The 247,354-nt window shown below is 38.7% G+C and overlaps 3 protein-coding genes across 10 annotated transcripts; all 3 read left to right on the top strand.

Moving 5' to 3' along the window:
- The first annotated feature begins 6,459 nt into the window (after positions 1 to 6,459).
- On the top strand, positions 6,460 to 127,021 carry LOC137757137 (sex comb on midleg-like protein 2). Of its 4 annotated transcripts, none has more exons than XM_068533760.1 (21): positions 6,460 to 6,534; positions 17,407 to 17,452; positions 19,884 to 19,952; positions 25,482 to 25,550; positions 31,082 to 31,150; positions 36,670 to 36,738; positions 42,268 to 42,336; positions 47,864 to 47,932; positions 53,462 to 53,530; positions 58,074 to 58,144; positions 58,980 to 59,214; positions 65,488 to 65,576; positions 77,316 to 77,559; positions 101,130 to 101,341; positions 113,006 to 113,132; positions 115,535 to 115,738; positions 116,458 to 116,598; positions 121,572 to 121,685; positions 122,382 to 122,636; positions 125,645 to 125,796; positions 126,893 to 127,021. In XM_068533760.1, exons 2-21 carry the CDS (start codon positions 17,431 to 17,433, stop codon positions 127,019 to 127,021), a joined length of 2,478 nt encoding a protein of 825 aa, XP_068389861.1. In that variant the 5' UTR covers positions 6,460 to 6,534; positions 17,407 to 17,430. The 4 variants fall into 4 exon arrangements, with proteins under 4 accessions (XP_068389861.1, XP_068389864.1, XP_068389863.1 ...); XM_068533761.1 differs by having other exon boundaries at positions 6,493 to 6,556; XM_068533763.1 differs by lacking the exon at positions 125,645 to 125,796 and having other exon boundaries at positions 126,893 to 126,974.
- A 23,946-nt stretch (positions 127,022 to 150,967) lies between these two features.
- On the top strand, positions 150,968 to 168,384 carry LOC137756933 (sex comb on midleg-like protein 2). 3 transcript variants are annotated; one of them, XM_068533502.1, is made up of 8 exons: positions 150,968 to 151,149; positions 154,683 to 154,809; positions 156,902 to 157,105; positions 157,825 to 157,965; positions 162,937 to 163,050; positions 163,747 to 164,001; positions 167,010 to 167,161; positions 168,256 to 168,384. In XM_068533502.1, exons 1-8 carry the CDS (start codon positions 150,994 to 150,996, stop codon positions 168,382 to 168,384), a joined length of 1,278 nt encoding a protein of 425 aa, XP_068389603.1. In that variant the 5' UTR covers positions 150,968 to 150,993. The 3 variants fall into 3 exon arrangements, with proteins under 3 accessions (XP_068389603.1, XP_068389602.1, XP_068389601.1); XM_068533501.1 differs by lacking the exon at positions 167,010 to 167,161 and having other exon boundaries at positions 150,993 to 151,149; positions 168,256 to 168,336; XM_068533500.1 differs by lacking the exons at positions 167,010 to 167,161; positions 168,256 to 168,384 and adding an exon at positions 166,171 to 166,361 and having other exon boundaries at positions 150,993 to 151,149.
- Positions 168,385 to 192,344: 23,960 nt separating this feature from the next.
- Positions 192,345 to 209,761, top strand: LOC137756934 (sex comb on midleg-like protein 2). Of its 3 annotated transcripts, XM_068533505.1 has the most exons (8): positions 192,345 to 192,525; positions 196,059 to 196,185; positions 198,277 to 198,480; positions 199,200 to 199,340; positions 204,312 to 204,425; positions 205,122 to 205,376; positions 208,385 to 208,536; positions 209,633 to 209,761. In XM_068533505.1, the coding sequence occupies exons 1-8, from the start codon at positions 192,370 to 192,372 to the stop codon at positions 209,759 to 209,761; spliced, it is 1,278 nt and encodes a 425-aa protein (XP_068389606.1). In that variant the 5' UTR covers positions 192,345 to 192,369. The 3 variants fall into 3 exon arrangements, with proteins under 3 accessions (XP_068389606.1, XP_068389605.1, XP_068389604.1); XM_068533504.1 differs by lacking the exon at positions 208,385 to 208,536 and having other exon boundaries at positions 192,369 to 192,525; positions 209,633 to 209,714; XM_068533503.1 differs by lacking the exons at positions 208,385 to 208,536; positions 209,633 to 209,761 and adding an exon at positions 207,546 to 207,736 and having other exon boundaries at positions 192,369 to 192,525.
- The last annotated feature ends 37,593 nt before the right edge of the window (positions 209,762 to 247,354 follow it).

Genomic DNA, 247,354 nt, shown 5'->3' with positions numbered 1-247,354 from the left:
TGGAAGGGGATATTCTTGACTGGAAGGAGCCATAAGATTTTATGGCATGCTGGAAATCCCTATACCTCGATGTCAGTGTGAGTATATCGGTGCATACACATGTAAAAATTAATCAAGTTGTACATTTATGATATGTGCACTTTATTGAATGCAGGTTAAAGCTCAATTGAAAGAAAACCAAGAAGGAGAACACACTTGTTGAAGTGGCCTTGTAAGGTGGTCAATCTGGCTTGCTGGCTGCCTGCTCTGTTGCTCTGGTCCTCATCCTCCTCCCTGTGACCATAAAAGCCTAATTGCCCTGACAGTTCCCAGCCTCTGCCCACTCCAGCCCATGCTCTCCGGGGCTGCTGCTGGATGGCCATTGACGTCCTGCCAGCGCATGCCCATCTCGGCTGCTCTCACAGAGGTCAGGCTTCCATTAGGAGAGGGGAGCAGAGCCCTCAGCACTGTGGCAACAGCTAGAGGGTTTGCAGGGATCTGCAACTCTCTTTCTACAACTACCCTGCTTAATAACCTTCAGTAGCTCCCCATCCACCCACTGAATAAGGTTCAGACACCTTAGCATGGCACTCAAAGTCGTCTCTAAATTGACCCCTTCTTATTTTGTTCAGCCCAGTGAACCTTTTGAACCTTTCCCTCTTCAAAGACCATGCAGTGACTTTTCATTACTTTGCACATATGCTGTTCCCTATGATCTTGTTTGCCTGTTTGGCAAACTCTGCATTCTTCCCCTCTAAGTTCAAGTGTCACCTCTTTTACCCTCTTAAAAAATAGGGGGAACACATGGAGTACTATTTGGCAATAAAAAGGAATGAAGTATTGATGTGCAGTAGATGAATCTCAAAATAATTTTACTCAGCGAAAGAAGTTAGAATCATATAGTATGTGCTTTTTTTGTCTATCTATGCAAAATTGTTGAAAATTAACTTATAATGATAGAAAGCAGATAAATGGCTACAGGAACAACTTGTTAGTGGTAAAGGGAGGGAATGGTAATGGTGGATGGTAAGAGAGGCAGGGAGAGGCAGAAGAAAGGGATTACCAAAAGAAGGGAGGGGTGACAGATGTGTTATCTTGATTATGGCAATGTTTTCATAGTAGCAAACATACCAAAACTTATCAAATTGTATCCTTTATATATGTGCAGTTTGTATGTTAATTGTACCTCAACAAAACTTGAAACAATAACAATAACTCTGCTTAACTATTAAAAAAAAAAAAGAAAAAAAGAAATAGGGGGGACTTCCCTGGTGGTTCAGTGGTAAAGAATCTGCCTTCCAATGCAGGGGAAGCGGGTTCGATCCTTGGTCGGGGAACTAAGATCCCATATGCTGCGGGGCAACTAAGCCCGCGCGCCACAACTGGAGAGAAGCTCGTGCACCGCAACTATAGAAGCCCGCATGCCGCAACAAAAGATCCTGCATGCCGCAATTAAGACCTGACGCAGCCAAAAAAAAAAGAAATAGGCATATGGGGAACTAGTAATTGTGGAATGTTTATTATCAATAAACACAGCATTTAGGTGCTTTTCACACATTACCTTCTTTAACCTTCACTCTAAGACAATATCTCCAAGTTGATTTTATCCACTGTATTATAGTGACTTGTTTACAATATAACAGGCTGTAAAATCCTTAGGTGCTATAGACACAGTGCCTCGGGTTCATAAGTTCTCAAAAGGCTTACAGAAATATCTGAAACCCCTACCCTATCCTCTCAATTGCTCTGCTCGAAATATGAGAATAAAACCGTTTCAATAATGGTCCAAGCGGGAACAGAAGGTACAGTCATATATGATTTCGAAGAGCATTGAATGAATTATTTACAGAAGTGTGGGTAGGTTTAGGGGAACTAACAAGGGATGCTGAGGTTGCCCAGGGATTAGTAAAAACTGGAAGCTGGAAGCTGTACCTGCTCCTCCCCTTCCTGAAGACCCAGTGAGAACCAGCCCTGAAAGGGGAGCCACTGCCACTGCCAGACTGAGGTCTCAGGCAGGAAGGGAGTGGGGAAGAACTCCTCCCCGCCTCCGCCACCGGCTTCAATCACACTTGCCATTGGCCAGACCAACTGACAAAAGAGCCAGCACTACTGAAGGTAACTCCCCAGGGACAAAGAAGGGTGAAAATGCGTGAGGGGGGGGGTGATGGCTCAAATGGAGAATAACCAGCACAAAAAGTGTAAAATCAGAACTAGTAAATGTTTTAATTAAATGTCCAAAGGACATTATGTCAGTTGGTCAGCTGCAATTCCATTCATCTAGTTATACAGGATTATATGGTACATCAAAAAATGTTCTTTTGAACACCTTGAAACAACCCCCCGCCGCCGCTCCCCCCCCCATGCCGCTTTCTCTGGACTCTGGGTGTAAACTGGAGTGTTCAGTTTGTCATATTCATTTTGGTATCCCCACCTCCATACAACAAGCGTTCAATAAATGTTTGGTTTTTGAATGAAGGACAGAGTGAATGTAATAATGGCCAAGTGTAGTGTATAATGTTTATTGAGGTTATGCCAGTTTTCACAACATATAAAATATTTGACGTGGCCAAAGTCAGCTTAGATCTCATACGTTTTGTTGGTAAAAGATGAATTTATGTTTTTTTAAAAAGTGTGCGGATCCATGTGTTTTTCTGATAGATTTGAGTAGCACTTTCTCATCTGTGGAGTGTGGCAGATAAGTGAGGCATGGAAAGATTCTAAAGAAATCTAGTTAGTGGATGATAGATTAGGAACTCAAGACAAGAGCTCAGACCTCCTGATGCGATTCTGTCCTTTGACAAGACATAGCCTTTCTGTTAGACTGGCTTCTCTCTCTTCATATCACAGACTTCACCTCTTGATATTTTTCCAAGGAAGTTACTATTTTGAAGTTAGAAAAAGAGGTTTATTTTAACCACCAATAACAATTCTAAAAACAATTTATATCTTACTGATATGTGCTCTTAGATTTATTTATTTATTTATTCATTTATTTATTTATGGCTGTGTTGGGTCTTCGTTGCTGCACGCGGGCTTTCTCTAGTTGCAGCAAGTGGGGGCTACTCTTTGTTGCGGTGCGCGGGCTTCTCATTGTGGTGGCTTCTTTCTTTTTTTTTTCGAATTTTTGAATTTTTATTTCTTATACAGCAGGTTCTTATTAGTTATCCATTTTATACATATTAGTGTATATATGTCAATCCCAATCTCCCAGTTCATCGCAACCCCCCCCCCCCCTCCGGGCCACTTTCCCCCCTTGGTGTCCATACGTTTGTTCTCTACATCTGTGTCTCTATTTCTGCCCTGTAATCCGGTTCATTTGTACCATTTTTCTAGGTTCCACATATATGTGTTAATATACGATATTTGTTTTTCTCTTTCTGACTTACTTCACTCTGTATGACAGTCTCTAGATCCATCCACGTCTCTACAAATGACCCAATTTCGTTCCTTTTTAAGGCTGAGTAATATCCCATTGTATATATGTACCACATCTTCTTATCCATTCGTCTGTTGATGGGCATTTAGGTTGCTTCCATGACCTGGCTATTGTAAATAGTGCTGCAATGAACATTGGGGTGCATGTGTCTTTTTGAATTACGGTTTTCTCTGGGTATATGCCCAGTAGTGGGATTGCTGGGTCATATGGTAATTCTATTTTTAGTTTTTTAAGGAACCTCCATACTGTTCTCCATAGTGGCTGTATCAATTTACATTCCCACCAACAGTGCAAGAGGGTTCCCTTTTCTCCACACCCTCTCCAGCATTTGTTGCTCGTAGATTTTCTGATGATGCCCATTCTAACTGGTGTGAGGTGCGGTGGCTTCTCTTGTTGCAGAGCACGGCCTCTAGGTGCACGGGCTTCAGTAGTTGCAGCACGCAGGCTCAGTAGTTGCGGCACGCAGGCTCAGTAGTTGCGGCATGTAGGCTCTAGAGCACAGGCTCAGTAGTTGTGGCTCACAGGCTTAGTTGCTCCACAGCATGTGGGATCTTCCCGGACCAGGGCTTGAACCCGCGTCCCCTGCATTGGCAGGCGGATTCCCAACCACTGTGCCACCAGGGAAGCCCAGTCTCCTCATTTTCATGTTATCTAGGCAAAATTAATTAAACATCATAATAGTAGGAATTCATTCATCCATTCATCTATTCACTCATTCAACTTGGTATTTACCAAGTTCCTACTGTGTGCAAGATGCTTCCATGTAATGTAAAAGAAACAGTGATGTTTCGACCTATGCTAACATCATTAAAAAGCAGTCTTGAGTTTATTTTGGCAAAGGGGGAAAAAGCAAGGTATAAGTAAATAAAAGAATTTTTATTGAATGTTTATATACATAATCTATGACGAAAGCATATGATTGATGAGAAAGATGGAAGGGATAGTTAGGCGAGTTTCAAGTATATGTTCAGAAGCTGATTCTGCCACTTATTTGCTGTGTAATATTCAATTTCCTCGTCTGTAAAATGGGAATAAGGGTACCTACCTCATAAGAACTTTGTGAAAGAACATTATGAATATTGAAAATTATGTATCTAAAGAGGCTAGCATGATTCTCAGCACATGGTAGGTGCTCAATAGATGGTAGCTCTTATCATTATCAATAACTCATATTTAATATAACAAGGAGACACTTCTATAAATGCTTAGGTGAACAGAGTCATTGAGAAGATGTTCTAATATATAATGTGAATTACATTTTTAGAATAAGGGCTTCAGTAATTTCATGGAAAATATGGGAAAGAAATATGGGAAGTAGACGAGGCATCCCTGAGACAGGCAATTTACAATCAGAGTAGTATTTCTACAACTTAAGAAAGGGTCCATACATGTAAAAGAGGCATAAATGAGAACTCAAATCTTTCATAGAATGTAGAGATGACTTTCGAATATTTCCATTGCATCCGGATTAGAAAGACAATGGCCAGTAATTAAAAATTTGACTTTCCCCCCCACCTCCTGCTGTAGCCCATACTAAGGGTTTGCTAAGATTAAACTTAAACCTGTTTAATTTCTTTCTGTTAAGGGTACCTTTCTGGCTCTTAAAAACATTTTCGAACCTTCATCTTAGACCATTTCAACATTCCCTCCTATGTGATATATGTTATACAACTGATGGACCAAATCTTTCTTTAATATTTGCACATCAATGGGCTAGTTTTTCTATTTTTGCCTTCAAGTTTTCTTGAATTTTGCATTAACATTTACTTATTCATTTTTAAAGGATGCAAGAACAACTAGAGCAATTTGATCTTGTGCCATTCGCCAGTGTTCAGATACAATAGAAAATACTTTAATTTGGCCCTTGTTTAGCATTGCAAAAGTTGTGTCGTATGAAAATAATTTTATTCTGCATTGTAGAGAATGGCTATATTCCGCGGGTTTTTTTTTTTTTAATTTTAGGTTCCGATTTCCGAGTTATGATTTAAAAAATACTCATGTCCTATATACGAAGTTAAGCAGATCACGGATGCAAAACCTCCATCCGACTTTTGAAAAGAGTTGTAGAGAGAGAGAAGGCCTGCCAATGGTTTACTTTTGGCTAACACAGCATGTTGTATTATTTTTCAAACAAAAGTTTTAAATCTGCCTATACCCAACCTAACAATGAAGAATGGGAAGTTTTTCTCTGGATTTCTGTTTGCTACATTTTGTGCGGAGAGATTCCTTTTGGAGCTTTTTTTACGCCCGCCCTCTCCCCCTTGGTGCGACCTCCACCTGCGCAACCGGGGTGAGGGGGATAGGGCAGAGGAGACCCTAAAATGCACTCTCGAAGACGCTCCCGAGCACGCTCCCGAGCACCCTGAAACCTGTGAGCAAATTATTTTACTCTCCAGGTTAATCTAGTTCTCGTTAGCTCAAACCAGGGTTTAGAGGAACAACTAAATCCGGAATGTGGAGCTGGAGGGGAATGCGTGGCAAAAACCCATGGGAAAAAAAGAAAAGCTGTTTCAAGGACTATGCTGCAACCCGCGAAGGAGTGGCTTTTCTCAAGCTGCTCTAACGAGCTGCTTTTTCCTTGCTCATCGAACTTGCTTGAGTTCTTAGGGAAGCGCCTGCCTTTTCGGTGCGTGGCGAGGGTGGGCGGTGGCCGAGAGTCGAAGTCGATGGCCAAGGGAAGCGAGTTCCCATTGGATGAAACTTGACGCGGACCCTGGGTTCCCAATTGGGGGTCCACCACGGTCTTGGGTGCATGGGCTGCGACTGGCTTTTTTTTTTTTTTTTTTGGCGGGAGGGCAGATTGGGGCGGGGGGAGGATGAGGGAAAACTGCCAAGGGCTTTCCCCGAGTCGCAGAGTCTCATCGCTCGCCACCGCCCGCGCGGGCTTCCGTCTGAGCCCCGGGCTCTGGCCCCGCACGCGGCCGCGGTCAGAGGGCAAGCTTGCGGCAACCCCAGGGCACGCGGGCAGCGGGGCGGGGGGCGGGGCAGCGGTGGCGGTTGCGGGGCATGCGCGGCTCCGCGCGCGGCTTCTCAAACATGGCGGCGGCGGTGTGAAGACCGGTACCGGATCGCTGGACCAGTGTGACAGAATTTCGCTCTTTTCACCGACGAGACTCGAGGTGCGTGGCGACTCCAGGCCCCGTGAGTACCAGAGAGGCGCAGCTGTGGCGTCTGGGCTCTGGTCGTTGTCCGCGGGCGGGTGGGAGTCCTCGGCGGCGCGTCCCCCGCGAGGAACGCCCCCTCACCGCCCCGCGGGGTCCGGCCCCAGCTCGGCCCGGCACTCCGGTCACCCACTCTCGGCGGCCTCACCCTCGAGGGCAGAGCTCCCTTGCCCCTTGGCGGCCTCACCCCCAAGGCCGGGGCTCCCCTGCCCCACGTAGCGCTCTCCGCGACGCCCCTCACACTCACCCGGGGCCCGGTCGCCGGACACCGGCCCATCCCGCCAGCGGCGTTCGGGCGCCGGGCCTCTCTTCCCCAGTCGTCCCCTGACCCGAATCACGGACAGCACCCTCCAGAGCATCCTCCGGCCGTGGATGGGGCCGAGCTGGGGTCCCGGGACAGCGCGGGTGGGCGGCGGGGCTGAGGAGTAGGGATGATTTTGCGTGGTCTGGGCTGAAACTCGCCCGGGAGCCTTCCGGGGACTTGTGAGATAACTTTTGGAGTTTGGGAGGTAAACGTCAGTGCGGAAGGATGCGCCTGTGGCCGAGCGCGGGCTCGGGTCCCGGTGCCAGGTGTCCGTTGGACTTGTGGCCCGGGGCTCCGGACGGTTGGGTGGGGAGCAGCGCCGGTGGCTCGCCCTCGGGGGAGAAGCGGGGCGGGAAGGCGTGGCCCGCCCTGGGGGTGGGGTGCGGGTGGGAGTGGGGGCCGGAGAGCCGGGCTCCAGCTCTCCCCAGGAGCGGAGAGGCGGCCGCCGTGCTCTCGCGGCATGACTGGGTCAAAGGACCACTGTTGCCTTCACTTTGAGATACCGTTCTCGCTTTTTCCACCTGGATATTGGTTGTGCTACACCCTAGTGTGAATCGCTAGGGGGAGAGCGAGTAGGCGAATTTAATAGATTTTGCGTCTTGAGGTTATACGTTGCTTTGAGGGCTGAGCTGAAAATTCGCGCCGCCTTCCCCTCGCCCCCCCACCCCAAATGTTAGGGCAGCACAGGTATTTAGTTACAGGTTCCCGTTTAAGGTCTTGATTTTTTTAAAAAAAGGTTTTAATACGTTTGTCGTTCATTATAAAGTGTGATTACAATTTGGTGTTAGCCTCTTCTTTGAAGAATTAGAAGATTAACATTTATGACGTACCTATAGGGTGACTTTAGGACAGACATCTCTAGAAATGAATGGGTCGGTTTGGAGGGGAAAACTGAGGCAGGGAAAGTGAATACTTCTTTCTGATCATATGATTTGCGAAATTATTGGAGCTGGTTTTCTTCCGGAAAACAACTGCAGATGCTGCTGCATTTTTAATGCTCCCAGAGCTGTTCATATTTCTATTTTGGGGAAAGAGTATTATAAGATGTATAACATTTATGGAGTACAACTTCCTATGACAAGCAATTGTATTATAACAATAGTTCATAGACTCATATTTAAGTTTTCTCAATAACAGTGCTTGGAAATGTTCTTCAGTAATGACAGTTTTGCCTTTCTTGCCATTCTTTTTTTAAATTACGCGTTAAATAATGTATTTCCAAGGATGAATGTTCTTTCACTATGTTTGTGGTTTTGTATATTTAATGGCAGGAATGTGAAAATAGCTTTTGGAATTGAGTCCAATTGGGATTTTGAGAAAAGTTTGAGTTCTCACCTGATGCCTTGTATTTGTTTGGCTATGTCTTTATCCATATTCTTCAAAACAGTTATTTTTAATTTATTTTATTTATTTATTTTTGGCCGCGTTGGGTCTTCGTTGCTGTGCACAGGCTTTCTCTAGTTGCAGCAAGCGGGGGCTACTCTTTGTTGAGGTGTGCGGGCTTCTCATTGCGGTGGCTTCTCTTGTTGCGGAGCACGGGCTCTAGGCGCGTTGGCTTCAGTAGTTGTGGCTCGCGGGCTTCAGTAGTTGTGGCTCGCAGGCTCTAGAGCGCAGGCTCGGTAGTTGTGGCGCACGGGCTTAGTTGCTCCACGGCATGCGGGATCTTCCCGGCCCAGGGCTCGAACCCGTGTCCCCTGCATTGGCAGGCGGATTCTTAACCACTGCGCCACCAGGGAAGCCCCTGGAGTCAGTCTTAAAGAGGTGGTTTTTCTCATGAGGCAGTTGGTCAGTCTTTTTGATTTATGCTTCAGTCAGCACATTTTTATTAACTATCTGTGCTGCCTGTAGTATGGGGTTCAGTTCAACCTACTGCTATGTGTGCTGGTTTCTGGGGGTGTTTAAGGCTTCCCATTAGTAGTTTATTCCTGAAAATTTCAAGGTTGTAGTTAAAATCAATACAAATGTAGAACAAGTAGTCCTCTTATTTCAATGGCAAATTCAGGGAGTCAATGTTTTGGTCACAATTCTCGAAACAAAATTTGACTGTAACTGTGAATTATTTCTGACTTATGTAATATTGACTTTGTGCCTCTTTTGTTATGATTATGTTGATATAAAGATATATTTTTATGAGAGATTGTTTTCTGGGTCAAACAGGTAACATACTGGTTAGGTTTGAGAGAGAAAATGAATTACTGGTATAAATTGAAATCAGTATGGGCTCTGGATAGTGGGTAGTTTTTAATGCTAAGTAACTTTACTTCTATGACCAAGAAGTTTAGGCTGTAACAAGATATGAACTGATAATTTAGAGCACTTTCTTTTTTCAAAACGTTTCAGAAATCTCTCTGAGCTAAAAAATAACAAGGGTTATGATGGTCAGCTATAAGCCAGATGTGACTCTCATTTTCTTTTGGGTTTGTTCCTTTTTAGCTGCCTGCCTGTTCCTCCCAGATGCTTCCTATCGCCCCTCTTCCTGCCCCTGTTCCCTTTGCTGTTGGTGTCTGTTTCCGCATCAGTGAAATGGTCAGGGTAATCCTGCACTCTCTCACTGAGAAATAATTGATGATAGTAAAGTGCCTTGAGAAGGCTGAGTAAATGCCAAATTTTTTGAATGAAAATGATGTAGCCCCTTTTTCCACTTAAGGAAGATCCAAATCCCAATTTTAGTTTGAGCTCTTGCAGGGTGGGGAGAGAGGGAGGGAGGAGGAAAACTTCACTTGAATATTTTACTGCCCCTCTGTTTGTGTTAATAGAAATGACTGTTGGAACTTTGGTAACTGGAACACTGGAGGATGCAAAGGATCCTCTGCTATTTGAGTTATTAGTCACCTCTAGTTTTTTTTTTTTTGCCAGGTTACTCTGCTGCTTTTTTTCCCTTTAGGCCAGGTCAATTTTCATTCCAGTTGTGAATGGAAATCTGAGGTCATGTTCTCTATTAGGTCACCTCCCTGGGAGTCTCATTGTCTCCTCCTAGTAATATTCCTGGTTTTTAGGATATATAAGATATGAACAAAGTGAACTCTGCTAGCCATCAACGTTAGAGCCATGAGGCTATGGTATGAATATTGGTCTGCCATTGCCAGATATTTTGTAGTTTGGAGTGAGCAAATCAAGTGCCCCTAAGAATTTAAGGAACATTATTAGTGTCTGAAAATTACTACATAATATCCTAGAATTTGAAGTGATTGATGATTTCAGGAACCAAAGACGTGGAAATTTTGAAAATGGCAAATGTTGGTCATTTTGAAAGAAAAAGTTTACCCTTCCTTGGCTTGGAGTCTTTTTTTGTTTTTGGCTGTGTTGGGTCTTAGGTGCTGCGCGCGGGCTTTCTCTAGTTGCCGGGGGTTTCTCATTGCGGTGGCTTCTCTTGTTGCGGAGCACGGGCTCTAGGGCGCGCAGGCTCCAGTAGTTATGGCGCGTGGGCTCAGTAGTTGTGGCTTATGGGCTTGGTTGTTCCACGGCATGTGGGATCTTCCCGGACTAGGGCTCGAACCCGTGTCCGCTGCATTGGCAGGCAGATTCTTAACCACTGCGCCACCAGGGAAGTCCCGTCTTGGAGTCTTAATCTTTATAGTCCTTTCGTCTTGGGGAAATAAATAAGAGAAACCACTGCTCTTAGACTAAAATAGGTTGGTATAATTTAGTGATAAGTTTTCCAGACTCTAACTAATTTGAGCTTTGGTTACTCTAAGAGTAGAAATGACTTTACTGTAGCGATAACATCTCATTTTTTAAAAGATAGCAGAGATGACCATTCTTAAAGCAGGATAACTTTAGAAAATTTCAGAAACCATCTATGATTTGAAATATGCATATGTTGTTTGGTTTTCATGAGTAAGGCATTTTTGCTTATTTTGTCTTTACGTTGTCTAATAAGTAAACCTTGGCTACCTTAGAAATAATACTACTTGTGATTTTTATGCTAAGTGATTTCTACTAAACATATATCCCTAAACCTTTCTCTTACTTTCATTTTTTAGGCATGTGATGGAAAGGTTTTAGCATAAGAAATGAGAATATCTTACAGTGTTAACAGTGAAAGATTTGAGGCTCCTATAAGCAGTTTATATCATGGTGCTGTTCAACCTAATTTCATACTCATCTGACATAGACTAGGTGAATTCATTATTTAACCAAGGAGTTAAAAAGAAAAAAAAGATAAGCTTTGTATGAGTAATGAGCTGGGAAACATTTGAAGGTAGAGAGCATTTGACTACCTACTACTTGTGACCTGTGTTTATGGCTGTGGCTCCGCCCCTTCCTAAGTTTATAGGAGCAAATTGTTGTAAGAGCGGAAAGAGAGTACCCACCTTTTGTGGTAACATGCCATTGTAAACTTCAGGAGGGGCAGATATATTGCAATTTTAGGGCATATCTTGAGGATGCTTTCTTTTCTCAGGGGAAAGTTGGTGGAACTCTCTTCGCTTTTTGGGTTTAGAATACATATTTGATTTTTCTCGACCTCTGTTTCTCATAAGGATTAACTGATGTTGAATTCCAGACAAACAGCTCCGTTTGCTTGGTATGTACCTTGTAGCCTTGACATAGTCTTTTAAGCAAATGTATTGACAAACTTCTTTTAGTTTTAAATTAAGCAGTGAATGAATCACGTGTTTATTTTCTGCAGTTCTCTTGCCTCTCTGAATACAGTTGTAAACTTGTGCCCTTTGCTGTGAAACTGCCTTTTTTTTTTCTTTTGAAAGATGTTAAGTATTATTTGGAGTGTTTTCCAGTATGCTTTAAAGTTATTTGAAAAGTAATGTTCATTATTCTCTTTATTTTTTATTAATTTGGTAGAGTTTCATAAATCTGTTCAAATGAACTACATTGTCTTTGATGGTTACTAAAAGAATTAAACTATAATACTCAGTAATTTAAATACCTTTGTATATTGCTTGGCTTTAGATTAGAAACTCTGATTTGAGATTTTTTGTGCTGAGGTTTTGAGAGGTTGTAGAAATGTTTAAACGGGTAATTTACTGACACCTGCCTCATGTTTTTTTTTTTTTTTTTTTTTTTTTTAAATAAATAGCATGGTTGTTAACCACACTCAGCCATAACTTTATTTATTTATTTATTTATTTATTTATTTATTTTTGGCTGTGTTGGGTCTTCGTTTCTGTGCGAGGGCTTTCCCCAGTTGTGGCAAGCGGGGGCCACTCCTCATCGCGGTGCGCAGGCCTCTCACTGTCGCGGCCTCTCTTGTTGCGGAGCACAGGCTCCAGACGCGCAGGCTCAGCAGTTGTGGCTCACGGGCCCAGTCGCTCCGCGGCATGTGGGATCCTCCCAGACCAGGGCTCGAACCCGTGTCCCCTGCATTGGCAGGCAGATTCTCAACCACTGCGCCACCAGGGAAGCCCCTGCCTCATGTTTTAAGCATTGTCAGGGATGTTTAGTTTTCTGGTCACTTCAGATTGTGGTTTATTTCATGCTTTTCTGTAATCTGTTGTCTAGCAGGGATTGTTGTTGTCATCATTTCCATTATTTCTTGTAGGGCCAGTGTTAGAAACCATAAATCTAGACTGCTGTGATAATAGGAATGGGCTGTAACCTGACCCAGTTCTTTTGTCAAAATGTCGCACTGAGAGCTGCCTGTGGTAAATTGACATGCCCTGCTATTAACTTCAGTCCTCTGCAAGTGTCGGTGGGCAACAGGTCTTTGGGCAATTAGCCTGTGGCTGTGCTTTAAAACCTTAGGAATTTACAACTATAAACTGGGATTTTGGCAACCCTTGACTTGTTTTTCATTTATCTGTTTTCTGAATGACTCACTTCTTAACTAAATGCATAGCATTCACATATATTGTTTTAAAATTGTAAGGGATTAATTATTTAACTTGGAGACTATTATTTATTTATTTATTTGGCTGCGTTGGGTCTTCATTGCTGTGCGCGGGGTTTCTCTGGTTGCGGTGAGCGGCGGCTACTCTTCGTTGAGGTGCGCGGGCTTCTTATTGCAGTGGTTTCTCTTGTTGCAGAGCACGGGCTCTAGGCGCGCGGGCTTCAGTAGTTGTGGCACGCGGGCTCAGTAGTTGTGGCATGCGGGCTCTAGAGTGCAGGCTCAGTAGTTGTGGCTCACGGGCTTAGTTGCGCCGTGGCATGTGGGATCTTCCCAGACCAGGGCTTGAACCCGTGTGCCCTGCACTGGCAGGCAGATTCTTAACCACTGCGCCACCAGGGAAGCCCGGAATCTTAGTATTAAAAGTAATTACAACATTAGAATTTAGATCTTTTCTGATTACATTTATAAATATATCAGAAAATGGGGAAATTTGAATACTAAGTAAATAGAGTAGATGCTTGTGAAATCTTAAAGTGATGAATCATGTCCAATTCAACAAGTTATGTATAGCTGTGCGATGGGTATCCTACAGTTGTCCCTCTGTATCTGTGGGGTATTGGTTCCAGGACCCCCTCGGATACCAAAACCTATGGGTGCTCAAGTCCCTTATATAAAATGGCTTAGCACAATCGGCCCTCTGTATCCGTGGGTTCTGCATCCATGGATACTGAGAGCCAACTGTATACACTTTGTAAACCTGTTAAGATAATCATCTTACCAGGAGCAAATTTTTAGTTAGAAGAGCCAGCTTCTCTTTGTCAAAGGAAAACGTATAGCTATAATATATTTCAGTTAAGTCAAGTGCTTTTGCATTTAGGTATAAATGTGAAGTACTTCTTGAAATGAAAGTAATAAACTATTTTCAAGTCAAAATGAAAAACTTAAAGGTGTTGTTTTATGCAGTTAATTTAGACTTCTCTATCATTCTCTTGCATATTGACTGAGCAATAAAGAAGAACTTTTTTGTTTGTTTTTCAAATTTGAAAACAGTGTCTTTATAACAAGATAGACTAAAAAAGAAAAAACGTTCTACCTGTGTTATTTCATTAATAGTCTGTGGTGAATTATGTGTGTGTATAACTTTAGTCACTTCTTTCAACCTTTTCTTTAAAACTACCAGCAGACGTATATGTAAACCTCTTTTAGCCTTGAAACTTCTTATACTATTGATTATGCTCAAGGGGATATAATGAAATATTTTTGCAGTTAAATTATTTTGTGTGTAGGGACTGTGTCTTTTCCCTTTTTTGTGAATATTGGTTTAAAACGCATGTTTTAGTTCAAACTGCTATGTAGTTGCAATTTATAAACTGAATTCTCGTACAGCATAGTATATCTACTTGTTCTTCTCCCTGGAAAAATACCTGTAATAATAACACATTTGTACTGAGGCCTGTCTTTTTGAGACTTCAAACATCCTAGAAATCAAATTCAGAGTAAGAAAAATGAAGGTGTATCAGATGTTGGGAAGGAGGGAGATGTGGGGAGTGGGGGACTATCTCATATCTCACAGAACTTTCTCCTTGGCCCACTGATCTAGATTTGTGGGTAAACTAAGACAGCAGAGTAGACATTGCAGAAAAGAATGGAGAACAATGACAGCCAAAAGAAAACCTCACCAAAATTATTTTAAAAAACCACAATGTTCTGGGACTATATGGTTTAGGTATAAGTATACTGTAGCACAACAGATTTACTCATTTAGCAAACATTTTGGGGGCCCTACTATGTGATAGACATGGTGGATAGACACTGCAGAATACAAAGGTGAACCAGACATGACACTGCCCCCAAAAGCTTATCTAGTAGGGGAGATAAGGCATGCACACAAACATGTGTGAGGTGGTACCTCATTGCAGGTTTTTTTTTTTTTTTTGTATGTAGATATGTTCCAGCACCATTTGTTGAAAAAATAAGCAAAAAACCAAAACCATCCTTTCTCCACTGAATTACCTTGGCACTTTGTTGAAAATCTATTGACCATATATAGGTGGACCTTTCAGGACTCTCTGTTCTGTTCTATTGATCTATATGTCTGCCCTGATGCCAATACTACTCCATCTTGATTAAACAGTACCTTTGGATAAACAGAAAATCTAATCATGGTTAAATCCAGTTTCTCTTGTGATTAGTGCATTTTTATCCCTATCCAAGAAATCTTCCAACTTGTGAACATGGTACATGGATTTCTTTATTTAGGTCTTCAGGAAAAGAGTATAAAAAAGAATGTATATATGTGTATAATTGAGTCACTTTGCCGTAGAGCAGAAACTAACACAACATTGTAAATCAACTATACTTCAATTAAAAAAAAGATAAAAAAAGATTTGGTTTTAATTATTTCTAAACATATATTTTCACCTTCTAGGATTTACAAAATCACTTACTCCACTAATGGGAGGAATTGATACCAGTTGAGATTCAGAACTCAGTTATGGGTTAGAGATTTTAGAGAAGGACATAGGAACCTGGGTATATCTTCTATGTGTGACCCATCCCTCAGTTTTTTGAACTGAATCCCTTTGTGTAGTAATGGGACTTACTTTAATGTAATTCACAGCTTTTTACTTTCTGACTAGAGTTGGTTAAGTGCCTTTGTTCCCTACCTGGATTACAGCTCATCTCCCTTTACTTTCTGCTTCGATTCAGCACTCTCTGTATATTTCACTTTTTCTTTTGCTGCTAGGCTATAGTCCTTAATTGACAGCATCCTCCCAGTGGTATCAAATAGCCAATCCATTTAATTATTTCAATCTGACTTTCAGAGGAGAAGTCTGGGAAGGAAAGATAATGCTTTGCAAGTCGTCTGTGTATGGGTGGCTCCTGAGAGACTATAGAGGGAGATGAGAGCCCAGAAGGAACCTGAGCAACTCCAGCATTTCATAATCAAGTAGAGGAGGCAGGCTCTTCTTTAGTGTCCACTCATTTTGTACCTTCAGTCTGAAATTCCTCTCTCAGTCTTCTCTGCTCATTGAAATGCTCGCCTTTAAAGTACCAGTTTACCTACCATTTCCTCTGAGAAGGCTTCTTTTATATTCCCAGTTCACAGTACCTCCTAACTTCCCAAAGAGCCTGTATTTTATCCTGCTTTGTTAGATAATTATTTATTTATTTATCTGATCTGATAATTAAATCTGATCTTTTTTTCTATGAGTTTGTTTCTTTCTTTGTTTTTAAAGTGTAATTGACCTACAACACTATGTTAGTTCCTGTTACACAACATAGTGATTCCATATTTCTGTACATTTCAAAATGATTACCACGATAAGTCTAGTTACAATCATGATCTGTTACCATACAAAGATATTACATAATTATTGACTGTATTCCCCACACTGTACATTTCATACCTGTGACTCATTTTTTGCAACTGAAAGTTTGTACCTCTTAATCTCCCTTCCCTTTCTCTCTTCCTCCCAACCCCTTCCCCTCTGACAACCACCTGTTTGTTTTCTGTATCTATGACTGTTTTTGTTTTGTTTTGTTTGTTCATTTGTTTTTTTAGATTCCACATATAAGAAATCATACAGTATTTGTCTTTGTCTGACTTACTTCACTTAGCATAATACCCTCTAGGTCCATCCATGTTGTTTGCAAATGGCAAGATTTTATTTTATTTTTTATGGCTGAGTAATACTTCATTGTGTATATATATCACATCTTCTTTATCCATTCATCTGTTTATGGACGCTTGGGTTGCTTCCATATCTTGGCTGTTGTAAATAATGCTGCAGTGAACGTAGGGGTGCATATATATTTTTGATTAGTGTTTTTGTTTTCTTTAGATAAATACCCAGGAGTGGGGTTGCTGGATCGTACAGTAGTTCTATTTTTAATTTTTTGAGGAGTCTCTGTACTGTTTTCCATAGTGGCTGCACCAATTTGCATTCTCAACAACAGTGCACAAGGGTTCCGTTTTCTCCACACCCTCACCAACACTTGTTATTTGTTGTCTTTTTTTTCTTTAATTAATTAATTTATTTATTTTTGGCTGTGTTGGGTCTTCGTTTCTGTACGAGGGCTTTCTCTAGTTGTGGCAAGCAGGGGCCACTCTTCATCGCAGTGCGCGAGCCTCTCACTATCGCGGCCTCTCTTGTTGCGGAGCACAGGCTCCAGATGCGCAGGCTCAGTAGTTGTGGCTCACGGGCCTAGTTGCTCTGCGGCATGTGGGATCTTCCCAGACCAGGACTCGAACCCGTGTCCCCTGCATTAGCAGGCAGATTCTCAACCACTGTGTCACCAGGGAAGCCCCTGTTGTCTTTTTGATAATAGCCATTCTGACAGGTGTGAGGTGGTAAGTCATTAAAGTTTTGATTTGCATTTCCCTGATGACTAGTGTTGTTGAACATCTTTTCATGTGCCTATTGGCCATTTGTATATCTTCTTTGGAAAAGTGTCTGTTCACATCCTCTGCCCATTTTTTAATCGGGTTGTTTGTTTTTTTGATGTTGAGTTGTATGAGATATTTGTATATTTTGGATATCAACCCCTTATTGGATATATTATTTGCAAATATCTTTTACCATTCAGTAGGTCGCTTTTTCATTTTGTTGATAATTTCCTTCACTGTGCAAAAGCTTTTTAGTTTGATGTAGTCCCATTATAGCTGATTTGTAATAATACCACCGTTCAGAAATGTATTACGTTAAAAGGAGGTAGTAATTGATTTTTCACCTTGTAGGAAAGAACACCAGAGAGGGATACCATGGGGCAAACAATGAGTGAAGGTAAGATTTACTTGTCTAAAGATGATAAATATTTTCAGTTATTCATTGGGAATGAGTATCTTTTGGTAGATTGAATGTTTGGGGGAAAAAAAGCCTTTTTAAAAATAAAGTTATAGAAGACATTAGGTGCTTAGAATTGGAATTTTAGAACTGAATAGCTATTAAAGGTAATCTTGTCTTCCCTTCTTAGTTTTATAAATGAGAAAGCTGACACTGAGGGAGGTTAAGTGAACAGGTCATATAACAATCTGTGACAGCCAAGATCACAGTCCAGATTTTCTTACTCTAATATGGGTGATTTAAAAAATGCTTCATCCTGTCCTGCTCTAGTGAGAAGTTTGCTCACTGTCCCATGAATATGCCACACTCATTTGCACTCTCTGTTTTGAGTTGTATTTTCTTTCCCGTTAATACATTCTTCATACCTTTATTGTTCTAAATCCTGTTCTTCCTTCAAGACCCAGTTTAAGTCTTCTGTCTCTCATGACTTTTTCTCTGGCTGCATGCTGAATGTTGTGCTCTGCTATATCCATTATTGTCAAGTGTATTAGTTTAGTATAGTCTCTGTACCTAGATTCTTAGCTTCCCTAGAGCAGGAACCGGGCGTTTATAATTTCACTTTCTTTCCTATTAGAAAATCTTACTGTAGAACTATTTAGTAAATATAAATGTGTACTGTCTTCATACTAGCCAAATTATTTAAATAGAGAGCAGCCCATACATCCCTCTTGAGCGTTCACGTATGTTGAAGAGTCACTCAGTCATAACCAGAAAGTAGATCTGTTACCTTAAATGGTACACCTGGCATCATTCATAGATTCTTTTTTAAGAAGCTTGTCACTTGACAATTCAAGCATCAGTAAGGGTAAAACAGCAATAGATGGAAACACATCAAGTGTGGTTAAATTCGTTAGTTCATAATGATACTAAAAAACGAAGCAAAACTTATTTGTCATCTGTGGAGAATGGTATGGATACGATTCTTTTTTTTTTTTTTTTTTTTTTTTTAATTTTTAAAATTTTTTGGCCACACGGCATGTGGGATCTTAGTTCCCCGACCAGGATCGAACCCATGCTCCCTACATTGGAAGCACAGAGTCTTAACCACTGGACCGCCAGGGAAGTCCCACGGGTACAATTCATTAGTTTGAAAACTAGAAAATAAAGGAAAAGAACAAAGTGTTGATTGTGACTTCCCTTTGTGAGCTCTACCTCAAGGAAACTGAATGGTTGAAGAGGGGAGGTTTCTCTCTATAGAAGTTTTCTGGCTAATAAAGACAGGATGATAATTAGAATACCTCCATTTTGCAGCCACTAATGAACTAATGGATCTAGGCAATAATCATCCATGGCGGCTCATATCACAAAAAGAGCGAGAACTAGGTATATTAGGAACCCCCTGTGAGAAGTACCTATGAAGTCATCTTCTCTCCTCCTCCCAAAAAAGCCAAACCTGAATCTGGTTAAGCTCTTCTGGCTCGAAATAGCAATACAAATTTAGAGGAAATATAAGGACCAGAAGAACCCAGCATCATGAGGAAGTGGTCAGCAAACTCCAGACTGGAAATCTCTGAACTGGTATCATCGGCAAAAAAATTGCTAGGGGAAGGGGGAAAAAGAAGGAGGAGGAGGAGGAGTCTACAGATCAAAAGAAATTTAAGAAATGTATCTGCCATTGCTCTGTATGGACTTTATCTGTGTCCTGATTGAAACAGACACATTTAAAATATTTAGGACAATAGGGAAAATGAGAATACTGACTACTTATTTGATAATATTAAAGAATTTTGGTTAATTATTCAGCATAATAAGAGTATTATGATTAATTTTTAAATGAGTCATTTAAGAAATATATACTGTAATAAATGTGGATGAAATACATCTTAGACTTGTTGAAGTCCCAAGGTCCAGTACTGTTTGAGCTCCTCAGCCTAGCACAGAGAAAAGCTTTGCCTAGTCCATTGAATTACATTGTATTCTAGCTTCCCTTTTGTTTTAAATTCTCAAAAGCATGCACTTTATTTCTGAGGCACATTAATCTGAACATTGTAAGGATCAGCTCAGCTCATTTTGGTTTGTTCGTTCATTCACTTAACAAATGCTCAAGGGTGTTCTGTATGCCAGGTCCTTTTCTAGGCACTGAGGATACAGCAGTGAACAAAGGAGACAAAATAAATTTAAAAATTCCTGATCTTTTGGAGCTTACATTTGAGTGAAGTGAGACATACGATAAACAAATAAGCAAATTATAAGGTACATTATATATTGGAAAGTGAAGTCCTATGCAGAAAATGAGGATATTAATTACAAAATTAAAGCTGGCTTCTATTAGAAAATAGTTTTAGTTTATGGTTTTTATAAGTACTCTTTCAAACTGTTGCTCTGGCCTTCTGTTATTTCTCACTATTTTCTTTCTTTCTTTTTTTTTAAGAGTCATCGGATGAAGAGCAGGAGAATCAAGAGAAAGCTCCTCAGTCAGACACGTCTCCTGTGCAAAATGGTAGGTTTTAAATTAGTTCAGTACAACATATTTTTCTTCCTCACTCAGTGTTGATATAAACTCTTTTCTTATTGCTTTTGGTATAATCTCTGTATAGTAAGCTCCTGTAAATATAAAATCTAAGCAATAGGAAAGGTCAAAAAGATAGTATTTAATTTTGAAAATTTTACCTTGGTTTCACGTAGAGAGGGATTAAGTTAAAAGATAACCCTGTATTTCAGTGCAAATGTTGCCAAATTAAAGATATATAGTTATTAATTACCATGAATTACCAATTTAAAATAATTTGATTATTAATAAAAACCCTTCTAACACTAGAGTCAATGTGAAAGTCCTCTTTTGATGGTCAAAAGACAGTCCAGTGGATTAAAGCTTAGGCATTGAGGGGGTCTGACAGACCTGTTCTAGAATCTTGGCCTCATTCTTTACTGGCCTTGTGACCTTGGGCAAATTACTCAACATTCTTAGTCTCCTTTTTCTCCTGTGTAGCGCAGGGATAATACTACTTACCTCATGGAACTATTAGAATTCAAGAAAATGAGTGTAAAGCACCTAATATAATGCCTAGGCTTATAGTAAATGTTCAGTAAATGTTAACTTTATTTATGAAGTCTGAGTTATTAATTCATGTTTTAAGTTTTTTTATTGTGAACAGCATGTATATAGCACTACATCAGAGACGCAGGAGATAGAATCTGACCCATTGCACCTGCTCTTAAGGAAAATGAGAAAATAAGTCATACATAGACAAAAGGCTGAATTAAAAAAATACTACAGCAAACTTACTGTGTTTACCAGGGATTTCCAGGCAAACCTCTTGCCCCTTGTCTTTCTGTTGTACCTGCCCTGCCAGCCCTACTCTTGGAGTAAGTAGTTCACCCATGACTTTCTGTTCCTACAGGAAGATTGCCTATAGAGGTAATCCCCATGGAGCATGGAGTCATTCTTTCTCACTGTAGCTGTGTCCTCAGTGTTTCCTTAGCTCTCTTTCTCATTGGCCTTATTTTGTTCCTCAGGTCTTCCTTCCAACCCACAAAACCCTCCAAAGGAAATGGAGGCCGTTAGGTTAGAATGTTCTTCCTTATCCCTACAAATTGCTTTCCATTTTTTTAATATAACAGTTTTATTGAGCTATAATTCATATATCACACAATCCACCCATTTCAAATATACAATTCAGTGGTTCTCAGTAGTACATTCCCAGAGTTGTGTAACCATCACCATAATCAATTTTAGAACATTTTCATCGCCCTAAAAAGAGATCCTGTACCCAACTAGCAGCCACTCCCCATTTCCTCCCAGTGCCTCTCCCTAGGCAACCACTTATCTACTTTCTGTCTCTATAGATTTTCCTACTCTGGAAATTTCATGAAAATAAATTTGAAAAAATATACGCTTAAAGGTTGAAACTAGTAACTTTTCAAAATTCTCAAGCTCTCTGTTTGAGAAATTCTGATGAAAAATGATATTACTTAATCAAATTGACAGACATCTGCAGATATTTCTCAGGACCCTGACTCTAACATCTCATTTTAGAAATCAGTGAGTGACTGCTGGAAGGTAAGCTCCAAGAGAGCCAGGATTTTTGTCTGTTTTATTAACTGCTGCATCTGCAGTACCTAGTACAGTGCCTGACACATACTGGTGACCTTCTATGGGAATCCATTGATGAATAAGACAGATATGATTCTTGCTGTCTTTGAGCTTAAGTAGACATTAAACAAATGCCCAGTTACAGTTGTGATAAATGCTATGAGGTATTGGGTGCTGATCATTCAGCTGAGAAGCTTCAAGCTCTAGATGTTTTGCCCATTTTCTTTACATAGCCTCTGAACCCAAACCCAGCACTGGTAGAAGACATTATGATTCTGATTTACTCTGGAGAAGACTGGGGGGGCCTCATAGATTATGTTCAGTTTGCTGAAAGGTGTTTGGGTTAACGTATGGACTAGAATAGAGTACAAATCAAACAAGAAGGACAATAGACATGTGCAGGTAACAGTCAGATCACAAAGTTATGTATGTACATCTGTCTCACGAACAGGCCTATCAGTTCCCAGGGCTCTTTTCTGAGAGAGGGTAAATCCGCCCCCCGCCCCCCCACCAAATCTGTCAGTGAGGATAAGATGCAGAGGCAGACGGGAACTTCATGCTTGTCTGTGACTTTGACTATTTTGGCTCCTGGTCAGCAATTCCAGCTGTGATATTGTAGATGTATCAAATCTAAATTAGTAAAGCCTTTTGCTATGTGTGTTTCCCCCATGTTATTGGCAGGCTCTCATCATATGGGCAACCAAGCTGAACGGTTCTGTGGACTAAAAATTTTTGCCTTATGAATAAAGAAAAAAATTAAGGCTCCAAAGGTTAAATTAACTAGCAGTGCAATAGAAAATAATCGTATTATGGAGCACTGGTATAAAGGATTTGCTAGTTCCAATTATAGCCCATTAAGACACAAATGGTAATAGAATATTTTAAAAATTGTGTTGGATAAAGTATTTTCCAATGTCATTGAAAAATTTTACAAATGTAACTGGTTTGTGGAAGAGTCTTCATTAAGTTCTTTGAGGTATAATTGTGAAATGGTTTTGATTTCTCAGTCATTATTTTCAACTTATACTCCTTTCTTCCTGGTATGGTGGCTCCTTAATGACATCCTAGTCAGATTTTTTCCCCCATTCATGTGTTGTTTTGTTCTTCTTTTGTAATGCTCTCCAAGATCGTATGGTGGTAGAGCTTCAGTTAGAACCTTGGGTCTCTTGATTGTCAGGTTAGTGCTTAGGAGGTCGCTGAAATAACCTGGTCAGTTAAATTTTGGAGCCACAGATCTCAGTTTTCACTTTTAATAAAGCTATCCAGTATTCTTAAGTTTAGGCACAACTATGACATTTAGTTTTAGAATAATAACATAAACCATTTATTGAGTTACTTGCATGTATACTACTTCACTTAGTTCTCAAAATACCTTATACCATATGTATTACTTTCCTCATTTTATAGATGAAGGAACTGAGGCTGAGAAAGTGAAATGACTTGCTCAGGGTCACATAGCCAGTAAGAGGCAGAGTCAGACTGAAAGACGGCAGGTTCAGCTCCAGAGCCTGTGTTCCTTGACATTCTGCTGCATACCTTTCAGCACTGTGGTAGTGCTTGCTTTACATTATCTGGAAGAAGAATTAAACCCAGTTTTTTTTTTTTTAGTGGAAAAATCTCTAAAAGGGTATACAGTGTTACATATGACATGCTTAATACCATATATAATATGTGTACATGCACATATAAATGCATACTTTCAGGTAACAGTGGTATTCTGAAGTTGGCTCACATCGGCTTGGGAGAGCCAGTGGTACACATTTCTTCCCAACTTTGTGGTTGGTGACTTTACCTTGGCACCTTGCAGTCAGCCATGGTGGTAGTATTTACACCACAGAAATCTGCAAACGCTACCAGTCAGGCTTTTTGTTTGTTTGTATTTTCTGGAAAGTTGGCTGTTAAACATTTATTAGCAGTGTGTAAGTAGAACTGTTATATCCTTTGAAGGATATATAAGAGGCTAGTAACACAGATTCCCCTAGGGAGGGAACTGCCGAACCCAATATTTTTATAGTGAGGAAATTAGACAAGAGTATAGAAAAAACCTCATGGTTGATGAGAATTAAACTTTGTATGAATTAATAGTACCTTTAATACTGCTATCAAGTCTTTCAGTGTCTTGGCAGTGTGACTGGCACAGTGAAAATCTTACTGTAGAACTATTTAGTAAATATAAATGTGTACTGTCTTCATACTAGCCAAATTATTTAAATAGAGAGCAGCCCATACATCCCTCTTGAGCGTTCACGTATGTTGAAGAGTCACTCAGTCATAACCAGAAAGTAGATCTGTTACCTTAAATGGTACACCTGGCATCATTCATAGATTCTTTTTTAAGAAGCTTGTCACTTGACAATTCAAGCATCAGTAAGGGTAAAACAGCAATAGATGGAAACACATCAAGTGTGGTTAAATTTGTTAGTTCATAATGATACTAAAAAAGAAAGCAAAACTTATTTGTCATCTGTGGAGAATGGTATGGATACGATTCTTTTTTTTTTTTTTTTTTTTTTAATTTTTAAAATTTTTTGGCCACACGGCATGTGGGATCTTAGTTCCCCGACCAGGATCGAACCCATGCTCCCTACATTGGAAGCACAGAGTCTTAACCACTGGACCGCCAGGGAAGTCCCACGGGTACAATTCATTAGTTTGAAAACTAGAAAATAAAGGAAAAGAACAAAGTGTTGATTGTGACTTCCCTTTGTGAGCTCTACCTCAAGGAAACTGAATGGTTGAAGAGGGGAGGTTTCTCTCTATAGAAGTTTTCTGGCTAATAAAGACAGGATGATAATTAGAATACCTCCATTTTGCAGCCACTAATGAACTAATGGATCTAGGCAATAATCATCCATGGCGGCTCATATCACAAAAAGAGCGAGAACTAGGTATATTAGGAACCCCCTGTGAGAAGTACCTATGAAGTCATCTTCTCTCCTCCTCCCAAAAAAGCCAAACCTGAATCTGGTTAAGCTCTTCTGGCTCGAAATAGCAATACAAATTTAGAGGAAATATAAGGACCAGAAGAACCCAGCATCATGAGGAAGTGGTCAGCAAACTCCAGACTGGAAATCTCTGAACTGGTATCATCGGCAAAAAAATTGCTAGGGGAAGGGGGAAAAAGAAGGAGGAGGAGGAGGAGTCTACAGATCAAAAGAAATTTAAGAAATGTATCTGCCATTGCTCTGTATGGACTTTATCTGTGTCCTGATTGAAACAGACACATTTAAAATATTTAGGACAATAGGGAAAATGAGAATACTGACTACTTATTTGATAATATTAAAGAATTTTGGTTAATTATTCAGCATAATAAGAGTATTATGATTAATTTTTAAATGAGTCATTTAAGAAATATATACTGTAATAAATGTGGATGAAATACATCTTAGACTTGTTGAAGTCCCAAGGTCCAGTACTGTTTGAGTTCCTCAGCCTAGCACAGAGAAAAGCTTTGCCTAGTCCATTGAATTACATTGTATTCTAGCTTCCCTTTTGTTTTAAATTCTCAAAAGCATGCACTTTATTTCTGAGGCACATTAATCTGAACATTGTAAGGATCAGCTCAGCTCATTTTGGTTTGTTCGTTCATTCACTTAACAAATGCTCAAGGGTGTTCTGTATGCCAGGTCCTTTTCTAGGCACTGAGGATACAGCAGTGAACAAAGGAGACAAAATAAATTTAAAAATTCCTGATCTTTTGGAGCTTACATTTGAGTGAAGTGAGACATACGATAAACAAATAAGCAAATTATAAGGTACATTATATATTGGAAAGTGAAGTCCTATGCAGAAAATGAGGATATTAATTACAAAATTAAAGCTGGCTTCTATTAGAAAATAGTTTTAGTTTATGGTTTTTATAAGTACTCTTTCAAACTGTTGCTCTGGCCTTCTGTTATTTCTCACTATTTTCTTTCTTTCTTTTTTTTTAAGAGTCAACGGATGCAGAGAAGGAGAATCAAGAGAAAGCTCCTCAGTCAGACACGTCTCCTGTGCAAAATGGTAGGTTTTAAATTAGTTCAGTACAACATATTTTTCTTCCTCACTCAGTGTTGATATAAACTCTTTTCTTATTGCTTTTGGTATAATCTCTGTATAGTAAGCTCCTGTAAATATAAAATCTAAGCAATAGGAAAGGTCAAAAAGATAGTATTTAATTTTGAAAATTTTACCTTGGTTTCACGTAGAGAGGGATTAAGTTAAAAGATAACCCTGTATTTCAGTGCAAATGTTGCCAAATTAAAGATATATAGTTATTAATTACCATGAATTACCAATTTAAAATAATTTGATTATTAATAAAAACCCTTCTAACACTAGAGTCAATGTGAAAGTCCTTTTTTGATGGTCAAAAGACAGTCCAGTGGATTAAAGCTTAGGCATTGAGGGGGTCTGACAGACCTGTTCTAGAATCTTGGCCTCATTCTTTACTGGCCTTGTGACCTTGGGCAAATTACTCAACATTCTTAGTCTCCTTTTTCTCCTGTGTAGCGCAGGGATAATACTACTTACCTCATGGAACTATTAGAATTCAAGAAAATGAGTGTAAAGCACCTAATATAATGCCTAGGCTTATAGTAAATGTTCAGTAAATGTTAACTTTATTTATGAAGTCTGAGTTATTAATTCATGTTTTAAGTTTTTTTATTGTGAACAGCATGTATATAGCACTACATCAGAGACGCAGGAGATAGAATCTGACCCATTGCACCTGCTCTTAAGGAAAATGAGAAAATAAGTCATACATAGACAAAAGGCTGAATTAAAAAAATACTACAGCAAACTTACTGTGTTTACCAGGGATTTCCAGGCAAACCTCTTGCCCCTTGTCTTTCTGTTGTACCTGCCCTGCCAGCCCTACTCTTGGAGTAAGTAGTTCACCCATGACTTTCTGTTCCTACAGGAAGATTGCCTATAGAGGTAATCCCCATGGAGCATGGAGTCATTCTTTCTCACTGTAGCTGTGTCCTCAGTGTTTCCTTAGCTCTCTTTCTCATTGGCCTTATTTTGTTCCTCAGGTCTTCCTTCCAACCCACAAAACCCTCCAAAGGAAATGGAGGCCGTTAGGTTAGAATGTTCTTCCTTATCCCTACAAATTGCTTTCCATTTTTTTAATATAACAGTTTTATTGAGATATAATTCATATATCACACAATCCACCCATTTCAAATATACAATTCAGTGGTTCTCAGTAGTACATTCCCAGAGTTGTGTAACCATCACCATAATCAATTTTAGAACATTTTCGTCACCCTAAAAAGAGATCCTGTACCCAACTAGCAGCCACTCCCCATTTCCTCCCAGTGCCTCTCCCTAGGCAACCACTTATCTACTTTCTGTCTCTATAGATTTTCCTACTCTGGAAATTTCATGAAAATAAATTTGAAAAAATATACGCTTAAAGGTTGAAACTAGTAACTTTTCAAAATTCTCAAACTCTCTGTTTGAGAAATTCTGATGAAAAATGATATTACTTAATCAAATTGACAGACATCTGCAGATATTTCTCAGGGCCCTGACTCTAACATCTCATTTTAGAAATCAGTGAGTGACTGCTGGAAGGTAAGCTCCAAGAGAGCCAGGATTTTTGTCTGCTTTATTAACTGCTGCATCTGCAGTACCTAGTACAGTGCCTGACACATACTGGTGACCTTCTATGGGAATCCATTGATGAATAAGACAGATATGATTCTTGCTGTCTTTGAGCTTAAGTAGACATTAAACAAATGCCCAGTTACAGTTGTGATAAATGCTATGAGGTATTGGGTGCTGATCATTCAGCTGAGAAGCTTCAAGCTCTAGATGTTTTGCCCATTTTCTTTACATAGCCTCTGAACCCAAACCCAGCACTGGTAGAAGACATTATGATTCTGATTTACTCTGGAGAAGACTGGGGGGGCCTCATAGATTATGTTCAGTTTGCTGAAAGGTGTTTGGGTTAACGTATGGACTAGAATAGAGTACAAATCAAACAAGAAGGACAATAGACATGTGCAGGTAACAGTCAGATCACAAAGTTATGTATGTACATCTGTCTCACGAACAGGCCTATCAGTTCCCAGGGCTCCTTTCTGAGCGAGGGTAAATCCGCCCCCCGCCCCCCCCCACCAAATCTGTCAGTGAGGATAAGATGCAGAGGCAGACGGGAACTTCATGCTTGTCTGTGACTTTGACTATTTTGGCTCCTGGTCAGCAATTCCAGCTGTGATATTGTAGATGTATCAAATCTAAATTAGTAAAGCCTTTTGCTATGTGTGTTTCCCCCATGTTATTGGCAGGCTCTCATCATATGGGCAACCAAGCTGAACGGTTCTGTGGACTAAAAATTTTTGCCTTATGAATAAAGAAAAAAATTAAGGCTCCAAAGGTTAAATTAACTAGCAGTGCAATAGAAAATAATCGTATTATGGAGCACTGGTATAAAGGATTTGCTAGTTCCAATTATAGCCCATTAAGACACAAATGGTAATAGAATATTTTAAAAATTGTGTTGGATAAAGTATTTTCCAATGTCATTGAAAAATTTTACAAATGTAACTGGTTTGTGGAAGAGTCTTCATTAAGTTCTTTGAGGTATAATTGTGAAATGGTTTTGATTTCTCAGTCATTATTTTCAACTTATACTCCTTTCTTCCTGGTATGGTGGCTCCTTAATGACATCCTAGTCAGATTTTTTCCCCCATTCATGTGTTGTTTTGTTCTTCTTTTGTAATGCTCTCCAAGATCGTATGGTGGTAGAGCTTCAGTTAGAACCTTGGGTCTCTTGATTGTCAGGTTAGTGCTTAGGAGGTCACTGAAATAACCTGGTCAGTTAAATTTTGGAGCCACAGATCTCAGTTTTCACTTTTAATAAAGCTATCCAGTATTCTTAAGTTTAGGCACAACTATGACATTTAGTTTTAGAATAATAACATAAACCATTTATTGAGTTACTTGCATGTATACTACTTCACTTAGTTCTCAAAATACCTTATACCATATGTATTACTTTCCTCATTTTATAGATGAAGGAACTGAGGCTGAGAAAGTGAAATGACTTGCTCAGGGTCACATAGCTAGTAAGAGGCAGAGTCAGACTGAAAGACGGCAGGTTCAGCTCCAGAGCCTGTGTTCCTTGACATTCTGCTGCATACCTTTCAGCACTGTGGTAGTGCTTGCTTTACATTATCTGGAAGAAGAATTAAACCCAGTTTTTTTTTTTTTAGTGGAAAAATCTCTAAAAGGGTATACAGTGTTACATATGACATGCTTAATACCATATATAATATGTGTACATGCACATATAAATGCGTACTTTCAGGTAACAGTGGTATTCTGAAGTTGGCTCACATCGGCTTGGGAGAGCCAGTGGTACACATTTCTTCCCAACTTTGTGGTTGGTGACTTTACCTTGGCACCTTGCAGTCAGCCATGGTGGTAGTATTTACACCACAGAAATCTGCAAACGCTACCAGTCAGGCTTTTTGTTTGTTTGTATTTTCTGGAAAGTTGGCTGTTAAACACTTATTAGCAGTGTGTAAGTGGAACTGTTATATCCTTTGAAGGATATATAAGAGGCTAGTAACACAGATTCCCCTAGGGAGGGAACTGCCGAACCCAATATTTTTATAGTGAGGAAATTAGACAAGAGTATAGAAAAAACCTCATGGTTGATGAGAGTTAAACTTTGTATGAATTAATAGTACCTTTAATACTGCTATCAAGTCTTTCAGTGTCTTGGCAGTGTGACTGGCACAGTGAAAATCTTACTGTAGAACTATTTAGTAAATATAAATGTGTACTGTCTTCATACTAGCCAAATTATTTAAATAGAGAGCAGCCCATACATCCCTCTTGAGCGTTCACGTATGTTGAAGAGTCACTCAGTCATAACCAGAAAGTAGATCTGTTACCTTAAATGGTACACCTGGCATCATTCATAGATTCTTTTTTAAGAAGCTTGTCACTTGACAATTCAAGCATCAGTAAGGGTAAAACAGCAATAGATGGAAACACATCAAGTGTGGTTAAATTTGTTAGTTCATAATGATACTAAAAAAGAAAGCAAAACTTATTTGTCATCTGTGGAGAATGGTATGGATACGATTCTTTTTTTTTTTTTTTTTTTTTTAATTTTTAAAATTTTTTGGCCACACGGCATGTGGGATCTTAGTTCCCCGACCAGGATCGAACCCATGCTCCCTACATTGGAAGCACAGAGTCTTAACCACTGGACCGCCAGGGAAGTCCCACGGGTACAATTCATTAGTTTGAAAACTAGAAAATAAAGGAAAAGAACAAAGTGTTGATTGTGACTTCCCTTTGTGAGCTCTACCTCAAGGAAACTGAATGGTTGAAGAGGGGAGGTTTCTCTCTATAGAAGTTTTCTGGCTAATAAAGACAGGATGATAATTAGAATACCTCCATTTTGCAGCCACTAATGAACTAATGGATCTAGGCAATAATCATCCATGGCGGCTCATATCACAAAAAGAGCGAGAACTAGGTATATTAGGAACCCCCTGTGAGAAGTACCTATGAAGTCATCTTCTCTCCTCCTCCCAAAAAAGCCAAACCTGAATCTGGTTAAGCTCTTCTGGCTCGAAATAGCAATACAAATTTAGAGGAAATATAAGGACCAGAAGAACCCAGCATCATGAGGAAGTGGTCAGCAAACTCCAGACTGGAAATCTCTGAACTGGTATCATCGGCAAAAAAATTGCTAGGGGAAGGGGGAAAAAGAAGGAGGAGGAGGAGGAGTCTACAGATCAAAAGAAATTTAAGAAATGTATCTGCCATTGCTCTGTATGGACTTTATCTGTGTCCTGATTGAAACAGACACATTTAAAATATTTAGGACAATAGGGAAAATGAGAATACTGACTACTTATTTGATAATATTAAAGAATTTTGGTTAATTATTCAGCATAATAAGAGTATTATGATTAATTTTTAAATGAGTCATTTAAGAAATATATACTGTAATAAATGTGGATGAAATACATCTTAGACTTGTTGAAGTCCCAAGGTCCAGTACTGTTTGAGCTCCTCAGCCTAGCACAGAGAAAAGCTTTGCCTAGTCCATTGAATTACATTGTATTCTAGCTTCCCTTTTGTTTTAAATTCTCAAAAGCATGCACTTTATTTCTGAGGCACATTAATCTGAACATTGTAAGGATCAGCTCAGCTCATTTTGGTTTGTTCGTTCATTCACTTAACAAATGCTCAAGGGTGTTCTGTATGCCAGGTCCTTTTCTAGGCACTGAGGATACAGCAGTGAACAAAGGAGACAAAATAAATTTAAAAATTCCTGATCTTTTGGAGCTTACATTTGAGTGAAGTGAGACATACGATAAACAAATAAGCAAATTATAAGGTACATTATATATTGGAAAGTGAAGTCCTATGCAGAAAATGAGGATATTAATTACAAAATTAAAGCTGGCTTCTATTAGAAAATAGTTTTAGTTTATGGTTTTTATAAGTACTCTTTCAAACTGTTGCTCTGGCCTTCTGTTATTTCTCACTATTTTCTTTCTTTCTTTTTTTTTAAGAGTCAACGGATGCAGAGAAGGAGAATCAAGAGAAAGCTCCTCAGTCAGACACATCTCCTGTGCAAAATGGTAGGTTTTAAATTAGTTCAGTACAACATATTTTTCTTCCTCACTCAGTGTTGATATAAACTCTTTTCTTATTGCTCTTGGTATAATCTCTGTATAGTAAGCTCCTGTAAATATAAAATCTAAGCAATAGGAAAGGTCAAAAAGATAGTATTTAATTTTGAAAATTTTACCTTGGTTTCACGTAGAGAGGGATTAAGCTAAAAGATAACCCTGTATTTCAGTGCAAATGTTGCCAAATTAAAGATATATAGTTATTAATTACCATGAATTACCAATTTAAAATAATTTGATTATTAATAAAAACCCTTCTAACACTAGAGTCAATGTGAAAGTCCTTTTTTGATGGTCAAAAGACAGTCCAGTGGATTAAAGCTTAGGCATTGAGGGGGTCTGACAGACCTGTTCTAGAATCTTGGCCTCATTCTTTACTGGCCTTGTGACCTTGGGCAAATTACTCAACATTCTTAGTCTCCTTTTTCTCCTGTGTAGCGCAGGGATAATACTACTTACCTCATGGAACTATTAGAATTCAAGAAAATGAGTGTAAAGCACCTAATATAATGCCTAGGCTTATAGTAAATGTTCAGTAAATGTTAACTTTATTTATGAAGTCTGAGTTATTAATTCATGTTTTAAGTTTTTTTATTGTGAACAGCATGTATATAGCACTACATCAGAGACGCAGGAGATAGAATCTGACCCATTGCACCTGCTCTTAAGGAAAATGAGAAAATAAGTCATACGTAGACAAAAGGCTGAATTAAAAAAATACTACAGCAAACTTACTGTGTTTACCAGGCAAACCTCTTGCCCCTTGTCTTTCTGTTGTACCTGCCCTGCCAGCCCTACTCTTGGAGTAAGTAGTTCACCCATGACTTTCTGTTCCTACAGGAAGATTGCCTATAGAGGTAATCCCCATGGAGCATGGAGTCATTCTTTCTCACTGTAGCTGTGTCCTCAGTGTTTCCTTAGCTCTCTTTCTCATTGGCCTTATTTTGTTCCTCAGGTCTTCCTTCCAACCCACAAAACCCTCCAAAGGAAATGGAGGCCGTTAGGTTAGAATGTTCTTCCTTATCCCTACAAATTGCTTTCCATTTTTTTAATATAACAGTTTTATTGAGATATAATTCATATATCACACAATCCACCCATTTCAAATATACAATTCAGTGGTTCTCAGTAGTACATTCCCAGAGTTGTGTAACCATCACCATAATCAATTTTAGAACATTTTCGTCACCCTAAAAAGAGATCCTGTACCCAACTAGCAGCCACTCCCCATTTCCTCCCAGTGCCTCTCCCTAGGCAACCACTTATCTACTTTCTGTCTCTATAGATTTTCCTACTCTGGAAATTTCATGAAAATAAATTTGAAAAAATATACGCTTAAAGGTTGAAACTAGTAACTTTTCAAAATTCTCAAACTCTCTGTTTGAGAAATTCTGATGAAAAATGATATTACTTAATCAAATTGACAGACATCTGCAGATATTTCTCAGGGCCCTGACTCTAACATCTCATTTTAGAAATCAGTGAGTGACTGCTGGAAGGTAAGCTCCAAGAGAGCCAGGATTTTTGTCTGCTTTATTAACTGCTGCATCTGCAGTACCTAGTACAGTGCCTGACACATACTGGTGACCTTCTATGGGAATCCATTGATGAATAAGACAGATATGATTCTTGCTGTCTTTGAGCTTAAGTAGACATTAAACAAATGCCCAGTTACAGTTGTGATAAATGCTATGAGGTATTGGGTGCTGATCATTCAGCTGAGAAGCTTCAAGCTCTAGATGTTTTGCCCATTTTCTTTACATAGCCTCTGAACCCAAACCCAGCACTGGTAGAAGACATTATGATTCTGATTTACTCTGGAGAAGACTGGGGGGGCCTCATAGATTATGTTCAGTTTGCTGAAAGGTGTTTGGGTTAACGTATGGACTAGAATAGAGTACAAATCAAACAAGAAGGACAATAGACATGTGCAGGTAACAGTCAGATCACAAAGTTATGTATGTACATCTGTCTCACGAACAGGCCTATCAGTTCCCAGGGCTCCTTTCTGAGCGAGGGTAAATCCGCCCCCCGCCCCCCCCACCAAATCTGTCAGTGAGGATAAGATGCAGAGGCAGACGGGAACTTCATGCTTGTCTGTGACTTTGACTATTTTGGCTCCTGGTCAGCAATTCCAGCTGTGATATTGTAGATGTATCAAATCTAAATTAGTAAAGCCTTTTGCTATGTGTGTTTCCCCCATGTTATTGGCAGGCTCTCATCATATGGGCAACCAAGCTGAACGGTTCTGTGGACTAAAAATTTTTGCCTTATGAATAAAGAAAAAAATTAAGGCTCCAAAGGTTAAATTAACTAGCAGTGCAATAGAAAATAATCGTATTATGGAGCACTGGTATAAAGGATTTGCTAGTTCCAATTATAGCCCATTAAGACACAAATGGTAATAGAATATTTTAAAAATTGTGTTGGATAAAGTATTTTCCAATGTCATTGAAAAATTTTACAAATGTAACTGGTTTGTGGAAGAGTCTTCATTAAGTTCTTTGAGGTATAATTGTGAAATGGTTTTGATTTCTCAGTCATTATTTTCAACTTATACTCCTTTCTTCCTGGTATGGTGGCTCCTTAATGACATCCTAGTCAGATTTTTTCCCCCATTCATGTGTTGTTTTGTTCTTCTTTTGTAATGCTCTCCAAGATCGTATGGTGGTAGAGCTTCAGTTAGAACCTTGGGTCTCTTGATTGTCAGGTTAGTGCTTAGGAGGTCACTGAAATAACCTGGTCAGTTAAATTTTGGAGCCACAGATCTCAGTTTTCACTTTTAATAAAGCTATCCAGTATTCTTAAGTTTAGGCACAACTATGACATTTAGTTTTAGAATAATAACATAAACCATTTATTGAGTTACTTGCATGTATACTACTTCACTTAGTTCTCAAAATACCTTATACCATATGTATTACTTTCCTCATTTTATAGATGAAGGAACTGAGGCTGAGAAAGTGAAATGACTTGCTCAGGGTCACATAGCTAGTAAGAGGCAGAGTCAGACTGAAAGACAGCAGGTTCAGCTCCAGAGCCTGTGTTCCTTGACATTCTGCTGCATACCTTTCAGCACTGTGGTAGTGCTTGCTTTACATTATCTGGAAGAAGAATTAAACCCAGTTTTTTTTTTTTTAGTGGAAAAATCTCTAAAAGGGTATACAGTGTTACATATGACATGCTTAATACCATATATAATATGTGTACATGCACATATAAATGCGTACTTTCAGGTAACAGTGGTATTCTGAAGTTGGCTCACATCGGCTTGGGAGAGCCAGTGGTACACATTTCTTCCCAACTTTGTGGTTGGTGACTTTACCTTGGCACCTTGCAGTCAGCCATGGTGGTAGTATTTACACCACAGAAATCTGCAAACGCTACCAGTCAGGCTTTTTGTTTGTTTGTATTTTCTGGAAAGTTGGCTGTTAAACACTTATTAGCAGTGTGTAAGTGGAACTGTTATATCCTTTGAAGGGTATATAATAGGCTAGTAACACAGATTCCCCTAGGGAGGGAACTGCCGAACCCAATATTTTTATAGTGAGGAAATTAGACAAGAGTATAGAAAAAACCTCATGGTTGATGAGAATTAAACTTTGTATGAATTAATAGTACCTTTAATACTGCTATCAAGTCTTTCAGTGTCTTGGCAGTGTGACTGGCACAGTGAAAATCTTACTGTAGAACTATTTAGTAAATATAAATGTGTACTGTCTTCATACTAGCCAAATTATTTAAATAGAGAGCAGCCCATACATCCCTCTTGAGCGTTCACGTATGTTGAAGAGTCACTCAGTCATAACCAGAAAGTAGATCTGTTACCTTAAATGGTACACCTGGCATCATTCATAGATTCTTTTTTAAGAAGCTTGTCACTTGACAATTCAAGCATCAGTAAGGGTAAAACAGCAATAGATGGAAACACATCAAGTGTGGTTAAATTTGTTAGTTCATAATGATACTAAAAAAGAAAGCAAAACTTATTTGTCATCTGTGGAGAATGGTATGGATACGATTCTTTTTTTTTTTTTTTTTTTTTAATTTTTAAAATTTTTTGGCCACACGGCATGTGGGATCTTAGTTCCCCGACCAGGATCGAACCCATGCTCCCTACATTGGAAGCACAGAGTCTTAACCACTGGACCGCCAGGGAAGTCCCACGGGTACAATTCATTAGTTTGAAAACTAGAAAATAAAGGAAAAGAACAAAGTGTTGATTGTGACTTCCCTTTGTGAGCTCTACCTCAAGGAAACTGAATGGTTGAAGAGGGGAGGTTTCTCTCTATAGAAGTTTTCTGGCTAATAAAGACAGGATGATAATTAGAATACCTCCATTTTGCAGCCACTAATGAACTAATGGATCTAGGCAATAATCATCCATGGCGGCTCATATCACAAAAAGAGCGAGAACTAGGTATATTAGGAACCCCCTGTGAGAAGTACCTATGAAGTCATCTTCTCTCCTCCTCCCAAAAAAGCCAAACCTGAATCTGGTTAAGCTCTTCTGGCTCGAAATAGCAATACAAATTTAGAGGAAATATAAGGACCAGAAGAACCCAGCATCATGAGGAAGTGGTCAGCAAACTCCAGACTGGAAATCTCTGAACTGGTATCATCGGCAAAAAAATTGCTAGGGGAAGGGGGAAAAAGAAGGAGGAGGAGGAGGAGTCTACAGATCAAAAGAAATTTAAGAAATGTATCTGCCATTGCTCTGTATGGACTTTATCTGTGTCCTGATTGAAACAGACACATTTAAAATATTTAGGACAATAGGGAAAATGAGAATACTGACTACTTATTTGATAATATTAAAGAATTTTGGTTAATTATTCAGCATAATAAGAGTATTATGATTAATTTTTAAATGAGTCATTTAAGAAATATATACTGTAATAAATGTGGATGAAATACATCTTAGACTTGTTGAAGTCCCAAGGTCCAGTACTGTTTGAGCTCCTCAGCCTAGCACAGAGAAAAGCTTTGCCTAGTCCATTGAATTACATTGTATTCTAGCTTCCCTTTTGTTTTAAATTCTCAAAAGCATGCACTTTATTTCTGAGGCACATTAATCTGAACATTGTAAGGATCAGCTCAGCTCATTTTGGTTTGTTCGTTCATTCACTTAACAAATGCTCAAGGGTGTTCTGTATGCCAGGTCCTTTTCTAGGCACTGAGGATACAGCAGTGAACAAAGGAGACAAAATAAATTTAAAAATTCCTGATCTTTTGGAGCTTACATTTGAGTGAAGTGAGACATACGATAAACAAATAAGCAAATTATAAGGTACATTATATATTGGAAAGTGAAGTCCTATGCAGAAAATGAGGATATTAATTACAAAATTAAAGCTGGCTTCTATTAGAAAATAGTTTTAGTTTATGGTTTTTATAAGTACTCTTTCAAACTGTTGCTCTGGCCTTCTGTTATTTCTCACTATTTTCTTTCTTTCTTTTTTTTTAAGAGTCAACGGATGCAGAGAAGGAGAATCAAGAGAAAGCTCCTCAGTCAGACACATCTCCTGTGCAAAATGGTAGGTTTTAAATTAGTTCAGTACAACATATTTTTCTTCCTCACTCAGTGTTGATATAAACTCTTTTCTTATTGCTCTTGGTATAATCTCTGTATAGTAAGCTCCTGTAAATATAAAATCTAAGCAATAGGAAAGGTCAAAAAGATAGTATTTAATTTTGAAAATTTTACCTTGGTTTCACGTAGAGAGGGATTAAGCTAAAAGATAACCCTGTATTTCAGTGCAAATGTTGCCAAATTAAAGATATATAGTTATTAATTACCATGAATTACCAATTTAAAATAATTTGATTATTAATAAAAACCCTTCTAACACTAGAGTCAATGTGAAAGTCCTTTTTTGATGGTCAAAAGACAGTCCAGTGGATTAAAGCTTAGGCATTGAGGGGGTCTGACAGACCTGTTCTAGAATCTTGGCCTCATTCTTTACTGGCCTTGTGACCTTGGGCAAATTACTCAACATTCTTAGTCTCCTTTTTCTCCTGTGTAGCGCAGGGATAATACTACTTACCTCATGGAACTATTAGAATTCAAGAAAATGAGTGTAAAGCACCTAATATAATGCCTAGGCTTATAGTAAATGTTCAGTAAATGTTAACTTTATTTATGAAGTCTGAGTTATTAATTCATGTTTTAAGTTTTTTTATTGTGAACAGCATGTATATAGCACTACATCAGAGACGCAGGAGATAGAATCTGACCCATTGCACCTGCTCTTAAGGAAAATGAGAAAATAAGTCATACATAGACAAAAGGCTGAATTAAAAAAATACTACAGCAAACTTACTGTGTTTACCAGGGATTTCCAGGCAAACCTCTTGCCCCTTGTCTTTCTGTTGTACCTGCCCTGCCAGCCCTACTCTTGGAGTAAGTAGTTCACCCATGACTTTCTGTTCCTACAGGAAGATTGCCTATAGAGGTAATCCCCATGGAGCATGGAGTCATTCTTTCTCACTGTAGCTGTGTCCTCAGTGTTTCCTTAGCTCTCTTTCTCATTGGCCTTATTTTGTTCCTCAGGTCTTCCTTCCAACCCACAAAACCCTCCAAAGGAAATGGAGGCCGTTAGGTTAGAATGTTCTTCCTTATCCCTACAAATTGCTTTCCATTTTTTTAATATAACAGTTTTATTGAGATATAATTCATATATCACACAATCCACCCATTTCAAATATACAATTCAGTGGTTCTCAGTAGTACATTCCCAGAGTTGTGTAACCATCACCATAATCAATTTTAGAACATTTTCGTCACCCTAAAAAGAGATCCTGTACCCAACTAGCAGCCACTCCCCATTTCCTCCCAGTGCCTCTCCCTAGGCAACCACTTATCTACTTTCTGTCTCTATAGATTTTCCTACTCTGGAAATTTCATGAAAATAAATTTGAAAAAATATACGCTTAAAGGTTGAAACTAGTAACTTTTCAAAATTCTCAAACTCTCTGTTTGAGAAATTCTGATGAAAAATGATATTACTTAATCAAATTGACAGACATCTGCAGATATTTCTCAGGGCCCTGACTCTAACATCTCATTTTAGAAATCAGTGAGTGACTGCTGGAAGGTAAGCTCCAAGAGAGCCAGGATTTTTGTCTGCTTTATTAACTGCTGCATCTGCAGTACCTAGTACAGTGCCTGACACATACTGGTGACCTTCTATGGGAATCCATTGATGAATAAGACAGATATGATTCTTGCTGTCTTTGAGCTTAAGTAGACATTAAACAAATGCCCAGTTACAGTTGTGATAAATGCTATGAGGTATTGGGTGCTGATCATTCAGCTGAGAAGCTTCAAGCTCTAGATGTTTTGCCCATTTTCTTTACATAGCCTCTGAACCCAAACCCAGCACTGGTAGAAGACATTATGATTCTGATTTACTCTGGAGAAGACTGGGGGGGCCTCATAGATTATGTTCAGTTTGCTGAAAGGTGTTTGGGTTAACGTATGGACTAGAATAGAGTACAAATCAAACAAGAAGGACAATAGACATGTGCAGGTAACAGTCAGATCACAAAGTTATGTATGTACATCTGTCTCACGAACAGGCCTATCAGTTCCCAGGGCTCCTTTCTGAGCGAGGGTAAATCCGCCCCCCGCCCCCCCCACCAAATCTGTCAGTGAGGATAAGATGCAGAGGCAGACGGGAACTTCATGCTTGTCTGTGACTTTGACTATTTTGGCTCCTGGTCAGCAATTCCAGCTGTGATATTGTAGATGTATCAAATCTAAATTAGTAAAGCCTTTTGCTATGTGTGTTTCCCCCATGTTATTGGCAGGCTCTCATCATATGGGCAACCAAGCTGAACGGTTCTGTGGACTAAAAATTTTTGCCTTATGAATAAAGAAAAAAATTAAGGCTCCAGAGGTTAAATTAACTAGCAGTGCAATAGAAAATAATCGTATTATGGAGCACTGGTATAAAGGATTTGCTAGTTCCAATTATAGCCCATTAAGACACAAATGGTAATAGAATATTTTAAAAATTGTGTTGGATAAAGTATTTTCCAATGTCATTGAAAAATTTTACAAATGTAACTGGTTTGTGGAAGAGTCTTCATTAAGTTCTTTGAGGTATAATTGTGAAATGGTTTTGATTTCTCAGTCATTATTTTCAACTTATACTCCTTTCTTCCTGGTATGGTGGCTCCTTAATGACATCCTAGTCAGATTTTTTCCCCCATTCATGTGTTGTTTTGTTCTTCTTTTGTAATGCTCTCCAAGATCGTATGGTGGTAGAGCTTCAGTTAGAACCTTGGGTCTCTTGATTGTCAGGTTAGTGCTTAGGAGGTCACTGAAATAACCTGGTCAGTTAAATTTTGGAGCCACAGATCTCAGTTTTCACTTTTAATAAAGCTATCCAGTATTCTTAAGTTTAGGCACAACTATGACATTTAGTTTTAGAATAATAACATAAACCATTTATTGAGTTACTTGCATGTATACTACTTCACTTAGTTCTCAAAATACCTTATACCATATGTATTACTTTCCTCATTTTATAGATGAAGGAACTGAGGCTGAGAAAGTGAAATGACTTGCTCAGGGTCACATAGCTAGTAAGAGGCAGAGTCAGACTGAAAGACGGCAGGTTCAGCTCCAGAGCCTGTGTTCCTTGACATTCTGCTGCATACCTTTCAGCACTGTGGTAGTGCTTGCTTTACATTATCTGGAAGAAGAATTAAACCCAGTTTTTTTTTTTTTAGTGGAAAAATCTCTAAAAGGGTATACAGTGTTACATATGACATGCTTAATACCATATATAATATGTGTACATGCACATATAAATGCGTACTTTCAGGTAACAGTGGTATTCTGAAGTTGGCTCACATCGGCTTGGGAGAGCCAGTGGTACACATTTCTTCCCAACTTTGTGGTTGGTGACTTTACCTTGGCACCTTGCAGTCAGCCATGGTGGTAGTATTTACACCACAGAAATCTGCAAACGCTACCAGTCAGGCTTTTTGTTTGTTTGTATTTTCTGGAAAGTTGGCTGTTAAACACTTATTAGCAGTGTGTAAGTGGAACTGTTATATCCTTTGAAGGGTATATAATAGGCTAGTAACACAGATTCCCCTAGGGAGGGAACTGCCGAACCCAATATTTTTATAGTGAGGAAATTAGACAAGAGTATAGAAAAAACCTCATGGTTGATGAGAGTTAAACTTTGTATGAATTAATAGTACCTTTAATACTGCTATCAAGTCTTTCAGTGTCTTGGCAGTGTGACTGGCACAGTGAAAATCTTACTGTAGAACTATTTAGTAAATATAAATGTGTACTGCCTCAGTAGGTACTAGCCAATTATTTAAATAGAGAGCAGCCCATACATCCCTCTTGAGCGTTCACGTATGTTGAAGAGTCACTCAGTCATAACCAGAAAGTAGATCTGTTACCTTAAATGGTACACCTGGCATCATTCATAGATTCTTTTTTAAGAAGCTTGTCACTTGACAATTCAAGCATCAGTAAGGGTAAAACAGCAATAGATGGAAACACATCAAGTGTGGTTAAATTTGTTAGTTCATAATGATACTAAAAAAGAAAGCAAACTTATTTGTCATCTGTGGAGAATGGTATGGATACGATTCTTTTTTTTTTTTTTTTTTTTTAATTTTAAAATTTTTTGGCCACACGGCATGTGGGATCTTAGTTCCCCGACCAGGATCGAACCCATGCTCCCTACATTGGAAGCACAGAGTCTTAACCACTGGACCGCCAGGGAAGTCCCACGGGTACAATTCATTAGTTTGAAAACTAGAAAATAAAGGAAAAGAACAAAGTGTTGGATTGTGACTTCCCTTTGTGAGCTCTACCTCAAGGAAACTGAATGGTTGAAGAGGGGAGGTTTCTCTCTATAGAAGTTTTCTGGCTAATAAAGACAGGAGGATAATTAGAATACCTCCATTTTGCAGCCACTAATGAACTAATGGATCTAGGCAATAATCATCCATGGCGGCTCATATCACAAAAAGAGCGAGAACTAGGTATATTAGGAACCCCCTGTGAGAAGTAAATGAAGTCATCTTCTCTCCTCCTCCCAAAAAAGCCAAACCTGAATCTGGTTAAGCTCTTCTGGCTCGAAATAGCAATACAAATTTAGAGGAAATATAAGGACCAGAAGAACCCAGCATCATGAGGAAGTGGTCAGCAAACTCCAGACTGGAAATCTCTGAACTGGTATCATCGGCAAAAAAATTGCTAGGGGAAGGGGGAAAAAGAAGGAGGAGGAGGAGGAGTCTACAGATCAAAAGAAATTTAAGAAATGTATCTGCCATTGCTCTGTATGGACTTTATCTGTGTCCTGATTGAAACAGACACATTTAAAATATTTAGGACAATAGGGAAAATGAGAATACTGACTACTTATTTGATAATATTAAAGAATTTTGGTTAATTATTCAGCATAATAAGAGTATTATGATTAATTTTTAAATGAGTCATTTAAGAAATATATACTGTAATAAATGTGGATGAAATACATCTTAGACTTGTTGAAGTCCCAAGGTCCAGTACTGTTTGAGCTCCTCAGCCTAGCACAGAGAAAAGCTTTGCCTAGTCCATTGAATTACATTGTATTCTAGCTTCCCTTTTGTTTTAAATTCTCAAAAGCATGCACTTTATTTCTGAGGCACATTAATCTGAACATTGTAAGGATCAGCTCAGCTCATTTTGGTTTGTTCGTTCATTCACTTAACAAATGCTCAAGGGTGTTCTGTATGCCAGGTCCTTTTCTAGGCACTGAGGATACAGCAGTGAACAAAGGAGACAAAATAAATTTAAAAATTCCTGATCTTTTGGAGCTTACATTTGAGTGAAGTGAGACATACGATAAACAAATAAGCAAATTATAAGGTACATTATATATTGGAAAGTGAAGTCCTATGCAGAAAATGAGGATATTAATTACAAAATTAAAGCTGGCTTCTATTAGAAAATAGTTTTAGTTTATGGTTTTTATAAGTACTCTTTCAAACTGTTGCTCTGGCCTTCTGTTATTTCTCACTATTTTCTTTCTTTCTTTTTTTTTAAGAGTCAACGGATGCAGAGAAGGAGAATCAAGAGAAAGCTCCTCAGTCAGACACATCTCCTGTGCAAAATGGTAGGTTTTAAATTAGTTCAGTACAACATATTTTTCTTCCTCACTCAGTGTTGATATAAACTCTTTTCTTATTGCTCTTGGTATAATCTCTGTATAGTAAGCTCCTGTAAATATAAAATCTAAGCAATAGGAAAGGTCAAAAAGATAGTATTTAATTTTGAAAATTTTACCTTGGTTTCACGTAGAGAGGGATTAAGCTAAAAGATAACCCTGTATTTCAGTGCAAATGTTGCCAAATTAAAGATATATAGTTATTAATTACCATGAATTACCAATTTAAAATAATTTGATTATTAATAAAAACCCTTCTAACACTAGAGTCAATGTGAAAGTCCTTTTTTGATGGTCAAAAGACAGTCCAGTGGATTAAAGCTTAGGCATTGAGGGGGTCTGACAGACCTGTTCTAGAATCTTGGCCTCATTCTTTACTGGCCTTGTGACCTTGGGCAAATTACTCAACATTCTTAGTCTCCTTTTTCTCCTGTGTAGCGCAGGGATAATACTACTTACCTCATGGAACTATTAGAATTCAAGAAAATGAGTGTAAAGCACCTAATATAATGCCTAGGCTTATAGTAAATGTTCAGTAAATGTTAACTTTATTTATGAAGTCTGAGTTATTAATTCATGTTTTAAGTTTTTTTATTGTGAACAGCATGTATATAGCACTACATCAGAGACGCAGGAGATAGAATCTGACCCATTGCACCTGCTCTTAAGGAAAATGAGAAAATAAGTCATACATAGACAAAAGGCTGAATTAAAAAATACTACAGCAAACTTACTGTGTTTACCAGGGATTTCCAGGCAAACCTCTTGCCCCTTGTCTTTCTGTTGTACCTGCCCTGCCAGCCCTACTCTTGGAGTAAGTAGTTCACCCATGACTTTCTGTTCCTACAGGAAGATTGCCTATAGAGGTAATCCCCATGGAGCATGGAGTCATTCTTTCTCACTGTAGCTGTGTCCTCAGTGTTTCCTTAGCTCTCTTTCTCATTGGCCTTATTTTGTTCCTCAGGTCTTCCTTCCAACCCACAAAACCCTCCAAAGGAAATGGAGGCCGTTAGGTTAGAATGTTCTTCCTTATCCCTACAAATTGCTTTCCATTTTTTTAATATAACAGTTTTATTGAGATATAATTCATATATCACACAATCCACCCATTTCAAATATACAATTCAGTGGTTCTCAGTAGTACATTCCCAGAGTTGTGTAACCATCACCATAATCAATTTTAGAACATTTTCGTCACCCTAAAAAGAGATCCTGTACCCAACTAGCAGCCACTCCCCATTTCCTCCCAGTGCCTCTCCCTAGGCAACCACTTATCTACTTTCTGTCTCTATAGATTTTCCTACTCTGGAAATTTCATGAAAATAAATTTGAAAAAATATACGCTTAAAGGTTGAAACTAGTAACTTTTCAAAATTCTCAAACTCTCTGTTTGAGAAATTCTGATGAAAAATGATATTACTTAATCAAATTGACAGACATCTGCAGATATTTCTCAGGGCCCTGACTCTAACATCTCATTTTAGAAATCAGTGAGTGACTGCTGGAAGGTAAGCTCCAAGAGAGCCAGGATTTTTGTCTGCTTTATTAACTGCTGCATCTGCAGTACCTAGTACAGTGCCTGACACATACTGGTGACCTTCTATGGGAATCCATTGATGAATAAGACAGATATGATTCTTGCTGTCTTTGAGCTTAAGTAGACATTAAACAAATGCCCAGTTACAGTTGTGATAAATGCTATGAGGTATTGGGTGCTGATCATTCAGCTGAGAAGCTTCAAGCTCTAGATGTTTTGCCCATTTTCTTTACATAGCCTCTGAACCCAAACCCAGCACTGGTAGAAGACATTATGATTCTGATTTACTCTGGAGAAGACTGGGGGGGCCTCATAGATTATGTTCAGTTTGCTGAAAGGTGTTTGGGTTAACGTATGGACTAGAATAGAGTACAAATCAAACAAGAAGGACAATAGACATGTGCAGGTAACAGTCAGATCACAAAGTTATGTATGTACATCTGTCTCACGAACAGGCCTATCAGTTCCCAGGGCTCCTTTCTGAGCGAGGGTAAATCCGCCCCCCGCCCCCCCCACCAAATCTGTCAGTGAGGATAAGATGCAGAGGCAGACGGGAACTTCATGCTTGTCTGTGACTTTGACTATTTTGGCTCCTGGTCAGCAATTCCAGCTGTGATATTGTAGATGTATCAAATCTAAATTAGTAAAGCCTTTTGCTATGTGTGTTTCCCCCATGTTATTGGCAGGCTCTCATCATATGGGCAACCAAGCTGAACGGTTCTGTGGACTAAAAATTTTTGCCTTATGAATAAAGAAAAAAATTAAGGCTCCAGAGGTTAAATTAACTAGCAGTGCAATAGAAAATAATCGTATTATGGAGCACTGGTATAAAGGATTTGCTAGTTCCAATTATAGCCCATTAAGACACAAATGGTAATAGAATATTTTAAAAATTGTGTTGGATAAAGTATTTTCCAATGTCATTGAAAAATTTTACAAATGTAACTGGTTTGTGGAAGAGTCTTCATTAAGTTCTTTGAGGTATAATTGTGAAATGGTTTTGATTTCTCAGTCATTATTTTCAACTTATACTCCTTTCTTCCTGGTATGGTGGCTCCTTAATGACATCCTAGTCAGATTTTTTCCCCCATTCATGTGTTGTTTTGTTCTTCTTTTGTAATGCTCTCCAAGATCGTATGGTGGTAGAGCTTCAGTTAGAACCTTGGGTCTCTTGATTGTCAGGTTAGTGCTTAGGAGGTCACTGAAATAACCTGGTCAGTTAAATTTTGGAGCCACAGATCTCAGTTTTCACTTTTAATAAAGCTATCCAGTATTCTTAAGTTTAGGCACAACTATGACATTTAGTTTTAGAATAATAACATAAACCATTTATTGAGTTACTTGCATGTATACTACTTCACTTAGTTCTCAAAATACCTTATACCATATGTATTACTTTCCTCATTTTATAGATGAAGGAACTGAGGCTGAGAAAGTGAAATGACTTGCTCAGGGTCACATAGCTAGTAAGAGGCAGAGTCAGACTGAAAGACGGCAGGTTCAGCTCCAGAGCCTGTGTTCCTTGACATTCTGCTGCATACCTTTCAGCACTGTGGTAGTGCTTGCTTTACATTATCTGGAAGAAGAATTAAACCCAGTTTTTTTTTTTTTAGTGGAAAAATCTCTAAAAGGGTATACAGTGTTACATATGACATGCTTAATACCATATATAATATGTGTACATGCACATATAAATGCGTACTTTCAGGTAACAGTGGTATTCTGAAGTTGGCTCACATCGGCTTGGGAGAGCCAGTGGTACACATTTCTTCCCAACTTTGTGGTTGGTGACTTTACCTTGGCACCTTGCAGTCAGCCATGGTGGTAGTATTTACACCACAGAAATCTGCAAACGCTACCAGTCAGGCTTTTTGTTTGTTTGTATTTTCTGGAAAGTTGGCTGTTAAACACTTATTAGCAGTGTGTAAGTGGAACTGTTATATCCTTTGAAGGGTATATAATAGGCTAGTAACACAGATTCCCCTAGGGAGGGAACTGCCGAACCCAATATTTTTATAGTGAGGAAATTAGACAAGAGTATAGAAAAAACCTCATGGTTGATGAGAATTAAACTTTGTATGAATTAATAGTACCTTTAATACTGCTATCAAGTCTTTCAGTGTCTTGGCAGTGTGACTGGCACAGTGAAAATCTTACTGTAGAACTATTTAGTAAATATAAATGTGTACTGTCTTCATACTAGCCAAATTATTTAAATAGAGAGCAGCCCATACATCCCTCTTGAGCGTTCACGTATGTTGAAGAGTCACTCAGTCATAACCAGAAAGTAGATCTGTTACCTTAAATGGTACACCTGGCATCATTCATAGATTCTTTTTTAAGAAGCTTGTCACTTGACAATTCAAGCATCAGTAAGGGTAAAACAGCAATAGATGGAAACACATCAAGTGTGGTTAAATTTGTTAGTTCATAATGATACTAAAAAAGAAAGCAAAACTTATTTGTCATCTGTGGAGAATGGTATGGATACGATTCTTTTTTTTTTTTTTTTTTTTAATTTTTAAAATTTTTTGGCCACACGGCATGTGGGATCTTAGTTCCCCGACCAGGATCGAACCCATGCTCCCTACATTGGAAGCACAGAGTCTTAACCACTGGACCGCCAGGGAAGTCCCACGGGTACAATTCATTAGTTTGAAAACTAGAAAATAAAGGAAAAGAACAAAGTGTTGATTGTGACTTCCCTTTGTGAGCTCTACCTCAAGGAAACTGAATGGTTGAAGAGGGGAGGTTTCTCTCTATAGAAGTTTTCTGGCTAATAAAGACAGGATGATAATTAGAATACCTCCATTTTGCAGCCACTAATGAACTAATGGATCTAGGCAATAATCATCCATGGCGGCTCATATCACAAAAAGAGCGAGAACTAGGTATATTAGGAACCCCCTGTGAGAAGTACCTATGAAGTCATCTTCTCTCCTCCTCCCAAAAAAGCCAAACCTGAATCTGGTTAAGCTCTTCTGGCTCGAAATAGCAATACAAATTTAGAGGAAATATAAGGACCAGAAGAACCCAGCATCATGAGGAAGTGGTCAGCAAACTCCAGACTGGAAATCTCTGAACTGGTATCATCGGCAAAAAAATTGCTAGGGGAAGGGGGAAAAAGAAGGAGGAGGAGGAGGAGTCTACAGATCAAAAGAAATTTAAGAAATGTATCTGCCATTGCTCTGTATGGACTTTATCTGTGTCCTGATTGAAACAGACACATTTAAAATATTTAGGACAATAGGGAAAATGAGAATACTGACTACTTATTTGATAATATTAAAGAATTTTGGTTAATTATTCAGCATAATAAGAGTATTATGATTAATTTTTAAATGAGTCATTTAAGAAATATATACTGTAATAAATGTGGATGAAATACATCTTAGACTTGTTGAAGTCCCAAGGTCCAGTACTGTTTGAGCTCCTCAGCCTAGCACAGAGAAAAGCTTTGCCTAGTCCATTGAATTACATTGTATTCTAGCTTCCCTTTTGTTTTAAATTCTCAAAAGCATGCACTTTATTTCTGAGGCACATTAATCTGAACATTGTAAGGATCAGCTCAGCTCATTTTGGTTTGTTCGTTCATTCACTTAACAAATGCTCAAGGGTGTTCTGTATGCCAGGTCCTTTTCTAGGCACTGAGGATACAGCAGTGAACAAAGGAGACAAAATAAATTTAAAAATTCCTGATCTTTTGGAGCTTACATTTGAGTGAAGTGAGACATACGATAAACAAATAAGCAAATTATAAGGTACATTATATATTGGAAAGTGAAGTCCTATGCAGAAAATGAGGATATTAATTACAAAATTAAAGCTGGCTTCTATTAGAAAATAGTTTTAGTTTATGGTTTTTATAAGTACTCTTTCAAACTGTTGCTCTGGCCTTCTGTTATTTCTCACTATTTTCTTTCTTTCTTTTTTTTTAAGAGTCAACGGATGCAGAGAAGGAGAATCAAGAGAAAGCTCCTCAGTCAGACACATCTCCTGTGCAAAATGGTAGGTTTTAAATTAGTTCAGTACAACATATTTTTCTTCCTCACTCAGTGTTGATATAAACTCTTTTCTTATTGCTCTTGGTATAATCTCTGTATAGTAAGCTCCTGTAAATATAAAATCTAAGCAATAGGAAAGGTCAAAAAGATAGTATTTAATTTTGAAAATTTTACCTTGGTTTCACGTAGAGAGGGATTAAGCTAAAAGATAACCCTGTATTTCAGTGCAAATGTTGCCAAATTAAAGATATATAGTTATTAATTACCATGAATTACCAATTTAAAATAATTTGATTATTAATAAAAACCCTTCTAACACTAGAGTCAATGTGAAAGTCCTTTTTTGATGGTCAAAAGACAGTCCAGTGGATTAAAGCTTAGGCATTGAGGGGGTCTGACAGACCTGTTCTAGAATCTTGGCCTCATTCTTTACTGGCCTTGTGACCTTGGGCAAATTACTCAACATTCTTAGTCTCCTTTTTCTCCTGTGTAGCGCAGGGATAATACTACTTACCTCATGGAACTATTAGAATTCAAGAAAATGAGTGTAAAGCACCTAATATAATGCCTAGGCTTATAGTAAATGTTCAGTAAATGTTAACTTTATTTATGAAGTCTGAGTTATTAATTCATGTTTTAAGTTTTTTTATTGTGAACAGCATGTATATAGCACTACATCAGAGACGCAGGAGATAGAATCTGACCCATTGCACCTGCTCTTAAGGAAAATGAGAAAATAAGTCATACATAGACAAAAGGCTGAATTAAAAAAATACTACAGCAAACTTACTGTGTTTACCAGGGATTTCCAGGCAAACCTCTTGCCCCTTGTCTTTCTGTTGTACCTGCCCTGCCAGCCCTACTCTTGGAGTAAGTAGTTCACCCATGACTTTCTGTTCCTACAGGAAGATTGCCTATAGAGGTAATCCCCATGGAGCATGGAGTCATTCTTTCTCACTGTAGCTGTGTCCTCAGTGTTTCCTTAGCTCTCTTTCTCATTGGCCTTATTTTGTTCCTCAGGTCTTCCTTCCAACCCACAAAACCCTCCAAAGGAAATGGAGGCCGTTAGGTTAGAATGTTCTTCCTTATCCCTACAAATTGCTTTCCATTTTTTTAATATAACAGTTTTATTGAGATATAATTCATATATCACACAATCCACCCATTTCAAATATACAATTCAGTGGTTCTCAGTAGTACATTCCCAGAGTTGTGTAACCATCACCATAATCAATTTTAGAACATTTTCGTCACCCTAAAAAGAGATCCTGTACCCAACTAGCAGCCACTCCCCATTTCCTCCCAGTGCCTCTCCCTAGGCAACCACTTATCTACTTTCTGTCTCTATAGATTTTCCTACTCTGGAAATTTCATGAAAATAAATTTGAAAAAATATACGCTTAAAGGTTGAAACTAGTAACTTTTCAAAATTCTCAAACTCTCTGTTTGAGAAATTCTGATGAAAAATGATATTACTTAATCAAATTGACAGACATCTGCAGATATTTCTCAGGGCCCTGACTCTAACATCTCATTTTAGAAATCAGTGAGTGACTGCTGGAAGGTAAGCTCCAAGAGAGCCAGGATTTTTGTCTGCTTTATTAACTGCTGCATCTGCAGTACCTAGTACAGTGCCTGACACATACTGGTGACCTTCTATGGGAATCCATTGATGAATAAGACAGATATGATTCTTGCTGTCTTTGAGCTTAAGTAGACATTAAACAAATGCCCAGTTACAGTTGTGATAAATGCTATGAGGTATTGGGTGCTGATCATTCAGCTGAGAAGCTTCAAGCTCTAGATGTTTTGCCCATTTTCTTTACATAGCCTCTGAACCCAAACCCAGCACTGGTAGAAGACATTATGATTCTGATTTACTCTGGAGAAGACTGGGGGGGCCTCATAGATTATGTTCAGTTTGCTGAAAGGTGTTTGGGTTAACGTATGGACTAGAATAGAGTACAAATCAAACAAGAAGGACAATAGACATGTGCAGGTAACAGTCAGATCACAAAGTTATGTATGTACATCTGTCTCACGAACAGGCCTATCAGTTCCCAGGGCTCCTTTCTGAGCGAGGGTAAATCCGCCCCCCGCCCCCCCCACCAAATCTGTCAGTGAGGATAAGATGCAGAGGCAGACGGGAACTTCATGCTTGTCTGTGACTTTGACTATTTTGGCTCCTGGTCAGCAATTCCAGCTGTGATATTGTAGATGTATCAAATCTAAATTAGTAAAGCCTTTTGCTATGTGTGTTTCCCCCATGTTATTGGCAGGCTCTCATCATATGGGCAACCAAGCTGAACGGTTCTGTGGACTAAAAATTTTTGCCTTATGAATAAAGAAAAAAATTAAGGCTCCAGAGGTTAAATTAACTAGCAGTGCAATAGAAAATAATCGTATTATGGAGCACTGGTATAAAGGATTTGCTAGTTCCAATTATAGCCCATTAAGACACAAATGGTAATAGAATATTTTAAAAATTGTGTTGGATAAAGTATTTTCCAATGTCATTGAAAAATTTTACAAATGTAACTGGTTTGTGGAAGAGTCTTCATTAAGTTCTTTGAGGTATAATTGTGAAATGGTTTTGATTTCTCAGTCATTATTTTCAACTTATACTCCTTTCTTCCTGGTATGGTGGCTCCTTAATGACATCCTAGTCAGATTTTTTCCCCCATTCATGTGTTGTTTTGTTCTTCTTTTGTAATGCTCTCCAAGATCGTATGGTGGTAGAGCTTCAGTTAGAACCTTGGGTCTCTTGATTGTCAGGTTAGTGCTTAGGAGGTCACTGAAATAACCTGGTCAGTTAAATTTTGGAGCCACAGATCTCAGTTTTCACTTTTAATAAAGCTATCCAGTATTCTTAAGTTTAGGCACAACTATGACATTTAGTTTTAGAATAATAACATAAACCATTTATTGAGTTACTTGCATGTATACTACTTCACTTAGTTCTCAAAATACCTTATACCATATGTATTACTTTCCTCATTTTATAGATGAAGGAACTGAGGCTGAGAAAGTGAAATGACTTGCTCAGGGTCACATAGCTAGTAAGAGGCAGAGTCAGACTGAAAGACGGCAGGTTCAGCTCCAGAGCCTGTGTTCCTTGACATTCTGCTGCATACCTTTCAGCACTGTGGTAGTGCTTGCTTTACATTATCTGGAAGAAGAATTAAACCCAGTTTTTTTTTTTTTAGTGGAAAAATCTCTAAAAGGGTATACAGTGTTACATATGACATGCTTAATACCATATATAATATGTGTACATGCACATATAAATGCGTACTTTCAGGTAACAGTGGTATTCTGAAGTTGGCTCACATCGGCTTGGGAGAGCCAGTGGTACACATTTCTTCCCAACTTTGTGGTTGGTGACTTTACCTTGGCACCTTGCAGTCAGCCATGGTGGTAGTATTTACACCACAGAAATCTGCAAACGCTACCAGTCAGGCTTTTTGTTTGTTTGTATTTTCTGGAAAGTTGGCTGTTAAACACTTATTAGCAGTGTGTAAGTGGAACTGTTATATCCTTTGAAGGATATATAAGAGGCTAGTAACACAGATTCCCCTAGGGAGGGAACTGCCGAACCCAATATTTTTATAGTGAGGAAATTAGACAAGAGTATAGAAAAAACCTCATGGTTGATGAGAGTTAAACTTTGTATGAATTAATAGTACCTTTAATACTGCTATCAAGTCTTTCAGTGTCTTGGCAGTGTGACTGGCACAGTGAAAATCTTACTGTAGAACTATTTAGTAAATATAAATGTGTACTGTCTTCATACTAGCCAAATTATTTAAATAGAGAGCAGCCCATACATCCCTCTTGAGCGTTCACGTATGTTGAAGAGTCACTCAGTCATAACCAGAAAGTAGATCTGTTACCTTAAATGGTACACCTGGCATCATTCATAGATTCTTTTTTAAGAAGCTTGTCACTTGACAATTCAAGCATCAGTAAGGGTAAAACAGCAATAGATGGAAACACATCAAGTGTGGTTAAATTTGTTAGTTCATAATGATACTAAAAAAGAAAGCAAAACTTATTTGTCATCTGTGGAGAATGGTATGGATACGATTCTTTTTTTTTTTTTTTTTTTTTAATTTTTAAAATTTTTTGGCCACACGGCATGTGGGATCTTAGTTCCCCGACCAGGATCGAACCCATGCTCCCTACATTGGAAGCACAGAGTCTTAACCACTGGACCGCCAGGGAAGTCCCACGGGTACAATTCATTAGTTTGAAAACTAGAAAATAAAGGAAAAGAACAAAGTGTTGATTGTGACTTCCCTTTGTGAGCTCTACCTCAAGGAAACTGAATGGTTGAAGAGGGGAGGTTTCTCTCTATAGAAGTTTTCTGGCTAATAAAGACAGGATGATAATTAGAATACCTCCATTTTGCAGCCACTAATGAACTAATGGATCTAGGCAATAATCATCCATGGCGGCTCATATCACAAAAAGAGCGAGAACTAGGTATATTAGGAACCCCCTGTGAGAAGTACCTATGAAGTCATCTTCTCTCCTCCTCCCAAAAAAGCCAAACCTGAATCTGGTTAAGCTCTTCTGGCTCGAAATAGCAATACAAATTTAGAGGAAATATAAGGACCAGAAGAACCCAGCATCATGAGGAAGTGGTCAGCAAACTCCAGACTGGAAATCTCTGAACTGGTATCATCGGCAAAAAAATTGCTAGGGGAAGGGGGAAAAAGAAGGAGGAGGAGGAGGAGTCTACAGATCAAAAGAAATTTAAGAAATGTATCTGCCATTGCTCTGTATGGACTTTATCTGTGTCCTGATTGAAACAGACACATTTAAAATATTTAGGACAATAGGGAAAATGAGAATACTGACTACTTATTTGATAATATTAAAGAATTTTGGTTAATTATTCAGCATAATAAGAGTATTATGATTAATTTTTAAATGAGTCATTTAAGAAATATATACTGTAATAAATGTGGATGAAATACATCTTAGACTTGTTGAAGTCCCAAGGTCCAGTACTGTTTGAGCTCCTCAGCCTAGCACAGAGAAAAGCTTTGCCTAGTCCATTGAATTACATTGTATTCTAGCTTCCCTTTTGTTTTAAATTCTCAAAAGCATGCACTTTATTTCTGAGGCACATTAATCTGAACATTGTAAGGATCAGCTCAGCTCATTTTGGTTTGTTCGTTCATTCACTTAACAAATGCTCAAGGGTGTTCTGTATGCCAGGTCCTTTTCTAGGCACTGAGGATACAGCAGTGAACAAAGGAGACAAAATAAATTTAAAAATTCCTGATCTTTTGGAGCTTACATTTGAGTGAAGTGAGACATACGATAAACAAATAAGCAAATTATAAGGTACATTATATATTGGAAAGTGAAGTCCTATGCAGAAAATGAGGATATTAATTACAAAATTAAAGCTGGCTTCTATTAGAAAATAGTTTTAGTTTATGGTTTTTATAAGTACTCTTTCAAACTGTTGCTCTGGCCTTCTGTTATTTCTCACTATTTTCTTTCTTTCTTTTTTTTTAAGAGTCAACGGATGCAGAGAAGGAGAATCAAGAGAAAGCTCCTCAGTCAGACACATCTCCTGTGCAAAATGGTAGGTTTTAAATTAGTTCAGTACAACATATTTTTCTTCCTCACTCAGTGTTGATATAAACTCTTTTCTTATTGCTCTTGGTATAATCTCTGTATAGTAAGCTCCTGTAAATATAAAATCTAAGCAATAGGAAAGGTCAAAAAGATAGTATTTAATTTTGAAAATTTTACCTTGGTTTCACGTAGAGAGGGATTAAGCTAAAAGATAACCCTGTATTTCAGTGCAAATGTTGCCAAATTAAAGATATATAGTTATTAATTACCATGAATTACCAATTTAAAATAATTTGATTATTAATAAAAACCCTTCTAACACTAGAGTCAATGTGAAAGTCCTTTTTTGATGGTCAAAAGACAGTCCAGTGGATTAAAGCTTAGGCATTGAGGGGGTCTGACAGACCTGTTCTAGAATCTTGGCCTCATTCTTTACTGGCCTTGTGACCTTGGGCAAATTACTCAACATTCTTAGTCTCCTTTTTCTCCTGTGTAGCGCAGGGATAATACTACTTACCTCATGGAACTATTAGAATTCAAGAAAATGAGTGTAAAGCACCTAATATAATGCCTAGGCTTATAGTAAATGTTCAGTAAATGTTAACTTTATTTATGAAGTCTGAGTTATTAATTCATGTTTTAAGTTTTTTTATTGTGAACAGCATGTATATAGCACTACATCAGAGACGCAGGAGATAGAATCTGACCCATTGCACCTGCTCTTAAGGAAAATGAGAAAATAAGTCATACGTAGACAAAAGGCTGAATTAAAAAAATACTACAGCAAACTTACTGTGTTTACCAGGCAAACCTCTTGCCCCTTGTCTTTCTGTTGTACCTGCCCTGCCAGCCCTACTCTTGGAGTAAGTAGTTCACCCATGACTTTCTGTTCCTACAGGAAGATTGCCTATAGAGGTAATCCCCATGGAGCATGGAGTCATTCTTTCTCACTGTAGCTGTGTCCTCAGTGTTTCCTTAGCTCTCTTTCTCATTGGCCTTATTTTGTTCCTCAGGTCTTCCTTCCAACCCACAAAACCCTCCAAAGGAAATGGAGGCCGTTAGGTTAGAATGTTCTTCCTTATCCCTACAAATTGCTTTCCATTTTTTTAATATAACAGTTTTATTGAGATATAATTCATATATCACACAATCCACCCATTTCAAATATACAATTCAGTGGTTCTCAGTAGTACATTCCCAGAGTTGTGTAACCATCACCATAATCAATTTTAGAACATTTTCGTCACCCTAAAAAGAGATCCTGTACCCAACTAGCAGCCACTCCCCATTTCCTCCCAGTGCCTCTCCCTAGGCAACCACTTATCTACTTTCTGTCTCTATAGATTTTCCTACTCTGGAAATTTCATGAAAATAAATTTGAAAAAATATACGCTTAAAGGTTGAAACTAGTAACTTTTCAAAATTCTCAAACTCTCTGTTTGAGAAATTCTGATGAAAAATGATATTACTTAATCAAATTGACAGACATCTGCAGATATTTCTCAGGGCCCTGACTCTAACATCTCATTTTAGAAATCAGTGAGTGACTGCTGGAAGGTAAGCTCCAAGAGAGCCAGGATTTTTGTCTGCTTTATTAACTGCTGCATCTGCAGTACCTAGTACAGTGCCTGACACATACTGGTGACCTTCTATGGGAATCCATTGATGAATAAGACAGATATGATTCTTGCTGTCTTTGAGCTTAAGTAGACATTAAACAAATGCCCAGTTACAGTTGTGATAAATGCTATGAGGTATTGGGTGCTGATCATTCAGCTGAGAAGCTTCAAGCTCTAGATGTTTTGCCCATTTTCTTTACATAGCCTCTGAACCCAAACCCAGCACTGGTAGAAGACATTATGATTCTGATTTACTCTGGAGAAGACTGGGGGGGCCTCATAGATTATGTTCAGTTTGCTGAAAGGTGTTTGGGTTAACGTATGGACTAGAATAGAGTACAAATCAAACAAGAAGGACAATAGACATGTGCAGGTAACAGTCAGATCACAAAGTTATGTATGTACATCTGTCTCACGAACAGGCCTATCAGTTCCCAGGGCTCCTTTCTGAGCGAGGGTAAATCCGCCCCCCGCCCCCCCCACCAAATCTGTCAGTGAGGATAAGATGCAGAGGCAGACGGGAACTTCATGCTTGTCTGTGACTTTGACTATTTTGGCTCCTGGTCAGCAATTCCAGCTGTGATATTGTAGATGTATCAAATCTAAATTAGTAAAGCCTTTTGCTATGTGTGTTTCCCCCATGTTATTGGCAGGCTCTCATCATATGGGCAACCAAGCTGAACGGTTCTGTGGACTAAAAATTTTTGCCTTATGAATAAAGAAAAAAATTAAGGCTCCAAAGGTTAAATTAACTAGCAGTGCAATAGAAAATAATCGTATTATGGAGCACTGGTATAAAGGATTTGCTAGTTCCAATTATAGCCCATTAAGACACAAATGGTAATAGAATATTTTAAAAATTGTGTTGGATAAAGTATTTTCCAATGTCATTGAAAAATTTTACAAATGTAACTGGTTTGTGGAAGAGTCTTCATTAAGTTCTTTGAGGTATAATTGTGAAATGGTTTTGATTTCTCAGTCATTATTTTCAACTTATACTCCTTTCTTCCTGGTATGGTGGCTCCTTAATGACATCCTAGTCAGATTTTTTCCCCCATTCATGTGTTGTTTTGTTCTTCTTTTGTAATGCTCTCCAAGATCGTATGGTGGTAGAGCTTCAGTTAGAACCTTGGGTCTCTTGATTGTCAGGTTAGTGCTTAGGAGGTCACTGAAATAACCTGGTCAGTTAAATTTTGGAGCCACAGATCTCAGTTTTCACTTTTAATAAAGCTATCCAGTATTCTTAAGTTTAGGCACAACTATGACATTTAGTTTTAGAATAATAACATAAACCATTTATTGAGTTACTTGCATGTATACTACTTCACTTAGTTCTCAAAATACCTTATACCATATGTATTACTTTCCTCATTTTATAGATGAAGGAACTGAGGCTGAGAAAGTGAAATGACTTGCTCAGGGTCACATAGCTAGTAAGAGGCAGAGTCAGACTGAAAGACGGCAGGTTCAGCTCCAGAGCCTGTGTTCCTTGACATTCTGCTGCATACCTTTCAGCACTGTGGTAGTGCTTGCTTTACATTATCTGGAAGAAGAATTAAACCCAGTTTTTTTTTTTTTAGTGGAAAAATCTCTAAAAGGGTATACAGTGTTACATATGACATGCTTAATACCATATATAATATGTGTACATGCACATATAAATGCGTACTTTCAGGTAACAGTGGTATTCTGAAGTTGGCTCACATCGGCTTGGGAGAGCCAGTGGTACACATTTCTTCCCAACTTTGTGGTTGGTGACTTTACCTTGGCACCTTGCAGTCAGCCATGGTGGTAGTATTTACACCACAGAAATCTGCAAACACTACCAGTCAGGCTTTTTGTTTGTTTGTATTTTCTGGAAAGTTGGCTGTTAAACATTTATTAACAGTGTGTAAGTGGAACTGTTATATCCTTTGAAGGATATATAAGAGGCTAGTAACACAGATTCCCCTAGGGAGGGAACTGCCGAACCCAATATTTTTATAGTGAGGAAATTAGACAAGAGTATAGAAAAAACCTCATGGTTGATGAGAATTAAACTTTGTATGAATTAATAGTACCTTTAATACTGCTATCAAGTCTTTCATTGTCTTGGCAGTGTGACTGGCACAGTGAATTGACGTGTCCAGGCAAAGTATACTGCTTTCTGACCTTCTCTTTTAGCATAATATATCATGAAGACTAAGTGAGAGAAAGGACAGCAAGAGTTTGTAGAAAATATAGATAATTACAACAATGCATATCAGTCATTGCCCTGATGACTGGTTTCTGCTTTGTTCTGCTACCATATTCTTAACACCCTGGATGGGGATCTGATAGTCAGTTGAGAAACAATGCTGGTTCTCAGAGTTTTTCTTTCCACAAAGTATTGCTTTATTTCTGCTCTACCACACATCTAAATACCTTTAGATCCCTGTGAAAAACAAACGCCTTCACAGTAATGGGATCAAATGGTAAAAACATGTCTTGAGTATATTTATATTTGAGACATATGAGTAGAATTTGCTATTACTCTATAAAAAGTCCTTTAGTTATTTCTAGAGTTCACATTTTCAGAATCACTGTGCTGCAGTCTTCATTACATCAAGATGATCTAGATTGTAATTTATATCAGAGCTATTATTATCAGGAAGTTGTCTTATTTTTTACTTCCATGCTGGTAGTCAAATGTAGATCAGGAAATTTGAATCTGTTCTTTAAGAAGTATTTCTTTGAAGAGATATGGAACTAAAACCCATTTTATTCCTGAAAGTTAGTATACATATTATATGTATTAATGGGAATTCCCTGCTGGTCCAGTGGTTAAGACTCGGCACTTTCACTGCCGTGGGCCCAGGTTCGATTCCTGGTCGGGGAACTAAGATCCCACAAGCTGCGTGGCATGGCCAAAAAAAGGAAACAACAAAAGTATTTTTGCGTGTTTTTTTCCAGATGATTTTCACTGGGAAAATTACTTGAAAGACACTGGATCTTTAAGTGCTCCTTCAGAGTGTTTCAGACAGGTACGCCAAAATTCTGTAGGTGTCATGTTGTATATATTGATGTAAACTATTAACTTGTTGAAGGGTGCCTGTGTGATTGTTAGGTTCTAGTAGTGTGAGGAGATAGTGGGATTGTGGTAGTGCTGCTTAAGAACCAGATGGTCTCTTTGCATCCATTCATTAAGAATTTACTTTATGTCAGATATACTAAGCTCTTGTGACTGCCCCTCTGGAGAGAAAGACAGACATGTAAATAATTAATTATGAAAAGTGTGATAAGTATACTGGGAGGGCTTACAGAAGAGGTGGCTATCTGAGGTGGTTGGGATGAGGGGAGGGATATTCCAGGCAGAGAGAACATCCAAAGCAAAGGCACGTGGGTGTAAAAGAACCTGAGTGTTAAGGGATCGTATGGGGTGGCTGAAGCACAAAGTGGGTAGAAGTGATAATATGGGAATGAGATTAAGGTGTGGTGGCTTTTAACCTGTACTGAGGATTTGGACTTTATGTTAGGCAATGGTGAGCTGCCGTTCGGCTTATTTTAAGGGGAATGGCCTAATCATATTCTTATTTTAGAAAGCCACTCAGGATGCATTTTTGAGGCTGTATTTGGGTTGCCTGGAAGTGGGCAGATGAGTAAGACCAGCAGTGGGCAGCCAAGTCAGGCTGCATGTCAAGCCAAGGAGAGGGTTTGGAGAAGATCTTTTTCTTAACCCTTATAGCTCTTTGTTCACCAACTGCTGTGACTGTTACTTAAAACGTTCCTCGCGTATTCTGGTAACATAACTGACCATTTGATTTTCTTATAGTTGATGGGTTTTAACAAAATTTTATTTATATGTGTGTTTATATATAGTCCAAGATTCCACCAGCTAATGACTTCAAAGTTGGTATGAAATTGGAAGCCCGTGACCCTCGCAATATGACTTCAATATGTATCGCCACAGTCGTTGGAATTACTGGTGCCAGGCTACGTTTAAGACTGGACGGTAGTGACAACAGAAATGATTTTTGGCGGCTTGTTGATTCTCCGGAGATACAGCCTGTTGGGACATGTGAAAAGGAGGGGGACTTACTTCAGCCTCCACTGGGTAAGGATAAACAGTTTTTAAAATAACATATTCTTGTTAATGTAATATTCAATAGAAATAATTTTAACTGGCCTTTTAAAAATCTCTTCTTCTGGGCATTCTTACAAATAGATAGTCAGGTGGTTACTGTGGAGAATGTTGAGAAAGTAACTCAGTACCATATGTTATAGAGTTTCACCTAAGTACATATTTGGCATTTGTGTGCTAAAGTTTCCCCACTCCGGCAAGACTCATTCTGCCTTAAAACTTGAAATGTCAGAAGCAGCTCTACTGGATTACACATGAAGATTCAGAAACCCTTCTGGGGGAGAAGTTTGTAGCATTTGATATGAGTCACTTCCTCCCTCAATATTGTCTAATGAGCCATTCATCATTTTTGGTATGGGGATGAGCACAGCAGAAGGGTATGATTTTACATTGGGACTCCAGTTTCAGACTTGGGAATTTCATTACACCTATGTGGGAAGAAGTCATAGTGAGAGGGGTAGGAGTCAGTACCTGTAGATCTTTGAAAAGGAGGAGGTGGATGGAACTCTTCAGCAAAGGTTTTTAATACAAAGCTCTCAATTTTGACCAAGTTTTTAAAAGGTAAGAAGTCTGTGACACTAATTTTGTGCAAAAATTTTCTCTTTTAAAGAGTACCATGGTATTCTGTAGAATATAAGGATTTAGTTTATTACTTCTACATTCTGAGTGAATGGTGGGTATCGGTTTTTGTTTCTTCTTTACAATGCTAAAAATGAAAATTCTCTATTATAAAGCACAGTGAGAGAATGGATTTTTTTGTCTCCTACTAGTGAAAAATTCCCTGGGAACCAAAAATGTAAGATAATAATAACTACTCTTTTAGCAATATCTTTTTATACTGTCCTTGCTGTAATTGTTACTTATTCCTAATTTGGTTTAAAATATTTGAAAAAACTAATCAGAGATGTGTTATTCCAAGAAGATGGTTTAGGGTGTATGTGTTTTATGCTTTTCCCCTTTCTTCATATCATTCACATTTTTTGTTGTTTATTTTTATAATATTTCTTAAATCATACAGAATTCTGTAAGAGACATAATATAAACCTGAGGCTTAGTGCTTCCCTGTTTGGATTTTATTTCTCTGTTTACAGCATGATACTATGTGTTTGTATTTTGTTTAAAGGAAACATAGCTATTGTGATTGTCAGCATTTCAAACACATAACCAGATTTATAATCATTCTTTTTTCAAATTACTTTTAGAGTTTATTAATTAAAAATATGAAATACATGCTGATTAGTGTGTATTTTGACAGCACATAATAAAAAAATGCAATTTTTGCCTATTTGCTCATCAGGCGCTTTTGAATAGTTTCCATTTTAATATAACACAACTTATTTCGTTTTCCTTTTTAAAAAGTTTATTTATTTAAACCTTAAAGGTTATTATTTAAAAGGTTTTTTTTTTGGTTTTTTTTGGTTTTTTTTGGCTGCGTTGGGTCTTTGTTGCTGCGCACGGGCTTTCTCTAGTTGTGGCGAGCGGGAGCTACTCTTTGTTGTGGAGCACGGGCTTCTCATTGTGGTGGCTTCTCTTATTGTGGAGCACGGGCCCTAGGCACCCGGGCTTCAGTAGTTGCAGCACACAGGCTCAGTAGTTGCGGCACACGGGCCCTAGAGTGCGTGGGCTCAGTAGTTGGCGCACAGGCTCTAGAGCACACAGGCTTCCGTAGTTGTGGCGTGTGGGCTCAGTAGTTGTGGCACACAGGCTTAGTTGCTCCATGACATGTGGGATCTTCCTGGACCAGGGATCGAACCCGTGTCCTCTGCATTGGCAGGCACATTCTTAACCACTGCACCACCAGGGAAGTCCCTAAAAGGTTTTTTTAAAGTTTCAACATACATGGAGAAAAGTGTACAGCTTATAAACGAACACACTTGTATAACCAACACCCAAATCAAGAAATAGAACATTGTCAGCACCCTAGAAGCCCCCCATTCCTGCTGATCCCCAGTCATATCCTCCTCCTTCCCAAAGGTAACTACTGTCCAGACTTCTTAATATCATGGATTAGTTTTATCTATGTTTGAATTTTTAACATGCACTTTGATCTTTTTTGACCTTTTAATCTATGTTTGACTTTAGGCAATTAAAGAATTAAGAAAAATGCTAAATTAAAAAAGAAAATCATGGTACATCATGTAATAGGATAAGATGGGGGTTAAGAGAAATGCATAAGGACCAGAGAATGATTCTTATGCACTATTCTAACCACAGTGTGGAGAATCCATGCTGTGGATAACTATTTATTAGATATCACTAATAATACTGATTTATTTTAAGAGAGTGTGTAACAACCCTCCCCCATTTTTCCCTAGCAACAATTATTTTCCTAGTCAGATTAAGGGTGTTTTGGTACATGATTATTATAGGATGACTTTCTGTCTGAACTTCCTTGCGTATTTTATCCTATTGATGGACCCATTGCCAACGTGATTCATGTGCCTCCCTATCTTAATGCATGTATTCATCAGGGATGCATGCCAAGTTCTCACCAATTCTGGCATCAAGGGAGGCAAGTGTTGCATGTAACAGATTGCCCCCAGAAAATACTAAAACTAGCAGACCCCTGCTCCCCGCTGCACATGCCAGATGCTGTGATATTCACCATTAATTGATGAGATATCTAGAGAAGACACCTGTTGAGTCTATTTTGATAGTATCTGATAACAAGTTCTAAGATAAGATCATTTAGTGTGAGCAAAGATTACTAAAGTGAGAGCTGTCTTTTTTCCCAACATAATGTATGAAAAATTTCAAACCTACAAAAAAGGTGAAAGAATTTTACAGTGAACACCACATACCCACTACCTAGGCTCTACCCGTTATCATTTTACTATACTTCCTTTATCACTTATCTGTCCATCTGTCCTCCTGTCAATTCATCAGTCCATCATATTTTTAAATGCACTTCAGGATAAGTTATTGATAAACCATTAGCCAGACTCATCAAGAGAAAAAGGGAGAAGACTCAAATCAATAGAATTAGAAATGAAAAAGGAGAAGTAACCACTGACACTGCAGAAATACAAAAGATCATGAGAGATTACTACAAGCAACTCTATGCCAATAAAATGGACAACCTGGAAGAAATGGACAGATTCTTAGAAATGCACAACCTGCCGAGACTGAACCAGGAAGAAATAGAAAATATGAACAGACCAGTCACAAGCACCGAAATTGAAACTGTGATTAAAAATCTTCCAACAAACAAAAGCCCAGGACCAGATGGCTTCACAGGCGAATTCTATCAAACATTTAGAGAAGAGCTAACACCTATCCTTCTCAAACTCTTCCAAAATATTGCAGAGGGAGGAACACTCCCAAACTCATTCTACGAGGCCACCATCACCCTGATACCAAAACCAGACAAAGATGTCACAAAGAAAGAAAACTACAGGCCAATATCACTGATGAACATAGATGCAAAAATCCTCAACAAAATACTAGCAAACAGAATCCAACAGCACATTAAAAGGATCATACACCATGATCAAGTGGGGTTTATCCCAGGAATGCAAGGATTCTTCAATATATGCAAATCAATCAATGTGATACATCATATTAACAAATTGAAGGAGAAAAACCATATGATCATATCAATAGATGCAGAGAAAGCTTTCGACAAAATTCAACACCCATTTATGATGAAAGCCCTGCAGAAAGTAGGCATAGAGGGAACTTTCCTCAACATAATAAAGGCCATATATGACAAACCCACAGCCAACATTGTCCTCAATGGTGAAAAACTGAAACCATTTCCACTAAGATCAGGAACAAGACAAGGTTGCCCACTCTCACCACTATTATTCAACATAGTTTTGGAAGTGTTAGCCACAGCAATCAGAGAAGAAAAAGAAATAAAAGGAATCCAAATCGGAAAAGAAGAAGTAAAGCTGTCACTGTTTGCAGATGACATGATACTATACATAGAGAATCCTAAAACTGCTACCAGAAAACTACTAGAGCTAATCAATGAATTTGGTAAAGTAGCAGGATACAAAATTAATGCACAGAAATCTCTTGCATTCCTATATACTAATGATGAAAAATCTGAAAGTGAAATTAAGAAAACACTCCCATTTACCATTGCAACAAAAAGAATAAAATATCTAGGAATAAACCTACCTAAGGAGACAAAAGACCTGTATGCAGAAAATTATAGGACACTGATAAAAGAAATTAAAGATGATACAAATAGATGGAGAGATATACCATGTTCTTGGATTGGAAGAATCAACATTGTGAAAATGACTCTACTACCCAAAGCAATCTACAGATTCAATGCAATCCCTATCAAACTACCACTGGCATTTTTCACAGAACTAGAACAAAAATTTCACAATTTGTATGGAGACACAAAAGACCCCGAATAGCCAAAGCAATCTTGAGAACGAAAAATGGAGCTGGAGGAATCAGGCTCCCTGACTTCAGACTATATTACAAAGCTACAGTAATCAAGACAGTTTGGTACTGGCACAAAAACAGAAATATAGATCAATGGAACAGGATAGAAAGCCCAGAGATAAACCCACGCACATATGGTCACCTTATCTTTGATAAAGGAGGCAAGCATATACAGTGGAGAAAAGACAGCCTCTTCAATAAGTGGTGCTGGGAAAACTGGACAGGTACATGTAAAAGTATGAAATTAGAACACTCCCTGACACCATACACAAAAATAAACTCAAAATGGATTAAAGACCTAAGTGTAAAGCCAGACACTATCAAACTCTTAGAGGAAAACATAGGCAGAACACTCTATGACATAAATCACAGCAAGATCCTTTTTGACCCACCTCCTAGAGAAATGGAAATAAAAACACAAATAAACAAATGGGACCTAATGAAACTTAAAAGCTTTTGCACAGCAAAGGAAACCATAAACAAGACAAAAAGACAACCCTCAGAATGGGAGAAAATATTTGCAAATGAAGCAACTGACAAAGGATTAATCTCCAAGATTTACAAGCAGCTCATGCAGCTCAATAACAAAAAAACAAACAACCCAATCCAAAAATGGGCAGAAGACCTAAACAGACATTTCTCCAAAGAAGATATACAGATGGCCAACAGATACATGAAAGAATGCTCAACATCATTAATCATTAGAGAAATGCAAATCAAAACTACAATGAGGTATCATCTCACACCGGTCAGAATGGCCATCATCAAAAAATCTACAAACAATAAATGCTGGAGAGGGTGTGGAGAAAAGGGAACACTCTTGCAGTGTTGGTGGGAATGTAAATTGATACAGCCACTATGGAGAACAGTATGGAGGTTCCTTAAAAAACTAAAAATAGAACTGCCATACGACCCAGCAATCCCACTACTGGGCATATACCCTGAGAAAACCATAATTCAAAAAGAGTCATGTACCAAAATGTTCATTGCAGCTCTATTTACAATAGCCAGGACATGGAAGCAACCTAAGTGTCCATCATCGGATGAATGGATAAAGAAGATGTGGCACATATATACAATGGAATATTGCTCAGCCATAAAAAGAAATGAAATGGAGGTATTTGTAGTGAGGTGGATGGAGTTAGAGTCTGTCATACAGAGTGAAGTAAGTCAGAAAGAGTAAAACAAATACAGTATGCTAACACATATATATGGAATCTAAGGAAAAAAAAAAAAGGTCATGAAGAACCTAGTGGCAAGATGGGAATAAAGACACAGACCTACTAAAGAATGGACTTGAGGATATGGGGAGGGGGAGAGTTGAGATGTGACAGGGTGAGAGAGTGTCATGGACATATATACACTACCAAATGTAAAATAGATAGCTAGTGGGAAGCAGCCACATAGCATAGGGAGATCAGCTCGGTGCTTTGTGACTGCCTGGGGGGGTGGGATGGGGAGGGTGGGAGGGAGGGAGATGCAGGAGGGAAGAGATATGGGGATATATGTATATGTATAGCTGATTCACTTTGTTATAAAGCAGAAACTAACACACCATTGTGAAGCAATTATACTTCAATAAAGATGTTTAAAAAAAAAAATAGACTTGCTCAATGCAGGGATGCCACAAACCTTCATTTTGTAAAAAACACAGTATCTGCAAAGTGCAGTAAAGCAAAATGCAATAAAATGAGACATGCCTATTAAAAAAAAAAAAAAAAAAAAAAAGAAAGTCATTCTCTGGAGGAGAATGGTAAATGAAACTTTTTTTTAAATACCAGCTTGCTGTAATATCACAGGGAGGCTTTTAAAAAATGATTTCTGCTTTATTTTATAAAATAGGGTACCAGATGAACACAACATCTTGGCCAATGTTCCTCTTGCGAATACTGACTGTATCTGAAATGGCACCTGCAACATTCTTTAAGAAGGTGAGAAAGATGTTATGAAAAGCTTCCATCAACTGGGCTGTGGTTTTATTGTTTCAGTGGGTGCTTAAATGCTTTGTCTTCTCTGACATGGAAAGCAAAAATGCTTTTTAAATTACTTGATTGGCAAGTGTATTAGTCTGCTCGGGCTGCTGTAGCAAAATACCACAGACTGGGTGGCTTAAATAACTGAAATTTATTTTTTCACATTTCTGGAGGCAAGAAGTCAAAGATCAAAGTGTCATCAGGGTTGGTTTCTGGTGAGGCCTCTCTTCTCAGCTTATAGTTTTTTCGCTCCGTCCTCACATGGCCTCTTTGTGCATGCGTGGAAGAGAGGGATCTCTGGTTTCCCTTTCTCTAGAAAAGACACTAGTCCTATGGGCTTAGGGCCCCACTGTTAGGACCTCACTTAACCTGTATTACCTCCTTAAATGTCCTGTTTCTAAATATAGTCACATTGGGAGTTAGGGCTTCAAATTATGAATTTTGGGAAGATGTAACTCAGTCCATAACAGTGGCTTGAACAGAAATTTATTTTCTCACAGCTCTGGAGCCTAGAAGTTGAGATCAAGGTGTCAGCAGGCTTGGTTTCTTTTGAGGCCCCTCTCCTTGGTTTATAGATAGTTGTTTTCTCCTCTTTGGGAGGAAAAGATACGTGAGCTACGTATCTGCATCCTAATTTCCTCCTCTTATGAGGACATTGGTCATTTGGATTAGGGCCCACCATAATGGCCTTATTTTAACTTAGTTATCTCTTTAAAGACCCTATCTCCAAATACAATCACATTCTGAGGTACTGGGGTTAGGACTTAAACATATGAATTTTGGTTGGGTGGGGGGTGAGACACAGAGACACAATTCAGCCCGTAACAGCAAGTCATAAAAAAGGCTCAGTTTTAATCATCCAGTAGTCAAAATGAATTAGTACCTTCTTTCTTGACCTCAGATACAAAAAGGGGTACTCTACTGGAAGCAAATGTTTGTTATTATTTTATATGTACCTTCAGAAGTGAAGCTTCGCCTCAGTTTGCTATATTAGTCGTCTCTTTGATATTGGAGAAAATGATGGGACAAAAAAACCACTTGAAAGTTACTTGGAGAGATTTGGTTGCAGAAGTAAAAGAATGTTATAAACAGTCATCAGAAAGAATTTGTTATAAGGAAATACTTGTTATATAACAAAGAGGGAAAATTCCAAAAATAGTTTATGCTCTTGAGAAATGTTGAAAGAGTACACTGTGTTAAGAAACAATGAATGAAAGCCAAGTTTTAGTTAAATTACGGGTCAAAATATTTCTTACTCTCTGTCCTCATTGTTTTCTCAGTCACTTAAATTTTATTACAACCATTCATATCAGGAATGGTAAACATTGATTGTAGGTTTTAAAAACTTTTCAGGAAGATTAAAGATATAAAGATGTGCAGTGTCAGTTGACATGATTCCTGCATTGCAAAGAAAAAATCTTTGAGTATAGCTTTGAGCAGCATGAATGCTGTAAGTGGGCTTGCCCTACCAGCAAGGGGCACAGGTGAATGCAATCCCTTTGGGCATTGTGTAAAGCATATGTGAGGATAGCTAACAACAAGAGATGTTTAGTAGTAGTCTTTATTAAATACTTATTAGCTTAGGCTGTGGCTTTAGAAAAGCCACTGGATCTATTTTCCTTATTAAGTTGCTTTACCAGCTAGTCACATGCCGCATGTCACATTATGTTTTTCATTTTAAAAATTATAAAAGTAATTCATCTTTGTGTGGGGGGAAAAATCAAACTATATACTTAAGTGAAAAATGAGTGTCCATTTATCCCGTTCCTCCATTCTACTGTTCTCTCCAAAATGTTCTTCTTGACCTTTATCTGTGCATTCACAAACATATATGGGCTTTTATTTTTTAAACATAAATTGGAATATATTTTGTGATTTAGTTTTTCCCCTAAAATATGGATTTTTTGAAATTTCCATTTTGTTTCATATATATTTTAGGTTGTATTGTACTCTTCTGTGGTATGGATTACCGTAAGTGATTTAACCTCTCCCTAGGGATTGATGTTTAGGTTGTCTCCATATTCTTGTTTAAATCATCTACAGTGGACATTCTTATAGAATGTTCTATAGTTCATATAGAACTTTTTACGTAAGTGTGAATGCCTACATTCTTAGAAGTAGAATTCCTGGTTCAAAGGGAATGTATGCTTTAAGTGTTGAAATATACTGTTAAATTGCACCTTAAAAGGGTGTTCCAAACTATGCTCCAGTATAAGTGTATAGATATATTCGTATTCCCACACCTTTACTAGCAATGAATATTATCTATCTTTTAAAATTTTGTGAATCTTTTTTTGGAGGTGGGAATGGTAATGGTATCCCATTGTAATTTGCATTGAAGCGATTACCAGTGAAATTGAACTTTTAAAATGTGTTTAATGGCCTTTTATTTTTCTGTGAATCGCCTGATTATAGCCTTTGCCTTTTTTCTACTGGATTTCTTTTCTTACTCTTACTGATTTGTGGGGTGCTCTTTTCAGCCAAGCTTGGAACTTGGCCAGGAGCCATCTTAAATCCTCACTCCTCCTTCACCCTGGCCTCTGGATAGCCAATTAATTAGGAAGGCCCACCTACTTAGCTTGCTAATTATTTCTTTGTTGTGTCTCTTCTTTCTAACTTTAATACCACTGCCCCTTGTGCAGGCTTTCCTCTTGCCTAGACTGTTCAACTAGCCTTATAACTGCCTATAATTGTCACCCTTAAACACAACTGCTAGAAATATCTGATACAGAAGCCATATCACATCATTCCATACTTAAAACGCCTTTGAAGTTCCCATTTGCATTCAGGATGAAGTATAAGTTTGTTAATATGGCCCTTAAGGTGCTCTGTGATCTGGTTTACAGTTGCCACTTCTTGCTTTGGATTTTATGTTCTAAATTGCTTATAATAGCCTGTCCATACCATATTCCTTTTTTTAGGCTGGTTATCTCTGGTTAATCCCTATTTTTATTTTAAGATTCATTTCAGGCATTAAATCCTCCAGGATACCTTCCCTATTTTTGCCTCTGTATTCTTATACTTCTGTAGCACCTTGTGCATATGTCAGTCTTTTTTAAAAATGAATTTATTTATTTATTTATTTTTGGCTGCGTTGGGTCTTCATTGCTGCACGTGGGCCTTTCTCTAGTTGCATCGAGCGGAGGCTACTCTTCATTGCGGTCTGCAGACTTCTCATGGCGGTGGCTTCTCTTGTTGCGGAGCATGGGCTCTAGGCGCGTGGGCTTCAGTAGTTGTGGCTCGCGGGCTCTAGAGCGCAGGCTCAGTAGTTGCGGCACATGGGCTTAGTTGCTCCGCGGCATGTGGAGTCTTCCCGGACCAGGGCTCGAACCTGTGTCCCCTGCATTGGCAGGCGGATTCTTAACCACTGCGCCACCAGGGAAGTCCCCCATATGTCAGTCTTTGTGGTTATTGGATTATATTATTATTTTCACTGTCTCTTGGTTCCTAGACTGTGAGTTCCTTTTGAAACATGGCTTTGTATTTGCAGTGCCTATCATAGATCCTGGTACGTACTTGTTTGTTCGATGAATAAAGAAAGGATGGGGGAGTACAGGAAGATGAATACATAGAGAGGGAGAAGATAGGTTTAGTTTTCGACATGTTGAAGTGCCTCTGGGAAGTTTGAGGAGGAATGACTACCACCAGACATTAGACATAAAGTATTTAGAAATTAGCAATAAGGTTTGGCTTGGGTACGTGGATTTGGGAGTTTTTAGCTTAAACGGTAGGGATGGAAGCCTTGAGCATGAATGAGCTAGTCCAAAGAGAATATATAGAAGGAGAAGAGAAGAGTGTCAAGTTTAGAACCTTGAGAAATACCTACTCACCTTTATGATGTATAAGTACCCATATCAGGTACTTAGTAGAGGTCAGTTAAAAGGAAAGCTGATTCTTGACTATTTGGTAGATAGGAAATTCATCAGTTACATTAGCAAGAATGAAGACCAGCTGAAAAGTGTCCTCAGATAGAGTTAAATTTGTAATTGTGGGGCAGAATATTGATAGAGTTCATTCCTGATGGCCTCGATTTACTCTGAAATAGGAAACTGACAGAGGCTGGAGGGAAGGATTCATACATAGATTGAAAGTCTACTATATTCTAACACCAAGGCAGAGAGCTTACTCTGTGGTTGGGGAGAAAGTCAGTTAACAAATAAAGTAATGAATGTATAATGAGGAAACATTATTGGTCTTAAGGCAAATGATAAAGGTTTGGAATAGCTGCCATGTGGGATGGGAGAGGGATCGACCTAGGGACATATGACAGTATTTTGGAGGGTTCACCTGAGGGTGAAGACTAAATATGTGTAGCACTACATGTAATAAGCATGTGGGACTTTTCTCCAGCAGTGCTTGGCAACTGAGTATAAATAGATAAAGTGGATGGTGATATTGAACTAAGGTTTGGAGGTAACAGAACAAGGGCAAGGGGATAAGTTGGTTTGGGGTGCTGAGAAGAAAGTGGTGATATGATGCTCTGTAACCTGGATGTGAACGGGTGTGATAGAATGTTAGAGTGTTTGGTCCTCTTCTCTTCTTTTTTAAAAAAAATTATTTATTTATTTATTTATTTGGCTGTGCCGGGTCCTAGCTGCAGCACGTGGGACCTTTGTTGCCGCGTGCAGGATCTTCGTTACGGCATGCGGACTCTTAGTTGCGGCATGCATGTGGGATCTAGCTCCCTGACCAGGGATTGAACCTGGGCCCCGCACATTGGGAGTGCGGAGTCTGGACACCACCAGGGAAGTCCCCTCTTCTCTTCTTTATACAGTGGTTCTCAACAGGGGACGTTTTGGGTTATCACAACTGTGTGTGTATGTGGGTGCTACTTAAACCTAGTGAGTAAAGATCAGGGATGCTACTAAACATCCTACACTGCACAGAACAGCCCCTACAACAGAATGTTCTGGTCCCAAATGACAGTAGTGTCATGTTTGAGAAACTCTGATCTGTATTAATTCCTTGGTGACCTCATCTAATTCCTGGCTTTAAATACAGTTTATATGCAGATGACTTTCAAATTTATATTTCCGCTCCAGACCTTTTGCTCCCAACTCAGACTTGTATATCCAGCCTACCTACTCAGTATCCCTATTTGGATGTCTAATAGACATGTCAAACTGCTCCACCTGCAGCCTTTACCATATCAGGGAGTAGCAACTATCCTTCCATTTGCTTCTGCCAAAAACCTTGGTGATTATTTCTGTCACACACTACATCCAGTCCATATGGAAACCCTATTTGCTCTACCTTCAAAATATATTTGAAATCCAGCCACTTCTTGCCATCTCCATTGCTATCAGGCTGGAACAAGCTGCCTTTATCTCTCACTTGGATTACTGTGGTAACCTCTTCATAGATCTCTTTATATTTATAACCTTACAGTCTGTAGTCAACACAGCAACCAGAGTATTCCATTTAAAACATAAGTGAGATTATATCACTCCTCTGCTCAAAACCACCCAGGGGGCTCCCTGTTTTACTCAGAGTAAAAGCCAGAGTTCTTACAGTGGCCTCCACAGCTCTACATGATACGACCCCTCACTATCTCTCTGACCTCGTTTCCTACTGCCCTCCCACTTGCATACTGCGTTTTAGCCACACTCTGCTTTCTTGTTCTTCGAATATTTCAGACACATCTCCTGTTTTAGGGCCTTGGCCCTGGCTGTTGGCTCTGCCTAGAACACTCTTCCTCTAGATAACTGCATGGTTAATAATCACCTCCTTCAGGCTTCTGTTCACATGTCACCTTCCAGATGAGGCTTGTCCTGATTACCCTGTTTACAGTTGCACAACCCCTCCCCTACATTGCTCTCTGGATCTCCCTTTGCTCTTCTCTCTCTCTCTCTCTCTCTCCCTCTGTTTTTGCAAAGCACTTACCATTTATAACATAGAATATATTTTACTTATTATGTTCCTCATCTTTCTCTTTACTAGCATGTGAGCACTGCAAGGGTGGGATTTTTATTTTGCTAGTCAATATATATCAAGAACCTTCAGTAGTGTCTGGCATTTAGTAGGCACTCAGTAAATATTTGTAAATGAATAAATGAAGCTTAAAGGACTACAGTTCTTGATGAGGTCAAAGAAGTAATTGATTAAAAGTAAGGAAGTAGAAATTAAGGATAGGAGTTTGTGATCAGAGGTAGACTCTAGGAATATAGCTGTAAACAAAGCTATAAAAAACTCCAGGCTTTATGGAGCTTACCTTCTAGCTTGGTAAGTTTGTAGTAAACCATAATAAATACATGTGTATTATGTTTGATAGTTGTATATGCTAAGGAGAAGGGAGGGTGACATTTTAGATAGGTTGGCCAGGAAGGTCTTGCTGAGAAGTTGCCATTTGAGTGAAGATGTGGAGAAAGGGAGAGAATGAACCTTGAGACTACAAGGGTAAAAATATTCCAGGCAGAAGGGTAATGTAGGTAATGCTGAGACTGGCTTCAGTCAGTGGGATATGTGAAAAAGTAGCCTGTAAGGAGAACCATATTGTAGGTAAGCAAGGAGGGAGGTTAAAAGGCCATTCTTTGCTAGCCACCTTCTAGAACAGAATCATTTTCTTACAGTAAAAGAAAAGAGAATGATCCCTTGTTTATTTTAGCTATTGCTTTTGCAAATTATATCTTTGTGTTTAGGAAGTCATTCAAGAATGGATGATGACAAACTATATATATTTTTTTAAATTAATTAATTTTTTGGGCTGCATTGGGTCTTTGTTGCTGTGCGTGGGCTTTCTTTAGTTGCGGCGAGTGGGGGCTACTCTTTGTTGTGGTGCGCAGGCTTCTCACTGCGGTGGCTTCTCTTGTTGCAGAGCACGGGCTCTGGGCGCGTGGGCTCTAGAGCGCAGGCTCAGTAGTTGTGGCTCACCGGCTTGGTTGCTCCGCGGCATGTGGGATCTTCCCGGACCAAGGCTCGAACCTGTGTCCCCTGCATTGGCAGGCGGATTCTTAACCACTGCGCCACCAGGGAAGCCCACAAACTATATTCTTTAAAAACATTTTAGGGCTCGAGCCCTGGTCCAGGAAGATCCCACATGCCGCTGAGCAGCTAAGCCCGTGAGCCACAACTACTGAGCCCGCATGCCTAGAGCCCGTGCTCTGCAACAAGAGAAGCCACCGGAATGAGAAGCCCGCGCGCCACAATGAAGAGTAGCCCCTGCCCGCCGCAACTAGAGAAAGACCGCGCAGAGCAACGAAGACCCAATGCAGCTAAAAATAAATAAATAAATAAATAAATAAATTTATTTTAAAAAAAACAACACATTTTAAAGCAAGTTTGTATCATTACCTTTTGTGGACAGCAGAGGGAACCATTTTGCCAGTTATCTAAATCTGGAAGGAGGTTGTTTTGAGATAAAGCCCTTTCATTTACTGTGTTATTAAAACAGTAGTTCCTTTGATTATTTTTAAAAATAAAAATTTGTTCTAGAGCTTTATTAATATTTACCTGTATGAATGAGATATCATCTCACACTGGTCAGAATGGCCATCATCAAAAAATCTAGAAACAATAAATGCTAGAGAGGGTGTGGAGAAAAGGGAACACTCTTGTACTGTTGGTGGGAATGTAAATTGATACAGCCACTATGGAGAACAGTATGGAGGTTCCTTAAAAAACTAAAAATAGAACTACCATATGACCTAGCAATCCCACTACTGGGCATATACCCTGAGAAAACCATAATTCAAAAAGAATCATGTACCAAAATGTTCATTGCAGCTCTATTTACAATAGCCAGGACATGGAAGCAACCTAAGTGTCCATCATCGGATGAATGGATAAAGAAGATGTGGCACATATATACAATGGAATATTACTCAGCCATAAAAAGAAATGAAATGGAGGTATTTGTAGTGAGGTGGATGGAGTTAGAGTCTGTCATACAGAGTGAAGTAAGTCAGAAAGAGAAAAACAAATACAGTATGCTAACACATATATATGGAATCTAAGGGGAAAGAAAAGGTCATGAAGAACCTAGTGGCAAGACGGGAATAAAGACACAGACCTACTAGAGAATGGTCTTGAGGATATGGGGAGGGGGAGGGGTAAGATGTGACAGGGTGAGAGAGTGTCATGGACATATATACACTACCAAATGTAAAATAGATAGCTAGTGGGAAGCAGCCGCATAGCACAGGGAGATCAGCTTGGTGCTTTGTGACCGCCTAGAGGGGTGGGATAGGGAGGGTGGGAGGGAGGGAGATGCAAGAGGGAAGAGATATGGGAACATATGTATATGTATAACTGATTCATTTTGTTATAAAGCAGAAACTAACACACCATTGTAAAGCAATTATACTCCAATAAAGATGTTTTAAAAAAAATTTACCTGTATGGCTGTACTTATGTAAGAAAATTTGATAGAGTATTCATGAAATTTAGAAGAATTAATAAACAGCATGAAAATCTTTAGAGAATAAATTGCATTTTGTCTGTAATCATTTTCCGGTTTTTGTTACTTGCCAGCCAATAGTGACATTGATAACATACTGTCATATTGGGGCTTCTTTTTAGGTTATACATTTGAATCTTAAAATTAGTTCTGTTTCTCTTGTCATGACTGTCTTAAATCTGTTTTGTAGCAGAAAATGTATATTGCCATTTGATCTTAGTTCACTTTGCTATGGAAAGTCTTACTCTGTTAAATGACAGTGTAAGGCCCTGTGATCCTTATATGTGTCTTGAATGTTTTTTGCGTTCTGTGAATGTCTAGCACAAATATATCAACCTCCATGGTTATACTTTGTAAAATCTTCCCCCCGCTTCTTTCCATATGTAATAAGTGATAACGGACCTTTGGCCCTTTCATGAAGTGTCAGTATGTGACTCTGCTTCTTACTTACCAGCTATTTATCAAATACTTTGATCCTTGATCAATCTAACTTTTGCCCTGCTGACTTTCAGGGTGGTTTTTAAGAATCATATTAAGAATATGCAACTAAAAGGACTTTGAAGGCTAAGAATTAAGGAATTTTCAGATTGCAAGGCTAAAGGAAACAGAGAAAGCACGGGACGTTGAGATGGGTTTAAAGGAGGCTTTTTTTTTTTTTTTAAACATCTTTATTGGAGTATAATTGCTTTACAGTAAAGGAGGCATTTTTAAAAGGAACCAATCTACCAGATAGGTTTTTTTAAAAAAATTTATTATTTATGGCTGTGTTGGGTCTTCCTTTCTGTGTGAGGGCTTTCTCTAGTGTGGCAAGTGGGGGCCACTCTTCATCGCGGTGCGTGGGCCTCTCACTATCGCGGCCTCTCCTGTTGCGGAGCACAGGCTCCAGACGCGCAGGCTCAGTAATTGTGGCTCACGGGCCTAGCTGCTGTGCGGCATGTGGGATCTTCCCGGACCAGGGCTCAAACCTGTGTCCCCTGCATTGGCAGGCAGATTCTCAACCACTGCGCCACCAGGGAAGCCCCTACCAGATAGGTTTTTAAAATTATATCTTGGTGAAAGAGTTAGTTGTGAGCTCATTTACTGTTCTCCAGGTGATTCCTTGGTTCATTCATTTAAAAAATGCTTACTGTTGGATACTGTGCTGGAAATAACAATATGTAAAAGATGTGGTACTTGGTTTTAAGAATCCCTTTGTCTCATAGAGGAGTGAACACATTTTTTTTTTAACTTTTTGGCCACACCCCACGGCATGTGGTATCTTAGCTCCCCAACCAGGGATTGAACCCACGCCTCCTGCATTGGAAGGCAGAGTCTTAACCACTGGACCGCCGGGGAAGTCTCAGAGGAGTGAACACATTTTAACAATAGTTTCACAGTTGAAGGCAAGAGCACCTCTTTGGTGGGCCTTGGAGTGGGCATGCATTGGTCAGGGAAGCCTTAAAGAGACCAGGAGAATTGGGCTTTGAAGTGTGGATGAGTTGGAGTTGGCCCAGCAGATGATGGGGTGTAGGGTGTTCCACAAAGTTGGCTATTTAAGTTTAAAATCTAGCTCTGATACTTATGGTATAGTCTTAGGCCACTGTGCATCAGTTTTATCATCTGTAAAATGGGTATAATAATTGCACTGACTTCATAGGATTGTTGTGAGAATTAAATGAATATATGGAAAATATTTAAACTGTGCCTGGCATATACTAAACAATTGAAGGTTACCTTTTTTTTTATATATATATAATAAGCACTCCTTAAGGTTAACTTACTTACTTACTTATTTATTTATTTACTTATAGCTGCGTTGGGTCTTCGTTGCTGGGCGTAAGCTTTCTCTAGTTGCGGTGAGCAGGGGCTACTCTTTGTCGCGGTGCACAGGCTTCTCACTGCGGTGGCTTCTCTTGTTGTGGCTCTCGGGTTCTAGAGCGCGGGCTTCAGTAGTTGTGGCGCGTGGGCTTAGTTGCTCTGTGGCATGTGGGATCTTCCCGGACCAGGGCTCGAACCCATGTCCCCTGCATTGGCAGGCGGATTCTTAACCACTGCACCACCAGGGAAGTCCCCTGAAGGTTTAACTTTCAATATCGTTATTCTAAAGATCTAGGCGGTAGAATTGGCAGGTTGTGGTCTTTGATTGTGTTAGGGGGAAAGGATGCATCTAGGGTAGTGGTTCTCATCCTTGGATCTGGGCAATTAAAACATGCCGTGAGCCCCACCTAGACTGATTTAATCAATAGCGCTGGTAGTGTGGCTCCAGGTGATTCTAATGTTCAGTCAGGCTGAGAACCACAGGTCTAGGACCATTTTCAGATTTCTGGCTTGGGTGATTGGATTGCTGATGGTGCCATTTACTAGGATAAAAAGCAAGTTGAAAAAAAAAAAAAAAGATGTTGCTTTTAACATAGCACTTGGGCTTTCTAAGAATCCTGTTAGCATTTGCATGCTTTAACTTTCTGTAACTAAGGAATACTTTTATTTTTATTTAAACATTTATTATTTGGCTGCGTCAGGTCTTAGTTGTGGCACGTGGGATCTTTCATTGTGGCATGCGGGCTCTTCCTTGTGGTGCGTGGGCTTGTCTCTAATTGTGGCACGTGGGCTATAGAGCAGGGCAAGCCCCGCGGCATGTGGGGTCTTAGTGCCCTGACCAGGGATCGAACCCGCGTCCCTTGCATTGGAAGGTGGATTCTTAACCACTGGACCACCAGGGAAGTCCTTAAGGAATACTTTTAAATATTTGTTTCTGGATTGCATATCATAAATGACTCCAGACTTGTGTGACTTTCATGTTCTTGTATCTGCATTTTATACTTCGAGGTTTTTTTTAGATATTATCTGCTGCTGTACTTACTATCTTTCAAAATACCCTATAATTTATATATTTTTAGGTTTGTTTGACTCTTTTAAAATTTCTTGTTATTGCTTCCTCCCCTTCATCCTATCTGGCTCCCCTACCCCTGCTACCACCACTACTAGAATATAAGCTCCACCGGAACAGGGATCTTGATATTTTTGTTCACTTATGAATGCTAAATTCCTGGTACATAGTATATAATACATACTTCTTGAGTGAATGAATGAATGAATTACTATCAGGCTGGTTTTGTTTTCTTCTAGGTTCTTGGCTCTGCTCCAGAGTAAGTGAGATATTGTAGAGCAGAGTTTCAGAGGAATCTGTGAGAACTGTTTCTTCCTGTATTTAATTGATAAACATGAAGCTTAATTTTTGGTTGCTAAAGGTTGTAAGAATACAATTGAGCAAATGCTTCTTAATACATTTTAACAATGAAAACTTTTTTTTAATGTTTTGGTAGGAACCACCAAAGCCACCTGTAAATACTTTTAAAGTGGGAATGAAACTTGAAGCTATAGACAAAAAGAACCCTTATCTGATCTGCCCTGCAACTATTGGAAATGTTAAAGGAGATGAAGTTTATATCACATTCGATGGCTGGAGTGGAACTTTTGATTATTGGTGCAAGTATTATTGTCGAGATATTTTCCCAGTTGGGTGGTGTCGCCTGACCGGAGATGTATTACAACCACCAGGAACTCATGGTAAGATAATAACTAATTAATACATGTTCTTTTATTTTATTGAAGTTAGATCTAACTGCTCTTGGCATTGAGGGTAGGATTTCATGTCCAACTGAGGAGCAGCAGGCAGAACAGTGAGGGTACTGTCCAGGTTGGAGAACTGGAGGTAAAAGTTTACAATTAGAATTTTTGAGGGCCAACACAACATCATGGTCTGAATTGACAGTCCACACTGGGGAATATGGACAAAGCTACAAGTCACACTTAGACTATTGAAGCCTTGCTGCTAGAAACATTTTGGGGTGCTCAGATACCTTTATAGTTGATAGTCTATTTAAAATTACACATGGCATTCCATTGTGTGTATCTTGAAGATAGTTTTTTAAAGGTTGGGCATAACAAGTGTTATATACATGTTTTACATGATTTTGGTTGTTTTTTCAAGTTAAATTGATACTTTGATAGTGTTAAGTAAAATCTACATGTCCGTAAAAATTTTTGACTGTGGAAGCCATCATAGATTAGTATGTTATTTCCGTCATGTGTTTATCAGTTGTAATGATGTGCTTCCCAAGTTGAATATAGTGTCATCTAGTCTAGATATTTTCTTTCAAAGAAAAGTCATCAAAATATTGAAGCTCCTTGGTTGACTTTTCCAAGGACGTAGACATGCCTAACCTGGTCTTCTGTGATGGAATAACTGCTGAGGTTTAAGTGGAGTCTAAGCACAGAACCCAATCATTTGGCCTAAGTTAAATGTAAACTTATAAGTGGAATCAAATGTAAGCATACTTAAAATTTACCCCACTAAATTTATTTATTTATACCAGAAAAAAAAAGATGGGTGTAGCAAATGAGTAGGTAGTGTGGTGGAGGAGGGCAGTGGCTAGGTATGAGCACATAGCCGTATTATTCTTGTAACTGCTATTAGAATCTTCTGTAATTTGGAACTTTAACACATCCCATTATACTACAATACTACCTACCATGATGATCTTTTTGTTAGGTACCTCTTTGGTTCCCTGCTGCCATAATTTTAGGAAAGAGATGTTAATGGTTGATTTTTGTAAAATTTAGTGTGATACAGATTTATGTGCGTATGATACTAAAATAAGGCATGGGAATTCCCTCGCGGTCCAGTGGTTAGGACTCCATGTTTCCACAGCAGGGGGCATGGGTTCAATCCCTGGTCGGGGAACTAAGATCCCACAAGCCCTGTGGTGCAGCCAATAAATAAATAAATAAAATAAGGCATAGTGTCTGCCCTCAAGAAGTTTACCTTCTAGTGGGAGAGGGATGAATGGAGGGATAGACTTTAAAAAAAAATACAATACAGAATTAGCAGTGTAAAACTAGAGATGTATGCTAGATATGAAGGTGCCCGAAAGACATCTGGTCTGTTTAGGCTGGCGGAAAGGTGGTTGGGTAAAGCTTCACAAAAAGACACACAATGTGAGTATTAAGAGAGGAGAAGGAGTTTGCCAGGCAGAATGGAGATATAGGTAGGGTGGACACATCACAAAGGTGTGAAATTGCACAGTGTGTTCTGAACACTGGTGAGTTCAGTTTGGGACATGGTAACTTTGGAATGTGTAGCCCAGAATGATATTGTCCTTCAGTATCTGGTCTCCCTATTTTTTTCCTTAATAACGCAGTTTGGCTGCCTAACATAAAGACTAGATTTCCAGCCTTTTTAGCAGTTAGTTATGGCTGTGAGACTTAAGTCCTTGTCAGTGGGATAAAAGTACAGGTAGTGTGTTACAGAGAAGTGAATGCACCATTCTCTCTTCCTTCTTCTTGCTTCTGTCCTGCTGCTAGGAATGTGGTTTTGGATGGAGCTCTATCTTGGATTATGAAATGGGAACCGTATTCTAGGCATTTCGAAGTGGAAAGCAGAAAGGAGCCAGAGTCCCTGAGAACTTTGTGGAGCAGAATTTTTATACTAGCCTATTCCAGACTATTATTTGAGAGAAATAAATTTCTGTGTTATATAAACCACTGTTTTAGGCTTTTCTGTTACTGTTAGCTGAATTTAATCCTAACTGATTCAGGGTAACTTAGGACATCTAGGTAGACATGTCCATTGGATGGATGTACATGAAGGTATGAAGCCTAAAAGAGTTAGGTCTTGGTTGACAAAGCAGGTTTGAGAATCATCACGTTCATTCAAATAAATACGCTTTGTGTCAGGTGGGATTATAGGTGCTGGCGGGGGAGTTGGTGTGGAGGTGGGCAGCTTACACATCCTGTTGATAGCAGTGAGTGGTGGAAGTTTTGCGTGTGATTTTATTTATACATGTGTAACGGGTGGAGGTAGATGAGGATCAACCACAGAACCTTGTGGGTCAACATTTAAAACAATAATTCTCACACTGGAATCACCTGGGAGAGCTTGTTAAAAGGCTGATATCCTGATGCTCACGTCTAGGGCTTCTGAATCAGTAGGTCTGGAGTGGGGCTCAGGTGTTTCCATTGTACATGGTTTGAAGCCCAGACTTTGAGAAACACAAGAATAAGAGATGGGTAGATGATAGAATTCAATTTAGGACACTGAGAAAAAGTATATAAATGTAGGAAAAGCACTAGGTTGATTCCCCCAACAACAGGAGAGGAAAGATTTTAAGCAAATAAGTATTCAACACTATCAAATGCAACATAAAACTCAAGAGAGAGAGCTCATTAGTGGTCTTAAGTAAAAGCGTGGTTGCTAGACTTCCTTGAAAAACCAGATTTAGAAAGTTGAGGAGTAAATAGGAGATGCAAAGTGTTTTTAAAAATGTGACTTCAATACTTTCTGAAATATGCCTCCTCTGTCCTTTACCCCACTAGACAGTTCACCAGTTAATGTGAAATTTAGAACCTTTACCTCAATTTATGTTCCTTTACCCTCTACCATTTATAGTTGTCTTAAATATTTCCTCTATATTCATTGAGAGTGGCATTATACAGTGTGATAATTTTGGCTTCAATCATAAAACATAATTTAGAAAACTCAAGAAGAGAAGGAAAATCTATTGTATTTATGCACAGTTTTGCCCTTTCAGTTGTTCGTTCTTCTTTCCTGATTTTCAAAGATTCCTTCTTTTATCATTTTTTTTTTTTCTGTTTAGAGAACTTCTTTTAGTCATTCTTTTAGGGTATGTTGGCTGGCAACAAATTTTTAGTTTTTCTTCATCTAAGAATGTCTTTATTTCCCCTTCATTCTTGAAAGGTGGTTGCTGGATATAGAATTCCAGGTTGGCAGTTGTTTTCTTTCAGCACTTGAAAAATGTTGTGCAGCTTCCTTCTGGCTTCCATGGTTTCTGATGAGAAGTTTGCTTTTATTCGAATTGTTTTTCCCCTATAGGTTCCATTATGATTATGGGTCTGTTTTTCCTTGTAGTTCTTCTAGTGTTTACATTATGCTCTGTCTGTTTTCTGGCTCCATTATCAGGTGTGTACAAATTTGAATTCTCTCATAACTTTCTCTCATAACTTTCTGGTCCATTGAACCTTCTGTAGTAATCCTCTTTATGTTTTTTGTTTTTTTTTTTTAGCTTAAAGTCTGCTTTTATCTTGTATTAATGTAGCTATACCAGCTTTTTGTTGTTGTTGTTATACCAACTTTTATTTGGTTGGTGTTCTTATTCTCTCTCTTTCTCTTTCTAATGTTCAGCCTTTATCTATCCTAATCTAAAGAGATGTATTTCTTGCAAATAGTTGGATTTTTATTTTTTTGCCAGTCAGCCAGTCTGACTGGAGCTTTTAATCTATTTATATTTATTGTAATCACAGATATATCGGGTTTTCAGTATGCCATCTTATTTTGTGCTTTTTATTTGTCTTGCCTTTTCTATGTTTTGTTTTCCTTTCTTACCCTTTTTTGGATTATTTATTCTTATTCCATTTGTTCCCCTCTTGTTTGGAAGTTATACACTATATTTTCCGTTCTTTTAATACTCTAGGAATTTTAACATGCTTTCTTCAAGGAAGTCTGAAATGAATATCTTTCTTTTGCACTAAGACAATAAAAGGAACTTAGAATACTCTACCTATTTACTCCCTTCAAATTCATGTTATTACTGTTGTATATTTTAATTATATATTTTTGTAATCTTATAAACTATTACTATTATTGTTTAAGTAATCAATATTTGTTGAGATTCACCAACATATTCAACATGTTCTTTGCTCTTTATTCCTCCTTAGTAGGAATCCTCCTTAATCCCTTTCATCTGGGATTAATTTTCTTCTGCCTGAGGTAGATCCTTGAGACTTTCCTTTAGTGAAGGTCTGCTAGTGGCATGCTTTCTCAGTTTATGTTCATCTGAATATGTCATTATTTCACCTCCTTCCTTGAAAGACATTTTTTCTGGGTGTAGAATTCTAAGTTGACAGCTGTTTTCTTTCAGCACATTGAAGGTATCATTATTTTGCCTTTTGATTTTCATTGCTGTTGACAGTTCAGCTGTCATTCTATTTTTCCTCTGACAGTAATGTCATTTTTTTCTCTAGCTACTTTAATATTTTCATGTCATCTTTGATGTTTTGCATTTTCACTCTGATAATTCTAGGTGTGGGTTTTGTTGAATCTTGGCAAAACCACACAGATACAAATGATAAGTTGTTTACTTTCATTGTGAAAATTTTTAAATGTTGGATATTATAATTTAACTGTTTTATCATTATTAAGGATTTCAAATGTCACAAGTAATTTGACATTGTGAAGCATTTTTTATGACTACTTTTTTTTCATTTTGTTTTTGTACTTCTAAAAAATTGAAGTACAGTTGATATACAATACTGTGTTAGTTTTGGGTGTACAGCAAAGTGATTCAGTTATATATATATATTTTTTCAGATTGTTTTCCATTATAGGTTATTAAAAGATATTGAATATAGTTCCATGTGCTATACAATAAATCTTTGTTGCTTATCTGTTTTATGTATAATAGTTTGTATCTTTTACTCCTATACTCCTAATTTATCCCTCCCCCTTTTTCCCCTTTAGTAACCATGAGTTTTCTATGTCTGTGAGTCTGTTTCTGTTTTGTATATAGATGCATTTGTATTATTTTTTAGATTCCACATATAAGGGATAGCATACAATATTTGTCTTTCTCTGTCTGACTTACTTAGTATGATAATCTCTAGGTCCATCCATGTTGCTGCAAATGGCAGTATTTCATTCTTTTTAATGGCTGGGTAATATTCCACATATATATATATGCCACATCTTCTTAAGCCAGTTGTCTGTTGATGGGCACTTGGATTGTTTCCATGTCTTGGCTATTGTAAATAGTGCTGCTATGAACATTGGGGTGCGGGTATCTTTTCGAATTAGAGTTTTCATCTTTTCCGGATATATGCCCAGGAGTGGGATTGCTGGATCATATGGTAGCTCTGTTTTTAGTTTTGAAAGGAACCTCCATACTATTTTCCATAGTGGCTGCACTAATCTACATTCCCACCAACAGTGTAGGAGGGTTCCCTTTTCTCCACACCCTCTCCAGCATTTATTATTTGTAGACTTTTTGTTATAGATTTTAAAATTAATTAATTACTTAATTAAGTTTTGGCTGTGTTGGGTCTTCGTTGCTGCTCGCGGGCTTTCTCTAGTTGCAGCACGCGGGGGACTACTCTTCATTGTGGTGCATGGGCTTCAGTAGTTGTGGCATGTGGGCTCAGTAGTTGTGGCTCACGGGCTCTAGAGCACAGGCTCAGTAGTTGTGGCGCATGGGTTTAGTTGCTCCACAGCGTGTGGGAGCCTCCTGGACGTGGGAGCCTCCCAGACCAGGGATCAAACCCGTGTCCCCTGCATTGGCAGGCGGATTCTTAACCAACTGCGCCACCAGGGAAGTCCCTATAGACTGTTTGGTGATAGCCATTCTGACTGGTGTGAGACAATACCTCATTGTGGTTTTGACTTCCATTTCATTAATAATTAGCAGTGTTCAGCATCTTTTCGTATGCCTGTTGGCCATCTGTATGTCTTCTTTGGAGAAATGTCTATTTAAGTCTTCCGCCCATTTTTGATTGGGTTGTTTGTTTTTTTGATGTTCAGTGTATGAGTTCTTTGTTTTGGATCTTAACCCCTTGTCGGTGGCATCATTTGCAAATATTTTCTCCCATTTTGTAGGTTGTCTTTTTGTTTTGTTGATGGTTACATTTGCTGTGCAAAAGCTTTTAAGTTTGATTAGGTCCCATTTGTTTATTTTTCTTTTATTTCTTTTGCTTTGGGAGACTGATCTGAGAAAATATTTCTACAATTAATGTCAGAGAATGTTTGCCCATGTTCTGTTCTAGGGGTTTTGTGGTGTCATGTCTTATATTTAGGTCTTTAAACCATTTTGAGTTTATTTTTGTATATGGTTTGAGGGAGTGTTCTAATTTCATTGATTTACGTGTAGATGTCCAGCTTTCCCAACACCACTTGTTGAAGAGACTTTTCTCCATTGTATGTTCTTGCCTCCTTTGTCATAGATTAATTGACCGTAGGTGTGTAGGTGTATTTCTGGGCTCTCTATTCTGTTCCATTGATGTGTGTCTGTTTTTGTGCCCTACCATTGCTGTTTTGGTTACCTTAGCTTTGTAGTATCATTTATGACTCCTTTTTGAATACAAATAAATCAACCCATGCCAAGGTAGAATTTGGAAACAGTAGAGTAGAAACAAAGATGTGCCCACTGGTGCCACATTCTGGTTTGTAAAGATTCACAGAAGTCCGCAGAAGAACCTTAGGATTCTGGGAAAAGTATGGTTAAAGATTGTTAGTTGATACTTAATGTTGCATATATGATTCATTTTGATTGTTTTTCAAGCATTGCTTATTAATTGCAGATAGATTAATAGGGTTAGTACTGTACTTGCTTACACTAGGTGAAATACTCTTTTTGAGTAGAGAAAACATTTACTTTAGCCAATATATCATTCATTAAATGGCAGCTATAATATATAAGTATCATTTCTTAGATATAATGTGAAATATTCTTGAAAGCCAAATATTTTAAAATTATTTTTTATTAGTTTTAAATCATTTTTCTCTAATAGGAAAAGTAATGTTCAAAGGAAAAAGTTGAGAAAAGCATGCAGAGATAACCATGGCGAACAGTTTTATCTATATTTGGGTTCATAGTGCCTTTTTTTCTTTTTGTTTTACACATATACCTTAAGAACATGCACACAGCCAAATCAGTAGAATAATGTTAAGTTATGGTGTATTTATTCTTTAAAATCATATAGAACAGTTTAGAAGAATGAAAGTGTTCCTGTTTACTAAGAAAGAAAACTCTCCAAGATGTATTAATTGAAAAAAAACAACCCCCCCATACATACAATATAATACCATTAAGTTAAGACAAAACAAGTAGTATGTATTTCTATATTTAACTGTAGATATATGTATATAAATACACAGAAAAGATCTGAAAGGCTATACGGTATATCAAATCTGTAACAGTGATAATTTCTGAAAAGGGGCATAGGGTGGTAAAGGAAGTGGTAATGGGGACTTTTGCTTTTATCTGTGGCCTTTTTTTTTAAACAAGAGTGTATTGGTATGTTACATTTGTATCTTTAATTAACAGTTTCAGTTTGAAGAGAGATTATCCTGCATATTCCACTTTCTTGCCTACTTTTTCATGCTATCTTGTGACTGTATTCCCATGTGAAATATATCCCTACAAATTCAATTTTATTTGTTTTTTACTCCATTGTATGGCTATACCATAATTTATTTAACCAAACATCTATTTTGTTTGGCATTTAGAATGTTTCAAGATTTATGTTATTAAACTAGATGGTATGAAGAATATATCTTTGCATACCTCTCTAATTATCTACATAGAATAAGTTTGTTGAGTCAGAGGGTACGTTTCTAAGGCTGACAAATTGTCGTTCAGAAAGGTATACTCACTTCCACTCCCCCTCAGTGGTGGGTGAAAATGTTTTTTTCCTTCTCTGGTCAACTTTGGGCATTATCTTCTTATTTTTGCTAATTTTAAAAATGTTATTTTAAAATTTTTCATTTCTTAGATTACTAGTGAGGTTGAATCTTTTTCTTTCCATGTATTTTGGCCATTAATATTCCTCTAGCATTTTCCTAATTGTCTTCTCCCATTTTTTTCTTAGAGTGTTCCTTTCATTGTTGATTTGTTTGAGTGCTTCATTTATTGCACATATCAACCCTTTGTCATAAAAGTAAAAACCTTTTCTCGGTCATTTGCTTTTTAATGTTATTTATGGTCTTTTAAGAAAATGTACAGAAATATTAAATTTTTTGACTTGAATATTAAATAATTTAAGGGCCTTAGAGTTAAATAATTTTAAAAGGCACAAATAATATTAAATCAATTGAATTTTATGAATTAAAAAAATCTATTGTTTTCATTTGTTTTGAATATTTCTTAAACACATTGGAAATGTTTGTTTTTTGACCTTTGTTTAATTGCTTTTCCAATTTTTTTTTTTTTTAGACTGCAGCACATAAAACCTTTTCAAATAATTAATGACTAAAGACAATTCACTAGTATAGTTTCTTAAAGAAATGTAGTGAGGCTTCCATGAGTGCTACTTTATTTGACTTTACATTAAAAACCTTATTTAAGCTTTACTGGTTTTCCTTTCAAGAATAGTAATAAGGTTTAATTTACTTTAAAACTTTTTCTAACAATTTTTCTGCTGGTGTTAACACTTCTATAATCAGAAACAGCTAAGTTCTTATCAGGCCTATCATTGGTATAAAAATCCACTGAGAAACATACCTTCAATAGAAAATAAAGCAAGCTGAGTGGCTTTTTTTCCTCGTTTATTTAGGTTTTCCTTTCTTGGCTCTTGTTAATGACTCTACAGTCTTTCAAAGCTCTTTACTTCTGGTTGGTGCTGTCACAGCTCATCAGATTTATTCTAGAGACCTGCACAGGGTGTCTGGTGAGAAAGAGGAAAGAAGTATGTGTGCTGCTGTGTCCTTGGCAACTTAAGGCTGAGTGAAGTAAACTAAAACAAAGTTCATTGTAGATTTTTTTCTTGCAAAATTTATTTGATCTTGCTATTCTCTGTTTCGATTTTTCCCCCTCCCTTTGTATCTCATATCTTAGTTCTCTCTAAATAAATGATAGAAATTTAGGAATGCCCAGTAAACTATTGGTTAACTATTGGTTTCTTCTCATATTGCCCTTCCTTTGTCTCTGGCATATACAGTCATAGGAATTTATAGCCAGTCATTTCATTAAAGTCCACATGTTTAATACATGAAGGACAAGACTTGGAATCCAGCAACTTAGCATCAGAACTGGGACACCTGTTATTTTAAAGGCTATGTATGATTTTTTTAAAAAACTTTTCTTTTCCCTGTCTTTATTTGGGAAAGTTTGTAAACAAATAGGTTACTATTTTGTTTTATAAACACAATAAATGTAGGTTTTTAGTCTTCTGAGAAATTGGGGAAATTCAGAAGCAGAGGATTCTTTTTAAAAATTTGACCCAATGTTAAATTTTTTCTAATATTGTGGGATATTCAAAGTTTTTTGTTTCGTTTTATAAATATAGCTATATTATAAACCATTCTACCTGGCTTTAAAGCTACTTAAATAATTTTAAAGTTAACTATATAAATTAAACTTTAAATTTATATAATTTCTGAAACATTAATGAATTAGTTTTATTTAACGTAGTTTCAGATTTATGCATCATTGATTATAAATTAATGACCCACACTAGTGTGAAGTGTCATCTTGTAGTCTAATCCTTTAAGCATTTGTGACCATACAAACCAAGAAAGAGGGCAGCAAGCTTCCAGATGCTTAAAGTTGCAGGATCCCAGGGGTATAGAGGAATTCCTCTGGTCCAAAGGGAAATGCAGAGGAGGGGAAAACCTAGAATCAGAAAGGTGTAGCCAAGCATTCCTGTCTAGTGGCACCATATCCTGTCAGTGATCATTTTAACTCTTTTCTTGATAAAAATCCTTCAGTTTATTTGGGTCCCTGACCCCCTGCCTCTCATGGAAACAGCTTTAATTTCCAAGTGGAACTCAATGGTAACGTGACATTTCCTTCACAACTTTGTAAAACATTTCTGATTATGAATAATTGATAGAACTGGCATATTAGGTTTTCTTTGTTGGTAATTCAGACATAAATTGTATGAGTAGGAACTTTCTTCTTAAGATTAAAGTGAAAAATAGGTTTTAAATATAATTAGCCTGGGCACTGTTAGCTGCTTCTTTGAATGGTGGTTTATTTTACGTCGTGTGTGCGCGCACACATGTGTATGGTTTAGCTTTTAATTAAAATTTTAAGGAGTGGGTTTTAAAATCTAAACTTTTGATCTTTTAAAAAAATGTAATTAGTCATTTTATATTGTAGTCTTATTTTCTCCCACGTAACATTTTCCTTTGGAACTATTTAAAAGTTAGTCTTTTTAAAAAGTTTTATTGAAGTACAGTTGACTTATAATGTGCTGATTTCTGCTATACAGCGAAGTGACTCAGTTATACATATATATATTCTTTTTCAAAGTTAGTCTTTTGAGAAATATTTCAAAGCTTCCATGTGCAAACAAGAAGTAGCTCTGCTCCCCACCCCCCCATCTCATTCTCATTTTTTAAAAAAACAAAACCAGAAATTATGGTTGCTTTTGCTCTTTGTTTGGGTAACCAGAGGAGTATGTGGTTTCTATAACTTGTGCTTCACCTCTCTCTAAATTTTAAAATTAAGATTTTATAGTTTTTCGGACATATCTTTACCAAATTTTTCCCTCTTTTTATATGACTGTGTGTGTTCAGTAAACACCACATAAAGCAGCACTTTTCCTTTCTCTGTGTTATAGTGGGTCAAAAGTAGCAGAGGTACATAAAATTAAGGCTGTAAAAAGTTCGAGGTGTATCAGTCCTATCAGAAAGCTTCTGAATAAACATTCGAGTATTTGTTTAGATTTTTGCCCTTAATGTAGCTCAAAATAAAATACAGACTAATATGCTTAGTATGTTTAGTACTTTTCCTGTTTGGTATAAAAGAAATAGGTAGAAATGCTATCAACCCAAATTATTCACTCAAAAGCCAAGAAATTTTAAACAGCTGATATTTTCTTTTTCATATGTACAGCTTGGAACAAATGTTTTGCTTGTGCAAATGAGACAGCTATTATGATGCAAAGAAGTATCTTGAAGAAAAAAACAAATGTCCTTTTTCTGTTTTCAGCTAAATACTGCAGTAATTGCAAGCAGAGCCTGAAGCTTCTTTCTTGTTTCTGTTCTATGATATATTTTAACAAGTTCTCTTGAGACTATTAAAGTGTCTTGGTTTTTAGGACATGTGGTCCAGCGGGAATAACTTTGTCTACAGACGCAATGGGTTGGCAGTTAGATTTTTGCATGTCTTCTCATTTGTTTCCAGATTCTCTGACCCAGGGTAACCTTTGGTTCTTTTCTGAAGGCAGGAGTGAAGGAAGTTTGAGCAGGTGACTGATGATCACTGTCTATACAGCCCACAGACAATATGCGAATTACTTTAGCAGCCCTCTTAATCCCCTCCCCCCCCCAAACCAACAAATGCAAATAGCTTCATCCCATTTGCTAGAAATTCAGGCTTGCTCCAGCAACATGGGCTTTGTTGTTAACTCGCTTTCTCCAGAAAGGCAGTTTTATTCCTGGTAGAGGAGAAAGGCTATCAAATGGAACCTAAATCACCCTTGTGGTAAATACAGCAACAATTTGTTTCTCTGGAATATTTCTAAAGGTAGGAATTACCCCAAAAGTTTCTTTCTATTGCAGTTGAAGTGTGGTTAAAGAAATTCATTGTCTGCTTTGTTAGCTTTTGTATATTAAATATCCCAGTCATTTCTGTTATCTAAAAAAAAATCCTCTATTTTGTTCTAAATATTACGTGCTGAAATTGTTGGCACTATTATTTGATTAGTCACTTCTAAAAACTGTTTTACAGTACAAGGGAAAAGTCAGATTTTGGTTATTTCCACGATAAAAATGGTTTAAAATAAGAAAGGAACAACCCTATTGTAAGTCAAACTTGATCACTTAAATCTCCAGTTTGTAATCAAAAGTTGCCAAATATTTTTCTATAGCTTTGAGGAATATGACATGATTTTTCACTGGTATTTCGTGAGACTTATTAAAAGGACTTTTATGATATAGAAATGTGGATAACATATTTTACTAATTATTGTGTCAATACATTTAATGTGTTTTGTGGAAATTATAGTGGTGACTGCTATGTTTTTTTTAGGAGCATAATGGAAGTCACTCTATAGAAGTCATTCAATAAGAAAAAAGACGTTATGGTTTAAAAATTGAGTGACTTTTATAAGCTCAGGCTTGATAAACCATAATGGAATAGAATATGAAAAAGAATACATATATATATAACTGAATCACTTTGCTGTATACCTGAAACTAACACAACATCGTAAATCAACTATACTTCAATAAAATAAATTAAAGGAAAAAAAAAAGCTGGTCTTGTTAGGTGAATTATGAATTGACCTGAAACAACTGAAGTTGTTTCTTTTTGTGTGAACTTTCTTCTCAAAATAGTAAAGATTTTGGAAACTGTCATCTTCTTTAATAATGTCATTTTAACCAAAATCTTGGTTTCCCATGAACTGAGCAGATATGAGTAGTAATTGTGAAATAAAATGATCTTCACGGGAAGCACCCCCAATGAAGCTGACAGGAGTGGTTTACAAAGCATCTATGATCCGAAAGTAGAAAACAAGTATATTTTTAAAACAACACTCTTAAAGCCCTTCTAAATTCGAATTGTAATTTGTAGCTTGTTCTTGCATTTTTATGATTTCCTTTCTAGACTAAATACATATGAGAAATAATTATATAACAGGGTAGAAAAATAATGTAAATTCTACTAAATTAGATTTTCTTGTTTTAATTTTGTATGTATGCCAAGGAAAAAAGGCATTCTCACTTAGGTATGGAGATAAATAACTGGACTTGTGTAATTTGTTTAAGTTAGAGAGCTATCCTTTATCCTTTCAATTTTGTTTGGAAAAATTTTCCCAGTAATATTTTTACAAGTTTTAAATCACCTTAAGATAGAATATTCTATGCAGATTAACGTATGTTTTATAAGGTATGTGTATGAAGAACTTCTTCTCTTTTCTTTAATCTGTTTACCTTAGATCTCCAAGCCCTGTTTTGAAACGGGGGAAGGAGTGACTCAAAGCTACAGATCCTTTCAGTATATTTGGTTTTGGTTTAGTTGTCCAGACGTAATTTTTGAAGGCTACTGGAAAAGACATAGCAGCACTTCCCAAATGGAGACGCTCTATCAGACCCCAAAAGCAAGTTCTTTTAAATGAGATCTTTATTTTTCTGAGTGAATGATTTATTTCTTTTTATGTGAAAGTTACCTTTTATTATATGTTTAAGGTGTTTTTAATACTGTAAACCTGTGGTTCTTCGTGTTGAGAGAAACCTACATGGTTCATGAAGGAGAATCAGGAGGGACAGTGGAGGAGCTAAGGGTTTGTTCACGCTACTGGACTCTCACCACGCCAACCAAACCACCTCTTCTTGGTCAATGAGCAGGGAACTGGGCAGAGCCCTCAGGTCAGAATAGGTAACTGGCTGCAAGGCCCAACAAGGGTTAAATTTGAAAAGACAGGTCCTGTCTCCATAAAAACCAGGATAGCTACCACTAAAAATTAGAGATCTTGTTTTCCTTTGTAACTTTTTTCCCCTTGTAGTGATTAGTGGTAAAGCAAATAAACCTTTTAAAGTGAACAAGGGGTGGGGGTCAAAAAAGGACTTCTATGTTTGTTTTGGGCAAGTAAGAGATAGAGTAAAAAAGTGGTATGGTAGAGAAGTCTTTAAGTAATGATAAAAGGAAGAATGATAAGCAGAGACCTGTGGGAGGCAGGATTGAGGTGTGGGAAGGTATCTGACCAGGACAGAGAGTGCCCCTGCTACTATGAATGGTAGGCACCATATGTCTCTGATGGTCAACTGCTTGGGCAGTAGAGATGCTTTTATGATTATGTTCTGCTGAGTAAGCTTCTCTGAAAGATTTCTGCCTTGGTAATGAGGGGGTCTGCTCTCTAATTCTGAAACTGCTGGAGACTGAGCTGTAGATTCTAAAGGTCTCTATAGGTATGCAGTGAACCTGTGTAGGTTTTTCTAATGCTATTTTTAGTGGATACATATACGCTAGTCTAAAAGTTGTATGGCTTTTTATCAAAACAGAATATTATAATGCTTATGTTGAATAATTGTTTTCTTTAGAGACATCTAAATATTTAGAGTGACTGGTTCTATTCTTATTCAAAAAGTGGCTAGGTTGTTTATCTTTGTTGGGGCATTTTATATTTTTAATGACAAAAATTGGTATTTATTGTAGAACATTTAGAAAACAAAGGTAAGTGATGAGTAAAATCTAAAAATTGCTTATATTCCTGCCATCTGGATATAATCACTGATAATATTTTTGGTATATAAGCATTAGGAAACTTTAATTAAAAAATCAGAAATGTTCATTGCCAAGACTCATTGAGACCAACTGAGGACATCTTCAAAAGCATATGTTGTATTCTGTTCCATGTACACAGAATTGTATTGGTTTGGTCCCATTTACTTAAGTAGTCTTACTCTGTTATTCTAGTAATTAATAGATAAATATAAAATGTGTTATGATTGTAAATATTCGAATTAGAGAAAATCCACAAGAAAATTTAAAGAGTAAAGAAAGACTATCAGAAGATACTCCAATATTTGATGCAGTTTTTTTCCTTAAGGGTTTATATTCAGCCAAGAGAATTGAAAAAACTGAAGCACCTAAAACACTGGATTATTAAGGGCATGTTGATAGCTTGTTTTCAGTATTACTTTAAATATTTTTCTTTGTTGTTTACATGTAAGCTTCCTCAGATTTGAACCTGAAAAAATGTTTAAGCCAACCACTTAATTCTGCGTTTTGTTCATTAAGTTTATAGAAAATATTTTAATTAAAAGACCATGTCTTTTCATTTTTTCCCTCACTAGTTAAAAATAGTACCCGGTTTAAGCAGAGAGCGTGGGCTTTTGGGTGAGATAGACCTGAATTTGAATCCCATTTCTACCACTTCTAGACTAGATGTGTGATACTGGACTGGATGTTACTTACCTCGCTGAGCCTCTGTTTCTTTATATGTAAAATCGAGAGAATAATACTTGCTTTACAAAATTGTAAACACAAATTTTAATAATATATGTGAAGTCTCTGGCTCATCTGAAGTATACAAATTTCTCTTCCCTTTTCTCCCCCAGTGTGTTTTTTTTAAATGAGGTGAAATTCACATAATATAAAATTAACCATTTAAAAATGCACAAATTCGGAATCACTTAGTACATTCACAGTGTTGTGCAACTACCACCTTTGTCTAGTTCCAAAACATTTTCATCACCCTAAAAGGAAACCCCGTACCCATCAAGCAGTTGCTCCCCACTCCCTCTTCCCCCTTGCCCCTGGTTATCACCAATCTCTATTCTGTTCCTATGGATTTACCTGTTCTAGATATTTCATGTAAATAGGATCATATAGTATGTGATTTTGTGTCTGGCTTCTTTCATTTAGCATAATGTCTTCAAAGTTCATCCATGTATCAGTTATTCCTTTTCATGGCTGAATAGTATTCCATTGTATGTATATACCACACATTTGTTTACCCATTTATCCATTGATGGGCATTTGGGCTGTTTCCACCTTTTGGCTACTTTTAATAGTGCTGCTATGAACATGCCCATACACGTACTTGTTTGAGTCCTTGTTTTCATTTCTTTTGAGTATATACCTAGCAGTGGAATTGCTGGTTCATATGTCAATTGTATATTTAACTTTTTCATGGACCACCCAACTGTTTTTCACAGAGCTGCACAACTTTACATTCCCACCAGCAGTGTATGAGGGTTTCGATTTCTCCATATCCTTGCCAACACTTGTTATTTTCCTTTTTTAAAAATTATAGCCATCTTAGTGGGTGTGAAGTGGTACCTCACTGTGGTTTTGACTTGCAGTCCTGCCTTCATTTTTGAATGGAGTGTATTCTAGAAGTTGATTTTTAAGTTGGTTGATTAGTATTTGAAGCGTATTTTTCCAAGAAATCTGTAATGTTGTGATCAAGCTGTGGTCATCTATTTAATGCATAAACTACCTGAATTGTCTCCATAATAATATAAGATCAGAGACAAAACTTGAATATTAAACACTTATTCATTTAACAGACATTTATTGGATGCCCATTATGTGGCAGATGTTGGGGATATAACCAGATGTTGGAGATATAACAGTGGAACCCTAGACCAGATGTTGGAGATATGACAATGGAACTTAGATGGTTCCTTCCCCTAAAGGAGCTCACAGTGTGTCTAGACAGATAGATGTGTAAGTAAAGATAAGATGCTAATAAGATCTGTGCCAGTAGAGATAAATGCCGTATGTGTGGTATATATGACCATTAAGATCCTATGGTTTGCCTCGGAGCTTAGTGCTAGAGTTTTACAGAGCTGGTGATTGAGCAGAATTTCAAATAATGTATGGTAGTTTAGCTAGTGACAAGGGAGGGAAGACTTTTCTTGGGTCAGCCACTGCAAAGGCAGTAAAGGTCAGAATGTTTGGGGATCTGAAGCAGATGATTATGGCTGAATCTATAATGATAGATGGGGAAGAGATGAGATGAGGCTGTGAAGATATGTAGAGGGCCTTGGATACCAGGCCAAGGAGTTCAGATTTTAGCATATGGGTAATGTGGCATCACTGAAGATCTTTACGTGGAAAAGTGACATACAATTTGTATTTTAGAAAGGTCATGCTGATGTACTATAGAGTACGTATTGGAAAGGGCAGCCAGGAATGCCAATTAAGAAGCTAGTGTTGTAGCTTATGTGAGAAGTCATGAGGTCTTGGACCAAGTCATTGACAGGCATAAAGAAGAACACAACAAGGAAATACTTAAAGGAGGTAGGCTTGGTTAGACATGTGAAGGGAGGAAGAGTACAAAGATGACTTCAAGATTTCTGACTTCTGGTAATTTGGTGAAAAAAAGGTAATGGCATTCATCAAGATAGAGCATATAGGATAAGCATGATGATTCTCCTTTTGGACATGTTGAGTTTGAGATGCCTATTTAGATTATCTGTTAGCTATTGAAAACACAGCTCTGGAACTTGAGACAGGCCTGTCGGGGATGTGGTGGGGGGAGGTAGGCACGTGAATGCTTGAATGAGCAAGAGAACAATTTGGGAATCATTATTATGTGTAGGCAGTAGCTGAAATCAAGGGTGTGAACCAAAGTGCTCAAAACTGAGATGAGGGTAGGGAGAAGATAGCTAATCCTGGGGGACACCATAGGAAAAGTGACAGAGGTACGAGGAGAACAAGGAGGGAGTGGCCATGTGGAATCCAAGAAAGAATTTTAAAAAGAAGTGTTTAGTGCTTGCTGGAAGTCAAATAAGATCAGGAAGAAGCATCATTGTCAGTGGCGGTTAGGAGGTTATGGGTGATGTTAGCACACAGATTCCCTAAAAAGAGGTGCCTGAAGTGTGCTTGCAGAGGGTTGAAAAATGAGAAAATGACAATAATAGTGACCATGAGCTAGTCTTTCAAGAAGTTTGGTTATAAAAGGAAGGAGTGAAGGTATTAGCTGTAGATAATGTAGATAAATAGGAGTTCCTTCTTTGGAGGAAACGTCTTTCTTCCACTTGTTAGGCATTGACAACAATGTTTCCCCATTATCCAATCCATTGATGGAAGAAGGCAAGGAGCACCCTCAGAATCTGGGAAGGGAGAGGGAGAATAGAGACAGGGATGGTGATGGTGTTGATAATGACAGCTAACATTTATTGAGTGTGTACCATGTGCCACGTACAGATTTCAGTTAATTTGCCCAAGCTATTATTTCTCATAGATATTATGTGGTAAAGCTGGATTTGAATGTAATTACTCTGGAGCCAGTGTCTCTGCACTAGATAGTAAGAAGCAAGGGAGAGAATAGGTGTAAAGAGTGGCTCGTACCAGAGTTCCATGTCCATCTGATCTCTACCCTGCTTCTTCCGAGAAAATTCATAGTCCTCAGCTAGCTCCTGCCTTCCAAAACACCTGCTGTGATAAGTGTCAGGAGCATGCTTCCTTGTTTCCTTTTCCACTAGTAACTACCCCTTGTGGTTTCCTTCAAGAGTTTTTCTTAGCTTATTTGAGGTTTTCTAAAAGGATTTTTTATTGCAAAAAATAAGGAAATAAGTGCATTTAAAAGACTGTCAGTATGCTTATGAAAAGGTAAAGTCACTCTTATGTGACAATAATAGTCCTTGGGTATTCAAAAAGCTAGTTTCAGAGGTAAAGCAAACTCTGTCCGTTATGAACGTTTGATTCCTAAAGCAAGGTTTCTGGGATAGGATTGTGGCTTCTCTGGTACAGGTGTGGGGAGAGGAGAGAAGAAATAGGGTAGTGTCTGAAGATACCAGTCAAGGAGGCCAGTGCTATGGTGTGGGATGGCAGCAGGAATGAAGGAACGAAGTTCAGAGGGTTTACACTTGACTCTGCCTCCCCTTGGCTTTTATTGCTGCCCGTGACCCATCAGTTTGTGGCAACATGGGCTCTATGGAACAGGGAGCAAAGTTCCAGGTAGGGGCATTGGGTACCTTGACTGAGTTTCTGTGAATACCAGGCCTCCAGGTTGGATAGTTTAGGTGTAACCATCTCTGTTGATATCTCCATGTTTTTCATAATTGAGGCTTGTGTTGCTTCTTTGGTTTTATAGTTACCAGTATGAAAGATCCTTAGAATAATGACAGTTTCATTGTACATGCATTTTTAAAAATAAGGAAGATGACTTGCAAAGAATTCCTCAGTCTGAAAAAGTTTCCAAAGTCAAATGTTTACAGTGACAGATTTTTTTTCTTTTTTACTCAATTTTGTTTTTTCCAAACCATATTTTGCTTTTCTATTTTTGGCTATTCATATTTTGATTTTGTCTATTTCTAGCCTCAAATTCAAGGCATCTGGTTTTACAGTAGTTTCTGCCCTTGTTTTCATATGGTTATATATATAGCATTCAATCTGTTTGAGGAGAAGGAAATCATAAATCTGTCTACTTAAGGAGATAGGAATTATATATATATACACACACACAAATATACATATAAAATATGAACTGTATGACTGGGACCATATTTATTTCTTCTGGATTTCCTAAATTGCCTAGATTGGTAAAAAGAACACACTAGGTATTAAGTAAATGGTGGATGGAAAAATCTGGAGAACAGTAAGCAACCATACCTCTATCATGTCTTTTTAGATCAAAAGCAAGATACATATTAATTTATATCTCCAATCCATTTTAGTTCCTCTTCAAGTCAGCCATGTGTAAGCCAAACCAGCACATGTATAACAGTAACTGGAAATAGGGGTTGCTGTTCATTTCTAAGTGTATTTCCTTTTCTATGGTAATTGTATGTGCTACTCTCTTTTCATAGCTCAGAGAATGCAGGCAGTATCTTTCAATAATAAAGCATCTTCATGTATCAACAGAAACGTACATTTAATGAGTACTATTTGGCAATAAATATTAAATAAGGTTAAATCCCCAGGCATGAAAAGTTTTACCAGCATGTTTTTGTCTGTACTTGTTAATGTTTTCTCCTTGTAAGTATGCCTCCACATCTGATTTTAAAAAAACCCAAGACTCCCTCTGTCAGAGAGCACCTAGCAACTAGTGAATTATCATAGGAGTTCACAGGGTTGTCTTTTGGGCCTTCTTCTTCTTCTTTTTTAAAACACATGCACTTTGACTCGGGGAGTGAATTTAATAGGCTTTTTTGTTAGAGGACAGAAAGCAAGGTGGCATATTAGAAGAAGCATGCACTTAGGAGATAAAAGTCTCTTAGCCAAATGGGTGATCTTGGCAAAGTTACCTAATCTCACAGAGCCTAAGTTTCCTCAGGTATAAAGTGGGGAATAATACCTACCTCATAGGACATTTGGGAGGATTACATGCAATAACAGATATTGAAGCACTTAGCATGTAATGGGTAGCCAGTAAATGTTGGCATCTACCTCCCTTCTTTCTTCAGTTCCCCCTGTTCCAGGCTTCCAGGCCTACTCTTGACTTTATTTCCTGCCTTCTGATTGTTTCCCAAGATTTAGTCATTTCTTTTGCATTTTCATAACTGAGTAACTTCATATCTCCTGGACATTTTTCTTACCCAAACATTGTCTGTTCTACCTGAAGATAAGCTGAGGAACCAGGTATCTTTTGTGTTAGGTATTCACATAAAACTTTTATTAAAGATGATTAGCACATCCTTCTGTATATTTTACATACTTTTTTCAAAGAGGTTTTTACTCCCTTTGTTACCACTATGAACACATGGTTGTAGTGCTATATATAATTTTCACCTTATCTTTTAAACAAATCTATTTTCTTTTTCAATAGTTTAATTAATACTGAATAGAGTTTTAGCATGGTGTGTATATGTTATATGATTGCTCTTTGGAGGAGAGATAAAAATACATGTATAATGTACATAGTTTAATTTTGTTGTTCAGTGTATTGAATGATTACTCATTCCTCTTTAGTTAAAGTAGTTTAAAACGTATTTTGTTCTAGGTGCTGGGGATATGGCAGTGAACCAAATTGAGTCTTTGCCGTTGAAAAGCTTGCTTTCTAAAGTGAAAAATTTTTAATTTTTTATAACGCATTTTTCTTAACTTTGGTCATACATATATATATACCATGCATCAAGGAGTTTTACTGTAATAGAATATTATATTTTGGGGGAATATTTGAAGCTATGGCTCAAATATTTTGTGTCCCAAGATTTATTAATATCAAATGTCAAATTTTTTAGATCAAATATTGATTTCATTACATTTGCCATGTTCCACAAAGTAATATTTTGTTACAATTCTTTATATAAAATATACTTGTTTTGGAGGTATAACATTGGCTTGCAGGTTGAAAATATTTTCCATTCATTTAGTAAATATTTTTTGAGGACCTCCTATACTCCTAGGTTCTGTCTTAAACTAACCTAGTACAGGAATTTAAACTCAGGTCCAGAGCGCAATCTATTTCCTTTTCTTCATGCCATATATTAAAAGGTGGGGACCAGAACTGTGGTGATGAATAGATTGGTCAAGAGAATGAGGATTTATTTGGATTTAATTCCTTGGAAAGAATTTTTTTTAAATGGTTGGGGGAAGAAAAGCTTATTATAGGAGACTAAGGAAGCCCAGAATAATAAGGAAACTGAAGTATGAAGTATAGGCGATTCTTCTTTGTATCTTGGTAGTGAGTAGAAGGAAGATTCATGCAAGGGCTTGAAAGTACCAAAAACTAGGGAAGGAAACTTCAAAATAAGGGATATATGAGGGTTGTAAGAGAGAGCAAGGAGTTGGGGATCAAGTGATTAAATACCATGAAGAGAGGAGATCATTGAAACTGTAATGTTCCAGAGGAACCAGAGAAGATAGTTATTAGGACAAAAGTGAAAGGGGATTTGGCTTAGAAGAGTAGAGAGAAAACTTCATTTGATATAAGAGGAAGAGATGAGAATGAATGAAAATAAAAGTATTTTAAGATGGAGGAATGGGATGGTTATGATCACTCCCAAAAGATAGCCTTTAATCTTCTCATAAAGTAGACGGTAGGGTCATTTGCTGAATGGAATAGAGTGAGAGGGAGAGGGGAACTTAAAAAGGGGAAAATGTTCTGCCATTGAAACATACTTGGAAATCAGTGAGTTGAAGCAGTGACACCCCAGTTGAGGTTAGCATGGATGTTACAGTGATCTACAGTATCCCAATGTTCTGTAGCAGGAGTTGGCAAACTACAACCTGAGGGCCACATTTAGCCCATGTAGCCTGTGAGCTAGGAATAGTTTTTATATTCATAAAGGGTTTGAAAAAAGAGAGAGACAAAGAAGATTGTGTGACAGAGACCATATGTGACCTTCAAAGCCTAAAATATTTACTCTCTGGCCCCTTAAGGAGAGAACTGACCCTTGCTTAGGACCAGAGAAAGCAAATGATAGTGTGACTCAGTGGCTGGAGCTGACATGTTGGACATGATCAAAGATCAGGGGGTGATAACGTAAGGGATACTAGTTATGAGGGTTTTGGTGGAGGTGGACAGTTGGGTGCAGGTTGATAAGGGGGTAAAGTAAAGCCAGAAGAAAGCTAACAGATTGGATGAAAATGGAGAGGGCTTGTGGCTAGATCTCATAATGAGAATGAAAAGCATGATCAGTTGGTGTAAAGCAAAGATGACAGGTAAGGAAGTTGGAGGTGGAGAAGGGAAGCACAGTTGGTTATCTTGGAGATAGAAGAGCTTCACAAATTGTCTATTGATGAGGTCAGGATGATGGAGCATCAGAAGTATGATATTTAAATTCCTGAAGATGATAACAGGGAGACTCTGTAAGAAGAAATAATGTGAATTAGGTTACTAGAGTTATTTGAAGAAAGTGGAAGTGGGCATGGAGTATGAGGTAGATGATGGTAAAGAGTTAAACAGAGGCTGGTGTAAGTAGGTAAATTCCTATAAATAAGGGGAGGGGGAAAGTGATGGTGGCAGTTAAGTGGTCCTCCATTTGCCCTGGCAGCTGTTCCATCCTCTTGACTAGGTAATTGATAGAGGTAGATAAAAAGGCTGCAGGGAAGATGTGGTAGAAGGTCACATTTACACATAGTCTTTGAGGATGGGAGAAGCAAAGTGGTAGATTAGTTTCAAGTTGTAAAATGAAGCCCTCAAAATAAAAGTAGTTGATTTTTTTTTGCACAGATGTATAAATGTTTTACTTATACAGCTCCTCCTGTAAAGACTTTTTGACGTTAGTACTATTTACTATGTAAAGTTCATTTTTTGTACTAATGAAATTATTAAGGGATTAATACTAAAAATATCTCTTTTTACTTAACTATGAATATATACAAGAGTAACCTGGCAGGTAATCTTCATTTGAAATATTAAAACTGTTTTGATTGGGCTACAAATAACTAATAGATACAAATCACTTGGGCATGATAGTGGTCCTTCCATGACAACGTTAATGTAGAGTCTATATTATGGCTTATGAAGCTTTACTATTAAACATACATATAGGAACATAATGTATTTTAGCCACTAAAAAAAAAAAAAAAATCTAGTTAGGGGGATTCCCCTGGCGTTTAAAAGATGAAGCAGGAGCCGTTGGTAGCTGCTTTGTTATGTTTTTCTATATTGGTGGGCAAAATGATTCCTGTATATGGCATAATTGGATAGTATTTTCTGAAGGAAAAACTCTTTTCTGTGCCAAGGACTAAAAATATGAGAAGCAGACAAAAGGTAAATTGATAGAAATTTTCACTGTGCTAATTAAGTGGGAAGTTACTGGTTCTTATTATAAAAGCCTCTTTATTTTTTCTGGAGAATCAGACTATTTCCTGATAACCTGAAATCTTAAATACCTAAAACGTGATTTTAAATGGTACCTTTATTTTAAGTGGTTTTCAGTGAATGACCTTTGGAATATTTTTAAAGATTGAGTTAAATTTCTTCTGAATCATAAGAAGAAAATACCTTAATTATGTCATTTATTTTAATTGTATTTTTGTGTTGTGTGTTTTTTCCCTCAGTTCCTATTACAAAGAATATAGCAAAAACACATTCTTCCAAAGCAATCCAGTGTTCAATGAAGTCTCCACAGAAAACTGCTGTAATATTACCAACACAGCAGATCAGGAAATCAAGTCGGATTAAACCACCTGCACCTACTTCAGTCCCCAAGAAGGGGAGTACTGTTAAAAATATCACACCAAAGAAAAAAGGCCCAAACTCAGGAAGAAAGGTTAGTTGTATCTCCTACGAATTTGTATTACAGGTCTCCGTAGTGCCTTATTATTAAACATACAGTTTAGGACTTACTAAGAGTGTTATGATGCCTTTTAGGAATGTACCAAGAGTATATAAGGCTTTTTACAAGGTGGAGCAGGGAGGGGAAGGGAAGGATTGGGAGTTCGGGACTAGCAGATGTAAACTATACATAGGATGGATAAACAACAAGGACCTACTGTATAGCACAGGGAACTATATTCAATATCCTGTGATAAACCATAATGGAAAGGAATATGAAAAAGGATATATAACTGAGTCACTTTGCTATACAGCAGAAATTAAACACAACATTGTCAATCAACTATACCTAATTAAAATTAAAAAAAAAAGTATATAAGGCTTTTTAAGGCCTGTGTAACAATCAAGATTGTTATTTCTTTTCTTGGATAAATTTAAAACTGAATAGTGTTCGACCTCTTCAAAACCACATTGAAAATACTGCATGGGTGTATTTATGTTCGAGCCAGTTTATTTAAAACTCCGTATACTTTAAAAATCAATGCGAAGTGAATTTTACTGTACATAGATTATACCTCAGTAAAATGGGGGTGAGGGGGAAATCAGTGTGATAAATTCAGTGATGCTAAAGTCACATCCTACCTAGCTGACTCTCCCCCGAAGAAAACAACTCTAAAACCTGGAAATAATAGAAAAAGCAGGTACCCGAAGACACTGGAGAATGAATGGAAGCAGACAGACTGTGGTTGGGGGGAATACACATAGGAGGAGGGGTGTTATACGAAATTCTATATTCAGCAAACATACTCTTCAAGAATGAAGAACTAAAGACGTTTTCAGGTAAAAGCATACAAAAAATTCATCACTGGCAGAAAAACACTATAAGAAATGCTGAAGGAAGTTATCTCTAGGTAAATACTAATGACTTTCTTTTTGCTTTTTTCCTCTTAATTTCTTTATAAAAATAGGACTATTTAAAGCAATGATTATAATACAATACAGTCTTGTGGGGTTTATAGCATACATAGATATAATACATAAAAAAATTATAGTATAAAGGCTTAGGGGTGGTGCCGCAGACCGGCTGCAGAAAGCTAGAAGTTCCTGGCGGTGAGGGTTAAGGAACTGAAAAGCACCAGTATGGGGTCAGAAGGGCCAAGACAACTGATGGTTGCAAGGCAAGTTTATTCAAAGAGCATGAATGTATATATAGGTTTAGTACGGAACGAATATTAGACAATAAATCAGTAAACCTTGTATTTCCACATAATTCTGTCGCCACTATCTATTCGCCACTATCTATGCGCCACTATCTATGCGCCACTATCTATGCGTCAGCATGCCTTATGGGCCATTCTTTGGAGATACAGACTTCCTCCTCAGGGCAGCACGTCCTTCTTCTGGGGAACAACCAGGGGCTCTTAGATCCAGAGCAGGCACCTGGAACGAAACTGGCCGCAAGCCATTTTCCTTTTTTACGCTCAATACCGCAGCGTCAGGAGTGCATACCAAGAAAGAGACAAGCAGTTCCCCGGAAAGCAGAAAGCTGAATAAGCTTACAGCTTGGGGGCCACCACATTTCCCCCTTTTTTATTATTTTTTAAAGCTTGATAATGTAGTTTTAAGCCATGAACATCCTGACGCAAGACAGCGAAGCGCCCCATTACAAATCTAACAACACAAGGTAATAAACCGATCACCAATAAAAGTAGTACACCAATTGATATCAGGCCTGAGAGCCCTCCATGAATCCATTGTATCGGATTTAGCCCTTGTAGTTGATCTAATAATTCTTGAATCAAATTCTGGGGTCCATCTTCGTCCAGGTGGGCCTCTTGAATAGCTTGTATTTCGGCATTTAACTTTTGAATATCAAGGCTAATGTGTCCACCAGTCCATACACTTAATATATGCATTTTTACTTTTTCCCAATCCCTTTGTGAATCATTATATAAATGTTGAGTTACACAAATCCAGGTATATTTGGCATGACAAATCAAACGCATTTTTAATTTTAAAGCCATAACTTGATCCCCTATTCCTATTAGAACATTTTTTAATTCATCTACTTCCGTTTTTAGTTGGGTATCAATATGACTTTGTAGGGCTAATGCTACACTAGTATTTTTAGATAACTGATTAACATAATGAGCCTGGTGAATAGTTTGTGAAAGAGCAATCCCAGCAGTGGCTGCAGTAGCAGTTAAAGCTGCTAAGGCTAGGATTGCACATATTAGAACACCTATAAATCTCTTTGGTCGTTTTAATGCTTCAGTCAATTCCAGCCAGGCTTGCATGCCAGTGTTATGATACCATGGTTCAGACAAATTAACAGGTAACATTATATAAGAAGGTTGCTTCATAATCATAACAGATGTAGATCCTTTAACGGGCAAAACACAACTACTAAAGATACAATTAACACAAGTAATATTATAACCTATAGGATTCATAGTGTTTTCTACAATTAAATCTCCAATCAATAAAGCATAAGGAGGAGCGATGCAAGTAATCACCGGTCTATAAGAAAAGGATAAGGCAAGTTTCCAGAATTTCCATTGCTTGTAAAAAACAAGGCTGTTATTATTAACGGGGACAGAAGAAACTAGTATGGTGCCATTATCATAATCTAAAGTACACCAGACAGAGGCTTTAGTCCATGTATCATTACAAACAGGAAAATCAAACTGCGGGAATTCAGAAGCCATAAAAGCAGGAAATTGTAGTCCTGTGACAGTCTTTACGACCGTAATTTGATGTCCAGCTAATAACGTCCCTTGATTACCTATGGTAGTTTCAATACACAAATAATGTCCAGTATCTTCAATCCTCAAGCGATATATGCATAGAGAATGGTCCAACGAAGTATTAGAAGCAAGCTTAGTTACTCTAGCATTCATGTGAATGGGGGAACGTTATCCTTATACCAAAATACAAAGGTGGATAAATCTTCTCGTCTAGAAACAGTCTGTTTGCAAGGAAGACAAATATTAGATCCCACAGCTTTATACTTTTTACGTAAATGAGTAAAAAATTGAGAATTTACAGTGGTTTGGTAAGAAATAGCATGTTCTAAAGCAACAGCCTTAACACAACCCGAATTGGTACTCATAGGACTTAAACAGGGGGAGTATTAAACCAATTAGAGTAATTAACAGAAGTATTAGTAATAGGCAAATTTCCTAGCACTCTTCCAAAAGTAGAATCATTATAGAAAATTGGAAGGTCAGCTTCAGACCATGTAACAGGTTGTAATAAAGGAGGATCGGGTACATAAGCCCAATAAGATTTAGCCTCTATAGGTGGGGCTGCCAATACAGCTATCATGGCTAAAAAAAAGGTAAGAGGAGAGCGAGGATGAGCACTCTCCTCCATAATCCTACGTGCTTGAAATACTAAACATTGCAATTGATACCAAGTAATTTGATTTCGATCTCCCCTCGCCTCCCTGACAAGTTGTCTCCTACTCCGTCGCCGCATTCTTCTCGTCCGCCGGGGGAACCGGTTGGGGTGTGCTGTGGTCGATTGCGAGAGCCTCAGGCGACGCATTCTTCGAGTCAGGGTGTTTATTGGTGATGGCATGATAATGTCGAACCAAGCGCTCCGGGAGCCACCGAGGAGAGTCTGCCTCCCTAGGGAAAACACAAACATGGCCTCGGCCCCATACTAAAACAGGGTCTGGTCCATGCCAAAGGTTAGTCATGGGATCTTTCCATTTAACAAGCGCTTTTTCAGGAGGGGTTCCAGAAAGACCTGTAAACAATCGTTCATAAGGCGTGTGACTAAATGCATCTAAAGTTAAAAAATTTAAAATAAATAAAGCATGATTAAGCATAATCTGAGGAGATCTATCATATTCCCCCTTTTTTATTTTTTGTAATGTAATTTTTAATTGTTGGTTGGCACGTTCTACAATACCTTGACCCTGAGGATTGTAGGGAATGCCTGTTTTATGTGAAATATGGAAAGTTGCACAAAAATTGGCAAAAGCTTTACTCGTATATCCTGGAGCATTATCTGTTTTTAAAGCTTTAGGAATTCCCATAGATGCAAAACAATGAAATAAATGAGTAATTACATATTTAGTAGATTCCCCAGCCAAAGGCGTAGCACATATAAAATTAGAGTAAGTATCAACAGTTACATGAACAAATTGTAATTTACCAAAAAAGGGAATATGAGTAACATCCATTTGCCAAAGATGATGAGGGAGTAAACCCCGAGGATTGACTCCAAATTGTGGAACAGGAAGGTGGGGTAAACATTTAGAGCAGGACTTAACAATGTATCGGGCTGTTTCTCTAGAAATAGAGAATTGTTTTTGAAGCATAGCAGCAGATTGATGATGTAAATTATGTGATTGTGTAGCAAGATCCTGAGGTTGAGATAAACTTAAGGCTATATAATCTTTGTATTTTCGTCAGCCAATTGATTTCCCAAAGACAATGGGCCAGGGAGACCTGAATGGGCTCGAATATGTAATATGGCTACAGGAAAGTCATGCTGACGAATAATCTTTTGTAGTTGAAAGAAAGTCTGAAACAATTGAGAATCAACAGTATTGCCAATTATAGCAGTTTCTATGTTACGCAAAATAGTAACCAAATAATGGCTATCCGTATAGAGATTAAAAGAACAATGTGAAAAGATTTGAAAAGCCAAGGAAATCGCATGTAATTCAACTCGTTGGGCAGAGGTATGATCTGTTTGTTCTTTATGAAGTAAGTCATCAGAAATAACAACAGCGATGCCATTGGCAGAACCATCAGTAAAAACATTTGGGGCATTGAGAATAGGAGTTGAACAGATAGTTTTAGGAAAAATAAATAGATGTTGAGTAGCAAAATGAAGGAGCTTATTAGAAGGATAATGATTATCAATAATTCCTGAATATCCAGCAAAAGCAAGAGTCCAAAAATCAGAGACAAATAATAGCCAAGAATATTGATAAGTAGTATAAGGTATAATAATAGAATTTGGCTCATATCCTACCAACTGAATATTTCTTCTACGACCCAATTGAACAAGGGTTGCTATTAACTCATAATAAGGTGTAATGACTTTATTAGGCGTATTTTTCATATGAATCCATTCAAGAATTCCTGTTTCTTGCCATAATAAGGCGGTAGGGATATGTGACGTAGCACAGATTATTAATAGTATAGGTAAAGAAGGCTCAATTCTAGTTAGCTGAGCAGATTGTATTGCTTTGTTTACAAGCTTGAGTGCTTGTTGAGCTTCAGAAGTTAAAATACGAGGGGAAGAAGGATCAGGACTTCCCTTTAGGATATTAAAAAGAGGCTGTAACTGACCCGTAGTTAATTTTAAAGAAGGTCGCAGCCAATTAATATCTCCTAATAACTTTTGAAAATCATTTAAAGTTTTAAGAACGTCAGTCCGTATCTCTATCTTCTGAGGTGTAATATTATAATTTGTGATATACTTACCAAGATATGAGAAAGGTGGGTTCATCTGTACTTTGTCAGCAGCAATGACTAGTCCTGATCGTGACAAATGACTTTGAAGGGAATTATAAGCCTTAAGTAAAATATGTTTATCAGAATAAGCAAGTAATAAGTCATCCATATAATGAATAAAATATATCTGAGGGAACTGTTCATGAACAGGGGCAATAACTTGAGCTACAAACTGTTGACATAAAGTAGGACTATTAGCCATACCCTGAGGCAGCATTTTCCATTGATAACGTTGCATAGGTTCTATAAAATTTAAAGAGGGTAAGCTAAAAGCAAATCGCAACTTATCAGCTGGAAATAGAGGAATAGTAAAAAAGCAATCCTTAAGATCAATAATAATAATCATATAATTTTTAGGTATGGCTGCAGGAGAAGGCAAACCTGGTTGCAGAGCTCCCATAATTTGATTAACAGCACGTAAATCTTGCAATAAACGATATTTTCCCGATTTTTTCTTTATAACAAATATAGGAGTATTCCAAGGGCTATTAGACTTTTCTAGTCTGCCCAAAGCAAGCTGTTCATTAATTATATTATGGGCCGCCATTAATTTCTCCTTAGAAAGGGGCCATTGGTCCACCCAGACAGGATTATCAGAAATCCAAGTTATAGGGTCAGCATGTGGTGGAGGAGAATCCAAGGCCCCTAGAAAAAACCCAAGCCTGTTTTATCCCGTTTATTATCAGTCTGTAAGGGTAATTTATTTCCCTGTTGATTTTTTCCCAAACCATTCCTAGGATCATACCCTTGATTTAACAATATATTAGTTACAGTAGGGTTGGGACTAAGCAATAGGATTCCCATTTGTTGTAATATATCTCTTCCCCAAAGGTTAACTGGCAATCCGGGCAATACGTAGGGTTTGAATATTCCTTGATTACCTTCAGCATCCTGCCAATGTAGGTATTGCGAACTTTGTTGTGGAGAATTAGATTGGCCAATACCTTGCAACTGTGTAATGGTTTGGTGCACGGGCCAATTTTTTGTTCAATGTATAAACGAAATAACAGAAACATCAGCACCAGTATCTAATAACCCAGAAAAAGGCCTTCCATTTATTTTTAATACCAATTGTGGTCTTTCCCTACCAATTTGTTGAATCCAGTAAACTGCATCAGAGGAACCGAAAGCCCCAGTTCCTCTTTTGTTATGTTGTAAAATTTTTCCTTCTGGTATATATGGAATTAATAGAAGCTGAGCTATTCGCATACCGGGCGTGATAAGAAAAGATCCTTTTGATGTTTGAACCATAACCTTTAATTCCCCTTCATAATCAGCATCAATCACCCCAGGAATAATAGTTAAGCCTTTCATAGACATACTACTTCTTCCAAGGATTATACCAACCGTTCCCTGGGGTAAAGGCCCAAAAGTTCCCGTAGGAAGGGCTTGGGGTCCCATATCCGAGGTTAATAAGAATTGGGTGGAGGCACAGAGGTCCAGTCCTGCACTATTTGGCGTGGCCCTTTGAAGAGAGGAGATTCCATTCCCTGAGGAACAAAGGTCTGAGCTGGAGGCGGTGGAGCAGGTTGTGGGGGGATTATTGACATTGCTCCAATTGTTTGATGGGGCCGGAGCAGGCCCCTCCAGAAGTTTCCCGACAAGGGAGTTCCATCTTTATGAGTCACTGATCGACATTCTTTAGCCCAATGCCGTCCTCTTTGGCATCGGGGACAAATTGTGGGAGGAGGAGATTTACCTTGAGGCACAGAATTTACGACAGGCATATTAGGAGTATCAACAGTACAATTTTTTGCAAAATGACCTGGCTTCCCACATTTAAAACAGTTTTTACTTTTAGCATTTGGCCCAAATACTGCCTTAGTTAGGGCTGCAGCTATAGCTGCTCCCTGTAAGTAAGATGATCCAATATCAGAACAAACTCGAATATAATCCTCTAAATTTCCTTTCCTTTTCCATGGACGTATAGCTGCTTGACAAATATTATTAGCATTTTCGAAAGCCAATTGTTTGACGATAATTGCTCCAGAAGGACCATCAGAAATAATTCTATTAATTGACAGCCTGTAATAATCTAGCCACAAAATCAGCATAAGGTTCATCTGCCCCTTGCCTTATTTTAGCAAGGTCTTCAGTCCTAGTGGAGGCAGGTAAATGTTTCCATGCATGTAGAGCTATATGATTGATCTGAGCATAAGCCACAAAAGGGAAAGCTAATTGATCCTGTAATAACTGATGTTGTCCTTCCCCAATCAACATCTCATAATTTACTAGCACATTATGTGCAGTATTTCTTTCAGCTTGTTCAGCAGCCTTTTCATAATATTCTGATTTCCAAAGTAAATAGTCGCCACCAGTGAGACAAGCACGAGCAATAGATTTCCAGTCTGCTGGAGGCAATGCTTCTGTTGCAATAGTATCCAACATAGTAATAGTGAAAGGGGCTATAGGCCCATATTGTGCACAGGCTGCTTTTAAATCTTTCAAAACCTTAAAGGAGAGAGGCTGATATTCCCGATTATTTTGTTGTGGATTTTGAGGATTGGGTCGTTCCACCACCGGGCAGCAGAATAAAGGATCCTCCCCTCTATTAAGAGCTCCCCGTACTGCTTGTTGTAAAGGACTAAGCTTAGGAGGGATAGGGACAGAGACATGTAATTGCTGTAACCGCGGAAGAATATTTTCATCAGGATATTTTTCAGCCTCATATTTGGCTTCTTCACCCGCTAAATCAAAAGAAAAGTCATCATCATCAAGTGAATTAACACTCTTTATCCTCGGTGGCAACGGAGGAGCAGTAGCTACTGCAGCAATATGTTCTACAGATTTAGCTGTTAATTTTGGAACTGAATCATAAATTGGATTAAAACAATCTCTTATTAAATTCCACAAGCTAAAAATGGAAACTGAAACAGAAGATGGTCCATGTGCTTCATGATATTTAGATAACTCATCTCCTACACGAGTCCAAATTGCTAAGTCCACTGATCCTCCTTCAGGGAACCAAGGACAAGCATCATATACTAATTGCAAAAATTCCAGAAGTTGTGAGGTAGTTACCTTAGTTCCACGGGCTTTTAACATTGAAAGCAAAACCTGAGCAAATAAATCACGCTCCTTAGAGCCCTTTTGTCCCATATTATTTTACTTCTGACTCTTTCTCGAGTTACCGTCCTAAAAACGAAATTATTTCTTGTGGCCACACTATCTCACTCGAGAGTTCTACTTACCTGAAATCTTCCGAAATGCCTCACGCACTCAGGTCCCTGTGCGGGCGCCACTTGCCGCAGACCGGCTGCAGAAAGCTAGAAGTTCCTGGCGGTGAGGGGTAAGGAACTGAAAAGCACCAGTATGGGGTCAGAAGGGCCAAGACAACTGATGGTTCCAAGGCAAGTTTATTCAAAGAGCATGAATGTATATATAGGTTTAGTACGGAACGAATATTAGACAATAAATCAGTAAACCTTGTATTTCCACATAATTCTGTCGCCACTATCTATGCGCCACTATCTATGCGCCACTATCTATGCGTCAGCATGCCTTATGGGCCATTCTTTGGAGATACAGACTTCCTCCTCAGGGCAGCACGTCCTTCTTCTGGGGAACAACCAGGGGCTCTTAGATCCAGAGCAGGCACCTGGAACGAAACTGGCCGCAAGCCATTTTCCTTTTTTACGCTCAATACCGCAGCGTCAGGAGTGCATACCAAGAAAGAGACAAGCAGTTCTCCGGAAAGCAGAAAGCTGAATAAGCTTACAGCTTGGGGGCCACCACAGGGTGAGGGATATGGATTTGTAGCATTGCAAGGTTTCAACATTTTCTGTTAAGTAGTACAATATTAACTTTATGTGGATTGTACATTGAAACTCCCAGAGCATATTGTAAAAATACAAATGCAAAGAAATATAGCTAAAAAGCCAATAGGAAAATTAAAATGGAATTCTAAGGACTATTCAAGTAATCAACAACAACAAAAAAGAGGAAAGTAAGACAGAGGAACAGAACACAGAGGAAACAAACAGAAAACAAATAATAAATGGTAGACCCAGACCCAAACTTATTAATAATTACTTTAAAAATTAGTAAACTAAACTTTTCAATTAGAAGACAGAGATTATCAAAATGGATTTTTTAAAAGATCCAAATACATCCTGTCTACAAGAAATACACTCTAAATATAAAGACATAGAATCTCTCTAGATCTGTTAGAACTGAATTAAATTTCAGCAGTATTACCTTAAACATTTCTGAGTTCAGCCACCTGATATCAATATATATAACGTTTCTATTTTGTTACAACTAATGTTTGCAGTATGGAGCAAAATGACAATACCATTTTGATTTAAAAAACTTACATTAATATTGGTATTTTATTTTAAAAGGCATTCAAAATTTATAAAATAAAAATGAAAAGTCAATAAAACTGAATATTTTTCAAATATAAAATCATAAATATTGAAAAAATCAAATAAGCAGATTATTCTAATGTAAATTCTTAGCAGCTGAAATTTTTTAAATTAAAAATAAATTATATAAGGGGACTTCCCTGGTGGCGCAGTGGTTAAGTCTCCGCACTCCCGATGCAGGGGGCCTGGGTTCAACCCCTGGTCAGGGAACTAGATCCCACATGCATGCCGCAACTAAGAGTTCGCATGCCACAACTAAGGAGCCCTGGAGCCGCAACTAAAGGACCCCGCCTGCCACAACTAAGGAGCTGGAAAGCCACAACTAAGGAGCCCTCCTGCCGCAACTAAGACCCGGTGCAACCAAATAACTAAATAAATATTTTAAAAAAATAAACTGTATAAACTTAAGGAAAGTTAATGAAATTTAAAGGCAAATCATTTATTTTAAATGCATTTTAAAAATTAAAATGTATCAAGGGTGTCATTGATGCATATATTTAGTACATATTTTCCAGTTGCTGAAAAAAGTCTTTGTGATTAGCTGGTATATGGTCAAGATATGATAACTCCAGAAAGTTTCTCTTCATTCTTTTACTTTCAAATAATTCCAATGCTGATTTGACAATTTTAAAGAAATCTTTTTGAAAATATTGTTGTATGGTGGTGAGGAGGGGCAAGGGAAAGATAATGTAATTTTTTTGATAATAAACTTTTTTGTTGCAAAAGAAGCATTTCAATTCACCTTCATGTTTTTTAGCTTCATTATTTCATCATAAAAAGATGAAGATTCAACTCTTTGAACTAGAGTAGGAATTGTTCTTGCTGTACTCTCCTTTGTCAATTATTTTCTTCCCTTCCTTAAGCATTCTAGAAGTATGGAAGCATATTTTCCAAATAACTATTCAATTTACATTGTTAGTGCAAACACACTATTTTGGTATGTCATAAGTCAAAGGATTTAGATGTTAGATTTTTAAAATACTGAAAGAATGGGAATATATTGACACAATAATTGTAATTTAGTATTTTCAAAATAATTTACTAAGGTACTGTGAACCCAAATGACAGTCACTAATTTAAACAAATAAAGAAAAATCCGACAACAGAGTGTTTGTTTTTTTCTCCTTTTTCCCTGCCTTTTAAAATATCTTCTATTTTTACCTTTTCTAGGCACAAGATCCCCTTCTCTGATACTGAAGAGTTGTGTTTGAAGATAGCTCCTAGAAAACCCCAAGAGTTGATATAAAATAAACAAAACACTAGTGATGTTAACAATACCCAGAAGACATTTGGTTCTTACATACAATAGGCATAATTTTGTATGGACTTTAGCAAGCCACTTACAATTTTGTCAAAATTATCGTATGTAATATGGAGAAATGCAGGCTAGATATGGTAAAAACCCAGATGAGTGACTGCTTTCTGAAGACACACTTTGTCCTCTGCCTTGTTGAGGTCCCCCACCCTCATCTGATGGATTGCTGGATTAGATTTCCAAACTACTTTAGCAGTGTAAAAAACTTACTGGGAACCTCAAAAAATATAAAAAATAAAACAAGTTTTACAGAGTGAATTATTTTGGCTAAAGTGTGACTAGTTGGAACAGGGGGTAGGATTGGGAATCCCAGCCTCTTGGTCTCTTCCTCTCCTACCTGACCAGCTTATGGGCCCCTCTTAGGAGCACAGTTTGAAAAGTACTGCAGTTTGTGACACAGAGATTTCCAACCCAGAAGACTTCAGACAACTGATCATTTGTGAACCAGTGATGCCAATAATTTTATGACCTCCTTATCTAGGAATTTTTTTTTTTAACAGGAAAAATGTATTCCTGTTGTATGTTCCACATCTTCAACTCCTCTCAGTACGCTGACCAGAGAATGTCGTGGTGCTTCATATGATAAGGATGCTGTTGCTGGGTCATCTAAAATAGTGATGTCTACAGGTAACTTAATATTTTTAAAAGAGTATAAAATTAGTTATCTTTTGTTGTATTATTTTCAGTGTCGTTGAAGTCTTGGAAATAAAATAAGAGGGAAAAAAGATGATAGTAAACATTTCTTTTAGCATTTTTCATATTAAAATATTTTGAAATTCTGATTGTTCATTTTGATGTCAAGGAAAAACAATCTGTTTAAATACATAAGTCACTTGAAAATTCAACACCCTTAAGATATTTTATCCCTCTTGGTAAGATTTATAAAATTTACATTATTGTCAAATCTATTCTTGTTTTCCCATTATCTCATTTCACAATTTGTCTTTTTTGTTTTTCATGTATTTTTAAGGTGCCTCAAACCTTATTTTAATGCCTTATAAAATTTTCACAGATCCTTGCCTGTCAGGGGGCATGATGACTTTAAATTGTTCTTTGCTATGTGAAGAGTGTGAAATGACAGACACTCAAACTAATCAGTCCCTTTTATTTGTCATTTCCTGGAAATTTCCTTATTCCTTTCCTGTTTTTTTTTTTTTTTTTAAATTAATTAATTTATTTATTTTTGGCTGTGTTGGGTCTTCGTTTCTGTGCGAGGGCTTTCTCTAGTTGTGGCAAGCGGGGGCCACTCTTCATTGCGGTGCGCAGGCCTCTCACCGTCGCGGCCTCTCTTGTGGAGCACAGGCTCCAGACGCGCAGGCTCAGCAATCGTGGCTCACGGGCCCAGTTGCTCCGCGGCATGTGGGATCTTCCCAGACCAGGGCTCGAACCCGTGTGCCCTGCATTGGCAGGCAGATTCTCAACCACTGCGCCACCAGGGAAGCCCTCCTTTCCTGTTTTTTAAAGCAAGTTTTTTTGCTCCCTCTCCTAGACCCTTAATTATCTCTCTTACATTCTTCTGTTCCTTGGACTTTTCCCCTCAATTTTTCTTTTCTTATTAAAAAGAAATTATAATTTAATTTAATTTTTTGAAATAGAAATCACTTTAAAAATGATTATTGTAACATACCCCCCCCCTTTTTTTTTTTTGGCTGTGTTGGGTCTTTGTTGCTGCGCGTGGGTTTTCTCTAGTTTTGGCGAGCGGGGGCTACTCTTTGTTGCGGTGCACAGGCTTCTCGTTGCAGTGGTTTCTTCTCTTGTTGTGGAGCACGGGCTCTAGAGTGCAGCCTCAGTAGTTGTGGTGCACGGGCTTAGTTGCTCCGCGGCATGTGGGATCTTCCCAGACCAGGGCTCGAACCCGTGTCCCCTGCATTGGCAGGTGGATTCTTAACCACTGCACCACCGGGGAAGCCCGTAACATACCTCATTTTGTCTCTTTATTATTTCTGAGTTTTAGTCCATTAGGAGGGGAGCCTAGCTAAACGAGTATAAACATTGAAATCCTTGTTTAGCTCACTTGTGTTCAGTAGAACTTTGTCCATGCCATCAGCACCTCAGGTTAAGTTTTTAATAGGTGTTTCATTTCTGTGACAGAGTCCATCCTTCCTCTGGCTATTGCCACAAAGCTTAATTATATATTTCAACATAGTGAAAGTGAGATTAATGGGTTTTTATTGTACTAAATATAGACTGTATACATGAAAATTTTGCAATATATTGAGTAGTGGATAAAAATAATGTGCCTCTTGATTTAGGGGGACAATATATTTTCTGTTTGTTAATAATCATATTACGTTGTGTGTTAATTTGTATTTGTTGATTCTCAGTGAAGAAAAATTATAGAAACTTGACTGATTGTGATTATAGATTATTTGCTTCTAAATTCTAAATGCTTTTATTATACGAAGGAAAGCATTTATTTTTAAAATTTTCTTCCGTGAACCTCAGCATGTATATAAAGAACATTTTTATTTTCTTAAAGATTAATGAAAAAAATTTCTCTAGGTCATTAGAACTTACTGTGACACATATCTGAAATTATTTGGTTACTTTAGAAAATACTATATAACGAGAGTGCAATATTGTTGATTTAAAATAAATTCAGTCCAAAAGGAGTGTGCTAATATGACCAGTTTTGAAAGAAAATTCTTATAGTGTGATTACTGTTAAAAAGTGAAAATATTCTTGTCTTTAAGCCATTTTATATAATCTGAGAATGTGTGAAGAATTGTTTTGTGATGCTACTAAAACTTGTATTGTTTTTATTATAATCAGTTTGGGCAGAATTCTAGAAAATGGAATAAGCATTTGGATTATTTATTTCTAGATTTAATATATTTACAAAATGTGAAAATATATTTACATATATATTTTTAGGTAGCAGAAAGGATCACCGATAGTAACTATGTTTAGGTTCTCTTTGAGTGAAGCGTGGCTAATGGGATATATAGTGATTGATTATGTAGTGTTTATGTTCCTTCTAACCAATCTCATTGTTTGTTATATCTATATAATACACATTTTTCATCAAGTCTGTGTCTATGTAAACAAACATGGAAACTGTGGCCCTCACCTGGATCAGACGAAAATCCAGCAGCTGCCCGACCACTTTGGCCCAGGCCCTGTCAATGTGGTGCTCCGGCGGACGGTGCAGGCCTGCGTGGATTGTGCCATTCAAAGTAAGACTGTTTTTGGATTCCTTAAGCCAGATCATCGTGGAGGAGAAGTGATAACCGGTATGCTCATCTAATCCTTTATGAGGTTTTATTCCCTAATTTGTTTGTAGGTTTCAAGAAGGCAAGGATTTTATAATACATAGATTATTTTATAAATTTATATTCTGTTAACTATAATATTTGAATATTATATTAATGTAATAGAATATGTATAATAATTATATGTTTATAGACTTTTAACCCTGGTTTGGAAAGTTTAACTTTCAATATAGACAAATAATGTCAGAGTAATGCTGTATATTGAGGTAAGAGGTACAGATTTTTCCTTTTACCTGCTACGTTAAGCTCACTATAGATAAAGTGAGCTTAATATATTTTAATTTTTTTAGAAAACAGACTAATCTGTAAGAATCTCTAAATAAAAATGTGATTCAAGAAGTGAGTAAGAGGTAAGATACACATGGCTTTCATGATTGTATGATCAGATACTGCATTTGTACCCATGGAATGTTTGGAAGAGCAGGAACTATTGTACATCAGTGGGTTTCTGTTGTTGTTGTTTACTTTATGAATATTTTTAAATGAGAATGCTTTTATTAGTTCAGACTATTGTGTTTGAATGAGAGGAACTTTTATAATTTAAGATTATTCCTTTATAAATTACAAAAACCACACATTAGATTTATAATACATTTCCTAAATTGATGGCTTTTATTTTTGTTGATGTGGTTCTCATCTTTCTGTGATGTAACTCTGACATCTTTTCTTCCCTATAATAGCCTCCTTTGATGGGGAAACTCATTCCATCCAGCTCCCTCCAGTGAACAGTGCATCATTTGCTCTTCGCTTTCTTGAGACCTTGTGCCACAGCCTGCAGTGTGATAACCTTTTGAGTAGCCAGCCTTTTAGCTCTTACAGAGGTAATGGTCATAGTCCTGCAGAGCATGATCAAAATAAATCAGATAAGAGAAAATGTAAAATTTTATACTGTGCTTCTATTTTATATTAGATTCTACATTAACTTGAGAATCTTATATAATTCAGTTTTTCCTGTGTCTTCCTCAAAGTAAACCTTTTAGCCACAGTGAACTAATTAGACATGTATAATATATAGTTTTTGTTCATTCAAAGTGGAAAAGTAATTTCTTATTGAATTCATAATTAACTTGAGAATCAAAACCTGAAAGGTGTATCATTGTGGGGTTTCTTTGTTTTTTAAAATTGATTTATGTATTTATTTATTTTTGGCGGCGTTGGAGCTTCGTTGCTACGCATGGGCTTTCTCTAGTTGTGGCGATCGGGGGCTACTCTTCGTTGCGGTGCACGGGCTTCTCATTGTGGTGGCTTCTCTTGTTGCATAGCACGGACTCTAGACGTGCAGGCTTCAGTAGATGTGGCTTGCGGGCTCCAGTAGTTGTGGCTTGCGGGCTCCAGAGCGCAGGCTCAGTAGTTGTGGCGCACGGGCTTAGTTGCTCCGCAGCATGTGGGATCCTCCCGGACCAGGACTCGAACCTGTGTCCCCTGCGTTGGCAGGCGGATTCTTAACCACTGCGCCACCAGGGAAGCCCCCTCAGTCCTCTTTTAAGTACTGTCTGTATGGTATATTTTTTCCCATCCTTGTACTTTCAACCTATTTGTGTGTTTGAATTTAAAGTGTAGTAAGTTTGTAATACAACTTTTAAAAAAAATCCATTCTGCCAATCTAATTTTTTACTGGAGTGTTTATTTCATGTACATTTAATTTAATTACTGATAAGGTAGGACTTACATCTACCATTCTTTATGTCTCTCTTTTTTTGGGGGGGGGGGCTCGTCTTTTCCTCCATTACTGCCTTCTTTTGTTTTAAGTAGATGTTTTCTTGTGTACCATTTTATTTTCCTTGTTCTTTTTACTATTTTTTTGAGTTATTTTCTTACTTAGTTGCCTTGGGGATTACAATTAACATCTTAATTTAAAACAATCCAGTTTGGATTAATACCAACTTAATTTTAATGTTATGCCAAAACTTTGCTCCAGCATAGTTTTGTTTTCTGCCCACTTCTTTGTGCTATTATTGTCATACAAATTATATTTTATACATTATAAGCTCCCAAATAGAGTTTTATAATTACGGCTTTTTAAAAAAAATAAATTTATTTATTTTATTTATTTATTACTTTTGGCTGCATCAGGTCTTCGTTTCTGCGTGTGGGCTTTCTCTAGTTGCGGCGAGCGGGGGCTACTCTTAGTTGTGGTGTATGGGCTTCTCATTGCAGTGGCTTCTCTTGTTGCGGAGCACGGGCTCTAGGCACGTGGGCTTCAGTAGTTGTGGCTTGCGGGCTCCAGTAGTTGTGGCTTGCGGGCTCCAGTAGTTGTGGTTTGCGGGCTCTAGAGCGCAGGCTCAGTAGTTGTGGCGCACGGGCTTAGCTGCTCCGCGGCATGTGGGATCTTCCCGAACCAGGGCTTGAACCTGTGTCCCCTGCATTGGCAGGTAGATTCTTAACCACTGCGCCACCAGGGAAGCCCTATAATTATTGCTTTATGTAGTTGTCTTTTAAATGAGAAAGGAGAAGAAAAGAGTTATAAACACAAATATATTTACTGGTACTGTTTATTTTTTTTTTAAATGTGGATTTAAGTTATTCTCTATTTTCATTTCAACTTGAAGGAGTCTCTCTAGTATCTCTTATAGGGTAGCTCTCTACAAGTGAGGAATTCTCTCAGTTTTTCTTTATGGAGAATTTCCTATTTTCTCCTTCAGTTTTTAAAGATTAGTTTTGCTAGATATAGAATTCTTGGTTGACCATCTTTTTGTTTCAGTGCTTTGAATATGCCATCCCACTTCCTTCTAGCCTGTGTAGTTTCTGATGAGAAGTCAGTTGCTAATCTTATTGAGGCTCCTTTGTATGTGATGATTTGCTTTTCTCTTGCTGATTTCAAGATTCTCTTTGTCTTTTGCTTTTGGTGGTTTGACTCTAGGTGTGGATATCTTTGCATTTATAACTGGAGATTCTTGTGCGTTTTGGATTATGCAGATTAATGTTTTGCATTAAAGTTGGGAAGCTTTTAGGCATTATTTCTTCAGATAGTCTTTTTGCTCCTTACTCTCTCTGTCCTCTCCTTCCAGGACTCTCCCATTATGTTTATTGTGGCATGCTTGATGGTGTCCCACAGGTCTCTGAAGTCTGTTCATTTTTTTTTTCTCTCTCTCTCTTTTTTTTTTCTGTTCCTCAGACTATATAATCTCAATTGACCTCTTAAAAAATTTGGTGATTCTTTCTTCTGCTAATTCACATCTGCTGTTGAGCCCCTCTAGGGTTTTTTTTTTTGTAAATTTCATTTATTATACTTTTCAAGTCCTGAATTTCTATTTGGTTCTTTTTATAATTTTTATCACTTTATCGATAGTGTGAGACATTGTTCTTATACTTTCCTTTAGTTCTTTAGACATGATTTTTTTTTAAGTTCTTTAAACATATATAAAATAACTGACTTGATATCTTTGCTTAGTAAGTCCAGTGTCTGGGCTTCCTCAGAGGCAGTTTCTGTTGACTTTTTTCCCCCTGTGTATGGGTCACACTTTCCTCTTCTTTGCATGTCTCCTAATTTTTTAATTGAAATTTAAAAGTAATATAATGCAGCAACTCTGAAAATTAGGTTCCCTCCCCCTTCCTAGGCTCTGTTGTTGTTGCTGGTGCTGTTTGGATTTTTAGTGACTCTCCTGGACTAATTTAATGACTTTTCCAGGTCTAATTTTGTTATATGTGGCTACTGAAGTCTGTTCACTTAGCTTAGTGGTCAGCTAATAATTAGACAGGGATTTTCTTAAGTGCCTGGAACCAGTATGTCTCCCGGCCTTTGCCAAGGGGTTCTTAGTGTGTGTTGGGACTTACCTTGAACATTCCAGGAGACAGTTTACAAATCTGCTTTGTGCAGAGCTTCAAGGTCAGCAAAAAATGAAAGATTAGGGCCTTCTAAAGTCTTTCCTGAGCATTCATACAACCATGCACATACATATGGCCTTCTAGATTCCCAGGAATATCTCAGTGCTTTTCAGAGTCCCCTAATGGACATCTCATTCTCCAGTTTTTCCTTTTAAGCTTCTTGGTCAGCTTCTTGTCAGCCCCAACTGGTAATACTACCTCTGGGAGCTGCAGTGTTAAACAATTGCCATTGTTGTGGGTTTTTTGGTTTGGTTTTGGTTTGGTTTTTGACCAGTGCTTTGGATAGGGCTGTTTACACAGAGCAGGCTCTGATTTAGGTCAAATAAAACAAGCCCAGAGATCAGAGGTTTTCAGTGAGCTGCAAGATTGATCAAATAGTGGCAGTCCTCTGGGGGTGGAGCTTTTGGAGAGTTCCAAATCCTTTGTGCCCCCTCCAGTGCTAGGCTGGCTGCTGGCTTTCACAGCTACTGTAGTTGCGAAGCTGTTGGTTTGCAAGGCTGCTGCAAAACTGGGGTGAATGGGATTATATTAGGGAAGCTAAAATGCCACAGAATTTGTTGTTCTTTCTGAGATTCAGCCATTTTTCTTGAATAAATGCTTTTTGGGTTGTTGTAATCCTTTAGTTAACGTCCAGAATTTTGAAAAAGTTAATTTTGCCAGTGCTGTCATTATTTTTATGAAGGAGTGGATTTTCTGAAGTCCTTAATCAGTCATCCTGGAAGTTGCTTCTCTATGATGACTTCTCTATGAAGTACTTTGTAAATTATCTGGCTTTTTCTAGTTATCTCTGCAGGAACAATTTCATGCCTGAGCTCACTACGATACCCAGAAGCAGAAGTCAAGAATCAATTTTATGTTTGTATCAACCCCAGATAGTAGACCATATACCAGCTTCATAAACTTTTCATAAAGAAAGTATTATAATATTACAAGTAAAAGATAAGTAAAGACTTTTTCTGATCTTGCTATGATTCTGAGGTAAATATGTATAGAAAACTTTAGAAACTGTATATTTTAGTACTCCAATTTTCTGTATCATTAAATGGGTATGAAAAAAGTCAATTATTTCTCTTCTTAGAATTTAACTGTCCGAATTGTAGAAATATCTCTCATTCACTGAAGTATGTTTTGCCCGTTGGTTTTGTAGTTGATGATTAAAAATAAAATCAAATGGTGAGAGCTCTCTTAGACTCATTAGTAATCAGTCAGTAACTGGATGGCTAAAGATTGCTCATCAGACGATTTTGAGAGGCATGCCTGGCCCCCAGCCATTTTGAACTAGATGAAGTTTGACTTTGGTACTTTCTCATTGCAGTCTTTCTTCTCTCTGGAGGTCTGTTATCCTACTTTATAGATTTCTATTGCACTTTATTTTTCCTTTTAGTTGGAGATTAAATCAAAATATTGATCGATAATGTAGTGTAATGTAGTCTAATATAGTGTAATAGTGTAATTAATAAATTGAAATGTCTTTACTTTCAGGATTATGCCTTAAAGTGTGGTCCTTTAGGAAGAAATGCATTTGGTTGAATGATAAGTAAGCAGTAGAATTGTTGTAAGGGTACCCCTAGGCCAGGATTGTTGCCTGTAAAATGGAGTGTTCATTGTACCCTATCTTCTCTTTAACTTCTCTGAATTCTTAACTTTTCTTGCTCATGGGAGCAATTTTCCCAGGTCTTTTTAGACACATTACAATTGGTTGCCTCACTGTTGGCCTGAGAGAGTTAGAAAGATGTGATGACCCTAGAATAAATGAAGCCTAGACATAATGCCTTTAACCCTTGAATATAATATCACTGAAATATTTAATAGGATGAAATGAACACATCTTGTTCATAAATAATTGATAAATTATTGATGAAGTTATAGTAGGCAAATGATTTAGAAACAAAAGTGTTTTATGCTGATGATATGAAAACGCTTGAGTATATTAATTAGTTATAACAGACATTTCTTTTTTTGAAAACAGTAAAAGAAGAAACAACAGAAAAGAAAAGCACCAAACGACCTTCTCAGCAACCTCTGCCTTATGTTGCTTCTCTCTCTCCTAAGCTCCCCAAAACAAAGGTGCATGCCTCTGAAGGTAAATAGTATTTACATGTTGCAAGATTGGGGAGAAAAGTCACTCTTCTATCACTTATATGCTCTTGAGTGTTGATGCTGGAAGTAGGGGAGTATATTCCCCCAAATCAGTTTGGCAGTTAGGCTACTACTTTGGCAGCTTTGTTGAGCACTTCATTCCCTTCAGAAGTGCACAGTTGTCATTTCTCCTTAGATTAAAGAAAAACAGTTATAGGCGTATTTTCCATTCGGCTTTGTATTGCTAAAAGCTGATAGAAAGAGGAATAGAAAAACCTAGTACGTTTCTCCAGTGAAAGTTTTAATAAGTGCCCAAGGAGTAAGCGAATGTTAGAAACCAACTGTGTGATCATATTGTAACAAAGAGTTGTGAAGAACTGCATTCCTAAAAATAAATGCTTTAGTGAGGTGTTCATAGTCTTGGTGGCAAGACTGGCAAGGGTTAGTTGCCATGAGAAAAATAGGTGATGTCATTAGAATCAATTTGGATTTCAGGACAGTGTCCATTACTATAAACACCAAGAAAGGGATGGCCATGTGCTTTGTGTTAGAGGTTTGTGGTTCAGTATAGTATGGCTTAAGTGAACTGTTGTTGGCAGTTAGGGGATTTTTGACCTTTTAATAGTATTCGAGCTGTAAGTCTGTCGAAGATAATTGCCTTTGTCTTTTTTCTTATTGCCTTTGTCTTTTTTTCTTGTAGAAGAAGTATTATCTGCTGAGGGAAATGGCATGCCCAAAGGGGAAATGCTTTCTGAAGAGTCCAAGAACTCACCACTAAATCCAGCAAGTTCTTTGAATCCTGCCAGCAGAAGTCCTGTAAGCACTCATACTCCAGTCTCCAGGAGTGTTTTTCAAAGTGTGCTATGCACCTCGAGTTCAACACTGGTGGGGACCAAATCATCTTTCAAGAGCGGTCACCATGAAGTTACATTCCAGAAGCAGAGGAAAAGTGAAGGTATATTCAAAAACAGTGATTCTCAGCCAGTGTGTTTGTCTTTCCCCTTAAGGTTTCCATGCCCCACAACATCCCCTGAGAGTTTATCGCATTGGAGAAAGTGCCAAAAGTGAGGCGGTCGAGTCCTCCCCTTCACATCATTTTCAGGGCCAAGCTGCTACACATGCTCTAATCCTCATGGCATTACAGAACTATTTCTGGGAATCTGGATCACCAACCATGTTTCTGATGGAGACTTCGCAGTTTAGTGCTTTTCCATCCATTGTAATTTATCATTTCCTTGGTTACTGCCTGGACTCACAACCCTCGCATGACTCTGAGGCCTGGAAGGATGCACTCCCTCTTCTTTCTGACGTACTCTCTTCCTTGTCCCTGTTGAGACCTTTCCTGGCCCCAGCCTGTGTGTGGTTCCCAGATCTAGGCTCTGGCATCCTGTTGCTGCAGCCATTTCCCCATTTTCCACACTCCCAGTCGTTCCCTCAGACCCCCCAGGAGAACATGATATGTATAAACAGGACAGTATCCTACTCTTCATTTGGAAAGAGCCAGAGCAGCCTTCCATGTGCAAAGATAGCTACTATCCTGTACCCTTTTAAAAGGGTTAAGGGTGCTGTGGTGGGGGGAATAAGTGTTTTGTCTTTTGTCACCAGATAGGCATCTAGGCAAGGTTGAGGAGTAAAGGAAGTAGGAATCAACTAACTCCCCTGCCTTTCATAATGGATATTATCTATGGGCAACTGCACTGTACACATGCTGTGATACATTTAATATCGTCACCCCCATCTCCTACTCCGTGTAGATTGTCTCTGGTTTTGGAGTGATTTTTGTAGAGAGACTGAAGATAGATGTTCATTTTATAAAGGGGTAATGTACCCTGAATTTTTAGATATTTTCACAATATATGAGTTTATGAAGACAGGCCTTCTGATCTCCTAGTGTATATAAGACAGAGCCATTAAGGAGAAGAGCATGACTGGACTTTGATTATTTTTCACATAATTTTTTATTTCATGTAATTATTTGAATAACACTAATATAATGTTCATAGCCTTCTCTGATTGTTTGGAAGATGTGGGCCCAATTAAATTATTTTCCATGATAGATTAGAAATAGATGAGCTCACAGTTGTTTTATTTTTATTTTTAAAATTTTTTATTTTTTAAATTTTTAAAATAAATTTATTTATTTTATTTATTTTATTTTTGGCTGTGTTGGGTCTTCGTTGCTGCACGCGGGCTTTCTCTGGTTGCGGCGAGCGGGGGCTACTCTTTCTTGCGGTGCGCGGGCTTCTCATTGCGGTGGCTTCTCTTGTTGCGGAGCATGGGCTCTAGGCATGTAGGCTCAGTAGTTGTGGCTCGCGGGCTCTAGAGCGCAGGCTCAGTAGTTGTGGTGCAAGGGCTTAGTTGCTCCGGGGTATGTGGGATCTTCCTGGACCAGGGCTCGAACCTATGTCCCCTGCGTTGACAGGCGGATTCTTAACCACTGCGCCACCAGGGAAGCCCCTGTTTTATTTTTAATATAAAATTATAGTTTTATACCAGAAATCATATCTTTACATATAGTTTATTTGTAGTAATCCGTAAAAGTAGTTATATGTTATTCAAAACATAACTATACCAGATTCTGATGACAGAAACCAAAAATCCCACACAAATATAAGTTAATTTAGAGGTATGGTTAGCCTTGCCAGTAGTTTTTTAAGTATTAAATTGAGTCTGTTTTGAGTTAAAGGAGAAGACTTTTCTGTCTAGATTGTTAGAATGCCTTAGGCATGGCATGGTCTATACCATCATCGTTTTTACTTGGGTTGATACAGCCCAGCAGCATTTCTTGGTAGACCAACATTTTTATCTCTGACAAGTAGAAAGTAGGATAGATTTTACTAAAGAGTTTTTATTTCATATCAAAGTTACGCTATTTAAAAAGAAAATAAGTAAAATTTACCATTGTGAGTTCTTTTATCTTCTGATTTTCTTTGCCCTTTCCCTGGGTGAATACTCAAAATACCCATAAAATGGCCAGAGCCCAGAGGATAGGAAAGAAAAGGTGCACTTTTGGCTAATTCACACATACAAAAATATTAAATTTGTATTGGCGGTCCTTGTTTAGAGAAACAAATCCTCCTAGCAAATTACAAAACCCACTTCTCTTATCATACACTAACTTTAGCGAGTCAAGCACTCTGGTTGAGTAAATGAATACCTGTCTGGACACAAAGAAATTTCAATACAACGTAGTGAACGGCACAGCTATAACTTTTTGAGGTATGAGCACTTGAATTGTTTCATGTCTTAGTTACTTCTTTTTTAAACATATAAACCTTCAACCAAAATATCTATTACTATGCAGTGAAACTTGAAAGAGGCATTCAGTATAATGTTAAAGTTACTTCTGACCTAGCTAAGCACAAAATAATCTTGTTTTCTTCAAAATTCAGATAAGCATATCAGGCTTGAGAGACAGGAATTTAAAGAATAGAGTGATGCTAAAAACCATCCATATTGAATACATTAAAGTGAATAAATTTAAGCAATTATCAAACTGTAAATTCTGGGGATTTCCATTGCAGTTAGCTAGTAAAATAAACCTAATTTGGAGATATCAAGAGGAGAAAGATTGAGAGAAATTCTTTGAAATATTTAAAGTAAGAAAGCAGTAAGTTAGCTTAGATTAACCTAATTTAACCCAAGTAACAGATCTTTTGCTGTATTTTCCTGTGGCCAAAGTGGCCTCGGATTGCTCAGTCTCTTTTATGATCTTTGGAACTGCAAGGCGTCTTCCGAAGCTGCTTTTGTTGTTTGGGGGAGGTCAGGTGGGACATTCTTGAGTAGCCATCCTCAGGTCATCTTTACTAGGCTTTTCCTGGATTTTATCTTGGAGTCCTGGGTCCATGCCGGGGTACTTCACAGAAGGTTCCAGGAATGAGACAATTACTCCCTACCTAACATCTCTTCTTTCAGGATAATGATCAGGTCAAGTATGATTTGTCTTTTTTCCCCCCATTGAAGCTCCAAGTTATATAGCTGTACCTGACCCCAGTGTCCTGAAACAAGGCTTCTCTAAGGACCCTTCAACCTGGTCTGTGGATGAAGTGATACAGTTTATGAAACATAAAGATCCTCAGATATCAGGCCCCCTCGCCGACCTCTTCATGCAACATGTAATGTATCTTTTGATCCGGTTTTCCTGCCGTAATGACTTTGAATGACCTCTGTGCAGGCCCTTCAGTTGGATACTGATTAGTGTGGATGGTGGGGGAACCCTATCAACTGATTTTTCCATATGCGAGAAAGTTTACTTTGCCCAAAGGTAGAGCCTTAAAGGGTGGAGGCTGGATCTGTGCTTTAAATGGGTACCCGAGTACCTAAAATACTACAAGTCTTCAAGTTCTCAAGAGAAGATGATTCGGCATGGCCGCTCTCAGGTGTCTTCTCCTTTGTAACAACAGTTACAAGGATCCTCCTCCCCACCTGCTCCCTGCTCGGCCCCAGGACCGTGAGTAGGAGGGATGACCACAGCTGTGACAGGGTGTCTTCCTTGTTATGATGCCCGATGAATCCAGTAACTGTAAAAGATTAAGTGCAGCTTTATTTTAAATAGGAACTCATGAAAACCAAATAATATGCTTCCACGACATAAATTGCTTCATTAAGGAAATAATTTTAGGAGGATGCCTTGTGTCTGTTAAATAATGTTTATAGTCTTTTCTAATAAATCAAATTCATGACCAAATATCTATGTATTCCTTTTTGACATTGTAAGAAAATCAGTAATAAGTTTTCGTATCTAATTAGCTTCACACAACTAACTGAATAGCTTTCAACATAATGACAACACTGTATAGCACATTTACAGTTTGCATTAATGCTGATATACTCATATTCCCAGCCTTTCTAAGAAAGTTAATGACTGTCTGAAATTCATTTCTACAGTTCACAGTTTTCTACCCTTTGTCATAAATACGTGGTATTTTATTCAACATATAGTATTTAAAATCAGATTTTGATGCTAAGGCCACTTTTCAAAGATACTGGGTTAAATTTCCTTTTTCTTAAAATTTGAAGTGAATTTAGAAATTTTCAAATGATGCTTCACATATAAGTTATATTTTTAATAGTTTTCAGGAAATAAATGCATATTCAGAGAATATATATTGAGAATGTACAGCTGCTCCCTATTTTACATGTTCTTATATGTACGTAACGTGACAAAACATGAAATCAGTATTAGTAATTATAATTTCTTTCTCTCTGTAGGAGATTGATGGGAAGGCTCTGCTACTACTCAAAAGTGATGTGATGATGAAGTATATGGGGCTGAAGTTGGGGCCAGCCTTAAAGTTATGTTACTATATTGAAAAACTTAAAGAAGGAAAATATAATTGAAAAAAAATGTATAAGTTTAGATTAGACATAATTTTCAATTGTCTTGATAACTTTTTAATTTAAAAGTATTTTTATTCTCGTAGCAGTTTTTGTTTTGTAGACGGTTCCTCTAAAACTACGTTATATCCAGAATTGCAGAACTACATTACAAGTCCAGTCTACTTCTTTAAAACACATTAACATGTTAGTATTAGCATATTCAACTTGGCAGTCCTTTATGTCTTATTATTATTTTACACTTTACAGTTTATTATTTAATTGTACAGTTTACAAATATACTTAATGCAGGAAACAGAGAAACACCGTTGATTTTGATTAATGTTTATATATAAAACCAAAACAGCTACATCCCAAAGGGGAAAGTATCAGGGACTGACAGGCTCTCTAATAAAATCCATGAGAAGTTTTCCTTAGAAAAGAATTTAAAGATGCAACTGTAGATATCATCTCTTTTTCAAATATTTTATGTCTGTTACTGCAATGTTCTGTTCGTGTTCTACCAATTTCCGGAAAGGGAATAGCCATATAAATTATTTTCCTTTCGTTATTATTTCTCTGTATGTTGTGTTTGTTCATATTTAAAGAAAAAAAACAAGCTTATAAACTTTCATAAAGTGTTCTTACTAGTTTTTGATAAATTTTGAACAATTGTAAGATAGAATGGTTGTTTTATGCAGGAGATATTATACTACTACAAGGGTGGTTTGGATGGAGTCTGATTAAAATTTTTCAGTGAAATACCTATTATTTCAAAACTTTACATATTTTCTCTAAGCTTAGACATTTAACTAGGCATTCATTTCTCATATCTCTATATGAGGACACCTGTGCCCAAATTTTTAAAATATATATATTTTATTGTCTGTGTTTATTCTTCATATGGATACTATACCATATTTATATATTATTCTATACCTGTAGGTATTCAAACAAGTAAATCTGTTCTTTTTGAATTTAATATGGCACTTTGCACTGCCACAGAGGTAATGGTGAACTATTTATATAGTTGGATGTTTTTATTCTGAAAAATATATGTGCATCATTTGCTATCACTAGTACCTCTCAGCTTAGTCTTCAGGGGATAAGAAACAATCCATAGATTGGTTTCCATACAGGGAAGTTCTCTGTCCTATGCAATGTTGTTAGTTAATTTGCTTAGTTCTGAGCCATTTATTCTGCTAAATTTTGGAAGATGCATTAATTCAGACTTATCATTTTGGGCTTTATTTTTAAAGTTAGAACTTTCAAGGGGAAATGGTGCTATATGTTTATTGTTATTACTTTGTATAAGTTTGGTGTAATGTTAATAAGCTATGAGAATCTGTGCTAAAAGTATTAGCCATTTGTTATAAATGCCAATAAAATGTACACCAGGGGCAAGAATGTACATTTTCTTTTTTAGAAAACCAAATGTACTTTATATGAGAATGCTACTATTTAAAGGGTGGTTTCATCTATGTTATTCATTTTGTGTTATAAGACAAAATTCTAATTTAAACTTGGTCTTCTCTCAAATTGTTTGTGTGAAGATGCTGTGCCCAGTTAAACAGTCCTCAGGTGTTTGTATAAATACTGTTTTACAGTTTTCAGATTTTAAAATATAATAAAGTTTAATAACCACAGCCATTAATGTCAAAGCCTCAGATTTGATTTTACTTGCTTTCACCACATTATATTAATGTATGAATCAGCTATAGTTGAAAAAGCAGCACTCTAGTAGGTTTGTGGCTTTATATGTCCAAATACTTGGTTTTAACACTTGCCATTCCTAGGAGCAAAGGGCTGATCTTTTGCAGGGGCCTTAAATGAGACCCCAGGGAAGCAGTAAGAAGTTAAATCAGTGAGCTTTATCTGTACTCAAGTTAGTTGGCAGTGATGCAAGTGTGCTAGAAAATGCCAGTGCCCCCATATATCTCATCCTACCTGAGTTCATGCATCTGGCTGGCAATTCTGGCTGCTCTTTTACCACTGGGGGCCAGAAGCCATACTGCTACTCAGCCTTCAGCTCTCCCAGCTTACCTGGTGGAAAAGCCCTAGAGGCTCAGGGTTGTGGTTGAATCACCTTCAAGATCCGACCCCTCAGCCCACCCGCACCAGGAGCTGCTGCCTTGGAACCCAGAAACTCTTACTGCTGTTCATTGGAGACAACCGGGCCCTAACTGAGGCTCCAGGGATGATGAGCTCAAGTAACTGGAATGGAGGTGTCGATTTTCACTATCTGGTTTGTAAATTTTTGTCCAGAAACTATCATGCCGTGTTAGCGCGGGTTACCTGTGAACTTAGTTATCTTTGCTCTAGTTTTCCCCCTCAGTCCATTCTTCAACTTTCTGTGGGCAGCAGGATTCTGCAACTTGAGCTCTAAAGCCCTCTGGGCACATTGAGCATGTGCTTTTCTGTCTTTTGTCTACGTGATTTCTAATTGTTGGACAGTCTTATGGTACATGGTTCAGAATAGAATTTCCCAGACTTTTAAATTGGGACTCCCTCTGTAAACATGAAAAAACCATGCCCTTCTGTAATATTAGAAATTAAAAATTAAACATCATGACTAGGAACAGTGATTATGGGAGGAAAAGTGCTGCTTTTTCAAGCTACATAAGGGACTGTACTCACAGTTGGTTGAGTAAATGAAGTATGTTTAAATCTCTGGGGCTGTTTCTACAGTGTGATGCTAGGACTTGCTTATATTTTTAAGTGCTCTGACGCTGATCCAGGGAATGGAGGGAGCTCTTAGGGAGGACATGTAAGCCAGGGCCCACCTTCAGAACACATGGTGGACAGTTTGCATCTGATCCCTCCTGACGTTTCCCCTGTTTTGTCCAGCATTTTGATGAAATTGAACCCTGAAAGCAGCTCTCCACCATGAGCGCATACTAAGACCAAGCTTGCCCACTCTCCCTGCTGTACAAGAGGCAACAGCAAAAAGACTTTATTGTATCAATCAGTCTTTGACATAAGGAAGCAAAATTAAACGGCAGATACTGGTATAATTAAAAAGGCATTATTGACAGACATTAGATTCAAAAAGAGAATTCACTGTTAAGAATCCATGGAGCTTTCACAAAATTGAGTACATACTAAGCTACATAGAACACTCTGAATCTCAGGAAACAAAGTTGGGACAGGCTACAGTCTGGGACATAGCGTTCAGAAGTTAACGAGATACTTCTGAAACGCTAACAAGAAAAACAATAAGCACCCCTACCTTTGTAGCCACAGCTTCTTTCCTGAACTTTCTCCTTGAGTTCTAGGCCTGGGTATGTCACTGTCTACTGGTGTCTCCACCTGCAAGCCCACAGCATCTCCTCCTCATCACACCTGAATCTTTTCCCATCTTCCTTTGCTGGTGTGCCCGTCTCCAGTCCCTGCCTTAACAGCGCCTCACCCACTGATGCATCCGGGCGCCTGACAGAGTGACTGCCGGTGTTGGCCTCCGCTCCTCATTGCCCACAGCCCACCACACCCCTGAGGTCACCTGGTCCCAGGCATCCTACCTCTCACGGCTCTCTCTTGTCTGGGCCCCCCAATCTGTTGTTTCCCGAGTTTGCTGCCAGATGCCACTTCAGAAGTGCTGAGTTTCTTTCCTGTGAGCACTTCCAGGGCTGATACTTTTATTTATTATTGTATTCCCAGGATTTAGCATACTATCTCCTACATAATAGATACTTAGATGTTGGTTGACGGAAAAAAACACAAAAGCAAATTTTCTTCTTAGAAACACGGCCGTTTCCAGTACCTCTCCCAGTTTACAAGAAAATCATTTTGATTGATGCTTGTGCTTCATTAATGCAGTGTGGCTCCCCGCCACCACCGTGGAGCAGCTCAGATGTGTCTGAACGGTAATGGGAGATGGCCGATCCAGAGGGCTCTCAGGGCAAAGGCAGTTAGGCCCAGAGATTCTGGGCTTGTTGTAGGAGAATTGAAAAAATCCCTCATCTTTATGAAGATACTGAAAGATTTGTCAGAGACACAAACGAAGTGCTTTCAGTAAATCTGTTGGTGTTTTGCATGCGTGTGTGTGTGTGTGTTTAACTAGGATTTGAAGGTGTAACTGTGAGCTGTAAACCCTTAAGTTTAACAAAGCTGTCCCATGTCCTACTGACAATTTATATCTTATGTCTGCAAACCAGTTGCTGGGTGGCTCCATGTTTATTGGGCCAGGCTAATATTTTTCTCTCCTATTTAGGAGCCGCCTTTTTCATGCTTTGGAGTTGGAATTTAAAAATATAAATATAGAAGGTCAAAGTTGTGCTCGCTGTTGACAGCTCCTGTAAAACACCTGACTCAATGAGCAAATATTAGCTCTATCAACTACTCCTTTCTTTTAAGAAAGCTTTATTGTAGTACATTTCAAGTACATGTGAAAATAAGGATAGCGAAGGGACACCACCGAGCTCCAATAATTATCAGCTCATAACCCATCTTGTTTCATCCACACTCCCACTCACATCTCCCATTTCCACGTTGTTCTGAAGCAAATCTGATAGATCATTTAACGTATAAATAGGTCAGTATGTATATCTAAAAGATAAACTTTTTAAAAAGTGACCCTACCATTATCACACTTTAAAAATTAATAATTCATTTCTAACACCATGCTGTAATGAGAGGAACCAGGGCTCCCTGGAGAAATGACCGATTCTAGGACTGGGACGGGGAATATACAAGTTGAGTCTGGAGCATCTTGTAAGTGTCGAAGGATGTGCTCCAAAAAAGCACAACCATGAGGAATGTCAAAGGGACACAGGAGCGAACTGAAAGAGCTTCCAGTGGCCAAGGAGTCTGGAACGGTTTGAGCAACAAAATAAAGCAGTATTGGATTATAACCCAAAGTATAGCAAATAGCCCTGAGTCCACACTGCTGTAAATCAACGACTGAATAAGTAAATAGGGGAGAAGAGAGAAATGTGTGCAGAAGAATCCCAAGTCATCTAGACACTCACCCTCAAGGAGGTGGAGCATTGCTCCCCACTCCTTAAGTGTGTGCTGTGCAGAGAAGTACGTGCTTCCTTCCAAAGAGGACAGCATGGAAAGGGGGGAAAAGAGGAACTGTCCAGGGGAGAGACCTGACAAACACCCTCAGCCAGGGGATCAAGGTCAACATCAACAGCGAGAAGTCCTGTTCATAGTATGTACCCTTGATATGAGAGGATGAGAATGGCCCCTTATCGCTGAGGTTTTCCTCCCCAAAACCCATGACCCCAGTTTCATCACGAGGAAAATCATCAGACAGATCCCAATTGGGGAACATTCTGCAACATACCTGACCAGTCCTCCTCCAAACTGTCAGGGTCATCAAAAACAAGGAAAGTCTGAGAATCTGTCACAGTCTAGAGGAGCCCAAGGAGACGTGAAGAGTAAACATAATATGGGATCCTGGAACAGAAAAAGGTGAAAAGGAAATGTGAATACAGTGTAGGCTTTAGTTAATAATAATGTACAAATATTGATTCATTAGTTGTGGTAAATGTACCACAATATAAAATACTAATAATGGATGAAAATGGGTGTGGGTACTCTCTCCACTATCTTAGTAACTTTTCTGTAAATTAAAACTGTTCTAAAGTTAAAAGTTTATTTAAAAAATTAGCAATTCCCTTCTATCATCCTACATTCATGCAGTGTTCTGTTTAAAGCCCTGATCTCTCAAATCTGAAGTGTGAAAATCTTCGCCAAAAGTCCCAGTGAGATTTTGAGCGAGTGACTGCTCTTCCTTGAAAAGGAAAATATGTAAAGTTTCTTCTTGGTGCATGAAATATTTGATATGTGCAACCTGCTCCAGTAGTTATTTTTAGATCTTATCTCTGATGAGTGCCTGGGTCTTGTTTTCACTTGTCTTTCAATGTTTGTGTGTGACCGAACGTCAACTCCCAGAAAGAAGGAGTTACGGCATATGCTTTAAGGGGAAGTTATGTATGTCCATGTAGATTGATTTCTACTTTTTCTTCTTTGCCTTTTCTTCCTTTAAAAATATTTTGTTGTTGCTTGCTTTCCTCACACAGGAGTATATATCTCGTTTCTGTGTGGGAAACTGATCTATGATGTACAATCAGCATATGAGTGTCACCATTTAGAAGTGTTCATTAAGTGAGGCTTACTGGTTTCCAGTGTTGCATCCGGCTTTATTAATTTTTGTATCAGTATATTTCAGAAGTTAGCATGGATGCTGGCCAAATCAATAGCAACGTTGCTCTTAGAAAAAGTGCAAGAACGTAAGGAATGACTCTGGTCGGAAAAGAGTGTCTTGATATAATCCTTTCCTGAAATGCTCGAGTTAGTCAGTGACATATGAACCTCCCCCCATCTGGGCACTACGAACAGGCCCTGGTCAGGGTGGGCAATGGCGGCAATTAGCACCCAGTTCCACTCCAGACATTGCCGATGTTTAAGTACCTGCTAAAGGGACACGCTCATGACAATTGCGCAAAGGATTTTAAGCTTTATTATTATGTAATAAGTAAACTGCCCGATTAAGTGTGGTTTTGGTGACTACGCTTATATCAGCCAGGATAAACCGTGCTTTGCTGCAGTAACAAACCAACCCTGAAATCTCAGTGGTTTTGCTTTCCTCCCAGGCAAAGTCTGACTCTCCAGAGCGACGGCTTTTTTTTTTTTTTCTTCTTTCTTTTTTTTGGCCTTGCCATGCGGCATGTGGGATCTTAGTTCCCCGACCAGGGATCGAACCTGTGCCCCCTGCAGTGGAAGTGCGGAGTCTAAGCCAGGGAAGTCCTGAGAGCTACCACTTCTTTTGTGACTCTGCCCATGTAACACATGGCCTCCAAGAATCTTTTTGTTGCCCAGAGCTGACATGTGGCACTTCTACTTGGAGCCCACTGTTAGAACTAGTTACGTGGCCCTGCTTGAGTGCAAGAGAGTTGGGTAGAGTGGCTTTCTCAAGAAGAGGAAGAAGAAAATGCAAGATTTGGTAAACACATAACATTGTTTCTACCACAAGGGTTTAAACATTTTTTTCAGGCTAAAATGATGGCAGGCATGCTTTGGGGCTGGGCCAGGTTGGTGGCCTAACTGGGAGAAGCTGGTTGGGTGTAGTGCATAGGTGTGCACAGGTGACTGGAGGGGCTGCGTCTGGCAGGAGCCCAACCGTTGCCATGCAAGATTTTGAGTCTTATGTTACGGTTCTTCCAATTTTTCAAAAGCAAGTGGAAAAGCAGATTTTAATGTGAAATCTCCCGATTTAAAAATGTAGGCTGAAGTATATGAAAACACAGGCCAAACAAAATGTGCTTGCAGGTCTCATTGGACCTATGTGCCACCAACATTAAGATCTTAATTAGCTCTTTGGCCTAGGAACTTGGGATCTTGAATGGCCCTTTATTTATCTGTGAGGTAGGGCTACATTTCTAAGAATCTGGCTCTGCCTGTGAGCATTCCCTCAGCCCACCCTGGTTCAAGGTTCAAATCCTTCCTTCGTCCTTGCACAAGCTCAGCTGACCGCTGGAGCACTTGGAGCCACACTTAAAGGACGACAGATTCCTTGCATTCCAGGTCATTGCCAGGCTATGTAATCTTCAGGCATTTGGGAAACCACAAAGTGTTGAGAAAGAATGAAATAGGGATGGGTGTTGGGGAGCCATTATGAACTTGGAACTGGAGGGCCCGTATGTCAGTTTCAGACGAATCTCAAGGGCTGTGGGAGGCAATTAAAAGATTATAAATGGGGGAGGGGTCACACGGACCTGCAGCTCTCGGGGGCGGGGAGGAGAGCTCTCAGCAAAGGGAACCGATCGCCCACGGTGCGCCGTGCCCTCCACGTCATCCCATCCACGTATTGTCCTTGCGGGCGACTCCAGCGACTTCATCCCACCTTTTCTGAGCTCTTCTCAGAGGCGTAGGCGTCCCTCTGAGGGCGGCCCGAGTTGTTTGTTGGGTTCAGCACAGCCCGAAGACGGTCCAGCACAACCACCTTTTCCTTTCAAATGATATTAGCGGTTACTTTCCAGATCGCCCGAGGTCTGGGAAGGCCAGCTTTTGGCAGGGGTCTTAGATGAGCTTTCGGGCCGGGGAAGAACCCAGGAAGGCACCCAGAAGCCTCGACCGCCGGCCATCTGGGTCCCACGCTGCCGACCCGGACGCACCGCGCTCAGGAGCAGAAAGTTCCGGGCCCGACGGGGAGGGCGGCGTGCGCTGCGGCCGCTTCTTGGCACGAAAAGGTGATGGGGTGTGGACGGGTCTCCCCATCCCACCCAGGCGCCCAGGAGCCACGCACCGCGGCCAGGAAGCCACGTGGGGCTCGAGTCGCCGCCAGAAAGAAGGCCCGTGAGGAGAGGCCCCGAGTCCTGTGCCACCACCTGGGCGGGGGCGGGGTGGGGGCGCCGCACTGCTGCCCGGAGCCGGGGTCCCAGGCCCAGGCTCAGCCTGGGAGGCACACAAGCTGTTGTCACCCTTTCCTCGCCCGACGCCACCACCTCTTTGTAGGTCACACAGCAGTGGAGAGGGGTTGGCTCTTATTTACCCCTGTGTCCCCCCTCGAGTGTCTTTTCTATTCTCAGCCCCCATCGTAGCCCCATCTTCCCCCCCCACTCTCTCTCACGCACATCCCCCCACCCCGACGTGCACGTATACGCATGCGCGCGCACACACACACACACACACACACACACACACACACACACACACACATCTCGGCGTTAATGACCCAATGGGATCCAGTTTCACAACCGCTGGGACGCAGGCTGTGCTCTGTGCCTCTCCTGGGCCTTTCCCTGTCTCTACAAAGAGAATGTAAGTTGGTCAAACTTGTTCCTGTGTTGTTGCCACCCCTCCCCCGCCCCCCCCCCCCCACACTGGGAAGTGTTCTTAAGGCCTTGGATCCAACAGCCCCGTCGTGGCCCCGTGGGGTGGGAGTTGGGAGGGGGCAGCAAGGATGCAGGGACAGAGGTCTTGGTCAAGTGTGAGGTTCCACACCTGGGCTCTGCAGCCCCCAGCGTTTCAGGCTGATTGGCAACCTTCAGTACTGCCTTGTGAAATCCGTCCCCGGGTTGCGTTGGTTTTTGTTGTTGTTGTTGTTGTTGTTTTTTGCTGGATCAATAATTTAAACATTTATTTATTTAAAATTGAATAATTTGAATTGAATATAATCAATTATTTCATTTTGGGTTTTTTGTTTTTTAATTTTTTAATTTTATAATTTTAATTTTTTATTCAGGTATAGTTGATGTACAATATTGTGTAAGTTACAGGTGTACAATATAGTGATGCCCAATTTTTAAAGGTTACCCTCCATGTATAGTTATTGTAAAATATTGGTTATATTCCTTGTGTTGTACAATATATCCTTGTAGCTTATTTTATACATAATAGTTTGTACCCATTAATTCCCTGCTCCTCTATTGCCCCTCCATCCTTCCCTCTCCCCACTGGTAACGACTAGTTTGTTCTCTATTTCTGTGAGTCTGCTTCTTTTTTGTTATATTCACTAGTTTGTTGTATTTTTAGATTCCACATATAAGTGACATTGTACAGTATTTGTCTTTCTCTGTCTGACTTATTTCACTTAGCATAATACCCTCCAAGTCCATCTATATTGTTCCAAATGGCAAAATTTCATTCCTTCTTATGGCTGAAGAGTATTCACCTATATCTATCTATCGATCTATCTATCTATCTGTCTATCTATATCCCACATCTTCTTTATCCATTCATGCATCGATGGACACTTAGGTTGCTTCCATATCTTGGCAATTGTAAATAATGCTGCTATGAACATTGGGGTGCATGTATCTTTTCGAATTAGTGTTTTTGTTTCTTTCAGGTATATACCCAGGAGTGGAATTGCTGGATCATATGGTAGTTCTATTTTTAGGTTTTTAAGAAACCTCCACACTGTTTTCCACAGTGGCTGCACCAATTTACATTCCCACCAACAGTGTTCGAGGGTTCCCTTTTCTCCACATTCTTGCCAACATTGGTTATCTGTGTTCTTTTTGATGATAGCTGTTCTGACAGGTGCGAGGTGACGTCTCATTGTGGTTTTGATTTGCATTTCCCTGATGCTTAGTCATGTCGAGCATCTTTTCATGGGCCTGGTTGGTCATCAGGGTTGCAGTAGTTTATTTATTTATTTAGGCCGCACTGGGTCTTAGTTGCGGCACGTAGGATCTTCGTTGTGGCATGTTTAGTAGCGGCATTGGAACTCTTAGTTGCGGCATGCACGTGGGATCTAGTTCCCGGACCAGGGATCGAACCATCCATCAAAACTCCATCCAGCCAACTCCATCAAAACTACTGCAACCTGGTGACTTCACTGGTGGTCCAGTGGGCATGACTCCACACTCCCAATGCAGGGGGCCCAGGTTCGATCTCTGGTCGGGGAATTAGATCCCACATGCATGCTGCAACTAAGAGTTTGCATGCTGCAACTAAGAAGTCCACATGCCTCAACTAAAGATCCCGCATGCCGCAATGAAGATCCTGCGTGCCGCAACTAAGACCTGGCACAGCCAAAATGAAAGAAAGAAAGAAAGAAAGAAAGAAGGAAAGAAGGAAAGAAGGAAAGAAGGAAAGAAAGAAAGAAAGAAAGAAAGAAAGAAAGAAAGAAAGAAAGAAAGAAAGAAAGAAAGAAAGAAAGAAAGACATCCTCTTCTGTAGGGACGGTGGCTCAGCTCATACCTAAGCCTAGGTTGATGGCACTACCAGCGTCTCCTCCCACTTCTCCCATATCTGCAAGGTCTCCTGGGCACTATGTTCCACCCTACTCAGTCAGGTTGATGCAGCTTAGGTAGACTAGGAGAAGAAAGCTGGCCTTAGGAGAGAACCACGGTTAAGAAAGCGTTTCCACCTTCCATTCTGTGTCCCTTCGTGGAGAAGAGGGGGCAAGTGAAAGAAGGGAGAGGTCTGACTAGAAATGAAAGTGAAGGGGTTGTTGAGCATCTGCTGGATGTTCGGTTACATTCCAGGAACAGACATTGGGTACATTGGGTAAGTGGATCAGTCTGTGTGTACGATGAAGAGAAAAAAAATCACACAATAATTGGAACAGAGAAAGTTTAATACAAAGACGTATTAAGTATAACAGTGGATTGGAGTAATGAGGGATTGGCTAGTAAGAAAAAAAGAAAACTCCAAAGAATATAGGAATAACAGCTGTGAGGAACAGTTACTACCTCTAGGCTGATCGTGGGCCCAAGAGGGCACAACTATGACTGAATGATACAAATCACTGTGCTGCTGTACTGGTGGAACTTGCTGTAAATCGACCCTCTGGAACTTGCCGGCAATATGCCCTGTAGGATAAAACTTGTTCCCTCTACAACCTCTCTCCAGCACCTCCTACTGAAAGAAGCTTAAACTGTGCTACTGGCAAAGGGAAAAATTAAGGGTCCATATCCATTTCCACAGAGCAGGCTAAATGGTGAATGTGAAGTTGAAAGGGAGTACCAGTGTCAAAAGTTCAGAAAAAAAAAAAAAGTGAAACCGATGAATCACTGAGGCAGTAATTAGTAAAAAATTTACTTTGCACACACCAAAAGGACAGTTTTCAAACCAGGAGCACTGAAACTAAAACATAGAATGAGACTCAGAAGTATATTGTTATAAAGCAGCTTATATAGTGTGGAGGCAGTGATTTTCTTCACAGTGACTGGTTATAATACTAGAATTTTCTTAAATGAAGGGGAATTGGTTAGTGGTCACCTCATCAATTTTGGGGAATAACTTAAGTTTCACCTATGATTTTCAGAGGCATAAGCAAGAAGTGACCCAGGTTAAGTTAGTCTCACTTGCTTTGCAAAATAAACTAAATTAAGCTTTGCTTGTGTGACTAAACTGGTTTTGTATGCTCAGGGAATTTTCAAGACTGGTTTCTGTTTGTGTTTGATTTTAACACCAGCATAGTGCATCCTTTCTATTACTCAGCTTCCCTGTGCACCCTCTTACACATATTTACACTCCCACACCCCAGTGAAGCAACTCTACATTTCTACCCAAGGAGTGGGTAGAAACTTACGAGTGAAGAAACTCTCTCTCACTTTTCCCCCCAAATGAGGAGATGCACAGTGCCAAGAGTCACTGTATAACTGCCACAGTGAAACGGAACCAAAATTCCAGGCACTGTGGTGGGTGCTCTATATTTTATAACATTTAATTCTTAGAACCTTGTGAAGGAAGTGCCATTTAAATATAAATAAGATGTGGTGCTTCTCTCCAGGAACTTAGGCGAGAAGACTGTCTAGAAAGATTTCTAATAACAGGCAAAGTGACTTAAGTGCTAAAAGGAGGTGACGGGAACCCACTGTGGAATCCTAGAGAAAGAGCTACTCATTCCTTACCAGGGGGCTGTAGGAAAGTGTCTTGGTGTAGGTTTTATTAGAACAGATGTCCTACTGGAACAGGCTTCAAGGGATGTGAGAAAGTTCCAGAAGCAATTGAGCAGGAGGTAGAATAACAGGGGATGTGAGCATGTGCTATGGGGTGGGGGTAATACGTGTGTTCAAATGATAGCTCTGCCACTAGCCTTGTGGCTTTGAGCAAGTTAATGAAACTATCTAAGCCTCAGTTTTCTCATCTTTAATATGGCACAGCAATACTGACTTCTTACAGTGGAAAATGGCAAATAGAGAGTGGTGCAGCTGAAGGGCAGGGTGGCACAGATTTAGTGGGCCTTATTAAGGGCACATTTCGAAAGTTGGATTATTCCCGGATTTGTTCCCACAGCTGGTGTTGGATATGAGTACAAACCCCGGAAAACGTTAGACAAAGTCTGAACTCGAATCTCTTACATTCTACACTTTTTCTATGACGTGTTGTATGTGAAGAACATTTTGGAAAGGGTGGAATTACCCTGGTAGCTACCAGTTCACATTGCTTTTTGTATGTGTGGAAAAAGGTACACTTAAAAACATCTACATATAGGTAGAAAGTGAGGGAAGCCAGGCACCACACTTGCCGTCGCACATTCGGCCCCCCTCCCTTGCAGGCGAGTGCACACGCCCGGCGCTACTGCGCAGGCGCAGAAACCTGGGCGGTTGGCGCGCTTTCTGTTCGACGCCTCAGTGTATTGCCGTCATCCGGTGGGCTCAGTCGCGATCCGGCCGCAGCGCAGACGCCGAGCCTGAGGCACTCAGAGCTGGGCTCCCCGCCTCACGATGTCTGAGGAGCAGGGTAAGGGGCCCTCCCCGAAGCTTTCCCAGTAGCTTCTGCCTCTCCTCACCCCGCCCGGGGAACGGCTCTAACAGATTTCGAACCCAGCCCACCCAGAGGGCTACACAGGTGACCGCGGGACTAGCTGGTAATCGGCCACGGCGCGTCAGGTGGTGGCCTCTCGGCTGCGGTCCCAGCTTGGTCAGGGCGCGCGTGGGAACCCGGGTGTTGCGGGCAGAGTCTAGCCCTGGGTCCAGGGCGTCACTGAGGCTTGAGGCATCCCCGGAACTCAGGGTGTACCCGAGGTTCATGGCGTTCCAGAGGCTGAAGCTGTAATCTGTTTACCTTAGATCTCCAAACCCTGTTTTGAAACGGGGGAAGGAGTGACTCAAAGCTACAGATCCTTTCAGTATATCTGGTTTTGGTTTAGTTGTCCAGACGTAATTTTTGAAGGCTACTGGAAAAGACATAGCAGCACTTCCCAAATGGAGACGCTCTATCAGACCCCAAAAGCAAGTTCTTTTAAATGAGATCTTTATTTTTCTGAGTGAATGATTTATTTCTTTTTATGTGAAAGTTACCTTTTATTATATGTTTAAGGTGTTTTTAATACTGTAAACCTGTGGTTCTTCGTGTTGAGAGAAACCTACATGGTTCATGAAGGAGAATCAGGAGGGACAGTGGAGGAGCTAAGGGTTTGTTCACGCTACTGGACTCTCACCACGCCAACCAAACCACCTCTTCTTGGTCAATGAGCAGGGAACTGGGCAGAGCCCTCAGGTCAGAATAGGTAACTGGCTGCAAGGCCCAACAAGGGTTAAATTTGAAAAGACAGGTCCTGTCTCCATAAAAACCAGGATAGCTACCACTAAAAATTAGAGATCTTGTTTTCCTTTGTAACTTTTTTCCCCTTGTAGTGATTAGTGGTAAAGCAAATAAACCTTTTAAAGTGAACAAGGGGTGGGGGTCAAAAAAGGACTTCTATGTTTGTTTTGGGCAAGTAAGAGATAGAGTAAAAAAGTGGTATGGTAGAGAAGTCTTTAAGTAATGATAAAAGGAAGAATGATAAGCAGAGACCTGTGGGAGGCAGGATTGAGGTGTGGGAAGGTATCTGACCAGGACAGAGAGTGCCCCTGCTACTATGAATGGTAGGCACCATATGTCTCTGATGGTCAACTGCTTGGGCAGTAGAGATGCTTTTATGATTATGTTCTGCTGAGTAAGCTTCTCTGAAAGATTTCTGCCTTGGTAATGAGGGGGTCTGCTCTCTAATTCTGAAACTGCTGGAGACTGAGCTGTAGATTCTAAAGGTCTCTATAGGTATGCAGTGAACCTGTGTAGGTTTTTCTAATGCTATTTTTAGTGGATACATATACGCTAGTCTAAAAGTTGTATGGCTTTTTATCAAAACAGAATATTATAATGCTTATGTTGAATAATTGTTTTCTTTAGAGACATCTAAATATTTAGAGTGACTGGTTCTATTCTTATTCAAAAAGTGGCTAGGTTGTTTATCTTTGTTGGGGCATTTTATATTTTTAATGACAAAAATTGGTATTTATTGTAGAACATTTAGAAAACAAAGGTAAGTGATGAGTAAAATCTAAAAATTGCTTATATTCCTGCCATCTGGATATAATCACTGATAATATTTTTGGTATATAAGCATTAGGAAACTTTAATTAAAAAATCAGAAATGTTCATTGCCAAGACTCATTGAGACCAACTGAGGACATCTTCAAAAGCATATGTTGTATTCTGTTCCATGTACACAGAATTGTATTGGTTTGGTCCCATTTACTTAAGTAGTCTTACTCTGTTATTCTAGTAATTAATAGATAAATATAAAATGTGTTATGATTGTAAATATTCGAATTAGAGAAAATCCACAAGAAAATTTAAAGAGTAAAGAAAGACTATCAGAAGATACTCCAATATTTGATGCAGTTTTTTTCCTTAAGGGTTTATATTCAGCCAAGAGAATTGAAAAAACTGAAGCACCTAAAACACTGGATTATTAAGGGCATGTTGATAGCTTGTTTTCAGTATTACTTTAAATATTTTTCTTTGTTGTTTACATGTAAGCTTCCTCAGATTTGAACCTGAAAAAATGTTTAAGCCAACCACTTAATTCTGCGTTTTGTTCATTAAGTTTATAGAAAATATTTTAATTAAAAGACCATGTCTTTTCATTTTTTCCCTCACTAGTTAAAAATAGTACCCGGTTTAAGCAGAGAGCGTGGGCTTTTGGGTGAGATAGACCTGAATTTGAATCCCATTTCTACCACTTCTAGACTAGATGTGTGATACTGGACTGGATGTTACTTACCTCGCTGAGCCTCTGTTTCTTTATATGTAAAATCGAGAGAATAATACTTGCTTTACAAAATTGTAAACACAAATTTTAATAATATATGTGAAGTCTCTGGCTCATCTGAAGTATACAAATTTCTCTTCCCTTTTCTCCCCCAGTGTGTTTTTTTTAAATGAGGTGAAATTCACATAATATAAAATTAACCATTTAAAAATGCACAAATTCGGAAACACTTAGTACGTTCACAGTGTTGTGCAACTACCACCTTTGTCTAGTTCCAAAACATTTTCATCACCCTAAAAGGAAACCCCGTACCCATCAAGCAGTTGCTCCCCACTCCCTCTTCCCCCTTGCCCCTGGTTATCACCAATCTCTATTCTGTTCCTATGGATTTACCTGTTCTAGATATTTCATGTAAATAGGATCATATAGTATGTGATTTTGTGTCTGGCTTCTTTCATTTAGCATAATGTCTTCAAAGTTCATCCATGTATCAGTTATTCCTTTTCATGGCTGAATAGTATTCCATTGTATGTATATACCACACATTTGTTTACCCATTTATCCATTGATGGGCATTTGGGCTGTTTCCACCTTTTGGCTACTTTTAATAGTGCTGCTATGAACATGCCCATACACGTACTTGTTTGAGTCCTTGTTTTCATTTCTTTTGAGTATATACCTAGCAGTGGAATTGCTGGTTCATATGTCAATTGTATATTTAACTTTTTCATGGACCACCCAACTGTTTTTCACAGAGCTGCACAACTTTACATTCCCACCAGCAGTGTATGAGGGTTTCGATTTCTCCATATCCTTGCCAACACTTGTTATTTTCCTTTTTTAAAAATTATAGCCATCTTAGTGGGTGTGAAGTGGTACCTCACTGTGGTTTTGACTTGCAGTCCTGCCTTCATTTTTGAATGGAGTGTATTCTAGAAGTTGATTTTTAAGTTGGTTGATTAGTATTTGAAGCGTATTTTTCCAAGAAATCTGTAATGTTGTGATCAAGCTGTGGTCATCTATTTAATGCATAAACTACCTGAATTGTCTCCATAATAATATAAGATCAGAGACAAAACTTGAATATTAAACACTTATTCATTTAACAGACATTTATTGGATGCCCATTATGTGGCAGATGTTGGGGATATAACCAGATGTTGGAGATATAACAGTGGAACCCTAGACCAGATGTTGGAGATATGACAATGGAACTTAGATGGTTCCTTCCCCTAAAGGAGCTCACAGTGTGTCTAGACAGATAGATGTGTAAGTAAAGATAAGATGCTAATAAGATCTGTGCCAGTAGAGATAAATGCCGTATGTGTGGTATATATGACCATTAAGATCCTGTGGTTTGCCTCGGAGCTTAGTGCTAGAGTTTTACAGAGCTGGTGATTGAGCAGAATTTCAAATAATGTATGGTAGTTTAGCTAGTGACAAGGGAGGGAAGACTTTTCTTGGGTCAGCCACTGCAAAGGCAGTAAAGGTCAGAATGTTTGGGGATCTGAAGCAGATGATTATGGCTGAATCTATAATGATAGATGGGGAAGAGATGAGATGAGGCTGTGAAGATATGTAGAGGGCCTTGGATACCAGGCCAAGGAGTTCAGATTTTAGCATATGGGTAATGTGGCATCACTGAAGATCTTTACGTGGAAAAGTGACATACAATTTGTATTTTAGAAAGGTCATGCTGATGTACTATAGAGTACGTATTGGAAAGGGCAGCCAGGAATGCCAATTAAGAAGCTAGTGTTGTAGCTTATGTGAGAAGTCATGAGGTCTTGGACCAAGTCATTGACAGGCATAAAGAAGAACACAACAAGGAAATACTTAAAGGAGGTAGGCTTGGTTAGACATGTGAAGGGAGGAAGAGTACAAAGATGACTTCAAGATTTCTGACTTCTGGTAATTTGGTGAAAAAAAGGTAATGGCATTCATCAAGATAGAGCATATAGGATAAGCATGATGATTCTCCTTTTGGACATGTTGAGTTTGAGATGCCTATTTAGATTATCTGTTAGCTATTGAAAACACAGCTCTGGAACTTGAGACAGGCCTGTCGGGGATGTGGTGGGGGGAGGTAGGCACGTGAATGCTTGAATGAGCAAGAGAACAATTTGGGAATCATTATTATGTGTAGGCAGTAGCTGAAATCAAGGGTGTGAACCAAAGTGCTCAAAACTGAGATGAGGGTAGGGAGAAGATAGCTAATCCTGGGGGACACCATAGGAAAAGTGACAGAGGTACGAGGAGAACAAGGAGGGAGTGGCCATGTGGAATCCAAGAAAGAATTTTAAAAAGAAGTGTTTAGTGCTTGCTGGAAGTCAAATAAGATCAGGAAGAAGCATCATTGTCAGTGGCGGTTAGGAGGTTATGGGTGATGTTAGCACACAGATTCCCTAAAAAGAGGTGCCTGAAGTGTGCTTGCAGAGGGTTGAAAAATGAGAAAATGACAATAATAGTGACCATGAGCTAGTCTTTCAAGAAGTTTGGTTATAAAAGGAAGGAGTGAAGGTATTAGCTGTAGATAATGTAGATAACTAGGAGTTCCTTCTTTGGAGGAAACGTCTTTCTTCCACTTGTTAGGCATTGACAACAATGTTTCCCCATTATCCAATCCATTGATGGAAGAAGGCAAGGAGCACCCTCAGAATCTGGGAAGGGAGAGGGAGAATAGAGACAGGGATGGTGATGGTGTTGATAATGACAGCTAACATTTATTGAGTGTGTACCATGTGCCACGTACAGATTTCAGTTAATTTGCCCAAGCTATTATTTCTCATAGATATTATGTGGTAAAGCTGGATTTGAATGTAATTACTCTGGAGCCAGTGTCTCTGCACTAGATAGTAAGAAGCAAGGGAGAGAATAGGTGTAAAGAGTGGCTCGTACCAGAGTTCCATGTCCATCTGATCTCTACCCTGCTTCTTCCGAGAAAATTCATAGTCCTCAGCTAGCTCCTGCCTTCCAAAACACCTGCTGTGATAAGTGTCAGGAGCATGCTTCCTTGTTTCCTTTTCCACTAGTAACTACCCCTTGTGGTTTCCTTCAAGAGTTTTTCTTAGCTTATTTGAGGTTTTCTAAAAGGATTTTTTATTGCAAAAAATAAGGAAATAAGTGCATTTAAAAGACTGTCAGTATGCTTATGAAAAGGTAAAGTCACTCTTATGTGACAATAATAGTCCTTGGGTATTCAAAAAGCTAGTTTCAGAGGTAAAGCAAACTCTGTCCGTTATGAACGTTTGATTCCTAAAGCAAGGTTTCTGGGATAGGATTGTGGCTTCTCTGGTACAGGTGTGGGGAGAGGAGAGAAGAAATAGGGTAGTGTCTGAAGATACCAGTCAAGGAGGCCAGTGCTATGGTGTGGGATGGCAGCAGGAATGAAGGAACGAAGTTCAGAGGGTTTACACTTGACTCTGCCTCCCCTTGGCTTTTATTGCTGCCCGTGACCCATCAGTTTGTGGCAACATGGGCTCTATGGAACAGGGAGCAAAGTTCCAGGTAGGGGCATTGGGTACCTTGACTGAGTTTCTGTGAATACCAGGCCTCCAGGTTGGATAGTTTAGGTGTAACCATCTCTGTTGATATCTCCATGTTTTTCATAATTGAGGCTTGTGTTGCTTCTTTGGTTTTATAGTTACCAGTATGAAAGATCCTTAGAATAATGACAGTTTCATTGTACATGCATTTTTAAAAATAAGGAAGATGACTTGCAAAGAATTCCTCAGTCTGAAAAAGTTTCCAAAGTCAAATGTTTACAGTGACAGATTTTTTTTCTTTTTTACTCAATTTTGTTTTTTCCAAACCATATTTTGCTTTTCTATTTTTGGCTATTCATATTTTGATTTTGTCTATTTCTAGCCTCAAATTCAAGGCATCTGGTTTTACAGTAGTTTCTGCCCTTGTTTTCATATGGTTATATATATAGCATTCAATCTGTTTGAGGAGAAGGAAATCATAAATCTGTCTACTTAAGGAGATAGGAATTATATATATATACACACACACAAATATACATATAAAATATGAACTGTATGACTGGGACCATATTTATTTCTTCTGGATTTCCTAAATTGCCTAGATTGGTAAAAAGAACACACTAGGTATTAAGTAAATGGTGGATGGAAAAATCTGGAGAACAGTAAGCAACCATACCTCTATCATGTCTTTTTAGATCAAAAGCAAGATACATATTAATTTATATCTCCAATCCATTTTAGTTCCTCTTCAAGTCAGCCATGTGTAAGCCAAACCAGCACATGTATAACAGTAACTGGAAATAGGGGTTGCTGTTCATTTCTAAGTGTATTTCCTTTTCTATGGTAATTGTATGTGCTACTCTCTTTTCATAGCTCAGAGAATGCAGGCAGTATCTTTCAATAATAAAGCATCTTCATGTATCAACAGAAACGTACATTTAATGAGTACTATTTGGCAATAAATATTAAATAAGGTTAAATCCCCAGGCATGAAAAGTTTTACCAGCATGTTTTTGTCTGTACTTGTTAATGTTTTCTCCTTGTAAGTATGCCTCCACATCTGATTTTAAAAAAACCCAAGACTCCCTCTGTCAGAGAGCACCTAGCAACTAGTGAATTATCATAGGAGTTCACAGGGTTGTCTTTTGGGCCTTCTTCTTCTTCTTTTTTAAAACACATGCACTTTGACTCGGGGAGTGAATTTAATAGGCTTTTTTGTTAGAGGACAGAAAGCAAGGTGGCATATTAGAAGAAGCATGCACTTAGGAGATAAAAGTCTCTTAGCCAAATGGGTGATCTTGGCAAAGTTACCTAATCTCACAGAGCCTAAGTTTCCTCAGGTATAAAGTGGGGAATAATACCTACCTCATAGGACATTTGGGAGGATTACATGCAATAACAGATATTGAAGCACTTAGCATGTAATGGGTAGCCAGTAAATGTTGGCATCTACCTCCCTTCTTTCTTCAGTTCCCCCTGTTCCAGGCTTCCAGGCCTACTCTTGACTTTATTTCCTGCCTTCTGATTGTTTCCCAAGATTTAGTCATTTCTTTTGCATTTTCATAACTGAGTAACTTCATATCTCCTGGACATTTTTCTTACCCAAACATTGTCTGTTCTACCTGAAGATAAGCTGAGGAACCAGGTATCTTTTGTGTTAGGTATTCACATAAAACTTTTATTAAAGATGATTAGCACATCCTTCTGTATATTTTACATACTTTTTTCAAAGAGGTTTTTACTCCCTTTGTTACCACTATGAACACATGGTTGTAGTGCTATATATAATTTTCACCTTATCTTTTAAACAAATCTATTTTCTTTTTCAATAGTTTAATTAATACTGAATAGAGTTTTAGCATGGTGTGTATATGTTATATGATTGCTCTTTGGAGGAGAGATAAAAATACATGTATAATGTACATAGTTTAATTTTGTTGTTCAGTGTATTGAATGATTACTCATTCCTCTTTAGTTAAAGTAGTTTAAAACGTATTTTGTTCTAGGTGCTGGGGATATGGCAGTGAACCAAATTGAGTCTTTGCCGTTGAAAAGCTTGCTTTCTAAAGTGAAAAATTTTTAATTTTTTATAACGCATTTTTCTTAACTTTGGTCATACATATATATATACCATGCATCAAGGAGTTTTACTGTAATAGAATATTATATTTTGGGGGAATATTTGAAGCTATGGCTCAAATATTTTGTGTCCCAAGATTTATTAATATCAAATGTCAAATTTTTTAGATCAAATATTGATTTCATTACATTTGCCATGTTCCACAAAGTAATATTTTGTTACAATTCTTTATATAAAATATACTTGTTTTGGAGGTATAACATTGGCTTGCAGGTTGAAAATATTTTCCATTCATTTAGTAAATATTTTTTGAGGACCTCCTATACTCCTAGGTTCTGTCTTAAACTAACCTAGTACAGGAATTTAAACTCAGGTCCAGAGCGCAATCTATTTCCTTTTCTTCATGCCATATATTAAAAGGTGGGGACCAGAACTGTGGTGATGAATAGATTGGTCAAGAGAATGAGGATTTATTTGGATTTAATTCCTTGGAAAGAATTTTTTTTAAATGGTTGGGGGAAGAAAAGCTTATTATAGGAGACTAAGGAAGCCCAGAATAATAAGGAAACTGAAGTATGAAGTATAGGCGATTCTTCTTTGTATCTTGGTAGTGAGTAGAAGGAAGATTCATGCAAGGGCTTGAAAGTACCAAAAACTAGGGAAGGAAACTTCAAAATAAGGGATATATGAGGGTTGTAAGAGAGAGCAAGGAGTTGGGGATCAAGTGATTAAATACCATGAAGAGAGGAGATCATTGAAACTGTAATGTTCCAGAGGAACCAGAGAAGATAGTTATTAGGACAAAAGTGAAAGGGGATTTGGCTTAGAAGAGTAGAGAGAAAACTTCATTTGATATAAGAGGAAGAGATGAGAATGAATGAAAATAAAAGTATTTTAAGATGGAGGAATGGGATGGTTATGATCACTCCCAAAAGATAGCCTTTAATCTTCTCATAAAGTAGACGGTAGGGTCATTTGCTGAATGGAATAGAGTGAGAGGGAGAGGGGAACTTAAAAAGGGGAAAATGTTCTGCCATTGAAACATACTTGGAAATCAGTGAGTTGAAGCAGTGACACCCCAGTTGAGGTTAGCATGGATGTTACAGTGATCTACAGTATCCCAATGTTCTGTAGCAGGAGTTGGCAAACTACAACCTGAGGGCCACATTTAGCCCATGTAGCCTGTGAGCTAGGAATAGTTTTTATATTCATAAAGGGTTTGAAAAAAGAGAGAGACAAAGAAGATTGTGTGACAGAGACCATATGTGACCTTCAAAGCCTAAAATATTTACTCTCTGGCCCCTTAAGGAGAGAACTGACCCTTGCTTAGGACCAGAGAAAGCAAATGATAGTGTGACTCAGTGGCTGGAGCTGACATGTTGGACATGATCAAAGATCAGGGGGTGATAACGTAAGGGATACTAGTTATGAGGGTTTTGGTGGAGGTGGACAGTTGGGTGCAGGTTGATAAGGGGGTAAAGTAAAGCCAGAAGAAAGCTAACAGATTGGATGAAAATGGAGAGGGCTTGTGGCTAGATCTCATAATGAGAATGAAAAGCATGATCAGTTGGTGTAAAGCAAAGATGACAGGTAAGGAAGTTGGAGGTGGAGAAGGGAAGCACAGTTGGTTATCTTGGAGATAGAAGAGCTTCACAAATTGTCTATTGATGAGGTCAGGATGATGGAGCATCAGAAGTATGATATTTAAATTCCTGAAGATGATAACAGGGAGACTCTGTAAGAAGAAATAATGTGAATTAGGTTACTAGAGTTATTTGAAGAAAGTGGAAGTGGGCATGGAGTATGAGGTAGATGATGGTAAAGAGTTAAACAGAGGCTGGTGTAAGTAGGTAAATTCCTATAAATAAGGGGAGGGGGAAAGTGATGGTGGCAGTTAAGTGGTCCTCCATTTGCCCTGGCAGCTGTTCCATCCTCTTGACTAGGTAATTGATAGAGGTAGATAAAAAGGCTGCAGGGAAGATGTGGTAGAAGGTCACATTTACACATAGTCTTTGAGGATGGGAGAAGCAAAGTGGTAGATTAGTTTCAAGTTGTAAAATGAAGCCCTCAAAATAAAAGTAGTTGATTTTTTTTTGCACAGATGTATAAATGTTTTACTTATACAGCTCCTCCTGTAAAGACTTTTTGACGTTAGTACTATTTACTATGTAAAGTTCATTTTTTGTACTAATGAAATTATTAAGGGATTAATACTAAAAATATCTCTTTTTACTTAACTATGAATATATACAAGAGTAACCTGGCAGGTAATCTTCATTTGAAATATTAAAACTGTTTTGATTGGGCTACAAATAACTAATAGATACAAATCACTTGGGCATGATAGTGGTCCTTCCATGACAACGTTAATGTAGAGTCTATATTATGGCTTATGAAGCTTTACTATTAAACATACATATAGGAACATAATGTATTTTAGCCACTAAAAAAAAAAAAAAAAAATCTAGTTAGGGGGATTCCCCTGGCGTTTAAAAGATGAAGCAGGAGCCGTTGGTAGCTGCTTTGTTATGTTTTTCTATATTGGTGGGCAAAATGATTCCTGTATATGGCATAATTGGATAGTATTTTCTGAAGGAAAAACTCTTTTCTGTGCCAAGGACTAAAAATATGAGAAGCAGACAAAAGGTAAATTGATAGAAATTTTCACTGTGCTAATTAAGTGGGAAGTTACTGGTTCTTATTATAAAAGCCTCTTTATTTTTTCTGGAGAATCAGACTATTTCCTGATAACCTGAAATCTTAAATACCTAAAACGTGATTTTAAATGGTACCTTTATTTTAAGTGGTTTTCAGTGAATGACCTTTGGAATATTTTTAAAGATTGAGTTAAATTTCTTCTGAATCATAAGAAGAAAATACCTTAATTATGTCATTTATTTTAATTGTATTTTTGTGTTGTGTGTTTTTTCCCTCAGTTCCTATTACAAAGAATATAGCAAAAACACATTCTTCCAAAGCAACCCGGTGTTCAATGAAGTCTCCACAGAAAACTGCTGTAATATTACCAACACAGCAGATCAGGAAATCAAGTCGGATTAAACCACCTGCACCTACTTCAGTCCCCAAGAAGGGGAGTACTGTTAAAAATATCACACCAAAGAAAAAAGGCCCAAACTCAGGAAGAAAGGTTAGTTGTATCTCCTACGAATTTGTATTACAGGTCTCCGTAGTGCCTTATTATTAAACATACAGTTTAGGACTTACTAAGAGTGTTATGATGCCTTTTAGGAATGTACCAAGAGTATATAAGGCTTTTTACAAGGTGGAGCAGGGAGGGGAAGGGAAGGATTGGGAGTTCGGGACTAGCAGATGTAAACTATACATAGGATGGATAAACAACAAGGACCTACTGTATAGCACAGGGAACTATATTCAATATCCTGTGATAAACCATAATGGAAAGGAATATGAAAAAGGATATATAACTGAGTCACTTTGCTATACAGCAGAAATTAAACACAACATTGTCAATCAACTATACCTAATTAAAATTAAAAAAAAAAGTATATAAGGCTTTTTAAGGCCTGTGTAACAATCAAGATTGTTATTTCTTTTCTTGGATAAATTTAAAACTGAATAGTGTTCGACCTCTTCAAAACCACATTGAAAATACTGCATGGGTGTATTTATGTTCGAGCCAGTTTATTTAAAACTCCGTATACTTTAAAAATCAATGCGAAGTGAATTTTACTGTACATAGATTATACCTCAGTAAAATGGGGGTGAGGGGGAAATCAGTGTGATAAATTCAGTGATGCTAAAGTCACATCCTACCTAGCTGACTCTCCCCCAAAGAAAACAACTCTAAAACCTGGAAATAATAGAAAAAGCAGGTACCCGAAGACACTGGAGAATGAATGGAAGCAGACAGACTGTGGTTGGGGGGAATACACATAGGCACATAGGAGGAGGGGTGTTATACGAAATTCTATATTCAGCAAACATACTCTTCAAGAATGAAGAACTAAAGACGTTTTCAGGTAAAAGCATACAAAAAATTCATCACTGGCAGAAAAACACTATAAGAAATGCTGAAGGAAGTTATCTCTAGGTAAATACTAATGACTTTCTTTTTGCTTTTTTCCTCTTAATTTCTTTATAAAAATAGGACTATTTAAAGCAATGATTATAATACAATACAGTCTTGTGGGGTTTATAGCATACATAGATATAATACATAAAAAAATTATAGTATAAAGGCTTAGGGGTGGGGGATATGGATTTGTAGCATTGCAAGGTTTCAACATTTTCTGTTAAGTAGTACAATATTAACTTTATGTGGATTGTACATTGAAACTCCCAGAGCATATTGTAAAAATACAAATGCAAAGAAATATAGCTAAAAAGCCAATAGGAAAATTAAAATGGAATTCTAAGGACTATTCAAGTAATCAACAACAACAAAAAAGAGGAAAGTAAGACAGAGGAACAGAACACAGAGGAAACAAACAGAAAACAAATAATAAATGGTAGACCCAGACCCAAACTTATTAATAATTACTTTAAAAATTAGTAAACTAAACTTTTCAATTAGAAGACAGAGATTATCAAAATGGATTTTTTAAAAGATCCAAATACATCCTGTCTACAAGAAATACACTCTAAATATAAAGACATAGAATCTCTCTAGATCTGTTAGAACTGAATTAAATTTCAGCAGTATTACCTTAAACATTTCTGAGTTCAGCCACCTGATATCAATATATATAACGTTTCTATTTTGTTACAACTAATGTTTGCAGTATGGAGCAAAATGACAATACCATTTTGATTTAAAAAACTTACATTAATATTGGTATTTTATTTTAAAAGGCATTCAAAATTTATAAAATAAAAATGAAAAGTCAATAAAACTGAATATTTTTCAAATATAAAATCATAAATATTGAAAAAATCAAATAAGCAGATTATTCTAATGTAAATTCTTAGCAGCTGAAATTTTTTAAATTAAAAATAAATTATATAAGGGGACTTCCCTGGTGGCGCAGTGGTTAAGTCTCCGCACTCCCGATGCAGGGGGCCTGGGTTCAACCCCTGGTCAGGGAACTAGATCCCACATGCATGCCGCAACTAAGAGTTCGCATGCCACAACTAAGGAGCCCTCGAGCCGCAACTAAAGGACCCCGCCTGCCACAACTAAGGAGCTGGAAAGCCACAACTAAGGAGCCCTCCTGCCGCAACTAAGACCCGGTGCAACCAAATAACTAAATAAATATTTTAAAAAAATAAACTGTATAAACTTAAGGAAAGTTAATGAAATTTAAAGGCAAATCATTTATTTTAAATGCATTTTAAAAATTAAAATGTACCAAGGGTGTCATTGATGCATATATTTAGTACATATTTTCCAGTTGCTGAAAAAAGTCTTTGTGATTAGCTGGTATATGGTCAAGATATGATAACTCCAGAAAGTTTCTCTTCATTCTTTTACTTTCAAATAATTCCAATGCTGATTTGACAATTTTAAAGAAATCTTTTTGAAAATATTGTTGTATGGTGGTGAGGAGGGGCAAGGGAAAGATAATGTAATTTTTTTGATAATAAACTTTTTTGTTGCAAAAGAAGCATTTCAATTCACCTTCATGTTTTTTAGCTTCATTATTTCATCATAAAAAGATGAAGATTCAACTCTTTGAACTAGAGTAGGAATTGTTCTTGCTGTACTCTCCTTTGTCAATTATTTTCTTCCCTTCCTTAAGCATTCTAGAAGTATGGAAGTATGGAAGCATATTTTCCAAATAACTATTCAATTTACATTGTTAGTGCAAACACACTATTTTGGTATGTCATAAGTCAAAGGATTTAGATGTTAGATTTTTAAAATACTGAAAGAACGGGAATATATTGACACAATAATTGTAATTTAGTATTTTCAAAATAATTTACTAAGGTACTGTGAACCCAAATGACAGTCACTAATTTAAACAAATAAAGAAAAATCCGACAACAGAGTGTTTGTTTTTTTCTCCTTTTTCCCTGCCTTTTAAAATATCTTCTATTATTACCTTTTCTAGGCACAAGATCCCCTTCTCTGATACTGAAGAGTTGTGTTTGAAGATAGCTCCTAGAAAACCCCAAGAGTTGATATAAAATAAACAAAACACTAGTGATGTTAACAATACCCAGAAGACATTTGGTTCTTACATACAATAGGCATAATTTTGTATGGACTTTAGCAAGCCACTTACAATTTTGTCAAAATTATCGTATGTAATATGGAGAAATGCAGGCTAGATATGGTAAAAACCCAGATGAGTGACTGCTTTCTGAAGACACACTTTGTCCTCTGCCTTGTTGAGGTCCCCCACCCTCATCTGATGGATTGCTGGATTAGATTTCCAAACTACTTTAGCAGTGTAAAAAACTTACTGGGAACCTCAAAAAAAAATAAAAAATAAAACAAGTTTTACAGAGTGAATTATTTTGGCTAAAGTGTGACTAGTTGGAACAGGGGGTAGCACTGGGAATCCCAGCCTCTTGGTCTCTTCCTCTCCTACCTGACCAGCTTATGGGGCCCTCTTAGGAGCACAGTTTGAAAAGTACTGCAGTTTGTGACACAGAGATTTCCAACCCAGAGGACTTCAGACAACTGATCATTTGTGAACCAGTGATGCCAATAATTTTATGACCTCCTTATCTAGGAATTTTTTTTTTTAACAGGAAAAATGTATTCCTGTTGTATGTTCCACATCTTCAGCTCCTCTCAGTACGCTGACCAGAGGACGTCGTGGTGCTTCATATGATAAGGATGCTGTTGCTGGGTCATCTAAAATAGTGATGTCTACAGGTAAATTAATATTTTTAAAAGAGTATAAAATTAGTTATCTTTTGTTGTATTATTTTCAGTGTCGTTGAAGTCTTGGAAATAAAATAAGAGGGAAAAAAGATGATAGTAAACATTTCTTTTAGCATTTTTCATATTAAAATATTTTGAAATTCTGATTGTTCATTTTGATGTCAAGGAAAAACAATCTGTTTAAATACATAAGTCACTTGAAAATTCAACACCCTTAAGATATTTTATCCCTCTTGGTAAGATTTATAAAATTTACATTATTGTCAAATCTATTCTTGTTTTCCCATTATCTCATTTCACAATTTGTCTTTTTTGTTTTTCATGTATTTTTAAGGTGCCTCAAACCTTATTTTAATGCCTTATAAAATTTTCACAGATCCTTGCCTGTCAGGGGGCATGATGACTTTAAATTGTTCTTTGCTATGTGAAGAGTGTGAAATGACAGACACCCAAACTAATCAGTCCCTTTTATTTGTCATTTCCTGCAAATTTCCTTATTCCTTTCCTGTTTTTTAAAGCAAGTTTTTTTGCTCCCTCTCCTAGACCCTTAATTATCTCTCTTACATTCTTCTGTTCCTTGGACTTTTCCCCTCAATTTTTCTTTTCTTATTAAAAAGAAATTATAATTTAATTTAATTTTTTGAAATAGAAATCACTTTAAAAATGATTATTGTAACATACCCCCCCCCTTTTTTTTTTTTGGCTGTGTTGGGTCTTTGTTGCTGCGCGTGGGTTTTCTCTAGTTTTGGCGAGCGGGGGCTACTCTTTGTTGCGGTGCACAGGCTTCTCGTTGCAGTGGTTTCTTCTCTTGTTGTGGAGCACGGGCTCTAGAGTGCAGCCTCAGTAGTTGTGGTGCACGGGCTTAGTTGCTCCGCGGCATGTGGGATCTTCCCAGACCAGGGCTCGAACCCGTGTCCCCTGCATTGGCAGGTGGATTCTTAACCACTGCACCACCGGGGAAGCCCGTAACATACCTCATTTTGTCTCTTTATTATTTCTGAGTTTTAGTCCATTAGGAGGGGAGCCTAGCTAAACGAGTATAAACATTGAAATCCTTGTTTAGCTCACTTGTGTTCAGTAGAACTTTGTCCATGCCATCAGCACCTCAGGTTAAGTTTTTAATAGGTGTTTCATTTCTGTGACAGAGTCCATCCTTCCTCTGGCTATTGCCACAAAGCTTAATTATATATTTCAACATAGTGAAAGTGAGATTAATGGGTTTTTATTGTACTAAATATAGACTGTATACATGAAAATTTTGCAATATATTGAGTAGTGGATAAAAATAATGTGCCTCTTGATTTAGGGGGACAATATATTTTCTGTTTGTTAATAATCATATTACGTTGTGTGTTAATTTGTATTTGTTGATTCTCAGTGAAGAAAAATTATAGAAACTTGACTGATTGTGATTATAGATTATTTGCTTCTAAATTCTAAATGCTTTTATTATACGAAGGAAAGCATTTATTTTTAAAATTTTCTTCCGTGAACCTCAGCATGCATATAAAGAACATTTTTATTTTCTTAAAGATTAATGAAAAAAATTTCTCTAGGTCATTAGAACTTACTGTGACACATATCTGAAATTATTTGGTTACTTTAGAAAATACTATATAATGAGAGTGCAATATTGTTGATTTAAAATAAATTCAGTCCAAAAGGAGTGTGCTAATATGACCAGTTTTGAAAGAAAATTCTTATAGTGTGATTACTGTTAAAAAGTGAAAATATTCTTGTCTTTAAGCCATTTTATATAATCTGAGAATGTGTGAAGAATTGTTTTGTGATGCTACTAAAACTTGTATTGTTTTTATTATAATCAGTTTGGGCAGAATTCTAGAAAATGGAATAAGCATTTGGATTATTTATTTCTAGATTTAATATATTTACAAAATGTGAAAATATATTTACATATATATTTTTAGGTAGCAGAAAGGATCACCGATAGTAACTATGTTTAGGTTCTCTTTGAGTGAAGCGTGGCTAATGGGATATATAGTGATTGATTATGTAGTGTTTATGTTCCTTCTAACCAATCTCATTGTTTGTTATATCTATATAATACACATTTTTCATCAAGTCTGTGTCTATGTAAACAAACATGGAAACTGTGGCCCTCACCTGGATCAGACGAAAATCCAGCAGCTGCCCGACCACTTTGGCCCAGGCCCTGTCAATGTGGTGCTCCGGCGGACGGTGCAGGCCTGCGTGGATTGTGCCATTCAAAGTAAGACTGTTTTTGGATTCCTTAAGCCAGATCATCGTGGAGGAGAAGTGATAACCGGTATGCTCATCTAATCCTTTATGAGGTTTTATTCCCTAATTTGTTTGTAGGTTTCAAGAAGGCAAGGATTTTATAATACATAGATTATTTTATAAATTTATATTCTGTTAACTATAATATTTGAATATTATATTAATGTAATAGAATATGTATAATAATTATATGTTTATAGACTTTTAACCCTGGTTTGGAAAGTTTAACTTTCAATATAGACAAATAATGTCAGAGTAATGCTGTATATTGAGGTAAGAGGTACAGATTTTTCCTTTTACCTGCTACGTTAAGCTCACTATAGATAAAGTGAGCTTAATATATTTTAATTTTTTTAGAAAACAGACTAATCTGTAAGAATCTCTAAATAAAAATGTGATTCAAGAAGTGAGTAAGAGGTAAGATACACATGGCTTTCATGATTGTATGATCAGATACTGCATTTGTACCCATGGAATGTTTGGAAGAGCAGGAACTATTGTACATCAGTGGGTTTCTGTTGTTGTTGTTTACTTTATGAATATTTTTAAATGAGAATGCTTTTATTAGTTCAGACTATTGTGTTTGAATGAGAGGAACTTTTATAATTTAAGATTATTCCTTTATAAATTACAAAAACCACACATTAGATTTATAATACATTTCCTAAATTGATGGCTTTTATTTTTGTTGATGTGGTTCTCATCTTTCTGTGATGTAACTCTGACATCTTTTCTTCCCTATAATAGCCTCCTTTGATGGGGAAACTCATTCCATCCAGCTCCCTCCAGTGAACAGTGCATCATTTGCTCTTCGCTTTCTTGAGACCTTGTGCCACAGCCTGCAGTGTGATAACCTTTTGAGTAGCCAGCCTTTTAGCTCTTACAGAGGTAATGGTCATAGTCCTGCAGAGCATGATCAAAATAAATCAGATAAGAGAAAATGTAAAATTTTATACTGTGCTTCTATTTTATATTAGATTCTACATTAACTTGAGAATCTTATATAATTCAGTTTTTCCTGTGTCTTCCTCAAAGTAAACCTTTTAGCCACAGTGAACTAATTAGACATGTATAATATATAGTTTTTGTTCATTCAAAGTGGAAAAGTAATTTCTTATTGAATTCATAATTAACTTGAGAATCAAAACCTGAAAGGTGTATCATTGTGGGGTTTCTTTGTTTTTTAAAATTGATTTATGTATTTATTTATTTTTGGCGGCGTTGGAGCTTCGTTGCTACGCATGGGCTTTCTCTAGTTGTGGCGATCGGGGGCTACTCTTCGTTGCGGTGCACGGGCTTCTCATTGTGGTGGCTTCTCTTGTTGCATAGCACGGACTCTAGACGTGCAGGCTTCAGTAGATGTGGCTTGCGGGCTCCAGTAGTTGTGGCTTGCGGGCTCCAGAGCGCAGGCTCAGTAGTTGTGGCGCACGGGCTTAGTTGCTCCGCAGCATGTGGGATCCTCCCGGACCAGGACTCGAACCTGTGTCCCCTGCGTTGGCAGGCGGATTCTTAACCACTGCGCCACCAGGGAAGCCCCCTCAGTCCTCTTTTAAGTACTGTCTGTATGGTATATTTTTTCCCATCCTTGTACTTTCAACCTATTTGTGTGTTTGAATTTAAAGTGTAGTAAGTTTGTAATACAACTTTTAAAAAAAATCCATTCTGCCAATCTAATTTTTTACTGGAGTGTTTATTTCATGTACATTTAATTTAATTACTGATAAGGTAGGACTTACATCTACCATTCTTTATGTCTCTCTTTTTTTGGGGGGGGGCTCGTCTTTTCCTCCATTACTGCCTTCTTTTGTTTTAAGTAGATGTTTTCTTGTGTACCATTTTATTTTCCTTGTTCTTTTTACTATTTTTTTGAGTTATTTTCTTACTTAGTTGCCTTGGGGATTACAATTAACATCTTAATTTAAAACAATCCAGTTTGGATTAATACCAACTTAATTTTAATGTTATGCCAAAACTTTGCTCCAGCATAGTTTTGTTTTCTGCCCACTTCTTTGTGCTATTATTGTCATACAAATTATATTTTATACATTATAAGCTCCCAAATAGAGTTTTATAATTACGGCTTTTTAAAAAAAATAAATTTATTTATTTTATTTATTTATTACTTTTGGCTGCATCAGGTCTTCGTTTCTGCGTGTGGGCTTTCTCTAGTTGCGGCGAGCGGGGGCTACTCTTAGTTGTGGTGTATGGGCTTCTCATTGCAGTGGCTTCTCTTGTTGCGGAGCACGGGCTCTAGGCACGTGGGCTTCAGTAGTTGTGGCTTGCGGGCTCCAGTAGTTGTGGCTTGCGGGCTCCAGTAGTTGTGGTTTGCGGGCTCTAGAGCGCAGGCTCAGTAGTTGTGGCGCACGGGCTTAGCTGCTCCGCGGCATGTGGGATCTTCCCGAACCAGGGCTTGAACCTGTGTCCCCTGCATTGGCAGGTAGATTCTTAACCACTGCGCCACCAGGGAAGCCCTATAATTATTGCTTTATGTAGTTGTCTTTTAAATGAGAAAGGAGAAGAAAAGAGTTATAAACACAAATATATTTACTGGTACTGTTTATTTTTTTTTTAAATGTGGATTTAAGTTATTCTCTATTTTCATTTCAACTTGAAGGAGTCTCTCTAGTATCTCTTATAGGGTAGCTCTCTACAAGTGAGGAATTCTCTCAGTTTTTCTTTATGGAGAATTTCCTATTTTCTCCTTCAGTTTTTAAAGATTAGTTTTGCTAGATATAGAATTCTTGGTTGACCATCTTTTTGTTTCAGTGCTTTGAATATGCCATCCCACTTCCTTCTAGCCTGTGTAGTTTCTGATGAGAAGTCAGTTGCTAATCTTATTGAGGCTCCTTTGTATGTGATGATTTGCTTTTCTCTTGCTGATTTCAAGATTCTCTTTGTCTTTTGCTTTTGGTGGTTTGACTCTAGGTGTGGATATCTTTGCATTTATAACTGGAGATTCTTGTGCGTTTTGGATTATGCAGATTAATGTTTTGCATTAAAGTTGGGAAGCTTTTAGGCATTATTTCTTCAGATAGTCTTTTTGCTCCTTACTCTCTCTGTCCTCTCCTTCCAGGACTCTCCCATTATGTTTATTGTGGCATGCTTGATGGTGTCCCACAGGTCTCTGAAGTCTGTTCATTTTTTTTTTCTCTCTCTCTCTTTTTTTTTTCTGTTCCTCAGACTATATAATCTCAATTGACCTCTTAAAAAATTTGGTGATTCTTTCTTCTGCTAATTCACATCTGCTGTTGAGCCCCTCTAGGGTTTTTTTTTTTGTAAATTTCATTTATTATACTTTTCAAGTCCTGAATTTCTATTTGGTTCTTTTTATAATTTTTATCACTTTATCGATAGTGTGAGACATTGTTCTTATACTTTCCTTTAGTTCTTTAGACATGATTTTTTTTTAAGTTCTTTAAACATATATAAAATAACTGACTTGATATCTTTGCTTAGTAAGTCCAGTGTCTGGGCTTCCTCAGAGGCAGTTTCTGTTGACTTTTTTCCCCCTGTGTATGGGTCACACTTTCCTCTTCTTTGCATGTCTCCTAATTTTTTAATTGAAATTTAAAAGTAATATAATGCAGCAACTCTGAAAATTAGGTTCCCTCCCCCTTCCTAGGCTCTGTTGTTGTTGCTGGTGCTGTTTGGATTTTTAGTGACTCTCCTGGACTAATTTAATGACTTTTCCAGGTCTAATTTTGTTATATGTGGCTACTGAAGTCTGTTCACTTAGCTTAGTGGTCAGCTAATAATTAGACAGGGATTTTCTTAAGTGCCTGGAACCAGTATGTCTCCCGGCCTTTGCCAAGGGGTTCTTAGTGTGTGTTGGGACTTACCTTGAACATTCCAGGAGACAGTTTACAAATCTGCTTTGTGCAGAGCTTCAAGGTCAGCAAAAAATGAAAGATTAGGGCCTTCTAAAGTCTTTCCTGAGCATTCATACAACCATGCACATACATATGGCCTTCTAGATTCCCAGGAATATCTCAGTGCTTTTCAGAGTCCCCTAATGGACATCTCATTCTCCAGTTTTTCCTTTTAAGCTTCTTGGTCAGCTTCTTGTCAGCCCCAACTGGTAATACTACCTCTGGGAGCTGCAGTGTTAAACAATTGCCATTGTTGTGGGTTTTTTGGTTTGGTTTTGGTTTGGTTTTTGACCAGTGCTTTGGATAGGGCTGTTTACACAGAGCAGGCTCTGATTTAGGTCAAATAAAACAAGCCCAGAGATCAGAGGTTTTCAGTGAGCTGCAAGATTGATCAAATAGTGGCAGTCCTCTGGGGGTGGAGCTTTTGGAGAGTTCCAAATCCTTTGTGCCCCCTCCAGTGCTAGGCTGGCTGCTGGCTTTCACAGCTACTGTAGTTGCGAAGCTGTTGGTTTGCAAGGCTGCTGCAAAACTGGGGTGAATGGGATTATATTAGGGAAGCTAAAATGCCACAGAATTTGTTGTTCTTTCTGAGATTCAGCCATTTTTCTTGAATAAATGCTTTTTGGGTTGTTGTAATCCTTTAGTTAACGTCCAGAATTTTGAAAAAGTTAATTTTGCCAGTGCTGTCATTATTTTTATGAAGGAGTGGATTTTCTGAAGTCCTTAATCAGTCATCCTGGAAGTTGCTTCTCTATGATGACTTCTCTGTGAAGTACTTTGTAAATTATCTGGCTTTTTCTAGTTATCTCTGCAGGAACAATTTCATGCCTGAGCTCACTACGATACCCAGAAGCAGAAGTCAAGAATCAATTTTATGTTTGTATCAACCCCAGATAGTAGACCATATACCAGCTTCATAAACTTTTCATAAAGAAAGTATTATAATATTACAAGTAAAAGATAAGTAAAGACTTTTTCTGATCTTGCTATGATTCTGAGGTAAATATGTATAGAAAACTTTAGAAACTGTATATTTTAGTACTCCAATTTTCTGTATCATTAAATGGGTATGAAAAAAGTCAATTATTTCTCTTCTTAGAATTTAACTGTCCGAATTGTAGAAATATCTCTCATTCACTGAAGTATGTTTTGCCCGTTGGTTTTGTAGTTGATGATTAAAAATAAAATCAAATGGTGAGAGCTCTCTTAGACTCATTAGTAATCAGTCAGTAACTGGATGGCTAAAGATTGCTCATCAGACGATTTTGAGAGGCATGCCTGGCCCCCAGCCATTTTGAACTAGATGAAGTTTGACTTTGGTACTTTCTCATTGCAGTCTTTCTTCTCTCTGGAGGTCTGTTATCCTACTTTATAGATTTCTATTGCACTTTATTTTTCCTTTTAGTTGGAGATTAAATCAAAATATTGATCGATAATGTAGTGTAATGTAGTCTAATATAGTGTAATAGTGTAATTAATAAATTGAAATGTCTTTACTTTCAGGATTATGCCTTAAAGTGTGGTCCTTTAGGAAGAAATGCATTTGGTTGAATGATAAGTAAGCAGTAGAATTGTTGTAAGGGTACCCCTAGGCCAGGATTGTTGCCTGTAAAATGGAGTGTTCATTGTACCCTATCTTCTCTTTAACTTCTCTGAATTCTTAACTTTTCTTGCTCATGGGAGCAATTTTCCCAGGTCTTTTTAGACACATTACAATTGGTTGCCTCACTGTTGGCCTGAGAGAGTTAGAAAGATGTGATGACCCTAGAATAAATGAAGCCTAGACATAATGCCTTTAACCCTTGAATATAATATCACTGAAATATTTAATAGGATGAAATGAACACATCTTGTTCATAAATAATTGATAAATTATTGATGAAGTTATAGTAGGCAAATGATTTAGAAACAAAAGTGTTTTATGCTGATGATATGAAAACGCTTGAGTATATTAATTAGTTATAACAGACATTTCTTTTTTTGAAAACAGTAAAAGAAGAAACAACAGAAAAGAAAAGCACCAAACGACCTTCTCAGCAACCTCTGCCTTATGTTGCTCCTCTCTCTCCTAAGCTCCCCAAAACAAAGGTGCATGCCTCTGAAGGTAAATAGTATTTACATGTTTCAAGATTGGGGAGAAAAGTCACTCTTCTATCACTTATATGCTCTTGAGTGTTGATGCTGGAAGTAGGGGAGTATATTCCCCCAAATCAGTTTGGCAGTTAGGCTACTACTTTGGCAGCTTTGTTGAGCACTTCATTCCCTTCAGAAGTGCACAGTTGTCATTTCTCCTTAGATTAAAGAAAAACAGTTATAGGCGTATTTTCCATTCGGCTTTGTATTGCTAAAAGCTGATAGAAAGAGGAATAGAAAAACCTAGTACGTTTCTCCAGTGAAAGTTTTAATAAGTGCCCAAGGAGTAAGCGAATGTTAGAAACCAACTGTGTGATCATATTGTAACAAAGAGTTGTGAAGAACTGCATTCCTAAAAATAAATGCTTTAGTGAGGTGTTCATAGTCTTGGTGGCAAGACTGGCAAGGGTTAGTTGCCATGAGAAAAATAGGTGATGTCATTAGAATCAATTTGGATTTCAGGACAGTGTCCATTACTATAAACACCAAGAAAGGGATGGCCATGTGCTTTGTGTTAGAGGTTTGTGGTTCAGTATAGTATGGCTTAAGTGAACTGTTGTTGGCAGTTAGGGGATTTTTGACCTTTTAATAGTATTCGAGCTGTAAGTCTGTCGAAGATAATTGCCTTTGTCTTTTTTCTTATTGCCTTTGTCTTTTTTTCTTGTAGAAGAAGTATTATCTGCTGAGGGAAATGGCATGCCCAAAGGGGAAATGCTTTCTGAAGAGTCCAAGAACTCACCACTAAATCCAGCAAGTTCTTTGAATCCTGCCAGCAGAAGTCCTGTAAGCACTCATACTCCAGTCTCCAGGAGTGTTTTTCAAAGTGTGCCATGCACCTCGAGTTCAACACTGGTGGGGACCAAATCATCTTCCAAGAGCGGTCACCATGAAGTTACATTCCAGAAGCAGAGGAAAAGTGAAGGTATATTCAAAAACAGTGATTCTCAGCCAGTGTGTTTGTCTTTCCCCTTAAGGTTTCCATGCCCCACAACATCCCCTGAGAGTTTATCGCATTGGAGAAAGTGCCAAAAGTGAGGAGGTCGAGTCCTCCCCTTCACATCATTTTCAGGGCCAAGCTGCTACACATGCTCTAATCCTCATGGCATTACAGAACTATTTCTGGGAATCTGGATCACCAACCATGTTTCTGATGGAGACTTCGCAGTTTAGTGCTTTTCCATCCATTGTAATTTATCATTTCCTTGGTTACTGCCTGGACTCACAACCCTCGCATGACTCTGAGGCCTGGAAGGATGCACTCCCTCTTCTTTCTGACGTACTCTCTTCCTTGTCCCTGTTGAGACCTTTCCTGGCCCCAGCCTGTGTGTGGTTCCCAGATCTAGGCTCTGGCATCCTGTTGCTGCAGCCATTTCCCCATTTTCCACACTCCCAGTCGTTCCCTCAGACCCCCCAGGAGAACATGATATGTATAAACAGGACAGTATCCTACTCTTCATTTGGAAAGAGCCAGAGCAGCCTTCCATGTGCAAAGATAGCTACTATCCTGTACCCTTTTAAAAGGGTTAAGGGTGCTGTGGTGGGGGGAATAAGTGTTTTGTCTTTTGTCACCAGATAGGCATCTAGGCAAGGTTGAGGAGTAAAGGAAGTAGGAATCAACTAACTCCCCTGCCTTTCATAATGGATATTATCTATGGGCAACTGCACTGTACACATGCTGTGATACATTTAATATCGTCACCCCCATCTCCTACTCCGTGTAGATTGTCTCTGGTTTTGGAGTGATTTTTGTAGAGAGACTGAAGATAGATGTTCATTTTATAAAGGGGTAATGTACCCTGAATTTTTAGATATTTTCACAATATATGAGTTTATGAAGACAGGCCTTCTGATCTCCTAGTGTATATAAGACAGAGCCATTAAGGAGAAGAGCATGACTGGACTTTGATTATTTTTCACATAATTTTTTATTTCATGTAATTATTTGAATAACACTAATATAATGTTCATAGCCTTCTCTGATTGTTTGGAAGATGTGGGCCCAATTAAATTATTTTCCATGATAGATTAGAAATAGATGAGCTCACAGTTGTTTTATTTTTATTTTTAAAATTTTTTATTTTTTAAATTTTTAAAATAAATTTATTTATTTTATTTATTTTATTTTTGGCTGTGTTGGGTCTTCGTTGCTGCACGCGGGCTTTCTCTGGTTGCGGCGAGCGGGGGCTACTCTTTCTTGCGGTGCGCGGGCTTCTCATTGCGGTGGCTTCTCTTGTTGCGGAGCATGGGCTCTAGGCATGTAGGCTCAGTAGTTGTGGCTCGCGGGCTCTAGAGCGCAGGCTCAGTAGTTGTGGTGCAAGGGCTTAGTTGCTCCGGGGTATGTGGGATCTTCCTGGACCAGGGCTCGAACCTATGTCCCCTGCGTTGACAGGCGGATTCTTAACCACTGCGCCACCAGGGAAGCCCCTGTTTTATTTTTAATATAAAATTATAGTTTTATACCAGAAATCATATCTTTACATATAGTTTATTTGTAGTAATCCGTAAAAGTAGTTATATGTTATTCAAAACATAACTATACCAGATTCTGATGACAGAAACCAAAAATCCCACACAAATATAAGTTAATTTAGAGGTATGGTTAGCCTTGCCAGTAGTTTTTTAAGTATTAAATTGAGTCTGTTTTGAGTTAAAGGAGAAGACTTTTCTGTCTAGATTGTTAGAATGCCTTAGGCATGGCATGGTCTATACCATCATCGTTTTTACTTGGGTTGATACAGCCCAGCAGCATTTCTTGGTAGACCAACATTTTTATCTCTGACAAGTAGAAAGTAGGATAGATTTTACTAAAGAGTTTTTATTTCATATCAAAGTTACGCTATTTAAAAAGAAAATAAGTAAAATTTACCATTGTGAGTTCTTTTATCTTCTGATTTTCTTTGCCCTTTCCCTGGGTGAATACTCAAAATACCCATAAAATGGCCAGAGCCCAGAGGATAGGAAAGAAAAGGTGCACTTTTGGCTAATTCACACATACAAAAATATTAAATTTGTATTGGCGGTCCTTGTTTAGAGAAACAAATCCTCCTAGCAAATTACAAAACCCACTTCTCTTATCATACACTAACTTTAGCGAGTCAAGCACTCTGGTTGAGTAAATGAATACCTGTCTGGACACAAAGAAATTTCAATACAACGTAGTGAACGGCACAGCTATAACTTTTTGAGGTATGAGCACTTGAATTGTTTCATGTCTTAGTTACTTCTTTTTTAAACATATAAACCTTCAACCAAAATATCTATTACTATGCAGTGAAACTTGAAAGAGGCATTCAGTATAATGTTAAAGTTACTTCTGACCTAGCTAAGCACAAAATAATCTTGTTTTCTTCAAAATTCAGATAAGCATATCAGGCTTGAGAGACAGGAATTTAAAGAATAGAGTGATGCTAAAAACCATCCATATTGAATACATTAAAGTGAATAAATTTAAGCAATTATCAAACTGTAAATTCTGGGGATTTCCATTGCAGTTAGCTAGTAAAATAAACCTAATTTGGAGATATCAAGAGGAGAAAGATTGAGAGAAATTCTTTGAAATATTTAAAGTAAGAAAGCAGTAAGTTAGCTTAGATTAACCTAATTTAACCCAAGTAACAGATCTTTTGCTGTATTTTCCTGTGGCCAAAGTGGCCTCGGATTGCTCAGTCTCTTTTATGATCTTTGGAACTGCAAGGCGTCTTCCGAAGCTGCTTTTGTTGTTTGGGGGAGGTCAGGTGGGACATTCTTGAGTAGCCATCCTCAGGTCATCTTTACTAGGCTTTTCCTGGATTTTATCTTGGAGTCCTGGGTCCATGCCGGGGTACTTCACAGAAGGTTCCAGGAATGAGACAATTACTCCCTACCTAACATCTCTTCTTTCAGGATAATGATCAGGTCAAGTACGATTTGTCTTTTTTCCCCCCATTGAAGCTCCAAGTTATATAGCTGTACCTGACCCCAGTGTCCTGAAACAAGGCTTCTCTAAGGACCCTTCAACCTGGTCTGTGGATGAAGTGATACAGTTTATGAAACATAAAGATCCTCAGATATCAGGCCCCCTCGCCGACCTCTTCATGCAACATGTAATGTATCTTTTGATCCGGTTTTCCTGCCGTAATGACTTTGAATGACCTCTGTGCAGGCCCTTCAGTTGGATACTGATTAGTGTGGATGGTGGGGGAACCCTATCAACTGATTTTTCCATATGCGAGAAAGTTTACTTTGCCCAAAGTTAGAGCCTTAAAGGGTGGAGGCTGGATCTGTGCTTTAAATGGGTACCCGAGTACCTAAAATACTACAAGTCTTCAAGTTCTCAAGAGAAGATGATTCGGCATGGCCGCTCTCAGGTGTCTTCTCCTTTGTAACAACAGTTACAAGGATCCTCCTCCCCACCTGCTCCCTGCTCGGCCCCAGGACCGTGAGTAGGAGGGGTGACCACAGCTGTGACAGGGTGTCTTCCTTGTTATGATGCCCGATGAATCCAGTAACTGTAAAAGATTAAGTGCAGCTTTATTTTAAATAGGAACTCATGAAAACCAAATAATATGCTTCCACGACATAAATTGCTTCATTAAGGAAATAATTTTAGGAGGATGCCTTGTGTCTGTTAAATAATGTTTATAGTCTTTTCTAATAAATCAAATTCATGACCAAATATCTATGTATTCCTTTTTGACATTGTAAGAAAATCAGTAATAAGTTTTCGTATCTAATTAGCTTCACACAACTAACTGAATAGCTTTCAACATAATGACAACACTGTATAGCACATTTACAGTTTGCATTAATGCTGATATACTCATATTCCCAGCCTTTCTAAGAAAGTTAATGACTGTCTGAAATTCATTTCTACAGTTCACAGTATTCTACCCTTTGTCATAAATACGTGGTATTTTACTCAACATATAGTATTTAAAATCAGAGTTTGATGCTAAGGCCACTTTTCAAAGATACTGGGTTAAATTTCCTTTTTCTTAAAATTTGAAGTGAATTTAGAAATTTTCAAATGATGCTTCACATATAAGTTATATTTTTAATAGTTTTCAGGAAATAAATGCATATTCAGAGAATATATATTGAGAATGTACAGCTGCTCCCTATTTTACGTTCTTATATGTACGTAACGTGACAAAACATGAAATCAGTATTAGTAATTATAATTTCTTTCTCTCTGTAGGAGATTGATGGGAAGGCTCTGCTACTACTCAAAAGTGATGTGATGATGAAGTATATGGGGCTGAAGTTGGGGCCAGCCTTAAAGTTATGTTACTATATTGAAAAACTTAAAGAAGGAAAATATAATTGAAAAAAAATGTATAAGTTTAGATTAGACATAATTTTCAATTGTCTTGATAACTTTTTAATTTAAAAGTATTTTTATTCTCGTAGCAGTTTTTGTTTTGTAGACGGTTCCTCTAAAACTACGTTATATCCAGAATTGCAGAACTACATTACAAGTCCAGTCTACTTCTTTAAAACACATTAACATGTTAGTATTAGCATATTCAACTTGGCAGTCCTTTATGTCTTATTATTATTTTACACTTTACAGTTTATTATTTAATTGTACAGTTTACAAATATACTTAATGCAGGAAACAGAGAAACACCGTTGATTTTGATTAATGTTTATATATAAAACCAAAACAGCTACATCCCAAAGGGGAAAGTATCAGGGACTGACAGGCTCTCTAATAAAATCCATGAGAAGTTTTCCTTAGAAAAGAATTTAAAGATGCAACTGTAGATATCATCTCTTTTTCAAATATTTTATGTCTGTTACTGCAATGTTCTGTTCGTGTTCTACCAATTTCCGGAAAGGGAATAGCCATATAAATTATTTTCCTTTCGTTATTATTTCTCTGTATGTTGTGTTTGTTCATATTTAAAGAAAAAAGACAAGCTTATAAACTTTCATAAAGTGTTCTTACCAGTTTTTGATAAATTTCGAACAATTGTAAGATAGAATGGTTGTTTTATGCAGGAGATATTATACTACTACAAGGGTGGTTTGGATGGAGTCTGATTAAAATTTTTCAGTGAAATACCTATTATTTCAAAACTTTACATATTTTCTCTAAGCTTAGACATTTAACTAGGCATTCATTTCTCATACCTCTATATGAGGACACCTGTGCCCAAATTTTTAAAATATATATATTTTATTGTCTGTGTTTATTCTTCATATGGATACTATACCATATTTATATATTATTCTATACCTGTAGGTATTCAAACAAGTAAATCTGTTCTTTTTGAATTTAATATGGCACTTTGCACTGCCACAGAGGTAATGGTGAACTATTTATATAGTTGGATGTTTTTATTCTGAAAAATATATGTGCATCATTTGCTATCACTAGTACCTCTCAGCTTAGTCTTCAGGGGATAAGAAACAATCCATAGATTGGTTTCCATACAGGGGAGTTCTCTGTCCTATGCAATGTTGTTAGTTAATTTGCTTAGTTCTGAGCCATTTATTCTGCTAAATTTTGGAAGATGCATTAATTCAGACTTATCATTTTGGGCTTTATTTTTAAAGTTAGAACTTTCAAGGGGAAATGGTGCTATATGTTTATTGTTATTACTTTGTATAAGTTTGGTGTAATGTTAATAAGCTATGAGAATCTGTGCTAAAAGTATTAGCCATTTGTTATAAATGCCAATAAAATGTACACCAGGGGCAAGAATGTACATTTTCTTTTTTAGAAAACCAAATGTACTTTATATGAGAATGCTACTATTTAAAGGGTGGTTTCATCTATGTTATTCATTTTGTGTTATAAGACAAAATTCTAATTTAAACTTGGTCTTCTCTCAAATTGTTTGTGTGAAGATGCTGTGCCCAGTTAAACAGTCCTCAGGTGTTTGTATAAATACTGTTTTACAGTTTTCAGATTTTAAAATATAATAAAGTTTAATAACCACAGCCATTAATGTCAAAGCCTCAGATTTGATTTTACTTGCTTTCACCACATTATATTAATGTATGAATCAGCTATAGTTGAAAAAGCAGCACTCTAGTAGGTTTGTGGCTTTATATGTCCAAATACTTGGTTTTAACACTTGCCATTCCTAGGAGCAAAGGGCTGATCTTTTGCAGGGGCCTTAAATGAGACCCCAGGGAAGCAGTAAGAAGTTAAATCAGTGAGCTTTATCTGTACTCAAGTTAGTTGGCAGTGATGCAAGTGTGCTAGAAAATGCCAGTGCCCCCATATATCTCATCCTACCTGAGTTCATGCATCTGGCTGGCAATTCTGGCTGCTCTTTTACCACTGGGGGCCAGAAGCCATACTGCTACTCAGCCTTCAGCTCTCCCAGCTTACCTGGTGGAAAAGCCCTAGAGGCTCAGGGTTGTGGTTGAATCACCTTCAAGATCCGACCCCTCAGCCCACCCGCACCAGGAGCTGCTGCCTTGGAACCCAGAAACTCTTACTGCTGTTCATTGGAGACAACCGGGCCCTAACTGAGGCTCCAGGGATGATGAGCTCAAGTAACTGGAATGGAGGTGTCGATTTTCACTATCTGGTTTGTAAATTTTTGTCCAGAAACTATCATGCCGTGTTAGCGCGGGTTACCTGTGAACTTAGTTATCTTTGCTCTAGTTTTCCCCCTCAGTCCATTCTTCAACTTTCTGTGGGCAGCAGGATTCTGCAACTTGAGCTCTAAAGCCCTCTGGGCACATTGAGCATGTGCTTTTCTGTCTTTTGTCTACGTGATTTCTAATTGTTGGACAGTCTTATGGTACATGGTTCAGAATAGAATTTCCCAGACTTTTAAATTGGGACTCCCTCTGTAAACATGAAAAAACCATGCCCTTCTGTAATATTAGAAATTAAAAATTAAACATCATGACTAGGAACAGTGATTATGGGAGGAAAAGTGCTGCTTTTTCAAGCTACATAAGGGACTGTACTCACAGTTGGTTGAGTAAATGAAGTATGTTTAAATCTCTGGGGCTGTTTCTACAGTGTGATGCTAGGACTTGCTTATATTTTTAAGTGCTCTGACGCTGATCCAGGGAATGGAGGGAGCTCTTAGGGAGGACATGTAAGCCAGGGCCCACCTTCAGAACACATGGTGGACAGTTTGCATCTGATCCCTCCTGACGTTTCCCCTGTTTTGTCCAGCATTTTGATGAAATTGAACCCTGAAAGCAGCTCTCCACCATGAGCGCATACTAAGACCAAGCTTGCCCACTCTCCCTGCTGTACAAGAGGCAACAGCAAAAAGACTTTATTGTATCAATCAGTCTTTGACATAAGGAAGCAAAATTAAACGGCAGATACTGGTATAATTAAAAAGGCATTATTGACAGACATTAGATTCAAAAAGAGAATTCACTGTTAAGAATCCATGGAGCTTTCACAAAATTGAGTACATACTAAGCTACATAGAACACTCTGAATCTCAGGAAACAAAGTTGGGACAGGCTACAGTCTGGGACATAGCGTTCAGAAGTTAACGAGATACTTCTGAAACGCTAACAAGAAAAACAATAAGCACCCCTACCTTTGTAGCCACAGCTTCTTTCCTGAACTTTCTCCTTGAGTTCTAGGCCTGGGTATGTCACTGTCTACTGGTGTCTCCACCTGCAAGCCCACAGCATCTCCTCCTCATCACACCTGAATCTTTTCCCATCTTCCTTTGCTGGTGTGCCCGTCTCCAGTCCCTGCCTTAACAGCGCCTCACCCACTGATGCATCCGGGCGCCTGACAGAGTGACTGCCGGTGTTGGCCTCCGCTCCTCATTGCCCACAGCCCACCACACCCCTGAGGTCACCTGGTCCCAGGCATCCTACCTCTCACGGCTCTCTCTTGTCTGGGCCCCCCAATCTGTTGTTTCCCGAGTTTGCTGCCAGATGCCACTTCAGAAGTGCTGAGTTTCTTTCCTGTGAGCACTTCCAGGGCTGATACTTTTATTTATTATTGTATTCCCAGGATTTAGCATACTATCTCCTACATAATAGATACTTAGATGTTGGTTGACGGAAAAAAACACAAAAGCAAATTTTCTTCTTAGAAACACGGCCGTTTCCAGTACCTCTCCCAGTTTACAAGAAAATCATTTTGATTGATGCTTGTGCTTCATTAATGCAGTGTGGCTCCCCGCCACCACCGTGGAGCAGCTCAGATGTGTCTGAACGGTAATGGGAGATGGCCGATCCAGAGGGCTCTCAGGGCAAAGGCAGTTAGGCCCAGAGATTCTGGGCTTGTTGTAGGAGAATTGAAAAAATCCCTCATCTTTATGAAGATACTGAAAGATTTGTCAGAGACACAAACGAAGTGCTTTCAGTAAATCTGTTGGTGTTTTGCATGCGTGTGTGTGTGTGTGTTTAACTAGGATTTGAAGGTGTAACTGTGAGCTGTAAACCCTTAAGTTTAACAAAGCTGTCCCATGTCCTACTGACAATTTATATCTTATGTCTGCAAACCAGTTGCTGGGTGGCTCCATGTTTATTGGGCCAGGCTAATATTTTTCTCTCCTATTTAGGAGCCGCCTTTTTCATGCTTTGGAGTTGGAATTTAAAAATATAAATATAGAAGGTCAAAGTTGTGCTCGCTGTTGACAGCTCCTGTAAAACACCTGACTCAATGAGCAAATATTAGCTCTATCAACTACTCCTTTCTTTTAAAAAAGCTTCTTTTAAAAAAGTATTGTAGTACATTTCAAGTACATGTGAAAATAAGGATAGCGAAGGGACACCACCGAGCTCCAATAATTATCAGCTCATAACCCATCTTGTTTCATCCACACTCCCACTCACATCTCCCATTTCCACGTTGTTCTGAAGCAAATCTGATAGATCATTTAACGTATAAATAGGTCAGTATGTATATCTAAAAGATAAACTTTTTAAAAAGTGACCCTACCATTATCACACTTTAAAAATTAATAATTCATTTCTAACACCATGCTGTAATGAGAGGAACCAGGGCTCCCTGGAGAAATGACCGATTCTAGGACTGGGACGGGGAATATACAAGTTGAGTCTGGAGCATCTTGTAAGTGTCGAAGGATGTGCTCCAAAAAAGCACAACCATGAGGAATGTCAAAGGGACACAGGAGCGAACTGAAAGAGCTTCCAGTGGCCAAGGAGTCTGGAACGGTTTGAGCAACAAAATAAAGCAGTATTGGATTATAACCCAAAGTATAGCAAATAGCCCTGAGTCCACACTGCTGTAAATCAACGACTGAATAAGTAAATAGGGGAGAAGAGAGAAATGTGTGCAGAAGAATCCCAAGTCATCTAGACACTCACCCTCAAGGAGGTGGAGCATTGCTCCCCACTCCTTAAGTGTGTGCTGTGCAGAGAAGTACGTGCTTCCTTCCAAAGAGGACAGCATGGAAAGGGGGGAAAAGAGGAACTGTCCAGGGGAGAGACCTGACAAACACCCTCAGCCAGGGGATCAAGGTCAACATCAACAGCGAGAAGTCCTGTTCATAGTATGTACCCTTGATATGAGAGGATGAGAATGGCCCCTTATCGCTGAGGTTTTCCTCCCCAAAACCCATGACCCCAGTTTCATCACGAGGAAAATCATCAGACAGATCCCAATTGGGGAACATTCTGCAACATACCTGACCAGTCCTCCTCCAAACTGTCAGGGTCATCAAAAACAAGGAAAGTCTGAGAATCTGTCACAGTCTAGAGGAGCCCAAGGAGACGTGAAGAGTAAACATAATATGGGATCCTGGAACAGAAAAAGGTGAAAAGGAAATGTGAATACAGTGTAGGCTTTAGTTAATAATAATGTACAAATATTGATTCATTAGTTGTGGTAAATGTACCACAATATAAAATACTAATAATGGATGAAAATGGGTGTGGGTACTCTCTCCACTATCTTAGTAACTTTTCTGTAAATTAAAACTGTTCTAAAGTTAAAAGTTTATTTAAAAAATTAGCAATTCCCTTCTATCATCCTACATTCATGCAGTGTTCTGTTTAAAGCCCTGATCTCTCAAATCTGAAGTGTGAAAATCTTCGCCAAAAGTCCCAGTGAGATTTTGAGCGAGTGACTGCTCTTCCTTGAAAAGGAAAATATGTAAAGTTTCTTCTTGGTGCATGAAATATTTGATATGTGCAACCTGCTCCAGTAGTTATTTTTAGATCTTATCTCTGATGAGTGCCTGGGTCTTGTTTTCACTTGTCTTTCAATGTTTGTGTGTGACCGAACGTCAACTCCCAGAAAGAAGGAGTTACGGCATATGCTTTAAGGGGAAGTTATGTATGTCCATGTAGATTGATTTCTACTTTTTCTTCTTTGCCTTTTCTTCCTTTAAAAATATTTTGTTGTTGCTTGCTTTCCTCACACAGGAGTATATATCTCGTTTCTGTGTGGGAAACTGATCTATGATGTACAATCAGCATATGAGTGTCACCATTTAGAAGTGTTCATTAAGTGAGGCTTACTGGTTTCCAGTGTTGCATCTGGCTTTATTAATTTTTGTATCAGTATATTTCAGAAGTTAGCATGGATGCTGGCCAAATCAATAGCAACGTTGCTCTTAGAAAAAGTGCAAGAACGTAAGGAATGACTCTGGTCGGAAAAGAGTGTCTTGATATAATCCTTTCCTGAAATGCTCGAGTTAGTCAGTGACATATGAACCTCCCCCCATCTGGGCACTACGAACAGGCCCTGGTCAGGGTGGGCAATGGCGGCAATTAGCACCCAGTTCCACTCCAGACATTGCCGATGTTTAAGTACCTGCTAAAGGGACACGCTCATGACAATTGCGCAAAGGATTTTAAGCTTTATTATTATGTAATAAGTAAACTGCCCGATTAAGTGTGGTTTTGGTGACTACGCTTATATCAGCCAGGATAAACCGTGCTTTGCTGCAGTAACAAACCAACCCTGAAATCTCAGTGGTTTTGCTTTCCTCCCAGGCAAAGTCTGACTCTCCAGAGCGACGGCTTTTTTTTTTTTTCTTCTTTCTTTTTTTTGGCCTTGCCATGCGGCATGTGGGATCTTAGTTCCCCGACCAGGGATCGAACCTGTGCCCCCTGCAGTGGAAGTGCGGAGTCTAAGCCAGGGAAGTCCTGAGAGCTACCACTTCTTTTGTGACTCTGCCCATGTAACACATGGCCTCCAAGAATCTTTTTGTTGCCCAGAGCTGACATGTGGCACTTCTACTTGGAGCCCACTGTTAGAACTAGTTACGTGGCCCTGCTTGAGTGCAAGAGAGTTGGGTAGAGTGGCTTTCTCAAGAAGAGGAAGAAGAAAATGCAAGATTTGGTAAACACATAACATTGTTTCTACCACAAGGGTTTAAACATTTTTTTCAGGCTAAAATGATGGCAGGCATGCTTTGGGGCTGGGCCAGGTTGGTGGCCTAACTGGGAGAAGCTGGTTGGGTGTAGTGCATAGGTGTGCACAGGTGACTGGAGGGGCTGCGTCTGGCAGGAGCCCAACCGTTGCCATGCAAGATTTTGAGTCTTATGTTACGGTTCTTCCAATTTTTCAAAAGCAAGTGGAAAAGCAGATTTTAATGTGAAATCTCCCGATTTAAAAATGTAGGCTGAAGTATATGAAAACACAGGCCAAACAAAATGTGCTTGCAGGTCTCATTGGACCTATGTGCCACCAACATTAAGATCTTAATTAGCTCTTTGGCCTAGGAACTTGGGATCTTGAATGGCCCTTTATTTATCTGTGAGGTAGGGCTACATTTCTAAGAATCTGGCTCTGCCTGTGAGCATTCCCTCAGCCCACCCTGGTTCAAGGTTCAAATCCTTCCTTCGTCCTTGCACAAGCTCAGCTGACCGCTGGAGCACTTGGAGCCACACTTAAAGGACGACAGATTCCTTGCATTCCAGGTCATTGCCAGGCTATGTAATCTTCAGGCATTTGGGAAACCACAAAGTGTTGAGAAAGAATGAAATAGGGATGGGTGTTGGGGAGCCATTATGAACTTGGAACTGGAGGGCCCGTATGTCAGTTTCAGACGAATCTCAAGGGCTGTGGGAGGCAATTAAAAGATTATAAATGGGGGAGGGGTCACACGGACCTGCAGCTCTCGGGGGCGGGGAGGAGAGCTCTCAGCAAAGGGAACCGATCGCCCACGGTGCGCCGTGCCCTCCACGTCATCCCATCCACGTATTGTCCTTGCGGGCGACTCCAGCGACTTCATCCCACCTTTTCTGAGCTCTTCTCAGAGGCGTAGGCGTCCCTCTGAGGGCGGCCCGAGTTGTTTGTTGGGTTCAGCACAGCCCGAAGACGGTCCAGCACAACCACCTTTTCCTTTCAAATGATATTAGCGGTTACTTTCCAGATCGCCCGAGGTCTGGGAAGGCCAGCTTTTGGCAGGGGTCTTAGATGAGCTTTCGGGCCGGGGAAGAACCCAGGAAGGCACCCAGAAGCCTCGACCGCCGGCCATCTGGGTCCCACGCTGCCGACCCGGACGCACCGCGCTCAGGAGCGGAAAGTTCCGGGCCCGACGGGGAGGGCGGCGTGCGCTGCGGCCGCTTCTTGGCACGAAAAGGTGATGGGGTGTGGACGGGTCTCCCCATCCCACCCAGGCGCCCAGGAGCCACGCACCGCGGCCAGGAAGCCACGTGGGGCTCGAGTCGCCGCCAGAAAGAAGGCCCGTGAGGAGAGGCCCCGAGTCCTGTGCCACCACCTGGGCGGGGGCGGGGTGGGGGCGCCGCACTGCTGCCCGGAGCCGGGGTCCCAGGCCCAGGCTCAGCCTGGGAGGCACACAAGCTGTTGTCACCCTTTCCTCGCCCGACGCCACCACCTCTTTGTAGGTCACACAGCAGTGGAGAGGGGTTGGCTCTTATTTACCCCTGTGTCCCCCCTCGAGTGTCTTTTCTATTCTCAGCCCCCATCGTAGCCCCATCTTCCCCCCCACTCTCTCTCACGCACATCCCCCCACCCCGACGTGCACGTATACGCATGCGCGCGCACACACACACACACACACACACACACACACACACACACACATATCTCGGCGTTAATGACCCAATGGGATCCAGTTTCACAACTGCTGGGACGCAGGCTGTGCTCTGTGCCTCTCCTGGGCCTTTCCCTGTCTCTACAAAGAGAATGTAAGTTGGTCAAACTTGTTCCTGTGTTGTTGCCACCCCTCCCCCGCCCCCCCCCCCCCCCACACTGGGAAGTGTTCTTAAGGCCTTGGATCCAACAGCCCCGTCGTGGCCCCGTGGGGTGGGAGTTGGGAGGGGGCAGCAAGGATGCAGGGACAGAGGTCTTGGTCAAGTGTGAGGTTCCACACCTGGGCTCTGCAGCCCCCAGCGTTTCAGGCTGATTGGCAACCTTCAGTACTGCCTTGTGAAATCCGTCCCCGGGTTGCGTTGGTTTTTGTTGTTGTTGTTGTTGTTTTTTGCTGGATCAATAATTTAAACATTTATTTATTTAAAATTGAATAATTTGAATTGAATATAATCAATTATTTCATTTTGGGTTTTTTGTTTTTTAATTTTTTAATTTTATAATTTTAATTTTTTATTCAGGTATAGTTGATGTACAATATTGTGTAAGTTACAGGTGTACAATATAGTGATGCCCAATTTTTAAAGGTTACCCTCCATGTATAGTTATTGTAAAATATTGGTTATATTCCTTGTGTTGTACAATATATCCTTGTAGCTTATTTTATACATAATAGTTTGTACCCATTAATTCCCTGCTCCTCTATTGCCCCTCCATCCTTCCCTCTCCCCACTGGTAACGACTAGTTTGTTCTCTATTTCTGTGAGTCTGCTTCTTTTTTGTTATATTCACTAGTTTGTTGTATTTTTAGATTCCACATATAAGTGACATTGTACAGTATTTGTCTTTCTCTGTCTGACTTATTTCACTTAGCATAATACCCTCCAAGTCCATCTATATTGTTCCAAATGGCAAAATTTCATTCCTTCTTATGGCTGAAGAGTATTCACCTATATCTATCTATCGATCTATCTATCTATCTGTCTATCTATATCCCACATCTTCTTTATCCATTCATGCATCGATGGACACTTAGGTTGCTTCCATATCTTGGCAATTGTAAATAATGCTGCTATGAACATTGGGGTGCATGTATCTTTTCGAATTAGTGTTTTTGTTTCTTTCAGGTATATACCCAGGAGTGGAATTGCTGGATCATATGGTAGTTCTATTTTTAGGTTTTTAAGAAACCTCCACACTGTTTTCCACAGTGGCTGCACCAATTTACATTCCCACCAACAGTGTTCGAGGGTTCCCTTTTCTCCACATTCTTGCCAACATTGGTTATCTGTGTTCTTTTTGATGATAGCTGTTCTGACAGGTGCGAGGTGACGTCTCATTGTGGTTTTGATTTGCATTTCCCTGATGCTTAGTCATGTCGAGCATCTTTTCATGGGCCTGGTTGGTCATCAGGGTTGCAGTAGTTTATTTATTTATTTAGGCCGCACTGGGTCTTAGTTGCGGCACGTAGGATCTTCGTTGTGGCATGTTTAGTAGCGGCATTGGAACTCTTAGTTGCGGCATGCACGTGGGATCTAGTTCCCGGACCAGGGATCGAACCATCCATCAAAACTCCATCCAGCCAACTCCATCAAAACTACTGCAACCTGGTGACTTCACTGGTGGTCCAGTGGGCATGACTCCACACTCCCAATGCAGGGGGCCCAGGTTCGATCTCTGGTCGGGGAATTAGATCCCACATGCATGCTGCAACTAAGAGTTTGCATGCTGCAACTAAGAAGTCCACATGCCTCAACTAAAGATCCCGCATGCCGCAATGAAGATCCTGCGTGCCGCAACTAAGACCTGGCACAGCCAAAATGAAAGAAAGAAAGAAAGAAAGAAAGAAGGAAAGAAGGAAAGAAGGAAAGAAGGAAAGAAGGAAAGAAAGAAAGAAAGAAAGAAAGAAAGAAAGAAAGAAAGAAAGAAAGAAAGAAAGAAAGAAAGAAAGAAAGACATCCTCTTCTGTAGGGACGGTGGCTCAGCTCATACCTAAGCCTAGGTTGATGGCACTACCAGCGTCTCCTCCCACTTCTCCCATATCTGCAAGGTCTCCTGGGCACTATGTTCCACCCTACTCAGTCAGGTTGATGCAGCTTAGGTAGACTAGGAGAAGAAAGCTGGCCTTAGGAGAGAACCACGGTTAAGAAAGCGTTTCCACCTTCCATTCTGTGTCCCTTCGTGGAGAAGAGGGGGCAAGTGAAAGAAGGGAGAGGTCTGACTAGAAATGAAAGTGAAGGGGTTGTTGAGCATCTGCTGGATGTTCGGTTACATTCCAGGAACAGACATTGGGTACATTGGGTAAGTGGATCAGTCTGTGTGTACGATGAAGAGAAAAAAAATCACACAATAATTGGAACAGAGAAAGTTTAATACAAAGACATATTAAGTATAACAGTGGATTGGAGTAATGAGGGATTGGCTAGTAAGAAAAAAAGAAAACTCCAAAGAATATAGGAATAACAGCTGTGAGGAACAGTTACTACCTCTAGGCTGATCGTGGGCCCAAGAGGGCACAACTATGACTGAATGATACAAATCACTGTGCTGCTGTACTGGTGGAACTTGCTGTAAATCGACCCTCTGGAACTTGCCGGCAATATGCCCTGTAGGATAAAACTTGTTCCCTCTACAACCTCTCTCCAGCACCTCCTACTGAAAGAAGCTTAAACTGTGCTACTGGCAAAGGGAAAAATTAAGGGTCCATATCCATTTCCACAGAGCAGGCTAAATGGTGAATGTGAAGTTGAAAGGGAGTACCAGTGTCAAAAGTTCAGAAAAAAAAAAAAAGTGAAACCGATGAATCACTGAGGCAGTAATTAGTAAAAAATTTACTTTGCACACACCAAAAGGACAGTTTTCAAACCAGGAGCACTGAAACTAAAACATAGAATGAGACTCAGAAGTATATTGTTATAAAGCAGCTTATATAGTGTGGAGGCAGTGATTTTCTTCACAGTGACTGGTTATAATACTAGAATTTTCTTAAATGAAGGGGAATTGGTTAGTGGTCACCTCATCAATTTTGGGGAATAACTTAAGTTTCACCTATGATTTTCAGAGGCATAAGCAAGAAGTGACCCAGGTTAAGTTAGTCTCACTTGCTTTGCAAAATAAACTAAATTAAGCTTTGCTTGTGTGACTAAACTGGTTTTGTATGCTCAGGGAATTTTCAAGACTGGTTTCTGTTTGTGTTTGATTTTAACACCAGCATAGTGCATCCTTTCTATTACTCAGCTTCCCTGTGCACCCTCTTACACATATTTACACTCCCACACCCCAGTGAAGCAACTCTACATTTCTACCCAAGGAGTGGGTAGAAACTTACGAGTGAAGAAACTCTCTCTCACTTTTCCCCCCAAATGAGGAGATGCACAGTGCCAAGAGTCACTGTATAACTGCCACAGTGAAACGGAACCAAAATTCCAGGCACTGTGGTGGGTGCTCTATATTTTATAACATTTAATTCTTAGAACCTTGTGAAGGAAGTGCCATTTAAATATAAATAAGATGTGGTGCTTCTCTCCAGGAACTTAGGCGAGAAGACTGTCTAGAAAGATTTCTAATAACAGGCAAAGTGACTTAAGTGCTAAAAGGAGGTGACGGGAACCCACTGTGGAATCCTAGAGAAAGAGCTACTCATTCCTTACCAGGGGGCTGTAGGAAAGTGTCTTGGTGTAGGTTTTATTAGAACAGATGTCCTACTGGAACAGGCTTCAAGGGATGTGAGAAAGTTCCAGAAGCAATTGAGCAGGAGGTAGAATAACAGGGGATGTGAGCATGTGCTATGGGGTGGGGGTAATACGTGTGTTCAAATGATAGCTCTGCCACTAGCCTTGTGGCTTTGAGCAAGTTAATGAAACTATCTAAGCCTCAGTTTTCTCATCTTTAATATGGCACAGCAATACTGACTTCTTACAGTGGAAAATGGCAAATAGAGAGTGGTGCAGCTGAAGGGCAGGGTGGCACAGATTTAGTGGGCCTTATTAAGGGCACATTTCGAAAGTTGGATTATTCCCGGATTTGTTCCCACAGCTGGTGTTGGATATGAGTACAAACCCCGGAAAACGTTAGACAAAGTCTGAACTCGAATCTCTTACATTCTACACTTTTTCTATGACGTGTTGTATGTGAAGAACATTTTGGAAAGGGTGGAATTACCCTGGTAGCTACCAGTTCACATTGCTTTTTGTATGTGTGGAAAAAGGTACACTTAAAAACATCTACATATAGGTAGAAAGTGAGGGAAGCCAGGCACCACACTTGCCGTCGCACATTCGGCCCCCCTCCCTTGCAGGCGAGTGCACACGCCCGGCGCTACTGCGCAGGCGCAGAAACCTGGGCGGTTGGCGCGCTTTCTGTTCGACGCCTCAGTGTATTGCCGTCATCCGGTGGGCTCAGTCGCGATCCGGCCGCAGCGCAGACGCCGAGCCTGAGGCACTCAGAGCTGGGCTCCCCGCCTCACGATGTCTGAGGAGCAGGGTAAGGGGCCCTCCCCGAAGCTTTCCCAGTAGCTTCTGCCTCTCCTCACCCCGCCCGGGGAACGGCTCTAACAGATTTCGAACCCAGCCCACCCAGAGGGCTACACAGGTGACCGCGGGACTAGCTGGTAATCGGCCACGGCGCGTCAGGTGGTGGCCTCTCGGCTGCGGTCCCAGCTTGGTCAGGGCGCGCGTGGGAACCCGGGTGTTGCGGGCAGAGTCTAGCCCTGGGTCCAGGGCGTCACTGAGGCTTGAGGCATCCCCGGAACTCAGGGTGTACCCGAGGTTCATGGCGTTCCAGAGGCTGAAGCTGTAATCTGTTTACCTTAGATCTCCAAACCCTGTTTTGAAACGGGGGAAGGAGTGACTCAAAGCTACAGATCCTTTCAGTATATCTGGTTTTGGTTTAGTTGTCCAGACGTAATTTTTGAAGGCTACTGGAAAAGACATAGCAGCACTTCCCAAATGGAGACGCTCTATCAGACCCCAAAAGCAAGTTCTTTTAAATGAGATCTTTATTTTTCTGAGTGAATGATTTATTTCTTTTTATGTGAAAGTTACCTTTTATTATATGTTTAAGGTGTTTTTAATACTGTAAACCTGTGGTTCTTCGTGTTGAGAGAAACCTACATGGTTCATGAAGGAGAATCAGGAGGGACAGTGGAGGAGCTAAGGGTTTGTTCACGCTACTGGACTCTCACCACGCCAACCAAACCACCTCTTCTTGGTCAATGAGCAGGGAACTGGGCAGAGCCCTCAGGTCAGAATAGGTAACTGGCTGCAAGGCCCAACAAGGGTTAAATTTGAAAAGACAGGTCCTGTCTCCATAAAAACCAGGATAGCTACCACTAAAAATTAGAGATCTTGTTTTCCTTTGTAACTTTTTTCCCCTTGTAGTGATTAGTGGTAAAGCAAATAAACCTTTTAAAGTGAACAAGGGGTGGGGGTCAAAAAAGGACTTCTATGTTTGTTTTGGGCAAGTAAGAGATAGAGTAAAAAAGTGGTATGGTAGAGAAGTCTTTAAGTAATGATAAAAGGAAGAATGATAAGCAGAGACCTGTGGGAGGCAGGATTGAGGTGTGGGAAGGTATCTGACCAGGACAGAGAGTGCCCCTGCTACTATGAATGGTAGGCACCATATGTCTCTGATGGTCAACTGCTTGGGCAGTAGAGATGCTTTTATGATTATGTTCTGCTGAGTAAGCTTCTCTGAAAGATTTCTGCCTTGGTAATGAGGGGGTCTGCTCTCTAATTCTGAAACTGCTGGAGACTGAGCTGTAGATTCTAAAGGTCTCTATAGGTATGCAGTGAACCTGTGTAGGTTTTTCTAATGCTATTTTTAGTGGATACATATACGCTAGTCTAAAAGTTGTATGGCTTTTTATCAAAACAGAATATTATAATGCTTATGTTGAATAATTGTTTTCTTTAGAGACATCTAAATATTTAGAGTGACTGGTTCTATTCTTATTCAAAAAGTGGCTAGGTTGTTTATCTTTGTTGGGGCATTTTATATTTTTAATGACAAAAATTGGTATTTATTGTAGAACATTTAGAAAACAAAGGTAAGTGATGAGTAAAATCTAAAAATTGCTTATATTCCTGCCATCTGGATATAATCACTGATAATATTTTTGGTATATAAGCATTAGGAAACTTTAATTAAAAAATCAGAAATGTTCATTGCCAAGACTCATTGAGACCAACTGAGGACATCTTCAAAAGCATATGTTGTATTCTGTTCCATGTACACAGAATTGTATTGGTTTGGTCCCATTTACTTAAGTAGTCTTACTCTGTTATTCTAGTAATTAATAGATAAATATAAAATGTGTTATGATTGTAAATATTCGAATTAGAGAAAATCCACAAGAAAATTTAAAGAGTAAAGAAAGACTATCAGAAGATACTCCAATATTTGATGCAGTTTTTTTCCTTAAGGGTTTATATTCAGCCAAGAGAATTGAAAAAACTGAAGCACCTAAAACACTGGATTATTAAGGGCATGTTGATAGCTTGTTTTCAGTATTACTTTAAATATTTTTCTTTGTTGTTTACATGTAAGCTTCCTCAGATTTGAACCTGAAAAAATGTTTAAGCCAACCACTTAATTCTGCGTTTTGTTCATTAAGTTTATAGAAAATATTTTAATTAAAAGACCATGTCTTTTCATTTTTTCCCTCACTAGTTAAAAATAGTACCCGGTTTAAGCAGAGAGCGTGGGCTTTTGGGTGAGATAGACCTGAATTTGAATCCCATTTCTACCACTTCTAGACTAGATGTGTGATACTGGACTGGATGTTACTTACCTCGCTGAGCCTCTGTTTCTTTATATGTAAAATCGAGAGAATAATACTTGCTTTACAAAATTGTAAACACAAATTTTAATAATATATGTGAAGTCTCTGGCTCATCTGAAGTATACAAATTTCTCTTCCCTTTTCTCCCCCAGTGTGTTTTTTTTAAATGAGGTGAAATTCACATAATATAAAATTAACCATTTAAAAATGCACAAATTCGGAAACACTTAGTACGTTCACAGTGTTGTGCAACTACCACCTTTGTCTAGTTCCAAAACATTTTCATCACCCTAAAAGGAAACCCCGTACCCATCAAGCAGTTGCTCCCCACTCCCTCTTCCCCCTTGCCCCTGGTTATCACCAATCTCTATTCTGTTCCTATGGATTTACCTGTTCTAGATATTTCATGTAAATAGGATCATATAGTATGTGATTTTGTGTCTGGCTTCTTTCATTTAGCATAATGTCTTCAAAGTTCATCCATGTATCAGTTATTCCTTTTCATGGCTGAATAGTATTCCATTGTATGTATATACCACACATTTGTTTACCCATTTATCCATTGATGGGCATTTGGGCTGTTTCCACCTTTTGGCTACTTTTAATAGTGCTGCTATGAACATGCCCATACACGTACTTGTTTGAGTCCTTGTTTTCATTTCTTTTGAGTATATACCTAGCAGTGGAATTGCTGGTTCATATGTCAATTGTATATTTAACTTTTTCATGGACCACCCAACTGTTTTTCACAGAGCTGCACAACTTTACATTCCCACCAGCAGTGTATGAGGGTTTCGATTTCTCCATATCCTTGCCAACACTTGTTATTTTCCTTTTTTAAAAATTATAGCCATCTTAGTGGGTGTGAAGTGGTACCTCACTGTGGTTTTGACTTGCAGTCCTGCCTTCATTTTTGAATGGAGTGTATTCTAGAAGTTGATTTTTAAGTTGGTTGATTAGTATTTGAAGCGTATTTTTCCAAGAAATCTGTAATGTTGTGATCAAGCTGTGGTCATCTATTTAATGCATAAACTACCTGAATTGTCTCCATAATAATATAAGATCAGAGACAAAACTTGAATATTAAACACTTATTCATTTAACAGACATTTATTGGATGCCCATTATGTGGCAGATGTTGGGGATATAACCAGATGTTGGAGATATAACAGTGGAACCCTAGACCAGATGTTGGAGATATGACAATGGAACTTAGATGGTTCCTTCCCCTAAAGGAGCTCACAGTGTGTCTAGACAGATAGATGTGTAAGTAAAGATAAGATGCTAATAAGATCTGTGCCAGTAGAGATAAATGCCGTATGTGTGGTATATATGACCATTAAGATCCTGTGGTTTGCCTCGGAGCTTAGTGCTAGAGTTTTACAGAGCTGGTGATTGAGCAGAATTTCAAATAATGTATGGTAGTTTAGCTAGTGACAAGGGAGGGAAGACTTTTCTTGGGTCAGCCACTGCAAAGGCAGTAAAGGTCAGAATGTTTGGGGATCTGAAGCAGATGATTATGGCTGAATCTATAATGATAGATGGGGAAGAGATGAGATGAGGCTGTGAAGATATGTAGAGGGCCTTGGATACCAGGCCAAGGAGTTCAGATTTTAGCATATGGGTAATGTGGCATCACTGAAGATCTTTACGTGGAAAAGTGACATACAATTTGTATTTTAGAAAGGTCATGCTGATGTACTATAGAGTACGTATTGGAAAGGGCAGCCAGGAATGCCAATTAAGAAGCTAGTGTTGTAGCTTATGTGAGAAGTCATGAGGTCTTGGACCAAGTCATTGACAGGCATAAAGAAGAACACAACAAGGAAATACTTAAAGGAGGTAGGCTTGGTTAGACATGTGAAGGGAGGAAGAGTACAAAGATGACTTCAAGATTTCTGACTTCTGGTAATTTGGTGAAAAAAAGGTAATGGCATTCATCAAGATAGAGCATATAGGATAAGCATGATGATTCTCCTTTTGGACATGTTGAGTTTGAGATGCCTATTTAGATTATCTGTTAGCTATTGAAAACACAGCTCCGGAACTTGAGACAGGCCTGTCGGGGATGTGGTGGGGGGAGGTAGGCACGTGAATGCTTGAATGAGCAAGAGAACAATTTGGGAATCATTATTATGTGTAGGCAGTAGCTGAAATCAAGGGTGTGAACCAAAGTGCTCAAAACTGAGATGAGGGTAGGGAGAAGATAGCTAATCCTGGGGGACACCATAGGAAAAGTGACAGAGGTACGAGGAGAACAAGGAGGGAGTGGCCATGTGGAATCCAAGAAAGAATTTTAAAAAGAAGTGTTTAGTGCTTGCTGGAAGTCAAATAAGATCAGGAAGAAGCATCATTGTCAGTGGCGGTTAGGAGGTTATGGGTGATGTTAGCACACAGATTCCCTAAAAAGAGGTGCCTGAAGTGTGCTTGCAGAGGGTTGAAAAATGAGAAAATGACAATAATAGTGACCATGAGCTAGTCTTTCAAGAAGTTTGGTTATAAAAGGAAGGAGTGAAGGTATTAGCTGTAGATAATGTAGATAAATAGGAGTTCCTTCTTTGGAGGAAACGTCTTTCTTCCACTTGTTAGGCATTGACAACAATGTTTCCCCATTATCCAATCCATTGATGGAAGAAGGCAAGGAGCACCCTCAGAATCTGGGAAGGGAGAGGGAGAATAGAGACAGGGATGGTGATGGTGTTGATAATGACAGCTAACATTTATTGAGTGTGTACCATGTGCCACGTACAGATTTCAGTTAATTTGCCCAAGCTATTATTTCTCATAGATATTATGTGGTAAAGCTGGATTTGAATGTAATTACTCTGGAGCCAGTGTCTCTGCACTAGATAGTAAGAAGCAAGGGAGAGAATAGGTGTAAAGAGTGGCTCGTACCAGAGTTCCATGTCCATCTGATCTCTACCCTGCTTCTTCCGAGAAAATTCATAGTCCTCAGCTAGCTCCTGCCTTCCAAAACACCTGCTGTGATAAGTGTCAGGAGCATGCTTCCTTGTTTCCTTTTCCACTAGTAACTACCCCTTGTGGTTTCCTTCAAGAGTTTTTCTTAGCTTATTTGAGGTTTTCTAAAAGGATTTTTTATTGCAAAAAATAAGGAAATAAGTGCATTTAAAAGACTGTCAGTATGCTTATGAAAAGGTAAAGTCACTCTTATGTGACAATAATAGTCCTTGGGTATTCAAAAAGCTAGTTTCAGAGGTAAAGCAAACTCTGTCCGTTATGAACGTTTGATTCCTAAAGCAAGGTTTCTGGGATAGGATTGTGGCTTCTCTGGTACAGGTGTGGGGAGAGGAGAGAAGAAATAGGGTAGTGTCTGAAGATACCAGTCAAGGAGGCCAGTGCTATGGTGTGGGATGGCAGCAGGAATGAAGGAACGAAGTTCAGAGGGTTTACACTTGACTCTGCCTCCCCTTGGCTTTTATTGCTGCCCGTGACCCATCAGTTTGTGGCAACATGGGCTCTATGGAACAGGGAGCAAAGTTCCAGGTAGGGGCATTGGGTACCTTGACTGAGTTTCTGTGAATACCAGGCCTCCAGGTTGGATAGTTTAGGTGTAACCATCTCTGTTGATATCTCCATGTTTTTCATAATTGAGGCTTGTGTTGCTTCTTTGGTTTTATAGTTACCAGTATGAAAGATCCTTAGAATAATGACAGTTTCATTGTACATGCATTTTTAAAAATAAGGAAGATGACTTGCAAAGAATTCCTCAGTCTGAAAAAGTTTCCAAAGTCAAATGTTTACAGTGACAGATTTTTTTTCTTTTTTACTCAATTTTGTTTTTTCCAAACCATATTTTGCTTTTCTATTTTTGGCTATTCATATTTTGATTTTGTCTATTTCTAGCCTCAAATTCAAGGCATCTGGTTTTACAGTAGTTTCTGCCCTTGTTTTCATATGGTTATATATATAGCATTCAATCTGTTTGAGGAGAAGGAAATCATAAATCTGTCTACTTAAGGAGATAGGAATTATATATATATACACACACACAAATATACATATAAAATATGAACTGTATGACTGGGACCATATTTATTTCTTCTGGATTTCCTAAATTGCCTAGATTGGTAAAAAGAACACACTAGGTATTAAGTAAATGGTGGATGGAAAAATCTGGAGAACAGTAAGCAACCATACCTCTATCATGTCTTTTTAGATCAAAAGCAAGATACATATTAATTTATATCTCCAATCCATTTTAGTTCCTCTTCAAGTCAGCCATGTGTAAGCCAAACCAGCACATGTATAACAGTAACTGGAAATAGGGGTTGCTGTTCATTTCTAAGTGTATTTCCTTTTCTATGGTAATTGTATGTGCTACTCTCTTTTCATAGCTCAGAGAATGCAGGCAGTATCTTTCAATAATAAAGCATCTTCATGTATCAACAGAAACGTACATTTAATGAGTACTATTTGGCAATAAATATTAAATAAGGTTAAATCCCCAGGCATGAAAAGTTTTACCAGCATGTTTTTGTCTGTACTTGTTAATGTTTTCTCCTTGTAAGTATGCCTCCACATCTGATTTTAAAAAAACCCAAGACTCCCTCTGTCAGAGAGCACCTAGCAACTAGTGAATTATCATAGGAGTTCACAGGGTTGTCTTTTGGGCCTTCTTCTTCTTCTTTTTTAAAACACATGCACTTTGACTCGGGGAGTGAATTTAATAGGCTTTTTTGTTAGAGGACAGAAAGCAAGGTGGCATATTAGAAGAAGCATGCACTTAGGAGATAAAAGTCTCTTAGCCGAATGGGTGATCTTGGCAAGGTTACCTAATCTCACAGAGCCTAAGTTTCCTCAGGTATAAAGTGGGGAATAATACCTACCTCATAGGACATTTGGGAGGATTACATGCAATAACAGATATTGAAGCACTTAGCATGTAATGGGTAGCCAGTAAATGTTGGCATCTACCTCCCTTCTTTCTTCAGTTCCCCCTGTTCCAGGCTTCCAGGCCTACTCTTGACTTTATTTCCTGCCTTCTGATTGTTTCCCAAGATTTAGTCATTTCTTTTGCATTTTCATAACTGAGTAACTTCATATCTCCTGGACATTTTTCTTACCCAAACATTGTCTGTTCTACCTGAAGATAAGCTGAGGAACCAGGTATCTTTTGTGTTAGGTATTCACATAAAACTTTTATTAAAGATGATTAGCACATCCTTCTGTATATTTTACATACTTTTTTCAAAGAGGTTTTTACTCCCTTTGTTACCACTATGAACACATGGTTGTAGTGCTATATATAATTTTCACCTTATCTTTTAAACAAATCTATTTTCTTTTTCAATAGTTTAATTAATACTGAATAGAGTTTTAGCATGGTGTGTATATGTTATATGATTGCTCTTTGGAGGAGAGATAAAAATACATGTATAATGTACATAGTTTAATTTTGTTGTTCAGTGTATTGAATGATTACTCATTCCTCTTTAGTTAAAGTAGTTTAAAACGTATTTTGTTCTAGGTGCTGGGGATATGGCAGTGAACCAAATTGAGTCTTTGCCGTTGAAAAGCTTGCTTTCTAAAGTGAAAAATTTTTAATTTTTTATAACGCATTTTTCTTAACTTTGGTCATACATATATATATACCATGCATCAAGGAGTTTTACTGTAATAGAATATTATATTTTGGGGGAATATTTGAAGCTATGGCTCAAATATTTTGTGTCCCAAGATTTATTAATATCAAATGTCAAATTTTTTAGATCAAATATTGATTTCATTACATTTGCCATGTTCCACAAAGTAATATTTTGTTACAATTCTTTATATAAAATATACTTGTTTTGGAGGTATAACATTGGCTTGCAGGTTGAAAATATTTTCCATTCATTTAGTAAATATTTTTTGAGGACCTCCTATACTCCTAGGTTCTGTCTTAAACTAACCTAGTACAGGAATTTAAACTCAGGTCCAGAGCGCAATCTATTTCCTTTTCTTCATGCCATATATTAAAAGGTGGGGACCAGAACTGTGGTGATGAATAGATTGGTCAAGAGAATGAGGATTTATTTGGATTTAATTCCTTGGAAAGAATTTTTTTTAAATGGTTGGGGGAAGAAAAGCTTATTATAGGAGACTAAGGAAGCCCAGAATAATAAGGAAACTGAAGTATGAAGTATAGGCGATTCTTCTTTGTATCTTGGTAGTGAGTAGAAGGAAGATTCATGCAAGGGCTTGAAAGTACCAAAAACTAGGGAAGGAAACTTCAAAATAAGGGATATATGAGGGTTGTAAGAGAGAGCAAGGAGTTGGGGATCAAGTGATTAAATACCATGAAGAGAGGAGATCATTGAAACTGTAATGTTCCAGAGGAACCAGAGAAGATAGTTATTAGGACAAAAGTGAAAGGGGATTTGGCTTAGAAGAGTAGAGAGAAAACTTCATTTGATATAAGAGGAAGAGATGAGAATGAATGAAAATAAAAGTATTTTAAGATGGAGGAATGGGATGGTTATGATCACTCCCAAAAGATAGCCTTTAATCTTCTCATAAAGTAGACGGTAGGGTCATTTGCTGAATGGAATAGAGTGAGAGGGAGAGGGGAACTTAAAAAGGGGAAAATGTTCTGCCATTGAAACATACTTGGAAATCAGTGAGTTGAAGCAGTGACACCCCAGTTGAGGTTAGCATGGATGTTACAGTGATCTACAGTATCCCAATGTTCTGTAGCAGGAGTTGGCAAACTACAACCTGAGGGCCACATTTAGCCCATGTAGCCTGTGAGCTAGGAATAGTTTTTATATTCATAAAGGGTTTGAAAAAAGAGAGAGACAAAGAAGATTGTGTGACAGAGACCATATGTGACCTTCAAAGCCTAAAATATTTACTCTCTGGCCCCTTAAGGAGAGAACTGACCCTTGCTTAGGACCAGAGAAAGCAAATGATAGTGTGACTCAGTGGCTGGAGCTGACATGTTGGACATGATCAAAGATCAGGGGGTGATAACGTAAGGGATACTAGTTATGAGGGTTTTGGTGGAGGTGGACAGTTGGGTGCAGGTTGATAAGGGGGTAAAGTAAAGCCAGAAGAAAGCTAACAGATTGGATGAAAATGGAGAGGGCTTGTGGCTAGATCTCATAATGAGAATGAAAAGCATGATCAGTTGGTGTAAAGCAAAGATGACAGGTAAGGAAGTTGGAGGTGGAGAAGGGAAGCACAGTTGGTTATCTTGGAGATAGAAGAGCTTCACAAATTGTCTATTGATGAGGTCAGGATGATGGAGCATCAGAAGTATGATATTTAAATTCCTGAAGATGATAACAGGGAGACTCTGTAAGAAGAAATAATGTGAATTAGGTTACTAGAGTTATTTGAAGAAAGTGGAAGTGGGCATGGAGTATGAGGTAGATGATGGTAAAGAGTTAAACAGAGGCTGGTGTAAGTAGGTAAATTCCTATAAATAAGGGGAGGGGGAAAGTGATGGTGGCAGTTAAGTGGTCCTCCATTTGCCCTGGCAGCTGTTCCATCCTCTTGACTAGGTAATTGATAGAGGTAGATAAAAAGGCTGCAGGGAAGATGTGGTAGAAGGTCACATTTACACATAGTCTTTGAGGATGGGAGAAGCAAAGTGGTAGATTAGTTTCAAGTTGTAAAATGAAGCCCTCAAAATAAAAGTAGTTGATTTTTTTTTGCACAGATGTATAAATGTTTTACTTATACAGCTCCTCCTGTAAAGACTTTTTGACGTTAGTACTATTTACTATGTAAAGTTCATTTTTTGTACTAATGAAATTATTAAGGGATTAATACTAAAAATATCTCTTTTTACTTAACTATGAATATATACAAGAGTAACCTGGCAGGTAATCTTCATTTGAAATATTAAAACTGTTTTGATTGGGCTACAAATAACTAATAGATACAAATCACTTGGGCATGATAGTGGTCCTTCCATGACAACGTTAATGTAGAGTCTATATTATGGCTTATGAAGCTTTACTATTAAACATACATATAGGAACATAATGTATTTTAGCCACTAAAAAAAAAAAAAAAATCTAGTTAGGGGGATTCCCCTGGCGTTTAAAAGATGAAGCAGGAGCCGTTGGTAGCTGCTTTGTTATGTTTTTCTATATTGGTGGGCAAAATGATTCCTGTATATGGCATAATTGGATAGTATTTTCTGAAGGAAAAACTCTTTTCTGTGCCAAGGACTAAAAATATGAGAAGCAGACAAAAGGTAAATTGATAGAAATTTTCACTGTGCTAATTAAGTGGGAAGTTACTGGTTCTTATTATAAAAGCCTCTTTATTTTTTCTGGAGAATCAGACTATTTCCTGATAACCTGAAATCTTAAATACCTAAAACGTGATTTTAAATGGTACCTTTATTTTAAGTGGTTTTCAGTGAATGACCTTTGGAATATTTTTAAAGATTGAGTTAAATTTCTTCTGAATCATAAGAAGAAAATACCTTAATTATGTCATTTATTTTAATTGTATTTTTGTGTTGTGTGTTTTTTCCCTCAGTTCCTATTACAAAGAATATAGCAAAAACACATTCTTCCAAAGCAACCCGGTGTTCAATGAAGTCTCCACAGAAAACTGCTGTAATATTACCAACACAGCAGATCAGGAAATCAAGTCGGATTAAACCACCTGCACCTACTTCAGTCCCCAAGAAGGGGAGTACTGTTAAAAATATCACACCAAAGAAAAAAGGCCCAAACTCAGGAAGAAAGGTTAGTTGTATCTCCTACGAATTTGTATTACAGGTCTCCGTAGTGCCTTATTATTAAACATACAGTTTAGGACTTACTAAGAGTGTTATGATGCCTTTTAGGAATGTACCAAGAGTATATAAGGCTTTTTACAAGGTGGAGCAGGGAGGGGAAGGGAAGGATTGGGAGTTCGGGACTAGCAGATGTAAACTATACATAGGATGGATAAACAACAAGGACCTACTGTATAGCACAGGGAACTATATTCAATATCCTGTGATAAACCATAATGGAAAGGAATATGAAAAAGGATATATAACTGAGTCACTTTGCTATACAGCAGAAATTAAACACAACATTGTCAATCAACTATACCTAATTAAAATTAAAAAAAAAAGTATATAAGGCTTTTTAAGGCCTGTGTAACAATCAAGATTGTTATTTCTTTTCTTGGATAAATTTAAAACTGAATAGTGTTCGACCTCTTCAAAACCACATTGAAAATACTGCATGGGTGTATTTATGTTCGAGCCAGTTTATTTAAAACTCCGTATACTTTAAAAATCAATGCGAAGTGAATTTTACTGTACATAGATTATACCTCAGTAAAATGGGGGTGAGGGGGAAATCAGTGTGATAAATTCAGTGATGCTAAAGTCACATCCTACCTAGCTGACTCTCCCCCAAAGAAAACAACTCTAAAACCTGGAAATAATAGAAAAAGCAGGTACCCGAAGACACTGGAGAATGAATGGAAGCAGACAGACTGTGGTTGGGGGGAATACACATAGGCACATAGGAGGAGGGGTGTTATACGAAATTCTATATTCAGCAAACATACTCTTCAAGAATGAAGAACTAAAGACGTTTTCAGGTAAAAGCATACAAAAAATTCATCACTGGCAGAAAAACACTATAAGAAATGCTGAAGGAAGTTATCTCTAGGTAAATACTAATGACTTTCTTTTTGCTTTTTTCCTCTTAATTTCTTTATAAAAATAGGACTATTTAAAGCAATGATTATAATACAATACAGTCTTGTGGGGTTTATAGCATACATAGATATAATACATAAAAAAATTATAGTATAAAGGCTTAGGGGTGGGGGATATGGATTTGTAGCATTGCAAGGTTTCAACATTTTCTGTTAAGTAGTACAATATTAACTTTATGTGGATTGTACATTGAAACTCCCAGAGCATATTGTAAAAATACAAATGCAAAGAAATATAGCTAAAAAGCCAATAGGAAAATTAAAATGGAATTCTAAGGACTATTCAAGTAATCAACAACAACAAAAAAGAGGAAAGTAAGACAGAGGAACAGAACACAGAGGAAACAAACAGAAAACAAATAATAAATGGTAGACCCAGACCCAAACTTATTAATAATTACTTTAAAAATTAGTAAACTAAACTTTTCAATTAGAAGACAGAGATTATCAAAATGGATTTTTTAAAAGATCCAAATACATCCTGTCTACAAGAAATACACTCTAAATATAAAGACATAGAATCTCTCTAGATCTGTTAGAACTGAATTAAATTTCAGCAGTATTACCTTAAACATTTCTGAGTTCAGCCACCTGATATCAATATATATAACGTTTCTATTTTGTTACAACTAATGTTTGCAGTATGGAGCAAAATGACAATACCATTTTGATTTAAAAAACTTACATTAATATTGGTATTTTATTTTAAAAGGCATTCAAAATTTATAAAATAAAAATGAAAAGTCAATAAAACTGAATATTTTTCAAATATAAAATCATAAATATTGAAAAAATCAAATAAGCAGATTATTCTAATGTAAATTCTTAGCAGCTGAAATTTTTTAAATTAAAAATAAATTATATAAGGGGACTTCCCTGGTGGCGCAGTGGTTAAGTCTCCGCACTCCCGATGCAGGGGGCCTGGGTTCAACCCCTGGTCAGGGAACTAGATCCCACATGCATGCCGCAACTAAGAGTTCGCATGCCACAACTAAGGAGCCCTCGAGCCGCAACTAAAGGACCCCGCCTGCCACAACTAAGGAGCTGGAAAGCCACAACTAAGGAGCCCTCCTGCTGCAACTAAGACCCGGTGCAACCAAATAACTAAATAAATATTTTAAAAAAATAAACTGTATAAACTTAAGGAAAGTTAATGAAATTTAAAGGCAAATCATTTATTTTAAATGCATTTTAAAAATTAAAATGTACCAAGGGTGTCATTGATGCATATATTTAGTACATATTTTCCAGTTGCTGAAAAAAGTCTTTGTGATTAGCTGGTATATGGTCAAGATATGATAACTCCAGAAAGTTTCTCTTCATTCTTTTACTTTCAAATAATTCCAATGCTGATTTGACAATTTTAAAGAAATCTTTTTGAAAATATTGTTGTATGGTGGTGAGGAGGGGCAAGGGAAAGATAATGTAATTTTTTTGATAATAAACTTTTTTGTTGCAAAAGAAGCATTTCAATTCACCTTCATGTTTTTTAGCTTCATTATTTCATCATAAAAAGATGAAGATTCAACTCTTTGAACTAGAGTAGGAATTGTTCTTGCTGTACTCTCCTTTGTCAATTATTTTCTTCCCTTCCTTAAGCATTCTAGAAGTATGGAAGTATGGAAGCATATTTTCCAAATAACTATTCAATTTACATTGTTAGTGCAAACACACTATTTTGGTATGTCATAAGTCAAAGGATTTAGATGTTAGATTTTTAAAATACTGAAAGAACGGGAATATATTGACACAATAATTGTAATTTAGTATTTTCAAAATAATTTACTAAGGTACTGTGAACCCAAATGACAGTCACTAATTTAAACAAATAAAGAAAAATCCGACAACAGAGTGTTTGTTTTTTTCTCCTTTTTCCCTGCCTTTTAAAATATCTTCTATTATTACCTTTTCTAGGCACAAGATCCCCTTCTCTGATACTGAAGAGTTGTGTTTGAAGATAGCTCCTAGAAAACCCCAAGAGTTGATATAAAATAAACAAAACACTAGTGATGTTAACAATACCCAGAAGACATTTGGTTCTTACATACAATAGGCATAATTTTGTATGGACTTTAGCAAGCCACTTACAATTTTGTCAAAATTATCGTATGTAATATGGAGAAATGCAGGCTAGATATGGTAAAAACCCAGATGAGTGACTGCTTTCTGAAGACACACTTTGTCCTCTGCCTTGTTGAGGTCCCCCACCCTCATCTGATGGATTGCTGGATTAGATTTCCAAACTACTTTAGCAGTGTAAAAAACTTACTGGGAACCTCAAAAAAAAATAAAAAATAAAACAAGTTTTACAGAGTGAATTATTTTGGCTAAAGTGTGACTAGTTGGAACAGGGGGTAGCACTGGGAATCCCAGCCTCTTGGTCTCTTCCTCTCCTACCTGACCAGCTTATGGGGCCCTCTTAGGAGCACAGTTTGAAAAGTACTGCAGTTTGTGACACAGAGATTTCCAACCCAGAGGACTTCAGACAACTGATCATTTGTGAACCAGTGATGCCAATAATTTTATGACCTCCTTATCTAGGAATTTTTTTTTTTAACAGGAAAAATGTATTCCTGTTGTATGTTCCACATCTTCAGCTCCTCTCAGTACGCTGACCAGAGGACGTCGTGGTGCTTCATATGATAAGGATGCTGTTGCTGGGTCATCTAAAATAGTGATGTCTACAGGTAAATTAATATTTTTAAAAGAGTATAAAATTAGTTATCTTTTGTTGTATTATTTTCAGTGTCGTTGAAGTCTTGGAAATAAAATAAGAGGGAAAAAAGATGATAGTAAACATTTCTTTTAGCATTTTTCATATTAAAATATTTTAAATTCTGATTGTTCATTTTGATGTCAAGGAAAAACAATCTGTTTAAATACATAAGTCACTTGAAAATTCAACACCCTTAAGATATTTTATCCCTCTTGGTAAGATTTATAAAATTTACATTATTGTCAAATCTATTCTTGTTTTCCCATTATCTCATTTCACAATTTGTCTTTTTTGTTTTTCATGTATTTTTAAGGTGCCTCAAACCTTATTTTAATGCCTTATAAAATTTTCACAGATCCTTGCCTGTCAGGGGGCATGATGACTTTAAATTGTTCTTTGCTATGTGAAGAGTGTGAAATGACAGACACCCAAACTAATCAGTCCCTTTTATTTGTCATTTCCTGCAAATTTCCTTATTCCTTTCCTGTTTTTTAAAGCAAGTTTTTTTGCTCCCTCTCCTAGACCCTTAATTATCTCTCTTACATTCTTCTGTTCCTTGGACTTTTCCCCTCAATTTTTCTTTTCTTATTAAAAAGAAATTATAATTTAATTTAATTTTTTGAAATAGAAATCACTTTAAAAATGATTATTGTAACATACCCCCCCCCTTTTTTTTTTTTGGCTGTGTTGGGTCTTTGTTGCTGCGCGTGGGTTTTCTCTAGTTTTGGCGAGCGGGGGCTACTCTTTGTTGCGGTGCACAGGCTTCTCGTTGCAGTGGTTTCTTCTCTTGTTGTGGAGCACGGGCTCTAGAGTGCAGCCTCAGTAGTTGTGGTGCACGGGCTTAGTTGCTCCGCGGCATGTGGGATCTTCCCAGACCAGGGCTCGAACCCGTGTCCCCTGCATTGGCAGGTGGATTCTTAACCACTGCACCACCGGGGAAGCCCGTAACATACCTCATTTTGTCTCTTTATTATTTCTGAGTTTTAGTCCATTAGGAGGGGAGCCTAGCTAAACGAGTATAAACATTGAAATCCTTGTTTAGCTCACTTGTGTTCAGTAGAACTTTGTCCATGCCATCAGCACCTCAGGTTAAGTTTTTAATAGGTGTTTCATTTCTGTGACAGAGTCCATCCTTCCTCTGGCTATTGCCACAAAGCTTAATTATATATTTCAACATAGTGAAAGTGAGATTAATGGGTTTTTATTGTACTAAATATAGACTGTATACATGAAAATTTTGCAATATATTGAGTAGTGGATAAAAATAATGTGCCTCTTGATTTAGGGGGACAATATATTTTCTGTTTGTTAATAATCATATTACGTTGTGTGTTAATTTGTATTTGTTGATTCTCAGTGAAGAAAAATTATAGAAACTTGACTGATTGTGATTATAGATTATTTGCTTCTAAATTCTAAATGCTTTTATTATACGAAGGAAAGCATTTATTTTTAAAATTTTCTTCCGTGAACCTCAGCATGCATATAAAGAACATTTTTATTTTCTTAAAGATTAATGAAAAAAATTTCTCTAGGTCATTAGAACTTACTGTGACACATATCTGAAATTATTTGGTTACTTTAGAAAATACTATATAATGAGAGTGCAATATTGTTGATTTAAAATAAATTCAGTCCAAAAGGAGTGTGCTAATATGACCAGTTTTGAAAGAAAATTCTTATAGTGTGATTACTGTTAAAAAGTGAAAATATTCTTGTCTTTAAGCCATTTTATATAATCTGAGAATGTGTGAAGAATTGTTTTGTGATGCTACTAAAACTTGTATTGTTTTTATTATAATCAGTTTGGGCAGAATTCTAGAAAATGGAATAAGCATTTGGATTATTTATTTCTAGATTTAATATATTTACAAAATGTGAAAATATATTTACATATATATTTTTAGGTAGCAGAAAGGATCACCGATAGTAACTATGTTTAGGTTCTCTTTGAGTGAAGCGTGGCTAATGGGATATATAGTGATTGATTATGTAGTGTTTATGTTCCTTCTAACCAATCTCATTGTTTGTTATATCTATATAATACACATTTTTCATCAAGTCTGTGTCTATGTAAACAAACATGGAAACTGTGGCCCTCACCTGGATCAGACGAAAATCCAGCAGCTGCCCGACCACTTTGGCCCAGGCCCTGTCAATGTGGTGCTCCGGCGGACGGTGCAGGCCTGCGTGGATTGTGCCATTCAAAGTAAGACTGTTTTTGGATTCCTTAAGCCAGATCATCGTGGAGGAGAAGTGATAACCGGTATGCTCATCTAATCCTTTATGAGGTTTTATTCCCTAATTTGTTTGTAGGTTTCAAGAAGGCAAGGATTTTATAATACATAGATTATTTTATAAATTTATATTCTGTTAACTATAATATTTGAATATTATATTAATGTAATAGAATATGTATAATAATTATATGTTTATAGACTTTTAACCCTGGTTTGGAAAGTTTAACTTTCAATATAGACAAATAATGTCAGAGTAATGCTGTATATTGAGGTAAGAGGTACAGATTTTTCCTTTTACCTGCTACGTTAAGCTCACTATAGATAAAGTGAGCTTAATATATTTTAATTTTTTTAGAAAACAGACTAATCTGTAAGAATCTCTAAATAAAAATGTGATTCAAGAAGTGAGTAAGAGGTAAGATACACATGGCTTTCATGATTGTATGATCAGATACTGCATTTGTACCCATGGAATGTTTGGAAGAGCAGGAACTATTGTACATCAGTGGGTTTCTGTTGTTGTTGTTTACTTTATGAATATTTTTAAATGAGAATGCTTTTATTAGTTCAGACTATTGTGTTTGAATGAGAGGAACTTTTATAATTTAAGATTATTCCTTTATAAATTACAAAAACCACACATTAGATTTATAATACATTTCCTAAATTGATGGCTTTTATTTTTGTTGATGTGGTTCTCATCTTTCTGTGATGTAACTCTGACATCTTTTCTTCCCTATAATAGCCTCCTTTGATGGGGAAACTCATTCCATCCAGCTCCCTCCAGTGAACAGTGCATCATTTGCTCTTCGCTTTCTTGAGACCTTGTGCCACAGCCTGCAGTGTGATAACCTTTTGAGTAGCCAGCCTTTTAGCTCTTACAGAGGTAATGGTCATAGTCCTGCAGAGCATGATCAAAATAAATCAGATAAGAGAAAATGTAAAATTTTATACTGTGCTTCTATTTTATATTAGATTCTACATTAACTTGAGAATCTTATATAATTCAGTTTTTCCTGTGTCTTCCTCAAAGTAAACCTTTTAGCCACAGTGAACTAATTAGACATGTATAATATATAGTTTTTGTTCATTCAAAGTGGAAAAGTAATTTCTTATTGAATTCATAATTAACTTGAGAATCAAAACCTGAAAGGTGTATCATTGTGGGGTTTCTTTGTTTTTTAAAATTGATTTATGTATTTATTTATTTTTGGCGGCGTTGGAGCTTCGTTGCTACGCATGGGCTTTCTCTAGTTGTGGCGATCGGGGGCTACTCTTCGTTGCGGTGCACGGGCTTCTCATTGTGGTGGCTTCTCTTGTTGCATAGCACGGACTCTAGACGTGCAGGCTTCAGTAGATGTGGCTTGCGGGCTCCAGTAGTTGTGGCTTGCGGGCTCCAGAGCGCAGGCTCAGTAGTTGTGGCGCACGGGCTTAGTTGCTCCGCAGCATGTGGGATCCTCCCGGACCAGGACTCGAACCTGTGTCCCCTGCGTTGGCAGGCGGATTCTTAACCACTGCGCCACCAGGGAAGCCCCCTCAGTCCTCTTTTAAGTACTGTCTGTATGGTATATTTTTTCCCATCCTTGTACTTTCAACCTATTTGTGTGTTTGAATTTAAAGTGTAGTAAGTTTGTAATACAACTTTTAAAAAAAATCCATTCTGCCAATCTAATTTTTTACTGGAGTGTTTATTTCATGTACATTTAATTTAATTACTGATAAGGTAGGACTTACATCTACCATTCTTTATGTCTCTCTTTTTTTGGGGGGGGGCTCGTCTTTTCCTCCATTACTGCCTTCTTTTGTTTTAAGTAGATGTTTTCTTGTGTACCATTTTATTTTCCTTGTTCTTTTTACTATTTTTTTGAGTTATTTTCTTACTTAGTTGCCTTGGGGATTACAATTAACATCTTAATTTAAAACAATCCAGTTTGGATTAATACCAACTTAATTTTAATGTTATGCCAAAACTTTGCTCCAGCATAGTTTTGTTTTCTGCCCACTTCTTTGTGCTATTATTGTCATACAAATTATATTTTATACATTATAAGCTCCCAAATAGAGTTTTATAATTACGGCTTTTTAAAAAAAATAAATTTATTTATTTTATTTATTTATTACTTTTGGCTGCATCAGGTCTTCGTTTCTGCGTGTGGGCTTTCTCTAGTTGCGGCGAGCGGGGGCTACTCTTAGTTGTGGTGTATGGGCTTCTCATTGCAGTGGCTTCTCTTGTTGCGGAGCACGGGCTCTAGGCACGTGGGCTTCAGTAGTTGTGGCTTGCGGGCTCCAGTAGTTGTGGCTTGCGGGCTCCAGTAGTTGTGGTTTGCGGGCTCTAGAGCGCAGGCTCAGTAGTTGTGGCGCACGGGCTTAGCTGCTCCGCGGCATGTGGGATCTTCCCGAACCAGGGCTTGAACCTGTGTCCCCTGCATTGGCAGGTAGATTCTTAACCACTGCGCCACCAGGGAAGCCCTATAATTATTGCTTTATGTAGTTGTCTTTTAAATGAGAAAGGAGAAGAAAAGAGTTATAAACACAAATATATTTACTGGTACTGTTTATTTTTTTTTTAAATGTGGATTTAAGTTATTCTCTATTTTCATTTCAACTTGAAGGAGTCTCTCTAGTATCTCTTATAGGGTAGCTCTCTACAAGTGAGGAATTCTCTCAGTTTTTCTTTATGGAGAATTTCCTATTTTCTCCTTCAGTTTTTAAAGATTAGTTTTGCTAGATATAGAATTCTTGGTTGACCATCTTTTTGTTTCAGTGCTTTGAATATGCCATCCCACTTCCTTCTAGCCTGTGTAGTTTCTGATGAGAAGTCAGTTGCTAATCTTATTGAGGCTCCTTTGTATGTGATGATTTGCTTTTCTCTTGCTGATTTCAAGATTCTCTTTGTCTTTTGCTTTTGGTGGTTTGACTCTAGGTGTGGATATCTTTGCATTTATAACTGGAGATTCTTGTGCGTTTTGGATTATGCAGATTAATGTTTTGCATTAAAGTTGGGAAGCTTTTAGGCATTATTTCTTCAGATAGTCTTTTTGCTCCTTACTCTCTCTGTCCTCTCCTTCCAGGACTCTCCCATTATGTTTATTGTGGCATGCTTGATGGTGTCCCACAGGTCTCTGAAGTCTGTTCATTTTTTTTTTCTCTCTCTCTCTTTTTTTTTTCTGTTCCTCAGACTATATAATCTCAATTGACCTCTTAAAAAATTTGGTGATTCTTTCTTCTGCTAATTCACATCTGCTGTTGAGCCCCTCTAGGGTTTTTTTTTTTGTAAATTTCATTTATTATACTTTTCAAGTCCTGAATTTCTATTTGGTTCTTTTTATAATTTTTATCACTTTATCGATAGTGTGAGACATTGTTCTTATACTTTCCTTTAGTTCTTTAGACATGATTTTTTTTTAAGTTCTTTAAACATATATAAAATAACTGACTTGATATCTTTGCTTAGTAAGTCCAGTGTCTGGGCTTCCTCAGAGGCAGTTTCTGTTGACTTTTTTCCCCCTGTGTATGGGTCACACTTTCCTCTTCTTTGCATGTCTCCTAATTTTTTAATTGAAATTTAAAAGTAATATAATGCAGCAACTCTGAAAATTAGGTTCCCTCCCCCTTCCTAGGCTCTGTTGTTGTTGCTGGTGCTGTTTGGATTTTTAGTGACTCTCCTGGACTAATTTAATGACTTTTCCAGGTCTAATTTTGTTATATGTGGCTACTGAAGTCTGTTCACTTAGCTTAGTGGTCAGCTAATAATTAGACAGGGATTTTCTTAAGTGCCTGGAACCAGTATGTCTCCCGGCCTTTGCCAAGGGGTTCTTAGTGTGTGTTGGGACTTACCTTGAACATTCCAGGAGACAGTTTACAAATCTGCTTTGTGCAGAGCTTCAAGGTCAGCAAAAAATGAAAGATTAGGGCCTTCTAAAGTCTTTCCTGAGCATTCATACAACCATGCACATACATATGGCCTTCTAGATTCCCAGGAATATCTCAGTGCTTTTCAGAGTCCCCTAATGGACATCTCATTCTCCAGTTTTTCCTTTTAAGCTTCTTGGTCAGCTTCTTGTCAGCCCCAACTGGTAATACTACCTCTGGGAGCTGCAGTGTTAAACAATTGCCATTGTTGTGGGTTTTTTGGTTTGGTTTTGGTTTGGTTTTTGACCAGTGCTTTGGATAGGGCTGTTTACACAGAGCAGGCTCTGATTTAGGTCAAATAAAACAAGCCCAGAGATCAGAGGTTTTCAGTGAGCTGCAAGATTGATCAAATAGTGGCAGTCCTCTGGGGGTGGAGCTTTTGGAGAGTTCCAAATCCTTTGTGCCCCCTCCAGTGCTAGGCTGGCTGCTGGCTTTCACAGCTACTGTAGTTGCGAAGCTGTTGGTTTGCAAGGCTGCTGCAAAACTGGGGTGAATGGGATTATATTAGGGAAGCTAAAATGCCACAGAATTTGTTGTTCTTTCTGAGATTCAGCCATTTTTCTTGAATAAATGCTTTTTGGGTTGTTGTAATCCTTTAGTTAACGTCCAGAATTTTGAAAAAGTTAATTTTGCCAGTGCTGTCATTATTTTTATGAAGGAGTGGATTTTCTGAAGTCCTTAATCAGTCATCCTGGAAGTTGCTTCTCTATGATGACTTCTCTGTGAAGTACTTTGTAAATTATCTGGCTTTTTCTAGTTATCTCTGCAGGAACAATTTCATGCCTGAGCTCACTACGATACCCAGAAGCAGAAGTCAAGAATCAATTTTATGTTTGTATCAACCCCAGATAGTAGACCATATACCAGCTTCATAAACTTTTCATAAAGAAAGTATTATAATATTACAAGTAAAAGATAAGTAAAGACTTTTTCTGATCTTGCTATGATTCTGAGGTAAATATGTATAGAAAACTTTAGAAACTGTATATTTTAGTACTCCAATTTTCTGTATCATTAAATGGGTATGAAAAAAGTCAATTATTTCTCTTCTTAGAATTTAACTGTCCGAATTGTAGAAATATCTCTCATTCACTGAAGTATGTTTTGCCCGTTGGTTTTGTAGTTGATGATTAAAAATAAAATCAAATGGTGAGAGCTCTCTTAGACTCATTAGTAATCAGTCAGTAACTGGATGGCTAAAGATTGCTCATCAGACGATTTTGAGAGGCATGCCTGGCCCCCAGCCATTTTGAACTAGATGAAGTTTGACTTTGGTACTTTCTCATTGCAGTCTTTCTTCTCTCTGGAGGTCTGTTATCCTACTTTATAGATTTCTATTGCACTTTATTTTTCCTTTTAGTTGGAGATTAAATCAAAATATTGATCGATAATGTAGTGTAATGTAGTCTAATATAGTGTAATAGTGTAATTAATAAATTGAAATGTCTTTACTTTCAGGATTATGCCTTAAAGTGTGGTCCTTTAGGAAGAAATGCATTTGGTTGAATGATAAGTAAGCAGTAGAATTGTTGTAAGGGTACCCCTAGGCCAGGATTGTTGCCTGTAAAATGGAGTGTTCATTGTACCCTATCTTCTCTTTAACTTCTCTGAATTCTTAACTTTTCTTGCTCATGGGAGCAATTTTCCCAGGTCTTTTTAGACACATTACAATTGGTTGCCTCACTGTTGGCCTGAGAGAGTTAGAAAGATGTGATGACCCTAGAATAAATGAAGCCTAGACATAATGCCTTTAACCCTTGAATATAATATCACTGAAATATTTAATAGGATGAAATGAACACATCTTGTTCATAAATAATTGATAAATTATTGATGAAGTTATAGTAGGCAAATGATTTAGAAACAAAAGTGTTTTATGCTGATGATATGAAAACGCTTGAGTATATTAATTAGTTATAACAGACATTTCTTTTTTTGAAAACAGTAAAAGAAGAAACAACAGAAAAGAAAAGCACCAAACGACCTTCTCAGCAACCTCTGCCTTATGTTGCTCCTCTCTCTCCTAAGCTCCCCAAAACAAAGGTGCATGCCTCTGAAGGTAAATAGTATTTACATGTTTCAAGATTGGGGAGAAAAGTCACTCTTCTATCACTTATATGCTCTTGAGTGTTGATGCTGGAAGTAGGGGAGTATATTCCCCCAAATCAGTTTGGCAGTTAGGCTACTACTTTGGCAGCTTTGTTGAGCACTTCATTCCCTTCAGAAGTGCACAGTTGTCATTTCTCCTTAGATTAAAGAAAAACAGTTATAGGCGTATTTTCCATTCGGCTTTGTATTGCTAAAAGCTGATAGAAAGAGGAATAGAAAAACCTAGTACGTTTCTCCAGTGAAAGTTTTAATAAGTGCCCAAGGAGTAAGCGAATGTTAGAAACCAACTGTGTGATCATATTGTAACAAAGAGTTGTGAAGAACTGCATTCCTAAAAATAAATGCTTTAGTGAGGTGTTCATAGTCTTGGTGGCAAGACTGGCAAGGGTTAGTTGCCATGAGAAAAATAGGTGATGTCATTAGAATCAATTTGGATTTCAGGACAGTGTCCATTACTATAAACACCAAGAAAGGGATGGCCATGTGCTTTGTGTTAGAGGTTTGTGGTTCAGTATAGTATGGCTTAAGTGAACTGTTGTTGGCAGTTAGGGGATTTTTGACCTTTTAATAGTATTCGAGCTGTAAGTCTGTCGAAGATAATTGCCTTTGTCTTTTTTCTTATTGCCTTTGTCTTTTTTTCTTGTAGAAGAAGTATTATCTGCTGAGGGAAATGGCATGCCCAAAGGGGAAATGCTTTCTGAAGAGTCCAAGAACTCACCACTAAATCCAGCAAGTTCTTTGAATCCTGCCAGCAGAAGTCCTGTAAGCACTCATACTCCAGTCTCCAGGAGTGTTTTTCAAAGTGTGCCATGCACCTCGAGTTCAACACTGGTGGGGACCAAATCATCTTCCAAGAGCGGTCACCATGAAGTTACATTCCAGAAGCAGAGGAAAAGTGAAGGTATATTCAAAAACAGTGATTCTCAGCCAGTGTGTTTGTCTTTCCCCTTAAGGTTTCCATGCCCCACAACATCCCCTGAGAGTTTATCGCATTGGAGAAAGTGCCAAAAGTGAGGAGGTCGAGTCCTCCCCTTCACATCATTTTCAGGGCCAAGCTGCTACACATGCTCTAATCCTCATGGCATTACAGAACTATTTCTGGGAATCTGGATCACCAACCATGTTTCTGATGGAGACTTCGCAGTTTAGTGCTTTTCCATCCATTGTAATTTATCATTTCCTTGGTTACTGCCTGGACTCACAACCCTCGCATGACTCTGAGGCCTGGAAGGATGCACTCCCTCTTCTTTCTGACGTACTCTCTTCCTTGTCCCTGTTGAGACCTTTCCTGGCCCCAGCCTGTGTGTGGTTCCCAGATCTAGGCTCTGGCATCCTGTTGCTGCAGCCATTTCCCCATTTTCCACACTCCCAGTCGTTCCCTCAGACCCCCCAGGAGAACATGATATGTATAAACAGGACAGTATCCTACTCTTCATTTGGAAAGAGCCAGAGCAGCCTTCCATGTGCAAAGATAGCTACTATCCTGTACCCTTTTAAAAGGGTTAAGGGTGCTGTGGTGGGGGGAATAAGTGTTTTGTCTTTTGTCACCAGATAGGCATCTAGGCAAGGTTGAGGAGTAAAGGAAGTAGGAATCAACTAACTCCCCTGCCTTTCATAATGGATATTATCTATGGGCAACTGCACTGTACACATGCTGTGATACATTTAATATCGTCACCCCCATCTCCTACTCCGTGTAGATTGTCTCTGGTTTTGGAGTGATTTTTGTAGAGAGACTGAAGATAGATGTTCATTTTATAAAGGGGTAATGTACCCTGAATTTTTAGATATTTTCACAATATATGAGTTTATGAAGACAGGCCTTCTGATCTCCTAGTGTATATAAGACAGAGCCATTAAGGAGAAGAGCATGACTGGACTTTGATTATTTTTCACATAATTTTTTATTTCATGTAATTATTTGAATAACACTAATATAATGTTCATAGCCTTCTCTGATTGTTTGGAAGATGTGGGCCCAATTAAATTATTTTCCATGATAGATTAGAAATAGATGAGCTCACAGTTGTTTTATTTTTATTTTTAAAATTTTTTATTTTTTAAATTTTTAAAATAAATTTATTTATTTTATTTATTTTATTTTTGGCTGTGTTGGGTCTTCGTTGCTGCACGCGGGCTTTCTCTGGTTGCGGCGAGCGGGGGCTACTCTTTCTTGCGGTGCGCGGGCTTCTCATTGCGGTGGCTTCTCTTGTTGCGGAGCATGGGCTCTAGGCATGTAGGCTCAGTAGTTGTGGCTCGCGGGCTCTAGAGCGCAGGCTCAGTAGTTGTGGTGCAAGGGCTTAGTTGCTCCGGGGTATGTGGGATCTTCCTGGACCAGGGCTCGAACCTATGTCCCCTGCGTTGACAGGCGGATTCTTAACCACTGCGCCACCAGGGAAGCCCCTGTTTTATTTTTAATATAAAATTATAGTTTTATACCAGAAATCATATCTTTACATATAGTTTATTTGTAGTAATCCGTAAAAGTAGTTATATGTTATTCAAAACATAACTATACCAGATTCTGATGACAGAAACCAAAAATCCCACACAAATATAAGTTAATTTAGAGGTATGGTTAGCCTTGCCAGTAGTTTTTTAAGTATTAAATTGAGTCTGTTTTGAGTTAAAGGAGAAGACTTTTCTGTCTAGATTGTTAGAATGCCTTAGGCATGGCATGGTCTATACCATCATCGTTTTTACTTGGGTTGATACAGCCCAGCAGCATTTCTTGGTAGACCAACATTTTTATCTCTGACAAGTAGAAAGTAGGATAGATTTTACTAAAGAGTTTTTATTTCATATCAAAGTTACGCTATTTAAAAAGAAAATAAGTAAAATTTACCATTGTGAGTTCTTTTATCTTCTGATTTTCTTTGCCCTTTCCCTGGGTGAATACTCAAAATACCCATAAAATGGCCAGAGCCCAGAGGATAGGAAAGAAAAGGTGCACTTTTGGCTAATTCACACATACAAAAATATTAAATTTGTATTGGCGGTCCTTGTTTAGAGAAACAAATCCTCCTAGCAAATTACAAAACCCACTTCTCTTATCATACACTAACTTTAGCGAGTCAAGCACTCTGGTTGAGTAAATGAATACCTGTCTGGACACAAAGAAATTTCAATACAACGTAGTGAACGGCACAGCTATAACTTTTTGAGGTATGAGCACTTGAATTGTTTCATGTCTTAGTTACTTCTTTTTTAAACATATAAACCTTCAACCAAAATATCTATTACTATGCAGTGAAACTTGAAAGAGGCATTCAGTATAATGTTAAAGTTACTTCTGACCTAGCTAAGCACAAAATAATCTTGTTTTCTTCAAAATTCAGATAAGCATATCAGGCTTGAGAGACAGGAATTTAAAGAATAGAGTGATGCTAAAAACCATCCATATTGAATACATTAAAGTGAATAAATTTAAGCAATTATCAAACTGTAAATTCTGGGGATTTCCATTGCAGTTAGCTAGTAAAATAAACCTAATTTGGAGATATCAAGAGGAGAAAGATTGAGAGAAATTCTTTGAAATATTTAAAGTAAGAAAGCAGTAAGTTAGCTTAGATTAACCTAATTTAACCCAAGTAACAGATCTTTTGCTGTATTTTCCTGTGGCCAAAGTGGCCTCGGATTGCTCAGTCTCTTTTATGATCTTTGGAACTGCAAGGCGTCTTCCGAAGCTGCTTTTGTTGTTTGGGGGAGGTCAGGTGGGACATTCTTGAGTAGCCATCCTCAGGTCATCTTTACTAGGCTTTTCCTGGATTTTATCTTGGAGTCCTGGGTCCATGCCGGGGTACTTCACAGAAGGTTCCAGGAATGAGACAATTACTCCCTACCTAACATCTCTTCTTTCAGGATAATGATCAGGTCAAGTACGATTTGTCTTTTTTCCCCCCATTGAAGCTCCAAGTTATATAGCTGTACCTGACCCCAGTGTCCTGAAACAAGGCTTCTCTAAGGACCCTTCAACCTGGTCTGTGGATGAAGTGATACAGTTTATGAAACATAAAGATCCTCAGATATCAGGCCCCCTCGCCGACCTCTTCATGCAACATGTAATGTATCTTTTGATCCGGTTTTCCTGCCGTAATGACTTTGAATGACCTCTGTGCAGGCCCTTCAGTTGGATACTGATTAGTGTGGATGGTGGGGGAACCCTATCAACTGATTTTTCCATATGCGAGAAAGTTTACTTTGCCCAAAGTTAGAGCCTTAAAGGGTGGAGGCTGGATCTGTGCTTTAAATGGGTACCCGAGTACCTAAAATACTACAAGTCTTCAAGTTCTCAAGAGAAGATGATTCGGCATGGCCGCTCTCAGGTGTCTTCTCCTTTGTAACAACAGTTACAAGGATCCTCCTCCCCACCTGCTCCCTGCTCGGCCCCAGGACCGTGAGTAGGAGGGGTGACCACAGCTGTGACAGGGTGTCTTCCTTGTTATGATGCCCGATGAATCCAGTAACTGTAAAAGATTAAGTGCAGCTTTATTTTAAATAGGAACTCATGAAAACCAAATAATATGCTTCCACGACATAAATTGCTTCATTAAGGAAATAATTTTAGGAGGATGCCTTGTGTCTGTTAAATAATGTTTATAGTCTTTTCTAATAAATCAAATTCATGACCAAATATCTATGTATTCCTTTTTGACATTGTAAGAAAATCAGTAATAAGTTTTCGTATCTAATTAGCTTCACACAACTAACTGAATAGCTTTCAACATAATGACAACACTGTATAGCACATTTACAGTTTGCATTAATGCTGATATACTCATATTCCCAGCCTTTCTAAGAAAGTTAATGACTGTCTGAAATTCATTTCTACAGTTCACAGTATTCTACCCTTTGTCATAAATACGTGGTATTTTACTCAACATATAGTATTTAAAATCAGAGTTTGATGCTAAGGCCACTTTTCAAAGATACTGGGTTAAATTTCCTTTTTCTTAAAATTTGAAGTGAATTTAGAAATTTTCAAATGATGCTTCACATATAAGTTATATTTTTAATAGTTTTCAGGAAATAAATGCATATTCAGAGAATATATATTGAGAATGTACAGCTGCTCCCTATTTTACATGTTCTTATATGTACGTAACGTGACAAAACATGAAATCAGTATTAGTAATTATAATTTCTTTCTCTCTGTAGGAGATTGATGGGAAGGCTCTGCTACTACTCAAAAGTGATGTGATGATGAAGTATATGGGGCTGAAGTTGGGGCCAGCCTTAAAGTTATGTTACTATATTGAAAAACTTAAAGAAGGAAAATATAATTGAAAAAAAATGTATAAGTTTAGATTAGACATAATTTTCAATTGTCTTGATAACTTTTTAATTTAAAAGTATTTTTATTCTCGTAGCAGTTTTTGTTTTGTAGATGGTTCCTCTAAAACTACGTTATATCCAGAATTGCAGAACTACATTACAAGTCCAGTCTACTTCTTTAAAACACATTAACATGTTAGTATTAGCATATTCAACTTGGCAGTCCTTTATGTCTTATTATTATTTTACACTTTACAGTTTATTATTTAATTGTACAGTTTACAAATATACTTAATGCAGGAAACAGAGAAACACCGTTGATTTTGATTAATGTTTATATATAAAACCAAAACAGCTACATCCCAAAGGGGAAAGTATCAGGGACTGACAGGCTCTCTAATAAAATCCATGAGAAGTTTTCCTTAGAAAAGAATTTAAAGATGCAACTGTAGATATCATCTCTTTTTCAAATATTTTATGTCTGTTACTGCAATGTTCTGTTCGTGTTCTACCAATTTCCGGAAAGGGAATAGCCATATAAATTATTTTCCTTTCGTTATTATTTCTCTGTATGTTGTGTTTGTTCATATTTAAAGAAAAAAAACAAGCTTATAAACTTTCATAAAGTGTTCTTACCAGTTTTTGATAAATTTCGAACAATTGTAAGATAGAATGGTTGTTTTATGCAGGAGATATTATACTACTACAAGGGTGGTTTGGATGGAGTCTGATTAAAATTTTTCAGTGAAATACCTATTATTTCAAAACTTTACATATTTTCTCTAAGCTTAGACATTTAACTAGGCATTCATTTCTCATACCTCTATATGAGGACACCTGTGCCCAAATTTTTAAAATATATATATTTTATTGTCTGTGTTTATTCTTCATATGGATACTATACCATATTTATATATTATTCTATACCTGTAGGTATTCAAACAAGTAAATCTGTTCTTTTTGAATTTAATATGGCACTTTGCACTGCCACAGAGGTAATGGTGAACTATTTATATAGTTGGATGTTTTTATTCTGAAAAATATATGTGCATCATTTGCTATCACTAGTACCTCTCAGCTTAGTCTTCAGGGGATAAGAAACAATCCATAGATTGGTTTCCATACAGGGGAGTTCTCTGTCCTATGCAATGTTGTTAGTTAATTTGCTTAGTTCTGAGCCATTTATTCTGCTAAATTTTGGAAGATGCATTAATTCAGACTTATCATTTTGGGCTTTATTTTTAAAGTTAGAACTTTCAAGGGGAAATGGTGCTATATGTTTATTGTTATTACTTTGTATAAGTTTGGTGTAATGTTAATAAGCTATGAGAATCTGTGCTAAAAGTATTAGCCATTTGTTATAAATGCCAATAAAATGTACACCAGGGGCAAGAATGTACATTTTCTTTTTTAGAAAACCAAATGTACTTTATATGAGAATGCTACTATTTAAAGGGTGGTTTCATCTATGTTATTCATTTTGTGTTATAAGACAAAATTCTAATTTAAACTTGGTCTTCTCTCAAATTGTTTGTGTGAAGATGCTGTGCCCAGTTAAACAGTCCTCAGGTGTTTGTATAAATACTGTTTTACAGTTTTCAGATTTTAAAATATAATAAAGTTTAATAACCACAGCCATTAATGTCAAAGCCTCAGATTTGATTTTACTTGCTTTCACCACATTATATTAATGTATGAATCAGCTATAGTTGAAAAAGCAGCACTCTAGTAGGTTTGTGGCTTTATATGTCCAAATACTTGGTTTTAACACTTGCCATTCCTAGGAGCAAAGGGCTGATCTTTTGCAGGGGCCTTAAATGAGACCCCAGGGAAGCAGTAAGAAGTTAAATCAGTGAGCTTTATCTGTACTCAAGTTAGTTGGCAGTGATGCAAGTGTGCTAGAAAATGCCAGTGCCCCCATATATCTCATCCTACCTGAGTTCATGCATCTGGCTGGCAATTCTGGCTGCTCTTTTACCACTGGGGGCCAGAAGCCATACTGCTACTCAGCCTTCAGCTCTCCCAGCTTACCTGGTGGAAAAGCCCTAGAGGCTCAGGGTTGTGGTTGAATCACCTTCAAGATCCGACCCCTCAGCCCACCCGCACCAGGAGCTGCTGCCTTGGAACCCAGAAACTCTTACTGCTGTTCATTGGAGACAACCGGGCCCTAACTGAGGCTCCAGGGATGATGAGCTCAAGTAACTGGAATGGAGGTGTCGATTTTCACTATCTGGTTTGTAAATTTTTGTCCAGAAACTATCATGCCGTGTTAGCGCGGGTTACCTGTGAACTTAGTTATCTTTGCTCTAGTTTTCCCCCTCAGTCCATTCTTCAACTTTCTGTGGGCAGCAGGATTCTGCAACTTGAGCTCTAAAGCCCTCTGGGCACATTGAGCATGTGCTTTTCTGTCTTTTGTCTACGTGATTTCTAATTGTTGGACAGTCTTATGGTACATGGTTCAGAATAGAATTTCCCAGACTTTTAAATTGGGACTCCCTCTGTAAACATGAAAAAACCATGCCCTTCTGTAATATTAGAAATTAAAAATTAAACATCATGACTAGGAACAGTGATTATGGGAGGAAAAGTGCTGCTTTTTCAAGCTACATAAGGGACTGTACTCACAGTTGGTTGAGTAAATGAAGTATGTTTAAATCTCTGGGGCTGTTTCTACAGTGTGATGCTAGGACTTGCTTATATTTTTAAGTGCTCTGACGCTGATCCAGGGAATGGAGGGAGCTCTTAGGGAGGACATGTAAGCCAGGGCCCACCTTCAGAACACATGGTGGACAGTTTGCATCTGATCCCTCCTGACGTTTCCCCTGTTTTGTCCAGCATTTTGATGAAATTGAACCCTGAAAGCAGCTCTCCACCATGAGCGCATACTAAGACCAAGCTTGCCCACTCTCCCTGCTGTACAAGAGGCAACAGCAAAAAGACTTTATTGTATCAATCAGTCTTTGACATAAGGAAGCAAAATTAAACGGCAGATACTGGTATAATTAAAAAGGCATTATTGACAGACATTAGATTCAAAAAGAGAATTCACTGTTAAGAATCCATGGAGCTTTCACAAAATTGAGTACATACTAAGCTACATAGAACACTCTGAATCTCAGGAAACAAAGTTGGGACAGGCTACAGTCTGGGACATAGCGTTCAGAAGTTAACGAGATACTTCTGAAACGCTAACAAGAAAAACAATAAGCACCCCTACCTTTGTAGCCACAGCTTCTTTCCTGAACTTTCTCCTTGAGTTCTAGGCCTGGGTATGTCACTGTCTACTGGTGTCTCCACCTGCAAGCCCACAGCATCTCCTCCTCATCACACCTGAATCTTTTCCCATCTTCCTTTGCTGGTGTGCCCGTCTCCAGTCCCTGCCTTAACAGCGCCTCACCCACTGATGCATCCGGGCGCCTGACAGAGTGACTGCCGGTGTTGGCCTCCGCTCCTCATTGCCCACAGCCCACCACACCCCTGAGGTCACCTGGTCCCAGGCATCCTACCTCTCACGGCTCTCTCTTGTCTGGGCCCCCCAATCTGTTGTTTCCCGAGTTTGCTGCCAGATGCCACTTCAGAAGTGCTGAGTTTCTTTCCTGTGAGCACTTCCAGGGCTGATACTTTTATTTATTATTGTATTCCCAGGATTTAGCATACTATCTCCTACATAATAGATACTTAGATGTTGGTTGACGGAAAAAAACACAAAAGCAAATTTTCTTCTTAGAAACACGGCCGTTTCCAGTACCTCTCCCAGTTTACAAGAAAATCATTTTGATTGATGCTTGTGCTTCATTAATGCAGTGTGGCTCCCCGCCACCACCGTGGAGCAGCTCAGATGTGTCTGAACGGTAATGGGAGATGGCCGATCCAGAGGGCTCTCAGGGCAAAGGCAGTTAGGCCCAGAGATTCTGGGCTTGTTGTAGGAGAATTGAAAAAATCCCTCATCTTTATGAAGATACTGAAAGATTTGTCAGAGACACAAACGAAGTGCTTTCAGTAAATCTGTTGGTGTTTTGCATGCGTGTGTGTGTGTGTGTTTAACTAGGATTTGAAGGTGTAACTGTGAGCTGTAAACCCTTAAGTTTAACAAAGCTGTCCCATGTCCTACTGACAATTTATATCTTATGTCTGCAAACCAGTTGCTGGGTGGCTCCATGTTTATTGGGCCAGGCTAATATTTTTCTCTCCTATTTAGGAGCCGCCTTTTTCATGCTTTGGAGTTGGAATTTAAAAATATAAATATAGAAGGTCAAAGTTGTGCTCGCTGTTGACAGCTCCTGTAAAACACCTGACTCAATGAGCAAATATTAGCTCTATCAACTACTCCTTTCTTTTAAAAAAGCTTCTTTTAAAAAAGTATTGTAGTACATTTCAAGTACATGTGAAAATAAGGATAGCGAAGGGACACCACCGAGCTCCAATAATTATCAGCTCATAACCCATCTTGTTTCATCCACACTCCCACTCACATCTCCCATTTCCACGTTGTTCTGAAGCAAATCTGATAGATCATTTAACGTATAAATAGGTCAGTATGTATATCTAAAAGATAAACTTTTTAAAAAGTGACCCTACCATTATCACACTTTAAAAATTAATAATTCATTTCTAACACCATGCTGTAATGAGAGGAACCAGGGCTCCCTGGAGAAATGACCGATTCTAGGACTGGGACGGGGAATATACAAGTTGAGTCTGGAGCATCTTGTAAGTGTCGAAGGATGTGCTCCAAAAAAGCACAACCATGAGGAATGTCAAAGGGACACAGGAGCGAACTGAAAGAGCTTCCAGTGGCCAAGGAGTCTGGAACGGTTTGAGCAACAAAATAAAGCAGTATTGGATTATAACCCAAAGTATAGCAAATAGCCCTGAGTCCACACTGCTGTAAATCAACGACTGAATAAGTAAATAGGGGAGAAGAGAGAAATGTGTGCAGAAGAATCCCAAGTCATCTAGACACTCACCCTCAAGGAGGTGGAGCATTGCTCCCCACTCCTTAAGTGTGTGCTGTGCAGAGAAGTACGTGCTTCCTTCCAAAGAGGACAGCATGGAAAGGGGGGAAAAGAGGAACTGTCCAGGGGAGAGACCTGACAAACACCCTCAGCCAGGGGATCAAGGTCAACATCAACAGCGAGAAGTCCTGTTCATAGTATGTACCCTTGATATGAGAGGATGAGAATGGCCCCTTATCGCTGAGGTTTTCCTCCCCAAAACCCATGACCCCAGTTTCATCACGAGGAAAATCATCAGACAGATCCCAATTGGGGAACATTCTGCAACATACCTGACCAGTCCTCCTCCAAACTGTCAGGGTCATCAAAAACAAGGAAAGTCTGAGAATCTGTCACAGTCTAGAGGAGCCCAAGGAGACGTGAAGAGTAAACATAATATGGGATCCTGGAACAGAAAAAGGTGAAAAGGAAATGTGAATACAGTGTAGGCTTTAGTTAATAATAATGTACAAATATTGATTCATTAGTTGTGGTAAATGTACCACAATATAAAATACTAATAATGGATGAAAATGGGTGTGGGTACTCTCTCCACTATCTTAGTAACTTTTCTGTAAATTAAAACTGTTCTAAAGTTAAAAGTTTATTTAAAAAATTAGCAATTCCCTTCTATCATCCTACATTCATGCAGTGTTCTGTTTAAAGCCCTGATCTCTCAAATCTGAAGTGTGAAAATCTTCGCCAAAAGTCCCAGTGAGATTTTGAGCGAGTGACTGCTCTTCCTTGAAAAGGAAAATATGTAAAGTTTCTTCTTGGTGCATGAAATATTTGATATGTGCAACCTGCTCCAGTAGTTATTTTTAGATCTTATCTCTGATGAGTGCCTGGGTCTTGTTTTCACTTGTCTTTCAATGTTTGTGTGTGACCGAACGTCAACTCCCAGAAAGAAGGAGTTACGGCATATGCTTTAAGGGGAAGTTATGTATGTCCATGTAGATTGATTTCTACTTTTTCTTCTTTGCCTTTTCTTCCTTTAAAAATATTTTGTTGTTGCTTGCTTTCCTCACACAGGAGTATATATCTCGTTTCTGTGTGGGAAACTGATCTATGATGTACAATCAGCATATGAGTGTCACCATTTAGAAGTGTTCATTAAGTGAGGCTTACTGGTTTCCAGTGTTGCATCTGGCTTTATTAATTTTTGTATCAGTATATTTCAGAAGTTAGCATGGATGCTGGCCAAATCAATAGCAACGTTGCTCTTAGAAAAAGTGCAAGAACGTAAGGAATGACTCTGGTCGGAAAAGAGTGTCTTGATATAATCCTTTCCTGAAATGCTCGAGTTAGTCAGTGACATATGAACCTCCCCCCATCTGGGCACTACGAACAGGCCCTGGTCAGGGTGGGCAATGGCGGCAATTAGCACCCAGTTCCACTCCAGACATTGCCGATGTTTAAGTACCTGCTAAAGGGACACGCTCATGACAATTGCGCAAAGGATTTTAAGCTTTATTATTATGTAATAAGTAAACTGCCCGATTAAGTGTGGTTTTGGTGACTACGCTTATATCAGCCAGGATAAACCGTGCTTTGCTGCAGTAACAAACCAACCCTGAAATCTCAGTGGTTTTGCTTTCCTCCCAGGCAAAGTCTGACTCTCCAGAGCGACGGCTTTTTTTTTTTTTCTTCTTTCTTTTTTTTGGCCTTGCCATGCGGCATGTGGGATCTTAGTTCCCCGACCAGGGATCGAACCTGTGCCCCCTGCAGTGGAAGTGCGGAGTCTAAGCCAGGGAAGTCCTGAGAGCTACCACTTCTTTTGTGACTCTGCCCATGTAACACATGGCCTCCAAGAATCTTTTTGTTGCCCAGAGCTGACATGTGGCACTTCTACTTGGAGCCCACTGTTAGAACTAGTTACGTGGCCCTGCTTGAGTGCAAGAGAGTTGGGTAGAGTGGCTTTCTCAAGAAGAGGAAGAAGAAAATGCAAGATTTGGTAAACACATAACATTGTTTCTACCACAAGGGTTTAAACATTTTTTTCAGGCTAAAATGATGGCAGGCATGCTTTGGGGCTGGGCCAGGTTGGTGGCCTAACTGGGAGAAGCTGGTTGGGTGTAGTGCATAGGTGTGCACAGGTGACTGGAGGGGCTGCGTCTGGCAGGAGCCCAACCGTTGCCATGCAAGATTTTGAGTCTTATGTTACGGTTCTTCCAATTTTTCAAAAGCAAGTGGAAAAGCAGATTTTAATGTGAAATCTCCCGATTTAAAAATGTAGGCTGAAGTATATGAAAACACAGGCCAAACAAAATGTGCTTGCAGGTCTCATTGGACCTATGTGCCACCAACATTAAGATCTTAATTAGCTCTTTGGCCTAGGAACTTGGGATCTTGAATGGCCCTTTATTTATCTGTGAGGTAGGGCTACATTTCTAAGAATCTGGCTCTGCCTGTGAGCATTCCCTCAGCCCACCCTGGTTCAAGGTTCAAATCCTTCCTTCGTCCTTGCACAAGCTCAGCTGACCGCTGGAGCACTTGGAGCCACACTTAAAGGACGACAGATTCCTTGCATTCCAGGTCATTGCCAGGCTATGTAATCTTCAGGCATTTGGGAAACCACAAAGTGTTGAGAAAGAATGAAATAGGGATGGGTGTTGGGGAGCCATTATGAACTTGGAACTGGAGGGCCCGTATGTCAGTTTCAGACGAATCTCAAGGGCTGTGGGAGGCAATTAAAAGATTATAAATGGGGGAGGGGTCACACGGACCTGCAGCTCTCGGGGGCGGGGAGGAGAGCTCTCAGCAAAGGGAACCGATCGCCCACGGTGCGCCGTGCCCTCCACGTCATCCCATCCACGTATTGTCCTTGCGGGCGACTCCAGCGACTTCATCCCACCTTTTCTGAGCTCTTCTCAGAGGCGTAGGCGTCCCTCTGAGGGCGGCCCGAGTTGTTTGTTGGGTTCAGCACAGCCCGAAGACGGTCCAGCACAACCACCTTTTCCTTTCAAATGATATTAGCGGTTACTTTCCAGATCGCCCGAGGTCTGGGAAGGCCAGCTTTTGGCAGGGGTCTTAGATGAGCTTTCGGGCCGGGGAAGAACCCAGGAAGGCACCCAGAAGCCTCGACCGCCGGCCATCTGGGTCCCACGCTGCCGACCCGGACGCACCGCGCTCAGGAGCAGAAAGTTCCGGGCCCGACGGGGAGGGCGGCGTGCGCTGCGGCCGCTTCTTGGCACGAAAAGGTGATGGGGTGTGGACGGGTCTCCCCATCCCACCCAGGCGCCCAGGAGCCACGCACCGCGGCCAGGAAGCCACGTGGGGCTCGAGTCGCCGCCAGAAAGAAGGCCCGTGAGGAGAGGCCCCGAGTCCTGTGCCACCACCTGGGCGGGGGCGGGGTGGGGGCGCCGCACTGCTGCCCGGAGCCGGGGTCCCAGGCCCAGGCTCAGCCTGGGAGGCACACAAGCTGTTGTCACCCTTTCCTCGCCCGACGCCACCACCTCTTTGTAGGTCACACAGCAGTGGAGAGGGGTTGGCTCTTATTTACCCCTGTGTCCCCCCTCGAGTGTCTTTTCTATTCTCAGCCCCCATCGTAGCCCCATCTTCCCCCCCCACTCTCTCTCACGCACATCCCCCCACCCCGACGTGCACGTATACGCATGCGCGCGCACACACACACACACACACACACACACACACACACACACATCTCGGCGTTAATGACCCAATGGGATCCAGTTTCACAACCGCTGGGACGCAGGCTGTGCTCTGTGCCTCTCCTGGGCCTTTCCCTGTCTCTACAAAGAGAATGTAAGTTGGTCAAACTTGTTCCTGTGTTGTTGCCACCCCTCCCCCGCCCCCCCCCCCACACTGGGAAGTGTTCTTAAGGCCTTGGATCCAACAGCCCCGTCGTGGCCCCGTGGGGTGGGAGTTGGGAGGGGGCAGCAAGGATGCAGGGACAGAGGTCTTGGTCAAGTGTGAGGTTCCACACCTGGGCTCTGCAGCCCCCAGCGTTTCAGGCTGATTGGCAACCTTCAGTACTGCCTTGTGAAATCCGTCCCCGGGTTGCGTTGGTTTTTGTTGTTGTTGTTGTTGTTTTTTGCTGGATCAATAATTTAAACATTTATTTATTTAAAATTGAATAATTTGAATTGAATATAATCAATTATTTCATTTTGGGTTTTTTGTTTTTTAATTTTTTAATTTTATAATTTTAATTTTTTATTCAGGTATAGTTGATGTACAATATTGTGTAAGTTACAGGTGTACAATATAGTGATGCCCAATTTTTAAAGGTTACCCTCCATGTATAGTTATTGTAAAATATTGGTTATATTCCTTGTGTTGTACAATATATCCTTGTAGCTTATTTTATACATAATAGTTTGTACCCATTAATTCCCTGCTCCTCTATTGCCCCTCCATCCTTCCCTCTCCCCACTGGTAACGACTAGTTTGTTCTCTATTTCTGTGAGTCTGCTTCTTTTTTGTTATATTCACTAGTTTGTTGTATTTTTAGATTCCACATATAAGTGACATTGTACAGTATTTGTCTTTCTCTGTCTGACTTATTTCACTTAGCATAATACCCTCCAAGTCCATCTATATTGTTCCAAATGGCAAAATTTCATTCCTTCTTATGGCTGAAGAGTATTCACCTATATCTATCTATCGATCTATCTATCTATCTGTCTATCTATATCCCACATCTTCTTTATCCATTCATGCATCGATGGACACTTAGGTTGCTTCCATATCTTGGCAATTGTAAATAATGCTGCTATGAACATTGGGGTGCATGTATCTTTTCGAATTAGTGTTTTTGTTTCTTTCAGGTATATACCCAGGAGTGGAATTGCTGGATCATATGGTAGTTCTATTTTTAGGTTTTTAAGAAACCTCCACACTGTTTTCCACAGTGGCTGCACCAATTTACATTCCCACCAACAGTGTTCGAGGGTTCCCTTTTCTCCACATTCTTGCCAACATTGGTTATCTGTGTTCTTTTTGATGATAGCTGTTCTGACAGGTGCGAGGTGACGTCTCATTGTGGTTTTGATTTGCATTTCCCTGATGCTTAGTCATGTCGAGCATCTTTTCATGGGCCTGGTTGGTCATCAGGGTTGCAGTAGTTTATTTATTTATTTAGGCTGCACTGGGTCTTAGTTGCGGCACGTAGGATCTTCGTTGTGGCATGTTTAGTAGCGGCATTGGAACTCTTAGTTGCGGCATGCACGTGGGATCTAGTTCCCGGACCAGGGATCGAACCATCCATCAAAACTCCATCCAGCCAACTCCATCAAAACTACTGCAACCTGGTGACTTCACTGGTGGTCCAGTGGGCATGACTCCACACTCCCAATGCAGGGGGCCCAGGTTCGATCTCTGGTCGGGGAATTAGATCCCACATGCATGCTGCAACTAAGAGTTTGCATGCTGCAACTAAGAAGTCCACATGCCTCAACTAAAGATCCCGCATGCCGCAATGAAGATCCTGCGTGCCGCAACTAAGACCTGGCACAGCCAAAATGAAAGAAAGAAAGAAAGAAAGAAAGAAGGAAAGAAGGAAAGAAGGAAAGAAGGAAAGAAAGAAAGAAAGAAAGAAAGAAAGAAAGAAAGAAAGAAAGAAAGAAAGAAAGACATCCTCTTCTGTAGGGATGGTGGCTCAGCTCATACCTAAGCCTAGGTTGATGGCACTACCAGCGTCTCCTCCCACTTCTCCCATATCTGCAAGGTCTCCTGGGCACTATGTTCCACCCTACTCAGTCAGGTTGATGCAGCTTAGGTAGACTAGGAGAAGAAAGCTGGCCTTAGGAGAGAACCACGGTTAAGAAAGCGTTTCCACCTTCCATTCTGTGTCCCTTCGTGGAGAAGAGGGGGCAAGTGAAAGAAGGGAGAGGTCTGACTAGAAATGAAAGTGAAGGGGTTGTTGAGCATCTGCTGGATGTTCGGTTACATTCCAGGAACAGACATTGGGTACATTGGGTAAGTGGATCAGTCTGTGTGTACGATGAAGAGAAAAAAAATCACACAATAATTGGAACAGAGAAAGTTTAATACAAAGACGTATTAAGTATAACAGTGGATTGGAGTAATGAGGGATTGGCTAGTAAGAAAAAAAGAAAACTCCAAAGAATATAGGAATAACAGCTGTGAGGAACAGTTACTACCTCTAGGCTGATCGTGGGCCCAAGAGGGCACAACTATGACTGAATGATACAAATCACTGTGCTGCTGTACTGGTGGAACTTGCTGTAAATCGACCCTCTGGAACTTGCCGGCAATATGCCCTGTAGGATAAAACTTGTTCCCTCTACAACCTCTCTCCAGCACCTCCTACTGAAAGAAGCTTAAACTGTGCTACTGGCAAAGGGAAAAATTAAGGGTCCATATCCATTTCCACAGAGCAGGCTAAATGGTGAATGTGAAGTTGAAAGGGAGTACCAGTGTCAAAAGTTCAGAAAAAAAAAAAAAGTGAAACCGATGAATCACTGAGGCAGTAATTAGTAAAAAATTTACTTTGCACACACCAAAAGGACAGTTTTCAAACCAGGAGCACTGAAACTAAAACATAGAATGAGACTCAGAAGTATATTGTTATAAAGCAGCTTATATAGTGTGGAGGCAGTGATTTTCTTCACAGTGACTGGTTATAATACTAGAATTTTCTTAAATGAAGGGGAATTGGTTAGTGGTCACCTCATCAATTTTGGGGAATAACTTAAGTTTCACCTATGATTTTCAGAGGCATAAGCAAGAAGTGACCCAGGTTAAGTTAGTCTCACTTGCTTTGCAAAATAAACTAAATTAAGCTTTGCTTGTGTGACTAAACTGGTTTTGTATGCTCAGGGAATTTTCAAGACTGGTTTCTGTTTGTGTTTGATTTTAACACCAGCATAGTGCATCCTTTCTATTACTCAGCTTCCCTGTGCACCCTCTTACACATATTTACACTCCCACACCCCAGTGAAGCAACTCTACATTTCTACCCAAGGAGTGGGTAGAAACTTACGAGTGAAGAAACTCTCTCTCACTTTTCCCCCCAAATGAGGAGATGCACAGTGCCAAGAGTCACTGTATAACTGCCACAGTGAAACGGAACCAAAATTCCAGGCACTGTGGTGGGTGCTCTATATTTTATAACATTTAATTCTTAGAACCTTGTGAAGGAAGTGCCATTTAAATATAAATAAGATGTGGTGCTTCTCTCCAGGAACTTAGGCGAGAAGACTGTCTAGAAAGATTTCTAATAACAGGCAAAGTGACTTAAGTGCTAAAAGGAGGTGACGGGAACCCACTGTGGAATCCTAGAGAAAGAGCTACTCATTCCTTACCAGGGGGCTGTAGGAAAGTGTCTTGGTGTAGGTTTTATTAGAACAGATGTCCTACTGGAACAGGCTTCAAGGGATGTGAGAAAGTTCCAGAAGCAATTGAGCAGGAGGTAGAATAACAGGGGATGTGAGCATGTGCTATGGGGTGGGGGTAATACGTGTGTTCAAATGATAGCTCTGCCACTAGCCTTGTGGCTTTGAGCAAGTTAATGAAACTATCTAAGCCTCAGTTTTCTCATCTTTAATATGGCACAGCAATACTGACTTCTTACAGTGGAAAATGGCAAATAGAGAGTGGTGCAGCTGAAGGGCAGGGTGGCACAGATTTAGTGGGCCTTATTAAGGGCACATTTCGAAAGTTGGATTATTCCCGGATTTGTTCCCACAGCTGGTGTTGGATATGAGTACAAACCCCGGAAAACGTTAGACAAAGTCTGAACTCGAATCTCTTACATTCTACACTTTTTCTATGACGTGTTGTATGTGAAGAACATTTTGGAAAGGGTGGAATTACCCTGGTAGCTACCAGTTCACATTGCTTTTTGTATGTGTGGAAAAAGGTACACTTAAAAACATCTACATATAGGTAGAAAGTGAGGGAAGCCAGGCACCACACTTGCCGTCGCACATTCGGCCCCCCTCCCTTGCAGGCGAGTGCACACGCCCGGCGCTACTGCGCAGGCGCAGAAACCTGGGCGGTTGGCGCGCTTTCTGTTCGACGCCTCAGTGTATTGCCGTCATCCGGTGGGCTCAGTCGCGATCCGGCCGCAGCGCAGACGCCGAGCCTGAGGCACTCAGAGCTGGGCTCCCCGCCTCACGATGTCTGAGGAGCAGGGTAAGGGGCCCTCCCCGAAGCTTTCCCAGTAGCTTCTGCCTCTCCTCACCCCGCCCGGGGAACGGCTCTAACAGATTTCGAACCCAGCCCACCCAGAGGGCTACACAGGTGACCGCGGGACTAGCTGGTAATCGGCCACGGCGCGTCAGGTGGTGGCCTCTCGGCTGCGGTCCCAGCTTGGTCAGGGCGCGCGTGGGAACCCGGGTGTTGCGGGCAGAGTCTAGCCCTGGGTCCAGGGCGTCACTGAGGCTTGAGGCATCCCCGGAACTCAGGGTGTACCCGAGGTTCATGGCGTTCCAGAGGCTGAAGCTGGTCCTGGGGCTTTTGGGGTCATGGTGTCCCGGGGACTGGAAGCTCTGGGGCTTTCGAGGTTCCAGGGTTCGTAGCTTCCAGGGGCTGGCGGCGATCCGGGGCTGGCGGGGTCCCACGGTTCTTGGCGTCCCAGGGGCACGAGGAGATCTGGGGCTTCCGGTATCCCACGGTTCATGGTGTCCCGGAGGCTTGAGGTGATCTGGGGCGTCTGGGGTCCCCGGGGTTCGTGGCGTCCCTGAGATCCGAGGTGATTTGGGGCTTCAGGGCTCCCAGGATTCATGGTCTCCCAGGGGCTTGAGGTAATCTGGGGCTTCTGGGGTCCCCGGGGTTCGTGGCGTCCCCGAGATCCGAGGTGATTTGGGGCTTCAGGGGTCCCGGGATTCATGGTCTCCCAGGGGCTTGAGGTGATCTGGGGTTCATGGCATCCCAGGGGCACGAGGAGATCTGGGGCTTCCGGTATCCCACGGTTCATGGCGTCCCGGAGGCTTGAGGTGATCTGGGGCTTCTGGGGTCCCCGGGGTTCGTGGCGTCCCCGAGATCCGAGGTGATTTGGGGCTTCAGGGGTCCCGGGATTCATGGTCTCCCAGGGGCTTGAGGTGATCTGGGGTTCATGGCATCCCAGGGGCACGAGGAGATCTGGGGCTTCCGGTATCCCACGGTTCATGGCGTCCCGGAGGCTTGAGGTGATCTGGGGCTTCTGGGGTCCCCGGGTTTAATGGCGTCCCTGAGATCCGAGGTGATTTGGGGCTTCAGGGGTCCCGGAATTCATGGTCTCCCAGGGGCTTGAGGTGATCTGGGGTTCATGGCATCCCAGGGGCACGAGGAGATCTGGGGCTTTCGGTATCCCACGGTTCATAGCGTCCCGGAGGCTTGAGGTGATCTGGGGCTTCTGGGGTCCCCGGGGTTCATGGCGTCCCTGAGATCCGAGGTGATTTGGGGCTTCAGGGGTCCCGGGATTCATGGCGTCCCGGAGGCTTGAGGTGATCTGGGGCTTCTGGGGTCCCCGGGGTTCGTGGCATCCCTGAGATCCGAGGTGATTTGGGGCTTCAGGGGTCCCGGGATTCATGGTCTCCCAGGGGCTTGCGGTAATCTGGGGCTTCTGGGGTCCCCGGGGTTCGTGGCGTCCCTGAGGCTTGAGGCGATCTGGAGCTTCCGGGGTCCCAGCGTTCATGGCATCCCAGGGGCACGAGGAGGTCTGGGGCTTCCGGTATCCCACGGTTCATGGCGTCCCGGAGGCTTGAGGTGATCTGGGGCTTGCAGCGGGGCGCAGGGTTCATGGCGTCCCAGGGGCTTGAGAGGATCCTGGGGCTCGAGGTGTCTGCAGAGTTCATGGCGCCCTGGGGGATGGAGGGGATCCTGGGGCTTTCAGGTCTCCAGGGTTCATGGCGTCCCTGGGACTTGAGGTGACCCTTAGCTGGCTCCGTCCCCGGGCGGCTTTCTCGTGGCGCCAGCACGTGGTGAGGCCCGGCCTCGTTTCCTGCATGAGGGCGGTGTTTCCTTACAGGACCTCCAGTGGCCGTAGAACAGCCGTCCTCACGCAGGAGGGTGGGCCACCGCGGTTGTTTCCTGCGCCCTCCAGAGGGCGGCGTGCCACGCTTTAGCTCCAGAGCAGTTCTGTGCAGCAGCGGTTTTTCCTTTGAACTTTTTTTCAAGGCCTCGTGTGCATGCGTCACAAGCGGCTGCTGAGCACCGCTTGTTGCTCCAGGAAAGCGATTTGGCTTAGCGGCTGGGACACTCTTTGGAGGAAGAGGATTTGCTTTGCTGGAAGAGCGAGCCTGCATTTGGCAACCTCAAATTGCAGCAGTGCTGCGGGGGGTGGGGTGTGTTTCCCACCATCTCTCCCGGGATGCCAGAACGTGTGAGCTTTTGAGATTTGGCTACTTATTTTTTAAGTACTTGGTGCTGACTTTCTGGGACAAGTTGATCCTTTATCCTTTCTCTTTCCCTGTCGGAGGAGGTAGGGGTCCAGGAAGGGCCAAGACTCTCAGACGTTATATAGAATTTTTTTTAATGTTACTTTATTTTTATTTCTTTTTAGATTTGCTTTTCATTGAGATAACATTGGTTTATAACATTATACGTTTCATGTGCACAACATTATATTTGTACTTCGGTATACCCTACAGCATGCTCACCACCAAAAGTTTATATAGAATTTTGAGTTTAAAGAATTGACAAACTAGCGAGTTGATTTATTATAACATCTTTTGAGATTGAGACGTTGATTCTGAGGCTTAGATCGTAACTGCGTTTGACCAAAGACAGACTGGGCAGCCTCGTTGTTTTACAGTAAATATGAAAATGAGGAGAAAGAAAATAAAGATGTGTGTGTGGAGAAATTCCCGCGCATAGAGCCTGTTCTTTGCTTCAAGAGGGCAGATGCGGGAGTCAGAACACTGCAAAATGTGAGGACCGCTGTAAAGCAGGGGAGTCCTTCGGTGCGAGCTCCAGGACCCATCCCGCCGGCAGTATGGTCGAGCACGGTCGTCCGGTAGAAAAGACTCTAATTTAGTCTGCTGGGGATCGCTTCCCTCCCTCTTCTACCCGGTTCTCCCCGAATTAGGACTGCTCTGGGGTTGTATGACACGAAGTGGTCAACTGGTTCAATGTTTACAAGTAGAGATTTTACAAGCAACTTTTCTACGCATTGTTTGATAACGCAGGGCATGGGCTCGATTCAGTTTCAAGCCTGCCTGCAGCAAGTGCTGGGCGATGGGACACATTTTGGTGGTATTATCCCCCAACGGGCCGACTTTGTAGTCTCTAAAGTTTGACTAGGAGAGTAGAAGGGCTGCTTTTTAGAGTCCTGGGCAGGAGATTTAGAAAGTGATTGTTCAGTGTACTGACGCACAGTTTTGCTAAAAAAATCGGAATGATCTGGCTATTGTAATCTGCCCTGTTTTGCTGTGTATATTCTTTGCAGTAGTTGTCATGTGAAACGCAGGTTTCAGCCCTCACCATTGTGAACTATGCCTTGTCTGGTAAGTTCATGGCAACTTAGTTCCTTGCACCTTGGGAGCATAATCTTCAAAAAACTTCTAAATATTAGAATGTCTTAAAAATTGCCTCTGAAGGCTATGCATATACCTAAAGGAATTAATTAGAATTTTGCAAATTAACAGAAATCTTAGTGGAGTTGTCAGTAGCTTTACTCATACTAGTTTGAAAGATCAGTTGATATACAAAAACTTGTCTTAAAAATAAAATTTCAGTTGCCTTTGTTATTTTCTTTTGATTATAAAGTCTAAGCTTTATTGTAGAGAACCTTAACAAATACAGAGAAGTCTAATGAAGATAATTTTGCCACCCAGAGATAGTGACATAGAGATAACCATTGGTATGTTTCCTTCTGCTCTCAAAGTTAAGATTATGCTGCATTTTTCTCCTTTGAATCTTACCCCCCTTTAAGAAGCAAGCATTTCACAAGCATTTCTAATATTAATAAATGTTCTTTGAGAATGTGCTTCTCATTGGCAATATGCCATTCCATCATATGAAAATACCATAATTTATTTAACCAGTTTCCTTTTGTTTGGATAACTAGGTAGTTTCTAATGTTCTATTTTTTTTCCATGAAGACTATTAAGTCTTGGGACTTAATAGTTGGGACTCTCCAAACCCAGCCCCAAAGTTTTATGGATGAGAAAACAGAGGCAAAAGAGTAGATGTATCTGGCCCAAAGTTAATACCTCTGGATAGCTAGAGAGCCTGAATTGGAACCTACACCATGTGATTCCTAATTTAGTACCATTTTCACACCACCTTATACTAGCTAGTTACTTTATTCTAATACTTTGGTCTATTGCAAATAAATGTACTGAATCCAGGATATGCAATGTAAATGTGATCTACGAGTTAATACTTCAAGGTTAAACATGTTCTTTTTCAGGCCAACTTTAAGAAATAAAAAAGCCCATTTAGCGACCATACATTTTGCATATTGTGCTATTTTTCATATTCATTAAAATGGTTTACCAAGTTGATATTTCACATCTAGTTTACCTGTAGTCATCTATTTCACATTTTGTGAGATTCAATTTGAATTTAATTTGTTTGATAACAACATTTACTTTTGTACATTATTTCTGCATTATTTATTATCGTAAGGATTGATATTGATTTTTATTTTTTTATTTTTAAATGTCACCTTTAAAAAAAATTATTTATTTATTTATTTATAGCTACATTGGGTCTTTGTTGCTGCGTGCAGGCTTTCTCTAGTTGCAGCGAGTGGGGGCTACTCTTCCTTGTGGTGCGCAGTCTTCTCATTGCGGTGGCTTCTCTTGTTGTGGAGCACGGGCTCTAGGTGCGCGGGCTTCAGTAGTTGTAGCACGCGGGCTCAGCAGTTGTGGCTCTTGGGCTCTAGAGCGCAGGCTCAGTAGTTGTGGCGCACGGGCTTAGTTGCTCCGCGGCATGTGGGATCTTCCCGGACCAGGGCTCGAACCCGTGTCCCCTGCATTGGCAGGTGGATTCTTAAGCACCACACCACCAGGGAAGCGCGATATTGATTTTTAGAGAACAAGTTTGGGAATTCATGGTCACCACAAAGTGTGGTTGTGTAATACCAGCTGTATCCTTTAAAAGTTAAAAGCATATCATTGAACACATAGTACATGGGCCAGGGGGTCCAGTTTCTTTTTTTTTTAAATTTTATTTTATTTATTTTTTAAACAGCAGGTTCTTATTAGTTATCCATTTTATACATATTAGTGTATATACGTCAATCCCAATCTCCCAATTCATCACACCACCACCACCCCCTCCAAGAGCCACTTTCCCCCCTTGGTGTCCATATGTTTGTTCTGTACATCTGTGTCCCAATTTCTGCCCTGCAAACCGGTTCATCTGTAGGTTCCACATATATGCATTAATATACGTTATTTGTTTTTCTCTTTCTGACTTACTTCACTCTGTATGACAGTCTCTAGATCCATCCACGTCTCTACAAATGACCCAATTTCGTTCCTTTTTAAGGCTGAGTAATATTCCATTGTATATATGTACCACACCTTCTTTATCCATTCGTCTGTCGATGGGCATTTAGGTTGCTTCCATGTCCTGGCTATTGTAAATAGTGCTGCAATGAACATTGCGGTGCATGTGACTTTTTGAATTATGGTTTTCTCTGGGTATATGCCCAGTAGTGGGATTGCTGGGTCATATGGTAGTTCTACTTTTAGTTTTTTAAGGAACCTCCATACTGTTCTCCATAGTGGCTGTATCAATTTACATTCCCACCAACAGTGCAAGAGGGTTCCCTTTTCTCCACACCCTCTCCAGCATTTGTTGTTTGTCGATTTTCTGATGCTGCCCATTCTAACTGGTGTGAGGTGATACCTCATTGTAGTTTTGATTTGCATTTCTCTAATAATTAGTGATGTTGAGCAGCTTTTCATGTGCTTCTTGGCCATCTGTATGTCTTCTTTGGAGAAATGTCTATTTAGGCCTTCTGCCCATTTTTGGATTGGGTTGTTTGTTTTTTTTAATATTGAGCTGCATGAGCTGTTTATATATTTTGGAGATTAATCCTTTGTCCGTTGATTCATTTGCAAATATTTTCTCCCATTCTGAGGGTTATCTTTTCGTCTTGTTCGTAGTTTCCTTTGCTTTGCAAAAGCTTTGAAGTTTCATTAGGTCCCATTTGTTTATTTTTGTTTTTATTTCCATTAATCTAGGAGGTGGATCAAAAAAGATCTTGCTGTGATTTATGTCAAAGAGTGTTCTTCCTATGTTTTCCTCTAAGAGTTTTATAGTGTCCGGTCTTACATTTAGGTCTCGAATCCATTTTGAGTTTATTTTTGTGGATGGTGTTAGGGAGTGTTCTAATTTCATTCTTTTACATGTAACTGTCCAGTTTTCCCAGCACCACTTATTGAAGAGACTGTCTTTTCTCCATTGTATATCCTTGCGTCCTTTGTCATAGATTAGTTGACCATAGGTGCGTGGGTTTATCGCTGGGCTTTCTATCCTATTGCATTGATCTATATTTCTTTTTTTGTGCCAGTACCATATTGTCTTGATTACTGTAGCTTTGTAGTATAGTCTGAAGTCAGGGAGTCTGATTCCTCCAGCTCTGTTTTTTTCCTTCAAGACCGCTTTGGCTATTCGGGGTCTTTTGTGTCTCCATACAAATTTTAAGATTTTTTGTTCTAGTTCTGTAAAAAATGCCATTGGTAATTTGATAGGGATTGCATTGAATCTGTAGATGGCTTTGGGTAGTATAGTCATTTTCACAATATTGATTCTTCCAATCCAAGAACATGGTATATCTCTCCATCTGTTGGTATCATCTTTAATTTCTTTCAGCAGTGTCTTATAGTTTTCTGCATACAGGTCTTTTGTATCCCTAGGTAGGTTTATTCCTTGGTATTTTATTCTTTTTGTTGCAGTGGTAAATGGGAGTGCTTCCTTAATTTCTCTTTCAGATTTTTCATCATTAGCATGTAGGAATGCCAGAGATTTCTGTGCATTAATTTTGTATCCTGCAACTTTACCAAATTCATTGATTAGGTCTAGTAGTTTTCTGGCGGCATCTTTAGGATTCTCTATGTATAGTATCATGCCATCTGCAAACAGTGACAATTTTACTTCTTCTTTTCCAATTTGTATTCCTTTTATTTGTTTTTCTTCTCTGATTGCCGTGGCTAGGACTTCCAAAACTATGTTGAATAATAGTGGTGTGAGTGGACATCCTTGTCTTGTTCCTGGTCTTAGAGGAAATGCTTTCAGTTTTTCACCATTGAGAATGATGTTTGCTGTGGGTTTGTCACATATGGCCTTTATTATGTTGAGATAGGTTCCCTCTGTGCCCACTTTCTGGAGAGCTTTTATCATAAATGGGTGTTGAATTTTGTCAAAAGCTTTTTCTGCATCTATTGAGATGATCATATGGTTTTACTCTTTCAATTTGTTAAAATGGTGTGTCACATTGATTGATTTGCGTATATTGAAGAATCCTTGCATCCATGGGATAAATCCCACTTAATCATGGTGTATGATCCTTTTAATGTGTTGTTGGATTCTGTTTGCTAGTATTTTGTTGAGGATTTTTGCGTGTATATTCATCAGTGATATTGGTCTGTAACTTTCTTTTTTTGTAGTATCTTTGTCTGGTTGTGGTATCAGGGTGATGGTGGCCTCATAGAATGAGTTTGAGAGTGTTCCTTCCTCTGCAATTTTTTGGAAGAGTTTGAGAATGATGGGTGTCAGCTCTTCTCTAAATGTTTGATAGAATTCACCTGTGAAGCCATCTGGTCCTGGACTTTTGTTTGTTGGAAGATGTTTAATCACAGTTTCAATTTCATTACTTGTGATTGGTCTGTTCATATGTCCTATTTCTTCCTGGTTCAGTCTTGGAAGGTTATACCTTTCTAAGAATTTGTCCATTTCTTCCAGGTTGTCCATTTTATTGGCATAGAGTTGCTTGTAGTAGTCTCTTAGGGTGCTTTGTATTTCTGTGGTGTCTGTTGTAACTTCTCCTTTTTCATTTCTAATTTTATTGATTTGAGTCCTCTCCCTCTTTTTTCTTGATGAGTCTGGCTAATGGTTTATCAATTTTGTTTATCTTCTCAAAGAACCAGCTTTTAGTTTGATTGATTTTTGCTATTGTCTTCTTTGTTTCTATTTCATTTATTTCTGCTCTGATCTTTATGATTTCTTTCCTTCTACTAACTTTGGGTTTTGTTTGTTCTTCTTTCTCTAGTTCCTCTAGGTGTAAGGTTAGATTGTTTATTTGAGATGTTTGTTGTTTCTTGAGGTAGGATTGTATTGCTATAAACTTCCCTCTTAGAACTGCTTTTGCTGCGTCCCATAGGTTTTGGATCGTCGTGTTTTCATTGTCATTTGTCTCTAGGTATTTTTTGATTCCCTCTTTGATTTCTTCAGTGATCTCTTGCTTATTTAGTAACGTATTGTTTAGCCTCCATGTGTTTGTGTTTTTTACGTTTTTTGCCCTATAATTGATTTCTAATCTCATAGCATTGTGGTCAGAAAAGATGCTTGATATGAGTTCAGTTTTCTTAAATTTACTGAGGCTTGATTTGTGACCCACAATATGATCTATCCTGGAGAATGTTCCGTGTGCACTTGAGAAGAAAGTGTAATCTGCTGTTTTTGGATGGAATGTCCTATAAATGTCAATTAAATCTATCTGGTATTGTGTCATTTAAAGCTTGTGTTTCCTTATTAATTTTCTCTTTGGATGATCTGTCCATTGGTGTAAGTGAGGTGTTAAAGTCCCCCACTATTATTCTGTTACTGTCGATTTCCTCTTTTACAGCTGTTAGCAGTTGCCTTATGTATTGAGGTGCTCCTATGTTGGGTGCATATATAGTTTTAATTGTTATATCTTCTTCTTGGATTGATCCCTTGATCATGATGTAGTGTCCTTCCTTGTCTCTTGTAACATTCTATATTTCAAAGTCTGTTTTATCTGATATGAGTATAGCTACTCCAGCTTTCTTTTGATTTCCATTTGCATGGAATATCTTTTTCCATCCCCTCACTTTCAGTCTGTATGTGTCCCTAGGTCTGAAGTGGGTCTCTTGTAGAAAGCATATATATGGGTCTTGTTTTTGTATCCATTCAGCGAGCCTGTGTCTTTTGGTTGGAGCATTTAATCCATTCACATTTAAGGTAATTGTTGATATGTATGTTCCTATTACCATTTTCTTAATGTTTTGGGTTTGTTTTTGTAGGTCCTTTTCTTCTCTTGTGTTTCCCATTTAGAGAAGTTCCTTTAGCATTTGTTGTAGAGCTGGTTTGGTGGTGCTGAATTCTCTTAGCTTTTGCTTGTCTGTAAAGCTTTTGATTTCTCCATCGAATCTGAATGAGATCCTTGCTGGCTAGAGTAATCTTGGTTGTAGGTTCTTCCCTTTCATCACTTTAAATATGTCATGCCACTCCCTTCTGGCTTGTAGAACTTCTGCTGAGAAATCAGTTGTTAACCTTATGGGAGTTCCCTTGTATGTTATTTGTCGTTTTTCCCTTGCTGCTTTCAATAATTTTTCTTTGTCTTTAATTTTTGCCAATTTGATCACTATGTGTCTCGGTGTGTTTCTCCTTGGGTTTATCCTGTATGGGACTCTCTGCGCTTCCTGGGCTTACGTGGCTATTTCCTTTCCCATGTTAGGGAAGTTTTCGACTATAATCTCTTCAGATATTTTCTCGGGTTCTTTCTCTCTCTCTTCTCCTTCTGGGACCCCTATAATGTGAATGTTGTTGCGTTTAATGTTGTCCCAGAGGTCTCTTAGGCTGTCTTCATTTCTTTTCATTCTTTTTTCTTTAGTCTGTTCCGCAGCAGTGAATTCCACCATTCTGTCTTCCGGGTCACTTATCCGTTCTTCTGCCTCAGTTATTCTGCTATTGATTCCTTGTAGTGTATTTTTCATTTCATTTATTGTACTGTTCATCTCTGTTTGTTTGTTCTTTAATTCTTCTAGGTCTTTGTTAAACATTTCTTACATCGTCTCGATCTTTGCCTGCATTCTTTTTCTGAGGTCCTGGATCATCTTCACTATCATTATTCTTTTTTTTTTTAACATCTTTATTGAAGTATAATTGCTTTACAATGGTGTGTTAGTTTCTGCTTTATAACAAAGTGAATCAGTTATACATATACATATGTTCCCATATCTCTTCCCTCTTGCATCTCCCTCCCTCCCACCCTCCCTATCCCACCCCTCTAGGCGGTCACAAAGCACCGAGCTGATCTCCCTGTGCTATGCGGCTGCTTCCCACTAGCTATCTATTTTACATTTGGTAGTGTATATATGTCCATGACACTCTCTCACCCTGTCACATCTCACTCCTCCCCCTTCCCATATCCTCAAGTCCATTCTTTAGTAGGTCTGTGTCTTTATTCCCATCTTGCCACTAGGTTCTTCATGACCTTTTTTTTTTTTTTCCTTAGATTCCATATATATGTGTTAGCATACTGTATTTGTTTTTCTCTTTCTGACTTACTTCACTCTGTATGACAGACTCTAACTCCATCCACCTCATTACAAATACCTCCATTTCATTTCTTTTTATGGCTGAGTAATATTCCATTGTATATATGTGCCACATCTTCTTTATCCATTCATCCGATGATGGACACTTAGGTTGCTTCCACGTCCTGGCTCTTGTAAATAGAGCTGCAATGAACATTTTGGTACATGACTCTTTTTGAATTATGGTTTTCTCAGGGTATATGCCCAGTAGTGGGATTGCTGGGTCGTATGGTAGTTCTATTTTTAGTTTTTTAAGGAACCTCCATACTGTGCTCCATAGTGGCTGTATCAATTTACATTCCCGCCAACACACTATCATTATTCTGAATTCTTTTTCTGGAAGGTTGCCTCTCTCCGCTTCATTTAGTTGTTTTTCTGGGGTTTTGTCTTGTTCTTTCATCAGGTACATAGCCCTCTGCCTTTTCATCTTGTCTATCTTTCTGTGGTCCAGTTTCTTAAAGGAGAAGAAATTTATTGCTCTATAGAATTGGAAGTCCTAGAAATAATACTATTTGTGTGTGTGTACATACACATATATCTCAAAGCTTCATACTAAGCAGTTGATTTCTTAGCTAACTTGCAATTAGAGATATGAAAATATTTAATGTAATTTTTTCAGTTAAAATGTTTTTTAAACACTCCCTAACTTTATAAGGTAGTTTCCTCTAGAAACTTTTAATTTAATGTGGTATCTAATCTACCCTTTCTCTTTGCTTCTTCTTAGCTTATATTACTGTAACTATTGGAGAGGACAGTGATGCCAGTGATGATGCTGTTGTGACGGCAGAAGATTCTGATACAGAGGTTACTGAGAAATCATTTTCTCGTGATAAAATATTGACTGTAGAATCAGATTTTGAAGACGACCGTGATACCTCTGAGGAACCATCCCAACAGTCATATGGTAATTTTGTTAAATTTCCTCCTGTGTGAAATTTTGCTCCCTGGTCCTCATTTCCCGTAAATTGCTTAAATATTCCTCTAATTTTTACATTAATTAGTTATTATCAGAGGGCGAAGCTTTGTGGTAATAGCACAGTGTTTACTTGTACTTTCATTTTCCCTTCATTTACGCTTTGTCATGTCTCCTTTTCTATATATTTTCGTTCTATGGGGAGTGGAGAGGTAGCCTTGGAAAGTGTTGGGGAGAATATATTTTGTTTCTGAAAAATTATTTATACCTGGCAACTAAAATTATAACTTTTTGGGGGCAAAGCAAAAACTGAACTTATGGGAGAAACATCTTGGGCCAAGAGTCCATGGAACAGACGACATGACTGTCTTTGTTGAAGGTCTCAAAGAATCAACAAAAAACTCCCAAGCAATTATAGCAAGATTCTCAGGATACAAGGTTAATAGGCAAAAGTCAATCCCTTTCCTATATACAAGCAATAAACAATTGAAACTTGAAATGAAAAACACAGCATCATTTACATTAGCACCCTGGAAAGTAGAATCCTGCAACCAGAACTCTAGCTACTTGTCCTTCCAGTGGTTGCTTCTCAACCACAATAACAAGGAAATGGGAGGCCAGTCACCTCCTCACTTATACACAGAGCCAAGAGACGTTAACCCCTTGGGAACATTCCTTCGGTAACTATATGACAGTATGCTCTTTGCCATTTGCTTAGAGACTTGAGTTTCCTACTCTTTAAAACATTGAAGTATTGTTGCTTAGATTAGAGGTCAGCAAACTTTTTCTGTAAAGGACCAGATAGTAAATATTTTAGGATTTGCAGTTGTAAGGGCTCTGTTGCAGCTATTCACCTCTGCTGTTGAAATGTGAAAACAACATTATATTAGCAGACAAGCATGGCTGTGTTTCAATAAAACTTTATGGACACTGAAATTTGAATTACCTATAATTTTTCCATTTCATGAAATATTCTTCTTTTGTTTGTGTTTTTTAAAATTTAAAACTTAAAAATGTGAAAAAAACCCACACAAAAAATAAAACCATTCTTGGCTCCTGGGCTATACAAAAACAGGCAGCAGGGTGTGTTTGGTCTACAGGCTGTAGTTTGCCAACCCCTGGTCTAAATGATGCCAAAAATCATTTGATACCACTTGTTATCAGTTCTGGTTTTAAAACTATATTCAAGACCAACAGGATGCTTTCTTAGTGTATTACAAAACATCTGACTGACTCCTTGATAGTGGGGAAAGAACTAGAGGAGAATTTTCAATTGTGGATGCCCTTTGACATCTCATTTCTACTTCTAGGAATTTATCCCATGGAACTACTTGCAGAAGTGCACGACTGTTCAGCAGCGTTCTTTGCAAGAGGGAAACTTTAGAAGTAACTTAAATATCCATGAATTGGGGACTGGTTAAATAAATCATGCATGGCCTATCTGCATGATAGGAAACTGAGAAGCTGTTAAAACTGATTGCAGTATACCTAAAGGTATTAGTTTGGAAAGACTAATACATGTTTAGTGGAAAAAGGAGGTTGCAGAGCAGTACTTATAGTCTGATCCCTTTTATCTATCTAACTGACATAAAAATTCAGAATAGGAGATTTCAGAAAAGCTGGCTTGGTAATTTTTTCATTGTGGTAAAATATATATAACATTATATTTATCATTTTAATCATTTGTAAGTGTTCAAAGTAGCATTTGACAGCCTAATAGCTCTGGCTAAAATTTTCAGTACAATATTGATAGCAGTGGTGAAAACGGGCATCCTTGTCTTGCTCCTAATCTTAGGGGAAAAGCTTTCAAGTCATTCACCATTGAATGTGATGTTAGCTGTGGGTTTTCATAAATACCCTTTATCTAGTTGTGGAATTTTCCCTCTGTTCCTAGTTTTCTGAGAATTTTTATAATGAAATGATGTTGGGTTTTGTCAGATGCCTTTTTGGCATCAATTGAGATGATCATGTGTTTTTTTTCCCCTTTTATTATATTAATGTGATGTGTTACATTGATTGGTTTTCTTATGTTGAACCACCCTTGCGTTCCTGGGATAAATCCCTCTTGGTCATGGTGAATAATCCTTTTTTTTTTTTACATTTTGACTGTGCCACGTGGCATGCGGGATCTTCGTTCCCCAACCAGGGATTGAACCTGCAGCCCCTGCAGTGGAAGCACAGAGTCTTAACCACTGGGCTGCCAGGGAAGTCCCTGAATAATACTTTTAACATGCTGTTGGATTAGACTTGCTAATGTTTTATTGAGGATTTTTGCATCTATGTTCATAAGGGATGTTGGTCTTTTTCTTTTCTTGTAATGTCTTTATCTGGCTTTGGTATCACGGTAATTCTTCAGGTTTTTGGAAGAGTTTGAGAAGGATTGGTTGTTAATTCTTCTTTAAATGTTTGGTAGAATCCAGCAGTGAAGGCCTCTGGTCCAGACCTTTTCTTTACTGGGAGGTTTGTGATGATTGATTCAATCTCTTCACTTGTTATAGGTCTGTTGAGATTTTCTATTTTTTCTTGAGTCAGTTTAGATAATTTTTTAAATTATAAGGACAAATTGTCTTCTCGTATACCAGCATCAAGCAATTTAGAAAATATATAGGAAAAAAACCCAATTGATAATGGCTACAAATAAATATTTAAAATTATAAGGAATAAACAAATAAAAAATAGCAGAACCTATATGAAAGGAAAGCAAATACTTTACTGAGGGTCATAAAAAAAGGCTTAAGTGGAGAGACACAAAGTGTTCCTGGATGAGAAAAAATACTTTAGTGTACCTTTAAAAAAAACCTTGGGAAAACCTATTTAAGGGACAGGTGGTAATTTACCATATCAAATGCACAAAAAGTTTAAAAGGACAATTATCGAAATATTAGGATACTAGTTTTGAAACAGGGAGCCAGATATAATGCAATAGGAAGATCATAAACAGAACAAAGAATTTAGAGTTAATATACTACAGTATATTAATATGAGAAACATATTACATAGTAAATCATGCTGGTACAAATGGTTAACTATTAGGAGTAGGGAAGCCCACTGGATTTTGCCTCACGTCACACTTAAATAATTTCAAGATGGATTAGAGAGCTGAATATCTAGTAAACGAAAGTACGGAAAACTAGAAGAAAATATAGTTGAATGTTTTTTCTAATCCTAGTGAAAGATTGAGTATAGAAGTAGTTCGAGAAGTCACAAAAATGTTAATGAATTTGATGAAATTAAAAATAAAGAACCGCTCCCTATCTCAAAAGCATCAGACTTCAAAAATCACATCACTACCTGGGAAAAGTATTTGCTGAAAATATACGTTTTCCAGAGTTATTATCCTTAAGATAACAAGACCTCACACAAATCAAACAGGAAACACTGAAACCCCAATAGGGCAATGATCAGAGGACATGAAAAATAGCAAGTCACAGAACAGGAAATCTTAATAGATAGCAAACATCTGAAAAATATTCAACTGGCTGGCGGGGTCCCACGGTTCATGGCATCCCCGAGGCTTGAGGCGATTTGGGGCTGTCGGGGTCCCCGGGGTTTGTGGCGTCCCTGAGATCTGAGGTGATTTGGGGCTTCAGGGGTCCCGGGATTCATGGTCTCCCAGGGGCTTGAGGTAATCTGGGGTTCATGGCATCCCAGGGGCACGAGGAGATCTGGGGCTTCCGGTATCCCACGGTTCATGGCGTCCCGGAGGCTTGAGGTGATCTGGGGCTTCTGGGGTCCCCGGGGTTCGTGGCGTCCCTGAGATCCGAGGTGATTTGGGGCTTCAGGGGTCCCGGGATTCATGGTCTCCCAGGGGCTTGCGGTAATCTGGGGCTTCTGGGGTCCCCGGGGTTCGTGGCGTCCCTGAGGCTTGAGGCGATCTGGAGCTTCCGGGGTCCCAGCGTTCATGGCATCCCAGGGGCACGAGGAGGTCTGGGGCTTCCGGTATCCCACGGTTCATGGCGTCCCGGAGGCTTGAGGTGATCTGGGGCTTGCAGCGGGGCGCAGGGTTCATGGCGTCCCAGGGGCTTGAGAGGATCCTGGGGCTCGAGGTGTCTGCAGAGTTCATGGCGTCCTGGGGGATGGAGGGGATCCTGGGGCTTTCAGGTCTCCAGGGTTCATGGCGTCCCTGGGACTTGAGGTGACCCTTAGCTGGCTCCGTCCCCGGGCGGCTTTCTCGTGGCGCCAGCACGTGGTGAGGCCCGGCCTCGTTTCCTGCATGAGGGCGGTGTTTCCTTACAGGACCTCCAGTGGCCGTAGAACAGCCGTCCTCACGCAGGAGGGTGGGCCACCGCGGTTGTTTCCTGCGCCCTCCAGAGGGCGGCGTGCCACGCTTTAGCTCCAGAGCAGTTCTGTGCAGCAGCGGTTTTTCCTTTGAACTTTTTTTCAAGGCCTCGTGTGCATGCGTCACAAGCAGCTGCTGAGCACCGCTTGTTGCTCCAGGAAAGCGATTTGGCTTAGCGGCTGGGACACTCTTTGGAGGAAGAGGATTTGCTTTGCTGGAAGAGCGAGCCTGCATTTGGCAACCTCAAATTGCAGCAGTGCTGCGGGGGGTGGGGTGTGTTTCCCACCATCTCTCCCGGGATGCCAGAACGTGTGAGCTTTTGAGATTTGGCTACTTATTTTTTAAGTACTTGGTGCTGACTTTCTGGGACAAGTTGATCCTTTATCCTTTCTCTTTCCCTGTCGGAGGAGGTAGGGGTCCAGGAAGGGCCAAGACTCTCAGACGTTATATAGAATTTTTTTTAATGTTACTTTATTTTTATTTCTTTTTAGATTTGCTTTTCATTGAGATAACATTGGTTTATAACATTATACGTTTCATGTGCACAACATTATATTTGTACTTCGGTATACCCTACAGCATGCTCACCACCAAAAGTTTATATAGAATTTTGAGTTTAAAGAATTGACAAACTAGCGAGTTGATTTATTATAACATCTTTTGAGATTGAGACGTTGATTCTGAGGCTTAGATCGTAACTGCGTTTGACCAAAGACAGACTGGGCAGCCTCGTTGTTTTACAGTAAATATGAAAATGAGGAGAAAGAAAATAAAGATGTGTGTGTGGAGAAATTCCCGCGCATAGAGCCTGTTCTTTGCTTCAAGAGGGCAGATGCGGGAGTCAGAACACTGCAAAATGTGAGGACCGCTGTAAAGCAGGGGAGTCCTTCGGTGCGAGCTCCAGGACCCATCCCGCCGGCAGTATGGTCGAGCACGGTCGTCCGGTAGAAAAGACTCTAATTTAGTCTGCTGGGGATCGCTTCCCTCCCTCTTCTACCCGGTTCTCCCCGAATTAGGACTGCTCTGGGGTTGTATGACACGAAGTGGTCAACTGGTTCAATGTTTACAAGTAGAGATTTTACAAGCAACTTTTCTACGCATTGTTTGATAACGCAGGGCATGGGCTCGATTCAGTTTCAAGCCTGCCTGCAGCAAGTGCTGGGCGATGGGACACATTTTGGTGGTATTATCCCCCAACGGGCCGACTTTGTAGTCTCTAAAGTTTGACTAGGAGAGTAGAAGGGCTGCTTTTTAGAGTCCTGGGCAGGAGATTTAGAAAGTGATTGTTCAGTGTACTGACGCACAGTTTTGCTAAAAAAATCGGAATGATCTGGCTATTGTAATCTGCCCTGTTTTGCTGTGTATATTCTTTGCAGTAGTTGTCATGTGAAACGCAGGTTTCAGCCCTCACCATTGTGAACTATGCCTTGTCTGGTAAGTTCATGGCAACTTAGTTCCTTGCACCTTGGGAGCATAATCTTCAAAAAACTTCTAAATATTAGAATGTCTTAAAAATTGCCTCTGAAGGCTATGCATATACCTAAAGGAATTAATTAGAATTTTGCAAATTAACAGAAATCTTAGTGGAGTTGTCAGTAGCTTTACTCATACTAGTTTGAAAGATCAGTTGATATACAAAAACTTGTCTTAAAAATAAAATTTCAGTTGCCTTTGTTATTTTCTTTTGATTATAAAGTCTAAGCTTTATTGTAGAGAACCTTAACAAATACAGAGAAGTCTAATGAAGATAATTTTGCCACCCAGAGATAGTGACATAGAGATAACCATTGGTATGTTTCCTTCTGCTCTCAAAGTTAAGATTATGCTGCATTTTTCTCCTTTGAATCTTACCCCCCTTTAAGAAGCAAGCATTTCACAAGCATTTCTAATATTAATAAATGTTCTTTGAGAATGTGCTTCTCATTGGCAATATGCCATTCCATCATATGAAAATACCATAATTTATTTAACCAGTTTCCTTTTGTTTGGATAACTAGGTAGTTTCTAATGTTCTATTTTTTTTCCATGAAGACTATTAAGTCTTGGGACTTAATAGTTGGGACTCTCCAAACCCAGCCCCAAAGTTTTATGGATGAGAAAACAGAGGCAAAAGAGTAGATGTATCTGGCCCAAAGTTAATACCTCTGGATAGCTAGAGAGCCTGAATTGGAACCTACACCATGTGATTCCTAATTTAGTACCATTTTCACACCACCTTATACTAGCTAGTTACTTTATTCTAATACTTTGGTCTATTGCAAATAAATGTACTGAATCCAGGATATGCAATGTAAATGTGATCTACGAGTTAATACTTCAAGCTTAAACATGTTCTTTTTCAGGCCAACTTTAAGAAATAAAAAAGCCCATTTAGCGACCATACATTTTGCATATTGTGCTATTTTTCATATTCATTAAAATGGTTTACCAAGTTGATATTTCACATCTAGTTTACCTGTAGTCATCTATTTCACATTTTGTGAGATTCAATTTGAATTTAATTTGTTTGATAACAACATTTACTTTTGTACATTATTTCTGCATTATTTATTATCGTAAGGATTGATATTGATTTTTATTTTTTTATTTTTAAATGTCACCTTTAAAAAAAATTATTTATTTATTTATTTATAGCTACATTGGGTCTTTGTTGCTGCGTGCAGGCTTTCTCTAGTTGCAGCGAGTGGGGGCTACTCTTCCTTGTGGTGCGCAGTCTTCTCATTGCGGTGGCTTCTCTTGTTGTGGAGCACGGGCTCTAGGTGCGCGGGCTTCAGTAGTTGTAGCACGCGGGCTCAGCAGTTGTGGCTCTTGGGCTCTAGAGCGCAGGCTCAGTAGTTGTGGCGCACGGGCTTAGTTGCTCCGCGGCATGTGGGATCTTCCCGGACCAGGGCTCGAACCCGTGTCCCCTGCATTGGCAGGTGGATTCTTAAGCACTACACCACCAGGGAAGCGCGATATTGATTTTTAGAGAACAAGTTTGGGAATTCATGGTCACCACAAAGTGTGGTTGTGTAATACCAGCTGTATCCTTTAAAAGTTAAAAGCATATCATTGAACACATAGTACATGGGCCAGGGGGTCCAGTTTCTTTTTTTTTTAAATTTTATTTTATTTATTTTTTAAACAGCAGGTTCTTATTAGTTATCCATTTTATACATATTAGTGTATATACGTCAATCCCAATCTCCCAATTCATCACACCACCACCACCCCCTCCAAGAGCCACTTTCCCCCCTTGGTGTCCATATGTTTGTTCTGTACATCTGTGTCCCAATTTCTGCCCTGCAAACCGGTTCATCTGTAGGTTCCACATATATGCATTAATATACGTTATTTGTTTTTCTCTTTCTGACTTACTTCACTCTGTATGACAGTCTCTAGATCCATCCACGTCTCTACAAATGACCCAATTTCGTTCCTTTTTAAGGCTGAGTAATATTCCATTGTATATATGTACCACACCTTCTTTATCCATTCGTCTGTCGATGGGCATTTAGGTTGCTTCCATGTCCTGGCTATTGTAAATAGTGCTGCAATGAACATTGCGGTGCATGTGACTTTTTGAATTATGGTTTTCTCTGGGTATATGCCCAGTAGTGGGATTGCTGGGTCATATGGTAGTTCTACTTTTAGTTTTTTAAGGAACCTCCATACTGTTCTCCATAGTGGCTGTATCAATTTACATTCCCACCAACAGTGCAAGAGGGTTCCCTTTTCTCCACACCCTCTCCAGCATTTGTTGTTTGTCGATTTTCTGATGCTGCCCATTCTAACTGGTGTGAGGTGATACCTCATTGTAGTTTTGATTTGCATTTCTCTAATAATTAGTGATGTTGAGCAGCTTTTCATGTGCTTCTTGGCCATCTGTATGTCTTCTTTGGAGAAATGTCTATTTAGGCCTTCTGCCCATTTTTGGATTGGGTTGTTTGTTTTTTTTAATATTGAGCTGCATGAGCTGTTTATATATTTTGGAGATTAATCCTTTGTCCGTTGATTCATTTGCAAATATTTTCTCCCATTCTGAGGGTTATCTTTTCGTCTTGTTCGTAGTTTCCTTTGCTTTGCAAAAGCTTTGAAGTTTCATTAGGTCCCATTTGTTTATTTTTGTTTTTATTTCCATTAATCTAGGAGGTGGATCAAAAAAGATCTTGCTGTGATTTATGTCAAAGAGTGTTCTTCCTATGTTTTCCTCTAAGAGTTTTATAGTGTCCGGTCTTACATTTAGGTCTCGAATCCATTTTGAGTTTATTTTTGTGGATGGTGTTAGGGAGTGTTCTAATTTCATTCTTTTACATGTAACTGTCCAGTTTTCCCAGCACCACTTATTGAAGAGACTGTCTTTTCTCCATTGTATATCCTTGCGTCCTTTGTCATAGATTAGTTGACCATAGGTGCGTGGGTTTATCGCTGGGCTTTCTATCCTATTGCATTGATCTATATTTCTTTTTTTGTGCCAGTACCATATTGTCTTGATTACTGTAGCTTTGTAGTATAGTCTGAAGTCAGGGAGTCTGATTCCTCCAGCTCTGTTTTTTTCCTTCAAGACCGCTTTGGCTATTCGGGGTCTTTTGTGTCTCCATACAAATTTTAAGATTTTTTGTTCTAGTTCTGTAAAAAATGCCATTGGTAATTTGATAGGGATTGCATTGAATCTGTAGATGGCTTTGGGTAGTATAGTCATTTTCACAATATTGATTCTTCCAATCCAAGAACATGGTATATCTCTCCATCTGTTGGTATCATCTTTAATTTCTTTCAGCAGTGTCTTATAGTTTTCTGCATACAGGTCTTTTGTATCCCTAGGTAGGTTTATTCCTTGGTATTTTATTCTTTTTGTTGCAGTGGTAAATGGGAGTGCTTCCTTAATTTCTCTTTCAGATTTTTCATCATTAGCATATAGGAATGCAAGAGATTTCTGTGCATTAATTTTGTATCCTGCAACTTTACCAAATTCATTGATTAGGTCTAGTAGTTTTCTGGCGGCATCTTTAGGATTCTCTATGTATAGTATCATGCCATCTGCAAACAGTGACAATTTTACTTCTTCTTTTCCAATTTGTATTCCTTTTATTTGTTTTTCTTCTCTGATTGCCGTGGCTAGGACTTCCAAAACTATGTTGAATAATAGTGGTGTGAGTGGACATCCTTGTCTTGTTCCTGGTCTTAGAGGAAATGCTTTCAGTTTTTCACCATTGAGAATGATGTTTGCTGTGGGTTTGTCACATATGGCCTTTATTATGTTGAGATAGGTTCCCTCTGTGCCCACTTTCTGGAGAGCTTTTATCATAAATGGGTGTTGAATTTTGTCAAAAGCTTTTTCTGCATCTATTGAGATGATCATATGGTTTTACTCTTTCAATTTGTTAAAATGGTGTGTCACATTGATTGATTTGCGTATATTGAAGAATCCTTGCATCCATGGGATAAATCCCACTTAATCATGGTGTATGATCCTTTTAATGTGTTGTTGGATTCTGTTTGCTAGTATTTTGTTGAGGATTTTTGCGTGTATATTCATCAGTGATATTGGTCTGTAACTTTCTTTTTTTGTAGTATCTTTGTCTGGTTGTGGTATCAGGGTGATGGTGGCCTCATAGAATGAGTTTGAGAGTGTTCCTTCCTCTGCAATTTTTTGGAAGAGTTTGAGAATGATGGGTGTCAGCTCTTCTCTAAATGTTTGATAGAATTCACCTGTGAAGCCATCTGGTCCTGGACTTTTGTTTGTTGGAAGATGTTTAATCACAGTTTCAATTTCATTACTTGTGATTGGTCTGTTCATATGTCCTATTTCTTCCTGGTTCAGTCTTGGAAGGTTATACCTTTCTAAGAATTTGTCCATTTCTTCCAGGTTGTCCATTTTATTGGCATAGAGTTGCTTGTAGTAGTCTCTTAGGGTGCTTTGTATTTCTGTGGTGTCTGTTGTAACTTCTCCTTTTTCATTTCTAATTTTATTGATTTGAGTCCTCTCCCTCTTTTTTCTTGATGAGTCTGGCTAATGGTTTATCAATTTTGTTTATCTTCTCAAAGAACCAGCTTTTAGTTTGATTGATTTTTGCTATTGTCTTCTTTGTTTCTATTTCATTTATTTCTGCTCTGATCTTTATGATTTCTTTCCTTCTACTAACTTTGGGTTTTGTTTGTTCTTCTTTCTCTAGTTCCTCTAGGTGTAAGGTTAGATTGTTTATTTGAGATGTTTGTTGTTTCTTGAGGTAGGATTGTATTGCTATAAACTTCCCTCTTAGAACTGCTTTTGCTGCGTCCCATAGGTTTTGGATCGTCGTGTTTTCATTGTCATTTGTCTCTAGGTATTTTTTGATTCCCTCTTTGATTTCTTCAGTGATCTCTTGCTTATTTAGTAACGTATTGTTTAGCCTCCATGTGTTTGTGTTTTTTACGTTTTTTGCCCTATAATTGATTTCTAATCTCATAGCATTGTGGTCAGAAAAGATGCTTGATATGAGTTCAGTTTTCTTAAATTTACTGAGGCTTGATTTGTGACCCACAATATGATCTATCCTGGAGAATGTTCCGTGTGCACTTGAGAAGAAAGTGTAATCTGCTGTTTTTGGATGGAATGTCCTATAAATGTCAATTAAATCTATCTGGTATTGTGTCATTTAAAGCTTGTGTTTCCTTATTAATTTTCTCTTTGGATGATCTGTCCATTGGTGTAAGTGAGGTGTTAAAGTCCCCCACTATTATTCTGTTACTGTCGATTTCCTCTTTTACAGCTGTTAGCAGTTGCCTTATGTATTGAGGTGCTCCTATGTTGGGTGCATATATAGTTTTAATTGTTATATCTTCTTCTTGGATTGATCCCTTGATCATGATGTAGTGTCCTTCCTTGTCTCTTGTAACATTCTATATTTCAAAGTCTGTTTTATCTGATATGAGTATAGCTACTCCAGCTTTCTTTTGATTTCCATTTGCATGGAATATCTTTTTCCATCCCCTCACTTTCAGTCTGTATGTGTCCCTAGGTCTGAAGTGGGTCTCTTGTAGAAAGCATATATATGGGTCTTGTTTTTGTATCCATTCAGCGAGCCTGTGTCTTTTGGTTGGAGCATTTAATCCATTCACATTTAAGGTAATTGTTGATATGTATGTTCCTATTACCATTTTCTTAATGTTTTGGGTTTGTTTTTGTAGGTCCTTTTCTTCTCTTGTGTTTCCCATTTAGAGAAGTTCCTTTAGCATTTGTTGTAGAGCTGGTTTGGTGGTGCTGAATTCTCTTAGCTTTTGCTTGTCTGTAAAGCTTTTGATTTCTCCATCGAATCTGAATGAGATCCTTGCTGGCTAGAGTAATCTTGGTTGTAGGTTCTTCCCTTTCATCACTTTAAATATGTCATGCCACTCCCTTCTGGCTTGTAGAACTTCTGCTGAGAAATCAGTTGTTAACCTTATGGGAGTTCCCTTGTATGTTATTTGTCGTTTTTCCCTTGCTGCTTTCAATAATTTTTCTTTGTCTTTAATTTTTGCCAATTTGATCACTATGTGTCTCGGTGTGTTTCTCCTTGGGTTTATCCTGTATGGGACTCTCTGCGCTTCCTGGGCTTACGTGGCTATTTCCTTTCCCATGTTAGGGAAGTTTTCGACTATAATCTCTTCAGATATTTTCTCGGGTTCTTTCTCTCTCTCTTCTCCTTCTGGGACCCCTATAATGTGAATGTTGTTGCGTTTAATGTTGTCCCAGAGGTCTCTTAGGCTGTCTTCATTTCTTTTCATTCTTTTTTCTTTAGTCTGTTCCGCAGCAGTGAATTCCACCATTCTGTCTTCCGGGTCACTTATCCGTTCTTCTGCCTCAGTTATTCTGCTATTGATTCCTTGTAGTGTATTTTTCATTTCATTTATTGTACTGTTCATCTCTGTTTGTTTGTTCTTTAATTCTTCTAGGTCTTTGTTAAACATTTCTTACATCGTCTCGATCTTTGCCTGCATTCTTTTTCTGAGGTCCTGGATCATCTTCACTATCATTATTCTTTTTTTTTTTAACATCTTTATTGAAGTATAATTGCTTTACAAAGGTGTGTTAGTTTCTGCTTTATAACAAAGTGAATCAGTTATACATATACATATGTTCCCATATCTCTTCCCTCTTGCATCTCCCTCCCTCCCACCCTCCCTATCCCACCCCTCTAGGCGGTCACAAAGCACCGAGCTGATCTCCCTGTGCTATGCGGCTGCTTCCCACTAGCTATCTATTTTACATTTGGTAGTGTATATATGTCCATGACACTCTCTCACCCTGTCACATCTCACTCCTCCCCCTTCCCATATCCTCAAGTCCATTCTTTAGTAGGTCTGCGTCTTTATTCCCATCTTGCCACTAGGTTCTTCATGACCTTTTTTTTTTTTTTCCTTAGATTCCATATATATGTGTTAGCATACTGTATTTGTTTTTCTCTTTCTGACTTACTTCACTCTGTATGACAGACTCTAACTCCATCCACCTCATTACAAATACCTCCATTTCATTTCTTTTTATGGCTGAGTAATATTCCATTGTATATATGTGCCACATCTTCTTTATCCATTCATCCGATGATGGACACTTAGGTTGCTTCCACGTCCTGGCTCTTGTAAATAGAGCTGCAATGAACATTTTGGTACATGACTCTTTTTGAATTATGGTTTTCTCAGGGTATATGCCCAGTAGTGGGATTGCTGGGTCGTATGGTAGTTCTATTTTTAGTTTTTTAAGGAACCTCCATACTGTGCTCCATAGTGGCTGTATCAATTTACATTCCCGCCAACACACTATCATTATTCTGAATTCTTTTTCTGGAAGGTTGCCTCTCTCCGCTTCATTTAGTTGTTTTTCTGGGGTTTTGTCTTGTTCTTTCATCGGGTACATAGCCCTCTGCCTTTTCATCTTGTCTATCTTTCTGTGGTCCAGTTTCTTAAAGGAGAAGAAATTTATTGCTCTATAGAATTGGAAGTCCTAGAAATAATACTATTTGTGTGTGTGTACATACACATATATCTCAAAGCTTC

Source organism: Eschrichtius robustus, chromosome X (assembly GCF_028021215.1).
Source record: "Eschrichtius robustus isolate mEscRob2 chromosome X, mEscRob2.pri, whole genome shotgun sequence".
NCBI lineage: Eukaryota > Metazoa > Chordata > Mammalia > Artiodactyla > Eschrichtiidae > Eschrichtius > Eschrichtius robustus.
This window is presented reverse-complemented; position numbering and strand designations above follow the sequence as displayed.

Coding starts and splice junctions, on each gene's coding strand:
- LOC137757137 (XM_068533760.1), top strand. CDS start 17,431: ATGGGGCAAACAATGAGTGAAG. Junction 17,453..19,883: donor GGGGCAAACAATGAGTGAAG/GTAAGATTTACT, acceptor TTTTTTTTTAAG/AGTCATCGGATGAAGAGCAG. Junction 115,739..116,457: donor TGGAGGAGAAGTGATAACCG/GTATGCTCATCT, acceptor TCCCTATAATAG/CCTCCTTTGATGGGGAAACT.
- LOC137756933 (XM_068533502.1), top strand. CDS start 150,994: ATGAAGTCTCCACAGAAAACTGCTGTAATATTACCAACACAGCAGATC. Junction 151,150..154,682: donor GCCCAAACTCAGGAAGAAAG/GTTAGTTGTATC, acceptor TTTTTTTAACAG/GAAAAATGTATTCCTGTTGT. Junction 157,966..162,936: donor GCCTTTTAGCTCTTACAGAG/GTAATGGTCATA, acceptor TTTTGAAAACAG/TAAAAGAAGAAACAACAGAA.
- LOC137756934 (XM_068533505.1), top strand. CDS start 192,370: ATGAAGTCTCCACAGAAAACTGCTGTAATATTACCAACACAGCAGATC. Junction 199,341..204,311: donor GCCTTTTAGCTCTTACAGAG/GTAATGGTCATA, acceptor TTTTGAAAACAG/TAAAAGAAGAAACAACAGAA. Junction 208,537..209,632: donor CCGACCTCTTCATGCAACAT/GTAATGTATCTT, acceptor TTCTCTCTGTAG/GAGATTGATGGGAAGGCTCT.